Source organism: Lagopus muta, chromosome 16, assembly GCF_023343835.1.
Source record: "Lagopus muta isolate bLagMut1 chromosome 16, bLagMut1 primary, whole genome shotgun sequence".
NCBI lineage: Eukaryota > Metazoa > Chordata > Aves > Galliformes > Phasianidae > Lagopus > Lagopus muta.
In genome coordinates this window covers 7041910-7285702 of record NC_064448.1, presented here as the reverse complement: position 1 = coordinate 7285702, position 243793 = coordinate 7041910, and the positions used below count along the sequence as shown (strand labels likewise).

Genomic DNA, 243793 nt, shown 5'->3' with positions numbered 1-243793 from the left:
CACTGAAACCAGAAAAAGAAATTGTAAGATTAAAACTGTTTACAGATTAAATCAAGGAGAAAGTTGGAAGTACACACTGGCAAAGACTGGCATTAGATTTTTATTGTGACTTGTGACGTGTTCACTAGAAACATCTCTAACTACTAGCTTTGGAAGGTGGGCCAAAATATTAACACAGTAAGTTCTTAAAGGCAACAAATGCTGGTCATTGTTGGTTTATGGGTTATGTTTTGTTACTTTTTTTTGTTGGTTTTTTTTTTTTCTTTTTCTAAGTTTTCCTACTCCTCCGAGTGTCATTTCTTACTCTGTTGTACATTTTGTCTTTACCTGTGTCATTCCGCTTTGGAAGACCTATCAGTATTTATTAGGTCATTAAACAACATAGTTCCATCAGCATCCTTAAAAGCATAGCTCAGTTGTTATTATGTATATGCTACATTTTTGTTTGCCACTACACAAAATGTTCTCTGTTATCTGCATCACTGCACAGCTAATGACACTCTCCAAGACATACCTCTTTTCCTTGCACATGAAACCAGGATAGCTTTCATATGCCCCAAATTCAGCAGTCTTAGAAACCTCTTCTTCTCTCATATGCTTCTATTTAACTTGTAAAGTTCAGGAAAAATAGTGGTAGGATACATACAACTAAAGCGTTGCAAAACTAACTTCTACTAAATCTCTGAGCCCAGGAAACATCACTCACAACTAATTCACTCTTAAATTAGAGGACTTGATGGTAGGATTATTCTTTGCTGTAGGTTTATTTCAATTAAGCATATTTAAGCCAGGAAAACAAAGTCATGGTGCAAGTAGAAGCTTTATAGCAATTTCACATCATGTAACATAAACATTACTGCATATACCTATTACTGTACACTGTCGTGCAAACACAGCAGAAAACTCAAGCCTCTCCCCACCTCTATTCTTGTAGTAGAACCCTATCAGTTCCTACAGATCACAGAATAGTTTTAGTTGAAAGATATCTTAAAGACCATCTAGCTTCAACGCCCCTGCCATGGGTGGGGACATCTCCAGACATCTCCCACCAGAGCAGGTTGCTCTAAGTTCCATCTGACCTGGCCTTGAATGCTTCCAGGGTAGGGATCTCCACAACCTACCCAGGCACACTATTCCATATCTACATCCTCACAGTAAAGATTTTCTTCCTTATAACTAATCTAAATCTCTTTTAGTTTAAAACCATTCCTCTTGTCGTATCATTACACAGCCTGGTAAAGACTCTTTCTCCATCTTTCTTATAGGCCATTTTTAAGATTTGGAAGGCCACAATAAGATCTTCCCAGAGCCTTCTCTTTCCTAGGCTAAATAATCCCAACTCTCTCAGTCTGTCTTCAAGGGAGAAGTGCTCCAGCCCTGTGACCATTTTAATGGCCCTCCTCTGGATCCATTCCAACAGGTCTGTCTCTCTCTTATTTTGGGCTCCCCAAAGCTGAATGCAGTGCTACAGATGAGGGCTCACAAGAATGGAGCAGAATGGGAGAATCATCTCCCTAGACCCACAGGTCATGTTTCCTGGGCTGTATCAAAAGAAGCAACTGGCTTTCTAGGCTGCAAAATTTGAATTTCATTTCAAGTGACACAAGATGATGCTAATCAAGTCCTGTATCTCAGTTCAGTGAAAGAGAGAAGAGCATCTTTCAACAGCATTAGTTTGCAAAGTGCTAACATGCTCTTGTCTCAGCAAAAAATTTTCAAGTCAAAATCCTCTGGAGTGCTATACCGCAGAAAGGCACCTTTCAACACGTGTGTTCATAGAAGGATCTATTTATTTATAATTATTATTAATTAAAGAACAAGAAAGGTTCGAAAGCTTCTGTAATCTGTATCTCAGTATCTCATTATAAATGCAGAGGGCAACCTATCTGATGCAACAGAACAACCCGTGGCACTGTCTCAGACAGCTTATTATCTGTCCTCTGGCCATTGCCTATTTCTGCGAGAGTATGAAATAATACAGAATATGAAACACAAGCAAAAAGCCTCTATGTTAACTAAGATGCACATTCTCTTGACTTGTATGTCCTGAGTTTGACAATAAAGATATTAGACTTCATCACCTACCATACTGCTTGCAAGTTGAACTCGCGTATGAGTTCTAATATTTCGTTACATACCTCTGTAAAGCACAATGGAAGCTAAGATCCCTGTAGGAAAAGCTGTTCTTTTAGCTAGTTTATTGTTGCAACTTTGTTTTTTTTAATAGCTTGATGGTGGATTTTTCTGTTTTCCTAGAACATTTAACTTCAGCAATACATAAATGGAATGAAGCAACAACATTAGACAAGCTGACAGGATGTATAAGTTTAAAGGAATGGTTTCCATTAACTTACTTTACATTTTTCTAGCTCAGAAAATAACAAATGTTGACTGGCACTCTAAGCTAAATAAAGCTGCACACCACACATCCGATTACAACAGCACACAAGTGATCTTGAGGAGAGGACAGGCTTTCACTATTACCCTAAACTTCCAAACAACGGTGCAACCTGAGGACAACTTCACATTTATTGCAAGCACAGGTAATTTCCTCGTGGCACTAACCTCCCATCCTGACTGCTCCAGCTCCAAAACACTACTGCTTCATAGCTTTCTGTGTGATCACTAACCTTGGCTCCATATCACTCAATTATTTTAGGCTTAGAAGTGCCCATTCTAAACCTCAAATGGGCACCCTAAACCAATAGACAATTAAGGTAATAATAAATGGAAAGGCACAGGCCATTCTCATACACACACACGCAAAAAAAAACAACCAAACAAACCAGGCCTGTATTTCTTCTTTTAAAGACCTACCTGAAACACTGCATACTGTCTTCACCTTGTGAATCCTGAACTTTCTGCAGCTCCAGGTCTTCCAGACCACTATTACGTGTTTGTTTGTCTTCTTTCCTAGCACTCCACCTGTTTAAACTCTGCTTGATTAACTTCAGGTGTTCCTTATTCCTGGAACAGTCCACACTACCTATTTACTAACACACCCATCCCTATCCTCCAAAGGGCCTTCTCTGAAAAAAAAATTCCAGGCAGCTGCCAACTCTTTAATGAAATGGATATTACAACCTGTGCCCCATCTTGTTCCTGTAGTTTTCAATGTAGTTGGATTTTCAGGACAAGGTCTTGCCTCTTCACTTCTCTAGAATGACTGTGGGAGTACTCACCTTGACTAGGTCATGCATCTAACACAGAGGGGCCCCATAGCATGATTTTATGCATTGGATTGCAGCTAGCTTACACCATGAACCATAATCCTTCAATGTAGCAAATGAAATAATTGTTGATCCTGACTCGTCACCTACTGCTATCACTCAGAATTGCTGTCTCCTGTTCCTTCTGGCAGGACTATCTGCAGCAGAATCACAGCAGACCAAGGCCATATTTTACCTTTCTAAGGATGCTGCCAATGGCTGGAGTGCAACTCAAGAGCACTGTGAGCCTGGCCGCATGAGTCTCATGATAATCAGCCCTGCCAATGCCATCATTGGACGATACAAACTCAAACTCCAGATTGCTTCTGGCAACAAGACCTCTTCAGCACTCCTAGGCCAGTTTGTGTTACTCTTCAATCCCTGGTGTCCAAGTACGTTTTATGGTATTATGTTCTTCAGGAAATCTGGGTGCCACAGTAAAGCATGTACCTGACAGCATGACACAGTATGATATTTTGATCTACATAAAGGATGTTGGTTTTGCTCTTTCTTCAGTGCTTTAATGCATCAAAGATCCAGCTTTCTGCTCATAGAGTAAGAAATTAGAGGAGGGCAATATTTCAAATACTTATTCTACATTTTTTTTGTCCTCTGATAGCATGTTCTGTTGTGACACAATATCTACCAGTAAGACATACAGCAAGATCAGAGAAGCAGGGAAAGGTCATGGGCACACTCAGTTCCCATAAAATTAGCTTCATGCTAATTCTATTCACTCTGTGAATGATTGCAGGGGTACAGCCTCACCTGTTCCTCAGAAGTCCCCTTGAAGTTTTCTTCTCAACTGCAGCAAACCAACAATCCTTTCAGCTGGCATTTCTCATTCTGCTTCCAGATGACGATGTCTATATGGCTAATGAAAAGGAGCGACGGGAATATGTTCTGAATGACAGTGGAATCATATTTCAGGGAAAGGAAAAATATATTCAGCAAGAAGCTTGGAATTATGGGCAGGTAAGCAAGGAAAACAGGAAAATGAGAGTGAGTGCATGGATGAGGGTCTTAAGGACAGAGTCCTTAGTATAGGAGTATCATAGCATAAAAGTTCAGTATTCCTTATTCATTTTTTTCTTGCCAAACTATCAGTTTTCTACACATCACAACAACATCAGGATCTTTTCCCCTCTGGCATGTGCTAGGAAAAGAAATAAGAAACAAAACACAATTTGAGGTGTTATTGTTTCATTGGTCTGTTGTTGTTGTTGTTAACAAAGTAGAGAAATTCTACTTTTTTTTTCTTGTCCCCCATAAAGGGCAACAGAAACTACACGAGCTGTAACTTCTATTTATTGAAAGATTGGTACATCTAAATATTTTTAAAATTAGCCTAGTAATGGGGCAGAATATCCCAAAGATACTCAACTGAAACAACTCAAGTTGGAATTTTAAAATACCAGTTTGGCCTTCTAAACACATCTGCTATTAATTTGATCATACCTACAGCTCATCTGTGGTTACAGAGCTGTCCTGCAATTTGTAAGGTCAGTCAAAACAACCTATGGCCATATTAAGGATAACAACTGCACCAACAGTTTCTCTCTTTCTCTGTCTTTCTCCCTCCCTTTTTCTCCTTCTCCTTTTATTTCTTTTCCAGTTCATATAATTTGATATATGGTGAAGGCAGCCCATCAGAGCAAGGTTTTTGTAATGTGAAGGGGAGAGTACCTGCTGGGACACAACAGGATGTGGGAGGAGGTGAAGCCTGCTGAGCCAGTCCTGGAATGGTCTTGTCTGGACCACCAGGCCATGCCTGGGTAATTTCTTCATGAATGCTGTGGTACCAAAACGTGCTTCTAAGCATGATGGTTGCTAATTACTACTGGTATAATTAAATACCAGCGTAGTGTTTTTTCTTTCTTATTGTATCTATTTTCTTTCATAATACTGAAAAATCTTAGATAACCATCATCCTATCATCCAAGGAGAAGGAAAATACATAGGGAGTTTATTCTTGCTTTTATTTATAAAATTAACCCGTAATAATAATGTTTCTTTTGATTTTAGTTTGAAGAAGATATCCTTGATATCTCTCTGTCTATACTGGATCGAAGCCTGAACCACCGCCAAGATCCATCCACTGATGTATCCAACAGGAACGATCCCATCTATGTGTGCAGGGTTATTAGTGCTATGGTAAAGTGATCAGCTAGTTACAGCTGTACAGTGCACCTACTAACAGAAACCTCAGTGTTTCTACTGTGAACCTTCTCAATGTCATACAGAATGTGTTTAGTTTTTACTGGAAAAAAAAAAAAAAGGCTAGAGAAGAGAAATAAGAGAGATCTCACCTCAATGAAAACCCCCCAAAATTTAATTTTCCTTTGTCCCAAAAGTTTGCTCAATAATTGAAGGAATGAAGAATGTTTCTAAGATCTTCTGACACTGAATCTCAGCAGTCTTCTTAACAGATTTTTAGATTAGATATTTTCTCTAATTTAGAAAGTCTATTCTGAAATCATTTGCTCTGTTTCTCGAACAGCAAAAGATGCATGAAATATTTGGGAAAACTAGCATTGATATGATGGCATTTAATGTATTTATACTGTATCCTTCACTCTAGGGGAGTTTGTTCAATGAGGATGGTATGCATTTCCTTCAACAAACAGTTACATCTCCTCAACAATTCCCCATCCTCACACATGTATAATGCATAACTAGGCAACCGAAAAGTTTTCAGTTTTATAAATAATGTATGCCTTACTGCATTCCTTACCTGAAACCGCTCGTTTACAGCTGTGATCCTTCCTGGCCTTTTTAGACAGCATTTGCTTTAGAAAATTTCACTATTAAGTAAATAACTCTACTAAGATATAAATAATTACTGGGAGTAGGAATACTGAAGAAAAAAATCATAAAACATCTTACTGTTTACTATACTTGATGCTACATGAAACCATACACAGCACTTACACAGGCTGCTAAAACGCAGGTGCACAAATATACAAGCACATTTTAACAGCTGGATGCCCCATCCCTGGAGGCATTCAAGGCTGGGTTGGATGGGGCCTGATCTGGTGGGCAGCAACCAGCCAAAGGCAGGGGGTTGGAACTGGATGAGCTTTAAGGTACCCTCCAAGTTAAGCCATTCCAAGTAGCCCTCCAGTACTTAAAGGAGGCCTAAACCAAAGGGACTCTTTATCAAGGGATGATAGGATAAGAGAGAAAGGTTTAAAACTGAACGAGGTATATTTAGATTAGATATAAGGAATAAATTCTCTACTATGCTTAGATACCAGAACAGGGTGCTCAGAAAGTTGTGGTGATTCTTCTCTGAAGTGTTTAAGGTCAGGCTGGATGCGGCTCCAAGCAACCTGCTCTGGTGTGAGTTGTCCCTGCCCATGGCAGGGGCATTAGAACTGCATCACCTTTAAGGTTTCTTTCAACTCAAACCATTCTATGATTGTCTATTTCTGCCTCTCCCTTCTTCTGTACTGTATTGTAACTCTCTCATGAGAAGCATTGTTTTCAGGTTAACAGCAATGATGAAAAGGGAGTAGTGGAAGGGAAGTGGAGTGGAAACTATCGCTCAGGAACCAACCCCTTGCACTGGAGTGGAAGTGTGACCATCCTTCGAAAGTGGTACAGAGGGAGATACAAACCCATCCGGTATGGCCAGTGCTGGGTCTTTGCAGGAGTTATGTGCACAGGTATCCGTGAAGGGGAGAAAAATACTATCAGAAAGGAAACTTAGTGGAATTTAAGTAGCTTTAACCTTGTGATGCTGTTGAAGATATATGAAGAATGAAAGATTAAAATGAGTAAATCTAACTCTTTTTAAGAAGAACAAGGCAGTTAAGAATGCTGTGTGAATGGAACTGTCTTCTCAGCAACTGTGCCCAATGACTATGTGACATCCCTGTATCGTATCGGAGCAATGTTTCTCCATCAGAAAAATGGAGAAATATTTTCCAAAAATCTGTAAAATAGGTTTAAAGCACTTTTATCTGTATTGCAGTTCTGAGATCGCTGGGAATACCTACCCGTGTTATTACAAACTTTAACTCTGCCCATGATACTAATATCAACCTGAGTATTGACAAATACATCGATGTTTCTGGAAAGACCCTGCACCTGACTGAAGACAGCGTGTGGTAAATACGAGTTTTATCTTAATATTTCTTCCACTATATTCTCCTCTAGTCACAGCATCTAGAATCACTCTCCTGGAAACCGACCCCAACCTCATGCTTCCAAAGATACAAAATTCCATAGCAAAGAATCAACAGCACACTGTGTTCAGAAATGCAGGATGCAGTCAGTTTCAACATTCTGAAGACTCAGCAGAGGAGGTATTTGGCACACTTGCTGTTCAACACGCAGGTTGGAGGATACAACCTCTAATTTTGTTTCTACTATATGGCAGCTTTTTTCCAAAAGAAAGTTAAAGGAAGAGTGATTAACTGCTTGATTAAAATGAGCTAATTTGTCCCTCAATTCCTGGAACTTTCAGAAGACCGCAGGTTTTAGATGCAGCCCCTGTTGACTGTCTCAGTCTTCCTACCATTGTACACCCCTTGTACTGTATTAGAGGTTACTAAAGCAAAGCCAATATATTGAATGCAGCAGACAAAAATCCTATGCCACCCCATCACTTAGGAAGGACACATTATTTCTTTCACATGAGAGGAGCTATTTGTTAAATATGATGCTTCTAACAAACAGGTGAACAGAAACTAACGCACTGCATGCATGCATTCTACTGCATGTACCAGTGTTTCAGACTACAAGCACCCTCTGCTATTTGGACTAAGTGGGACAAGCATGACACAAAGTGGAATTAAATACCACAAGACAGCACTGTACATGGGAGACCTTGTTCTGGAACATGTCAGTTCCAACTGACATGTTGTTTTAGAATATCCAGATCTGAACACTTGACCCTGCAATAAATATATATTTTTTAACATTACTTTGTGTGTAACACCCCAGTATTTCTGAGAGGTCTGAATACCGAAAAGACAAAGAGGGGGAAAGAGGTATTCAAGAAAGCAGGAATCAGCTATGCAGAGGAGCATGGTTTGTTCTTGCTCTGCACCACAAATTTATCATACCTTTCAACATAAAATTGATTGTATTAATCAAAGATTTCCTATTTTCCTTCCTTCCTTCCCAGGAATTTCCATGTCTGGAACGAGAGCTGGTTTACTAGAAGAGATCTTGGATCTTTTTATGATGGATGGCAGGTTTTGGATGCAACACCCCAGGAAAAAAGCAAAGGTAACACTGTGGTAAATAAAATAACCCTGTAGATGCTGTTCCTCCTAACATTGCTACTGAAATTCTAGAATGATTCTCTCTACTCTCTTAGAATAGATGTAGCATACCCTCATCTCCAGCACACTGCCTTTCTGTCAGCCTCTGGAATGTCTACCCGCATGCAGATTCTTACTTTTTCTGCTCATTAGCCTACATAAAAACAAATGCATCTTAAGTTCACTTATCTTACTCTTGCCTGCCTCAGCTCCAAACACACATTCATAAAATGATGCAGAACAACTAAGGTTAGAAGGGACTTCTGGAGACTGTTTACTCTGCTCAGTGCAGGGTCAATGACAGCAGTTTTCTCAGGACCACGTCCAACTGGGTTTTGAATATTCCATAGGACGGAGACTTCACAACCCCTCTGTGTGTACCATTCCAGTGCTTGACCACCCTCACGGTAAAAGAGGTTATTCCTTATGTTTAAATGAGATTTTCAGTTTGTACTCATTGCCTCTTGTCCTTTCACTGCTTATCATTGAGGAGAGTCTGATCCTGTCACCTTTATACCTCCCCATCAGATATTTATGTATTAAAGCTCCTGGTTCATCAGTGCTGCACATACAGCACTGATGACTCACATCTGAGCAGTCTGACTGTGCTGAGAGCTGCCAGCCTCTTCTCTCCTTTCATTTGACAGGTCAGCATACAGCCTCACAGGCTTTGGAGGATTAAAACAATTCTCATAGCGCAGAAAGCACTACTTACATTTCTTCAGCTTTACAGCCTCCTTGTTTGTGCCTTCTGATAGAAAATGCATGTTGAATTTCTGGACACACTGTTACCATAACATAAAGACCCAGAAAGAATGGAATTCATCAAAACACATCTTTGAAGATCTGACTACCTCTCCCTTTTGCTGTCAGCAGGAAGATTTGTGGCCTGCACCTGATCTTTTGCAATTGGTAATCACTTCTCTCTCCCTCACATAGGCATCTATCGATGTGGCCCAGCTTCCACCAGAGCCATTAAGGAAGGAGATGTGAACCTGGATTATGACAGCTCATTTGTGTTCGCAGCAGTGAATGCTGACTGTGTTACTTGGATTCACCATAGCAACAAAAGGAAAGAGAGAATTTACTCCAATACCAGGAAAATTGGAAAATTTATTAGCACCAAAGCAGTGGGCACCAACACCCGAGTGGATGTCACTGATAATTACAAATATCCAGAAGGTAAATTCTTTCTATTTTCAGAGGAGATGGCATTTACTCCAGCTTAGTCAGAAGAACTGAGCTCTTCTAGGAGTTATTTTGCACTGCTAACAGTTTCTAACAGGTGCCCATGAACAACCAGCTGAAGCTAACAGCCAAATTTCACTTTCCAGCCATCGTAACCATGTATATTCATTTAGGAGGTTTTTTTGGTCAAAATTAGCTTTTGGTTAGGCCTTAATTTCTCCTCCCATGTATCTTTCCCAGCCTTCAGAAACTTTAATTACTGAGAGCAATCATGGCTTAATTGCCCTATATCCATCGAATATGAGATCTCTGACCAATTTATCTTTTAAAACAGGATCCTCCAAAGAAAGGGAGGTGTACAAAAAGGCACTGAAGCTGCTGCGTGTGAGAAACACTGGAAGAAGAAAAAAAGTTACAAAACCCAGGAGACGACTTCCAGTAGCATGGAGACAAAATATGAGAGCGACCACACGAAAACCCACTGTCTCGGGGAAGCTGAAGCTGGATGCATCTCCTGTAATAGGCCAGGATATCCTCCTCACCTTGGCACTGCAGAATTTGACTGCAGACTTCAAGACCATAAAGGTTAAACTGAAGGCTTCAGCTGTTCTCTACACGAGAAAACCGAAGGCAGAGATCTTGCAGTGGTCTAGGTCTGTTCAACTTGGATCTGAAGAAGGTAATTTTAATCTTATTACAGATCAGGACAAGATGTAGCTTTAGTTTGTGTCCAAATCATATAGACATCATGAATGTCTCAGATGCCCTGCCTATAAATGGTCTGAGCTTAGAACTATTCAGGCAAAGAGAAACTTACTTGCCCTCTTTTAAATGTTTGCTCTTGGACACTGTCAGGAAAGATACCTTTGTAGTAACAGGACAGTAACTGCAGATCACAGTAAGAAAGAACTACACTACTTGCAGATGAAGGCCTTTTTGCCTTGCTCTTAGAGGAGGAGTGCTAAATAACAAAGCATAGGACAAGTGAATACAACTACCCCCTCAAACTAATCCACAATATTATAACTCCTTCCGCCACGCCAAGAGTGGATGAGAGTTATTTCTCAATGTGCTGAGAACTGCACTGCCTTCCTCGTTGACAAGTAAGACAGAATGCGCATCCTCTGACACTAAGATAGAGGCTGAACAGCTGCATCAGCCCCGGCATTTAAATCAGGCCATCTTTTCCCTTTTGACTCCTCTGCAAGAACAGAATGTGAAATTCCCAGCTTCAGATTCATGAGAAAACCACCAGCATGGGCTGCTACAGAAATCCATCCTCAGATCTGCCCAGCTAGCAAACCATACCCAATCACTTGGTCTTTAAGGCAAAGATAAGTAGAAGTAATCTCTGAGCATCATTTCCAACTATTGGCTGTCAACATCCAAAAGTGAACAGACTCAAGGTGACAGCATCATTGCTCCCTAAAATATAGGTATCCTGAGGATTATAGTACTTAGAAAATAAGAGAGTGGAAATATCTGCTTCTGTTTGCATTCCAGCGAAAGAGATCTCATTCAAGATCACCTACTCCCAGTACAAAAATGCTTTGCTGGATGACAGGAAGATCCTAGTGACTGCTGTGTGTGAAACCAGACAGGGAGCATCACTTCTACTGGAAAAAGATATTGTACTTCAGGATCCTCTTCTCACCATCGAGGTAAAAAGCCAGTCCCTTCTGTGTCTCTATGTCTCCTGTACTGTAAGCAATCTGCAAGGAGCAATAGAATTTCTGTGTTTCCCAGCATCCAGACTAGATCTGCATACCCACAAAGGAAAACAAAGGTCTGTAAGAAGCCTCCTGTGCTATATTGCATAGCATCAGCTAATAGGGCAGACACTTCAGTGACTGAATTTCTAAAAGGTTTTCTGTTTCTGTTGATTGAAATTTCTGTATAAGCATACATCCAGTGACAGAAAAATACAATTAGGGTGCTGGACTTGGACAAGCAGATGTGCCAATTCTACGTTACCTCAGTCAGAATACGGTAATGAATACATTTATTTGCTGTTTCACATTCTGATTCTTTTGCCTGAGATGCCACAATTCACCTCTGTCTCACACTTAATCCCAAACCATTCATTTAGCCTAACTAAAGCTAATTTCATTCAAGCTGTCTACAGCAGTTGGCCACATATGCCAAGATAATACTTGTATTTTTTTCTCTTCTCACTTTTAAGTATCATATACGATATAGTATATAACACTGTATTCCAGCCCAGTTAAAACACTGGGAATTATTGATCCGACAGGAGTTCACCACTCCTCAAACACAGTGGATGGCTGACACAAGCCTGCACTTTCATGTCCAAAAATATGTACATAGATTAATTCCTTGCTCCTTCCTGTTCAGGGCATCCTGAGAAGATAAGTGGTTTGCAATGGAATTTAAAAGAGCAAACTGTGAAAAAGAAGTGAGGCCACTTCTGGCATACTGAAGCTGAGCAGAATATTTTTTCTCTGTAGGTCCTTGGTCCAACAGTGGTACACAAGGCCACTACGGTGCTGGTCACATTTACCAACCCGCTGTCTGAAGTGGTGACAGACTGTGTGCTGAGAGCAGAAGGCAGCGGCCTGCTCAAAGAGCAACTCAACATCAAGTATGTAAATGGTGTTCGGTGAATAACTCATTCACTTTGGTGGGGAATCCAGAACACAAGTGAACTTTTTTGAAAGATTCTGCCAACCCCATGACTTCTGTTTGCACTACGATTGGACAGAACATCATGCTAGCACTCTCTATATCTAGCTGGAATATTTTGCCCCTCTATCGCCAAACGTTGAATTACAGAATGCTCGGGGTATGGAGAGAGAGCATGCTTTTAATGACAGCACGTAACTTGGAGTGCTGTAGTTAGTGAGTAAAAAATTCAGACCTTTCTTCCTTCCTATCCTTGAAGAATAAGAGGAAAAGCATTATTCTCCCATTGCCTATGGTTGTTAGTTTAAAAATGGTTGAAAAATCTCCAAATATTTAGATTGGGAGAGTTAATACCAGGAAACTCTAAGAGGGGGAAAAAAATAATAGAGGAAGCTGGATAATTACATGCATCACTGGGGCTTCATTTATACTGAACACAAAATTCTGTCCAGTGTTGAGCTAGCTGTGGACATGGTAGCTTACGTCCACACATAGAGCACACAAACACACCAGTTACATACCCCAACATTTTCTTTTTATATTGTCTGACATTCAGGAACTTTGAAGAATATATGGTAAGAATTTCTCTGCTGCTTGAACTTACCAACATATCCTGTTTCTTAGTGTGGCAAGAATGGCCCCCATGGAGACCTCAACAGCTGAGTTTGAGATCATTCCCTACAAGAGTGGCATCAGGCAGCTTCAGGTGGACTTGGCTTGCATCCAATTTTCAAACATCAAGGGATTTGTGATGCTTGATGTGGCTCCTGCCCAGTGATACAACCTTTACACCAGTTCAGTTTTGTCATGGTTTATGAGACTGGCACAGTGCTCAAGCATTATTAGCACTAGAAATGTAGAAATGCAGATTACTCGGCCAAAGCAAGTGAAAAAATATGAACCGAAATCAACAAAAAGGTACCATGCACTGTACTGTTCTTCGTTTTGCAAAGTAGCTCAGGAGAAAGTTTCAAAGCTAAAACTGATACCTATACTGCTTTGTTGATAGAAATGACACACTTTCTGTCTGGACCTTCCTAATTTAAGTGCTGCCAAAAGCTTTCAGGACTTACACGAATACAACTCTGGCCTGACTGCTGTGTTTCATTGCTTTTTAAATACAAAGGACAGCAAGACAAAGGTGCCAGTCTGGAAGATATGCTGCAGGAAATACTGACCAAGCTATTCTACCGGCCCAGAGGGAATGACCCTAAACTGTGTCCTCTTCATAAGAAATGGCAGCAGTTCCCTTGGACTTTGCTAAGCCTAAACATAAGCAATTTCCTGAAAATAAAAATTAATGTGTGTAGAGATCCACCTTAGATGCTCTCTGGCTTTGTAACATTGCCTGCTTCTAGTATGAATCTATTTTAGGCTGTGGTAGTCATCAGAATCAATAAGCAGCACAGGCAAACAGTGCATTGGTCCTAATTATTTTGGAATGATGCACTTTGATGAAATTGCAGTGGGGGGGGAGGGGAGTGTGGGGAAAGGTTGGGTGTTTTTTGTTCACTCCAGTTCAGCAACTTCTCCCTGCTTTACCCTGAAGAATTGGCTGAACTTGTCAGTGAGACCACTTAAGAAAAAAGAGTCCACTACACGTACTGCTGTTTTGTGATAGCTTGACTTTCAGGGCTGTTAAGCTGGCAGACCTGCTGCTACATGCCTCCCTCAGCCCTTCATCTGTATCTTACAAAACCACTGTATCCGCCCTCCCCACCTATGACAGAGGAACTGCCACCTGCTGCTTTATGCCAAGCAGACAGGAGAAAAGCAAAACTGATTTTTCAGTTGATACTGTGCAGCACTTCCAGAAACACATAGGAAGCAGGCTGGTAGAAAAGGCTGAGGACTATCAGGATTATGAAGATTCACATTCAGCAGTCTTGTATCCTTTTTCCACCAAGCTGCTAAAAGTAGGTCACCATACTCTGTCAGAAAGGTATTGTGACACCTGTATCTCAAGCCCAACAACATATCAATATATTCCTTGCAGCAAAGAAGCCAAAATCAATAAAGATATGAATTTTCCTAAGATACTGTTTGTCCATTTCCTCCTACCAACACCTAGCATGAGGCATGCCTAGGAACCGAGCCTCAGCTTCCCCAAAAATAATGTTTCAGAGACTCAAACTGATTCTGTAACAAATTAAACGGAGGTCTCATTCAAATTTCTTTCATTTGAAGCCAACACAATCTTCAAAACACGTAAATTTCTGTTTTACTGCATCCATTACACTACTCTGCGATCCACATATATACTTACAAGGGTCCCCAAAGCTAGTCAAAACCAGTCAGTCCAGCGAGACTGGAATGAAGACTGAAAAGGTCACACATACATGAATGCAGGAATTTGGATTTCTCCAGGCAAAGCAGAGGGGGCAATGAGTAGCTTTGCACCTATCAATTAAGTCTTACAGAATCTTGGAAAGTCAGGGTATAAAATCCACCATTCACCTCAGAAAGGGCCTTGAGGTGGTGATTATATTCACAACGTCTCATTCAGTCTTGCAAGAACGCAGACTGACATTGCAGACTGACATTAACTCAACATGCAGTACAGCTAAGCCATTTAAATTCCTTCACTATTTGTCCTTAAATACAACCCAGGAAATGATCTAACACAGTGTTTGTCACAAGAGCTTGGCATCACCTCGTCCTAATTAACTATTTGTAAAGGAAGCCTACTGTTCAAAGGGAAATCAGCAGGAGCACTTGTGCAAAGTCCTTTGCTTTGCAACACGTGGGGTTGCTGGGTTTTTGGGGTGTCAGCATTAACTGCCCTCAGCAACCACACCCAGCTCAGCTGCAGTGCTAAAGCACAGATTTATCTGTCCAGCGATGTACAAGAAATACACATTCCTCCTGTGTTAGACAGCTGGTCAATTAAACTAATAATTATTACAGAGAAAATGTTAAAATGCCTGAAGAAAGATTTAAACGCTTTGACCAAACCTACAATCTTTATACAGCCCTTAGTCAGAAGTCCATAGGAGTTAGTAGAGTAACACACAGCTAATTACCAGCATTTTGCTTTATAAATATGCCATTTAAAGCTGAACATGCACCCAGCCCTCATTCCACTCCGATTAATCCAGTAAGTAATAATAATAATGTAAGCACTAGCTGAAATCTAACATTCACACTATGAATTTGGCTTGAAAGGTCTCAATGACAGTAAATGCTTCTCCCCAGAACTGTTTTCTTGATATAATTTTCTCAGACCTTGATTCTAACAGTCAATTAAATAACTACCCTTCTACAGATTTATCTTTTTAATCTGATAGCCCAAGTTGGTTGTTTCAAAGCACTCGGTTGCTTTGGCTCTCAGCAAAGCTGCACTACTTTAACACCTCTATCACATACCTACTCAATGTGGACAACACTGCTCACCATAAAAGGCAATAAAAGACACAGTGTAAGCTCTAGAAAGACAAAAAATCACACCCGTGACTAAAATTCACCTCTAATACATGGATGTGCCAAGTCAGAGGTAGACCGAGCTGTATGTATTTTTTAGTCATCGCATTCAGAAAGAGATCTAGTCATTAACAATGCTAATGTAATACTTTAAGATTCTATTTGTAAAGGTAATAAAGATCATGAGGAACTTTATAGATTCATATTTGGACCTGTAAACAACAAAAATCCCCAACCCTATAAAGATACCACATTAACAGCCAAGCAGGATGGATACTTCTGGTTCCTGTGGATCAATTTTAGATTTCTGTGAGCGTGTCAGGGATGTAATGGACACACAACTGCCAGAAGACATGCCTGAATGAAGTCCTTCAGAAGAAGCAGTGCTTTTCTGTACAAAAAATCTCCTCATGTCATAAAGCCATTTAAATCACTCAGGACCAGAAAGTTACAAGGAATTTCATAGTCATAAACAAGACAAAAAAACAGACAATATAACAATCATTGAAATTCAGCACAGTTGGAAAGCAGTTTTTAGTCACCCATGATGCAGAGTGTTACATCAACTGTATCAAGAGCAGAAAGAGATCCCAGCAGAAACAGGCGACTCAACTGAGATTACAGCGTCTCGTGTTTCTATGATTTCCACTAATGACATGTTAGATTGCAAAGCAGACAGGAGGGGAGTACTACAAAGAATATTGTTAACAAGAGCTCCAAGTGAAATCAGTACAAGATAATGCTTTGCTTGCAGGGGTGGGGCTCATGCACATCCTTCTCAGGCACCTGGTGTTACGTATGTACTGGCAGAGACAAGATTAGATTGGATGAATCTCCATCCTGATCCAGTTTGGCAAGTTGTACACGCTTATGCTTCTGTTGCATTTTAGAAAGTAGTGCAGGTTTGGACTTGGTTAATTCCAAGTGAACGAATGATGATTCTTACTGAATCCTTACAGTGAAGCAGGGAATTCACTCAGTTGTTTCGTGGATCTTCTGCACGTGCTGGTAAACATACTAATGCCGATGTTAATGACATTGAAGTTTCAGAAGTTGAAAGCAGGGTGCTGCTGGTCTAGTTGCAATTGCAGTTTTACAAACAGTGGTACATATCACAAGTATAACGTGTGTTAAATCTGTGAACAAATAACATTGACAGCCAGCAACTATTCAGTAAAATGAACTGGAACTTTATCTTTCTGGAGACAGAAACATGTAAGTAACATCTATTTGAAAAGCATACTAAAGAGCCACCATTAAAGCAAACTCACAAGACAAAGTAAGTGAAAACAGTACTGAATTTACACTTCCCAGTTCAGATTTAAAAATAAAGCAAAACCTATTTTTCCGAAGTGCCTGATTTTTTCTGAAGAATCCTGGGACAACACCTCTGGAAGACCCATATAATAGAGCCACCTGTCATCATGTCTGAAGAACAGCATGCTTCTCCATTTCCTGACATAGAAGATATTGCTATCAACAAGAAGTGTTGCAGGGAAGGCAGGCAATCAGTAATAGCAGAGATAATTGCATACACACCTCCAACTTCAGTTACACTGAGTGCATGGAAGAAAACAGTCGTTCAAAACATTGGTGTTATGACTATTTAACACCAAAATATAAGGAACACAAATACTCGTAGGTATACTTTGGAAATATCTATCAACACACTTCAAAGTGCTTGCATAGAAACATGCAAACTGCTGGCTGCTTATAGCAAATAGACAAATGGGTCTCAACTCAGCAGCACATAGCAGGCGGGTTGAAACTAGATGATCATTATGGTCCTTTTCAACCCAGGCCATTCTATGATTCCTGACTATGCAGTTACAACTGCAATATATACAAAACTGGCAGCACCACTTTAGCACCAGCAGTAATACTGGCAGTGCTTGTGCTTGCCTTTACCAAACTCTGAATAAGACAAGAATGGCATCTGTTGGTTTAAACTAACAGATGAAACTGACAGGTCTCAAGAAAAAACAACGCATGAAAATCTGATATTCCACAGAGACAGGCAACTCACATGTAGGAGATCTCAGCACTTCCTCCTGCTGAATGTTTATTTCAGATCTTGGATGTAAAATCTCAGGTGTCTAATTTCAGATTGTAAATTCTCACTAGACAGAATGCCAGTAAAGCACTTCAGTGCTGCCTATTCAAGTCTCTTTAGTATGTCTTTTAGTATCACTCTAAAATTAATGCCTCCTATTTATTTCCATGGAAAATATAACAGATACAAAGAGCACAACAATGTTATTTGATAGAGCAAATCCACAGCTACAAAACCTTACTTTTTCAACACAGTTGAAACCACAATTAAAAATGCATTTTCACCAGCGATGACCAACAGCCTGCATGTTGTGCTCATAATAATCTGCACCAGCAGATGTGAGCCACTGTCACCACTGCTGAAATGCACCACCCACCACCTCACTGTGCTCACTGCCACTGTTTGGTCCCCAAACGTTCAGCAAGCATCAGTGAATGTCAGTAGGTGCAAATGTTTCCGCATGGAGGAATTCAGTTACACCCCATTGCTTCACACACACTTCCATGCCAGACGTCATTCTGTCTAACTGCCCCTCTGCTGCCATCTATCACACAGCAACAAAACGGGACAGAATGTTGGTGGGAAGGTTCAGTCTGTACTACCATACAACTGATTCTGACATTGTGGGTCAGCAAAATAGGACGCATTACTTTCGGAGCAACCCTCATACGTTGAACCTTTCAACAGATTTCCTTTCTAGCGCCTCTTTGATGTAATGAAAGACACAAAGGGACAATAAGTAGCCCTCTTCTCACAGTTTACAAAGTGTTCATCAGTGCATCCTACTTAGCAAATGCTACTTGCAGTTGCTGGTTTGACCAAGAGATGGTACTATCCGTACACACAGCCACTGCAGTGTGGTGAGGAAACGACCTGCTTACATCTCTGAACCAAGAGATTTTAGAAGTGGTTTAGATAAACTAAACACATATACTGCAAAAGTGCATTTAAAAAATACTGATCAGTGAAGAAAGTCTGAGCCTGATCAATGGTTTAAAACTTACACACACTTAAAGAGCATGGATCAGTAACTACATACTGATTACAGCTCTTTATAATAAAAAGTTCACAACATTAACACTAAAGCCATTTACAGTTGATACAAAAAAAAAGGTGAATAATAATAATAAAAAAATCACATTATTTTCTGGACATCTCCCCACTGCCCACAGAGTCTTCCCTCATTTCTGCAAATCTGGTGACCTCCATGTTTAGTAATAAAAGTCAAAGTAGTCAAAGCTTGTCATAAGTTAGCAACACACCCTTGCTGCAAAGAAGGCTAATGGTATCCTGGACTGCATTAGGCAGAGCACTGCCAGCAGATGGAGGGATCCTTCCACTCTACTCAGCACTAATAAGGCAACATCCTGAGTACTGTGTCTGGTTCTGGGCTCTCCAGTACAAGAGAGACATGAGACTACAGGTACAGTACAACAAAGAGCCACCAAACAACGAAGGCACAGGAGCAACTCACATATAAGGAAAGGCTTAGAGCTCTGGGGCTTCTCAGCTCAGAGAACAGAGGGTTCAACGTATACAGACGCCTCAAGCAAGCACATAAAGAAGACTGAGCCAGATTATTTTCAGTGGTATCTACTGACTGAACGAGAGGGAATGGGCACAAACCAAAAGAAAGGAGGTTCTGTCTGAACATCTGAAAATGCTTTTACTGTGAGGGTAGCTGAGCTATGAAAAAAGTTGCCCAAATAAGTTGCGGAACCTCTCACTTCAGAGATATCCAAAAGTCATCTGGACACAGACCTGGACAGCTTCTTCAGCCTGGCCCTGCTTCAAATGGGAGGGTTGGACAAGATGACCTCCAGAGGTCCCTTCCAACAACAATCAGTCTGGAATTCTGTGAATCTACATCTATATGTTATGTAGATATATATGTATATATAAATGAATCACTATATTTACAGCACAGCCTCAATTATTTATTACTGTATATAATGATATACGTGCACAATATATTATATTGTATTTAATATACATAGAATTAAGGTTATGCTGCAAGTAAGAGATTTCATATTTACTTGCTTAAATGCATCAGATAAGCTGCTGTAAAGTTTAATACTCAAATAATAAGAAAATTGGCAAGCTCACTGGACTATATTTAGCACCAGCTATTGAGTATAAATCCAAATCTCATTCTGGAATGATTACAGCTACTTCTAAATGCATCACTGCATTTGTAAGAGTTGGGTCCCTTTCTCTCACTGTACATGCCTACACTAATCTCTGCTTGCTATTTTATGTTCTTGTCATTCAGTATCTACATTTTTCTTTACAACTTCCCCAAAGCTGCCACCTTCATCTGTATTACTTAGAATAACTAAGCACGCTTTGCCACCTTTTTCCTGGTTTTCCCTAAATTATTCATGAACTTGTAGAAGATCATGGACTTCTGCAAACTACTGGCGACTCGTTCCTCTGTGAAAAGTTTATTATTGCTGTCTTATTTTCTGTCTTTTGACCAATTATTTATCAATACAGTGACCTCCCTTCCTTCCATCTTACAGCAACTTTAAGAATGATCATGTATTTAGTCCAAGCCCTCCGTGTGATGTTTTTGAATAATCTGCATCACGCTGCAGAAATTCTACTTCTCACTGTTTTTGCTTTTAGCAAGTTTCCTCATTTAATTGGCTTCACATTTTTAAACTAGGCACAAGTGCACTGGCCATACTGACTTTCTGTTTACTCACTAAAGGGTTTAGGATCTAAGTACCTTACAGTCACTGGTAGAGAGCAGCTCTTCTTCAAGGCTAACTCATAAAAGTGCATTCTGTTCATAGTTTAGGGCCGAGCTAAAATTTGCATTTCCTATTCTGGGGTCTGTAACATACAGTTCTTTGAAGAAGAGGTTTTTAAAGGTTTCACATCAACTGTGGAATTTAACTTTGTCCATACCACAGAAAAGTCGCCCTTTCAGTTCTAACATGGCCTGACAGATAAGAGCCCTCAACTTCTGCACAGCAGGCCAGCAAGATAAGCTGAAGGAGAAGGGACAACATTACGACACACCCTTTATAAAGAAACTAAGCAAACAACTTCGCAAGTAGATTATTTTTAAAGAAAGCTGAAGGAAGGAGACATCACCCACCAGCTCAAGTGGAGCTGAAGACTGTCACCATACAAGAGAAGGAGCCATGGGCCAAGGTAAGTGATAACCAGCTCTGCTAGACCAAAGCAATAATGTTTGTCAGGAAAAAAAAAAAGCCCCTGACTCAAGACAGTGTTCATTAGGCCAGAAGAGACAAGATGAGCTTCCTACAGGCCAGAAGCCAAGAAAGTAGTACAAAGTCTGAGGGAGTTAGCCTTAATGTAGGGGTGGGAGAGGTTGAGGTAAACCAAACTACAGAGTTGAAGCAGAGAAATGACTGTTTTAGCTACTTGAGGAAGGAGAGGGTCCTGGGCAACTCTAAAGAAAGCTAAAATAAGATCTGTGAAAAGTCACAGGAAGTAAAGCAACTCAGATTTCCAGACTGCATATGAATTACCAGTCTACAAGACAGCCAGACCAGACATTTTCAGCATACAGAAAAAAAAATACACAAGGTTTGTTTGAGCTGGCTCTGTAAAATTTAACTGGTGCACAGCTGTGAACTGGAACAGCCATAAAGGGACTCGAAAGCCAGACCAGAAGTAGTAACTGCCAACAGTACAGTAGGACTTCCACACCAACACAGAAAGGACAACAACAGTGTGAAAAGGTGTCAAGGACAAGGCAAGTCAGCCAGCAGGAGAAAGCAAACCAATGAAAACTGAAAATGGAAGTAGTTGGCACTTTAGAACCAGAGCAGTAGCTTTGGATAGAAAGGGGATGATCTGTGGATTACTGGCTTTTTTTTTTGTTGTTTTTTTTTTTTAAACTGGAACAAAGAGTAACTTTGATCAGAATGGGGAGGTAGGTAACAGGAAATGTCACGTAAAGGACAGCAGTTGCAACTCACAGGTTTAAGGATCTCAGTGATGAACGGGGAACTGAAGGTAGTGAGTTCAGGATGATCCCAAGGCTAGGAGAAACCATGATGATATCTGCTTCTCGGCAAAAAGTTTGGAAAGATTAAAAACACCATCAAAACCAGAAGAAAAGTGCAAGTACACGATCACACTAAGGGCACTGAGCACTAAGTTATTTGAGATCAGGGAGCCTGCAATTTTGAACAGCTTTTTTTTTTTCCCCTCCTCTGACACTGGACAGAGACATGTGCAAGGTGAATGATGCAAGTGTAAAAGACAGGAGGAGGTGCTTTTCTGTCTCCTGTGTGTGAAGTTTAGGTGTGAAGTTACTAACCAGTGTGGTGCAAGGAAGGATTAATCAGTGTTTTATTTGCTGTCATCCAGCATACTTTCAGGACCACACTGCCACACCAGACCTGTGCCAGCGGCTACAGGTTGATTTTGCACACCAAACATAACTAGAAGTAACTCTAGTTAATAGACATAACTAGAAGTATACAACAGGTGACACCCTGCCTCGTGCACAACTTCAATCATGAATACCACGAGGAGTGGAGCTGCTTTGAGTTCAATTAGTGCCCTTGAGTGGACACTGCGAGCTTCCAATTGCAGTCACAGTGAATGCTCAGGTATGTTCCACATCCATTGCTGGGCAGAAAGAGCTTTGCAAAGCCATTTTGTTCACTTCACATTGCTAAGGTATAAGCAAAAGCTGCTTGTTAGCCACCTGAGACAGGACAACGCCAGCTCACAGTGAAGGTCCTGACAGTTACTGGTCAGGAACTTTCACAGGCAGGGGCACCATTTGAGTGGAGAAACAAATAGGTGCTTTAGGATGAGGCCCAGGGCCAGAGTGTAAGCAGCTCACTATCTCAACCTCATTTTATCTTCCCTCATGCAACAGGTCTAAGCGTGAAAAAATGTGATCTTAAGATCATAATGAACAACAATAACCACCACACAGAAGAAATCAGCACTGAAAGGCTTATGGTGAGGCGGGGGCAGCCTTTCATTATCACAGTGAGCTTCTCATCTCCAATACACAGTTACCTGAAGCAGCTGAAAACGACCTTCCTCTCTGTACAGACAGGTAACATTACCAAACCTTTTAGAGCTCTTGTCCAATAGCCACATGAAGAACAGTATTGGTAGGCATATCCAGAGCTGGACAGGTTTAGAAGTCAGGCACACAGTTTATCTAAACCAGAGTAGAGCCTCCTGCTGTTGGAACTGCAAGATCAGAGCTAAACCTTTTTCCAGAAAAGATGCTGCAGCACAGTAACCAATGCAAGTTCACTGCTCTATGATTTGCAAATACATACTCTTACTTGTGGCTTTTGGGTTAGGAATGTTTAAACTAACCCTGTTTCAGATGTTTTCTGTTCCAGGCTGTTTTCCAGTGACAACCCCAAGAAGAGCAGGACTATTCAGTCCCAGCTTGCTCTACATGCTCTGTATCTGGTCACGTGGCTGTGACTTCTGTCACAAGACACAGTATCCCAGAAGCTACATTCTATTTCTGGTTTCTATACTGTATGAAATACACATTCCACTTTCAAACAAGGTGGACTTAGTCCACTGCTAACCTCAAAAAGATATATAACCTTTTAAGATAGAAGCATTAAGGTAAGCACTAAGCTAAAGGGTTAAGACTCTCCTACATGGAAAGAGAGCTATGGCTCCAGACTTTGACATGGTAGCAAAAACCTGCAGTGGATGGGTTGCAATACATGTCTGGAAAATGTATCTCTTTTGCTGCAGGACCACAGCACTCTAAAGCACATAAAACCCAGGTTAAGTTTCCCATCTCCAGCCTGGGAGACCAGAAGCAGTGGAGCGCAAAACTAGAAGAACAGGACCCATATTGCTGGACCATCTCTGTGAACACACCTGCCAATGCTCCCATTGGCCAGTATGATCTGTTTTTACATGCCTCCAAGGCTCACTGTCTCCTGGGAAAATTCATCCTTCTCTTTAACCCTTGGTGTCGAGGTAAGTAGTCTAAAACAAAAAGGCAGACTGGGATCAGTCACTTCAAAAAAACAGCTTTGAGGTCTGTCACTGTGTCACCAGAGAGGATGAGGAGGATTCTACCCAGTAATTCCATCTGCTTCTGCCCTGTGCTTCAAGCAGTGCTAGCTGTACAAGACCCTGACATGGCTTTCCTCAGCACTCCTGCCCTGTTCCTTGAACACTGCTGTCAGAACCAGACTTCCTTAGAAATAGGAAAGTCAACAGACACCAAAGTAAAGGAGCTACTTAGTGCAACAGCCTACTTCTGTGAGATCTTTTCCTCCACTCAAAGAGAAGTTGCAGTGAAATTCTTCTCTGCTCTATTTTGCCAGGACAGTATGCCACAGACCACATAAGTTTAATATAGTCTGCTGATGGAGGGGTGTCTGAAACCATCTGAATGCTTCCCTCCTGATGTTTTTTTCCTCTAAACTAGATGATGAAGTGTTTTTGCCTAATGAGGCGCAGCGGCAGGAGTACATTTTAAACCAAGATGGTGTCATCTACTGGGGGACTGAAAATGAAATCCTGGCACAGCCCTGGGACTTCGGACAGGTAAGACGTGAAATGTCTGTGCCTTCTTACAACCAGTAGAGGAAAGATGCCTATTTCCTGCATGTACAGAATGCTATTCATTTCCAGGACTTTGGGGCTTTGAAGAAAGTACTTGCTACCAGTACTCACTGTTTTTCTTAGGAATGTACAGAACAGCCCGTCTGAAGCCTGTATGAAGTCACATAACCCAATTTACATAATTATAGCTGATTTCCTGGCCTGTTCTCTATGAATAAAAACCCTGAATTTCCCTCAGTCAGGAGATGCAGTATGATACTAATGCAGTTCCCATCTTATTTCAATAAAGTTGCACAGCTCCTTCTCCTTCAAATCTCTGCCCAGAGTTCTCCTCCACACCCCACTTACAGAAGACTATTACAAGGGAGCAAGCATCTGCAGCTACAACCCCTTGCAGGGATTTCAGAAAATAAAATGTTCAGGCCACAATTCCTGAGCTGCTGTTCTTATTGCAGTTTGATGTGGACATTGTGGACATCTGCTTCAGGCTGCTGGACATTGGTGAAGGCTACCAACAAGACAAGGATCAGACCCAGCGCAAGAACCCCATTTACATCTGCCGCACGGTTGCTGCCATGGTAAGGAGAGAAGCCAGCAGCTCAGACCCCAGCAGGTTAGAATTGAACACAGACAGGAAACTAGTACAATCTCACTTCTTGTTTTTGGAAAACTACTTACCAGGGCTTGCCCAGGCTGTTACAAGCAACATCTCCTACCTATTTCCAGCATTTCCTGATATTCCTGCAGTAGGCAACCAGTGCTGCAGAGTTTCTTAGTAGCAATAGCACACTTACTAGGTAACTCCCAGAGGAGACCTGCACATCATCTCCTGCCCAGCTGTGACCTTCATGCTTTTCACAAAAAATTGTTACAGTTTCAGCTGCCTTGAAGCTTCATCAAACAGGATACAGTTTACCTACTATGGAGATTTAATTCCTTAATACACCTTTGTCTCCTCCTCCCCGAAGATGAACTGCAATCTGTCTAGAAGAATCCTGACAGACTCTGGGACCAGAGAATGCTATGATGGGACATCCCCTTCCAAGTGGCTGGGCAGCAGCTCCATTCTCCAGCAGTGGGTTACACTGCAGTGCCAACCTGTTCGCTATGGGCAGTGCTGGGTGTTTGCTGCAGTCATGTGCTCAGGTACAGTTCTCATTTAAAGACTTGCATGTTGATCAAGCCCATACTTGGTTTGGAAATCTTCTAGAATATACCTGGAATCTTTGTTAAGCCAGGAATCCAATAACATAACCTTTTATCTCTAGGTTTGAGGCAGATCCTCACAGTTTCCTCATCAACATTCAGCACTGCCAGCTTTAGGCTAAAAGAGTGTCAGTACACACCATTCACTGAATGCACCTATGTTAACTTACTTCCTGAAGGAACAGTGCCTCTTGCCATTTCCTGAGACTAGGCCCACCACCACTCCAATAAGTTTCATACCAAAAAAGGCTCTACATATAACAGCAGGGACACTTTAGGGCAGGATGCATTACTGATTCACAGCTCTTTCTTTCACAGTTCTGAGATGCCTGGGAATTCCCACTAGGGTTGTCACAGGCTTCACATGGGCTCACAACACTAACAGCAACCCTAATGTGAACGAGTATTATGATGAAGATGGGACGCTGCTTACACCTGACAAGAGTGCCCGTGTCTGGTAAGGAAACAAGGCAGGGCCCAAGGAACAGTTGGAGACAATATCTAGGTCTAGGATGTGACAGAGGGAAAAAGGAGAACAGCTGCAGGGAGGTTTATAAGATGTAGAACAGCTAAGATCCAGTCTACATGACTTGTTCTTGAGAAATTCCAGCAACCAAAAATTTTTTCCCACCAAGGACAGCCCATCCCACCTGGAGAACCTCCATTACATCAAAAACTGTGGTCACTGCTGCTCCCATGTGCTGGGCTCTTCTAAAGAAGTATTAATTAACTGTGCTTTGGCTATAAGTGTCCTGTACCACAGGGCTCAGTGCCTTGTTATAAACATGCTGTGCCTCTCACAGGACTTTCCATGTTTGGAACGAATGCTGGATGGCTCGAACAGACTTGTTACCAGAGTACAGCGGATGGCAGGCACTGGATGCCACCTGCCAGAAGAAAAGCAAAGGTAAAGTATTAAAGAGAGAGATGGAGAAAAAGGGAGCAAATAAAGCAGTGGGATCCCTCCCTCAGCTTCCACTGAGGGGATGCATTAAGGGAAGGAGGCACTCTGAGGGTTGTATGCACTAAATCATCATTGACCGGTTTGGTTTGTGAGCTTGTAGAGCTCTAAAAGGATCCATCGAAGCACAACACTTAACATACCACTCCCTATAGTGTATAAGTTTACACTAAGCATGGGCCTAGTTGGCAAAGCATCTGATACTTAACTGGGCTATGTTTTCTCTTCAGGCCCTTCATTTTGTGGGCCAGCTCCTGTTCAGGCCATCAAGGAAGGGGACATGGAAGTGGATTATGATGTCTGCTACTTCTTTGCTGCCATGAATGCCAAGTGCAAGGTCTGGATACACAAGGCAGACGACATCCTCAAGCCAGCTTTCATCTGCACAAAGTATACTGGCAACAACATCAGCACCAAGAGTGTGGGCAGTGAACGCTGTGAGGATATCACACACAACTACAAATATCCTGAAGGTATGAGGTGGACAAACGTTTGAGCACATTCCCTGACCATGTTCCAAGTGAAGGGTAAATGACTACAGCGCAGAGCCATACCAGAACAGCAGGGACATCCACTTCTCACTACCTCCCCTTCCTGAATGGGGCAACAACATCTGACTTTGGCTGTGTACAGAACCAAAGTACGGGTCATATTTCAGTTTCGTCCTGCTTAATTACCAGCTCGCTAGGACAGGCTCTCCTGTCTGAAAAAATCTCCTTTCCTGACTTCTGTTACCTGCACATTAATTTGCCATTACCCTTATATCACATTTCATACTCCAGCTTTCTGTACTCCTAGACATTGTCTAAATCCGTCCCTCAAATAGCAGCTCTTCAGAATCTATTACTGTGTTCTATTTACCTGACACAGCCCCACCATCTCATCTTTTTCTATGGCATGCTGCCTCCTGGTTGCAGTCCATCGCAAGACAACACAGTACCACTCCATAGCTACAGTTACAAAGAGAAAATCTTTTCTTACTCTGACATTTATTAGCACCAAAGTGCTCAAAAACTATGAGAAGTCTTTTCAGACACAACCAATCTCCTCGCAGCTGAAATTCTTGGTCCACTTCAACCAAAGCACGAGGTATTTCTCTGCTATGAGCAACAGTTGTCTCCAATACAGTTAGGATAATTCCACTCTTTCTACATGCAGTGCTTTACAACTACTAAACAAGAAAGAATATTAAAATGTGCTTTTCTTTTTGGCGACAGGCTCTCTTCAAGAAAAAAAAGTACTTGTCAAAGCCTACAGAAAGATAAAGACACTTCAGGCAATCAGCAGCAGGAGAGAGATTATCTCTGTTCCTCCTGCCCATGAAGAGCTTTTTATCCACCTCCAGTCCAAGAGTTCTCCAATACTGGGACAAGATATTCCACTTTCCATTGAAATGTTTAACTATAGTGGTAGAGAAAAGGCTACACACCTGGTACTTGGAATCCAGTCTCTACATTATAATGGTGTTCCCATTATGCAACTTTGGAAGGAAAAATTTAATTTTATCATCAGAAACAATGAAGGTAAGGGCTCTGCTAAGGCTGAATTAGTGCATCCAATCCTCTCACTTCAGAATAATGCACTTAGCTATAAGTAAGAAATATTGGATGGAAAGCCAAATGTAGGCAATCCAAACAAATCACCTTTGTAGGGAAAGAGGAAAATAACTGCAGCATGTTAGGTGGATCATTTTCACTTGGGCTTTTAAATGCAGTTTTCAGTACATTGTTGGGTGGTGCAGGCTAAGAACATAACATCAGTTGCACTGTTATCTGTATTTCACCACTCTATATTCCAGTTAAAACCCTGCAAGTCTTTGTGCCTTACTCACGGTATGGAAAAGAGCTGGGAGAGAACCGTCTGCTCAGGCTGACTGCCACGCTGAGAGATGAGGACTCCTTCTACATATACTTTGCACAAGAAGAGATTAGCATCTGTGACCCGCCTCTGACTATTGAGGTTAGATTGGTCTGTCATTCTGTTATTGCAGTGGTGAGATAAGAGTTTTTGTAGTTATGAGCAGCAGAAAAATTCTACTACATTGAGTGGCTTTCCTCATACTGTCTTCTTTCAAAGCACTAAAATAAGAGTTTGTGAAAAGTGAGTTGTACTGCACTGTTGTATAGAGTATTTCTCCCATTTTTACCTTGCATATGTGCAAAAATAAATAAATCCAGGTAACCCCTAACATGGTCATGAGTCCACAAGTCAGAAGGAAAAAGCTACAGAAGAACACTGCAGTGGTGAAGAAAGCTGGACTTTGTGTCTTCTGGCAACTGGCAGCTCAGGCTGAGACCTCTGGCAACAAAATTCAATTATCTCTCTTTAATTATAGAAGTTTGTCTTTCCTTCTCTGAGTTTCAGCTCACTGCTTTCTTTCAACAGTTTCCAGAAAATGTGGTACTGTACCAGCCATCCACAGTGAAGGTCAGCCTCTTGAATCCTCTCACTGAACCCCTGGAGAAGTGTGTGATAGTGGTTGGAGGACGAGGGCTCATTTACAGACAAAGGAAGTACAGGTGAGTGCAAACTAAGCAGTTAAACAGAAAAACAAACAACACAAGCCAGAGAAATCCTTGCCCTGGAAAAGCTGTCCATCAGAATAAACAGGCAGCATCATGGTAGGAGGAGATCACTACAGCTGAAAGACCCAGGCATTCCCTTACTTAGGGATAATACATAAGATTTTCACACTGAAAAAGAGAACAGATAACTTTCAACAGGCCTTCCCATTATCTGCTGAAGAACCAAACAAATCTGACTTAAGATACCCAAACGCAAATATGCTTCTCAACTTGAAAAAGCAACATTTCTCTCAAGAAACTGCATTAGGACAAATTACACTTAGATATTTCCATGGGGAACTCAACTCAACCCTGATATTTCCCTCCCAAAGCTGTTTTTATCACAATCCCATTCTGGTGGTTTCAGTCACCGTTTAACTTTTTCTATAGACCCTCCTATTTTATTTTATTTTTGGCATCACAGAATCGTAGAATGGCCTGGGTTGAAAAGGATCAGAATGATCACCTAGTTTCAACCTCTTTGCCACAGGCAGGGTCACCAAGCACCAGACCTGGCTGCCCAGAGCCACATCCAGCCTGGCCTTCAATGCCTCCAAGAATGGGGCATCCACAACCTCTTTGGACAACCTGTTCCAGTGCATCACCACCCTCTGAGTGAAAAACTTCCTCACATTCATGCCTCGCAAATGCATCTCCTATGGCCAGGAACTAGAAATATAAAGAGGTGTACTTTCTATATAATGCCTTCTTACCTTTCAGGCTGGGTTCTGTGCAACCTAACAGCACTCAAGACTTGCATATCTCATTCACACCTACTGAAACAGGGCCAAGAAGACTCACTGCACGCCTTACATGCCTTCAAATCCAGAACCTGAAGAGCTACAAAACTATCAATGTTGCAGCTGCATGACGTCCGATTTAGAACAGCTTCTGCTATCCTGTTTACAAGGGTGGCCATGATCTATGCCCTGACCTTTGGTGAGCACTGATACTAAAAACTTAAATAAAATCATATTTATAATCCCACCTATCACTATATCCACTCTCGGGTCTGGGAAGCTGAACTTTATTGTGAAAAAGATTGGCAATGTGCTCAAGCAGATACCGGGTTTCTGTGTGCATTCCTGCTGAACACACCAGTGCTTAGTCATTCTTTCTCTCCAGCAAAAAAAAACAAAAAACAAAAGACATCCTGTAGAACTTCAAAGTGACAGATGTAGCACTCCTCTAGAGAAATTCTCTTATCTCCTACAGATTTTTGAAGTTGGTAATACAATAGGTATTTTCTACCACTTTCTTAGGGAATAGAAGAGAGGAATAGCATGCACTCATCCTTAAGATTAGACAGAATATAGTACTTTTTCTTTTTAACACTTCCTTTGGCTGACTGCAAGAGAATGGAGATTCTTTTCTTCTGCATATATTCTCTGCCACATGAAAATAGATGCAGCTAACGACACAAATCTAGCAATATTTTATTGTTCTCTGAACCCCACAGTAGCTGTAATGTCTGAGAAACAGAACATATTCACAGCATTAAAATGAAGCACTACACCATCCCAAGAGTCCAAGCAAAACAACATCTTCTGCAACTGCAAAGAGGGATTTTCTGGGCAAGTTTTGCCAGGCAGCAGTAAAGTTCCCTCTTAAAAACACTGTCCTCATAATTCTCCCTGTAGCTGGAGAATGGCCAGATTCACTGGAAGAGCACATATCAGAGCTAGTGGCAGTAACACATGCGGACACAGAAGAGCTAAAGTTCACCCTGTGTGAAGTTCTTGATTTTGTCCATGTTGTGATCTACTGCACCTGTTAGAAACTGCACCCAGCCTTCTTCTGATGGTGGACATACATGGCTTGTCCTGCAAAAGTGGAGGAAATTCATTAGGAAAGCCTCCTGGGGGTTTTTATATTTATGTATCCAAAAATCCCCCCAACACATTGGTATTGTGAAGTGCTGAATTACTACAGTATTAAAATAGGACTTCTGTAACCCCACAGTGCTTGAACAAGGAAGAACCCACATCCTTATCTCTAGTTTCAAACCTTGACACATACGTCCATCTTCAGCAGTAACCTCTTTCATTCCTGCCATCCTCTTCCTATTGCGTTGTGTCTGGGTAACATCAGAATTACTCCAGTATGACAGCATTTGCTGTCTACAAGTGAATCATCTTTGACAGGAGGTAGAGATATTAACCTTCACAGCAGCAAACACATGCTCATAAATTGTAACTCATACTCACTTTGTAATCTCTAAGACTTTCTTTAATACTGAGGCCAATTTAGCAGCCTACAAAGAAAGAAAAGGGAAATAAGTAAGCTAAACATGGGAAAAAAAAAATGGGGGGGGGAGGGGGGGGAACCCAGCATTAACTGGAAAGAAAGGGGAGGTGCAGAGATGATTAATGTAGCCAAGAATAAGTAAAACTGCCAAAGACTCTGATGCAAAAGGAAGTCACCTAACACTGGCATGGTGGGATTATCTCCAAATCTGTCGCTGTCTGGGACAGGTAAAAATAAAGAAAAATGTTTCTTAAATTATACTTTAAAATGTTGGTGGGTTTGTTTTTGTTTTTGTTTTTCTTTAAAAAAATAAATCTATTAGAACAAAAAGGCATGAAGTTTTAAGTGACTGACTGTATTGCAAATTGATAGTAGGCAATACACCATAAGAAAAAAAATTTCAAGCCACTCGTGAACGTATGAAACCAGAATTAAACATTTCAGGTATGAGAAAGTATATACTTATCTAGGTTGGAAGGGAGCCCTGGAAGACACCTGAGTGCAACCTCCTGCTCAAACCAAGGCAAATCTAAGAGTTCAGTCAGCTTGCTCAGAGCCTTGACCCCTAGAGATTTTGAGTATCTCCAAAGATGGAGATTCCAGTGCCTTTCTGAGCAACTTTTTTCACTTAAATGAAGCATGTGCTCAACGATGCTGTGAGGATTTTTAATTTATTTCTTGAATTAAGATCACTTTATTTGAACAAATCTAAATTGCCCAGAGAGAAAAAGTAGATGCATAGTACACTGGCAGCCCTAGATCTCACTTTCCTGAGTAACGTCATTGGACATCTCTATGGATCATACTTTAGAGCCAACACAAGAGAAGACATCCTCTTCCCTGAAGTAAAGATGAAGAATACACTTCCACCTGAAGGTAGCTAAGTGTACAAGAGAACCAAAAGATTCTTCATCCATAAGGACTTATTATAGAGACAGCAGTAAATCCTCTCTCTGAAAGACGTAATTCCCCAAATTCAATTTCCTCCCCTTCTTTACAGCCAAGTGAATAGATCCACATGCAGGCTGCAAAAACTTACATTGAGTCGCACGGCCAGATGGTTCATAGGTGGGTACATGCTCAGTGCCAGCTCATCAACACTAGAATAGAAGACAGGGGTGCAATGGACAAAAAACCCAGCTGCACAATCCACAGATTCTGGTCAAATCCTATATCCACCCTCAATGCAAGTCAAGTATGGCATGACAAGGAGACAGCATTGGTTATACCCATGGAACACTTCACAACGCCTCCTCAGGCGTCTGTGTGCAACTCTCACCTTATTTCTAGTCATAGTCACAACTCCACTCTAAGCAGCAGCACATGTTCCTTTCCTGACATGCAAAACTCTCAACAGCCTATGATATAACAGTCTTCATATTTGTTTCCACCACCTGGCCACAGCTTAAGTATCAGAAAGGTTTTTCCAGTCTGTATTCTAGACCTCAAGTAAAACAGGGACTACTCTGAAGCACAAAGAAGCATTTTGGCTGCCAGATTCTGTTAATTCCAGTAAGAAAAACTAATCAATGACTCCAGTTCAATAGAGCAAACTGCAAGAACCTGGCAGATAGTCCCATTCTTACATCAACTTAAAACCACAAACACAGTTCAGGAGGTTGCTTACCTTGGACTGATCTCATTAGCAATGTCTGCAAGGTCATCCAGCTGAGCAATCTGCTCTGGAGAGTCAGCTTTCCCATAAGCCTTCACTACACTCAAGACCTTCTTTAGGCAAGCTTTAGAAGCCTTCATTAATCCCATGCAGGAGCCAAGCAACTTCCGGTCAGCTTCTGACCAATAGGTATCTCTGTTACCCCGAAAGCCGAGCTCCTCGTCTTCTATGATATCACTGTAGGGGTCTCGTTCTTCCACCAGAGCCTGAGAACACAGATGCATTGAAAACCTATAGCCTAACATCCATTCCAGCAATATCCAGGAGCATAAGTAAAACATGGTCTAAAAATCACACAAATAATTTGTGGAGGAACCTCTCTTCAACCAGGCATCTCTGCTGCCAGGCTCTGTTCACTCCAGTAAGACTGGATTAAGAAAAACTAAATACTGACTCCTGTTCAATTTGGCAAACTGCAAGAACCTGGCAAACAGTCCCATTCTTACATCAACCTAAAACCACAAACACAGTTTAGAACATAGCTTCCATGAAGCTCTACGTAAGCTAAACCAGATCCAGGTTTAAAAACCTCAGTAAGATACAGGCATAAGATGCTCTTGCTCATAGTAGAACCTATCTAAATCAAAGCCTGTATATTAAACAATCCTTGTGTTCTTTCAGAGAAATCACTGCAGGTTCCTCAGTAACTTAAGGGTGTCCTTACATTTTCCATCTCTTCCACAGCATCCTTGACCACACCTAGAAATGCAGACAGAGCAGACACAACTGCTGCCTGGTTATCTGTAAAAGGAAAAGTAAAGAAAACTGTAGCACTGCAGTGATTCAAATCTGCTTGCACCAACATTCACCTATACTTGCAGCCATTAGATCTTGAGATCATAGGATCAAATTTTTTGCAAAGCTCAGAGCTGTACTGTATTGCTTTACAAATAATCAGAGCAGATTTCCACACTTCAGAGAACAGCAGGGTTTAGAGGAATGAGTAAGCCTCCACTGTACTGCCTAAAATGCCCCTCTCAAGCGTTACCAATATTTTGAGATCACACATCCTAGTTCCATTGGTCTGCATACACAGTACTCACCTCGTGGCAGGCTGGACACTTGCTCACATGCCTCCCACACACCACCAGTTGATATAAGTTGCTCCTGAGATGAGCTGAAACAAAACAGGCTCTCAAAGTTAGAGTAACACTATACCCTGCTAGGCTGTTTTATTTTTGTGCACACTATAAGGGGCTCAGCTGAGAAAATGGCAAACTAGCTTGTCACTGGTATTTCACAGCCACACAAAGCATGAGATGCTTTCATAAATCCTACTGAGTTTAGTTACTAGTTGGAAAAAGAAGCAGGAGTTTCTTACAAAGACCTCTCAAGGTCCTTAGATGTTATTTTTTAACTTTCAGTATTTATCAAAATCAGAAGAGACAGCTGATCTCTGCCTAGAGAGAATGGAATTAATCAGTAAATACAGAGGCTGCATAATATTTCCCCTGAAAGACTGTGGTCCACTAACTAGCTACAGAGTCACACAATTACCATCACCATTCCCTTCACAAGCAAGAATTGCCAAACAGTATAAATAGTATCAAGCACCATCATGGAAATCCCACTTCCAGCATTTTTCCTTGCCACAGACAGGATGAAAAATCTCTTCTCTACCTAAGCAGATGCACTTGAAGAATGCTAGAAGTGAGACCCAGCTCTTCCTTACCATAGGATATGCTTTTACCAAGGGTCTCTCACTAGGTCCTGCTCATGCTACATCACAGCTGTGTTGCAGCCACATTTGTCCCTGGTGTTGATTCCTTGATTCCAACCTGAATCCAGACCTGCTGTCTTGACTTATGGCTTGACCTCAGACCCAACTAATTGCAATGGATGAGCTGGGCAACCACTGGATGGCGTGTGATGCCATTAAACTTTCCAAACCCAATTCTTATTTTGTTGTTACAGTTTGACACTGCTGCTATGGGCTTGACAGATGTCAACACCAGCACTGTTCTGTTCAATCAGATATTGGAGGACAGGTCCCTTGTCGGTGAGTCTGCTGCCTTTACCTGCCTGATAACAATGCTCAGTTCCTGCCTTCCCACTTCCCTTATGACTGCAGTCTACACTTGCTGCTCCTTAGTGAGTATATTTGCAACTTTTCTTCTTGCTGAAAAAGTACTACCTTCCCAATGGAGAAATAAGAATTGTTTCTGTGAGCTGGATCATTCCCTCCAATACTTCAGTGGTAGCATCTCGTACCATCTTCCGAAGTGTAGTACCTGGTTGAGAAACAGCAAGTATGTTTCTAAGAGGGAAAAAACTAACATAGATGAATAGACAGACTTGCAAAAACACACAGTATAAATAAAGTTAGAGAAACAATATATATTGCCTAAATTCTAAAGTTCTAAAAGACTTTAGATGGAGATTTCAACACTTTATAAACAGGAATGGTTGATAAACTATACCACTTCCTATACTATCATTTATTGATAGATGTAAATCACCAAAAGTAAATTGCCAAATTCATTCACAATCATGCTGCAAGTCTATAGAATAGCTGACAAGACATTGCTGACGTTAACTTGTTTTCCTGTGTAGACCAAATCTATGATGCTGTGAAATACCAGGTTTCTTTACATCGTGGTGAAAGAACTGTCCTGCCATCACTCTCTCACCTTGGCCCTTGGGGAGCCAGTAGTACACTGTGGCAACTGCAAGAATGGCATTTTGGACATCTTCACTCAGCTTTTGACAATTCTGAAAATGGGTAGGCAGAAGGATTAACTAGGAACATCACACGGCTACAGTGCATTTAGAAATCCTCAAAAGAAATCATTTAAGTCTACATTATTTGTAAGAAAAAGGAAGAACAGTCATGATTACAATAACGGAGAAACAAACAACAAGAAGAGACGGTATGTTTCTATGAAACCTAAAAGCACAGAAGAGGATAATTTGCTAGAGCTGCAAGCTCACTGTATATATCAGGAGTTGATATACGCTGTATGACCACCACACCCTGGTTCAAGGAAGGTGAAGAGAGGAAAAAACAGCTTAATTATTCTCAAATCGAGGTGCTTATTTTATCCTTCCTCAAACATATAGTGTTAATATTCTCTTAATTAACAGAAAACTTAACACCATTCATTGTTAAGAGAAAAGATCTATACAGCCCAATATCTCATCTTCATCAGCAATCAGTTACAGAAGCTCAAGAAAAAAGATCTAAGAAAACATCTCCTAACTTACATAAATTAGTTTTCAAGGCAATTCTTGAATTTGATTAATACACATTAAAAAAAAAAAACGAAACAATTCACATGAATTGTACCTTTTTTATGCTGACTCCAATAACTTTGTTTTAGTCAAATGAACTGGGAGATACCTCAAAGTTCTCCCACAGACAGCAATTTCCAGTTCTGTGGGAGGTTTTTACTAACCTCTGCAGAAGGCAGCGGAGGCCTCGAGAATGCTAGACTAAGCTTTGTAGCTTCCTGTGATGTTGCCTTGAATGCTTGACCTAGACAGGATATTGTGGGAAAAAGAAATTAGAAATCCTCTCAGGTAAATGCCAGCAGAATGGTGTAAGTAGATTAGCAGTGTCTTCTCAGCCACCACTATTTCTTATTTCTGAGCATGAAAAAAACATGAACTAAATTACACTGCAAAAGAAAATTTCCCTGTAGCTTTTGCGCCACACACACTGCATGTATAAGACATGTGATCACTGCCAGCTTTTTACTTAGCTGGTGCTGCTGTCCACACCCACATCCATCTGCTCCAGCACCTTCACTAGAACGTTCCATAAGGCTTTAAGAGATCAAATGCTTTAAAAACATGAAACAGCTTTTACAACTACACTCTTTACTACTTTACAACACCAGCGGGACTAGAGCCGAGAGGGAGTGCAAAACCCCCGGCTGAAGACCCGTTTGCCGGGGATTCCACCTGCAGCTCACTGCTCTGCTGCGGACCAGTCCAGCCGCGGCCCAACGCCTCTACCCCACCCGGCGGCCAAGCCCAGCACGGTACCCTCGGTGCCAGCCCGCTCCCCGGCCCGTACCTAGCGCGTCCCAGAACCGCGGAGGCTCAAACGGCTCACGGCCTTCGCCCGGTTCGCCCTCTGTAAATGCAGACAAAAGGTCTCAGCCTGCGGAAAGCCGGCCCAACTTCTGGCCCGACGTCCGTTTCTGCCCCAGCCCGGCCCCGACCCCCACCTCTGACCCGTGCCAGCACCGCGCGCAGCGAGCCGCACAGCTCCTGCAGCAGCTCCCGTGCCTCCATGCCTGCAGGAGCACCCCGCGCGCTCCGGCACGGCTGGACGTCAGCCGCGGCACGGCACACCAACTTCCGGCACGGCAGCCCGTCGGCTGCAGTACGTCACATCCGCTTCCGGCAGCGCTTCCCGTCGGCTACAGAACGTCACACCGACTTCCGGCACGGCAGCCCGTCGGCTGCAATACGCCGTATCCGCTTTCGGCAGCGCTTCCCCATCGGCTGCGGTACGTCACACCAACTTCCGGCACGGCTGCCTATCGGCTACGGTACGCCACATCCGCTTCCGGAGAGCCGTGCAGAAGAAGCGGCTCCGCCCCCTTAGGAAAACCCTACTGGTTACGCGCGCTACCCCTGCACAGAAGGACGAGGTTTGGCACGGAGCGCGGAGGTGTGCGTTTTATTGATTACACAGGCAGCAGCGAGCAGCCGAGGAACGGGAGGGGAGGCAAGAAACGTTGCCAGAGAGGCAGCTACAGCAGGCGGTGGAGATCCTGGAAGTTGAACAGGTTGTTGGCTGTCTCGGACCAGGCTGCGTGGGTCGCTCCGTCCATCTCAGAAGCAAGGCTGTTCGTGCTGTCAAGAGCGTGGTTTGCGCCCCCGATGACCGCGTGGCATTCGGGGCACGTGCTCCTCTCCATCGCCCCCCCACAGTCCCCAATTACGTAGACGTGCCCATTTTGGCATTTGAACCAGTGACCACGTGGGTAGCCGATAGCGCTGACAATCTGCACTCGCTCAGCGTCAGTGATCCCCAGCCCCGACACGGGCAGGGCTGCGTCGATGCGCTTCAGCTCACCTTTTACTGTAGCCTCTTCCTTCTCTGTGAACCTTTTTGTCCCTTCCAAGATTCCACGTAAAGTGGCAATCCTTGTCGCAAGGGTCGTAGTGATCATTCCGCTTGTGCCTTTACACCTTGACAAGAGGTGGTGTAGGTAGGTCAATCTCTGGATCTCAGCCTGCAGATCCATGAGCTCCTGCTTTGTAAAACTGAGGCGTGGCTTATCCAGCCACTCCTGGACTTCATCTAGGCGCTTTTTCAGCCCTTTTTGCTCTTTTGTATCAATTTTGCTAAGGGAACTGGTTAGGTCAGCTATACGTTCATAGAAGTTAAGCTGATTCTCAATTGCTCCAATGCTCTTTATGGAAAGATCAGAGGCTTTTAGTTTATCCTCCAACATGAGGTACTTACTTTGTAGGTTCCTCTTCAGAACACTCTTACTTGTGAGCACAGCCTGCAGTCTTTGTCTGCTTGACTCAATTTCCCGTGCTGGGCCTTGGATTTTCTCTTTCACCTTCTCTATGTCAACCAGATGCTTTTTCACAATGGTGCCATATCTCAAACTCTTTCTGACTGGTGTCTGACAGGTAGGGCACACCTTCAGCTTGATGACATCATCATCTTCATCCATATAATGATCAAGGCCCTGAGACTCAAAGATGTGGCCACAATCTTCAAGCTGTACAAATCGTGCATCCTCATCATCCTCAAAGCCAAAAAAGATCTGGGTAACCTCCTCATGGTCACAAACAAGGCACTTCTTTGGGCAAGGCTCTCCACAGAATCCAATACAAGGATGACCACAGCGCAGCAGCTTAGTACATGGTACATTGCATCGAGGCCTATTGCATGGTTCATGGCAAAGATTGGTACACTGGTAGTGCTGGCACCGCCACTCACATGGTTCTGCGCATGGAGTACAGCACTCTCCGCATTTCTTCTTACATCTGCTGTGGACACAGTGGTTCTGACAGTCAAGCTGACAGGGAGGGCATTCTGTAGTACAAGGCTGCTGACACCTGTGGGAGCAGATCAAGAAGCGCTTGCATGGGCTCTTACATGGCTCATGAAATCTTCCTCCAAAGCAGGTGTGACAGGAACCTGTGCATTCATGACCACACTCCAGTTTGACAGAACACTTAGCCATACATTCAATAGGTTTCTGATGTTTCATCTCGTCAGCGATCCAACACTGAATTTTCTGGCTGTGGCCGCATGGCAGGAAGACTGTAACCAGTTCAGGACACCGAGTAGCACATTCCTGCCCACAGTATTTGTTGCATGTATGCCCACAGTTTAACTTTTTCTGGCAAGGTTCTTGGCAAATAAACTTGCTGTCTGGACAAGAGCATGGCATCATCTGCAGGTGACCACATTTAGAGACAATTTTCTCTACTATTACCATACATGGTCCACATGGCTCATAACATAAGCGTGGACAGCGGTGCCCCTCTGTACAAAGCACCTTCTGACAAGGCTTCAGACACTGATACTTTTTGTGCTGTACATCATATGGGTGGCATGCTCTTGTGCAAACATGTCCACAGTCCAACCTAAATTCACAGGGTTGAATACAGCCTCCTTCTGGGACTTTGCTGAAGTCTGCTGCTGTAGATACGAGAGTCATGGTCTCAGGGTGATTTTGACAGCAAAGCGTCAGTGAGCGGCCAATGTTACCTTTCTCTCTCAGTGTGTGAATGATCTTGCTCCAGAGAGGAACCTTGCCCATCATTTTCATATTTCCAATACAGTACAGACCTTTCTTAGCTCTGGATAGGGCTACACATATCCGATTAGAGATCTGCAAGAACCCAATTCTCTCCTCTTTGTTACTCCGCACAAGTGACAGCAAAATAATATCATTCTCCTCTCCCTGGTACTTATCCACTACATAAACCTTCACACCTGCAAAAGTCTTGGCTGGCATGAGCTTGCGTAGACAGAAAAGCTGCCCAGTGTAGGTAGTGAGAATGGTGATCTGAGAAGGTTGATAATCCTGACACAAGAAGTATTTGCAAAGTTCCACCACAAACTGTGCCTCGTGTATGTTCTGATGGCTTCTCCCTTCCTGGATGACTTGCTCAGGAAAGTCATGCTCCACAAAGAAAAGGTTAGATAAGACCCCCTGAAACAAGAGAAAGAGATTCTTAGAAACAGAATTCTACTTGTCACTACAGCCTGTTTCCATGTTCCTGACTATCCACTAAAATGGCTGCTCTGCTAAAGGAGCATGCAATATGTGGCTAGTGCACACTGGGCCAATTTCTTTTGATGTCTGTAACATATTCATCAGAAGTGACTAAACATGTTAATGGTATTTCAGCTTATTAGGGACATTTCATTATCTTAACATGACATCAGGCCCCGTGGATGATTGTATTCCTCACCTTTTTCTGAGTTATTTTTACAATACATTTTCTGGTTTTGCAAAATCAAAAATTTGGTTCTACTAACATTTTCCAAATCACCACAGTTCTATTTTACTTTCATTCTATTTTACATTCAAGTTGTGAAACAGTGCACAGTTTAGCACTTGCCTAAAACTGAATAGCAAAAATCCCATCTCCATCGCTGCAGTGGAAAGAGGAAAAAGGCAAGAAGGCCTGACTTTCCATGAAGAAGGCTTCAAACATTAGGGACTCCATCACTCACCAGCTCCAGCTGTATACTGATAAAGTGCTCAAACAAAGAACTCTCCAGAGCAGGATTCCAATAACAAAGTCATCTGTCTTACACTAGAACTACACAAATTATGCCTCAAGTCTCAATATTTATTCCTAATTTTCAATTTCCTAATTTTTTTTTTAATCCTTTTTCCATTTTTCACTGTTCTTTTAATAAATCATCAATATTGGATCAATTTCCAATGTCTACGATCAGCAATACCAGAAGAACTACAGATTACTTGCCTAATTCTATATCCCGCATTTCCCTGGATCAGGTATTAATTTCAGTAGCTAAATCTGATGTGAGAAGTTTAAATCCTTTAACACTGCATTTTACAGAAACTTATTTTAACCAGTAATGGGGCAAGAAAAAGTGCTTGGACTACTGAAAACTCACTTTTATGTTCTCATACTTCAAGACTGAAGGATGGTTTTCCAGATTCTGGTAAATATGAGGACTGAGAAGCTGGGCAATTTCAGGACGCATGCGGTGCTGAAACACAAAGCAGATCTATTGGTCTTGAGGAAGGAGCACCCTGTTTCCCTGCTAAGAATCTGTTTTTCTATTGTACATGTCATTGTTGAATACAAGGGTGACTTTCAGTAAGACTTGAGAAGGCAACATCTCCCATCCCAGCCCTGCTGCCACTACCAGCTATCACAGGTGAGTGGTAGCCCAGTAACATTTAGCAAGGCTGTTGTAATAAGAATGCTAGTTTCAGTGCAAATCTAAGAACAAAAGCATTCTAGAGAATAAGAGCTTACACCTCATTCTAGCCAACTCTTTCAGGCTGTTTTACTATAGGACTGCTGGAGGTAGAATTAACTTCTCCAGGTACCAAGAAATAATGGTTGGAGCAGTTTAACAGGAAGCAGCCCAAAAAGATTTGCTGTCAGCCTCCACAGTCCTGGAACAATTTTATATGCCTCAATAGGTCATGTTTGTTGCTCTAAGAACTAGGAGAACCACAGTGCTGTGAGTCACATAACTGAATAAATCAGACATATAGACATAACATACGATTTCAGTTTGGTAGCTCTGACCATTCTTTTCAGGAATGAAGTAGCACATTCTTTTATTTTAGACTACTCTATGAGTAGAAATATAAAAGCTTAAATGTACTATAAATTTTAAACAACCTAAGTACAAATGCAATAAAGAATGTTTTATATCTGTTCCTTACTTGGTATTTTAGGCATACAAAGGGGAAATCAACTTTCACCAGTCGTTCAAAGAGAGACACTTCCAGATTGAAGTTCTTTGCCAGGTCATAAACATTGGCACTAGGCTGCAGCTGAAAAAGAAGGGATAGGAGTATTTTTACAGCATTAATCCTATGTATTAGTAAGATATTTTTTTCCTATTAATCTCTTTCTATTACTGGTTTCCAGTCAAAAGGCCAGAGACATGATTCTTGCAGAAGTGCTAAACAGCAAAGTTGGGTGCTGTGTTAACTAAAGTGGATTCAAGCACACGTCAAATTGTGTCCTTCAGTAAACTAAAGGATAAATCCCACAGGAACTCTACTCTATAACCAAAGGAGACAGCACCTGTGGTATCCATGGAGACTGGTGAGCAGTATATTTTGGCAACCCTTCACGTTTGGTGTTTGGTAAAAAGGTTCTACTTGATTTGCACAAAAGTCAGAGGCATCTGTCACGAATATTACCTGCTGGTGATCTCCAATGAGGATGAGATGCTGGCAGGCTTTACTAAGAGTAGTAATAGTGTGAGCCTCAAGCACTTCTGCTGCCTCTTCCACAATTACAATTTGTGGCTCTACTTTCTGCAAGATCTGACGGTATTTGGCAGCACCTGGACAAAGACAGATAAGAAGATAAGCCTTAGTAAATGCAATTACACAGAGGCAGCATGATAAAGTTTTCAGAAAAGGGTTAAACTGTGTTCCAGAAAAGTCTGGGGTACTTTCCAAAATTCCAAAAAGCTTAGTCTTAGAATATGGGTTTTAAAACAGCACCAGTGCCAAAGATGGCTTCTATGCAGGAAGTTGTTAGGGAAGGATTAGAGTCCTATGCTCACCTTGGCCCATTATTGACTCTTTTCAAACACAGGATACCTAATGAACACACTGATTAACACACAAGTAAACCCCCAAACTACCTCTCCAAAGACTCATACTACTAGACTTATTGTACCTCTGCTCACCAAAAGCTGATGTGGAGAAAGCAGTGCAGAAATGAATAGCATTTAACTCAGGCCCAAGAAATTGAGCATTAATATTAGAAGAATACTGCTAAAAAGTAAATAAAAAACTGCTTGTGCAAACTGAAAACTTGTTTCTGCAATAGCCATGTTTACAAAGGGAGTCAGAAATGAAGAAGGCTGCAGATTAACTTGGAGCCTGACCCAGTCTGTCACGCAGCACAGGATAGCAAGCCTGTAACAGCAAGGCCCTTTAACACTGGCTTGGTCCCCAAATGCTTCACACCTGTAGTTGTCATCCCCACAACTATGGCCTCCTTCAGAATGCAGAGATCTTCTTGCATCCTCAGTTCCGCTAGCCTTTCAGCTGCTGCCTGGTACTGCTGTTCGTGTTGAAGAATCTTCCGTCGAATAAGCCCCTGATAGGCCTGCAACCAAAGCCTGAGAAGAAAAAGACATTAGTACCCACAGAAAGGAGAACAGAACAGTGATCCAAAAGTTCAAAGTGGATTCAGTTCAACTTCTTTGCCCTTTGTGAAAGACATGACTAGCATCTGTACTCAGTCCCCAGCGCACACAGTGAAGATGACAATACTGCCCTGCCAATGCAGGCAGGGTAAAACCAAATATCTTAAAGGAATAAGTTTTTTAGATAACAAGCTGAACACGTATGCATAAAAAACCTTGTCCTGCAAGAAAGTGTTTGAGCTCTGACAGTCCCTGACACCCTTGCTTGACAAACCCCATAAAATATCTTTGTCACCTGTAAAGCCTCCAGCGGGAGTTCATGTCAAGTTGCCACAGATCCTGAATAGCATAGGCCTCTGCCTCAGACATTGCATTCAATTTATGGAGCTCAGCTTTCATCTTATGTTTCATTTTCTTCCTCTGAGAAGAAGATATCTGGGGGGGAAAAAACCCACGCCACTCCATAATAAGCAATTACAGCACAAATATTATTTTGTATTTCTATATTAGCTCACCCAAATTATTCCTTACACAGACAAGCAGAACCATAGTATGCTAATGTATACAGTTACCTCCCACTGTGCAGACTTCTGTTGTGGTTCTTCCTCATTCCATTCTGCTGCTGCTTCCTCATTCTCCAGCTTCATAGCCAACATCATACTGGCTAGTTCATGAACTTCCCTGTCCTCTTCCTCCTTCCTCCTTTGAGGCTTTGCTGAGTCCTCATCCTCAATCACTCTATCAGCTTGAATCAGGTCAGCCTCCTCTAGGATCTCCAATAGCTCTTCTTCTGATTCACTTTCCTGCTCCTCCTCTCTTTCCTCCTGCTGACCACCTGTGAGATTCACCAGTTAGATGCAGGGAGTCACAGCCACTCTAGCAAAATCACAATACAGTAGTCAGATCACCATGTGAAAATTAAGGTTAATCTTTCCATTGCCTTACAGTGTCATGCATCTTCCAGCCTCTGTTAACTAGCAGTGTCTGTTTTCTGGCATGCATGCACTGCTTGGCAAATGCCTGTGGAAAATAAATGATTTTTTGCTTGCTTTGTTTTTCTATTTACCTAGATACTCAGCGTCTATATTCCTTGCAGCACTCTGGGTGAAGGCAGTAAAACCAAGGCCCAGCCACTCCAGAATCATTGAGTGTTGTGAAGTACTGTAGTAAAACTCATCATCATCCTAATATAAAGGAAATAAATCAATAAATGTTCCAGTTCAGGTTTAGGATGATGATAAAGCAGCACCTTGAAGCATAGGGCAACTAGGAACAAGTCCCCCAAGTAACTTCCATGGCCAGAAAGTCTAGGCAACCTCACATCTTCAAAAACAGCATTCCTCCTTCCCTTCAGTTTAAAGCATTCATTTGAGCACTTGTATTTTTATATTGACAAGGATCACTTAAAATCTCTGCAGTTTAAAGTCACAGATTTTAACTCCACTTCTCTGCCAAGTCTAGTGACTACTGTCACTTAGGCACAGCTCACCCTTCACTCTTACTCTTGTACAGGCTGAATGAGGCTAAAGGAAGCATATCTGAGGAAACTGATTCATTTTTAAAAAGGCAGTAAGCATACACTTACAGAGCATACTTGACTCATAAAGTCAAGTAAAAAAGCTTGACTCAAAGCTATGATTCATAGCTTGACTGACAGAAAAGGCAACTCTTACCAGACCACTCTTCAGACTGTCCCAGTGCTGGGGGGCAATGAATGCTTCCAAGTGGCGCTCATGCAGCACTCCATATGTTGTACACTCTAAGAGCTTTGCTCCTTTATGGAGCTCCTCCTCAGCACGTTTCATGTCACATGTTATCTGCTCAGAGATGTACAGATGAACAAAGTCATATACAGATGAACAAAGTTCAGAAACAGGAGGACAAGAAACTGATAACATGCATAAAGAACAATAAAAAGACTGACGTTGGTGTCAAAGACAAGGTGAAAGAGCAGCTGTAGAGAAAGTCAGTTTCTCCCATGGACAGGCAGCCCAATACCATCATTTCCAGTGAACTCTACACGTACATTCACATAAGCTCTGCGGAGATGCATTGGCAAGTTGTGTCGGAACTCACTCTTCTTCCTCAGCTCCTTTAAGGTGAACTGTTTTAGGATCTCACTGCTACTTCTCCCTCCAACACGCACCATCCCACGTTTTTGGAACGTGTATATTCCTGGGAATGAGAGAGAAATTGTAGTACTGCAGAGGCAAATTCTGGTGGTTTTGTTATTGTTGTTTTTTTCTTTTTTCTTTTTTTTCTTTTTCAGGATAAGGGTGCACATCCTACACTGGATTGCTATGACTGAAGGTCATATTTTGTTTTTCTTCCCTTCCCTCCCCCCTCACTGTGCATCAACAGGCTAGAGTCACTAGAAAAAGCCACAGAGCAGGTCACCATGGCAGAGGGTAGGACAGAGCAAGAGTTACAGTATAATTTCTGCCCTCTTCCCTCATTTCCCTCACATGCTACTTATCAGATACTCTTACCTTCTAAGAACTGATCCAGTGCATGGTTAGTGTAGCAGACTACAAGGATGGGAGAATTCTGATCAGTCCTTTGCCACACATCCTTATTAGTCAGGAGGGCCTGAACAATCTTCAAACCCACGTAAGTCTTCCCTGAAAAACAAGCTCAGAATCAGAAAAAGAGTAATGCACCCTCGACATGCAAGTTCTCCCTGCCACTGCTTCCCTCAAGTCACTAACACCAGCTTAACACGATACTTTGCTGCACATAAAATACCCATATACTGGTAGAATACAGGCAGTAGTGCTTGTTAAGTTTAGGTGCCATTTATAAACAATTGCAATTACTCTTGAAATGCTTTATTCATACAAAGGATCAGGGCTAAACATCTTCATGCTCTAGAATGCTGTGAAAGTTAACAGAGGTGCTGCACAGCAACAGGTTCTGTGCTATCAAATAGTTGATACATTTTCATTCCTATAAGCAAGCAGTGCCAACAGTGCATTTGGTGCCTATAGGCAACCAAATAGCAATGTGTAAGGTCAGATACGGATATTTCAGAATATTTTAACATTCTTCCCAGTAGCTTACAATAACTGTGCTACTAAAGCATCAGCTAGGCATGGGACTAATGCACTGGACACAGCACTGCTGACTTTCTCTGGACTTAGTTTCCTTAAACGAACTTCCCTGAACTTCACAGAGAACTCTATAAAATGAGAATTAAAGCAAATGTTTCTCACCAGTTCCAGGAGGTCCTTGGATAATAGCCAGCTCCTTGGTGAGTGCAAGATTCAATGCCTGCATCTGGGACTCATCTAATCCCAAGGTTTCCATTGAAGGCCACCGATCGGGATTTAGAACTTGGATGTTTTGCCTTCTCAAACCATCAACATGTATCTCTTCATCTGACAGGGTATCTTCCATCAAAGGTGCAAAGTTGTATTTAGTATCCATTGTCAGGTATGCTGGCTTCTTCACCTGTACATCACATTCCACTATGTACTTCTGGAATGGAATATCTTCTTCCTGAATTTCCTGTAGCCCTTCTAACACGTGTCGATAAGCCTCAAAGTAGGCAGTCGTCTCTACCATGAGGAAGGAGTCTGAAGGCTGAACCTCTGCTAGCAGTGCTCGGCTCTGTGCATTGAAACTGAGCTGTACCATCCCTTTAGCAAGTTCTGCATTATCTCGCTCAGAAACAGTAGCAAAAAGGCACGTTTCAAAGTGATCTCTGGACATGCAGACAAGGGATCCATATAGCAACCGTTTGGAATTCTGCCATCTCACAAACTTCAGTGGGTTTATATCAAACTGGACCTTGTAAACAACACCAGATGGGGAGCAGAGAGGGGTAATAATCCGTGTATCAAAGTAGATCCTGATGTCATCAAATCTTTTTTTTCTCAAACTTCTATCCTCAAAGCTTTGCAGAAGATCCAAGATACCTTCCCTTAAGGGTTTTATAAAATCTTCTCTCAAAAGCCGGAAATGGGTGTCAAGATAAATGTTGGTGCTCTCATATCTTCCAGAAACAATATTGGGACGTAGAAAAGGTTTCACATCGTGGTGTAACTCATCATAGGTTGGATAAATGGTCATTGTGCGATAGGTTTCTTCTTGGCCGTCAGCCTGAGGCTCCATGAGAGTGTAGTTATCAGCTCTCAGTGTGCCTTCACGTCTCTTCTCCTGGAGGTGCTGCACAAGCATCTGGACTTTATTTAGGTTCTTCTCTGCTTCTTCCGTGATCTGCACACCAGAAGCTCTCAGAGCATTTATAGATGCTGGCAAGATTGTCAAGAGCATGGAGATTTTCTGCACAGAGCTAGATGGGAAAATACTGATCAGATCTTGAAGAAGCAAGATGATGTTGCCAATATGTTCAGGATATTGATGTCGTACAGCAGGGACTGCCTCTGTGACCATATCAGACACATACTGTGGCAGACAGATCTTAAGAAAGTTGGACTCCTTTACCATTCCAAGAAGCTGCTGGACACTTTGTCTATCCATCCGGGAGCTGCATGCTTTTCGAAGCACCTGACAAATGAGCTCAAGGAAACTGGGTTTCATAGCTGTTTGGGAAAGAAGTTCCTTCAAACCTGAACTCGAAGCAAGTGTGATGACAACTTCAGAAGAGTCTTTTTGGAGGAGACTTTCTAGGAATTTGTAGCCAACCTTTTTAACTTGCTGAGGCTGATCACTAAGCTGGGTGCCAGCTGGGGTAGAGTTCTGGTTGAAATGAGGATTCCCTGCAGGCTGCATCCTCCTTCCCTTAATTTCAATTTCCTGTCTGTTCCTTGGCCCTCTAGCATCTTCCTGGACCTGTCCACCTTGATACCTTTTTCCCCTACCTTCATTTTCTTGCTCATTCCAGGGCCTTCTGACCTTCTCGTGTCCCTGCCCACCTTGGTATCTTCTTCCCCCAGATTCATCATTTTGTTCATTCCACAGTCCTCTGGCTCTCCCTTGTGCTTGTCCACCTTCATACTGCTTTCCTTTACGCTCATTTCCTTGCACATTCTGGGACCCCCTGGCTCTCTCATGTGCTTGTCCCCCTTGGTAGTTCCTTCCTCTACTCTCATTTCCTTGCACATTCTGGGACCCCCTGGCTCTCTCATGTGCTTGTCCCCCTTGATAGTTCCTTCCTCTACTCTCATTTCCTTGCACATTCTGGGACCCCCTGGCTCGCTCATGTGCTTGTCCCCCTTGGTAGTTCCTTCCTCTACTCTCATTTCCTTGCACATTCTGGGACCCCCTGGCTCGCTCATGTGCTTGTCCCCCTTGGTAGTTCCTTCCTCTACTCTCATTTCCTTGCACATTCTGGGACCCCCTGGCTCTCTCATGTGCTTGTCCCCCTTGATGCCTTCTTCCCCTTCCATCATTCTCCTGCTCTTTCCGATGTCTTGTTGCTGCCCTGGTGACTGATCCATCCTGATTTCTTCTTCCTTGATTGAAGAATGTTCTATTGCCAACAAAACTCTCCTCTCTTTTCCCAAGTAGAAGAGTATAATTACTGGCTTGAGGATCTTCCCCTGCCTGACGTACTGCTTTATTAGTCTGGCCTGACACAGTATTTATTCCGCTTCTGCCTCTCTGTATAAACCCAATATCCGGATGATCTAAGTGTTTAAAAAAAAAAAAAAAAAAGACACAAAAAACCCCAAGCACTTGTTAACGATGATGGACCAGATTAACCCGCCTCTCAACAGCGTGAGCATTTTGGCAAAGACACTGCTGTTGAGCCTCCCGGGCTCCGAGAAGGGGATGAATAGGGAAATGTAGGAGCACAGACTCGAGCCGTACCGCAGGGAAGGAGGGGTTCCCCCGTGCCAACCCGTTCCCCAGCAGCCCGCTGCTCCGCGGCCGGCCCTCACCTCTCCCCGCAGCGCGGGGCTGCCGGAACAGGGGCTTATGCCCAGCGCCGTCCATCTCTGCGGAGCTCCGCGGGGCGAGGACGCCGCTCCACCGTCCGCTGCTCCGCTGTGCGCAGCTCAACGCCCAACCCAGCCCCACCTACGCTCTCCCCACGAAAAGTTTCACTTTCCAGTTCCCCGTAAACTCCGCCCGCACGCCCGACAGGCGGTGTCTCACGGCGGCCGCTCCGCCCCACCGCCGGGCAGATACCCGCCCCACTATCGCTTCCCATCCCTCCCCGGAGCCGGAGCCCTTTTCCGTAGAGGCAGCATCCGTACCCTCTCCCTCCTTCTGCAGTAGCAGCTGCTATATGGCAGACTGACATAAGGCTGTTGTCGCCTACCCGTAGGAGCTGACGCATTTCCACAGCTACTGGCATGCTGACACTGCTGTTGTAAAGTGTTTCTGAAAGGATAATTTGTACTTTCATTTTTGTTACTTTAATAAATACTGAATGGCAAAAATAGCCTTTAAAATAATTTCATATTTACTATGACTCCCTGGGAAGCTCAGCAATAATTTCCTTTGTGCAATAATGTTTCACCAGTGTATTCTCTCAGCTCCATCAGACATTTAATCCACCCAAGTAAAGTCGAATTGTTGGACATAAAACCACTATTGAGTGCTTGCTGTATCATCCGTTAGCATCATTATTTCTTTGACAGCACAAAGGACTGCAGATTGCCAATAGTAATTAGAGCTCTATATGGTCTTAAGCAGAGCATCTCATTGCACTGGAAAGGAAACTGTAGGTGGTAAACAAGAGTAACAAAAAATGAACCTAAACCTGTCTCAACTAACTGTGCTTTACAGAATTAGAAATATCTCTACATATGATGTTTGTATGATATTTGCATCGGGCACAGTACACAGGCTGAGGCATTCCTGTGCTGTCAGCTGGTCCTCTATTCAAGAAGTCACGTAGGAGGCCTGCATGAAAATTTAAGAAGTACACAATGTATTGTTCAGATGCAAATATGTAACACCTTTAAGAATGGAGAAAACATGCTTCTGTTTATAATACATCAATAAGCACATTTTTTACAAAGCCAAGGCAGAAAGAAGACAAAGATGTTAAAATAATTCATGCCCTTGGAGTGATTTTGAAAGAAGTAAACCTGCTCGCAGCTTTCCTGACTGCTCTGAATAGACTTGCAGTTCTCCAAAATGAATGATGAACTATTTCCACCTTATTTTTTTTACTGGAGAAAGCAAACAAACAAACAAAACCAACAGTCCTCCCCCCCCCATTTGCTAACTCAGTAAACAAGGCTATCTGAATGCAAATCCTATGGGTCACAAAAGCAATACCTGTCGGGACATCTGCCTCCAATGCGCATGACTACAAATGGCCACTGAGATTGATAAGCCATTCATGTACATAATTATTTGCATACTTCACCAAAAATAGTGCTCCAGGTCTTTGTACTTCAAATTGGGTTAAACTAAAACACATCTTTAGACAATAAAAAACCTAGTTCTGCAACTGGGCCTTGGAAGCTGAAGGACATAGCCTTGCAGAATTAGTCAGTAGGAGAGATGCCTAAAATACATATATGGCTCACTGGCAATATTAAATTGATCTTGGGAATTCTTTTCCAGTGCACTTTTTAATAAATATCTAGACCTAGAAGTATAATCTGTATAACAATTTGGGATAACCTCGAGCTGAAAACAGAGTCTTTGACTCTTTCTTTGACTTCAAAGAGTTCTGGAACAAACTTTAAATCCCATTCCATACTCTAGCTTGCCTATATTTCTGCTTTTAGCACCGCTCCTTGAGTTATTTCTATATAAATTTGAATGCCCATACAACACTGCTGTACATTTGCACAGTGGTCAATCATGTGGCATACAACTCCAGCCATTGAGATCTTATGTTTATGAACTTATTTGTGAGTCGAGCATCTGATAACATATGGATTTTCCTTGTTGCTCTGGTTTCACATTGAATTAGCCAATAGCTCTGAAATGCTGGAAGTAGGTAGGGCTCTTGGCCTTGCGGTACAGGTTCTGAATCACATCCAGTGTCTTCCATACACAATACTCCTTTAAATCCGCTCCTCACTGCAGTATTTGAGAATGTTTCCTTAGCTTAGCGGTGAGTGCTACGCCTGCTTTGTTGGAATGTCACTTTCAGTGTAATTATATGAGAAGAGAACTTTGCACAAGTCCCCATAAATCACTTCTCACAACATACTCTCCTGAGCTAATGGTTTGCAACCCCGTCAGTTGCACTGATACAACTCTTCATATGCGTGCACAGGAGATCCAACCACTGACATAAGCCAGGGTAGAAATAGTACTAAAGGAAAGGAGTTGCTTTTCTACTCTTGATCTTTTCATTGATTCAGATATACCAGAGTCTCACAGTTTTACCAGCACAACAGAGGGAGACAGAAAACTGCACTGCATGGAACAAGCAGGTCAAAGGACTGCTGAACCTGAAGGACTGTTGAAGTCCCCATGTCACATAACTGTACTCACAGACTGTATTTTAACAGATGCTGCAATCTTAGTGATCCTTACTCTGAAAGTGTTCACTGGACTACAACCTACAGCTGTCTGGAAGCCAAGCTGATAAAAGATGACATTATATGACAAAACTGCAGTACAGATTAATGATTAATTTTTTTCCAGCCTTCCTTATGACATGTAACACTTTCCAGCTTTGAAGTCATGGAACAGAACATGCAACCAATTCTGTCCTTTCTAGTTAAAAATTTACTATTAAAGATGATCCCAGAATTGTAATGGCTACCTCTGTCCATCAAATCCACTGTCTTTAAATTGCTAAGAAGCTTGCCCTTCCAATGTTTGCAGCAAGATGGCATCTGTGCCATTAGAAGCAACACACTGAACTGAAACAGAGTAACAATGTTTTCACATTACTTGCTGTTCTAACAACATTCACAACTATCTAAATGGTACTTCTCATGAAAGGAAGTTCCCATTCTATCAAGTTGAAGTTAAACTGCAGGATCAAATACCTTGCACGTGGAGATAAATCCTGGGTAGATCTGTGAGAGTGTAAGCACAGGGCAGGACTGGGGTTCTGGAGCAGACTGTGTGACATCCTCGATAAAAGGCTCAAAAGTAAAGCAGAGATGGCAGTGCTGTGAGGAGCCATTAGGGCCATCAGGACCATTACAGCCACTGGGGCTGCTGGGGCCATTGGGGCCACCTGCCACCCACATGCCACAGCACTGAGCACAGCTCGTGGCCCACACTGTGGGGTCAGCAGTTGTTCCTTGTTTTGGATGTCCAAGATCATGCAATGTTTTGAGGGTGCAAATGAAGATAATAAGGAATGTTCAGCTACGTTCCTTAAGAACACTGTGGCTATAAAGTAATTTGTATAAAAAATCTTTCTCTCCCAAATGGCAGTGAGGAAAGGAAGATCTGGACGTGCCACAAAAATTGTATATACCCATCTTTTCCTCAGACACTTTGAAGTCTGAAGGGGAAGAAAATGGAAAAGAATGGAAAGAAAAATTAGATCTATCCCTGTGGAATTTTGCACGGCACAACCACAGCCCTGCAGCCACTCACCTCCCACAGTGCAGGGCCCTCCTCTCCCTCCTCACACAGCCCCTCCTCCTGCCCTCTTACACCACAGCCATGGCATCCCTAAAGCTCTCCAGAGGCCTTTGCACATCTGAGGTACCAGCTCCTTCACCACAGAGCAGGACACTGCTGTCACTGTTCAAAGTTGTGTCACTGCAGATACAGAGTCGATGCTGACCTCTTTGCCGCTGCAGTTCTAGTGAGGAAATGCATGAGCAGAGCTGTTTGTCAGGAAGACCGGCAGCTGAGTGGCTGCATTGCCTGGCATTTTTGCCAGCTTCTTCCCTTCGTTCCCTTACAACATGACAGGCAGAGCACTGGAGCTGTGACAGAAAGCAAACATGAAAATCAGATGAGTGATTCCTGGAATAGCTCCTCAGTATCCAAGATGTTAACTGTGAATACGTACACGAACCCACCAATAAATGAGTCCCTCACGCTTATTCATTTTTCATTTGCCATCCATAGTAGCAACTACATCATCATGCTTTGGCGAAGGCATCTTTCAAGTCTCAGTGCTTACAAAGTTTTGACTGTGGGATGATACTTCTGTCTGTTCTCAACGATGTGCATTTATCTTCTTGACAAATAAAGGCTCAAAATAGGCCCTATGCCCTCTTTATCACACAAACACTAAATAGAGACAAGAGCCTTTTAGGCGCTGGAATGCTCCTCTTTGTTGTTAGTATAAGAACATAGAACTACAACAAGCTGGCAGAAAACCTAAAAACTAGGTTAAGACACCTAAGCAACAGAACAAATGCTTTCTTCTGCTGCATCTGAGAAAACTGCTCAGAGCGAGGCTACTTGTCCTGTGGTCATCAGCACAATTCTAACATGATAGCACTGTCAATCCAAATGTATCCTGCACTGATTTTTTTACGTAACAGCACAGAAAGATGCAAGCTATGTTCAGAGGTCAGACACAGACTTCAGATTAACAAAAATGAGGTTGTTTGATATTCTGATGATTCAAGAAATATAGTACTGCCATGACTCGCCTCCTTTTTTCCCTTTCCTCAGAGAATTGTTTCTTTCTGACACAAGTTAGGATCATGAAGCAGGAGTTCAGATGCACCAAGCAGAAGGCTCTAACCATGAATACCACTTACATCACTGTGTGTTAATATTACTGAGGGCAGTCGTACCAAATGCACATGCATTGGTTTGGTTGTTAAACTACCATCAAGCTAGCTACATTTTCTCCCTTGTTTTTCTTGGACAGATATTTCATTTTAAGAAGTTTTTTGTTCTGTTTGTTTTTCCCTCCCACTAAACTGACCCCCAGTTGCAGACGTATCCACCACTACACTAGAAAACTCATCAATTTTCATCACAAATATCAAAGCTAGAGATCCTTTGAGAGGGAAATAAAGAGATTAGATCATTGTGCTTTCTTGGAAAATGTTGCAAACTTGTTTACCAGAAAACTATTACAGTTAGAGAATAAAAGCAGAACCATGTCACTACCAATAGAAGTTTGGATCCTGCAAATATTTTTGTTTGTGACATTTATAAAATTACATCTCAAAGAAGAAGGGAAGTTAAGGGCAATTTTTCAAGTGTTGGTAGCAACAGCTAGAACCAGACTTAGTTTCACTCTAATTTCAGGGTGGTTTACTATTTAGAATACATAAAATATATTGGTTGGTGCTTGCCCATCAGCTTTCACTTGCTTCTATGAAGACCTTTTGGCATTACTCCTTGAATACAAAGAAAACACCATGAATCTCATCTATTTTCCCTGTCAAAAGCTTTGTGTTTTCCCCGGAAAGAATGCAGAGCCTACTTGAGGGTTAGGAAATGAAAAGTGCAAATAGATGCACTGCCATCATCATTATCATCATCGTTATACACAAAACAAAAAACCATGTAAGGATGCATACTTTTTACTCATCAGGCATTATTTAGCGACACAGGTTTAAACATACAGTCTTAACACAATTTGTTCTTTCTTGCACTGCCTCTCCCAAGCACAGTGATGGTTCATCTGGAAACAAGGTGGCCTAGGGGCAGCTCTGTCAGCTGGCATGCACAGTACCCAGGATTTATTCCCACACTGAGCCTCTGGATGCTTGGCTTGGCTGGAGTGAGGGAAAATGAAATGTTTTAACTAAGTTAAAGCAGCAAGAGAGATTCTAGGCTTGTTTGGCTGATTTCTATCTGACTATGTTTTAGGATCCAAAGGGACCTCATGAAGTGCCCTCTACAGAGGCAATCAGAACGTAAGTTGGTTGAAAACACCACTGTGTGTGTTTCTATTGGATACAACGCTGTTTTGGGGGTATTCTTTCTGGGGGTTGAAAATGTTTTAATATATTCATCCTGCACTAATGCCAAAATCTGATACGAGACTTTTAAACTACATATTTTATACAAGTAATCAGTACAATTCTTCACTGCAGAAGGTGGGTGTATTCATCAGTACAGACAATTTCACAGAACCATCAACATTTTCTAGCATGACTGTAGACTTACATAGGGAAAAAGATTAAAAAAATGCTACTTCCTCTTTTTAGGAATAGAGTGGATTTGGCTTGTTATTTCAGTGCAAAAGAGATATTTCTAGATTAAAAGCTGGATGCAGTGCGTATGTCATACTCTGCTATCCACACACACAGAAATACCTATTGTCAGTCCTGACTCCTTTGCAGTGTTAAGTCATGGAACTCAAAAGTTTGGCTAGGGGCAAAAGGCTACAAAATGCATTCCAGTATCTTTAAAGCCTCCCTTAAACAAAGTGTTTAAGTTTTATCTGTTTATTTGGTTCCTTGGGAACATTTTAGATTGTGATATAAATGGCTCATTTAGCTGTCCTTTTGGAATTAGGATGAGCCACTTAACTCAAAAGGCTTGGAAGAAATTATGATAAAACATGTCACGATGGCAATGGTAAGCTCTCAGAAAAGTAGAGATTGCCCTTACTATCTTAACTCACTCCATCACATTATGATACAGCTTTGATTAAAAACCTCGTATTTTACTTCTTGTTTTGGATGCGTCTTAATCAAAGCCAGAGGGGAGAGCACCCAATGAACAAGAAACTCTCAGATTTTGCTTTCAAACCCTTTGTTCAATTTTCATTCTCCTGATGATATCTGAACTCACTGTTATGAGCAGCAGCGCATCCAGGCCTTGGGCAGTGCACCAGGACAGCCTTGCTCACACCTCAGTCAAATACAACTTGACAATAACAACCAAGCATCACATGCAAGCCCACAGGCTTTTTTTTCTGTAGCCCAAAGCTCAGGGAACGCAGCCCAAGGTGACTCCCAAATGCAATGCAGATGTTGGCCAGCTCTGAAACCCACTGCAAGATAAAAAAGGCAAGAGTACTTCTTAGCATGGTAGAGGTGATGGTTTTTAATTGTTAAAAACCACAAAACTGCTTTATTGGCCTCTGCTTTTAGAGATGACTAAAACACATTTCCTTTATATAAAATCATATGTAAGATGTTATGTTTCTGTAGAGCCAAAAATGTGAGTAAATGAATGACTGCATTAATGGAAAACGTTCTGGTACGAAGTTTCATCCTTAAAACCTGGCAGACGGACCCGTGGGGCGGCAGAAGGCACCGGCCAACTGCTGGACCGAAGGGGATTGAACGCAGCAGAGAGACAACACGCATAACCCTATGAAGGGCGGTGCGGCGTTGCCAGCAGAGCGCTCAAAACTCGCCTGCTGTTATCGGTCGAAACTCGCGCGTGAACACAGCAGGTAGGGTCGTTCAGCAAACCCAAAACCAGCCCTTTTTTCTTTCTGATCAAGCTCTCAAACCGAACCGCTCGTCCCGCCGTGCGACGTCGCCGGACAACGAGCCGCGACGGGCTCAGCGCGGTTCGGCCCGGGGCGGTCGCGGCGCCGCAGCCCCCTCCGCCGGGCGGGGCGGGGCCCTCCGTGAGTCACGTGCCGCGGGGAGGGGGCGGAGCCTCGAAGCTGCGCGCACCTGCGGCGGCCTCCGCCTTTGTGCAGTGCAGGTGCGGCGCCCTCACACCCCCCCCCGCCGTGACGTCACGCGGCCGCTCGCGGGGCACCATGGGAGAATCCCGATGTTTTCCGACGGATGCGCTCAGCGGCGCGGCGGCTTGAGGCGGCTCCGGGAGCGACGCGCGGGGGGCGGCGGGGATCCGGGCGGACGGACGGCTCGCGTCCCGGCTCTTGCCCGGCCCCGCGGGAGGCATGGCGCACCCGCCCCTCCCTGAGGCGTCCTCGGCCGTCCCCTGAGCTCCCCGGTGCCGGGCCCCGCCGCAGCTTTCCGACGGCGCCGGGAAGATGCTGCCGCGGCTGGCGCTGCCCGGCTGACGCCCCGCCGCCGCCGCGCCCCCGTCCCCATTGTCCCCCGGCGGCCGCCGGCTCCATGAGCGCCTCCTCCCGCCCCCGCCTCTGAGCCTCCCGCCCGCCGCCTCATGGCTGCATCGGAAGAAGGGCCCGGCTGCTTTCTCCCGCGAGGCAGATCGCAGAGTGACCCCAGCATCCTCACCGAGCCCGCGGGCCCCGGGGCCGGGGAGCACGCAGGTAACGGCCCCGCGCACCGAGCAGCGCCGGGGGGCGCGTCGCGATCCGCCGCCGCTTTGCAGCCCGCTGAGATGCAGGCAGACGCTCGCTGCTGCGGGCACCGGCGCCGGCGGAGCCCTGAGCCCTGCGCTCGCAGCTCCCGCCCGAGTGCTGCCGGGGCTCCGCGGGGAGCGCCGCACCTGGGCTGCCCTGAGAGCGTGGGGGTCGGGGCTCCCAGCGTAGAAGGGAGTGGGCTGTTTGCGTGGCATCACCATGGAGACGAGAGGCAGCAGGGTCGTAATTAAGCGCTTTCTCCCCTCAAGAAGGTAATTTTCACTTCATGGGGAGCAGTGTAATCTTCTTACGAAGTGTGGCCACAGAGGGTGGTGCCGGCTGAATTACCGGCATATAATATTCTGATTAGATCGGGGCTTTTTCTCCCCTTTAACACTGGCTAATGATGTTTTCAGCTCAACTTCACTTCGAGGAATAATTCTGATTGTCTGTTAGGGTGTTGAGTCAGTAATTGCAGATGTCAGCACCTGAGCAATGACGACCCCTTTAGAGTAAAAAGAAACAATTAACTGCATTGCTTTAATGTGGTGTGATTGCAAAGGAAGACCCAGCAATAAGCTAGGAGCAAAGGCAAAGAGCCAGTTTACTCTGGGTTTATATAAGTAGACAATCATGCAAGCCCTGGAAGAGAAAAAGAGTAATCAAAATAGCACAAGACAATGAATGGAGCATTGATACTCCCTGCTGAATGCTGAATTCTAAACCCAGAAATAGGTCTGGGTCAGGCACTGTCAGCCTGAAAGAGGTAGTGCAAAACTGCATTTAGGGACTAAACTCCAGGTCTGGTTTATTTCAGATTACTGTGTGAATAAAATGTTTCAGTCTGTTTTTGATACACCTGCCACACTGTTCCCTTCTGATCCAACGTGTGTGTTAATACTTGTCACTATTTTAAGTTTTCTCAATTATTTGTTGTTTTTTTTTTTAAATCAAGCAATTCTGAGCACCTTGGTCTAGAATTAAATACAAATTAAATTAAGCAAAACAACAGATGATTTGTCTCTAATGCCCAACAGTTCCAATACCGTAAGTAAAGGGAACAAAGGACTCTAACATGAACTGCTCCACTCACTCCCAAAGGGGCAATCTTGACTGAAAGGAATGTATGTTTCTGCCATTTGATTTCTGAAAGCAGAAGTGACTAATGAAAGGATTATATATTCAATCTCACTTTTAATTCCCCTATGGTGTTTTCTGCTAGACAATTACTTGGACATTTGTGAAATATGCAACAAAGAAAGTATACAACGTGTCTGACACATAGACAAAGATATTTATATTTTACTTTTTTTTTTTTTTTTTTTTTTTTTTTTTTTGTGAGGAGAAAGAATTATCAATACTAAGTAGCATTTTTCGTCCCCTAAAACAGACTTTAGCTGGTAGGACAGTGTCCCACTGCATGGCAGAAGCTATAGTAATATGCAAGAAAGGATGTCTTTTAAGGTATTGTGATAGGCATGCAATATGTGGAAAGAAACAAAAGGTGCTAAATACATATGGGTTTAGTTTAGGCTGGTAAAAATAATGAGTGATAGAGCTAGATGTTCAGTAAGCTTTTCCAGGTTTTCTATATACTGCTTAAGTTTGTTTATCAGTTAGTATTGAGCATCTGCATGTTCCCACCTGATAATAAAACAAATTAATTAAATATTTTACTCTTATTTTAAAGAATCACTCAAAAACCTGAAATATAACTGTAAGAATTATATATGCTAAACCATACAACATTTTTTATCTTACAATGTTATTCTGAAAAATTTTGCCGTTCTCATTGTGTGGTCAGAATAAACATCTATGGACTCTTAAGTTAAAAGACTTAAGTAAAATGCATTAGGAGTGCTGAATGTTCCCAAGTTTGTGTTTACATCCCAGTCCTGCTCACAGACTCGCCTGTTAGAGAAGCACAAACATGTAGGATTCTTTGTTCATTTTAAAAAATTACATGTATGAGTTAAATGCATGTTTAAATTATGCAGGCAAATAAGGCAATAGCAAAACAAAGGTATGACTGAAGGATCCTTACAGAAACATTCCTACTTTTGTATGGCATTTGAATAAGGTATTTCTGCTGGAGGTTAAGTCCCCTTTTGCAACATTTTCCTGAATGCATGATGTGGTGGGATTATTCTGCACCAATTCATTTCACTATGTCTACTGCAGGAAAGGATATCAAGGTAGATAATGTAGTGGTAGATGAAGTCTGCCTATTTTATAAAGATTTTCCTGGTGATCATATAATTTGTACTCCTCTTCTTGACCAGTATTAATTATTATTTTAGCCAAGCTTTGTCCAGGAGATTTCAGTGATGCTAGACTGCTGAGAATGTAGAGGTGCCAGTAGGCATTTCATGTATTTTCCTAAGAAAACTCTGATGCAGTGTTTTATTTTTCCTCTCTCTTGAAACATCACCTTCACAGTTGATCGTGTGTACACAGCATGGTTGCAAGACTGGCTGTCCTGTGAGTTCAAGATTCTTTATCACTGGACCACGTAATCTCTTTTCAGGTGATACTGGGTAATGTAAACATCAGACTCAAGGACTGAAGACAGCAGGTGTTAGTTCACCTTCCTGCTGTCATCTGGTTAGCTGTTATATGCAATTTTCTGATGAACTGTTGGTTGAGATCAAATCTCAAAGGGAATTTCCCACGTGAGAAACAAAGACTTAAGTTTGTTGGTTGATCTGTTTCTTTGAAGAGGACTCTCCTTCCAGTGACACATGAAATAACTAAGTAGCTGACTGGTTCCAATAGCCTGAGACATTAGAAGATGTGAGAAGTTCTGGACACTCAAAATCCTGGCTGCTGCCAGCAGAAGTTGCAATTACTCCAAGCATCAAATAATTGAGGCTTCACAATAAAGATTATCTATTGTGTTTTTCTTCACAAAGCATTCACTGAAGAAATGAGAAGCTATTCCATAAGCTTGATTTACTGGAAGAGATGTAATCTTTACAGACCACAGTGAATTTCTTAACATGAAAAAAAAGACCTTTAAAAAACTAGCACATTACTGGCATTTTATTAAATGTTCCTGCAGTAATTAAGATAAACAAGGCATTCAGTGAACCTGACTAGAGACAGGTAGTAGCTACTTAATCTAAAGCAAAGATACAAATTTAGATCCTTTGTTTAGGTCCTATGTTAATTAAACAGCAGCTCCTCACAGTGATCAACTAAGATGCCACAATGGCAGCCTGAGAAGAAAATATGGAGCTAGTTATCTGCTGCAAGCTTCAGTGACAAATAGATAGCTTCCTCCAGTATTTACACAGTGCATATTGTTCCTGTTCTTTGCGTAGGGAATAGCAGAAAGATAGGAAGGAATTAACGTTTCTTCCCTTTAATCAAGTCAGTTATTTCCTCAAGCAGTGTTAGATCACATTGACAGCTATTTTCACGTGATTTCTAGAACTCTGGTTGGAGAAGACTGACTGAGAAGCCTTCTCCATCACTGTGCTAAGCTGTGGTGATCGTCAACATCTGGCAAGTTAAAGCTGCTTCAGAATACTCCATGTTGCTCCATGGTCAGCAGCAGAGGGCACTGAATTAACTTAAGGAGAGAAAATGGGATAATTCATAATCCTTCATCACTGTTCTTAATTCTCAAAATTCAAAAGAATTACAGCAAGAAGCATTTTTGTATGTTTATATTTTGTATTATATTTTTAAGAGACAGGTACTATAGGGATATAAGAGACAGGTACTATAGGGATATAAGCCACCAAAGTGATGCCGAGGGAAAGTTATAAGGCTATAAAACATTGAGTATAGGAATACTCTATACTTTTATTTTCTAATTTTTCCTTTTTTTTTTTTTCCTTCCTAAATCTGTAAGGTAGCCTGGATAAACTATAATTCCCTTCACGTGCCTAACAAAGACCTATTAGGGTTATTTTATGCCGATGAAGATTTTCATTAGTGTTAATTACTGACATATTTATTGCTTCAAGAAGTTCTCTGGGTTTGAGTCTTGCACATAGCATTAGGGACTTGTTAGCAATTGCAACGTCATGCTTTCCCTCCTTAGCCACCAGGACGAAACACTAGCAAACTACCTGCTGATGGGAGTTGATGGCAGGGAAGGTTCAAACACTCAAACATATTAAAAGTAAAGTAGGTTTGTGCTGTGGATATTTGTAAGAAACAAATGAAAGGCAAAGAGAAATGGGTACAACTGGGCTGCAGATACAAATTAGTGACAGCTTTCTAAATCTGCTCCAGTGACCTTTGCTGTAAAACTACTCATTCCAGGCCCATAATTCAGAAAAACCTGTAATTGTCCATAAGTTAAAACATGTACTTAAGACTCTAGAAAATTGATAGTGGAGTGAATGTCAGGACAAAAAAAAAAAAAAAAAGAAAGATGCTGTTGATGCCCTGCCTGTTAGCCTGCTGGTGCTGTCATCATTCTGCAGTCTTTCAGATCACTGCAACTTAAATCAGGGATTTGCAGTCTTATCCATGATGTACTTCATTGATTCGATGCTAATGCTTGAGCCAGCCTACCTATGAAAATATTCATAGGTTTCTTCTACCAGAAAGACTTTGGTCTCTATTTCATTTTCCTGTATCAAGTTGTCTGTTTTGTTAATAGAATTTGTTTGCCCTGAATGGTATTTCTTCTTTAAAAAAAAAAAAAAAGTGTGCCAAGTCTCCTACATCCTTTCCCAATAGTACTAATTTATGACCAAAATTCAGCTAGGAAATGGTTTTAACTTCACCATAACATCACCATATTTTTCATGTGTATGAAGTTTTGTGATATTTTAAGTTCTTTTACTCAAAGTCAGCAAGTATCTGATCTAATTCTGACCAAGGGCTCCCAGCTGAAGCTTACTGTTCCACATATATTTAATTTCTCATATGATACCATAGGGACTCTACTGAGGAACACACAGTTGAGACTAGAAATGTGCAGATATTAATTCACATTCCAACTTAATATCCTATTTCTATTGAAATCCAAACTTCAGTCTTGTACTGCTCCCCAAGGCATTTGTTATTTGTGGAATGTCCAGTTCCTAACATAGCACCATAAGAATCACCACAGTATCACCAAGTAGTGCAGTGCTAGGTAACAAAGGGGTTGTTGTGCTTTTGGGAAGCTCTGTTTCTTTCTCATCAGTTCTCCAGTTTCTTGCTACCTGATCTATGTGCACCCATGGTCCTGTCATGCAGGGAAGCACAGAACTCCCTTCATCTGTCCTGCAGTGGAACATCTCTTCCTGCCTCAGAGACTTTCCTCCCTGGTGCATGACTTGTCTGTGGCAGCTCTTCACCAGCACTTTCCAGGAGGGGAGAGTAATCCCCCCATTTCTGGAGAGGAGAATGGACACAGGGTGCTTACACAAGTCCCACACATGGGACTTAGGCACAAACTGCAGTAGAGCATATCTAGTAATTTTGGTATGGCACGTGTCTGGATTCATGACAACAGTGTGGTGTCATTGTGCTGCAGATCACTGAACAAGATGAATGCTTAATACAGACTACCTCGTGCTGGTTGCCTGGATATTTTACTTATTGAAACTGTAAATACTTTTTACAGTTTATTTTTTTAGGATTCAAGACAGAGATAGGGATATGATGTCTTAATGCTAAGATTTGTAGCAGTGAAATGAATTCTATTAATGTGCTATTCATGTTTGGGATTGTTTGTAGGCTTTGCCAAGACCTGACCATTACTTCTGCTAGGTGTATTTAGACATATATTAGACTTCCGTAAATGAACTACAGACCTGTAATGAGGAAAAAAAGCATTTTACAGTTTTGTTTCTCCTAAAACCCAAGTTGGCAGGTAGTTTGAATGTTGCTGAAAATACCTTTTGACCAACAAGTAGAAGTACTCATTACACAGCATCATAACAGTCTGAATTCACAACATGTCAACATATGGGAAGTACTTGCTGGTGTTAAGAGTTTTTTTCCTTCCCCTCCCCCCACATCTATCGACACTCTGGAATCCTTGAAAAATAACAGAGTCCTGTTTTCCTCCCATCATTACAATCACATGTGGTGATTGATTGAACTGAATCTCACTTTGAAAGGTGCAAGCGTAAGTGATTGTCACACAGCTGAAACCTGCACTCTTCTCCCACATTGCAGACCCTGTGCTGTGCTCTGCTGCTCCAGATGCCTGCTCTGCCTCCCATTCTCAGTGCTGCTAGCAAATTCCTTGGCATACATAAAAGATTGGGTCTAAACTTGAGTGTGAGAGAGTACCATTCTAACTGCATATCCTTGAAAACCTTTTTCACTAGTTATCTGATCTAGAAGGTTCTTACATCCTTTGTTTCCCTTGTTGAATCAGAATTAAGTTTGTTAGTTCTAGCTAGTATGTTTTAAATACTGTCTTCTCTAGTTCCTGGGAATCCTCTGCCATGCACCTGAAGGAACCTAGTTCAACAAATACAATTTCTTCACAATTATGTTTGGTTTCAGCAACTCTGACGTTACTCTGGCATTACAAACAGCGGGGATGAGGTTGTACAGTACGCAAAAAATGTTCTTCGTTCTTTTTCCTTGTTCTTTTTTCCTTATTGCTATTCTATAAGGATATTAAATAATGCATTTGCATCTAATTGAAGAAATTCTTAGGTCCTAAAGATACAACCATCAAAGCAAGCTGTCCGACTGAAAAAGGGCTTCTTTACAGTTGCAGTATCTCACACAACATGCAGAAGTATTACAGGTCTCTTCTATACTCAATACAAAGGGCATTTCTGTTTCTCTCCTTACCTCTTCAGATGTTTCTTATGTATCATAAAAGAGCTGTCAGAGATTACAAAAAAAAAGATTCAGGCTCAGATTCTCCAGCATAGATTTCTAGTCTGAGTAATACCTATGGGTCATAACTGACATAATGCACTATTGTGCCAGTTGCTGTGCAGCATATAAAGAGAAACTGTTCTGACTTTAACTAGCTTCTTCTAATTTGGAAAAGACATAAAGCAGCAGAATAAAACAAGAGGTTCTCTTTTTTTTTTTTTTTTTTTTTTTTTTTCCTTTCTCTCTCCACATGGTGAATGGAGATTAATTTCCTTCTCTGAGTTTTTATAGCAAGCCGGTGACACCACTGGAAGTTGACTCTGGATTTTGTAAGGCCCAGTTCTCATTGTAATATTGATTTTTTAAAAAATAATTTATTTCATGTATCTGCCAGTTTCTTGTTCCCTAGCTTCATGTCATAACAATAGAAAACAGCTTATGCACGGGACACAGGCAAGTCTGGTCTCTGACTTTGAGATTTAGCATAAGGATTTCTATTTGTTAAAAGCCTTTGCTAATTGAGTCTTTATGCTGAAAGCTGTTTCATTTAATAGGAGAACAAAAGGAAGCCATGGGCTTTTTGATGAAAGATGGAAAGGGATTTTTAATCTTTTTTTTTTTTTAATGCTTTTCCTTCCCCTCTGCAATTAATCTACCTTCTAAAACCCTTTTTTCATAGCAAGCAGAGGTTGCTGGGAACTTGACAGAGAACTGAAGTCATAAAATATCTATTTGTCCATTATTCCCTTCCTCCCTCCTGCCTCTTTATGGCATTTTAAAATCACATTTGTGGCTTTGCATTTTAAAATTTAATAGCTAGAATTAATTACTCCAGGTTTTCTAGGCAGGTTAGATCTGTAAATACTAAAGACCAAGTAAAGCTAAATATGATACTTTTGTTTTGCTTCCAAATGTAGCTAGAGTTCATATGCTAATACAATGGATTCTTTGTGCCTTCAAATCCCATACCTTTGTTTCAAATTCAAGTTGATTTATGGTATGATGTACACCCAATTTATACATGCCCCAGAGAGCAAATCATATAACTGCTTGAAGCAGGTCAATAGCTTCATGATTGAGTTGGCATAAATATTTCAGTAAGATGATCTTAATCAAAGAGTATCTTGCTTTCAGTAGCATGGTAATATCCTGTAATCATACATGGTTCATGCATGCAAACCTCTGATTTAAAAGAAGTCAAGTTCTTATTCATAAAGCACTTCATGGTGTATATAATGAAGAGAGAGCTCGTGTTCACTTATATTTTAACACCCTCAAATCCCATTCCATTGCAATAACCATCAGCTGGACTTAGGTCACTGCACTGCATCAAGCCAGTGAAGTCTTCAACCTTTTCTGAGGGCTGCTACATCCCTCAGGCCCTGCCATCTTCCCTCTGCCTTTCCTATATTGATCTGCAGTGAATGTCTGTCACATTTCATTCAATTGCTCACAGAAGTCTTCATCTTAACTCTATATGAGACTTTTTAAGTTCTTATAAAAATATGAGGAATGCTCTTGTGGGTCACAACAGTGGTCTGTCTGGTCTAGGAAAGTGTTTTTTGACCATGCTAAGATGATGCTATTTAGGGAGAACATGCTTGCCTAGCTTTGAAATTGGATGCAGACTGGAAGCAAAGCAAGGGGTGGCTGAGTGAACACACCTGAAGACAAAGTGTAATATTTAGTCAGTCTGAGCTCACATAACATACATAAACGTTGATGCTTTGGGCAAGTTCGTTCACCATCTAGAACCAGTCCTGCTTTCTTAGTGAAATTCAGACAAAATCTTAGTTGATGTCACTCTGGAAGAAAGCCTCTTGCTCCTCCAGGTACTTATCAATCTTTTTATCGTGCATGATATGAATCTGTATAGAATATTTACATAGAGCAGACCTTTCCAACAGAAAGAGTTCGCTCCAAGTCTACAGGGGAATCAAACTCTCCTCCCTATTTACCTGTCTTATCACATAAGAGAGATGATGAGATTGCTTTGCAATAAGTAAACACACCACATAAGAATACCTTAACCTGCAAAGGTAAAGTGTGTATGCTTATGTGTGACAGGCAGAGAAGGGGAGGTAAGGGACAGAAGCTGATGACAACAGGCTTAGGACTGGAGTCTGGAAAGTTTCCATCACAATATGTAGCATGACATCATTATTTCAGTTGGACCTGAGAAATGTGATGTATGGGGCAGAGAAAGGAAATAATTAAGAGATATTTTTTCCTCAACCAGCATGTCATGGTCAGGTACATTGCTGAACAGTCAGCGTTGTGATGACATGCCCCCTCCATTTTGAGCACGGCAGATAAATTGAAAGCTTTGAATCCTGACCATTCCTATTTGTTTTAGCAGCAGAGAGAAAGTGATGGTAGAAGCTTGAAAAAAAGCAGTCAGTTAAGTGTGCCTAAGTCACTGCTAAAGTGGGCAGGAATGGGGGGCATTTCAGGGATGTTTGTGGAAGAGGGGAGCAAAGCTGAACAGACTTTTAATGGCAGGCCTTGGGAATCCAAGTTCTTGGGATTGTTTCACAAATTTAGGCCTGCAAGTTAAACTTATCTTCAGCTACTGAAATCCTCTGCCTAATTGGATTGCTCAGAATGCATGATAATGTACGTAAGCTTGACTTAATTGGGTTTCTCTGAACCAGGACTTCTATAATTATGTGAATTCTGCATTTATAGTGATGGAATAAAATATTCTAAATATATATATTTCCATTTTAGCAACTATGCAGTCTGGGTAACAACTTTCTGGCATTGCAGAAACTTCAAGAAGAAAGGCATCCCATTCTCAATTAAATCATTTCAACTTCAGCTAAAGCGTTTACTTCTGTCACAGTTGCTCATTTGTTTTTGCTCTATTTTACAATATCTAGAAGTACAGAATAAATATTCAGAATACTATCTATGCAGAGAAAGCTCTAGAGAAGATGAAATAGAGCCTAGTATTCACTCCATACAAATTCTCCACTTGTAGACTATGAGCTTAAAATAACAAGTTTCTCATTTAACTCAAGAAAATTAATGCAAAAATTTAGATAAACTACTCATGTCACTTCAGATTTCACATGTGAAATATTTCATTCTAGAGAGGAAGTCAGTCTGTAACATTGCCTTCTGCAAGTGAGGAACATAAGTGAACCTTCTGTCATCTGGGAATTTGCTATTATTTAGGAACGTGAAAGGTCCTGAAGAACTTCCTATTTTATTGTAAACTACTGATATTAATTCAGAATTGAATAGTGTGATACAAAAAATTATATCCTCACCTAAGCCATGACTCTGCTAGATCTGCAATAGCAGCAAACATCAGCCACTGCCTGCAGCTAGTTTATTTGAACCCTTGCAATAATGGTTAACAGCTGACATGATTCAGACACGTGTTTTCTGTAGGCAAACAGAGTACATGAATAACAGCTGTCAAGATAGATAGCAGATAGGATTCTTACTGTTATGGTATACATTTTGTGCTATAATTTGATCACAAAAGTAAATTGAAAGAAAGATCATTTCAATAAGTATTAAGTGGCCTTCAAAAAATCCAGAATATTGTGTGAATGAAAACATTTTAAAAGGGCCCTCAATGCTTAATAGAAATGCATCCTCATCTCTCTTCTCTATTCCAGGAAAGTATCTTTGAAGACTGACGCAGAAAAAAAATGACACTCCTCCTATCTTGTTGAAGCTTTCCTATGTTCTCTTATTCTCTCTTGAAAAGATAAAGCTTGTTGCAACTTTTCCTTCCTTTTCCATTTGTGTATTCTACAGTTTTTCCACTTTCTAGTCTGAGTTCATTTCATGAGCTAGCCTGAACAAATGCAGCAGCCCCTGCACCTCTTGAATTGCTCTTCTGCTAATAGTGTTCCTAACATAACAGAGAACCCAACAAATACTACCTTTCTGGGCTTTCACCATTTTTAGTCTTCGGTTTGACCTTACTTTGTCACAAACCCATTTGTTACTCATGACTAAAGCCTCTGCTGTCTAACAAGTGTCTGGCTGAAAACAATTTCCTTCAGGCACTTACAACGTCTCTCTTAGATGAATGCTTTGGTGGTAAACAAAACTGATCTCACACCAAGGCCACTCCTCCCAGGTAATATTTAGCAGGGTGTAATAGTGTAACACAATGGAAAGCACAACAATGACAGCAGCACAGCAAAGCCCTAAGCTGCAGCAAGTGAGGAAAAGCTCAAATGCAACAACTGTAAACACAGAAACACCAGAAAGAATCTGCTTACCCTTAAAGGGCCTGAGGTACAATCTTGATCACCAACAAGACACCCTTACCCCCACTGCCAACCTTTAAATGAGGTGTGGGAAGGGGTGGATCCTGGCGCCAGCCCTTCTGATCACTCAGGTCCATTGCATACAGCTGAACTCCCCTGGGTTGGCCCTGCCTTCCCACCAGGTGCTCCATCAGTGCTTCAGGCTGTGACTCAGCATTTCTGCTACACAGAGTCACTAGCATCCTGTACCATTAGCCGTATTCTTAGTTGAAAGTTGCCTTTAATCTCCAAAGTTACTGTGGGCAACATGAGACTGAAAAAAACTTGTTTCTCAAAGAAGTAACTATGAGTAGAAAATAACAAGTTACTGAAAACAGCTTATTCTGTTTCATTTATATATTCCTCATTCCTGCCTTATAACACTTACATCTAGGATGTGTTTAGGCTTTAGTCCAATACATCAAAGGCCTCTATTTCTTCAGCAACCTCTTCAAAGACCTCCAGAAAACTATGACCTGGGGCATTACAAATCTATCGTATTCAGGAGATGCTGTTTTATATAATCAGCTCTCTTGTGTCTGTACCTGCAGAAAATTCATTCTGCTTCCCATCCTGGACTTTAATCTTTCTCTATTTCTCTGCCCATTGAGCATTTCAGAAGTATTTCTCAGTAACTCATTTTAAAAAAATACACACAAAAAGCTGCCAAGAGCTTATGCATTTTGAGGTCATAGATTCTTTGGCTGCTCTGATGAGATGATTTTAGAAGAGTTAAGTTATTAAATATGTTCCTAGCAGCTAAGATGCTATCAAAATATCAGCAAAGTTAAATTAATTCTAAATTTTGGAATACATACATATAAGATAATGTTCTCACTCTATCCATAGGGACATATCTCTGATGAGTAGGTTATGCTTTTCTATATATGTACATTTCTTATCCTATTAAAGGAAATGGAGGCCTACCTCTAGTGGGTTTAATTAATTAGTATTTAACTCAAGAAATTCCCCTGCTATTTGCCATCAAAGCATTGCAGAAATGTTTTTCAGATCTTGTTAGATAATGTAAAATTGTCTGACAACAAGAACTACTTTTGAACAGATTAATCTAAATACATGTATCCAAGTAGAAAAAAGCCAAACAAGGTACCCTAGATTTTCAAAGTTAACTTTCATTTTAGATAGTTTCTTGAAGAAAAAGGAGAACCTCAGGTGCTGCATCAAGCCTTTTTACAAACACTGATTTTTAAACAGCAGAAAACTGTGTTGGTTTTTTTTCCTGCTCTGCTCTGTGCTGATGCTATGATTTTTAGCCTGATAGTGCCTGTTAAAATGAAATTATACAGACTTAGAATTATCTCTTCTAACAGAAGGAGACAAGGCAGAACGTATCAGAGCCAACAGGAATGCATGCATTTTAAGGATTTTGTTGTTTTACAGATCATCATATTCTCATAATACAAGAGAGATTACGGAAATACGGCATAGTCTTATTTTGTCTGACATGGTAAAGAAAGAAAGATTTAAAGGATTAGTCTTGATGACTTAGCTCTTCCTTTGCAGTGTATTGTGATATAATAAGAAATAATGCAGTGCATATCCTGAATATAAAAGAGAGCCTCTGGTCAGAATCTCGTTAATGCCAGAAATGATTTAAAGCTAGCTAGCAGTCCCAGTTTTCTGTCCCAGAAATGACAACACAGGATGCGACACGTCTTATTCTAATACTACATAAGAGCATATCATGCATACAATTAAGATATCATTCAAGAAAACTAATTTCTTTGTATTCACTTTTCTTCACTGAGGACAGTACCAAAAAGCAGGATTAGGTTTTAGGTGAAGCTTCTGCTTCGACAAGAAATGGAACTACCTTCCTCCTTTTCCAAGTTCTTTTCTTTTTGAGAGGAATAGGCTAAAGACACAAAGTGGTAGAACTGTTTTTCACTCAAACAAGCTAAGAACCCACTTTACACATTCATTAGACATAAAGCTTCACTCACTGTGCTAACAAATCACCATAATGAAGTCTTTGCACACCCACACACATTTATACACATGCTGTTGCTCAGCTTGCACCTGCAGTGCTGGTGAATGGACGTGTAATTGCATATTTACATTGTTGAAAGAACAGCTAGCTACAAGGCAAGGTTTATATAGCTACAGTAAGTAAAGCTTTTTTTTTTGCAATCATTGACAACTTTTTGGAAGTTGCTTTATGGCATAAATCAAACTGTGCTGTTACACAACTCTGGAAGACCTTTCCAAGAAGCCTGTAACAACTCCATTAGGGTTGGCATTTAGTCATGAATGCACTGGGCAGCTGGTCCTGGGCTTCTGTCTCTTATGGAATCAGAGATATGGGAGCTAACAGCTCCTGATAAGCTGACAGCAAAGGGAAGTGCTAGAGAGCAGACGTTCAAAAACAGTCTTAGAGATAAAGGAATTTGTTTAGAAGGGGTAAAAAACTGCTACTGGAAGATTTTCCTGAATATAATAGCATATGCTAAAATCTTCAAAATTTGTCATCTTTGTGTTGCGAATAGCAATACTGCATTTTTTGCTTAGAGCTTTTCAGTCAGATATTCAGTCAGGGTACCACAAATGAGCAACCCCATTCTCAGGGGTGCTGACATCATAGCACAGGTGGTCCAAACTTTAAAATCATGACTTTCATTGTGAAATTTTTAATTAGACCTTCTCAAAATCAACATCTCGTTCCCTCATTTTGATGTAACGTACACCTGTGCAAAAAACCCATCTCACTGATAACCTGGATGTTTTGTATCGTCCTGAAATAGCACTGAGATTCCTGTATAGGTATTCCACCCATACAGCAAACCTGATGACTGACCCAGTGCTCCAGCTTTTATCTTGTCATTTGGATAGCTTTCAGGAGGTATGACTTCAAAGCACTGACTTCAAAATAGTGTGTGTGGAGTGGTTTTAAGTAGCTGCTTCATTTCATTATTCTTCTGCTCAGAACTCACTCTGCCTTCCGAGATGTGAAGAAGGCTTCATCTATTCCACTGCCATCTAAGTATATTTGAGGTGGCAAGTGTGTTATTTAGGATTATTTCTCATGACAGATGGGTTATTTACAGCAATTGTTTCCCAAAGATATACATATAATCATTTTCATAAAGTGGCAGCAGCTCTGGAATCACAAATATTACAGTGCATTTGTTTAGCCTTACTCATTATCGTGCAAATCAACAAATTCAAAGTGGCGTTTGTATACATATATGTGTGTGTATTTATATATATAACAAAACAGCCAATGTTTGAAGTGGCAAATAACCCATCCTGATGATGTGACTAAGCCTCATGGGATGGACAATTTCACTGCTAGTGCATGTGGAATTCTTATTCTGTAAACAGCAGAATTTCAGTCCTTCTGGGAATACTGCAGCTACTTCAAGCACACATACAGTTTGCAGTTTGTTAGTCCATTATATACACTTTGTTTACTAAACAACAAGAGATTTGATGAAATGATCAGGGGACAGAAGTAGAATTTTTCAGCTATTCATAATTTGTGGCTGATTTAACCATTCCCTAGAATTGTAATGCAGAACAAGTAATTGCACATGTTAATGGCAATTACAATAACTAACAGGCATACTTGAGTGGTTTGCATATGCACTCATGGGATTTCTGTGCATACAAATGATTTGTATATTTCAGCATTTAATTTCACAAGTTTTCTTCACTGTATGTATAAGAACTCCCTTCATACATACTTGCCATGACCATGTAATTTTTGTGCAATATTTTATACTGAATTTTCAAAACCTTTAAGTGCACAATCACGTAGCTCCAACCAAGTTATTGTATTTGTATTTGACTGTTTAAACAGGTTGGGGAATAGGGCTTTTATTTAATCAAAGACTGATTCTTAATGTATTTGATTAGTTTAGAGTTGTCACATTCACTAGAAATATAGAAAATTTAGAAAGTGAATGTTGAAAAATCCCATTATCTGTCGTTGTGGTCCTTCTTGAGAAACTACCTGTGGAAGATCCTATGCAGTCAATAGCATAGAGGTCAGAATTTGACCACATTGCTTTTTCTCCTTCAAGGGTAAAAAAAAACCTTGAGGGAGAAAAAGCAATGTGGTCAAATTCTGACCTCTGTGCTACTGACTGCGCTTGTTTGTTTGTTTAATTATCATTATTTTTAACTATTTCAATTTTCCTTTGTTAGTTTTATTTTGTTATTGTTTTTAAGCGTTGGTAAGTCAAACTACTGGACTATTACTCCATATCCCTGTTCTTTACACTCTGTTTTCAGTTTCCAAGCAGTCACTTTGCTTACTCTTTGCCGCAATGGCTTTCAGCATGGCTAACTCTCTGGATCTGAATGGTTAAAAAAGGTTATCCTACAGTGATTCAAACAGGGAGTGTTTCCTTGGAGCTGCATATCCCTAGGGTGTGATCACCTTCATAGCGCAGAAGAAGAAGACAGATTTTTCTCATGCCCATTTACAAAGGGCTACATTTTAATTTGAGTATCACTCAGCTTGTCCAAAAGAACCACAAACTCAGGAGCTGTCATCAGGGATATCTACCTTCAGTTTTGGTTTCTTCACGTTTAAGATGTGTCAGTTCCCTTCCAGAATAAATCAGGTAGTTCTTCCAAGAGGTCACAGCTGACATGAATGTTTTATAGGGCAAGGAAATCTTACCAAACATGTATTTTTTTTCTTTATGCTTTTACTTTTGGAAAATTCTGATGAGATTAGCCTTGAAATATCCACACAACCCAGTTTACCATGAAATTGCAAAAATGATTATTTCAGTTTACAAAGCATCACAAGTTAATTATAACATTGTCTGTCGTAATGTGGTCCTACACACACAGCCTTGTATGTGTACAGCCTTGCCAAAGTATCCCCTAAGTTCATAGAACCAATGGGTAATCCGGAAAGTTTCAGTTGTATCATTTGTATGGTCTGGCAGTTTTATAATGCAGATAGACTTTCTTCAGGGAGTAGAATGACTCACTGCAGAAGAGACTGAGCTAATGACAGTTCAAGAGTTCTAATGATGCCTTTTGTGTACAAAGAAAAAATCCATTATATTCTGCTCTCATTTTATTAATTAGACATTCATTACTCAATGCACTATCAATTAAGTCTCTTTGCAGAAATTATCAGTATGCTCCCATTCCTTTTATTGATAAAAAATATACTGTTCTTGGATTAAATGTCTGAATTGTTAGAGCAGGTTTAGAGGATAGAACATGGTTAACTTCATTACAGTATGACCCAAGACACTGATGACATAGTTATAGCAAGCTCTGCTGGACAGACAGCTACACACAGAGTGCATTCCTGAATGGCCCAGTCCAAACTCATACTGGTTATGGGCCAACCTAAAATCCAAATCCAGGATTATCTCAGTATACATACATATCAGAATGCCCCATGTTGGACTGTGACGAAGAGAAGCATATCATAAACCATGGTTATTCAAATGACAATTTCTTATTTGAGTGTTTTTAGGAAGACAAAATATTGAAATTCCCACAAACAAGGTACTGAATTGTCATTCAAATGGTTCCATCTATTCTTATTTTGGCTAATTTCTCCTAAAACTTATGGTGGTCTTTCTCATTTAATAGAATTAAGCAACATCTGTACAAAGCAAAGTTTGAATAAACAAGCATATGTTTTGCACATGTGCCAATAAACTTAATTAAGAGTTGCACTCAAAGAGGGAGCTGGCATAAGGAACTGGACTAGAACTGAGCCACGCCATTTGTCTTTGGCTGTTAAACTGATATCAATTTTGAAGAAATAATCTTGCAAGTGCACATTGATGATGGTGTCAGGAAAACTGTAATTCTATCAAGGAGAATATGCAGATAGTATGTAAGAAGATGCAAATGTATTACTCATCAGAAATATTTGCTCAGCTATATTGGCTTTCATTGCATCCAACTAAAGCAGTAAGGGATGTACGAACAAATTAAGGTCACTCTGTTATGAGGAAAGGCTGAGTGAACTGGGTCTGTTCAGCCTTGAGAAAAGGAGACTGAGAGGGGACCTGATCCAGGTCTATAAATATCTAAGGTGTGGGGGGCAGAATGGCGAGGCCGGACTTTTTTCAGTGGTGAGTGGAGACAGGACAAGGGGAAACGGCTGGAAACTGCAGCATAGGAAGTTCCGCACAAACATGCGCAAGAACTTCTTTACAGTGAGGTGACGGAGCACTGGAACAGGCTGCCCAGGGAGGTGGTGGAGTCTCCTTCTCTGGAGATGTTCAAGACCTGCCTGGATGCCGACCTGTGCGACCTGCTGTAGGGAACCTGCTTTGGCAGGGGGGTTGGACTCGATGATCTCTGGAGGTCCCTTCCAACCCCTACAATTCTGTGATTCTGTGATTCTGTGATTCTGTTATCTTAATTAGCAACTGCTAATTTGTATTGCTTTCTCAGCCAGTCAAAAAAACCTAGTTTTGTCTTAAGTTCCCCAGATGATCCTTCTGCAGACTTTCAGATGGTATTTTATTTAACTGATGCTGGCTTGAAATGTGAACAGGTTTCGCCTTTCTCAATCCAGTTAAAAATGAGAATTAAAGAGAAAGATCTCTTTTTTATATTCACAGTTTGAATTTCACGCGTGGCATGAAACAGCACTGAAGCGATTAGGTCATTTTTAGCTCTACCTACTATGAGCTGTTTTAAAGGGGAGAAAAAAATACTCAAATGTATGTAAAGATAAAAGCAATACATGAAACACAGCATTTTTGAATGTGTGCCAGCATCTGCATCAATGGCATTCATGAGCCAACTTCATTGTAAAACAATCACACAGAGCCCAGATTCACAGCCTGAACGATTTCAGTAAAAACTGCTGGAGTTACTGTGGGCACTTATTTAATCTCCATTGTAGTACTGAAAGATGGCAATCATACAGCCCAGCCATGGTGCTTCATTTTGGCCTTAGTTTTTACCGATCACAACAGTAATGGGTGGCTTTAAAGTCAAATGGGGAAAAGTTGTAAGGAAAAGCCATTTTGATATATGCAGTATTACTGGTACCAAACATACTTGGCTACCTGTGATTACTAGTGGGTGAGGTTTTTCAGCTGGAGGAAAGGGCTCTCGTCTGTGGAATCAAGACAGTTAACTCCAGCTGAAGAACTGGCATATTCTCTTTTCTTATCTTTCCCTCTCTCCCACATACACCCCCATTATCTTTAAAATCTGTTTTAACTGCTTATTCTGGGCAGGGGAGGAGAAGAAAAGCAAGGTAGCTTCTTGTCAGAGTAATTGTCTTTTACACTGTTTGAAGCAAGAAGATAGTTCTGTGCAACATCATAGGAAAACAATCTCAATTTGCTGTTGAAGATCCATCCTTGGTCATACAAATATGTACATGAAACAAAACTGAATGGGGTGCATGAAAATGACAATGAAAAAAGCCTGTTGCTTTTATAGAAGGTTATTGATTCTTAGATCACAGTCCTGAGTATCCTGCCCATGCCTGAGTTTGTATGAATTGCAGTTCTTGCTGCAGTTTTTGTGGAGATCTGGGATAATAGGAAGTCCTCCTACATCTCATAATTGTTAGTAGCACAAGTACCTGAGCAGTGGGCAAATCCAAATGGAATGACAGTTATCTAACTGCTTATTTTCTTCCCATAGAGGCAAATGCTTACCTAATGCAGGGGTAAAGGGAAGTCTCTAAGTATTTCAACCAGTTACATGCCTTTTTCTATTATATTTATGTTTCTGTTTATTTTAAAGGGATTTGGGTTGTCTACTACTTCACAAGCTTTTATAAGAGGAACATTGAATTCAGATTTTGGAAGCCACTCCAGCACAGAGTCCTCTGAAACTCAACAGGAGATGGTCTAAGAAATAACCACTGCATGTCAGTATTCTCCTGTAAGGACTGCTTGTAATCCAACCTATTGATTTTTTTTTTTTTAATTATGCTTTCATAGACTTTCATAGACTATGGTTTCATAGTGAGTATATGGGTTGTACATATTTTATATATGCTGACTTTTTAAGCAAAAAGTATTTTTGCTTCAAGAAGCTCAAATAATATTTTGATTGGTCTTCTTATTTTTTACAAGCTCTGGATTGACTTAGTGCTCTGATGATGTCCTCTTGAAATATTTTCTCTATCTAAGTTGCACATCTGTGAAACAATAAATTGAAATGTACAGGTACTCTAATGAAAACAAAATGAATCCATATTTGAGATGTCACCAACTGGGATTTTTATTATATACACTGCTATGCAAGTGATAATGTAAAAATATTTTTACTATGCTCTGCACTGCATGATTTTGGACATAAAGATCTTCAATCTGCAGTTGTAGCAGAAAGGTGCTAAAACAGATTTATTGGTTAAAAACTACTGCTCACTCTATTTTTCTAATATAAGAACAGCTGTGTTTTCATGAACAGAAGTCACATGTTGCTGAAGGCAAAGCTGAAAAGGTTTTTTTAGTTCCCATTGATGAAAAGTTAAACTTCCATCTATTCCTTGCATGTACTCCAGGCCATTCTAATGGTTCTTTCTAGTAAGTCTGAAGGCTAGAAGATCAGTTGTCATGGGAACTGGCAACAGATGACTCAAGAAAACAAAATTAAATGTTGGCTTGATGTCAACAGCTAATCTAGTGCCCTGCCAACTGAAATCACACTTAACACGAGCCATGCCTAACAAGCAGTGATTTGAACACAGTTGCAGCCAAAGATAGAGCTTCTCACCCTTTGAACAGAAGAATATTTAAAAAAATTGAAACTAATGAGGGGACACAACTGGTCTGGGAACAGTGAAAGTTAAAAAAAAAGTTATTATTGTTGTGTTAGAACCTTTAGCAGCTATAAATCAGAGTATCTTTGACAACAAAATCATGATATCAAATTAATTACATTTCAAGATATGTGTTAGCAGTTTCAGAATCTGTAAGATTGATTTGCACTGGGACATAGTCCAAAAATAGTTTCAAATTGTGGTTTTAGCACATAATCTAGAAAATCCAATTATTATGCTGTAAGTTATTTTGCAAAGAAACATGCTTAAACAAACCATTTTTAACCCTCAAATTTAAATGAATACTGTTTTTTTCTAAAAAATCATATCTAGCTATTTCTGTTTTTTAGCAGTAGACTTTAAGGCCTGAGGACCGACACTAAGGGCTGTAATTTAAACAGTATGTAAGAAATTTCTTTTACAGTGATGGAAAATACAATTTCAGTTAAGAACAATCCTTGAAAAATTTGTTCCTCTTAGTAAACGTTAAATTAGCCCATATGGAATTGTAATTAAAAACAAAAGTCTAAAGATAACTGTTTACATAAATGTAGACTATGAAAATCCATACAGTTTCACTTAAGAAAATAAAGTGGATTAATTAAACTTTATTAAAGTCTATGTGGACACTCATGTCCAGAATTAAACTGAGGTCAGTTTAATTTAGCTTTGTTCTTTTCTAAAGTATGTTAACATAAATTGAATTAAGACTGCTTTAATTCTGAGAATATTAATGCAAATTTAGTGTTGTTTAATTAAGCTACTTCAAGCACCCAACATTAGATAATTTGGATTAGTTTTTGTAAGCACTGTCATGTACACAAACCATTGGATGCATTTAAAGGACAAATTTTAGGCTGAAATATCTTTGTGTGCAGTACTATACCAGACCAGTTATTTAAGTAAATGTACAGTGATTGACTTTTGGGATTTCCCATATCTATTATTGCTGCATTCTCTGATTAAGTAGTGATACTTCATATTCCAGACTCCCTGCTTTTGGAACGCTGTCTTACTTTACCACAATAAACCAAATACATCTCTATGTTTCAAGTCCACACTCAAATGAAATGTAAGTCACCTAACCCTCCACAAAAATGAATAAGTAAATAAGCACCTGTGTTTGTGAAAGACTATATACATCTGTTTAAGGGAGTGAAAATGTGTATCCGTCTCAGTCTGCATATGAAGGATTATATACAGTCTATTCTCTATGACATCCTTCTATGGAAGCTGAAGTTGAGGAGCAGACAAGAAGAGCAAAGAGAAATAGGCTTTTGTTGTAGCAGTGCAATGCTTGGGTTAGTATGTGCATCTGAGACATTGCAGACGCACTGTGGACTGCTTCTGAAAAAGTAATTTGTGGCTGCCCTATCATGAAGCAAAGAGGGAGTTGTGCTAGAATATCATGTCTTCTGAGATTGTGCAATTTATGATCTTTATTCAAGACTATGCCTAAAGGCACAATTTAGCCCATATTTGTAGTAGGCAATTCAAAGAAAAATAGATGCAAGTGTAGTGCATAGTTCTGGCTTTTCTTCCATCACATCTGAATTATGCATTACTAAGAGCAAAGAATGTTACAAACACTATCTCACATTTAACTATTTGCATTATCCTCCACATAGAATGTTCTGTAAAGAACGTAGTTGATAAGCACAATTTAGATTTATGTGTTCTTTTTAAAATCTTTTTTATCTTTCCACCTTTTTGTTTTCATGAAGTGTTTCACTAAGTTAATATTGGTCTGCATTTTTTAGTGAGATCATGACTTTTTAATGAATTTGGGTCGTATTCGTCTGTAGGTTGTGTATAGGCTGAGCTGACCTTGGTGCTGATTACTGGAGTGGCCTCTGGTATGCTCTAAAAAATCACCGGTACTCCTGTACTAATTGATAGAGATAGATGCACGCTGATGAGGATAGATATAATGTCAATACATCTCAGCCTTACTAAGATTAATGTAGTGCCTGTCTCAAACTCTTACAGCTATTTTTGTGGGAAGCTGATCAAGAGAGACACAGAACAATAGTCCATGAGTCATTATTGAACAAGAATTCACCAATTCATAACACTGTGTATGTACATCCATAAAAACAGTAGCCAGTTTTAGTCATCAGAGTAATGAAAATATGCTTTCTGTGTCGTGGGTCATGCAACATACATTATAATAATAATCAGCTGCTTAGTGATTTATTTGTATCTGAAGGACAGAAGTCCATGTTTTCAGAATTGACTGTAAACAAAACACATACTTTCACATAACGTGCAAATTGCCATCTCATTAATTATTCTATTGAAAATCACCAGAATTTCTATGATAGTGAAACATAAAAGTAATGCTTATACAGTGTGGGAAGAAACAGGAAAAAAATAGCAGACCTGTGGAAAATATTTTTACTACTATATATTCACTGTTGGGTAAATTAGGACTCTGGAGTCTTGACTGCTGGGAATAGGGAGCACCTGTCTCTTCCTGTCTTCCCAACATGAGGTACCTAATCTTCTCTTTCCTTTCACACTCACAGGGTAAAAAAAAGAGTAGCTACATTCAACCACATATTCAAGATATAAATATATACAGAAAGCATATGTAATTTCTCAGTCTTTTCTCTCTTTCCCTTTCACTGCCATTTCTGGGCTTGGACAAGATTTTACACAATCCAGTTGCATAACAACCTTTCAGCGAACCATTAAATTGCTTACACGTGCAACAAATTTTTATGACACGTGATAAAAAAAAACAACACAAACCAACCAACAAAACAAAAGGCCTTCTTAAGAAAACAAAAGAAAGTTAATGGCACATTTTAAAAGTCAAAATATCCTGATCAAGAGACATGGGGATAGTGGTATATAAATTTTGTAATCTTTTGAAAATACTGCTTAGGATGTTTTGAAAAACCATCCAGGAATATACTGGAACATCTGGTCTATTTTTTTACTAACTCCAGTGTTATTTTCAAATCAGGCAAGGTAACAAATGTCAACAGAAGTAATAAAAAAGTACCCAGAGCATGTCAAGGTATTGGAACAAAAAAAGCTTTAAAATCAGAATTTCTGATTTAAAGAGCAGTTGTTTTAGATCACTGATTGCAAAGAAGGACAGAAGGAATTCCCATCTCAAAATTGAATACAAATACCATTTCTAAGTGTTTCAGAAATACTGAATAAATAATAGTTCTAATTTCATTAAAACCTGTTTAACAGGCATTCCTCAAATGCAATTTTTTTCTTTCATGTGTTCTGAAGTATCTACAGATTCTATCTGAAAAGTTCTAAAATTAGCACTTAGTGTTCTGATATACAGTGAAAGTTTCAATCTTTTTTTTCTTTGCCTAAAAAGCAGGAATCAGAAGCAAATCTTGGATTTTCAAGAAGTAACCTAGCAAATTTGTCCCCACCTACTCCTTCCTCAATGGGGAAACAATATCTTAAGTGAAGTTTGGTATGCCAAGTTTGTGCTAAATCCTGCTGCAGTCATTACCTGGTAAATTTGACAATTTGATGTCTTTGTAATTGAAAGACTTTTAAACAAAGGGTAAAGTTTAACTGCAGAAGATGGAGTGTTGCCAAACATCAGTAAAAGGGCTCACTATTTGGTGTCAGCAAAGAATACCTTGTATTCTAGCTATAATCTAGAAGATCTACAATCTGATTATAAACAAATCAGTCTTCAGTCTTCTTAAGCACACTGCTGGCTCGTGGTCAACCTGCTGTCCACAAGGACACCTAGGTCAGCCTCAGATTCTTAAAGAGTTATTTTAAAAAGGCACAAATTCACTTTAGAGATTATTTACTCTTGCAGCGTAAATTGCTAGAGGTTCTTCACATATGGAAGTGTAAAAATGAGTCTCATGCAAAACGGCAAAGTTAAAGCCCAAGTTTTGCAGAAGAGAAGTTTGAAATCTGATGTTAAGCCTTCTAAGCTTTTTGGTAATTTTGCCCATTAAAAAGCCTATAAAACACCAACTTTTTTCCAGCATGTTGATTCATTTGTTAATACTGTCCTGCCCCAAAAATTTCAACTCACATTGATCTCTGCAGTTTGCCTCAGAAGCCCTCCAGCACCGCATGTGATCATGACACAACTCCTCCACTGGTTAACAACCATTTCTTGTGACCAAAAGAGTAAGGATTCATATACACTTCCAGAACAGAGAAGGTCTTAGTTTTAGTTTTCAGCAAAAGATTTAAGAAGCTTTTGCTAGATTTTCAAACTTGTGTGCTTAAATTTCAGGTATTTGGATGTGGATGTGGATTTAAACCTCAAAGAAGCATAGAATGTTTGCACGTAAGGCATTTCACTGACAGATGAATCCCATAAGCTTTGCTAAGATTACGTATTACATTTAAACATATGTTTAAGAACTTTGCTGGGTCAGAAACTTTAGTTTAACTTAATATTTGTTATTTAAATTTGAAAATTTACGTCTTTAGTTGTCAGAGCTTTTTCCACATCTTCAGCAAATGAAAAGGTTGAAGCTGTATACAAAATGGTAAAGCAGTCTTTAAAAAAAAAAAAAATTAAATTGCAAGGCTATTTCCCTTCTTCTACTGTAAGTTTTCTCTACCCAGCTATCCAGTATTTTGATCACAGCCTTATTTATCCACCCAACTTTATATTCAGGAATCATACAGGGAAAGGCTAGTCTTGCCAGCAACGAGGTGAAGAGACTTGGAAGACAACTCAACGTCCTTCTTTCCCTTATGATACAGCACAGAAAAATCATTAGATTTGCAGCACATGCCTGAGAAATTATAACAGGGAGTACTTACTGAATAACAATGAGATTAATGGCCAGATACTGATTGATAGTCAGAATAATGCTCACTAGCATATTTCTACTAAATATGGGGGGAAAAAATGGGAGTTTTTTTCATCTTGTCATTGCAGTTCCTTCTCTAAGATATTTAATCTTACATTACAGATTTAGCTACATAAAAATAATCAGGAAACACAGACTTATCTACAAGTAGACATCCCCAATTTCTATGCAGGATGGAGAGAATTAGAATTAATACTCCTGAAATACAAAAATTATGCTAAGAAAATTTAAAGAAATCCTTATACAGAACATGTATGCATATTTATTGTATATACATATGCAAAAATGTTGACCTAAGTTATGCATTTGATAGTAATCACAAGATTTGCAGTGATGTTAACAACACTTTGTTCAACTTTTTCCTTAAAATATCTCTCAGACAATAAGGGGCTGTCCATTGATGTCTCTGTTTTACATGTATTCATTTAATTAAAATAAATCAATCTTACATTATCCACACAATTATTATCCACACAATTAGTGCACTTTTACCAAAACATGTAATTTATGTGAATTGCAATGGATTATTCATTTACTGACTGCTTAAATGATCATGCAAAATAAATGTAGCAGTTGTACTGTACCACATGTGTAGGAAGACTCCAAAAGAGATAAACAAAAGTCAATTTACATTTCATGGACAAAAAGGACTGTTTTATTTGAAATTTCTAAGACAATTTTTGAAAACTAGTTTAGATTTTCTCCCAGGATTTAGGAAATTTACTAGCTGTCTTAAGAGCAATCGGTATACTCAGTGCTCATTGGTGGGCTTGTCTGCTCGAACACTGGAATTACTTGACATAATATCTACTGAAGTAGTTACTGTTCATTTATTTTAGAAGTGTTTTCCTTTAGAACTGAAAAATGATTATTTTAGAACATGGGTTTAATGTCCATCAACCCCTTAATATGTAATGTAGTAGAGCCTGTTGGGAAGGACAGGATACTTCTGAAAAGTCAACAAAGAGCTGAAGCAGCTGCAGAGTGAGACTTTAACAGACCACTGTGAATACTGACTAATTTGAAAATGTACAAGAATATATACTATACTATACCTGTGTTTTTGGCCAGGCATATTGCAAGCACAGACCACCTAAAACAGGAACTGTTTTTCACTTTGGTATTATTTTCTGCGTCATTGGCATGGAATACTTGAACAGAACAGTCACTGTGGTTTTATGTCTGCATTTGCTTTCATGTAAGAAAGCCACTGTCTTTAAATTTAGATGGTAATAATATGTTCCCAGCGACAAAGTAACATACAAAACTGTTCTGAGATACAGCTTGCTTGTAGCTGAGAGCAATGCAGCTGTTCACTGAGAGTCGTCTCTTGCTTCTTTTAAATCTAGAGCATCTGTTTTTCCAAAACATTTCAGTGTTAAGTCTCCCTAATGAAAGCATTTAGGACTGCAGGAAAGAAAGACTATTTTCCTGTGTTCTGGAAAGTGTGCTTAAGACCGGGTGGGGAATAATAGGAAATTTAAATATTCTAGGAAAAAATAATAAGGGTAAAGCCCAGAGCAGGCTTTTGGTACTGTAATTTGAGTTGGAATCTTTTCAAAAACTGCTGAAGCAGTTTGCTGACATTGCTGTATGACAAAATTGCTTTGGGAGGAAAGAATCACAGGTTTGGTGTGGGAGCTGACTGAGGCCATAACACTCCACGTCTTTGGTTCTGGTGCTAACCTGAGTCTAGAGGTTTCCTCCAGCATTTCCAGTGAAATCCTTCTGCTAACCAACAGTGACTTCCAGCTTCTTCTACAGTAGAGAAAAACTTCTGCAACAAAGCCAAGTTGGTTTGCGGATTTTAATCTGGCTCTTCATTTAGAAAACTGAGACCATTTCTGAGCATTACGTGGGTTTTCACAGTTGCACACAGCATACTATTAATGATCCAGGCGCCTGTCAGTGAAGGCATGATTTTCATGGTTAAAATAGGAAATGTATTCATCTGTTTTACATAATGTAAACAGACCTGGATAGAGCCCCGAAGGACCATCCTTGTATTTCTATGCGTCTCGAAAAGAAGAAGTGAAAGAGTTTCAAGGCATAACAGAGGGTGAAAGGGAATAACTGGTTTTTCTCTTGGACTGAGCTGCTGCATTCTATGTGCTCTGAGCAAGCAGCAGCCCTCAGAGGTAAGTAGCAAAACATAGAAGTGAATAGAAAACTGGATGAATGCTTGTTTTCTGCTGCTGATGTCTTATTTAATTAAAATGATCTATCATATTTACTTGGAATTTTAACTGAGGTGGGTTGACATCTGCACTAGAGCTGTGAGCATTTTGTTAGTATTTCTGAGATTATAGATTGAGGACATGCATCTATTTTTTAATATGAAGAAATTAGGATTTCTATTAAATTTTCTTGTGATACATTGTCAAGAATACATTATGTCTCTGATTGCTACGAATGTAGTAATTCCATTGGTTTTAGCTGACAAAGTGAAATTGTTCTTACATACTTACTTCTCTGAAAAATAATCATACATTTACTAATCATGAATGTATTCCCCCAACCTAGGAAGCAACAATGCTGCTGGCAGATTATCTGCATAACTGTGCATTATGTGATGGTGGGGTGCAGAGGGATGGACAGGGAATCTTACTGCAAGTGTCACAATGCTTTTTAGTTCAGATGTGTGGGATAACCAGTCACTGCCCTCCTGGCACTGATGAGAAAAAGAGTTTCTCTGAAAAATCCATCAGCTTAAGAAGTTTTACTTCTGTGAAACATTTAAATCTGGTCGGGTTATCTAACGGCTGCCCAGTGTATCTATGATTGCATTTTGTTTGATATTTTGAAGATGCAGAATGTTTTTACATTGCCTACCACCAAGACGTTGATGTATGTTCATTTTCAATTCAATCTCAGTTGGAAATGAATATATATCACAATTGAAAATTCGGTTGAAGAAACGTATTTTGTAAAACATGAGCTTCAGTAGTGTATGAAACAACACAGTGAAGCATTCAGCAGATCTTTTTTTTATAAATTTGGATGTGCATTACGTCTGAAATAAAGTAGTGAGATTAAATTCACATACTTCAGGAAAAAGAAAAAAAAGAAAAAAGAAAAAGTCAATTCCCTTCCTTTCTCACTCTTCCTACACATTATTCATCTGGTATGTGAAAATCTGTTTGTGGCTTCCACACGAAAGCAAAGCATAAAGAAAGCCAAAGATATTTTTGTTAAATAATGACTATTCTTTGGGATTCTTTTAAAGGATAAAAACACAATGTTGCCCAGATACTGGGAAAGCATCACAGACATAGTTTCAGATAATTACATATTATATACCAGAAATCCACTGTGTTAAAGGCACATTATTAACATTTTAAAGGCAAGCATTAAAAGTCTAGGAAATGCCAGAATCAAGGTTTCCTATGCAACCATCATTTGCTTCCTTGTGCATATGAATTAAGATGCAGCCTTTAATTGCATGATCACACATTTTTCTCCAGCAATCCAAGAATGCAGAAGTCTGCATATATTCAGAAGTTTTTTTTGTACTGCTTATCACTCCTGTTCCTGCTCCAAAATAACTCTGCATAGTTTGGGGCTGGTGTGTCCACCTCACATAGCTGAGGAGTGTGCAGAGTATCAGAGAGAGGTTGAAAAGCTGAGTTTGGTCTGCCTCACTTGAGATGCATTTACTATGATTTTTTTTCAGAACATTACATTAGGCAGCATTTTGTATGCCTAGAGGATAGAGTCTACCAAATTCTGTTGTAGATTCTTACCTACCTGAGCTTCTGTACATCAACTTTAGTTTAAAAAGGAGTTCTCTATTTAAATGACTTAGTCCTATGTGCCAGGTGCAGTCTGGCAAGAAGAGGGGAGAGAACCCATATACCCAAGGCCATATTTAACATCCCCCCAGAACTGCCACATAACATCAGATCAACATCACTGTTCATCAGCAGTATTTTTTCTCTTAAATCTTCAGTCTGGGGCAGAGTTTTATCACATGCTTTGAAGGCAAATCCAGTTGCTCTGCCTCTAGCCATCTATTCCCATTCCCACACTATAGTTCATCATCCTGCACTCAAATCCTTGTCCTTCATTTTTGCCCGCTGAATGATTTCTAAGGCAATGTTGTGAAGTGTAGCACTGAAATAACACAGGGTAAGCATAGTCTCTAAAAAAGAAATGAAATTACACACATTTAAGTGTTAGTAAGATTTTCAGTGGGTCTTGGGGATAAATCTTATTTAAGTTTGCCTGGATACAATATTTCAATCTCATGTTTTGTGGCTTTGACCTCAACACTTAACGGGATGTTATAGAAAGAGGGTGGTGCAAAGCAGTTTGGAGGAGGAAATCTACTAACCTGAGCAAATAAAAATGTCTTCCTTAATGAACAGAAATCATCAGAAACCTGATTAAACACATAAGGTATGAAAATCCCAAAGGCCCATGTGGTGAACTAAGATTGCTGTTTGATTTGTAGCGGTCAGTTTGCCTTATTGCTTCAGTTTGCTTTTTCTGTTTCTTATCTCTGAACGCAATGTCTGTGAGAGGTAACTTTGCAGTGGTATAATATCATTTTCCATCCTTTTTTGCACTCACTTTTCACTGAGGCAGATGGAAAGAAAGTGAATAGTGCAAATGTTGTAACTGAATTAGGTGAATGACTGATCTGACACAGTCAACAGTTCCTAGTGTAAGCTGGTAAATTCGCTCATTGTTTCCAACAACTGGAAACTACAACATGCAATTTTGAAAATTATGGAACTTTCCATGACACCAGAAATCCTCCTAATATTTCAAATGCTTATGAATGCTCATCATTTGATGTATATTTTGTAACTATTCAAGGAGATAAGCCAAGATAGTTGCGAAACTATTGCTGAAGAGGCTGATCTTCAGTTGGCATAAACCAGTAATAGGACAACTGACTCCATAAGAGCTGTAACAATTGTAACATTTGTTATGAATCTGCCCTGGGAAAGTTATTTTTGAAAACACACCATTTTCTGTGATAGGAAAACCAGTTTTGTGGTTGCAGTACCAGAATAAGGAAAGGATCTGTTCCATATCCAGCTCTTTAAAACTCTGAAAAATCATTTTATTTATTTCTCAATCATTTTTTTCTTTTCTTTTTTTTCCTTTTTTTCTTTTTTTTTCCTCCATAGTTTATATCTTTGCGTTCTCAAAAGGCTCCAAAAAAAGCTGCCTGCAACTTTTGCAACAATAATTTTTGAATTCTGAGATGAATGGTGCAAAAAAAATAGTCTCTACTTGGCATCTCTGCAGAGCTCATGACTTGAGATAAGCCTGAGCCATATACAAATAGGGGCTGTTTCGTTGATCAGTAGGGATCAGACAATATCATTTCATGACAGAGATTTAAAACAAGAATGAAGATGTTGGAGGTGAATAGCAGCACATGCAAGTTTAATATCTTAAGATAAAAGCACATCAAATATACCCAACTGGCTTATTGCAAGAGATGCTGAGTAGAAAAAAGTATACCACACACATGGCCATTTGTATCAAATGGTCTTCATAGACTGAGTTAAGGAGGAGTTTCTCCTTTGTGGCTTAGAATCATGGAATCATAGAATCGCTCAGGTTGAAAAAGACCTTAAAGATCACTGAGTCCAACCACGACCTAACCACACCATCTAACTCTAACAGCCTTCCACTCAATCATGTTCCTGAGCACCACATCCAAACTGTTTTTAAACACATCCAGAGATGGTGACTCAACCACCTCCCTGGGGAGCCTATTCCACTGCTTAACAACCCTTTCTGTAAAGAAGTTTTTCCTGATATCCAGACTAAACTTATCCTGGTGCAACTTGAGGCCATTTCCCCTTGTCCTGTCACCAGTGAGAAGAGACCAACCCTGCTCTCTCTGTAAACACCTTTCAGATATTGGAAGAGAGCAATAAGGTCTCCCCCACCCCTTTCCCAAGCTTGTTCTTGTTTACAGAGTTTGTTAATATTTGCATAACCATCTCAGGAAAAAAAATACATCAAGTGAATAGAACAAACTTAAATGTTGCCGTGGAAATGTCAGTTTTGAGTGAAAAGAAGCTCTTGAACATGTGAGGAGCTGATATTTTAAGGAAATGTATACTGCAGATGAGTATCAATAACAGAAGATTTCAGCTCTCCTCATGTAGCCCCAGTCAGTGCCTTTTCAGGACAAGGCATCGGGTAGGATATTTTCAACAAAGTAAATGGCTGCTTCCCCAAACAGCTCATCTTGGAACCAGCAAAAGACACCAGTCTGAATTTTTGTCTTGAGTGGTGCTCAGGATTCATTTCAAAAGAAATGGGGCAAAAAATGTAAATTGTTTCTAATCTGTGGGTAATTATCTGAAAAAAAACACCACAACCCCACATGAACATGCAATTACTATAAAACTTATGGAATTCTGAGGTGATAGCACTGGATGGGTTGGAAGAATAAAGTTTTTACTGATAAGGATGTGCTAAAAAATTATGAGCCACCCTTTAGTAACATTTTCCCTGATAGATTCACCATGTTACTTCAGCCTTAGAAATATTGTTCTTTTTTCTTGTAAGTGCTTAGGAAATGTATTGCCACATGTCATTTCCAAATAAACAGTGTGTCTTTGAAGTGACAGTAAGAGACAATTAAGGAACAGGTAAGGGGAATGTGAAGGAAGAAGGAAGAGTCACAAGGTGGCCCAATCTGGGCAGGGCAACATGAGTTATCGCTTGGGATATACCAGAATATGCTGGTATGATGATGAACTTTGTCAGAGCCTTGGCTTAATAAAAGCCAAAGGAACAACATGAAGCACTGTATGCTGATATTTTAACAGTGTTCAATAAAGAAAAAAGTTAATTCTTTAGTAAAGCAACAACTATAAAGGTTAGCTGACTGAAAGCCCAAGGGCAGGCTCTGCACTTCATCTGAAAGCAACACAGCAACCCACTGTAACTGAGAAAGGAGATCTGGGTGCCCCCTGCCCCAGCAGCTCCTGGGAGCACCTCTTTGCTCTCTCTTGCATTCTCCTGCTCCGTGTTACTCAGCTCACAGGACCTGAGCAGAGGAATTCCTTGTGATGCTCTTCTGTCAAAGCTGTTTGTAATGTACCCACTCTTATATTTCAAATTTACAGAGAAGCTTTGCCAACAGATGCCTCAGTCCAGCATATACTTACAGCTGTGAAACTCGCCCATAGGCACAATTATGACAATTTTACATGCAAGCCAGATAATGGAAAAAAAAAATCTAATTAAACATGAACTTGCTATTATGCAGTAAGTAGAACTATATGAGTTAATAAATAGATCTCTCTTGTTGGATGACACAGGATCACTGATGTAAAATTTTTGCAAACCTCTGCAATATTAGGCATCATCAGGCAAGTATACAAAGAGAAGATGACAAGAGGAGGAGACTGAGTACAGATAGTTTTGACAAAGATACAAGAGCAGCCTGTGTACCAGAAAGCTGCACATACTGAACAACTGAAAATGTGACCTATCATCATTTACATACATTATGTCACAACTATGCTGCTTTCAAAGACATTTCAATTTTAACAGATTATCTGACGTTTAAAAATACAAGTGTGAAGAGAGTTGCTAATATTTTTAGACTAGAAAGCTTCATTTTGGTCATCTCTGCTGCTAGCTACCTCTAAAAATGCTTAATAGCAGCTTCAGTCCTCATGACTTCTGTGAAGTGGTTTTTTTAATTTATTATGGTGATGAGGATCTTTTCAATACCCTTGCCCCCTCTTGTTGCCATTACAGAGAAGAAAGCAGTAATTTTTAAAGAAAGCTTTTTCTTTCTTTCTTCCTTTTTTTTTTTTTCTTTTTTCTTTTTTTATATTTAGAACATTCAAAATTAAAAAGATACTGGAAAATGCAGCTCACAGAACTCTGGAGACCTAGTTAAAAAATACCTGTTAATGGAATTAATTTTTTATGCTCCACATACACAAAGGAATACATTTCAGGGAAGAAATAGGCCTGCAATATAAAATCAGTCAATTTCAAAAATAATCTAATGAAATGGTAGAAACTTGACCTGGTGAAAGTACCAATTTGTTGAAATATCCCATGACATCTTAGCTGTACAACAAATACTCAACTCCAGCTCTTGCTCTGCGATAGAAGGGCAAAATGCTGCATGTATGTAATGTAGTAGCTGCTTGAAATATTTAATACAGCCAGCCCCCTCTTCACCTTCTGGTTAATCTCATTACTTATTACATTGACATCAAGTATTGCCCTAAACCAAATGTAAAATTTGAACATAAACCATGGGTCACTGCCATCCCACCTTCCCTTGGGACCGCCTGTGCCAGCTTTCTCTAGATTTTGTGCTCCCTCTTTACTCCTCCATTCTTCCTTGTTCTTTAATTCTTTCTTCAGAAAGTTCACCTCCCTCACTAGAAAATATTAAGATGTTCTTAGAAGTCATGTAACTTAAATTAAACCATGGATTCTTGAGCCTTTATGACTCACTTTACCAAGCTCTTCTGAATATAACCATGTGGGCCAGAAAATTAATTAATTTCCATTGTCTATTTCAAAAATCTATTAATATGAATGTCTTCAAGAAGAAATAAGCTCTGTCACTTGCAGAAAATGACTTCATCAGACTATAATGTTAGTTTTGCAGCATTAAATTTTTCTCTAAAAGTAGGTCTCAGTGTATTTCAAGATGATAAAGTTGTGATCAAGCACCATACTACCTTATTAGTACTTATCTCAGAGCTTTAGAAAATGAAGAAAAACATACTCAACTAACAGAAGCATTGAGAACTTTAAGAATACAAGTGATGTTCATTTTCAAAGAGCAACCCTTGAAAATTCAGTCCATGGGCACTTTAGAAGGTCAAAATCTAGAATTTCTTTCTCTTGTCCTTCTCCAACTGGGAAAAAAAAAAAAGAAAAAAAGGCTGGGGAGAGGATGGAATGTAATTTTCAAGTCACTGTTAGAATTCATACACCTGGCAATGGTAGCACAGACCCTTTCTCTCCCTTTGTCAGCAAGCCATAAGTCTCTTATTTTAAGTGCCAAAGAAATAGGACTGGGTCTATTCATGTGACATGGTGCCCTTCATCGATTGCAAATGCAATGTTACACCTGCTCTGCCATTGGAAGTCAGCAATAAACAGCTGCAGAAAGTGAAGAAAAACAGCAGGATCTCATATGCCTTTATATACCAGAGATAACAGCAACTTTTTTCAATTTTTGTCATTCCTTTCAGGGTAAAATGGAAGATAGGTGATAATTGCTTTTTAATACAGCATTTAACAATCATCTGGAAGGAGATGAATGTTATATTCCAGAGAGATTAGCAGTGTGAAACCAAATAATGAATAAAACGAGACAGAAAATACAGCAGCCTGCAAATCCAGAGAATCTTAGAGCTGTGTGGATAACTGATATTTTACTATGCTGGCAGTTCTGACAAGGCATTTCAGAAATTGCTCTTTATTCTGTAGAATTCATAGTAGAAGGCAACAAATCCCATAAAAAAAAAATTAGATTTTAGGAATCATCTGGAAATGAGGGACTAGTATATAAATTATCCACAGTGCAGCTGTACTTGGGGCTGTGTAGTTGTGGCTTTTCTCTCAGCTGAGAAAGAAGGACCGTTCCCCCTGTGCTGATAGAGCCTTTCTAAGAAAATCCCAGGAAATTTGCATTCCTTATCAGTACACAAATGAGCATTGCTGTAGCTTCAAAAATAGCATTTGGATGATGCCTGTGAAGTTCTTCGAATGAAATATTGAACAGGGTTCTAAATATGAATTCTGGTTATTCAAAGTAAACAGTGTGGAAAGAAAATTATTATTATTGTAGAGGAGAGAGGAACTGTTTACTTTTTGTGTTTCTGCTCATTAAAAGTGGGATTAAATGGAAGGAGGTAAGATGAAATGGATCATGTGTCATGTCTTTTCACTGCAGACAGCCAGCCAGCATCATATTTGACTTCACCATAAATTCTCCTGTAGCTGCACGTGCTAATAGGTATTGATTTTGTTAAATATCATACTAGAAAGTATTCCTTCACTGTATGTTTGTATGAAGTAATTAGTAGTGCCATTCCATCTGTGCCTTAACCCTCATTAGCCTCTGCTCTTATTTTCTAGAAAGATTAATCTATTTTGAGGGAAATCATGACAAGAAATTATGCTTGTATGGGTGTCATTCTGCAAATTGCAAGAACTGTGAAGTTGTCCTTCTGTTTGCATTGAATCTAAGGCCACAATGTCAGAGAGATGATTGAGTCTGTTAAAAGATGTACATTGGCAGTCCTTGGTTTTGCTTGTGTAACTGAGTGGTTACACGTATATAGTCAAAACTGGCCAAGAATACAGCCATCATATGATTCATACATACTGCTGTGGCAACTATATATCAAGTCAGGTCTGAATATGCACATACTTCACATACAGCTGCACACCACAATCATTAAAAATATTTTTCTGTGGCAGGGCAGTCATTCTGCATGCGCTTACAGGTCTGTTTGTAAGATCCATTACCCATTTGTGAACCATCAGCTTGCACTCACTCCAGACAGTGTTGGTCTGGCAGCTTCTAAATTTTTTTTGTGTTTATCACAACATGAAACACATCAGTAGGCAGCTCAGGAACTTCCTGGGCCTGTGGCTGCAGTTAGAATTCCCTCGGCTGAGCATTGAGCTGAACAAGCTCAATGCAGTGCTGGGCCAATACTCAGAAAAGGTTCCCTTTCAAACACTGGCTTGACCTGAGTCAGGTCATACTGTATGCTGTGTTTTGGTTTTTCTCCTTGTGGAGCACTTGGAACTCACAAAATATATTATGTAAGATGGCACTGTTAAAGTTACACAACAAGTAGTAAACATGATAATAACGTGACACTAAGCTATGGCATATGGTGATGGTTTTTGTTTCTTTGTTTGTTTTGTTGTTGGTGGGTTTTTTTTTGGTGAGTGTGTGTGTGTGTGTCATTTAATCACCAGAAAGTATCCAGGTTAATTTGTAGAGCAAAATGCTGAGGACCACTTTCCTGAGCTTTGTATGCTTCAAGTGGCTTTGTGTTTGCCACAGTAAATGTTATTTGCCAGAAGTTATATTCTGAAGTGCAGAGTGGGTGAAAAAGGTTGTTTTTTTTCTTTTAAGTAGTCAAAACATAAGTTAAACTTGCCTTTAGACAAGCACCCTGGAACATTTTCACAAATAAGAAGAGTCTGCAATTTGAAACAGGAACATTTGGTTTCTTTCAGCTGGCTTGGCCAGTGCTGGCTTGAGAAATGCTCAAATGTTAAAGCTTTTCACTTGTAATGCTGACTAAATGCTATGAAGTACTGCTCTTCTCCCCTTGCCCTTCTGTGAACTGCAGGATTAAAAGAAAAGAGAAAGAAAGAAAGAAAAAAAAAGAAAACAAAAATAACAGGAAAAAAAAATCAAAGTGAGAAAATATCAGAAGTGAGAAGAACTGAAGAACCCCTTAATGGGAATTGCAGTTCAACTCTGTTTACAATTGTTTTACTGTGCATTCAGGCACTCTAGCATTATAAATATGAATATTCACGAAAGCATTGCAGTAGATGCCAAAATTTAAGTTTTAATTTGTGCTTTATCTTTGTGTTACTTGAAACTCATCACACATGCAGCTAGGATGAGTTTGGTGTATTATTGATAATGGGTTAGAACAGCATGCCCTGGTAAAAGGCTATGTTGAATTTAGGTCTATGATAATGACCATGCTATCTTAAAAATCAAGCTCCAAACACTCTCTCACTCTGACCTAGATGAAAGGTAGTTATTTTATAACCAAGTCCATGTTCCAAGCAGGTTCCCTGATTTTTCCAGAATTTTTAGTTATAACAGTGTGTAATATAATGTATAACACTGCATTTATACACACACACTGTATAGATAACTACATTGATACAGATACAACACAGAATATCTACCACATTTGGAGAGGTCTGAGCACATATGCATTCATAGCCCATAAGCAAAGAGCCCAAAGCCAAAACCAAGAAAAGCAAACATGAGAGAAAGCTCTGATAACTGAGCTGTTCTGCATTTCCCTGTAGCCTGGTTGGATGCTGCTGCACTGCATAGGCTCACACCCTGTGGAAACATCTCCTTGCTGCTCAGGCAGCATGTGGTTGCTGCTGAAGGTTGAGTTGATGGTCTGTAGAGACCACAGCCATCATGTGATGTCTGATTTTGCTTCTCACCACCCAGACCTCTGTGCCAGGGTGGCAGGCAGAGACGTTCCATTAGTTTCATGTCACCTCTTGGCACAGGCAGGATCTCTCATTGCGTGTAATGTTAGCTCCAGATCTGAGCATGACTGTTTTGACCAGTATTACAGGTTTCATGCAGATCAAGCATGGGCAAATGATCATACTTCTGTCAAATCAGGCAGAGCTGTGATACAGTGTGGTGCCAGCCCTGTGCTTTCATGCCAGCTTGCTGCCAACTGTGGGAAGACAGACTATTCTTGAAATGGCATAAAATGCGAGTGGCACTGACAAATGTTACCCAACCCAGCAAAAAGCTGGATTGAACAAAATTGACTGATCAGTATTTTTTGAACACACTGGAGATAATGGAAGGAAATTCATAGAATCATAGAATCACCAAGGTTGGAAAAGACCTAAAAGATCATCCAGTCCAACCGTTCACCTATTCCCAATAGCTCCCACTAAACCATGTCCCTCAACACAACATCCAGCCTTTCCTTGAACACCTCCAGGGTCGGTGACTCCACCACCTCCCTGGGCACAGTTCTACTACATCTGCACATTTTATTAATGGGACCATGATAGTTTTGATCTGATCCTAAATGCCATGAAGCTCAGTTTATTGGATATCAGCTCAAGACTTTACAAACCAGAGCTTACTGGTTTGTGCCTATCTTCTAAGAGACTGTCTACGTTCTGGAAGATAAGCTCTTAGGGAACTTAAGCTGTTGCGTACAGTTCAACACTATGGAAATCCATAGCTCCTTCCTTCCATCCAGTACACCACTATTTGGCAGTGCTTCTTAGCTCTCCATTTTAGAGCTCATAGCTGAACCAATGTTGTAGTGATATATAAGCACCCTGGCTTGTCAGGATTACTCAGAGGTGTTGGTGTCTAGTACAGTCCCTCACTGTACATTTTACATATATCTTGTTTCCATTTCCTTATTAAAAAAAAAAAAAAAAAAAAGAATGAAATAATAAGAAATTTTATTTTCAGCTTAAGCATTCTGTTCTGGTTTTGGTGGTTTTGCTGTGAATCACATGTTCTGGTAACAAACCCATGTGTTTTTGCAAATACGATCTCTCTGAGTGATCGCACCAGGAATGTATGAGGCATGGAGCTCTCATAACTCAGACTAAATATTCAGAACGGCACCTGGCTGGGATGTCAGCATGGGAACAAAATCACTGAGCAGCAAAACGTATCAAAGGAGCAGAATCTAAAGACTCGGGTGCCTGGAAGCAGGATATGAGCTATTGGATATGAAATATCCTCTTTAAACTCCTGGGGAAGTATTCTGTTTGCTGATCTACTGTGACAGGAATTCTTAGACCCATGCCCACATAAAATGTCCTCACAGCTCTTATTGATATCGTACATCTGCAGAGAAATCATAAGAACGGATCAACACCTGCTCTGCTAATCGAGGGCCATTGAGACCCAGGTCAGGCTCACTGGACTGTGGGGAAGTTTATGCTGCTTCTTTAGCAGCCATGCCTGTTTCTTTGCATCAACAAAGATCTGTATTTTCCAGTGCTGCCAATCCAGTAACCACCAGTTGGCTTCCCTCAGCACTGAGGGATAAGCTGAACAGGCTTCTAGCAAGTTTGTGTCCTCTGTGAGCAACTGCATGTGGAAAGGATGTCTTGGTGATCATCCTGCCTTATTTCCAAACAAATGTATTTATTGTACAGCCATATATGTGAACTCTACATCTGAAGGCTACACCGATAGTCAGATGTCAGAACCATAATTTGTTGTTCTTTCAAGCTTTTCCCCAGTAGCTTTAAATAGAAGAATACATTTTCCACAGTGAAAGGCTTTTCTATTAATAGCACTTGGAGATCATTTCAGCGCTTGAAAGGAAGAATTAAATGAGGTGGTTTTTTTAACACTTTTTAAGATAATGTAAGTTTGTTCATTGTGCAGGCAGGACTGCGCACCTTCAGTTTTAATTACTTGGGAAAAAAAATATCTCTGAGTTCAAAAAACAAAAATAGTGAATGAGACTATGTGACATGCTTAAAATAAGCATCTTCAAACAGTCTGGTCCTTTGTGTCAGTTCTTTCTCATGCTTTGATAATCTCATCTCAGTTGTTGAAACAGACTTACACAGACTGCATAGGAGACTTGCAGATGATTGAAAGGACTTCTGCTTATCCAGTGCTGTGAATTGCTAATAATAGGTGATGTTCTGAAGGGCAGCCTCAACACATTTCCTCACTGTAAGGCATAAAGGAGAAAATCTGATCAGTTACATGCCCGTGTTCTCCATGCTAAGATACCTCCTCATTCATTTAATAAAATGAGAGGAAAACAGCCTTAGGCTTCCCTTGCCTTTTCCAAATAAACTTTGTTATCCTCTTATGTAAAACACTAAGAGGATATTCTGAGGGGCAAAGAGCTTTATACACAGCTTCACTTAAAAGCAAAAACATAAAACATGTTTTGTTCTGCAGTCACAGAAGTTTCAGTTATTTATTGTAATGAATGGGCAATGTCAAAGGAACATATGGTATTTTTAGCTCTGCTTCATCACCCAATGTGGTAAACCAATCTGAATAGTTGTAACGTCTAAAAGCTTTCTCTGAGAAGAAAGGTTCTTCCTGCACAGCCTTGATTAAAGTCAGACTGTTATTGTCCAGAGGATCAGCAAACTGTACCAGGCAGGAAGAGAAATCTGCACGCAAGACAAGTAGTCAGATCTATACAAACAGGGAAAAGATAGCAAAAAACCCAGAGCTGTGTGTAAAGGTAGAATTGACACCAAGAAGAGGAAGGGTAGTCCAGGGAGAAAGGGAATAGTCTGTGACAGGAAGATGTAATTTCAGTGTGACGAGCTGTGACTGACCTTATGTTCAGGCAGCTAGGACTGAAGTTCTGTATTAGAGAAAGATAAATTCAAGCTAACATGACTGGAACAGGAAGGCATAACAATACATGTCTATAAATGCAGCAGTACTGACAGTAACATTTGATACCAATTTCCTTTGTAAGTGTATTTCACCACTTTTCTTTTTTTTTTTTCACTACTCTTTTTTCTGTATGAATGTCTTTGGACTGCCAATGTAATTTGGCTTCTGCTTGTGTAAGATGACCTTTCATTCTTTATTACAGCACAGAATCCTTGACATGGCTTGACATGGCCTGCTCAGTCTAGTCATAAGCCAAACTAGGAGGGATCTGGCTTATTCTACATGAAGTTAAGGAATTTCAGAGTGTAGGATGGATTTCTGCCGTGAACCTTCCCTGCTGTTTCTAAATGCAATGCTATAGATAGCTCCAAGCAGATTTAGTTTGGATATAAATTACACTGTACAGGACGGAGTGGGCAATAATGCATGTTAGCCTGGAATAGCATGGATCAGCCTAGCAAAGCACTGAACTCCCTTCTAGTTCTCATAGCCTGTGGGTTTGAGTTTCTTGGAACATCACAGGATCAAATCCAAATTGTGCCTAGACGAGTGAAATTCAATACCATCATTACACAAAACAATCTACAGAGTCAACAGCAGTCTCAAGCCTCTGCAAATACCAAAGAGCAAAGGAACACATTTCTAGGCAGTGATATGGAAATGTTTAGATATCTTATTTTTCATTACACTCATAAGTAATCAGTGTTTGGAGCTAAGATATTAGCACTTTCTCTATCAGCTCCCATGTAGGTATCAGGCAAAAGAAGCTTCCAAGAGATTTTTGTAGCTTTTTAGTGGTATACCCTAAAGCACTCACAAAGGTTCCTCAGGAGGAAGCAGATTTAATATTCTGGGGGCTGTCTCTGTTTCCAGCTCTCCATGACTCATGCAGGCAGCTGAGAACACAGTTGAAATATGGAAGCTGAAAAGAAACTGAGAAGAGGGAGTACTTATTTCACTTCTCTTCCTCTTGGAAGAACTGGAAAATACATAAATGTAGGTCAGACAGGGTAAAAATATTGCATATTGTTTTTCCTTCTATGATACTTAGGCTTTGTGATACTTATAAAAGCAGACCCTGGATATAGTTGAAGTGAACAAAACTCTTAATTACCTGTTAAATAAAAAAGTCATGCAGAAATAAAAATTCAGTCCATCTTCTATGGTGGTTTTAAATTGAAGTTTTCTCAGAGATCTTTCACATACAAAAAACCAAACCAAACCAACAAAACCAAAAAAAAGCCAACAACAATACAAAACAACAAGGGAAGGAAACAAGAGGAAATAGTCCAAGTATTCCTGCTGATGAAAGGCAAACGTCAGAAGAATATTCATCACACGATTCCTTCTCTGAAACATGACCCCAAGGAAAATCAAGAGCTGTTAGGAGGCCAAAGAACTGCCTGGGACTGCTGATCTTAAACAACAAACAAACAACAAAAAAAGTGAATTTAAAACCTGCTACCATAAAAATGGTCAGAACCTGTCTGTGCACAGAAGAGTGACAGAGCTTCCTGTCACTCTTAGTCTTGAAAATGGTATTTTTTTTTTCTTTTGCAAAGCCAACTAGCAAAATAGAGTTGTAATTGTGTGCTTGTTGGCCCAAAACATTCAGAACAGGATTTTGTAAATTCCATATCTATGTGAAACATGGTAGAGAGGGGTTGACTTACCAAAGCAGATTTAAGATAATCCACATCCACCGTGCCAGTCCTTACCACTAAGTTGCCTTGACCACACCATGGCCAAATTTATTTATAGGAAAATATTGTGCAACTCAGAGTTACTATAATCTCTCATGTTTCATCTGCAGGCTGATTTAGGGTGAGCAGGATGATGTGGCCCTTAGCCACACAGTAACACTTACTCCCCTTAGGAATAGATTGCAGACTTGTTTTAGTCAGATAGTGATAATTACTGCAGTAAATTTGATAAGCAATTATTTCCCTTGGCCTTTGAGCACACACACAAATTTTAGAAAGCATATTGCTCTGCTACTATTTTAAAGATTGTTGTCCTGTGCCCATCTATTGCAATTTTTGGAGCGTGGATGTCCCAGGAACTCAGTACTTTCCAAAGATACTAAGATATCTGTGTTCAGCATGTTGCAGTTTCATCATCCCAGTGCTTTCATTTCCTTATCTGAACCACAGGATAATGCAACAGGAAGGAACAGGCGGTGTTAAACGTAACACAAGATTTAGCACATGAGAGATTCAATGACCCACTGCTGGGTGGCACTTTGTATTGCCCGACCCTCTGCTCCTGTGTATATTTGTGTGTCTTTTTGATGACACCGTGAATGAAAGGTTTGTGATGCCTCATTGTTTTTTGTCTACTTTGTATTATTTGCCTATTTGGAAAATACCAGTAGGTAACAGAACAACTGGATCTTAAAAACAATGGGTCTCCTCAAAGAATTTCCCACACATCTGTCTCATGTTTACAGCATGTTATGTGCAGGAGACCAAGCTGTTTCAGGAATGTATTTAGCCATTCATTCAGGTGATACGACCTCCTAAGAAGGATTTCATCACAATGTACACACCAAACAAATGCAGAAACTGTTGGCAGTTTTATAACAGTTTTACAAGGAGCCAAATTGGATGCATAACCTTTAAACAAAAGTTGAACTCCATTTTATATCTGTTTTCTATCTTACTTTCCTCTGTAGCTGCTCTGTGTTATGTCACGCTTTAGTTGCCTGAGTATTTCTGCTTCCAAATCTCTAGGAATGGTCTCCCACAGACAGAAGGCACTCTGGGGCACGAATCCCAGAAAAAAAGCAACACATTGCTGCATTTTAGCAAGTACAGTGCTATTATACCAATGACTTGCCTGAGTGTTACATCTCCCTCTAGACATAACTTCTATCAGGGATAAGCAGCAGTGAAGCGAATTGGAAGGGGCCCCTTGAGAGAGAGCAAAGGGTGTGTTTCAGCCTACAGTCTCAGAAGCTATTAAAAACATCATTTCAACAAGCTTATAGCCAGGCTACAGCTAGTTAAACATATGCAAATGATGCGACGCTGATGCTGCAGCCCAGACAAAATCTTTACTATGATGAGTCCAGGGCAAAACCTAATTCTAGTAATTTCTGTACTTCTGGGGCTTAATCTCTTGCTGCACTGCAGAAGAGCACCTCCCAGAGGCTTGGGGAAACCATGCAGCCCTGGGAATTTCTAGCATCTGTGGTACAAAACCCTTTGTAGACGTGGGAGGGAGGAGACAAGGTTCAGTGCACTTGGCCTTCTGTAGAGATAGCGCTATATGACTTCATATGAATGGGTTTTTCTCTGGAGATATTGGTCTGATGTTCTAACTGGGTGGTGCAAAGTGTGCAAATGTCAAGTTTCTCCTCTCAAAAGAAGGTACTGTATAGGATCAGGTAGCTGAGATAACTAATTATACAGCAGTCCTTCATTAGTGTCATTTTCTTACCGTTATTCAGTTCTTTCTTATCCAGGTAAAGCAAGTTGTGGGTTCCTTTATGCAAAAAACTGAAAAACTTATTTTGTTAATGAACTGCTAATATCACAGTGTGCATTGTAAATAATGAGAAGTGCTACTGGGATTTGACACAATGATCCAAAAGCATGAAAAAGTCCTGATTAATTTCTTTACACCTTGGTTCATACAGCAGTCACGCTGTTAGGTGATATGTCAACTTCCTGAAAAAATGTCTTAGGGAAGAAATAAAAAATGTCAAGCATATAAAGTCTATTTTTATCTAAGAGATTTAGCTGGAGTTGCCACTTCCCTGTTCTCTTTCCTTTCATAAGCATAATCTCTTTTCCCATTCCTCTCAGCATGGTTCTGAAATTTCATTTGATTTTGAAATCACTGAAGGGAGGTGCAGCAAGATAGAATGGAAATAAACTGTATTGGCAAGCACAGTACTCTCTTACTGCCCACAAATTATATTTTGTTTCTTTAATTTTTCTTCTTCAATTAAAGAAAGATGTTAAATCATAATTTAACATACTGAAGAACAGTGGAAATCACAGAACAAGGATGCATGGCAAACATTTCAGTTTCAAGTGAAAATGGAACTCAGGCTCTGGAGACAGGATGGAATAGAAAGGAAAGCACAATAATTTGCATTTTAGTGGGGGGAAGTGTAAAAACCTGATCAGAATTCAACAGCAGCTGGCTAAAAGAAAGATGATAGAGCCCAACAGAATCCTGTGCTCAGTGGAATGCTCAGATCTGTTTGGGGTTTGGCACCTGTAAAAGACTCCATTCCCCTTTTGTCCTTCTGCCATTTTTCTTTGCATTTTCACTCTGACATTTTGTATCTCCATTGGTCTGAAGTCTGCACCAATTCAATATGTCTGATTTCCCCAAACGTAACTCAATGACTGATAGTTATCACGTGGCTGAACCTGGCCCAGTATCCATCTGTATCTTTACAGTAGATACAAAAACTAAACATCTGTCTGGGCTGATGCTTGAACTTGCACCTCAGTCCTGTAATTTTCCCTACCATCTTTAATATTTTTCTGGTGTAACAGATACGATGCATCAGAGAAGCAATCTATTTCATGTCAGCAGTTGTGTATTCCAAATTAGTTTATGATTGCATTTAATAATGTACTATAGGTACCTTGTCTTTCCTAAATAACTAAACTGTCAGGAACAGGGCTTTTTATTTCACAAAATATTTAGTGTAAATTTTTCCAAAATAACCAAAACATTCATAGATCCAAATACAAGTGAAATCATGCAAGAATTAAATACGCTTCTGGTTTATAAAAAAGCTTCTTTTTTTCCTCATTACTAATTTTCATTCCTAGTAGTCATTACAAATTGGAAAATCAAAACACTGTATGTTCAAAAAACTGAAATAGAAACTTTCAAACTGGAACATTCCACTGCAGTTTTCTTTCAAAGAGAGTTAAGAAAGAAAGCATGTCTGCAGAAACACGGGTGACAGAAAACATTTTCAGAACAAGGAAGAGTTCCATCACAGGAAACACGTAAGCACTGCAATAAAAAAGCTCTTCAGTAAGAGTTCTGCTTCTCTGGAACATAACAAGTGTCCAAAGGCTCCAGACAAACAATTTACCCCTGTCTTGTAGTCCCAATCATCATGCTCAGTTCTGTCTGCATTTAGGTTGCTGAACTAAGGAAAAGGGGGTCTTCCTGCTGCTTGTTCTCCCAAAGCTCGGCATTTTACTTTAAAACCAAGACAAACTTTCTGCCTTCTCGCAGGCTTCTCTCAGTAGATATAAAGTACCTTCTGTATAGAGTGTCCTTCATAGAGAATTGCTGTTTCTTGGCTAAGATCTCTGGTGTCTGGGTTGCACAATTCAGGACTGACCAGAAGTAGACACGAGTCCTTTAAAAGCTTGACTTTCCCTGTGGCATTCTCCTTTGCATCGTTTCTAGAAGCAGACAGTAATTCTAGGCAGCACTGAAGTTAACAGTGGTAAAGAAACATCTATCCCCAAAGCTAAGAGGTAATTTTTATTCCACTCACTGTCCCTGCCCTCTGGAGAGGACCAAAGGGAACCTCTTTTTCCTTTTTTTAACTCTCTATCTGGGTTGCAAAGATGGATGCAGTAACAACAAAGGGACAAACATGGAGAGCTGCATTACAAACCAAGTCATCAGAAAACATAGCACGCCTGCTTTACAAATTTGCCTGCAGCTCTTGTCTGCTGTGTTATTTTTAAACTGCCTGCAGGTTGCAGATTTTTGAGAAGCCCTTCTCCTAAAAGTATACATAGAGGATTTAGAAAAGCACAACTTGCTGCAAACTGAAGTTACCAAATTCCCAGCATATTAAAATTTATCATCCTTCACTTTCCCATAAACTTCTTGGTGCAATTTGTGCATTCACAAGAAGATTTCCCAAGAGTCTCACAGCACTTCTCCATGGCAAGGTCAGTACACCTTCAGAATACCTCAGCTCTGCATTCCTGGTGTGCCCAACTGTCACGCATCAGCCTGCAGTTGCTGTAATCAGGCATAATTCTACTGTATCTTTGGATTATCATAGAAAAAAACCCCACAAAAACAACAATAAGTTAGACTCAACATCAGTAGGAGCACACAGCACAGCCACATTCATCTCCATCCCTTTGATACACACAAAGCAGATGAAAAGTGTATGATACATGAGGAGCTTTGGATGTGGATCTCTGGCACAGAAACCTTTGCCCTCAACAGGATACAGCAGGGACTTCAACCAATTTCAATAGAAAAAGCCAACAAGTTCCAGTCAGAGCAAACTGCTGCGGCCAACTGGTCTGTCACAGCAGAAATGGCCAAGCAGAGCCTAGCCTCCCTGTGCTGGGTAGAGTTGGGCTGATGTGGACTGAGTGTGGGTTAAGCTCATGCTCACTCAGCCTTGTACAACAAGTGCCCCTCATCCTACATTGCACATCAAGTTAAGCTGTTGCTCATTTACACTGCTGATTCAGAGAGCCCTGATTTGATTCTTGGCTGTTTATATTTCTCAGACATCCTCCATGTAATTGCATGGCCTGGCCCCAGGCTATCAGGCTCTGGAAGGAATAACCACATTATTCCACAGAACATAGCATAATTAAAATACTGACTGCAGTTTAAAAAATGTGCTGAATACTTCACAGAGTGGTTGGAGGGTTGGCAAGTCTTGGCAGCTTGTTGGCTGTGGGAGCTGGCTGATATTTACATGCGCCTGCACCTTCAGCATTCATTGCTGTACGTGGGAACTGCTTTTTGTGCTGTCAACTTCTTGTTTCACAAGAAGCCAACCTACATGCACAAAGAAATGAACTAACTGGAAATGAGAAACTCCAAGGACTTTCTTGTGATTCTTAGTGCTAGTGAGACCACTTCCTTGTTATTTATGACTTCAGGACATCTGACTTGCTATGCCTTCGTCTATTTTTCCAAATGTACACTGAAGGAACTGCATATGGTGCAAATGTACAAGGTGATAAAACCATTTGCTTAAGAACTGTTCTCATTGTATGAGAAAGCTTTAATAAGCTAAGAAAAACAAAACAACAAAACACAAAAATCTCCACTGGAATGTTTGATTTTTATCTGTATTTCATTTGTAACAAGTCTAAAGCATAGTTACATTTCCAATCCCAGAAGGGCAGAAGGTGATGGAAAAAAAACATTTACAGGGCTGATGAAAATGACGGGAGCACTGAGGTGGCAGGGCATTTAGGGAATGCTTAGTGCCTTTGCAATACCTCCCCATTCTCTTTCTTAGGGAAATATCTGGGATAAGAAACACTGCTATAGACGTACGGCTTTGGGTTTGAATGATTTCCTGGTTCTGATTAAATCCCCTGCTATCTGGCAAAAATGGTAAAGTGATCTCATGCTGCCAGCGTTCAATAAAACACGTGGATAATGCCTAAATCACTTTGCAGGCATCTACATCTGAATGAAATGCAGTAGAAGCAGCAACTTGCCAAAGTACTGCTTTACATGAGCTTCTCATTTAATCTTCACTCACATGCTCGAGAAATTCATGGGATGACAGGAGATGTTCATGAAGCACTGCAGCCTCACAAGCACAGACAGGGATGGCTGAGCTCAGGCTGTCCTGCTCCACTGCTGAAGCTTCCAAAGTCAAGGATCAGGCTTAGTCTGATCTACAGCTCTTCTGAGATGAGCTAATTTTGTGAACAGTTCCATTCCCACTCAAGGGATGTCACAAGCAATGGCCAAATGTTTTTTTCTGAGGCTTCTATTACAGCCTTAAAGTAATCATAATAGCAAATTAATAGCAGATCTACTCTGTCATTTTCCATTCTCATTGCCATCTCTGTAATGAAGAGCAACTCTACTTCTTCAAAGCCTTTTCCGTGACACTTCTCAATTTTGAATGTGCAATTAGAAATAAGTGTGATAACTTTTGGCACTCTAGCTGTGGTCTGTAGGCTACTGGCCTCCCTCTGTGCTAGGCTCAGTGCTAGTTTCTGTTTTCAGCTTCTTAAAATTGACCTCCAAACTAAACCGTAACTGTCATCTTGGACATCATTCTTTCAAAAACAAACATATGTTTATATGTACCTTCCAGATCTATTATAAATTAAAACCCCAAGATAAACTCTATGTTATGTGAATGAGACAAAAGAAATTTACATAGAAGGAGAATCCACAGGACACATTCAGTGAGAGGGGCAAAAATATTTCTACAACCTCTTCTTTGTTCTGATAGTGTCCATGGCCAAGTTTTCAATTTTTCTCCACTGAATGATTCATCTCTATTACCAGTATTTTCAAAATTAAATGGAAGAGGAGGAATGTGTTCATTCCCCTGCTGGGTTTAATAATCTTCCAGAAATTGTTTCCTGTTTACTTGGAAATCCCCACCTCCATACTGTGATTTAAACACGTTCACCCCGTTAACTTAAAAACAAAACCTAGATGATGCTGTATAGTTTTTGTCTTGCAGTCATAAAGCAATTTGTAATAAATGTTTTTTCAGAGAGAAATTTCTTGGAAATGTGCATATGTTCATAGCTCCACGTTGCTTATTTAGATCGTATGTTATTACTGAACAACAAACTGTCATTCAGTTTTTATTTATGTACCACATCTGATGACTGATGGCAGCTTCTCATTCAACAACCACTATACTGGTGCTCAAATACAAATCTTAATGAAGCCATCAATAACCCCATTTATGGACCTGTGCTACTTTGTTTCATGGTATGGGCCAGCACTCAACTATGAACAGTCAGTGTACATCATTTCACACAGCAAAATCTTGAGTGTATTTTCAAGACAAAATATTAAAAATACTTAAATTGCTTTCCCAGCCAAAATGTTATGTGTGAATTCCTGTGGCTTGGCAGGACGAAAGGGAAAGAAATTTCCCTTTAACTTCCTCAAGGAATAAATTTGCACAATAGCTTCAAGATTTTATTTACGTAGCATATATCAAACTATTCTTATATAAAAGCATTAGCTCATACAAGTCGGTGTGTTCAGTGTTAGCTTTTGTGAAGAGAATTCATGTAGAAGACAGCAATATCCTGTGGCCTGAGAGCAGCTGGTAGCTGGGTTTTCAGGCAGGACTGAGCTTTCTCACACTCTCTTTAGCTCTTCATAAAGGTCTAAATTTTTCTAAATGAACATTACATTTGTTTGATTAACTGGAGCCTGTGTGGGCCCAATTTGCATATGTGTTAAATTTCTACTGCTAAAGCTCTCGGGAGTACCCAGCTCTCCATGTTTCAAAAGGCTGTAACGCAGAGTTACACAGCCCTTGGGACAGAGAGGAACACCATTCCCTTGCTGAATCAAAGTCAGGAAAGAGATGGAATAAAGCATAGGGTGTACAAATTTAGCACATCTTCCTCTCCATGCACCTAATAGCCTTGATAGATCCCTGAGAGAAGGCAGCAGTGGAGATGCTCAAGTATTTGGCATCCAGACAGGTACTGTGAAAGTCCACAGCCTGGAAAGACACTGGTAGGAAGCAGCAGACAAGACCAAGCACTTGTTAGCTGGGGAGCCTCCATTCACGTCCCCTTTTTAAGTCTATGCTGAAGCACTTGGTCTAACTGCTGGCTTTCCTCTCATTTCCCTTCTCAGATGAGATGGAGCAGTCTCCTGCAGTGCGTTCTGACTACTTGGTCTCAGGGATTAGAACTCCACCAGTGAGGAGAAACAGCAAACTGGCGACACTGGGCAGGATCTTCAAACCCTGGAAGTGGCGGAAAAAGAAAAATGAGAAGTTAAAGCAGACCTCTGCAGGTACGATGAGAGCAGTCTGACACTGCACGAAGCAAAGCTCAGCTTGGGAGAAATGTGCTTGCACAGAAATACTAGTGATGACCTGATCTAAATCTAATTTGGAGATCTCAACATGTTATAGATTTATAACATTTAAAACTAGAAAACACTCATATATGCAGGCTTCCTGTATAGTACAATGTCATACATTTAGAAGAAAAGCTAAAAATATGAGTGAAGCACAAACCTTGACATAGACTGCTTTCATGGAGTGTCCTTTCTCCAAATAGACTACATTTATGTCCCCAAGCATCATCACCCCTTTTGTTTGGGGTGAAGATTATATAGGTCACAATAACATCATGAGAAGTGACAGGAGGGAACTACAGCATGCAAAATGCCTTCCCTCAAGCAGCTGCCTGCAGTAGATAAGCCCAGCACATGCACTATACACTACTAACCAGGTGTGTCTCAGATCAGTAAGGAGACAAACTTGCCTGCTTTTTCCTCAGAGAAGATGGTGCAGTTCCCTCCACTTTTCTGATACCCTCTGGAGTGTCACAGTGAGGGACACCACCTCCTGCAGCAGCTCCAATACACCGTACCAAACAGCACAAGGCTCTAACACCACTGCTATTCTGCTCTCAGGGTGATCAGCAGCATCTTAGATCATAAATCTCAACTCTGTGTGCTTGATTTTACTGTTTTAACAAAGGAAAAAGTACAAAATTGGCTGACTGGTCCAAGTTCCCCCAAAATTCCTTGCATTTCTTTCCAAGCACACAGCACTTGAGACTAGAGAGAAATACCACATTGCAGCTCTCAGTCAGGTATGGAATACTCCACTGTAAGCTGGTGCTGTATCATGCTACTACTTCTTGCAGTGCTGGAGAAGAAAATGACAGCACGACAAGGTCGGGATGAACTCATTAAGAAAGGCCTTCTGGAAATGATGGAACAGGGTAAGTAAAAATTCTTCATCTTTTTTGATAAAAATCTTTTTTCTGTACCATAGGAAAAAGCAAAAGAAGAAAGATCAACAATCAAGTGTATAAAAAAGAAAACCTTAAGTACAAGCAGAAAAAAAAATCAGTATTAGGCTGTTAGTTTTTGTATTTTTTTTAAATCCCTCCCTGTTCCAAGCAGCCCATGCAGTTTAATTTTTTGATGTTTTTTCCACCTTGAATGCAGTTCCAGCTTGCCTGGATTTATACATGTTGTGAGTCTGAGCTGGTGGATGTATTTTATGCAATTGGTCTAAACCCAGCTAAATCCAACTGCCAAGAAAGTCAGCTACAACTGGTGCAAATACAAACTGAAACATAACAGATGCATTCAGCAGGGAAGCTTAAAAGTGCAGTCCATGACTCCCAATCTCATAAAATGATACTAATGTGATGTTTTTCAGCTGCCTTTCTGGCTTTCCATTCACGTGCAAAAGTGAAGCATTTGATAGTAGTGTCATTTTAAAGCCATCCCAAGTACAAACCAGATTCAGTAGAGGTCACTGAATGGATATGCACAAAGGACTGTGGTTCTGTGTATCACTGTTTCCAAGCCCTAGCAGATAGTTAAGGGATCTGGGTGGCTACCTGGGTGACTATTCTGCAAGACCAAGTGAGCTCTGTGTGTTTTGGACAGCATCCCAATTGCCTTTTCCATGTAAACATAGATTAAAAAAAATAAAATCCTCTTTGCTTTGAAAACTTAATAGCAGAAAGCATTGTACTGAGGAAAGATCAGCCTTTTGATTTTGACCAATCTGGTAGATAGGAATGATGTTCTTTGAAAGTAATAATTGAGTTCCATTGTATGAAACAAATGCTGTGACTATAAATAGCCTGTGGGACAGCACGCAGTGATGCTATGCTGGCGTGTAACCGAGCAACAGAAGAGTCAGAAAAAAAAAGAGTATTTTAAACAGGATTTTTTTTTCACTGCATTAAAGCAATTATCATATTATTTTATTGGATATATTTTAACATGGATTAATATGTTCAAGTTACAATACCTATCAAACCATCAGCTTATTCTAAAAGGGGCAGTTTTAGAAGGCACATTTTCAATGCCTTTCCCTTGAGCTTTCTGTCTCTCATTCTGCAAACTAGTTGTCCTATCAGCATATCAGCACCACCTGATAGAAAAAAATACACCCTGTATCTGCTGGGAGTATTGAATTTCCCCATAACCTATGAATTTGAAATCATGGATGTCTGAGCATTGCAAAACAGCAGTAAATAAAACAGCAAAGCACAGAGCTCCTCTAAACACCAAACCAGCTTACAGTACCACCCTGTGCCCAGAAAGGAAGAGCAGCTAACAGTCAGCTGAAGGACACTGCAGCAGCCTCCAAGTTATTTTTCTTTACACAAAGTGCTGTGAATCTCCAGGGTTATTTTATTATATTATCAGCAGAAGTAGCTTATTAACCGGTATCAAAAATTGACCCAAATAATTCTCAGTAAATGATTAGTGCCCTACTTGGACTGAGCTGAAGTGGCAGCAGTTTCAAGGCTAAGTCCTCATTTATGCAGTAAGTTGCAATTGTCAGAGCAGCAGTACTAAGCTAAAAAGACTGCTGTAAATCCTTAAATCTCTCTATTTCATCAGGCTCTACTCTTCTTCTAGATACATGGTTACTGCTCACTTTCATAATCAGTCTGAACCATGATGAAGCTCTAGTCTGAGAAATCTGTAGATCTGCTTCATGCAGTTACAACGTCACGCTCCAGCTTCACAGCATAAGGTCTGTCAGGCAGCATTTTGGACCATACTGCTGGCTCAGAGCAAGCCACTGAGCTAGCACAGACTGCATCAATCTGCGAGCAGCCCAGGGTGAAGTTGTGCCATCCTTGCTTTGGGGATGAGTCATCCTAACAGGTTATGTCACCCTGTCTCCTCGCACAACCCCAAAACACAGCTGCCCAGCCACGCTGCACAGCCAAATCTGTGGCTCATACATGGCAAATACCAAGCTGCCCTTGGAACCTCCTGAACCTGCCATACAGCTTCACTGTAGCTTACAGGGTATGGGTCTGGCACACAGTGGGATTCTTTCCCAGATAAATCACAGCCCCAATTCTTCTGGTTACTTTGCAATTCCCAAGACTCTGCTGCTTTCTGTACCAGGGTATGTGCTTTCTCCCATCCTCAGACTTTCTCTAAACCACGGTGTTGGGAACCACTGCCAATCAAAGCAGAATGTCCACTTTGCTCTGTGCACAAGCTGCTCATTTCTGACAAGGAGCATCACTTCTCTGAGTTTCAGATGTTCCTCAATAGAAATTCTTCAGCAAGGCTGTCTCCTTGTCAATACTCCGTTAGTCATTACGTTCTCATCGGCCAGGATCTGAAGGAGCTCATGTCTCTGTCTGCAGCTCTATTGTGGCACAGCTGTCAGCAGCCTGCCTTTCTGAAGGATGTGAGAAACGTGTGAAGCAGAGTTACCTTGAAAACACTGAGGGAACTTCCCCCAGTATTTCTCCCCTTTGTGAGCACAAAACGAACCAGGTGGAGCTCTGCTTACAGCAATGGGAGGTAAGGGCTGCCTGTCAAGTAACAGAGGCAGCTGTTAATATACCAATGATTATGTATAGGCTGCCTTCCCAATGAGCTGAAATGTAGGCAATGAACTTTTTCCCCCTCCCCTTCCCTGTATCATAGCAACTGTGCTACTGCAGGGACTATTTTAAGAACAGTAACTTTTCACCAAACGTGATTATGAGGCAGACTGAGCTCAGTGTACAAAAATACTGCATCCGTTCCGCAGCATCTCTGGGCCAAAATCTGATACCCTTACCCTAAAGGGCAATAAATTATTCTGCAGATTGCCCAAATTGTATTAAAAAGGGATAGCTGTGAGTGCTAGCTGGTTTTCAATCAATGTTGAAGAAACCTGCCATGATATCATTGCAAGGAAACAGCCCTGTCAGGGGCTTCCAGAAAGGAGGGTATAGGGCTGAGAAATAAGATTTAGAAGTCAGGGGTGGACAGCAGGCATGTCCATCAGCATGGACAGATGGCAAGAGTGGGAAGTAATTGCTTTGCTTTGCAACGGTGACGTTGATCTTGTGAATTTCTGAGAGTTGGGCAGTAAAAGGATAGTTTGTATTCTGAGGAATCTTGCTTGAATAGGGGAATACAAGAAAAGCTTCAGTCATCAAGATGCATACAGCTGCAGGGATCACTGGCACAGAAATCTTTCAGAGTAAGCAAAGAGAGCAGTTTCTAGGTCTGCATGAGGAGGGATTTGAATACCTGATCAGCTCAATTATACAAGACATGCTTTTTGAAGCTGAGTATCCAGTGCTGTGCCCAAAATCTACAGCTGGGTAGAGAATACTAGCAGTCCTGCCAGCATTACTGCTGGGCAGCTGGAGAGCAGGGTCCTGCACATGGAGCCTGGCATGACCCTGACATGTCACAGCAACCTGTGCTCATGCTGCACTGTGAGCTCTGCTCAGAGAAGGAATTGCCTCCCTCCAGAGCCCTTTGATTTCCCATGTTCATGCTTATCTTCCACACAGCAGGTGCTTCCAGAGCACAGTGGTCTCCCTGTATATGCACAGTGCCTAATTAACCAGGTTGCTGGACATGCACAGAAAAAGATGTCTAGAAAATTGGGTGGATGTTAGTGTCCAGATGGGCTGGTATCCATGAGTTTCACATTACAGATGCTCAGTACTTTCAGAAATCAAGTGCTTCTCTAAAAGAAACCTCAGACCCTGACTACTTTGAAATTACTACAGCTTTGAGACTCACTCTGCTAGAGAGGATAGCAGGGAGGTTCAGCTTTCACTGCTCATCGTTTAATTAATAATAAATGATTTGGTGTTGTAGATACTGAAGGAAAAGCCTGCACTGGTGATGATGCCACAAGAGCAACACAGAGTGACGCTCCAGCTTGTGTACCTGTGTGCCAGGCACTCGACTCTGAAGAGATGCAGCAAGAGAGTACAACAGCAGCCACGACAGATGTAACCTCACTTAGTGAAGAGCTGCATTTGGATGAGCTGAAAGAAGATGCAGGTATTGAATAAAAATGTTTCAAAATATAATAAGATGTTAAAAGACATTTCTGCTCCGCAGCTGCATGAGGAGTCAAATATGTTAGTGTGGTGGACAGCCAGAACACCTCATTCAGCTCAGCAGCCACATACTGAGTTAGCACTCGTTATTTTTTATAACAGTGATTTTGAGACTGCTACCAAACTGAGGGACCACACAAATCTTCACATAATGGGATTAGTTGGATTATGAGACAATCCAGTCTTGGCATGGTGCTCTTTTGGAATTAGCAGTGACTGCTGTGAACATGAAACAAGTTTCTCTCAAAAAAAAATTTCTCAGACTTCTCTGCCAAGGCTGAAGTTGTCTGTCCTGGCTTGAGGAACAACATTCAGTGCACAACTTCTATCTACGTCAACACCCTGCAAACACAAGTGCAGCTCAATGCTGCAAGTACAGATAAGCTAAACCAAGTCCTTCTCGTGGAACTGTGCTTTGGCAAACAGGAGTGGCGAGGGACAGCTGCAGGGTGTTCCACTGACTTCCTGACAGACAGCTTTTCATCCTCAGGTTATGGAATGAAGGTCACGGACAGGACTATGAGGAAACATTTATAGAGCTCATGTTTGTTTAATACACAGACAATTAACTCCTTAGGCAGAAGCAGGGCAGCTTTGCCCACGTAACCCAGCTGGTGGGTGTGGGGACAAGCTCAAGGGAAAGATTTCTACTTAGTAGCAAGGTGGCATTTTGACCAGTGGCTCTCCGTAAGCAATTGTCTACTCTGCCAAGGAGTCTTGAGCCCTTGGACTATTTTCAGCAGGAAATGTTCACTCTGCAGTATGAAATCTGTTAATAGGTTTGTGTGCTCAAGACTCAGGTCTGCCTTCAGACTCTGACTCAAACATGCTGTTATTAACAAAAACAATGACAGAAAGAAAAACAAAAAACAAACAAACAAAAAAAACCAGAAGCAAAGCTTTCTTTTCTGGGGCCATAAAATGATTTTTAGACAACAGTACATGATATTTCTGTGATACTACTCTGAACACAATCAAGTTCAGAAGGTGTGTTTGAGGCTGAGCATTTTTCAGGTCCACCTTCCCTACCTGCATCGTCCCACTGTGGCTGCTCACTGCACTTGCACTGAGCATCCCCTCTTATCACAGGGAGTGAAATTACTGCCAGAATAAAGTACCATTCAACTCAAGGAAAAGCATCCAAATATGACTGATTTTCTTGGCAAGCCACTAACATCTTTCTTCCTCAATTTTTCTTTCCTATTTCACGTCTTCCATACTTGTAGGAATAAAAATACAAACTGATGTCAGCCTAGAACAAAGCATTTCCCTATAAATATATATTAAAAAGGAAATTAGTTAGTAATTTTGGTAACTATCACATAAGGAGGCTTTCCTATCAAGTCACATTTGTGTATTTATTCTAATTTCCTGTCATTCTTGAATGACAAATACTCATTCCTCCTCTTCTAGGCACATTTATTCATCTGTTAGTCAACAAATTAAATGCTATTATCTTGCCAATGCTATTGTTTCCAACTGTTCTGGTGCTTCCCCATGCACTCTGAATACCAGGATGCTGAGAGAGAGTGTGAGCTTGTATTCCAAATAAGGCATAAAAAGCAAGCCAAGAAAATGTTTGTGATGTGGCAGCTGTGAGTACCCACTTCTCTGGGTTTTTAGGAGATGGTCTAGAATGCTTTGGAGGGAAATGTACTTTGTTTAGACAATCCAGGCTGCTAAAAGTTGGGGATTTACCATTTCTCCAGCCCAAACAGTCTGGACAGCTCTCATGCTAAGGGGAAACTCTTATCTCCCCACTTGGATCAGTGCTTTACCTGCTGGGCTGGGACAAACAACCTTCATGGCTACTACTCAGCCCATGGTGTCAGGATGCATCGTTTGGAAGGGACCTGCCCAAGTTGCTCAGACCTGCCTGTGGGTCCCCATATATGCCAATACAAAGATCATTGCACAGGTCTAAGCACTGCTGGAATCAGATATTAATTTTAGACTAAATCACTAAAATTTCACCTATGTCCTCCTCCAGTTTCATGCCTTTTGGGATCTATTTCCCTGCGCCCTTATCACAGACAGGTCAATTTAACAAACTGCTCAGTCATTTAGCCTCTACCAACTGGAAAAGCTAGGTGCTTTTGCCATCTTTCAGGGGACAATCCTGAAATGAGTGCTGTTTCACCATCTCAAATTATGGCTTTGGTGACTGCATTTTTTTAATACTTCACCCATTCTGTGCTCTATGCTAGCTGCTGAGATTCTCTGGTAAATCTTTTTTTATGACAGACTTTTCTTGGTTGCCAACTTTATCTTCAGAAAAAAACTCATTAGTTCTGGAGTCAGGTACAGTAAGAGATGGCAAGATGCAGGCTGATGTAATGTATTAATCGAGAAAAAAATATATTGTGAACAACTGGAAAACAAGCTTTCATGCAATATTACAAGTTTAATACTCCTTGCCCTTTGCTGACATGTTCCTAGCACAGACAAGGAGTCACCCAATAACACCACAACACTGCAGCTGCACTGCTGTAGGAAAATCCATTGCAGTTCTCAGAAGTTGCTTTACCTTGCTGTCTTTGTTATTGAGAAAAGGAAAATTGGCGTTAGGGAAGGAATGGGGAGTAAAGGAGGCTCACAAATTTTTCTCAGGAGCATAAGAACTAACATTTCTTCAATATCCTCATACATTTTATTCTTCACCTGCCTCAGCTGTTTGGCTATTTCACAGAACAATTTTTTTTGGCACAGTGAAGAAGTGCTTCTAGCTGAGTACCATGTGTTCTGTTCTTCTGAGTGTTCCTGGCATTGTCTCCTGGCTGATCAGTATTATTAACTTCATTTTCCATTAATTTTACTCATCTTCTTACTAGCCAAGAAACCTTCAGCACCCAAGGAAGAATTGGAAGATGCCAGTCTGCCAGCATCTGAAGACAGTCCACAAGCCTTACTTGCACCTGAAACCACAGATTCTCCCCAGAAACCGACAGAAGGAAATCCAGTGCAGCTTCCCAGCCCTCCATTGCTCCCAGCTCCACCACCTAAGGCAATCTCCAAAATCACAAAGAGTGTCACAGGTCAGTCATTGCCAGTCAGTACAGACTTTCCCAATCTCTTATACACTGTTCACTTATATAGTACAATTTTTTTTTCTTACATCCATTTGCAAGGCGTGTGTTTGCAAGCTACTGTGAATCAGGCTAGTTGCAGTGAATGAATAGAATGCTAATGAATTCCCTGAACTGAGTAATCTGGATGCCAGATAAAAACACACTGATCTTTGTACTTTACATATCTATCTGTGGATTATTTGTTTTGCACTAAACACATGTAAAACATATCAAACCAACTGCAATCATCTGCTGAGTCAGATGCTCATATTGATATGACATAAATCATGAGGAAGGTTCTAATTTTTATCCCTTATTTTTAACCTAGAATCCTGCTGCATAACAGTAAAATAGCCAAAAGAAAGTTCAAGTGAGTAGGCTTTGTAGAGGTTTCTGTCTTAAGGTTATGCTCTAGTTCTAAACTAGAGCTATGAAATCCGGTCTAATTACACAGAATGCACAGAAGTGATATACCTGGCTCCCACAACGCAATACTCCATGCCAGACTTCAGTGAATGTTTCAACAGCAGTTCCTCTGGGCCTGATTTTCTAATGTATTGCCAATGTTACTACATTTTCCAACATTCTGGCACTACAGAAGGGGTGTTAAAGTGAATATGATTTTAGTTTCTTCCAATTTTAGGGACCCCTACATATGGTAAAGGCAGTTAAAAGGGCCTTACTGCAAATTAGAATCAAGTCTTGACATCTAAATGCCAGACCTGTTGGGTATTTAGACTTTTAAATGACAGCCATTATCTCAGCCCTGATTTGCATCCCCACTGACACAAAGAACAGGGTTTTCAAAGTCACCAGGAAACAAAATATCAGAGAGACACTGATCAGACTACTGGAACTCACAGAAAACACAGGGGGTTTTCTGTCTTTTTGAGGAAAATCACAAGTATTTGTTTCCAATGAAAAATGTTCATATTTCGTCCACACCTAAAGGCCATAAGAGTTTAAGTGTGACCTAGATTCAAGATGCTTCTTGGAGCTATTGCTCAGATTCTCTCACCATTCTCTGCTATAGGTCAAGCTCTAGCTTTCCTCTTCCACCTTGCAATATAAACTAGACAAACCAGGACTCCCCTTTGTCACTGCTCAACTGATAAGAGAGACATTCTGTGTTGGATTTAGGCCATTTGGAAAACCTAACTTGTAGAGAGTAACAAGGTTATGGACCCACTATATGCTTAACAGCACTTTGAGTTTAGATATTTTGCTGCTTAGCCTAAGTATTTCCTCTAACATCTGGGATATTTTGAGTTTTGCCATTTAATTTTCACATAAATATTCCACAAAGAACAACTCTTGGTTTTCTCAATGGCTGCAGTAACTATGGACCTTTATCCAATGGTCATTATACATTTGTTTATTTTTGTTTGCAAGTAGAGGCAGTGGCAAGTTAAAACTAAACAAATACTGTCAGTGAGTGAAAGGGGATACAAATGTATGGGAAGAGACAAACAAAGAGCTATTAAAAAAGAAAAGGAACAAAGAGGTTGAAAAGCTCTTTTGTGTTTGTTTTTTTTCCCATTTAACAATGCTGGAGATGTTGTTAGCAAAGGAGTGAGGAATGAGCCAAGCACCAATTAATCACAGAGAGAGGGGGAACAGGGCAAGGTGCCAAGACATCACTTTGCAAGATTATTCACTGAACAGCTGTTATTAGATTGAATAAGGTGTGATTTAAGGAAACGCAATATTGGCCCAAGCTGCAATGAGGACAAAATTGGCTGCTGGCCCATTTCAGAAACAAGCAAATATGAAGATAAAGCAAAGTGTCCTCTCTTCCTGCTTTGGGGTTGAGCTGAATGCAGGGTTCTAGCTCTGAGAAAACGCAGCAACCCTCTCCTATTGAGCAGAGGTGGAAAACGAATTCAGAAGTATTTCCACAGGAGCACATGATCAGAATTGCTACTTGAATGCCGAACAAACATCTTTGCTTAGCAGAAGGTGGCTGTCCTGTGGGTGCAGAATGTCCTGATCAGCTCCAGGCTAGGAAGGCACCTCATTGCCAAGGCTCTGCACATCGGATGCCTAGAGACTTGAAGAAATGCTCCTGTGCTTTCAGACATTTTCAGATTTTTGATAGTGTAGTTTTTAGATTGGCTTGACCTCTGCCTCCTGGAGGTATAAAGAGATAGATTCAACAACTCTGGGCACTGATAAGAGTTCTGGGTCAGACGGAGAGAAATGTGCAAAAATGTCTTCTTAAAATCAAAAAATGATTTAGGCCTCTCTTAGAATATGAAAGCAGATTGGCATCAATGGTAAAATCTTGCTCTCTTGTCTACCCTTTAAATGTGAAAAAGAGACTGGGCTTATTGTTCTTATGCTTTCAAAGTTGACGTTTGAATTTGGTTGTGGATACAGGAGCTCTCCTTCCCAACCCAAAGTGGTTTTACTGTTGCCCTCATTAATTCTGCTCTCCTACCTCAAAAACAGTAAACACGTTCTGTGAAAACAAATTCGTACAATACCTGTATAAGCTGTGTCAGTTTAAATTCCTGTCTACAACACTAGATGGCAACAAGAGAAAAGCAAAGTCCTTTTGCATGAAGATGTCAGGTTGCCTTTTTGCAACCAGACCGAACTGTTGCAATAACCACCACCATATGCCAGGAAGTTTGGGACTGAGCTATGTGGAAAAAAGGGAAAGGAAAAGAGAACTGCAAAACAGAAAAACTAATCAGCATCTTTTCAGCCTAAGTGTTCAAGTATCTCAAGAATGCAAAACTACCAAACTTACAACCAGGGAAACATCTGCTGTGTTTTGGACTCAGGTGCTAGAGAATTTATGCATTAAAATCTAGCTTCCAGTAAAATGCTTATACCAGATTAAAAAAAAAATCTGAATTGAGATGTAAAACAAACAAACATGTTAGCTTGTCCTTTTCTTCTTATTCATTTCTTGGTGCTCAATACCACATCTTTCATTTGGATTTCATTTGGCAAGTTTTGTTATGTGAATGTTACATTACAATAATTTTGGCATTTCCTCAACTGGCATATGAAAGACAGGGGTCTGATCAGTGCAGTCATCACAGAAGAGCAGACAATAGACACTGGTACATTTTGTCCTGACTGTCAACCGCAGTGCATAAATTTTAATATAATCTGCCAGAGTCCAGCAGAGAAAGTGCTAGAATGGAAAGCCACCACAGTACAGGACATCAGTAGCTAACAAGAACAGCACTGACCATCAAGATTGCACTGGGCTGGGAAAAGGAGAATATGACTGTGTGGGAGAAAAGGGATGTGGGGTAAGCATCTATTTTGCTACATCAAAGATGCAGACCTGCATAGCATGAGTCTTTTGAATTCAGATGGCTACTCAGCTTAACCAGTTACCTCTTAGCAAGAACCAAACATCACTATTTTCTTCTATCAGATTAATTTCAGTGCAGGCTCTTTGCACAAAAATCCAAGTATTGCATGACCTTTTACCCTCCTGTATTTTGACAGCAGGAAGCGACACAGATGACCCAGCCATGAAGTCTCCTCCTTCCGCTATCCTGAAGAATTACGTAGTTGTTGGCTCCTCTCAAATCTCAGGACAAGCTGGCCTCTTCCATTCCTCTGGCCAGAAAAGCTCCGAGTCGCACGTCAGAGGACAGGTAACAACGCCGACTGGCTCCCCTCACCTGGCTGCTGTCCACCTGCCTTTACCTCCCAGCAGAGTCATTGAAGAACTCCACAGGGCTCTGGCCACCAAACACCGGCAGGACAGGTACCTGCAGCCTCTTGGCTACATGGGTGCATGAGGAGTCATTCCACTAAATCATTTCTCTTGGTAAACACCCTTATCCTGTTTTTTAGCATTTTAACCACTTCTGCAGCTCGCCTTCATCTTCTTGAGGTCACTGCTTTGAACATGGTAGGTTTTCAAGCAGGTAGAAAGAGTTAATAATCTTTGGCCCACTGCAAAAGAAACTCTTCCAAACATATCAAGGCAGAGTAACTAAGGCAAACTGTCCTGTAAATATATCTGAGAAATGTTACTATCTCAGTATGTCTCTTGGATTATACATGAGCATATAGAGTATACATTTTCTAATACAAATGCTTTTGTGGGTGTACGTTGGGTACTTTATCTGGTTTTCATTATGAACCCTCCTCTGTATTAGAGAAAGACAGAAATAACCAGTGAAGTTAGTAACATTTCTCAGCTCCATAACATCTACTGTTGTGGAGAAGAGATTCATTCAGTATTATTTCCATGCCCTTTATCATGATCAGAAAATATCAGGAAGAGAATACTTCGTGTCATGTGTGTTTTATGTTAGGGGTATGCACCTGCGTGTTTTCCTTTAATCAGTACAGCACAGCACAGCACGTGATTATATATCAAACAAATACATTAGTCTCTGTACCTTATTATTACCCTTCTGTACCTTATGACAAACCTAGACCTCTGTGCTCATTATTGTCAGCAGTCTTGAGGATGCCATCCCCTGTTCTCCCATACTGAACTCTCTGTCCTGGCTTTTATGAGCTACAGGCCATGCTAGTCATTTTCATATAGTGATAAGTTCCTACTGTGGCACTAAAACAGTGTTTTGTAAAAACTGGGCTCGACCTTCCACCCACAGCTTCCATGGAAGAGAAAGCAAAGGCTCTCCAAAAAAAAGAGTGGATGTCCGTCCATCCAGAACGTCTAGCATTGAGCGCAACAAAGAAAAGGAGAACTCCCTGAATTACAGCAGTGATACAGAAAATAAGAGGAATTCAGTTAAAGAGTCGGATGAGAACAAAGAAAACATGATAATGAACTCAGAGCTTAAGGAAGACTCTGTTTTTTATCAGGATGAGGAAGTTTTGAATGACTCCATTATTTCTGGTAAGGAAAGTCACTTATTTCATTGTATACTATTGAAGCCTAATGTAATGTTCTATAAAACAACAGAAAATACTGAGCACTATAAATTATTCTGTGTGGTAGCACAACACAAATCCAAAGTTATAACATAAATCCAAATCATACAGGGTTCCAGCTGCAAAGTGTCTGAGGTGGCTGCAATGGATGAATACTTGGCAAGCTAGGCAACACAGTGGCTCAGACTGTGGATTCCTACTGTGGAGTGCTTATATGACCCAGAAGAAAGCAGCTTCAGAGATATGATGCTGCCCATTCATATGGTGCAAGCTGGAATGTAAGCAAGGCATTTCTGGTCTTGACACTGAATGGCACTGCTTCTGTCAGCATTCATTCAAATGCCTCTATTTGCATTTTAGAGAGAATGAGAGATGCAGAAGTGGCAGGAATAACACCAGAATAATTCACTAAAAGTTCTTTCTAGTTTTAAAAATCTAGGCAGGTTTGAAAATCAGGATATAAATTATCAATTAATCCAGAGTTACTTTATGATTACTGTACTGTGTTTTCACATCACCAAATTAGTCATTGCTACCCTGCATGTAGCTTTGAACTGGTAACAGATGCAAGCAAGGTCCTTGCATTAGTGTGCAGTATTTGCATTTGCCTTTTGCTTGATAGAATGAACAGTAAACATACAAGAAAATAAATGTCAGGATTCAATTGAGTTAAAACAGGAACTTTTATTGGGAACCTGCAGAGACCAAGCATGAAAAAGGTATGAGTTCTCAAAACATTTGTTGTCCTAGCTGAGCTGCCATAAATTGTGAAACAAGGCATAACCAAGATTTGGCCTTGGTAATGGGACACACTGGCATTGAACACATCATACTGACAAGGAGAAATTAATCCTTAGGAAGAAAATAGATAAAGATATTTGCATTTTCAATTTCCACTGAGATAGTGATTAGGAAGGATTTTGTCTCAAGGTGTTGACAATGGATATGGGCAAAACTGGGGCTTTGTTTCCTTTGTTCTCTCCCCCCCCCCCCCCCTTTTTTTTTTAAATTATTATTTGTTTGTTTCATTTGGTTTATTTGGTTCAATTCTGAAGCATCAAAAATGGATTTCTGCAGGAGGTGAAATAACAGAACTGGCCACCAGCGGGCCAGTCAAGGTGAGAACAGACCCTGCTGATGTACCTGAAGGGGGTAACACCATCTCCCTCCTTTCATTTTGTCTGGCAGGTATTATTTTTCAGGAATTAACCCAATTGGTCAGGCATGGGAAGCAGCTCTTCGGACTATGAGATCAGCTTAATCCAGCTCTCTTGCATTTTTATTTGGTAAAATACCCTAAAGATTAATGAGTGCATAGTGCATATGGACCATGGGAGTGGCTATAGCATAAGCCTTTTACAAATCCTAACATCTGGATGAAGTGAGCACAGCTTATCCTGTGTGGGTTGTATGCTCTCTACTCCTTTAATACTGCAGAGGGATTTGGGTTAAAGTTGAGATTTTTCAGTTATGATTTGTGTTTTTAATTTCACAGAGTAGTAGACTTTTGAAGTCTGCAGAAGAGTAGTCTGGGAATGGTCAGAGCTCGGAAGAGCAGCTGCATTTTACTTTGTCTCAATGTATTGCATTGTTCCACCTCATTTTGAAAATACAAGCTTCTAGAGAACATACTGAGATAGCTTAATTCAGCGTCTGCACTTCAGCTTCAAAAACTGACTTCTTGCAAAAAGGTGCATGCAGTCTTCTACCTGCACAGCATAAGTTTCAGCTGACTTTCAAATGGATGAGGGCAGCAGAAAACAACCCTGACTTTGTCTGAGCAAATAATCACCGTGATTGTAGCTCTTGTTCTCCCATAATCCAAACATGAGATATAGCATGACATAGCAGGTAGTTTTAGAGCATCCTGGTGAGAGCAGGAATAGTTCTGCATGCTTATACCTTAGCTGTCACTGATAAATAGGAGAATAACCACTTAGAGCACACCTCTACAATTTAAAAAACATATAGAAAAAGTGTTGTGTGCACATGTACAGCTCCCTTGTTTTCTTCTATAGAGTTCTGGACAGAGAAATCCACATGTGCTGCATGGTGTATACATATCTTGCTTTCAGTGCACACAAAATGCACTGAACTGCCTGTAAATCCACCACACAGATGGCCAGCACATGGGCAGCATGTCTATCGTGTTCAAGAGACACTGGGCTTAGTGTGCATGTGCAGTCTCTCTGCAGCAACCTCCTGGCATGACCAAATTCCCCTTAGTGCCTGTTTAAAATTTTCAGGTGAAAATGAGAGCGCGTTCAGGGATAAATGGGAAACTGTTCCTTCATGTGCTGCTTGGGTTGAGCACTGCTAACACCCATTTTTCATCCACTCCCATTGAGGTGAAGGCTTAAAAAAGCTTGACTGAGCCCCACGCCTGTGGCTTAGTAATCCAAGTGTTTCTGATGGAGACATACTCATTTAGCAGAATGCTCTGTGTGCAACAGCCAAATAATTTAACTTCTTTTACCCATCTGTTAAACACATACCTAATTCTTCACAGAGGGCTGTATGGTTTAATTTAATTAAAGCTGGCAACAGACTTCGAAAGCATTAAGAGGAAGGTGCTAAACAAGGGCACAGCTTTCAGATTCCAATCAGGGTTTTGAACTCATTCATTTTAGGTCACTGCAACTATTTAGAGACTTGCCCCTTCTTACCCAGGGATTCCATACCTACTGTCTGCCCCACTTTTGCCAAGATGCATATGTGGATGTGCTATAGATTTTTCCTCCCTGCATGAAGAAATTCAAGATCAATAGTGACAATAATAATAATGTAGTCCCCCAGATCTTGGGCAAATAAACTGCCAATATTTGAAAATGAGAATCTATTTAGGATTTAGTATCTTGCCATCCTCCAGAGCATCCCTTTTAAAGCAGACTTTAATCCTATCTCAAATGCCAAATAAAAATACCAATTAAATGTCATTTTCTTTATAAGTGAGATGACCTTTCTTAGAAAAGGTGAAACCTTTTTTTTTTTTTTTTTTAAAGGGCCACAAAACACAACCACTGTTAAAGTAAAAAGGTACCAAACCAAAAAACAGCTATTGCATACCATGCTCCCAAGATTAAGCAGATTGATGGTTTAACTGCAGCTCCTGAGTACTCTGGCAACATCCATCTGACTGGTGCTACTCTGCACTGAGAATTTTCTGACTGCTGAAGTCCTGGACTGGACCATAGAATGGCCAGGACAGCACAGCAGAGGCGTATAGGACTCTGGTGTAAATTTACTTGCTGCAATGTACCTGTAATTAATTACTAGAAGACTGCAGTCCTTCCAGGGTGACTCAGCAGCTCACTGAGCTTTAATAGCACTTCCATTTTCCTCTCTGCACACCATAAGCAATCCACTCCTCAGCAGATAGAGACTTCGCTTCAGGCTTCTAATCTGCATTTGAGAATGAAGACTGATTTCTTTGTAAGCAGTTAGAGTTCACAGTCTTTTTGTGGTATACCTTTCCAAACACACAGCAAAATGGTTGTATAAGCTCAGTGGTCCAGTTTTCACTTGCTTAGCCTGCTTAAGCCTGAAGAGCTACAACAAGAGATACAGATACACCAAAGCTCAGGCGATTCCTTCCAGTGAAAGAGTGCTTCAAATGTCACCAGCAGGACAGCATCAAGGACCAAACATTCTGCACATTAAGAGCAGTAAACTCATGAAAACAGGTTCTGCATGTCTTCCTTGAAGAGCTCTTTTGTAATGGCAATATTGTAGATCATCTTTTTTTGATAGAAAACACGTGTTAGTACATTTAACAGTAAGCAGAACAGGACATGCAATCACAATAAGTATCTATGCTCTGTGTTGCCCAATTAACTTGCTAACATTCTGGAAAGTGCCACAAAATATTATTTTCTTTCATTCTTTGGAATATTTTCCCCTGCTCTCTTCAGAAGAAAAAGCCTAAAGTGAAGAGTATACCATTGATTTGCAATTCTGTTATGATGCATTGTCACCTCGGACAGCATGCAGATACATGTAATGGCTTACATGCAATGCTATACACAGTGTTAGTGTCTGCTAACACAGTTTTGGTTTTCTATGTCTGAAAGAACAATGACATTAAAAAGCCATAATTAGATGTAAAATAAAAATAGAGTGACCAACTCTGACTGTCTCAGTTACCATTTCCTATTGCTTGTTTATGCCTGGTCACCCAGAGGGGAAGATGCACATATTCTGGCCACCTGTTGCTGAGCCATCCCATCTTTCTGCAAAGGAACCACTAAATGATTCATGGCACAGGGTTTGCTCTCAGCTATAGGGATGCTCAGAGGTCTGAGACAAGATGCACAGCCTTTGATTTCTGAACTAAAGGTGTAAGTCATATCTCAGCTGCAAATAATTTTCTCCTGAAACCATTGCTTGCTTATGAAGGCCAGTAAAGACAACAGAGGACTACAACCCTTCTGCATTTGTAAGCAGTTTATTGTCAGAGCCCTAACCACAAGCACAGTTGTATCACTGCTTATATGATTGTGTGTTACTGCTCACTGCACACTAACTTACAAGTCACCATCTCTCTGCACAGTTTCCCACTCTTTACATGTTCATTTTTCATCTCCAGGAACTGTCTCTAATGCCTTTCTTTACAATCCATATCCCAGGTACTTTGCCAAGAAAATGCAAGAAAGAACTGTTGGCAGTAAAACTACGAAACAGACCAAGCAAGCAGGAGCTGGAAGACAGGAATATTTTCCCAAGGAGGACAGATGAGGAAAGACAGGAAATCCGGCAGCAAATTGAAATGAAGCTCTCAAAGTAAGTTATCTGAGTATAGGGGGGAATCTCCCTTTTCAATGAAGTGCCTTCTTAGTACCGTCAGATGAGAAATTGTCACCCACCCCTGAGTTCATTTCCAGCAGTGAATAACACAAAATCTAACACATCACATTTTCGGCTGTCAGTCAGTCACATGAAAAAATCTTAACTGCCTCTTCAGTCAGGATTCCCTTGATTTCAGTGGAAAACAAGACATGAGTAAATGGAAGTTATAAACCTCCAAAGCTACCTGTGGTTCCACAGATGTGATTAAGATTTTGAAGTCCTCTAAGAAGGCTAGTGCTTTAATGTAACAACAGTAATCTGATTACATATTGATCTGAACTGGCCTGGCCAGCACTAGCTGAATTTAAGGCGAAGGGCCATTGCTATAACTGCATGCTCAAAGAAGGGGAAGCTCCTGCATGCGTTGGTGGCTGTGTTTCTGTTTTAAGGGAGGAGCAGCTTCAGCAGCGTTGCTGACACATGGGTAACGTGTTTGTGCAAGTCCTGCTGCGGGGATGGCAGGAATGGTCTGGTTTTGATCAGTAACCAGGGCAACAGTGTAGAGCTGGGTGAGAAACAGCGTAACTGTGGCGTGTAGCCTAAAGCAAAGACTGAAGGTAACTATGGGACTGCATCATTTGTTTTTCTGTGTGTGTGCGTGCAGTTGGTTTTTTGGTTTTTGTTTTTCCCCTAAAAGCTACATTTGGGTATCTGGAAGCATGAATTTTTTAGATGAGACAAAGTAGATTGCTAAATAACGTGTGCTGTGCCTGCCCACACTGGGACAGCAAGCGCTGCTCGCCGCCAAATCAAACTGAGAAACACTAACAGAAGTTCATTTCCAAAGCTTATTAAATATTAAATATTTCAAGTCTTTCCTGAAAGAAACATTTATTGATATTTAAGGCTAGCTCATTCATGTGTATGCATTTGATTAAACTTTACCTCAGGGGACAGTGAATGAGAGACACATATGGATCAAAACACAAGTCCTAACAGACCAGCGCTTTTGGGAGGAAACACCCCTGCCACCACCACACTTGCTAAGAAATGAGATGCTGAATGAACATAGATGAGATTAAGGGAAATGTCCTGATGCCCCTGCAGTGTTGGATGCAGCAGTCACCTTCTTCCAGACTCCTAGGAACTACTGTTTATTCTTTGTTTCATGGCAGCACCTTACACCCAAAGGAACGTGACTGTGCAAGACAGCAAATGACAGCTCCTGTACAAAAAATACGTACATCCTATGCAAGCAGAAAATCCCATGTTACAGTTTACAACAAATTCTAAGAGATACAGCCAGAGTAAGCCACAGATGTGCCTTAATAGCCATTATTTCAGGAGAGAAAGTAGACCTTATGTATTCATTTCAGGGAAATATTTCATGTTGCACTTTGATACTGTTAAGTATTTTGGCCTGACAAAAAGAAATGTTTTCATAGATCAGGTGCCTAATTTTACTGCTCTAAAATACACCAACAAAAAGGTTGCCATCCCACTGCATCCTTTAAAAACAAGCTGAACCACCACCTGTATTCAGAGGGATAAGATTATCTCATCGGCAGCCACACCTCATCCTGCTGAAATGCCTGGAAGGTCACCTCTCTCTTCAACACCACCTGACTTCTGATCTGAAAGGTCTGATGGAATTGCAGCTTGAGGTGGCATAACTGCAGGTTTTATCTTTTTCATTTCATTTGCCATTTTACTTCCTAATAAGCCCGGAGAATTATTTTAAAGGAGTCATAACTCAACTATCAGTACAAGGACTTAAAACGAAAACTGCTCTGCTGGTGAAGAAAAGGACTGGTTATGACTAGAAGCTAGGAAATGTACTCTCTATAGGTAAAGGCAGTAAAGATAGTCCCCATACTGTCTCTTATGATCTCACAAAGCAATCTGTGGTGCAGGCTATTAGTCTCAATGGTTATGTGTAGAGGATGGCTAAAAGCCAGCTTTGTTCCAAGTGCTGGAAGACAGTCTTTCATTTAGATGCTTCCTCCTGGAATGTGTCAGGTTCAGCGCATCTTGGAAAACAGACGGTGCAGAGATTGCTGGAATAGCCAGGAATGGCAAAACAGATTGGAAGCAACCTCCCACACAACTTCCAGCACATATGTGCACTGGCAGAGCTCAGCTCACTCTTAACTCATCCATCAGAATAGAATGGGACCATACAAACAAGCTCAGGTGACGGATGCACAGAAGCAGTATTTACACCAAGAAAACCAAGGAATGTGTTAAAAAATGAAAAATAAAATCCCAAACCTAAAAGTTGGTGCTGGCAAAGGCAGAGGAGTCAAAGCCCTCGACTCATCCCTCTGGAGTTTCAGACTAGTTCTCACTCCCTACAGCACAGACCACCCCAGAGTCCCCACTCAGAGCACAAACTGACAGCAGCATGGAAACGCAACCACACTGGGAAGAAGAATGAGAATCTTGGATGAGCTTTTGAGGTCTTCACATTCATTCATTTAATGATACTTGTGCAGCTGAATCTCTCTGTAGGTGCGACAGCTTGGAAGTTTACAGCATACTGCTAAGTGCTCAAGTATGAGGTACTATGAGGCAATTGGGGTCCAATAGGCATGAATGCTTGCTGTACAATCTTGCCATTTCCTGTGCAGATTAGAGCATATTACTTCTGTACTGGTAACATTTTGATAATTGCAATGGGACTTGCCTGCTCAGCTATGAATCTAGATATACCATCAGGCTGTATCACCTGTCCTTCTGCACAAGAGAATAATGTACAAGCAAATTAGAGAGTTGTTATTCAATTGCTGACTGCATCAGAATAGCAAGTAAACAGGCAGTTGTTTTCAAGATCAGTATTTTACAGCACATTTGTAGGGATTTGAAAGTTTATAGCTGCCTGGAAAATTGCTTGTTTCACAGCTAACACAACCTAGCACTGTAGTCTAGAAAGAAAGCTATGCTGATGTATGTAATGTACAAAACACATCAATAATGGCATCTAAGTAACATACAAAATAGGGAGAGAGAAGAAAAGCATTTTATCAAAACCACTGTATTTTTTCTAAATGGTTCTAGTTGAAATACATTTGGGGGTAGTTGTGAATCTGGCAATAAAGCCAACTCTGTGCTGTCATGCTCATGAGTGTTTGCACAACCAAAACGAATACTTATTTTTCTTCACTTTCCCATCATGTATTTCCCATCTTCTGTGCTTCCAAGCCAAATTATCACTTGTTGCCGTGGAAACACAGACATCTCCCTCTTCCTCCATCCAAACCGGTAGTGTTCCATCTTCCCCATATTTCCCTTTCCAGTCATGTTTTCTGTTATTAATTCATGCATCCCAGTGCCCATGGCCACAATATGTGCTTGCAATATTCTACTGTGCATTAGACAACAGAGATTTTGATATTCCAGGCTCCCAACAGGTCTCGTTTCCAATTATTATGGGTTCACAGCACAGATAATAAGCCCTCCATGGAATTCAATGAATTGAGAGCTCTTTGTGTCAAGAGGCAGAGAAGACATTTGCAAGTACGATTATTTGCAAGAGCTGCTTTCTGTCTTACAGACCCACTTTGTTCTAGGAGGAGTTTTAGCTGAAATTTGGAGAAGTAAAATAGTTGCTCAACTGAAAAGTGATGTAGGAAAGGGTTGTTTAATTAAATTTGATATCTGACTGCTTGGGAAGTTAACGTTTGAGCTGCCTGGGTGGCTGGTGCTTCTCAGGCACGCTTTGTATAACCACAGTTAAAGACACTCCATTATTACTTAATGTTTCAACAAAAACATGAATTCTCGGAAAAGATTGTACTTGTAATTTTCACTTCATGTTCTGTGTCACCTCCTTGGATATTTGCATAAGTAGACATGAAACATTAAGCAGCACTTAGAAGATTATGGAGATGGCAATTCATATGCAGAAGTGTGGGCATAAAAGGAGTCACACAGGAAGAGTGACAGCTTTGTGAACCTAAAACTCATCTAAACCACTTTGGAAATCCTGGCCTGGGGAAGCAGATCATGCTGGGGCAAGATTTCTTGTCAATGTAAATTGGCAAAGAAGGTATCTTTATTCAGATTTACCACATCTGGGTGTCTGCAGTTCTAGTGCTGCCCTGAGGTTCTCAGAAAGGCATTTGCAACTTGACTTCCCAGAAAGTGCAGAGGTAGCAAAATGCATAGCCAGATTAGGCTCAGGTTTGCAGCTCAGCCTCACGTAACAAAGCGTGAAGTTCACAGCGCTGCTGAAGGCAGAACACCAAGAAAACAGCACTTCAGATTTGCAGCCTGAAAGCATAAAGTGTGACGGTTCAACACAGAGCAGTCATAAAGGAAAATTTTACCTATTGTGTCCTGTTTCCTAAGAACGACACATCCAGCACTGTTTCCTCATGGGAATGGCTCAGAGCAGCTCTGCTGACTGGAAAGGAATCAGCCCTCCAGAGGCATCCACTGGGAAAGCGGGCTGAATTTACAGGATTTGGGGGCATACTTTACTTGATTTGGTCAAAAGGAGAGTGAGGTACAATATGTTAATAGCCCTAATGCAGAAAAGTGTTGAGTGGGTGCTGAACTGAGCCCAGTTTAGAGATTGCCCTAAATTTACCTGGAGACTATTGAGTTTTGGGGTTTTTTTGATGCAGCTCTGGCTGTGCTCTGGCTGAAGTAGAAATTAGGGAACCGTCCTGATTTAGATCATAATTTCAGACTGGCTGGGAAGACATGACACAGATTTGTGTCAGAGACAGAAAGGCAGGAGCAGAGAAAAGCTCGGCTGTCACCGCTAATTAGCTGTGTACGATTTACTGCATGCCTTCCTCATTTGGCAGGAATCCTCCAGGTTACCTTGTCACCAATGCTAAAAATAACCCTGGTGAGTGCAGTGTGGGTGTCTGCACAACCCGCAGCTCCTTGCATATGACACAAGCTATATATAGAGCCAGAATTTAATTCCGTGGGCATGTGGGTAAGCCAGGGGAGTCTCCTGCTCTGCTCTAGACAGCATGAGATCGTGACAGCCAGCGGGCTGGGGGGGGGGGGGGGGGCTGCTGGGGATTTGCACAGGGATGCTGTGGTATTTTATTATCAGCTTGCACAGCGCTGAAGTGTGTTTAGACCCAGTGCTATGTAAGGAGTTGGGATTTTTTTCATGTTCTGGCTCTTTTCCATTGTGGGCTCAGGTTTTCAGGCTACAGGAAAAGAGAAAGACAAGCAATGTATTTGGGAAATAAGTAGTAGAAAGAATGGGGAGAGGCTGGAGGACCAGGAGGAGTGCAAGCAATGGCTGAGATTTTTCACAGCTGCCTCTGGAACTGAGATGCTTGAATTCCATAGGCATTAAGATTCTCTGCATCCTTCCTTGAAGTCAGGAACACCATTGGAAACTCCATTCTGTACCCAGTGACAGACAGTGCTGGCCTTGCAGTCAAGGGGGTTTGGTATCTGCTGCCAGAATTACTCCGAGGCAGTCTTCAAGGATGAAAATCACAAGCAAAGAGAGAAAGCTCAAGTTTTGTTCATGTCTCCAAGCAACGAGTGAGTTTAGCCTCCTGTTTACAGCACTTTTCAGATTCAAGGGAGCTGCCATACAGCTCAGATACAGGTATTACAAGAGATTCAAGATTATCAGTACTTGACATACCCTGTCCCTTTTTCTTAGGGACTGAAGAGCTCTTGAGAAGGGTATCCCTTGTTTCCTTTCGCTTATTATATTTGCAAAAACAGAATGAACTTCACTAATGTGAATCACTGATCAGCCCCCATGGGTATGTGATCATAGCAGATCCTCCTGAAAGAAATTCTTCAACAAGAAGTGTTTGTTTGCTTCAGTAATGCAGCGCAACACGTGCAGTTACTTACAAGACAGCCTGTTAGCTGCAGGCAAGAGCCATGAGCTGCACCTGAGCAAGAGCCATTTGCTGTATCACACCAACCCACTGCGTGCCTGGCAACAACTTTCAAATACGCTACTTCATTCATAAAGCGTTGCAACAGTGAAGATTCAGTTCCATAGGTTAATTTTTGATCTGAACACTGCACATATGACTCAAAGCTATTCTCAGTGCAGTTTACATCTCTAAAGATTCAGCATGCTCTGCCTAGGGACGAGAAAGCTTTACATCAGCGGGTCACAGCCGATAAAAGATTTCCTTCTGGGAAGCCCAGCTCCTTGTGCTGCTCTGTTCTACTTCCCTGACTCCAGTACTGGGAATTCATAGGCAAACATGTTTTTCACAGTAAAGTGAAGGCAAGGGCAGCAGGTCAGCGCACAGCAGGAGAGGGAAGAGCAGAGCAGCAGGTGTAAACACAGAAGTATCGAGGGCCTTTTCTGGGACACAGAGTCAATTTCTCGAACTGATCTTCTAGCAGAAGTGGCACATATAAAAGTAGAGATCAAAAAACGTCAGAGTTCAGAAGGCCTCAATCTATTCCACATAACTATATAAATAAAATTGCATGAAAGCTGCCTAAGCAAGTGTAATTAAATAAGGAAAAAACACTTCAGGGATGAAAATAGTGTGTTAGTTTTGCCCTGCTAAACTGCCTACGGACAGCACTGTGTGCAGGCTCAGGTCCCCTCTCAAAGACTAGGCATCAACATGTGCCTGCAGGTCTGGACCATTGCCCTGTAAATATTGAGCAGTCATAGAACAAAATGGAAATCCGCAGAAAGCCAATAATATTCTGTAACGCTTCAGCTTACACTGGATTATGATTTGGGTCCTTAAGCTGATTTGGAGCACAAGTAATTACAGAAGTTAATTTAATTTGCAGAGCATAGAATCATAGAATCACCAAGGTTGGAAAAGATGTCTAGGATGACCCAGTCCAACCATCCGCTCATTACCAGTATTTCCCCCTAAACTACATCCTTCAGTACAACTTCTAAACATTTCTTGAACACCTCCAGGGGAAAGAAAACACAGATTAATCAATAGGGACCAAAACAGGCTGTGTTCTGATTGTCACAGCCATTCATGCTGTACTGTGACAAAAACCTGACCCAAACAAAGTGCTGTAGCAGCTGTGGGCTACCAACAGTTCAAGTGGCAGCTCAGGCACTCATGGTGGCAGCCCTTGCCATTTGTGGGGATGGTCACTGTGTTGCTGCCATTACTCACATCTAGGTTTTTGTCATTTGTTCATGAAACTCAGGAACAATATTTTATGCCCTTCATGTGAAGCACTTACTTCAAAAGTACAAAAGCAAGATGGGATGGACAGTACTTATCTGTAAGACTGTGAATAGGTATAAGCAAAAATGTAAGCCTGAAGAGGGGTTGGCTGTACATTTTTTCAGTTTTGATGTACCCAGCTTCAGTCTTGCCACATTATATTATGTATGAACAAAAAAGAAAGGTTTTTACTGCTCCCCTTTTCCTTTAAACCTAACCAGCTTCATGTGCAGAGTGGATTTAAGTGACTTTTGCCATGACTGTTGCTGTGAGTTGCAGAATACCTAAGCAGTTAGAATTTACTTCTCCCACAGAACATGCAGTGTGGCTTTTAGATGGAGGAAGGGAAAAAGATGAAACTTCCTTATGATGTGGTGTCACATTTGAATGCACCATACCTGGAGGGCAGACAGCAAGTACCACAGTAGTTATTGCTGATCTATGGGGCAGTGTTGTCAGGTGAGTGGTTTGCACCTTTGCATGAAGAATTCAAGCATGTTTTTAGACTTCATTCCAAAAACTGGCCAGACCTCAGATGGCTCCCAGCATGTGATCAAGGAAACAGCAATTAACACACGGCCGTTGCTAGCTGTCCAAATACTGGTAGGGTTACTACCATTTCCTCCTCCCACAGCTCTGAGCACAACTTCTGTGCCCTCATTCATTCAAGATCTTAATTCCTCCCAGAAATAGAGGCTTGGGCTTGCTGCTTTCATCCAGTAAAACTGGGTCAGTGTAGCACAGTTCCTGCCTTTTTGAAATAACCTCAGAGACAGCTAGGCAGTGAAAAGTGAAAGAAAGAAATATTTAGAAAATAGACAGGAGGCAAGGAGAAGAAACAGGTCGGAATAGAGGCTCTTTGTTTTTAATCAAACTACTTAATAAATATTGATTAGTCAGATTAATGATTAAACTGTAGTTCTAGCTAAGTCTCTTTGATTTCATTCCCTGTGCCCACCCGGCAAGCTGCAGCTTTATCACCAGGTCTTGCAGGCTTACTCTGGTGTTAAGGGATTTTTCATATAACTTGGGAGCTGCTTGACTCCTACAGAGTACTTCAAGTTCCCTTCAATGATTTAATTACGTTGAAAAACAGAGACTGAAGCGGCCAATGCATTTCCCTGACTCTCCAGCCTCAGAATAATGATTCTTTCCTAGAAGTTGCCCTCATTTTCTGTCTTCTGTAGCTGTCATGTTGCATAGCAAAAGACTAGAGGCCTCTCAGGTTTATCAGTCTGTGCTCAAGTATTTATCCAGTGGAACAGACAACAACCTCTGATGCTGGGGACCTTCTGCTGAAAAATCTACCTTGCTGAGGACTCTCCACACAGCTAGGAAATGGATCGGCTTGAAGAGCCAGCACATTAGTAAAATCCTAGTCTTAAATCACATTAGAAACAGGTTTCTTCAGCCTAGTTAGTTCACCGTTGCATAAAGATGTAACAGTTATTTTTTAAATTAAAATTATCCAAAATGTGATTGGGCTGAGACACAAACAGTAGAATAAAGACTTGAGTACCTTACTGTTGGGAAAAAAACACTCAAAATGAAGACACTGTGGCTCACAGATGAGCTTCTGCACTCATTTGCCTGAGATGATCATATTCATCGGGCAAATCAGGTTGTGAATGAATTAATACTTCCGTAGTTTTTCAGAAATAATAACAGTAAGAACAGCAAGGAAAGCCTGTCCAGATAGCAGCTGGTCTATTGTGAGGAGACACGCCTCATTGGAAGGTGTTTGCAAAAGCCATTTTCTGGACAGTCCACACCATGGCATTACTATTATAGCTATTACAGGGCATGGCTACAATACTTAGAAATACCACCCAACAGGAAGGATCCTCCTTTTCAAGAGAAGATGAGATAAACCAATGCTAATGTTGTACAGGAAGTTGTACTGATAGATGCTATGTTATTACACTTAAAATAATCTCTTTGCAGCTTGTACAACCTGAAGGAAAAAGATAACAGTGTGTGGAAATGCCAGCTTTAGCTCCATGGGGATGATGAGGGCAGGGTAGGCAGGGACTTGCTGGCACAATGAAGGTTCAAATGCAACATTCCATCAACTACAGTGAAAAAAATAAGCCAAAAAGGCCCAGAAAATCTGTGTGGTGGAGGTCATTTGTGCACAGAGGAGGCCCTTCCTAGCTTTTTTGGAAAGTCACTGCCACCTGGCATTCCTCTGCTTAGTTCCAGCAGCTCCTAGTAAACACTCAGCTGACCAAGCAACTCTAGGGCAGCTCAGGTGTGGTATGCATGAATCCTTTTTCAGGAGCACAGACCTTCCAAAGGCTTTCTGCTGTAGCCTCGCACTGACAGTAAAATACAGCTCATGTTGTGCTACAACAAATCATAAAAGAAATGTCAAAACCAAATGCTTGGGTCAGTGTGAAATGTTACATAATTAAATGATTATATTTTATTCAATTTATGAACCTCTATTTCCTAAGTACTGAAAAGGAATGGATAACCTTCGCAGAGATTTTAGGGAAAGAAAAAAAAAGATTCAAATAAAATTGAAAAAAAAAAATTAAAATTCAGTGCAGTGAACAGATTCTAAACATTCTATGGGCAAAGGCTGCAGGGCTCAGGCCAGCCTTGGCTAATGACAGGACAGCAAGCTGCAGGTCTAGCTCTGAGCTGGAAAATGCTGCGCTAACAATAGCATGTACGACAGAAACAGCAAGCAGTGCAACAGATGGCGATATGCTATTGATATGCTATCTGCAGGCAGGGATATCCCAACCGCTTGGAGATGCTGCGTGGGTGAGTGACAGGAGAGAACTAGGAAGGGCTTGCGTTGCCAGGGAGAGCGTTTGCAGAGAGATCTGTGCCATTTGACAGCAGGTGTGCAGCCACAGACATGGTCCCAGCAGGGTCTGTCCATCCCAGGAGCATTTGCAGATTTAGGAATCACTGTCACTTCAGTTTTTTTCTTTGGGGATTACACAAAGCCAAGACAGCACTGCGATTTCCTTGATTCAGTTCAGGGATTAAGAAAGCTATCCCCTGGCACGAAGCCTGACATTACAACCAGTTTGCAAAGCACAGTGGCATGCCCTCTCCATTCCAAGCTGCCGGGTTAGGAGGCTCACAGAGATCGAAAGGAACAGCTCTGGAGAAAATTCTTGCTGTCGCTTTAAGCAACACCTTGCAAAGGCCAATATACTGCAGATCTTTATCTGTTACTTCACTGCGTTTGCAGACTGCCAAAGGGTCCCTGTATATATAAACACAGGTTACTGGGAGCAGAGAAGTAGATTCTGCAGAGCTCACAGTGCATGGGGAAATTCTCAACCGCTTTTATCCATGGCAAGAATCACTATTCTCAAATTATTTTGCGTTAAATGAAGATGTGGATAGGAAATTACATATAGTTGGCCAAGGCAAGCTGTAAGCGATGCCTACCAGCATTTCTATCTGCTCTCTGCAAATCCAGCTGTGGGTCCTTCCAGTGACCCAAATCCCAGCAGTACACTGCAGTGGCATCTGTTTATAGGAGTAACTGTTTGTATGCTAAGTGGACAGCATTGCAGGATCCTTTTAACAGGGAGCATCCCAGATGAATTCACAGCGTTTTGGAACACTTCCTTTCACATGCAGTATCCCTATTTGATGAATTCTGAAATGCAGCCTGTGCTACAGTTCAAACTGACATGTCTTCTGACATTTGGGCCTCCTGTCACTGTTCCTTCTGACCATAGTGGCCGAAATTGCATTCCTGGCTGTGCAGGATGGAAAGGCATGAGCTTACAGACACCTCATTTCTTGCAGGGCTCAGGGATGGCTGGCAATCCAGCCTCATTCTCTCGGGAGGATTTCAAGCACAAGCATTGTATTAGGCATTGTTTACACAGTGAAGTGAAAGAAGAAGGAAAAAAATAGGTTTTAAAACATATAATTACCCAGCAAGCACCCAGGAGTACATAACTGTCCCACTAGGAATATAAGAAGGTCTTAGTAAAACCATGGGCCCTACTGCAGGGCTAGGATTTGCTTCTTGTCTACTACTGATCAGTTTGCAGGCTCCCCACTGTTGCACAAGCAGTACCAGAGTTGATTTCAGTATCACTTTGGCCATGCCAGATGTCTTTATTTCAAGTAAAATAAATAGTAATAGACACATAATGGGATAGAGAGAAACCTCTGGGATTTATATAATTCCTTTGTTTGCTTGTCCTCTAGTACCCAACCCACAATGTTCTCAATTTGCCTGTCTGAGATACGCAATATTCTTGTTTATTTCCTGTGGGAACACAGGGCTCCAGAGTTTTACTCCTTTAGAAAAAAAGAAAATCAGAAATCTATTGCTTTGCAATGAAACACTATTCACCTTCTTCAGTGACCTGCACAATGTGACCTAGATCATAACCAGTATGTGATTTCAGTCGGAAGACCCTTCAACGTATATTTTAGTACACACAGCCTTGAGCCCTCATCCAGCACAGAGTTGCAGAGGCAGCCTGCACCACTCAAGCTGTGATATGAAGAACATGTTCTTTCAGCAGTTTTTCTTGCTGAGCTATTTTTAGCTAGAATGCATTCCCCAAACCCTTTCCTTGTCCAGCTGCATGGCGAAGGAGAGGCAGCAGTGAGTGGCAGTGTGGCTCACAGTGACATTGCTACCAAAAGAGATGCTCTAACTACAGCCTCGCTGAATAAAAATAGGGTAATTTCATCACCCTAACGACTAGATGTTGTAATTGTGTTACAAACAGGACAGAACCACTATCTAGCAGCTCCCTTAGACCAACGAGAAAAGCAGGTGGAAGGGAGAGAAAGAGATTCCTGCTCTGAAATATTACATTCACAACAGAACTAAGCCATGTTATTTATTAAATAACAGCCGAGCTTAAAATTGAAACTCTTACATCAGCCCTGGAACATAGCACAACATCCTCCCAGAGTCCTCAAGTAAAGACTGAGAGAGGTACTAGAGCAAAAGCTTCCAGAAGGTGAGGGAAGGATGCTCAGCATCTTCACCTGACATTGCAGCAGGCCTTTGAGCCATAAGACTGGCTCTGCACTCCACCTGTGTTTGGCCTTTCTTCTCACACCTCCTAAAGAAAACAAGTACGCAACCAAAAGTCAAATGCTGCAGGACTTTCACAGGCAGTGAAAGCAGTGATTACTGTAGAGGCTTCTCCATCAGAATCCTCTCACACAATTAGGCACTGGCTCTGTGCTCATCACTAAGCTGCACTGTGCACTAGTAAGGCGGTCACAAGGATGCAGGTCCTTTGGGGCATTACCAGGATCTCAGTACAGGAGTCATGCCAGGAAAGTAGGTAGTTTTCATTCCCACTGAAATCCAAACTACTCAGCACAGTGTGTTTATTACAGAAAATATAATGATGGACAACTGTAATTGGCTGAGAGATGAGGGGCCAACATAATTAACTGAACTTTTGCTGATTTGCAGCCTTGAAAATCTGAACAGAACTGAAAGCCAAATAAATAAGATGCATAATTAAGGCAAAATATATGGCTATTACATTTATCCAGCAACTCCTTTTGGGTAACTAAAAGCATTTTCTTTTGTTTTTTTTTAAATGTAAAAAACAGCTTGGGGGAAAAACAGACACAAATATCAGGCAATTTTAAAGCAGTAAAGCTTTGGCATGCAACCTGCTGAATTGACCATACCAAGTCCCCATTTTCATATTGCTCTTCAGCCTCCTACTATCAGAGAATAGCAACTACTGTTGCTGGCACAACACAGCTACCACTTTGCATGTGCTCCAAAACTGCCTTGAGGTTGAAACAAGTTTGTGTTTCACTGCCTGCCTTCTAATTTTGTACAGAACAAAGTCTGTAAAAGGCCAAGTCCCTCCTACCAAGGATTTACTACTACCCATAATTGTACTCTGCAGGCAGCACTGCACTGCCACCGCTCAGCGCGTGGGTGATTCAAAGCCCTGGCACACATCTTCCTCACAGCCTCTTATGGGAAGGATGAAAATAAATTTCTCGTTGAATTGAACACGATGTTCTGATAATAGAGATGCCAATTTAAGAGACAGAGCCTCTCCCCTGATGGGAAGCAGGCACAGGTAGCTTCACGAGCAGACGGCACAGGACAACTCCCATTTCTCCTCCCTGAGCCCATTTCCCGGTTGGGCTGGAGCTCTGCTGTGAGAGGGATCCTCACCCACCACCCCTTGCAAAACCTCATGACTCTTTCTGCAGAACTACCTGCCACAAGGGACAATCAATGTGATTGCTGCTGGCTACCGCTCACTTACTGGTGGCTGGATTGATTGTGTGCTTGTTAGTGCAGAGCCCACGGGCAGATGCACGTGTGAGCCCCCCCTCCCCCCTGCTCTGTAGGAGATTATCAGATGCATGTGGCCCTAAATAAGGACAAGCAGAAAAGGGATTCCAAAGCGCGTGTTTTGGCTTCAGCTATGAAGATGAAAGAAATTCATTTTTTGACAATTAAATCATGAAGGTTTACACTACGCAGAAATACACTTGTGAAACAATGAAGCACATTTGGAGGACAGATAAGAAACCCCAACACAAGCTTCTTGAACATTCTGCTAAATGTCTACAGGGTCTGCAGACAGCTGAGACTCCACAAACTGGCAAGAGGAGCTGGGAAGGGTGGACTGGCTCCGAGCACAGCCCCATGCACAGATGGGTGGGCTGTACCTGTTGCCCGTTTGTCTTTCCTCAGCTGTTCTGCACCCAAATCTGCAAATGCACCAGTGACACACCTCACTGTGGCTTTGCTGAGCTGCAGTTCTCATAGCGGACAAAAGATATTGCTAAGGTTAACTATGAGGACAGAGAACTTGGCACTCTCCTGCTTGTAAGAGATACTGATGCATTGCCCATCTGATAGCAGACCCTAGGATCCAAGTGATACGCACATCCTCACACTGCTGAGGATTCAGTCACCTGTAACACTCCAATATCACCAACCTTGTGTAATGCTGGCGCTAAAAGACATCAGTTTCTCTGAACATGAAGGAGAATCTGACTGTGCAAAGTAAATATTGAGCATCATTCACAGACACGTGTGAGAGTCATTGGGCTCAGGACACGTGACCTTACTCTGGAGGGGATGAGCAATTAGTGGTTTTCCCCTGGAAGCCAAGTCCAGCATCTGTACCCATGCACGTGTCGGACATGTTACACAGAGGTACCTCAAATCAGCTCCTGCAAAGGAGGGCTGCAGCAGACCTGCCAAGTGAGACTTTCCCACTCCTCAGGTCAGCAGGCCGGTTTCGTTATCTCCCAGCCAGCCTGTTTGCCACAGCTATGCACCGCACATGTGCGTCAAGGGAAACAGCCAGACACGAGTACATTTATTGCCCCTTTCAGAGCCAGCACTGAGCATCCATGAACCTCACAGCATTCCCACGTGCATGCTGCATGGAGGAAACAAATATCCTGAAACCACATGCAGATTCTCAGCACCCGAGGTGCTCTGACAGCAGGAGCACACGTGGGCTCACCTGCAGGCAGCACTCAGCTAGGCACAGCTGACAGAGCTGCTCCCATCACCCAGGTGATGCACTGCACAAGATATGGGAGCATGCATATACATAATACATTAATCCATTTGTCTTTTCAAGCAGTTAACTAAGGAAAACATTCTGAAAAAGAACTGAGAATACCCGTCTCGTCCCTGAGAATACTCGTCCCAGACTTGAAGGCTTAAATTTGTTTTGCACAGAGCAACAGTAACGCGTAAGCTTTGTCACTCTTCTCAGCTCAAAGGGCTGGTCACACACAGCCCCCAAATTTATGGCAACTAGTCTATCGTTCACTGGGACAAAACATTCAGATTCTGAATCCTTTGATTCAACCTTTTGATCTCTACCCAGATTTGCAGCATTGCTGACATGTACACTGCAAACTTTGAACCACATACAGACACCATTCACAAGGAAGCAACATCAGCGCCTCCAGCCCTGCGTGCTTTCTGTGAGGCAGCTGCAGCCACCTCAGCTGAGGCACTGCGGATTCAGCTCTGCTTCCTTCAGCCCTTGGCACGTTTTTGTGTAAATTGGGGTGGGGGGGAGGAAGAAGGAGAAGCGAATTCCTGAAGCTAATGCAAAACATAGCAGTATCCGTAACAGACATTTATATTGTGTGCAGACTGGACAGAGACAGAATTTGCCTGCAAGTTACTTGAGAGCCCTCAAGCTGCAGAAATGGCTGCCTGTGTGGAGCTGCCCAGAGGAAACACTTGTGCCTCAGCAGACAATTCAGAAAAACCCCAAACCTGGACCTCAGTGTCTCCCAGGAATACAGCACTATTAACCAGAAACAAAACACTTTTCAGTACCAGAAAATGCGTATCTAAGCTTAATTCACTTGAAAAGAAAGCACTACTGTGAAGGCACAGAGGCGGTGTGCTCCATTAGAGCTCCCAGCAGCCTGCAGTTACCTCACAGAGGTGGGCCAAGCCACACCAGGGTCAAAGTTCCCCACATGAAAGCATGATAGAAATAGAAAGCAGAGGACTCACCCAACCTCATCTGTGCTTGTCTCACATCCACACCAGAGGTTCCCTTCAGACTTCTGCACTGCTCCTACTCCCAGAGCTGGGGGGCCAGGCTGGGGGAGGGCAGGAGCCCTGCAGCCACCCACCCCCAGGTGCAGCTGCTTTGCTAAACTCCCAGGAAACGAATCAGCACTATGCTCTGAAATGGCCTGCAGCTCTGTGCTCCAGCATTCGCTTTGTGCAAAGCTTGGGGAGATCACGTAGAGTCCACTGGGAGTTTGGTACTTAGCTTTTGTGGAGTCTGCTTTGTGTCCCGTGCCTGCTTCATCCTCTGGGATCACGCACTGGCTGCAGTACAAAGACTTCCAATAACGATAATATTGCAGAGTTTCCCTTATTTGAAACTGCAAGAGATTTGAGCTTCCCCTCTCTGGAGTCAGTCTCTCTCAGCACCTGCCTTACGGCCTGCTCTCAAACAAAGGGAAGAGGAGAGCAGGATGCCATTTCCCAGGGCCAGGCTGCCCACTTCCAACATGGCAGCGTGGCTGTGAGGGGGGCCCTGAGCTCACTGCAAAGGGGACACTGCAGAGTGGTGGAATTTTGTGTTTTAACAACTTTGGAGAAATAATTAACATTAAAACCAAAACGCAGCACAGCACATGGAACACAGGAGAGCACAGTGAGCCGCACAGTGCCTGTTGTACTCCAGTGCAGCTCAGCAGAGACGTGTGGTCCCTCCAGCCCTCACCTGTCTGAGTTGTGCTCACAGCTGCTTCCCCTGAGCACAGTCAGCAGCCCCTGGTGCAGGATCCACGGCCCTTTGCCTTCACCATTTCCCTGCATTTTGTCTGGGAACCAGCTGGGGCTGGCTGCAGTGCAGCATTCATGGCAGGTAAAGCAGATGGAAGGGGTTTTACAGCAGCTGGAGGCACCTTCTGAACAGAAATATTGATGTAACAGGTAGATACAAGAAGCCATTGCATCTCAGCAGCAACAGATGTCAGCAGTGTTGCCTCTTTGTTATTACATCATGACTTCAGGTGTGTTTTCACCGTGTCCCCACTTTCCCTGATAGAAAAGTCCATTCCTGGTTTTATGGCTGTGATAAAAGCTTGAAAGTGCTGTTCACATCTCTGAAAAATTCACACAAAAATGCAATATTGTATGGTGCACGCGAATATTTCTGTCTGTGTGTATCTGCATCTTTTCCTTTCCTTGGGGTAAAGCTGAAGTTGTGCACAGAAATAACATTATCTCTGGACACCCACCATGTATTTATCAAAGTCAAGAAGGAAACAGGCCTTTAAATAATGAACCAATATAAATACAATAACAATATATGTACAGATACACAGAGCTTTCACTTACATATCTATTCTCATACTTCTCATGCTTTGATCATTCTCCATTAGGCTTTTAATCCCTCAGTTTAAAGAGGGTCTCAGAATTCTGATGGAAGATTCTTGGAGAATCTGTGGATCTTGCACGGAAGGGCTGTAATTAGGAATAGCTTGATAGGCAGGCATGTGACCAGCGTGTGAGTAAGTCACTCTTCCCTGAGTTACAGCATAAAACTCGCACTGATCTTCAAACAAACCTAGCCAGAGCTGCATAACTTCTGAGACATTAAGGAAAATGAGGGAGGAGTGAAGAGGTAACAGATTAGAGATACACTTTTAAACCTTTCAGTGGAGCATTTCAGCGTAATTTCTGTTTCAGTTTGGATTATTGTAGATTCCAGTGCTGGAATATCCAGCTCATTGCTCTGGAGAGAAATCCAGAGACCTAGAGAAAAATCTGAGTGAGGTGGGAAGAATGAGCATTAGGTTGCAGGTGTCCGGAAGTAGTTGTACTCACGATGTAAGATTTCTGCTGGTGTAAGCCTGGTATAGTTGTGATGCATTCCTGTTGCCAAAGATGAGAACAGAATTTGGCCTTTGCAGTGATTGCAGGGGAATTAGAAAAGGATAAGGAGTGGCATTCGTATTCTGTGCTGTTGGTCTTATAACATATGAACACAGAGCTGAATACAAAGGTGTATTTGGTCAGGCTCAGGAAACAAGGAGAAATTTGAATTAGATGCTTGCTCTTTATCAGAGCAATTTTTTTTTTTTTTTTTTTTTTTTTGCATTTCCTTTATATTTGGTAAAATACAGATCTTGGTATAGCATCACTTTATCATCATTCCTTTATTTCCCGTGCACAGTTAAGGGATAATTACTGCAACCGTGGTTTGCAGTGTGGTCCCTGCTGTATTGCTTTGTCTGTAACTTCAGTCTCTGGCTTGGTAACACCTGCCACAGAGGAGACAATGAGAATCCCTGATGCTGCCAGAGCACAGATCAGGAAGCATCGTAAACTGCTTCTGTTCTGTTTGCTGGATTATTGCTTGAACGCTGGCAAATGCAAATGCAGTATGTATCTGTCTGCCTAGGGGAGGGGTTCCATTACCTGAGATTCTCTGCAGATATTGGCAGTGTCTCGTGGGGAAATCTCATTTACTATGCAGAACAAAATTGCTATGGCACTGATCATATGATTTGAAGACTCAATCCTGAAGCAGCACTACAGAAAGGGGAGGTGAAACTGCACAAGACACTCCGTTCAGACAGCATGAGGCAGCGAGCAGCACACGAATTTTATTCAGTAGGCAGGAGGAGAGCTGCCGGATTGGTCTGTTAGATGTGTAGTCAGGAAACCACAGGAAAGCTTTATTTCTGGCAAGTCTGCATTTGTCAGAATGCATCACTGGTGTTACTAGAAAAAAAGGAAGCCCGCTGCTACAGAGATTAAAAGGTAGAAGCAGCAACAGCTACAGAAGATGACTGTGAAACTCCTTTGAAAACCACCTTAACCCTCTCTCTCAAGAGTGAATTTAACCGTTGGAGGGCACTGATTCCATCTGACTGTCTGGAAAGTGTGGTGAAAAGGATGCATATCATGAGGAAGCATTCCACCAACAGCAGTGCAAACTAGAGGAGAACTTCTACCTGCATTGCTGACGTTTGGCAAAAAATTATACAAGAAGGCTTTCTGGTACCAGAATCTTGGGTTTGGGATTTTCTTTTTCTTTTCTCCTTCAGTCCTGGAGAAGGATTTCGTGTTCTCCTCCTACCCATAAACACACAAGGAAAACACAAACCAGAACTTGGAATCCTGCAGACTTTCCAAAGAACAGGCATGGTACAAAATGTCATTTTGGTGTTTTTCCGCAGGCGACTCAGCCAAAGACCTGCTGTTGAGGAGCTAGAAAGAAGAAATATACTTAAACGTGAGTACTTTCTTCTTAAAATATTTTATATATTTGCTGAAACCAGCAATTATATCTGTGAAACATATTCTTTTCACATATTAATTTACTGGGATTATTTTCTGTACCTAAAAGTTTTCATGTTTAACATGCTCTGTGTTTCAAATATTGCAGAAATGAGAATTTACACTTTGCTAAATGAGAATTTACACATGCAATTTAGCACAGAAAAGAGAGACTTGCTTAAATTCCAGCTTTGAAATAACATATATTGTGAACACACTGCTATGGGTGTCTGAGAGGGGAGTAGCATCCAGGCGTCACACAGTCAATGACACACAAACTGCCATTTTTGAAGCCATTGACTGTCTTGGCTAAAGGGGAGTGGACAAAGCATCCTTGCAAAGGTGTGAGGACGTTTCCAAAGACAAGTCAGAGAACTACCATTGTGAGATATTAACAATTATAGAGGGAGAATTCCAGGCCTATTATAAATACTGCTACAGGAGAATGTTGCTCAATGTCTTTCAAATAAACACAGGGCAGAAACTCAAAACTCTTTTCCTAAAGATTGGTGTTGCAGCCAAGGGATCAAACAGGTGATAGATGCATTGGGAATCCTCTGATCTAGATGGAGAAAGAGCTCTGAAATTCTCTCTGTGATGGGGTCTGAGATAGGAGAATGAGAGAAGCTACCTGCTAGAAGGAAAGGAATATTGCTTCTGTTATTTTTATGGTTTAGTTAGTGTTGAAAGTAAAAAGCAAGCAAACAACACAACACCCTGATAGCAGAATGATGCGATAATGGTTTGCTTCTCATTAAACATGAATAAAACATCTATATGGCCACATGTAATATGACTGCGTGGCGTATGTCATAGAAACAATGTTGCCTTTGGTATTTAATTCATATTTTATTTTCAATGTGATTGGTGTTCTTAAGAAAAAAAAGTTACCCACATTTTGTTACCTAAAATTCAATGTCTCGGAACTTTCCTAGTTTAAAGGGAAAACTTATGCAGTTGCTATTGAAGTTATTGTAGATTTCATTTCACTTTTGACATAAAGGGATTCCACGGTCAACTTATATTTTCAGTACTCTTCCAGAGCATACACTGTGCATGCTTAGATTGGATGCAAATGTACATAGCTAAATGAGAAACAGGGTGCATTCTTTGAAAATGTGAATGGATGAACTTGGCCTGAATTTACCTGTCAGCTACACAAGAGATAAGAAAAAAAACATTAATGCAAGATTCTGAAATGTGGAACCAGATTCTCAAGAGTCAGTGCCTCAGATCCCCTTTAAGATGTTTTTAGGTGATTTTTCTTTTTATTTATTTAGTTCCCTTTAGTTCCAGGGCTGATCTTTATCAAAAAAATCTTTCCTTTACGTTTAGTTTTTGAAGAATGCTGGTTACATCCTTAATCTGGGTTAAACTGACAAGCTTTGATAATAAAAGTTTGAATACATTCATATAATGAGCTTAGAGAGAGATAAAGCAGAAAGAAGATAAAGCAGAATTAAAGATATTTCCTGAATGCTGGCTAAACATACTGGTCTAGATTTGTATCTCATTTAAAGGAGCTCCTGACATGAAGCAAATCCATTGACTTCAGTTCAGTTGCTCAGGCTTTATACAGATTTTTCTGTGATCAGTCACTTCTATTCCAGTTACCTGTTCCATTGTATAAAAAGTTAAGAACCTGTCAAGAACTGAAGTTATCACTAAGCTGTGACAGCAGTAATCTTAAAGGCTGGATAGATACAACAACTCTAGGCTCAGTTGTGAGTGAATGTGGAAATTTGCAAACTTTCCTGATAGTAGTGTGAGTATAGAAATTCTTGTCGTGGTTTTTAAACACCTGGTGTGACGTGCAAAGATGTAGCAACATAAATACTCTTCAGTGAAATCACTACAGCATCCTGCAGTTTGTAAGGGTTTGTACAGTTGACTCGTGAGTTTCCTAGCATCTCTTAGTAACACACTCTGCTAAGGAAAATGTAAAGCCAATACTGTCTTACAATTTTGCTGAACGTCTACATCCTTTGCTTCAATGATAGAAATATTGCTGGTTTACCATCACAACTAAAATCAAGACCCAGGTGTTTACACGTTCTTGGACTCAGCAGAGAGCTGACACTGATATTCAAGAACGCAGCATCTCTTAAATCCCCAGTTCATTCTTATCACCAGGAATTGTTTCAGTGTTATGCACAGCTAAGAATTCCCCACATAACTCACAGAGCAGAAAAAGTGAATTACAGTACGACACGTGTCACTTCATAATTGGGAGCATCTCCCTACTGAGATTTATAAAGTCAGCCCTCCCTAATGAGTGTAGCTATGTGTGGGCAGAGTGATGCTGATAGGGAAACCCTCTCTGGTTTGTCTCTGTAATAATGCTTGAATTTTGTATTGCCTTTGCTAGCAGGTCCTGTCTTATCTTGCTTTGTATTTTCCAGATGAATTATTTCTCATGTTTTCACATTTGGCATTTTCTTGGAGCTGGGAATAAGCACTGAGCATGTCTGAATGTATCACAGGAAAGGGTCACTATCTAATGTTTTGTATATTCAAATGTGAAAATGAATTTTCCAGTCAGAAATTTATATTTTTTATTTTGGAATTCTCTCAGTGCATCTCTGACTGTGATATGTTAAAAGGCACCGTACCACAGAAAATGATTGTCTTTTAGTAGAAATATCTAGATATGAAAATGTATAATACTCTAAAATGAGTGAATTAAAGTGTAGTTAAGCATATTAATAAATCCTTGCAAAAATTTCTGTATCTGAGAATACAATCTAGTTTTTAAGGCATTCTCCTTTCAGACATTTCACACTTAAACCGGTTGTAGTCCCTGAGACAGCACTGATTTTGGTTGCTCTAGTCTCTTTTTATTGCCTTGCCACTGAATTTTAATATGGCATGTTACAATATTTTATATTCGTATGATTTACATTTCTGCTACAGCCAGTTGTGGCTGTGCACTGCTACGTTACTCTGTGCTGATACTTATGCTGGCATTTCATTGTAATCAAATGAGCTTAAAAATACAGAGTCCTTCATTACTAAAAATATCATTTTGGAAACTCATCTGCACTGCTGGTGTCTTTTTAAGGCAAGTTAAAGCACACACATTATTTTTAATACGGGGAGTATAATAAACTAGAGAATCCCAGAGTGGTTAAACATTTTTCTCTAGGTCTTCAGCTTTGTTCAGGTCACAGGCTCATGCCTCAATTTAGTAACAGATAGTACTGGAAATAGAAATGCCATTACCTCGTATCCCAAGGCAAAGGATATATTTCACACAGTGTTACAGCACTCCACTCTATTTTTAGACCCAGTGTGTAGGAGTTGTCACGGCTTGAATGCTAATAGGCACAACACACAAAAGCTAGCTGGCTTAGGTTAGAATGGAATGCTACAAAAGAAAACTTGTGAGGATAAAGAGGTTCGGATATTAGTGACACAGACAAAAAGCATGCAAGTCAAAGATAGCTACTGTGCCAGTGTGACCATCTAAAGATGTAGCCTGAGAATTAAGGTTATACAGGACAGAACATTACTTTCCCTGAAGCTCCTGCAGTAAGTCTTTTCAGCATCTACTGCAATATAATGGCTCCAGCAAAGCAGAGAATACAAAAAAATGATGATTAACTATGGAATGTTTTGATTTTATTTCTCAAGTTCATGCAATTTGAGAGTTGGTGTGGCTGCTTAAATCTAAATGTTGGCTTATGAAATCAGAACTCAGTTCAGAGCTCAGGAAAAGCTGTCATTGGCACCAGTACCTTGTCCTCACAGAGAGGTGACTGTACCTTCTAGTAGAGAACCAGAGGTGTACAGAACTAAGAAAACGGACAGCTAAGAGCCAGCTACTAATTTTGATGTGATGTAATTCTTATTGCTTTGGAAACTGCTGTTCTTCCTCATGAAGAAAATCATCCTTTTTCTTTTTATATTCTCTGTAGAACGAAACGATCAAACCGAACAGGAAGAAAGAAGGGAAATCAAACAAAGACTGACAAGAAAGGTAAAGTCTTGCAATACCTTCCATTAGATTTTAGAAAGCTAGTAAAACACTGAACTGTCACCTAGGTCACTATTACACTGTATTTTCTCCTCAGCAGTGCATGAGATAGTGGTATCTAATATATGAATATCTACCATGTCTCAGCTATGAGAATTGATAGAATATTTACATAGAAATTTTAAATGAAAAAATAGCATTTACTTGTACTCTGCATATTTCACAACTGTACTGCTATAAAAGCAGTACTTCGTTCTTTGTAGCAGAGCTGGACTGGCTCCCTGCTGAGCACCAGAAGTGCTCCCACAATATGTTTCTCTTTGCATTTTAAGGTGTTCTGAGATCTTGTTATTCTGTTCCCAGGAAACCCTTTTGGAGCTATAAGCCAAATATGCCAATAACCTGTTATATCCAAACTGGTCTGATCCTGAAAGCCTTGCACAATCTGCTGCTGAATGCAATAGAGAAACCCTACATTATAAATGTAACAAATTCATTGTGATTCCTTTGCCTGTTCTAAATTTATGCAATTTATAAATTTCAAGGTCAAAATATTTTCATCTTTTCTCCATTATAAAGCCACTGTAGCCCACACCTCAACTCAAACAATTATTACTCCCATAACAATAGTCTAAAGAACTTAATAGTTCCATGGAATCTCCAAGGTGTTTTTATTCAGACACATAAATGCACACTAAGCTAAGATGGTAAGCAGAAAATATTGCACAGTTTCTTGAAATGTTGGTTATTAATACTGGCTCTATTTTACAAAACTATTTAATGCAGCTTAACCAGAGACCTACAGTAGATGAACTAAGAGACAGAAAGATCCTGATTCGATTCAGTGATTATGTAGAAGTGGCAAAAGCACAGGACTATGACAGACGAGCAGATAAACCATGGACAAGACTATCAGCAGCCGATAAGGTACTGACATAAGTATTATTGCTTTCTTCTTGGCTTGTGTAAAAAGCCACGTTGGATTCTGCAAGCACATTTTACCTCTGTAAACATTATGGTTATTTGATATGCTGTAAACACACTGACCATTGTATACTGTCATAAAAAATGCTATTTATAAAAAAATGCTTATTTAGTACTATAAAGGTCAGCTTATCCATTGATGCAGGGAGGGAGGGAAAGGTGGATACAGTCCTTTTTCATGCTTTAGGCTGCAACTCAAAATCACTTCCAGTGAGCACGCAATGTTAACATTCATCCTCCAACTGGAAGTTATTTTCTTAGACATGCAAATGCTCTTCACTATGTTTTGAAACATGCAATATTTCCTCTCCCGTTTCCTGTGAATATCATGGAGTTGGTTGATCTTTCATTTTCACGAGCATAAACAGGCAATTGTTTCTGCTCCATCTACCTGCCACATAACTAATTTACACATGAATTTAATTTTCATGTTTAAGTACCTGAGATACAACCAAAAGAGTTCAGCATGATTCCAGCTAGAACAGTTGCTGAATAAGGAGTTCTGAAGTTTCAGGGATGCAGCAAATAGAACAAGTGCAGATGCAAGGATAATTACTGGATAAGATGGCAAATACACGGCCGGATTACTTACTGCTTTGGTCTGAGAGGTGGAAATCAAATTCTTTGCTCTTCATTCCAGTATTTCCCAAGTAAGAAGTGTAATAAATGGTTTTAGAAGACTTACATAGAAAAGGAACAATATTTTATCTTTTCCTATATTAGCTCTTCTCTAGCAATCCATAAAATCATCATCAGCAATCTATATAACCTAAATATTCAGCATCCCTACTGGCATAGTATGCCTTGCTGTACACAACACCTATTATTTCTACTTAATGAAACTCATGTTCTGCTTTGTGAGACTGCTATTTTACAGTGCTTATAAGTACAAAATTATTTGTTAACTCTCTTCTATTTTCAATTCCTAGGCAGCAATTCGGAAAGAGCTAAATGAATACAAAAGTAACGAAATGGAAGTACATGCATCAAGTAAACATTTGACAAGGTCAGTCTTCCAGCTATTTATTTCCATTGCTTGCTAATAAAGGGTACAACAGCAAAAAAAAAAACAAACCCAAAAACCCCAAAAACTTAATATTTAAATGCACTTGAACATGCAACATCATTGCATACTGCTCTGATTCCCCCATTAGCAGGGGAGTAATGCCCATACATAATACATACTAGACTCGGTGTAGAAGATGGAGCCTGTAGATTTGCATCACTTGAACAGCAGTCCAATTGCTACTGGAAGGTGCAGTTCTGAAAAGCACAGTTAGTGGCAGACAAGCAGAAGCAAGACAGAAAACTGGCTTGCACTCTTGGCACTGTCCAAGTGGCTGGACCACTGAGTGTCTGGCAAGTCCTGCCCTTGCCTCATCACAGCACTATCACAGATTTATGTCTAAACATTCATGAAACCACTGAGATTTTCCACCAGACAGCAACTGTGAGAGAAGCCATTAAGCTCTATGCAAAAAGACTTTGTTGCTTACAGAAAAATTTAAATAGAAGCCAGTTATTTTGTACAATTTTTGCGATGTCTGTTACGTGAGTCCTATTACTCTTAAAACGCAATTGTGGGACTTGCTGATAGCACAGTGTACTTTTGCCAGGTCTGTAAGCATTCTCTTGCTGCTAAAACAAGTTGCCTAACGCTGTACTTAGGAACTTCGTGCAGTCCCGTTTTCTGGAAGGCACACCAGCATTTCCATTTTTCTGAGCTAGAGTTAATCTGATCTTAATTGAGCTTGGCATGGTCAATGAAAAGACGATCTAGGCAAATACACAAGTCATAATACAATGCACGTTAATCTGAATGTTATGGTGATAGAATTCTAGAGTGTCCATGCAACTCTTAGAGCCCTTTTACACTGCAGAGCTCAGACTCAGTGTATATGGCAAAACACCACTGCATTGACAGAGTGGAATACAAGAAAAAATTAGAGGGTGCAGTTAAGACTAGAATTGAAAAATACCTTCTCCTAAGTGAGCTACATGGGAAATTTAAGCAGATCACAATGATGCACTTTCAAATTTGGTCAGGATATTTGGAGCAAACAGACTTACAATTTACAATTACTGCTGAAGTATTACAACTGACTGGGACTTCAATTGCACTCAGTTAAGAGAACACACCTACAGAGCAAGAGCATATATATTCCAGACAGTGAGACTATCATGTATTAATCTAACAGTATATCTCCTATTTTCCAAAGCACTAGCCTTATTCTTACAAAATAGTAAGATCATGGCTCAGTAAAGAATGTTACTGGCAATAAAAACTGTGGCCTAATTCCTAAAGGAGAAAAAAAAAAAAAAAGCTCCACATACATTTACGTTTATTTCCTGATAACTGCAGAATGGCTTGGCTGGACCCTGAGAACTGTAACTGCACTGCAGTCATGGCATACATGTGGAAATGTGTCGATGAAAATTAAACTTGCTTACAGTTGCTAATATCCTATAATACTGTCAGTGTGCCTTTAAAGAGAATGAACATTGATTTTTAAAAAGTTAATAATCTAAACCAGATTTTTTTTTAATTGTATATTTTTTAAATGTTGAAGTAGTTTAAAAATGTCTCTTATTTGTCCTAGATTTCACAGGCCATAGAAATTTTCTTCTGAGAAGAATCTGCCCTTACTTTTTGATATTGCTGCTGAACACACGTCAGGGAATCCTCTTTCCCTAATGTTCAGTCCTGGATACCTTGATGTTGATGGGAAAGGAGGACTGCGGATGAAAACGCTGCAGCACTTCAATAAAGAGGGAAACACCAGAGATGTTCTTCACCTTGAAGCCAGAAGAGCAATGGCCTGTTGAACGGGATTAGCTGCTGAGAAAGACTGAAGTAAAACTACTTGAAAGAACCTACTACTCTCCTTTACCACTTGTTTTAAACTGTTTTGCAGTCTATCATGGAAAAGGAGATGTGCATGTACAGGCTTTACCATTCCAAGGCCTCTGACATAATGGACATGACGCACTGTCAGTCAGTATTACGTTGACAAGACATTTTGAACTTACCACAATTAGTTTGTAAAACGCTTAAGTTCATGTTCTAAAAACTAATTTAATGTATTATAATTTCATTCTTTTTTTATATATTGTCTAACAAACACAGCTGCAAGCATTTTTGACTCCTGTTACTTTTGTTCCTTAATTAAATGATTACTTATTGCAGGAAATGAGCATGTTTCCTGAAGATGTTTTTTCCCCAGGGACTTTTGGGAAGGGATTTCAGTTATTATGCACTACATCACATCCCTTTTTTATCAACAGGGAATCTTCAAAAAGATCATTTTAGCAAAGGACCTCCATCTTACGTAACAGCAGCATTTTGCACCAGGCCCTTTGCATACCGTATTGTCATTACACAGTAATGGCAGAGAATGACAGATAAGTTCAGTTAGCCTCATTAGATGTTACCAGTTTGCACAACTGCACATAAACAATTGATAGGAAATTGTACTTTCATGCTTAAGAAACAAATTATTGTAATGTTTTTAATAGTAAAAATGTATATGTATAGTTTAATGATTTCTTGATAGTAAAAGGAAAGAAGTTACTAACTGATGATAAGTAAATAGAATTGGTTTAGAAAAATATAAAATAATGCTTGACATCTAGAAACATCTGAGAATTCTTCTCAAGGAAAACAAACAAACAAAAGAAAAAATACACTGATACCTGGAAAGGATGCCTTATGGGACAGCAACAAAATGATGCAAACTCCCAAGCCAAAAATTTCTCTGCAGGTATTTTAAATGCTGTCCTGTTAGGAAGTGACTCAATGTCAGAAATCTGAAGAGGGTGCTGTGTTACAGCTTTGTTGAGGTGATCTCCACGAAGCCACAAAGCATGGAAATAATCAAGAAACTAAAGGTACGTAGAATTGTTTGCATAGACTACTTCTAAATTGCTGCCAGCTAGTAAATAGAAACTGCAAACAGCGGATGGACGTTGGGCCTTTTCAGCTGCTCAGTGTGGGAATGCAAGAATACAAACAGCATTACACTTCAGGTAAACTAACATTTAAGAGCTGAAGGTAAGAACATACAGTGTAACACAAAACATGCATAAGGGCAGCACTAGAAGAAACTGATGAATCACAGGAGATGTCACGCCCTGGACCAATCAAATTGACACAGATAATTCAGCTTGCTCTGTAGCTAGCTGTAGTTTTGTACATCTTTTTAATGTTTGTTTTACTTATCAAAGACTTGAATCACCCAAATACTTGATCCAAAGATTTTTTTTCTATTAATTGCAGTTTTTTAACTTGGCTTTTCACAGAAATATGTAAATGACCTTTTAACATACAGTTTATTGTATTTATCAACAATTTTTTATTAATGCAATACTTACTGGTAGTTACATTCCTGCTGTAAAGTACAAAAAAGGGTTAGAAGGAAGGAGAGAAGTGTCTCATAGGCAGAACCACATCATTTAGCTTAGAAACTGTTAACTACAGATTTAACCAATAGTCCATGAAAGTAACATGCCTGTTTAGCACCGGTGCAGACAGCGCAGACCTTCACGTGTAACATACATTCAAAGGATGTTTAAAAATGCAATAAATATTTTAAGGGTATCTTAGTTTTTTTTTAATTCCAAACAATGCCTATGAGCTGTATTACTACTTCCACTTAGCTGTCTTGTAGCTGTGCAGCAACGTGCTCAAGGTTCTTCCCCACATCCTCAGCTGTCCATCCATCACAAGCATCCTAACCTTTCTGCTTCGCTCTGGTAAGAGACATAAAATCGTGACTACTTCAGAGCCACACACGATCACTGTCAGCTGACCAATGTCACTCTAGTCTGCTGATGGGCAAATCTAGCAAGTCGTTTGGAGACTGCATGTGCTTTAGTGCGCTTGCTTCTGTTACAACTTCAGATACTCTTCACAGAAGGTAGCTTAGCCCAGGGAGGCCATTTTCCCTGTACTGATCTTTACCCAAAGAAAAAAAGAAACAGTCCTCCAGCACACAGTTGCTGTCGTTTTAGTCTGCTTTGAATGACTTTGGATTTTCCAAGCCACAGACTAAAAGACATTGTGCTTTTGTGAATACTTCATCATGATGCTTTATATTTGTATCTTCGTTGAATTTGGTTGCATTTGCTCAATGTTTTTAGAAGTGAATGGGGTTCAGTAAAGACTAGAGGATGGATAGTAAAATTTCATACTTCTATTTCAATAGAAGTCCTTACTAAAAATAACATTATTTTTTCCAATTTGTGTGCAGTGTTAAAAAAAAAACAAAAACTTGGGCTGTAAAGTGTACTTTTAAAAACCCCGTACAGTTAAGAGAAAATATTTAAAACACAGATTAGATCAGTGAAGAATTCCGCATCTCATGAGGTCCATCTAGTGGGGACGGCAATGATTGCAGGCTTAAAAAAAAGGTCAAAAATTAGAAAAGTTTTGCACTGTAATTACGTAGATGGAATGAATAGGAAATTATTTTCTAATTCAATTCTTCCCTGGCAGAATACAGACTCATATGTTTAAAGTTTAATTTATAAGAAGTATTTTTCATTTAAAACGATATATTCACAATAAGCTACTTCCACTCCGTGGTGTAAGAGCACTCACTCTCCATTCTACTCCCAGTGCATGAGGGATGGAAATGTCTCACAGCCATTTCTGACCTAAGAAGTTGCTTTATAAAGAGGGTATTTTTAATAAACATTTTCATGTAAGGTCATAAATTAATTTAAGCTGGAAAGAACCTTTCTGAAGGTCACTGAGTCAAATCCCTTGCTCAAGGCGAGTAAGGCTAGCTTTCCAAATTGCTGAGTTCAAGCTACTCTATATGACTATGGACTTTCCTTAGAAATAGAGACTGTATTGTGTTAGTTACCACAGGTAATTTAGAAATCAGTAAGATTTCCCATTTTCTTTGAGGAACTGTCAAAGAGTTTTCTACTTTAACTTTTGGCTTACCACTGAATTTTGAATCGTGTCATTTTTCTCCCTGGAAATGAAGTAAAAACAAGACAAACACTACATTTTTCATGAAATATTTAATATAAATATTTGCAATATAGTTCAACCATAAAATTTTACAGTCATTTTCTGCTAGAAACTTACTGAAGTACAATGCCACAAATGAATAGGATTAAATCAGCACATGAGACTGGATCTTCAAATAATTTCTTATTGTATTCTGGATCAGAAAAAAGATGAAAAGTGGTATTCTGTACACAACAACCCAAGAGATAGATTTGAAGTGAAATTTGAAGTGATTTCTCTAAAAGTTCAGTTAAATAACCTATGAAAAATGTTAATAAAGACTTCCTCAGAAACAGCATTAGCTGAAAATAAAAAAAATTATATGTATTGTATTTTAGTAGATTCAGTAAAATCCCAATTTTTTCTAATAATGGGATAAGTCTTATGGAGAAGTCAGAGTAAAAAGACTTCAACTTTATTAAGGAAAATATGCTTTCATTACAGTAGTTTCCTTAAGTAAAAAAAAAGTCAAATTTTGTATTGAAAATGAGTGTTTATATTGAGCTTGAATTTCAGGAAGGTACATGGAAGTACTACTTCAGAATTTTCCATCTTCTGCTAGAAATAATGTCTGCAATCCTCTGCGAACATTAATCAGTTCCTCTTCTTGCTGTGCAGAAAGCATTACAGTTACCGCTTACTTTGAATAAAACCTTTTTTCTTCCACATTGTAATTCTTGTGTATAGTATCCTGCTTATAAAGTATCTGAAATGTGATACTTTTCCATGTTAACATTCAAAATACTAAGAGTCAGAAATCAAACAGCATATCCATACTTGCTACTTTTATCACTCACTTAAAATGCTTAAAATATTTAATACCAGTAATTCTTAGATTCTCTTTTTTTTTTCTTTTCCCCCCCTGATAGGACAATAAATTGCTAAAAGCTGTAAAATCTAACGTTCAAACAACTATACTTACATTATCATAAGCAAACAAAAAGGAAGACAACTTCATTTACCATTTCTTTAAGAAATTTCTCTTGGAGTCCTTTCATGTCTTCTTTCATCAGATGCACCTATAAAAAGGTACTTATACCAAATGCATTGTCTCTGCTTGCAATTGATAACACATTTTCAGTACGACAATTACATCCCTAAATGGCTTAAAACTGTAAAACAAAAGGATGTACATCCATCTACTTGCTTAAGGAGAGAGACTGTTTGCATCTACGTTGATCTTTCTTGAATGAGTAACCATGGTGAACAGTCACAGAATACAGCAATCATCTTGCAGTGATTTTACAGATAATTGTAGGCACCTCCTAATGGGTGGAATCTAGCCCTTAAGCACAGAATATTGTTGCATTACAAGTATTTGATGACAGAGGAAAAGCTATGAAAATACCTACGTGGCATTAACGCAATTCTATAAGGAATAAGGAATTTATTTGGAAAAAAAAAATGAATAATGGTATCTGTTAGCATAATTGAAGAAACAAAATTGATTAAAACCAGAAAAAGAACTGAAAGCTTGCACTACCTCTGAAGTAAAAATACTTTCTTCATAGTCAACACTATGGTGGATGTTCTTTTCAAAGGATGTTTTAAGGATCTGCAGCCTAAAGAAGTGTAAGTCCATTAAAATAGATCTGTTATATGTGAACATTTCACAAATATCATTAGTACATCTCATTATTTGTAGTCTAATGGCACTTAAACGCGTGAATAAGTCTTAACATCATTATTGCTATTGGAGAACAGTTATGTTTTAATCTCTTTTTCTCATCTCGCCTGTTATCCTTATTTTGTGGAAGAGAGCAATTGCATAAAAAACAGAAGGTAGCTTACTTTTCTTGAATTTACATCAGAAAAGGAATTTTGAAACATCACCAATAAAGCCTACTCACCTCTGTTGCTCATTCTTCATGAACGTACTGAAAGTATGCTTATTTTTTTTCCAAAAAGTCTGGAAGAAAGATATTAACAGATGACAGCCAACAGTAATTTCTGGTATTTTCTAAACTAGGAATGACTGCAATCTAATTTGAATACTATAAACTACAATTATAGGCTCAGCACAGAATGTGAAGTAGGTAAATAGTCACCTTTGAGGCTTTAAAACAAACAAACATTTTTTTTAATTTCACATTACACCATGCAGCAGGCAACTGACCTGTCTCAGAACACACAGCCTGAAATGCAGGCCAATTGAAATAAGGCTCATGAAATGGCATTAAATGGCCCATTAGAAGTAGCATGAGTTGTTTGTTCTAGGAAGAAAACCTAATAGTGACAGAAATTCTAACAGTGTAGCATAATCAAATCCTGACATTTCAAATTCATTATTTGAAACTTGACTCATCTACAAGGAAGACAAAGAGGTTTTTTAAAAATCAGAATTAATGATGTAAAGTGAGAGAACTTATAAGTAATCCATAGATTTCACAAGAACTTGTTTTTTATGTGATAAAGTAATTAAAAACAAACCAGTAATTCTTTCTCCATGTTATTCAGGGACTGAGAATCTTTCTCAAAATTCTCAATTTCCTGAAGAATAATAATATGAAATCTGTCCAGCTGCTTGAGCCTATTAAAACAAAACAAAACAAACAAAAAAAACCCAGAAAAGGTTAGAAGGCATTAATTGATTTTTAATTGTTTTAAGATAATTATTTCTTTACAGACCTGCATTCAAGAAGCTGTTGATTCAACGTTGTCAAATGCTGGTTGGCAGCTCTTAGTGACTGCTTTGCAAAATGCTCCATTTTCCGTGAACGGCTCTGTAGAGGTATTTTAACATTACTTGCAGATCATTTTCACTTGAAGAAAAAAGCAATAGTATCAAATAAAATAATAAGTTTTTCTCTCCCTTTTTTTTTTTTTCCCTTCCCTTCCTTTTTTTTTTTTTTATTTTTAAGTTTTCTTAGATAGAATTAGAAATACACTACTTGAAAAACAGAATTCCTGAGGATAGAGAAAGCACACATGGAGTAAAAACTGCAATCTTGCAGCTGTCTTATGTGAACAGATGCATTATTTTGGCTTGTGTTTTCCCTTTAACAAATTTCTAAAAGCTTTACAATGCTTTGATTTTTTAATTTCTTTTTTAAGCAAATTTTGTAATGTAAGACAAAACTACAATTCATATGGACATTTAACCACATACATAACTAACACTGTACATAAAATATCTTGCCTCAATTTTCTTAGTGTATTCTTTTTGGAGCTTCTGACATATATCGATAGTTGAACAACCAGGTTCCCAGATGTCCACATCCAAAGCAGCTGGATCACTTACAGATACAGAGGACAAATTTTCATACTCTGTAATGTTGAAAAAAAAAAAAAGAAAAATCATACTTCATACATACATCATACTTCAGAGTGAAGTATCCTTTTTAATAGCAACAGGGCTGTTATTATAAACAGATTAATTTTCCAAAGTAGACAGCTGATCCAGTTCTATTTTCATATCAATTTCTGTCTGTTAAAAAGGAGAGCTTCTAAATATTTTGCATATTTTTTTGAAACAATAGATATTACCATTTTGAAACTTTTATGGATATTACCTTCTTGGATTGAAACTAAGTTACACTATTGTCAAACTTCTCCACAACTATAATCAACTTTTATTTCATAATTAACCTCTGTAAGTAACAGCTTCATCTGTTTTAAATAACTTCCTAGGCTGTAACTTTATTCTTCTGCTTCTTTTCTTTTCCTCCTCTTTGCTTGTTTCTACTTCATCAGAATGGCTTTCTGTATCTCGCTGATACTTTCGTTTGAGAAATACATGTGAAGTTGGCCCTTAAATAAATGTGAAAAAATGTTTCATTTTAGAATTATTTGGAACAATGGGATCAGAAGATGAAAAGTTTGTTGGCCCTCTGGCTCAAAATGCAATTAAACCATTAAACAAAAAAAGAGCACTGCATTTATACAGGGCATGTTCAGATGATAATGACCACTTCATGTTCATGAACCAAATTTCAGTGGAATACAGAACTTTTTTACTCATGCAAGACTTCTCTCTTATTAAAGAGATTCACTGTCAACCCTATATTCCAGATAATACCATTATTGCTTCTCCTCCCCCTCACCGTCCCCCTCATGCACACAGTATCAGTGAGAATGCTTCTTGATCTACTACTTTCTGAAGAGAACAAGCTCTCTTTACAGTAACTGCATTTTGGAGCCCAAGTTCCAGTTTTTGGAGGGTACTTAAAGCAGAGAAAATAGGAAAAAAAATATTGAATGATACTGAAAAACTATAAAGAGAAACATGGCACAACTATTTGAATCTTCTGTGGTGAATAAATGCTTTTCTTAACCAATACAGTCACACAGAAAGCCACAGTCTTTTGCCTTAAATTGAGTGTTTGTACCTGACTCATGTGCAGGGCCATAAGGTTCTTGACTCCAAGACTGTACTTCACTTCCAGTGGACACAGATACTGGAGATAATTCCTAAAAGAAATAAATAATCATAGGAAAAAGACAAATAAGCAGTAAGAACTAATGGGTACTTGCAATGGTACACAAACATTATTTCCCAACTGAGTCAAAAGCACTTTATTCACCAGGAAAAAAAAAGAATATGAGAAATGGGTTGAAGGTGTAGAGTTCTGTTTAATTTGCCAACGCTACAACAGTTGTTACATTAAGTAATACATTACTGTACTGTACTTTCCTACCTCAAGAATTTCTCCATTCAAGTGTCACGATTGTGGAATGTATGAAAGACATTTTATCATTCACATTGAAGCTCAAGATGAAAAAAAATTCATATATTTTTAAGATATTTATATAATTAGCCTTGTTGGGATACAATTCTTTCTTTATAGATCTCCTTACATTATTTCAAGTATTTAAAAATTAAGTAGTATTGTTGAGGGATGAGTGTTTTTCAAGGAAGTCACAAGCAAGCGTTATATCTGGTGCTTAACATTAAGTAAGAAAAATACACTTGATGAGATCTCACGGAAATGTAAAGTATATAAAACACGTGAAAAGCAGCAGCTTTTTTCTAAGGAGCACTGAATCTAGTAACATACCTCTCCTTTCTTTTTCATGACAGGTTTAGTAATGTCTTGTTGTTTTCCTTCAATAGAAACTTTGTCTGAAAAGCCATGTCTAAAACTTAAATTTTCATCAGCATCACATGTTTCAGATACAGATCCCTCTGTGTTTTTTCCACAGTATGCTTTATGTGGGGTTACTGAAGTTAAGTTGAGCTGCACATTAACAAATAAAAAAACATTATTGAAATGAGATCTCCAAAAGCATTAAGACATGTAGCAGCTGAATGGAATAACTTCAGTTAAAATAACTGTAAAGTACCTTTAACATTCTTACCAAAGATGAAGCAGTTAGAACTGGTGAAAAACTTTTCTTTCCAAGTGTTAACTTTGTAACAGTCATTTCAGGAGACTGGTTTAGATGCATATGTTGAGTATTTTTCTTTTGTAGACAGAGATTACTTGGAGAGATTCCTTTCTCAAAGTCTACTGTTTCATTTTTTTCTGGCGTTGACTTCTGAAGACCAGGTGATCCCTCACTAGAAGTATGGTCCTGAGTAACACATCCCTCTGATGTTCTCTCAGCACCTAGAGAGCAATTTCTTAACTTTCAGCATGAATGAAAGAAAAAAAAAAAAACAAAACAACCAGCGTACTAAAGCCCCATGCTGCTGACTGTCCTTAATCTAGGTGTTTACCAGTCACAGATGGGGGAAATTTTACTCCACTTATTGGTATAATTCTTGCCACACAGTGCTTTTTGCATCCCCCACATTATTTTAGCTGCTTAGCAGATTAATTCTAACAGCCTACTTTCACTTACACAACTATAAAATATTGGTATCAAACAAGTGTAAAAATCTATAAAAGAGTTAATGACATTAACACATTTCCTTAAATTAAGTAGTATACACACTGATTTAGGAGATCTCATGTCAAAGCCATGAAATAAATGTAAAATTGTAGTACTGTGTCAATCTTCATTTTAACTACCAACACTTGCTGTGGTATTTCTATAAACTAAAATCAAAATGCATACATCTCATTGTCTCTAGAGATGCAGGACTCTCAGGTGAAGACATTTCAATTTCCTCTTGTTCTGTAGAGTTCTTTGATTTAATAAATGCTTTATTTACACAGTTTGCTGCTGTCTTTGGCTCCACCAAATTCTGGAGATCCTTCTGATGATTACCATCTTTGTTTTTCTCATTCACACCTTTCTATTAAAATAATGAGTCAATATAAACATTACTTGTAAACATACAGATAGATAAAGAGAGAATTATTTTTATGCACAGTTGAACAAACAAAAGATCCAAAAAGGAATATAATTAAGGAGGACATCAGCTGCTCTAATGTCAATATGCACTGAATTAGCATAATTCAGAAGCCAAATTTCTATTCTTACAAAGTTCTGAACCATTACGGACAAATCCCGATGCTTCAGAATTCAACCAAGTCAACAGGCTTTTCCATGTAGATTGAAATGTGATGTTAAATGAATGAATTGGTTTTATTTAGCACTCATCACCACTTAATTAAACTCTATTTAGATTCTCAACAAATGTATGGACATAACCCCCCTCTATCAATTCAGTACTTTCTATTGCATGCAGAATTGGCATAGCATTGTCGGAATCACATCATCTCAACAACTCCCAGGCTTACTAAATCTCTCATTTAAAGCATGCACATTTTCAAAAAAAGTTTTTTGTGTTGTTAAATAAAGGATACAGCAGCACTTCACAGCTGAATACATTTCATACACAGAAGCTGACATGCTACTGTGACTATTTTGAATGCATTTCCTTAGCAGCTAACTACTCATAATTTAAAAATGACACAACTCGTTCGTATTGGAAACTTAAGATTCAGGAGCATAAAACAAAAAGTAAACCAGAGTCTAGTTTGAAAAACAGGGCACAAGTAGATTTTTTACACTGCAACTGCATACCTGTCCTTTTGATTTTGCCCTCTTATAGGTACATGCTGAAAATTCACTTCCTGACTCTGAACTGGAAGGATCTTTGTAATTTTTTGGCTGCACTGCTCTTTGAGGTCGTTTTGGTCTGGTGGTTTGTTCCATCATGTCATCAATTACTGAACTTTGTTTTTTACGTTCACTTAGCTTTGGAAAAATAAGAACATCTTCAATTCATATCAAAATAATAAATATGGAAGAGTAAACAGCAGGTAAGCTACTTTAATTACTTGAAATCCATTATTTCAAATTAACTTTAACAGGAAGTTCTGGGGAAGCTTGCTACTAAAAAAAGGACAGTTGTACACCTATTCAGTGCTGATTAATTAAATACTCAAAGAGCTGATTTGATATACATGGACATCACCACTGGTACATATAAACAGCAGTATTTTCATGTTCACAATTTAAACTGAATGCACTTGAACAGTTTTAAGCTACTACCATTAAGGAGATTTAAATAATTATAGTACAGTCTGACAGACCAAAAAGTGGTTTGAAGGGGACAGAGTAACATTTGTTTATGTTTGCTTCTTTCAAAGCTGTGGTTTACAAGTATTTACAAAGAACTTACACTAACATACTCATAATTTATTATACCCAAAGTTTTAATAGGCTCACAACACCTTCCAGTTATTATTCCTCATCAATGTGAAGCATTTTTCTCTTTAGTTTCAGTACATTGCCTATATTCAATTAAAGAGGCTATAATCTCAGAGCCACTGATGTGCAATTAAGCATATTAGCCACATGAAAACCCTCAGCAAAAAGCTAATGACACATTCAGTGGAGTAGATTATTATTACACAGTAAATAGATATAATCAATAGTTCAGTAAAAAAAACTTACAAAAGTATTGAAGTACAGTAATATTTCTAACTCACAGCTTGTATCATGCCTGAAATACTTACTAAATACTACCTAAAAAAACTATAGCACCTGAAAGCAGCTAACTTTATTTAGAAAGTGACCTTGCAGTAGATGTGCAGAAATGCACGTATTTACAAAAAAAATTATGTAAAAAGCAGTTTCTGGAATGAATATGTATTTCAAGTCAGTTTGCAAAATTTACATTTACCTTTTTCTCTTTTGCTGTTTTGCCTTTGGGCGTATCCATCCAGCAAGGGAGTTCAGAGAACTTCTCTGATGTTACAGTACATAAAAATAGGAAATCAGCATCATCATTAAATTCTCAACATTTAGAGAGTTTCAACTGTTAAATCACTGAACAATTTTATCACTACAAAGATGGGCCAGTAAACAACCTTCAGTGCACTTATTAAAAAGATAGGGTTGTTTTTTCTTGAGAAAAACCTCGAGTCCTATTCTCCAATAATTTTACATATTAAAATGCAGACTTTCTGGAAATTAACCTTTCTAAATGGTTAGGAGATCAGATTCAAGAAGTCTTTGTGCTTGGAAATGGAACAACTAAAACCTACTATATGTAAAAATAAAAGCTGCCACAAGCTGTACTCTAATGGACAAATTTTATTGCAGCATATTTAAGAAATTAAGAAGGATTCTTACTTTTGCCTTCTCTTTTTGACTTCCCTAAGTTTTTATTTCTACTGTAATCAATTATCTGTGGCTTAGATGGTGCTTTGGATTTTTGTAGCCAGCTGATGTCTGTCTTGCTGTCATCTCCTCTGTATTCTGTGTCTGTGTCACTGAAAAAATGCTTTTTGCTTTGATTGTATCTAGTCTGTAAAAAAAAAAAAATTATTCTGTGTTGATCATTTACTTTTATAATTTATCTTTCACTTTCATCACTGGTATTTAAATACAGAAAGACAAGGTAAGATGATTCACAAAAAATCTGAACCTTACTTTTCTTCCTGATTTCATTTCAGAGCTAGTTTTACTTTCACCTGGGTTCCTTGATTAAAAAAAGAAAAAACACCCTTAAACAACAATCAACATTTAAAATACCACATTTTTCAGCTTTCCATCTGAAGTATGGCTTAAGGTTTCAAATGGCTGTACCAAGCTTTCATTTGAAACTCATTTTAGAAAGACCTGTTTGCTGTAAGCCCTGAAGCATGCATGTATTTGCTAAAGATCAGTAACAGCACGCCTAGCAATGCGTCCCTTTGCAAGCTAGACATTAACAAAAAGCTACCCCATTTCAGGAGATTAAAATCCCTTCAGTATTCCACAAGGAGAATTTTGAAGAGCATTTCCTTCATGAAACAGTCTTTATTTTTACAAGTTACGTAGAAGTTTTCCAAAGAAAAACCATAAAACAGCCTAGGAGATGACAGCAACTATGTTTACTGCATGAAAAGAAGCAGTACAGATATACACGTTCCCTGGATTGTCACAATGGAATGGCAGGGAATTTAGACAGTACTGTACTTGCTTATAATCAAAGGGCAAAAATACAAAATGACATCCATACTCTTTTTTGTTTGGATCTGTATGAGTGCTTGCTTCCTTAGCACAGCAGTCTTGGATCTAGAAAAATGTAAATAAATGAGAAACAAATTAAAATTTTTCTTCATTATTCTTTTTAAACAAAATGAAACAGGCCACCAGATAACACACTTAAGGGCTTTTTAGCTCAGTTTTTATACTCAGCAATCAAATTCCAACTTAATTTCCATCTTGGAAATTATTTAAAATCGGGTAATTGAAACCAACCGGAACTGATTGAAGCTTTCATGTCTTCAAACAATTCATTAGTTTCCAACCACTTTTTTCCACTACTGTCACCTATTCAGCAGGCTCTGCTTAACAACAAAGGCAAAACACTGTCTTTCATTTGCTTTTACCTTTTCTTTTTACTCAGCAGCTGGGCAAAGCCAGCTTTACAAGCTAGGAAATTGCAAAGAAGGCAATACTGTTTTTAGGATAACATATGTAACACTTCCAATGAACTGTTTCATTCTTAGTTCAAGAAAGCCCTTTAAGCTTTAAGTGGCCAGAACTGTAAGACAGCGTATACCATCATACATCTGAAAGTGATGGAGGTGTATGAACATAAAAACCAGGATATGGCAAAGCTATTTTCCCTCACTCCTTTCTGTGATGCTAATTTCAGTTTTAACTGGTGATGATACTTTCCGTAGACATAACTTTAATTTGATGAAGCTACTTTACATTCTATTAATTACATAAGCATTTCAGTTATATTCTTACTCCGACTTTTATTGTAGGCTCATTAAACACACTGACGTTGAAGTTGTAGACATCATACCTGTCAAACAGATGCAGAAATCAGTTTTGTGAGTGAATAAATGATTATTTTTCAAAGTTGAATAAGGGTATCTGGAAATTTTGTTTGAAAATGTGATAACTACTTACACACTATGATCAGCAGCCGTATCCAGACAAGTAGTAGATTTCAGATTTCTATTCTGAATATTTTCCTAGACATAAATCACATGTTACTCATCTATCAAATTTGGACCATACAAACTGCCTCCTCAAAAAAAAGTTTTCAGCATGATTTTAAGGAAAAAAAAATCAAGAAGATTCTCAGATTTGCAGTAGATAAGCAATAATAGAATATGCCAAAACTGGAAAAAGCTAGTAAAAGCTAAATCCTTTAAGAATTTATTCTATAAGGATGCTAAGAAAGCCTTGTGTTGTTTTCCCACCATACATTAGGACTCGTTTTTGTATCCTGGCTTTATTTCATCTGAGTATTCTATAGTTTCATTCAGTCCAGCTTGGCCGTTATAATATTTTAATTCTAAAAATTTAGCATTGTCACATTCAAAGGAGTCCATATTAATCATAAGTAAACAGATTCAATTATAGAATACATAAGCAGAAATTAATTTGGGTTTCTCTGGCTAACTGCCCTCATAAAAATATTATTCCAGGTAACATAAACCTGTACATAAAGTATGTCAACTAGAAACAATCAGTGCATAATTAACATTCATCAACATTTTTGAACTTTTGGTTCACATCTACCAGCTGTCCTCATATCTGCACACATATCCAATAAGAAAAGAGTCAAAGAGAAGCAGAAGCTTAAGTTACCTTATTGACACTGAAACAGGATTTATTTGGACATGATCTAAAAAAACAAAACAAAAAAACAAAACAACAACAACAAAAAAAAACAACCAAACAAAAGCCACCAAAAACCCAACAGTATGTTTTATTAAATGGTAGCTGGAATATCTACATTAAAGTAGTGCTTATATAAATAAGAGCCTCACACAATACAACAAATTTAAAGGTATTCAAGCATTTAAATACAAAAACAAGTGGCTAAAAAGAAATTAGGTCCCACTCATTTCTTTTGTGCTGTAGAAAAACTCCAGATCAGGTAGCAAAACTACAGGGTCTGCACATCTAACAGGCAGTTATTTCAGGAGATGAAAACTAGGATCTTCATAACATTGAACCCTGAATAGACACCCACCAAATATCCCGGCTAAATTTTCTCCATAGAAAAGTTCTGTGAACAAATGAGTGAAAGAACACTGAATGAAATCTCTAGCAATTTCAATTATTTCAATTACTGCAGCTAATTCCCTTCTTACTCTTCAGTACAAGGTGGTTTATCAGAAGTGAACAAGCCATATAAAAGCCAGATGTGCAATAACTGTAGATAGTGGAGTAGATTGCAGGTGTTGTGCTGTGCAGAAAAAACATAAGTAAATTGTTTACTTCATACCTGTTGAAAACCAAAGAGTCTCTTGTTTTGCTCTTCTCATCTTTATATCTGTCACTGATTTTACTAATTAGTGATTTTGTTGCATCTGTGATTTCTTTAGATTTTATTTTCTGAAATAATAAAGTTTAATACTCAACTTTGACACCATTCAGCAAAAAGAAAAGGCTGAAACAGCTACTAGTTCCTAACAATCACCTAAACCTAATTAAACAGTCTTCTAGATGTACTAAATCACATTCCTTTGAAAATCATTTTCCTTATGTGAGTCTGGCAGATATCTTGTTTTGAATGTTTTAACATAGTGTAACATTTAGAAGTAATGGATGAGATGTGTATGAGCAGTACAAGCCAGTCCGTATTTAAGAACTATTAATAAAAAGCACAATTAAAAATATACAGACTAAAGTGATCTTTAACAGGTCAAGCTGAAAAAGTAAACTGTTTGCCTGACATTTAATTCACTCTGTAATAGTTGAAAAAAATCAATGTAAAAATAAGTTTGTGAGTAAATGAAAGTATAATAAATTTGGAAATACTGGCAGTGCAACAATTCGCCCAATTACAAGTTGAAAAAATGAAGGAAAGAAGCTCTCACCATTTTTGACTTTTCATGACCTGCAGTCTCCTTTCTTGAGAAAACATCAACTTCCTCTTCAGTATTGTTGTGTTTTGTAAAATCAGAATGCGAAGATGTTTCTGGCACTTTATCAGAAAGACATGTTTTAAATGTTTCAGTAGTAGTTGAAATAGTTTTCCATTCTGTATTTAAGTGCTTCTGTTCCAAGTTATTAATGCACTTTGACTCACCACTAAGTACTTTGCAGTTTTCTTCCCTTGTGATTTCAGTTCCATTTCTTTGTTGCTTTCTTTTATTTATTTGTTTATCTGGAGAAGTACTTCCAAAAACCGAACAAAAAGTTTTATGTTTCATAGCTCTTTCACTAAGAATAGGAGCTAAGTCAGAAAGAAAGCACAACTACAGGTTAAAATCACCTCTGAAACACCATTTTTGAGCTAACACTTAAGAAAATAAGAACACAACCTGTGTGAGATGATTGTTCCAATGACAGATTTAGCTTCTGTCTGTCACCAGTTGCTATATTCTTCTCAGGGACAGAACACATTCTTTTTTTCCTTGTTCTTTTTTTATCAGAAGAACTTTTCAAATGACCAGGCAGTCTAATAAAAATGATGCCATTGTGTTATCAGTGAATTGCAGGAAGTGAGGCTGAACTACAATAAACACGCATCACAACATAGGGAAACAGAGCTAGCTTATAGATTATCAATGCATTTTACACTGGTGTGTAAACCTGCTACTATTGTTCAATTAATCTATGCTTTGTAAAGCAACAGAACTTCACAAATTATGTATAAAAAAAAAGGCAGTTGCAAAGAGGTTGTTTCGGTATCCTATGGCCAGCACTAAAACTGAACAAGACAACAATGTGGTGCCCCTACAGAGTTACAATTAGAATGTGTTTACTACTTCTTATGGCACAGCTCACTGTATGCAAACCCATGTCATTTTTACTTTACTATCTGTTGTAATCTGAAAGAATTATTCTCCTTATTAACACTGAACATTAAACTACCACTCTGATCTTGCTAATGACCACTATTTTCAAAATAATCAGACTTCAATTATAAAGCTAAAAACAACAGATGAACCTTTTCATGAACTGAAAACCTTTTCATTGCACTGAGTCACAAACCAGCAGTGACTTGGTATTCTTTTTCAGTACTTACAGTTGTTTGTTGCTTCTCCCTGTTCGCTGGGAATCAGGAACGATATCTAATGAGATATTAATTTGTTACCAATTGTTATTACAAAAGGAATGTACAAGATTTAAAAAAATAAAATAAGGACAAATAACTCTCGTAAAATTACTTGCCTAAAGTTTGTTTTTCAGTGGTTCCATTTTCTGCTTCTGGTAAAAATTTTGAAACTTCTACTGTAGGGAGTGTGGCCTGATGAGCAACACGCAAAATAAAACAGTTACATAAAATTACAAACAAAAAGGTGTCTCAAATTTATCATTTCTTGAATAAAATATTAAATCATTACTTCTTTTCATTGAAGTACTGGTTCCAGTACCTTTTCTGGTAGTTCTGCCTCTTCTCTGATTTTTGATTTCCTGGTATTCTGCCCTGTTTCACAAGATTCATTATCTGATGTACATCTTTGCCCATTCTAGAAAGTACAATAAATAACAGTGACCATTACAATCCATAAAAGCAAAACAAATTTTAGTACTAAGTAACGCTCAAAGTATTCTAAATGATACATTCAATACAATGAAGTCTTTTTCTGAAGCATGTCTATATAAAATGCCTCAGAATCCTGCAATCAGGAATTTGACCTGAATCTGACCCAAGAACCACTCTGTTTTCTGTAAGTTATTCACTGATTGCAGAATGCTCGCTCTTCCAAGCGCAAATTAGGAACAAAGTAGAACACATGCTATTCTAAGTAAAAGACTTAGCTAAAGATGACATACATACTTCAGTAAGCTCCTGATAAAAATTTTTAGTTCTGGTTCCATTTACTGCATTACTGTTAGACCTTTCAACAGAGCTCATCATTTTCAAAGGTAACTTGCAACGTCCTTTAGAAGGAGTGGCTGAAAGCAAACATGAGATGTGTTATAATTCTAGACCAATATGAAGAACATTGCCCATGATCTCTTTTATTCCATAAACTTTAAAAGAGTGATAGCATTTATATAAACTCAGTATGCATCTTTAATAATTCTACTGACTTCAGTTAAGTCACACAGAGGTTAATGAGCCAATATACAGTGGATGTCTGGAAGAAAGCAATGTTTTACGTCTGTGCTCCGGAAGAAAATATTTAGTCATGCATGAAGATATTTTACAGTAAAACACATTTTACTGGAATAGATAATGTAGTAAGTTCCAAATTAAAAAAAAGTACAGAATTTATCTCTGTCTTAGAATCATAGAATCACAGAATCACCAAGGTTGGAAAAGACCTAAAAGCTCATCCAGTCCAACCGTTCACTTATTACCAATAGCTCCCACTAAACCATGTCCCTCAACACAACATCCAGCCTTTCCTTGAACACCCCCAGGCTCGGTGACTCCACCACCTCCCTGGGCAGTCCATTCCAGTGCCTGACCACCCTTTCTGAACAGTAATACTTCCTCATGTCCAGTTTGAAACTCCACTGCCGTAGCTTGAAGCCATTCCCTCTGGTCCGTTCCACCCTAATTTGAAAATCCTTTAATTTCTAGCCTGTTACTCTTTAATTGCATGACAAAGGGATATACACAGGTATATCGATCATTTGAGACCATTAAAACAGAAAATTAGTCACGTGCTTGGCCACTAGTTTCATCTGCAGCCTCTACTGGACTTGTAAGTCACTTCTTTTTAGAAAGTGCTAAGTGTATTACAGTAGCGCCATTAGGAAGAAACAATGACTCCTTTGTCTCCTGACAAAGAAAAGTATCCTCCTTATATATATTTTTTAATAAGAAACAGCTTTTGAAGTAAGCATCTGAAGCACTAGACCTGCAATTCAAACCTGCCCTTGATTCCACCTTATTCACAAGAAACATCATCGACTCCCAAAGAAACAGTTTCTACAAAACCATCACAATGAACATCACAGGCTTGCAAATTGTTTTGTCTAAAACATCCCAGTAAAATGCAGGTGGTGGATAGACAAATGGGAAAAACTTGATTTCCCACTTCGACTGCCACAAAAGCACTGCCAAGAATTCTTTAAACCAATGGTGAATGGCAGTCACGAGGAAAGCAAGAAAAAACCTCCCATATTTTAGTTCTACTCTATTGTTTACTACTTCACCTCACAAGACGACTTAGCTTGCCCCAGCACAAACAACTTACTGTCAGTGTAATTACAAGAAATGGGTGGCTGTTTGGAATGTTATTCTGTCTGCATCATGTCTATGGAACAGTATAGCAGGTGGCCTACTTTAAAAATTTCAAGCTTAAAGCATCTGCTGGAGAGATTTTATGAAGCCCACATTACTCCTTTCCAGCCCTGCAATGGATCACAGTTCATTCCTGTACCATATTATTCACAATTAGCAACTTCAAAGACAGCTTATTTCTACCCTGAAAGTACCTGCAAACTTACATGTACTAAGAAATACCAGTGGACTCCGTGTGGAAAATCTTGCAGTTGCAGGAATAAGCACTGATGCTTCAGACACTTTCCTTTTACAAGACGTGGTGATCTTGAGGCAAGGAAAAACACTTGATCATTATAAACAGTCTTAAGGGTGACAACATAAGATTTTAGAAACCTATTTCCAAGAGACTTTTAACACTTTGTTATTGAAACACCAGCTGCTCTTGCTGTACTCGTCAATGTAACAACTGATTTTCATGCAATTCTCACCATGAGAAAGTTTACCATAACACTTGGATTATTTAACTCTGGATTTTAACTGAGAGCAGCATTATTATTTTTCTAATTTAACTCAACAAAGCAAGGCCAAATTCCATCCTTTGTTAACAATCAAAAGAACTAAGATTACTTTCAGGAGTTTCCACAGGAACAGGTTTACTGAAAACAACTCCCAGCAACACATGCACTGCATGACTACTGCATGGTGAGGAAACGACAGCATTACTTCATCTTTTTCTCCTATCCCTGTGATATCTGCAGTTAGCTCTGGTAGAACCACAATGCATTTACCATTTCACAGCTGTAGAGTGATTGTGTGGCAAAAGGCTTCACAATTCTGCTTCTCCCAGTTTAAACAGAGAATAAGCAATGAATAGCAGCAGTCCCAACAGATTGTGGTTTGGTTAATGAAGATACAGGATGCATCCTGACAGCCACACCTCAGCTTTTTTGTAAATCTTGTTCTCTGTGAATACCAAGCCTATAAGGACTTGTCTCTAATTAACAGCTATTATTATAGCTAATAATTAATAAGTTTCCAGAACTTCTGCATATCATAGGGTATCTAAACATGCTTTAAAATCATTTCTATCTAATTAAAATTCTATCAGAACAATGGTCTTTGAAAGTATGCAAACATTATTTTTCTGTTATGTATTTTGAAACAGTATCAATAGATTCTGGCAAACTTTTTCAAAGAAGGTTTTACGCAGCTTACTGCAAGATCATAGGAACTCCAACTTACCTTGCAGGAATCATCTTTGCATTTATCTTGGTTGTTTTTATTCAAAGACCTCTGAATTCCAGGAAGTTGCTGTGCTTTGGACTTACTGAATTTGGCATCTTCAGATTTTTCTTCCAAACATGGTGACAACTGACTTTCTGGCACCAGAACCTATACGTGCATGTGTGTGAAGATGCATACACACAGAAATGAATAAAATTCTAAATGTACACATATACAAATATATATAAATCAACATACTGAAACATGTTATATTTGTACATACAAACGCACACGCATTCAGATGAACTTCTTTACATTCAGTAGCCAATTAGTATAGAAACTGTAAGTTGTACAGCTATCTTTGTTCACTGGCATTTAAAACATCCTTGTTTTTACAGTCAGTCACCATTAGTTAGATAATCATACTAACCATTATAAAAAGCAAGAAAACAGTGATTTCAGCATACCTGTGATCCACTTTCATCAAAGATGATATGCACTGTTGTTTTAGCAACTGACATAGACTGCTTCTTACTGAATTCCTATAAAGGAAGAAACTGTCTAAGTAAAGAAAACACTTTGCTCATTTATTTTTAAACAAGAAACAAAAAAGAAAATGCTTAAGTCAGAGATCAGAAGTGCCTGAAATTACACAGGTTAGAGGGGAAAATACAGTCTGCAAGCTCACGGCTTTTGCAGTCCTACTGAGTTTCTCAACTAGGAAGAGTGCAGGGCAAAGTAGTTTGCACCAAGCAGTAAAGAAGTAAGATGTCTGACAAACAGTTTTTGACTGAGTCAATTCCTAAAGGGCTAAGCATACTGCAAACTGAACTGAATGAGACATTCTGATAGACTGCTGTCTGTTTCCCACGTGACAGCAAAGTCATAAGTATTATTTACATGATTTTGCATATAAGAAAAAAAGAAAGGTGATCCCATTGCAGCCTGTCTGGTTTTGTAACAATTATTTTTAAATTTATTACATAACTTCACTGAAAATAACACGTTACCAAAGAATCAACATTCTTACTAACACTGTGACTAAAGAAACTTCCTAAGTAGAAATCAATACAACAATCAGTCATAATAACATGGCAATAACACATCATTTCAAACTGAATCAAAAAACATATGAAAGGTGTTTGTATCTTACCTTACATTTGTTTAACCCATAAATCTTTCTGGCTACATCTTCGATTTCCAAGATAGAATCAAAGTATAAAAAAAATTTCTCTCCTTCTTGATTTCCCACATTCATTGGGCTTTTTAGATCTATTGTTAATAATTTCTTTGAATCTTTCTCTGGACAAAAGCAAAATTGCAGAATGTTTTTCATTACATTTAAGTAGCCACTTTAAGCAGTAAACAGTTGATAACTGTGTGCATCAGTTCAGCTATTGAAATGCACCTTTTATTTAATTAATTCTACTTATTCTACTTTATTACTGAAGTAATTTAAGATTCAATCATGTAAAAATATTTATATATTAACCCGTAGCATTTTCTCTGAAGGTTACCTATCATAGCTGCAGACCAATTATAGGTTTTTACAAAACTAATCTAAGATATTTGAAAGGAAGATTATTAAAAATCACCATCTGATGTTTTATTTTGCATTGAAATAAGATATTACTTTAAAATTATTTAAATTGCACCTGCGTGCTTAAACTACTAACATGAGTGCAGTGCAATTTGATAAAAACAAATGCACCTACACTGTTTTGGATGTGAACTTTGCTTTGATCAGTTTGAAAATCCCCACTAGGGCATAACAAAACACCAGATTCATTACTGCCAATACCTTCAAGGTTGTATAGGTCTACCTCTTCCTCTGGTATGATGACTGTTTCCCATTGCTGATCCTCATGTGAAAAATACACAATTTTGAAAAGATAAATATAATATTAGAGATAAATTAAGGACACTGATTAGAAAGCATTCCAGTGAAAACAAGTTTTCAATTGTCAACAGCCTTTATTACAATGAATATATTCTTAATTTATAACTGAAAATGTCCCTGAAGAGCTTTGGTAAAAATACACATCTAAAAAGTTGAGTTGCCTACAAATCCTACAACTTCCATGTGATTCTATGATTCCAATTTTGTAAACAGTTTCTTGTTCACAGGTGCAATTATATGCTGTTTGTGAACAATTCAGTATTAAAAAGTCATTACTCTGAAATTCTTTGATCTACATGCATGAAAAAAGAATAGCAACACCAATTTCTACCAGCAATATTTACCTATTTCTGCACCAAATCTATTTTTTTTGTCTCCACATTGTAGATGCATATATAACATACTTGATATACTTGAGAAAGCACACATCTACTTCTTCAGAAGGATCAATATGACAGACAAAACTTAGCTTACTGCATTATCTGCTGCCACGTAGAAAGATACACTTCTACTGCCAACATTGAAATCAATCCAAAATTCTTCAAGATTTTCATCCAATGGGAGCTGTAGCTGAAATGAAAAATTAAGACAGAAGAGCAAGAGCTGAGAATGAGAGCTTATACCAGCTATTAGGCTTTGTGTCACAGGTTGACAAACTTCAAATACTTCTGTATATGCCTGACAAATAATTTTATTTAAACCCTGCTTTCTGAACTAAAAGGCAAAGAAATACCTCACCTGCACAAATAAAAATCTGCGGATATATGATTTAGCCTGCAATTTACCTCATATTTATCAAGAGCTGCTGATAAACACGGATATGTAAAGACCCTGTAAGAAAAGGATATTTTGTCAAAGACTGAAACACTGTAAATTTGCCATATCTGAGCACAGCAACTGTATTGTTTTCAGCACAAAATTTATGTGCTTCACAGACTTTGGAATTGCAGGATTGAAAGGAACAGTCACTTCCTGGCACTTCTTCCCCAAAGGAGATAATGTGAATCCCCAACGAGCAAAGAGTGCTCTCAGATCTCCTTTCTATGTTCACATTTACTGATATTTTAGAAATGGTCTTATAATAGGTATTCAAAACTGAATATGGAGCTGCTATAGGGATAGTAGACAATATCTTCTATGCCATCATGACATAAAATATACAGAAGATGTGATCATATAGATAGGAAAAAGAGTTTGCACTTTCTCCTTTTTAAACGTTCTATTTCTCTAACAGATATCTTCACTGATCATTAGCTCAGCACAAACATCCCAAATCAAAGGAATATGTACATCAATAGATTGCTAACTATTATTAGATGATACATTTAATGAATTAACAAATTAACAAAGCATGGATTTTTTTATTGCTTAAGAATCTTTTCAAATGAATGCCCTTTACTTAAAGAACAGTTTCTTCAATTTGTTACTTTTTTTTTTTTTTTCCCAAGTATAGGAATTACATAAAATTAGCATTTGATAGAGAAGATAATATCTATGGTAACATGCCAAAAGACAGCGCTTATTATTTAATGTTTTAAAAGAACTGAATTCTGCACACTTCCTTGCCTTTGCACCACAGTAAGACTAGTCTTATTTGCTTGTATTGCTTTGTTGAGTTCACCAAAAGCAGTTTCTGTGCCAAAAACATACTAGCTTTAAAAACAAAAACATTTTACCTTCTTTTATCTCCAAGCATGCCATTCACCTGGTTAAGAAATTTTCTGCAATCCTATTAAAACAGAAAGATTTCCATGTAGAAAGTAAAAAATGAAAATCTATCGCGATGGAAATATTCTTAATATGACTTACTGTTTCAAACTCTGAATCTTTAATTCCTTTAAATGCATTGGACACAAACTCCATGGAAAACCATTGGCATGCCAGTTCTCTTCTTTGTTTCTCTGGTATCATTCTGCACAAAGCTTCTGTGATGGCTACTTGCAGGTCATAGTCTACATCACAATACATTTTACAGGAATAGTAGTTTTAAGAATACTACTGATTTTAAAAAATAATAATTATGTAAGAACCTATTACCAGCAGTGTCAAACTTTTCATACTGCATATCACATTATACCCAAGTATGTAATCCATAAAGGAAATATAGAATTAAGGGAATAAGGATGACTGAACAAAATGATGATGATTCAAAAATGAGACTTCAACTAAACTCTCAAGGAAGGTCAAAGCAATGCTACACATATAAGCAAAGATAGGAAATGTTCAGCTTTTGCTTGAATCAGAGAGAAACCAAAGTGACCGTTGGCAAAAATTAGACTAATATTAAATGTGGTAAACAGTTCACTGTCCTCAGAGACTTACTACTTTCTGATCTTCTGCTGTTTTAAAATTCACTTGCAAGAGAAGAGGACCAACAAGTTCACAAGGTTAGTCTGATCCTGCATACATCTGAGACATTCCTGTTGGCAGGCAGAGTACTCTTGCAATATTTTATTCTTCAGAGGACAATTACTGCAATGTTCTGCAGCTTCTAAGGTATTCCCTGGATTTTTAAATGGGACTACATGTAATTTTTAATATCAATAATAAAATGTTTGTTAGCCACGCTCACCTCCAGCATCCAAAATTCTCCTACCCATGTCACTCCTGAAAAAGTAAGCAGTGTTTCATCAAATTATGACAGCAAAACAAAGCACAGAAGAAAAGTTTACTTAATTACAACTTTCCAACATATGAGATGAAAATCTGATTCCATCCAATTATTAAGACTCCAGAGGGGCAGGTTTTTGATTTGCAAAGAGCATACATACATCTGAAAGCAATACCGGAGAATCGAGCCACCAGGTACACGTCTTTTTTTTCTTTTAATGCTATGAAAAGTTTTCCAAACATGCAAATAGTCTGCCCTTCCAGTGAGGGATTCACCCAGTCCTATAATTGACTATGAATGTAACTGTTTAAAAACAACAAGGATTAAATAAGGGGGAATAGCCGATGAGAATATCTGCCACTGACACTACCACAGGCAACATAACAGCAAATGCAAAATGCAAAAATGAGTTAGACATGGACTAGCATGCCTTATAAAAAGTCTTAGTAGGAAAATATCTTTACAGATATGCAAATAATTTAATGATTTTAAGAAATATTGAAGATCATTTACATGACAAGCAACATCTCCTCTGTAGAAAATATCTTTTTCCTGGCATCTCGAGGCATGCTGTCAAGCATTAAATTAAGTTTTCTTACTACCTGAGTGGGAAAAAAAGGATTCAAATTAAACATAAAGTAAGTTACTGAAGTTTAAGTTATTCTGCACCTGCATTCAGGATCTAATCAATATATTCTGTACCACTGATCAAAATAACATGCTTAAGTAATTGAAAAACAAGAAAATAATTGTTTGGCCTTAAATGGTATTTATGTTTCTTATTTCCAGGTGTAAATATAGCAAAAAACTTTCAGAGAGAGACTGCTATCTGAAGCTGATTGCTAAGCTAAATTATACCTCAAATTTGCATGCAAACACCCTTGCTTTGGAGATGTAGCCTTTAGAGAAGATTACAGGGGAGGGGAAAAAAAGAAAAAAGAAAAAAGCCAAAATCAAACACAATAAAGCACAACGAAGAAACATAAAACCCAAGACTCTTTTCTTTAAAGAGAAAGGAAAACCTTGAAAACATCATGTTAGTAAATTAAATAGGAGAAATTTGGAGTATACTGAAGGTACAGACATCTAGAGGCCCCTTCCAACCCCCACAATTCTGTGATTCTGTGATCTCCTGCAAACATCTAAAGAATTTCTAGCAACTGTAATAGAACATTTTATCTCCTATGCCTTTATATAGCTTTCTCAACAGAATCATCCTACCACTGTTTTCCAATTTACTGCCCAAAGCAAAAATGAACGGTTAGTAGCACAAATGCCAACCAGCATCCCCAGAGAAATAGTAACTTGTCCTTCAGATGCTACTATACTATACCACAACATTACCTGTTTGTGGCATTTGTACACTTATCTTTGCAAAGTATATCTAAATACCAATGAGAAAAATGCTGCTTAAAAAAAAAGGAAGTGTTTACCTCTTGTTGGACATAAATATTAATTCTTACATCAGTTATGATGGTACATGTTCTCAAAACAAAGTTTTCTAGCATTTCCATTTTACCTAATAACCAGAGGGGGGGAAAAAAAAAAAGAAAAAAAACCCATTAAAAATTAGCAAAAATTCCAGCATTTGGGAAAAGATTTTTATTTGCAGGTGTAAACATAGTGCTAATTCAGAATTAGCACTAAAATTCAAAAACACAGCATGCCTTCTTGTCTATACAGAATTACTGATATTTAAAAATAAGCATCTTGTAGTCAAGATGCAGTACAGAATAGTACTTCCATTTACAGAAAATATCATAAAAATCTGTATGATGTTTCTATTCCTGTCTACCACATTCTAACTGTGGAAATCCCTTGTACAAGAAGATCATTAATTTTTAAAATATATTCCAATCAGTTGCACATGTCACTTCTGAGAGCTCTGGGATTGGATTCCCAAAACCGAGGAAAATGGGCCCTTTGAGATTTTGACAGTGACAGCAAAATAGTCTGTACTTTCTACCATTTGTGCTACTTTAGTGAAAGGTAAGAACAGTCTGATATTCACAATAGCCATCCAAAGAGGAGAACAACTATGCTATGTGGAGCTGTGGCAGTTGTTAGGTAACACTGCCCTCTTAATGAAAACCTCTTAGTTGCCATCACTGAGGAGAAGAAACTTTCTTGCTTTTGTTGCCAATATTGTCAAGTTACAAAGAAAACTTGTCAATACACAAACCTTAAACAATAAAAGATTACAACTGTCATTCAGGTTTTTCTCCACATAAAAATGCAATTCCCAATCAAGCTGCCTTTCTCACGAGCACAAGAAAAGCGCACAGCACAGCCCTCTTGAGGACAAGTCCTCGATGTTTACTGGGTGCAGAACACAGATCTGTTTATTCACATTAATCACAAAATTTTATACTACCCTTATTATTCACACAGAACTGCTCTCAGAACCACCTTGTGTTCAAATGGTTCCACAAATAGTTGTTTTAACATTGACAACTTCTGAAGAGCTCTGAAAGAGATTTTAACTATGATATCTAGAACAGAATTCCTTTAAGCCCACCTTCAGGTCTGCTGTCATATACAATCTACAATAAAAAAAAGAAGGTACTGTAAGTATTACAGCATAAAATCTAGATAACGTACCCAAAGCTGGCAAATAAAAAGCATTTAAGACTTTACAATTATTTCACCCTCAAATCCTTAATGAGGAACACAGCAGACATTTTCTAATGTTAAGTCTAGTATCCTCAAATATTTTAGTAAATGTATTCAAATTGCTTCCTCTACTACAACTTTTTTATGTATACATTTTTTATTAAAAACTCCCAGATCTTATGAACTGTGGGCCCTTGGACAAGGGATTAGCATACAACTAACTTGGGTAATAAAAATCAGAGACGTGATATTTTTGTTCACTGAATTTTTTTTTTAAATGATGCTAACAAGCATGAATGCAGACAAACTGTCCAAAGAGACTTATAATCTGTCTCAGAAATCATTGTAATATTAGCATTAGAGGGATACTAAATAGAAAAATGCATGAAAGCCTTTTTGTTGCCAAAGTACTAACAACTCTTTTCACAAACAATATATTTAATCATCAACATATTTTCTTACCAGTAGTACATTGAAGAAATCTTCAGCCAGACTTGTAACGATTTTGTTCTTTTCATTTCCTCTGAGAATCAAAATTCCTTTTAACTTTTCATACCAATTAACCATGTAAGAGAAAAATAAAAGCAAACTTACATTAGAAGCACAAAAAAGAACAAGACTGTATTATACTTCAGAAAAACTACACTGACTATACAAAGATTAAAACAGCAAAAACATTACCAGCTTCCTGAGCACATTTCAGTGCAAACCTGGTTGCATAAGCTAAAACACTTTATTCGGAGTAATGCTTGTTGTGAAATAGTAAGAAATCCTTAACTCAAAAGGCAATCAAAGACTAAACTGAATAGTAAGCTGTTCAGTGCTGAAGCATTACTCACATATTCTTCACTCATATCTTTTCCCACATGCTTTATGGTTATACTTATCTTTCCAATAAGGCCACATTTTATCATTGCTGGGAGTCCATTGTCGCCTGCTATGCTGATTTTTTCCCCACACTTCCAAAGAGAAGTTAGTAAAGTTGAAACACTTTTGATTTCTTGTTTGTCAAGTTCCTGAAATCAACATTGTAACACCGGCTTCAGTTCATACTTCCAGAAAATCTTACATTTAATTAAGCACGTCTCTGTATTCTCAAGAACTGAGAGTCTTAAATTTTATTTCAGTTTTCCAAATTAACTGCTGGTACAAATGAAAAAAGTATTTTTCAGACGAGCACGAATTATTCTGACGTAACAATGAGATCACCTGACACAGAAGCTTGTCTAACTTGCTGACAAACTGTTTGCTGCATTTGTAAGAGATATTTTCACAATCTTCTCTTTCCAGGTATTGTTCTAATAATTCAAAATTTTTTTTCCTTGTAACTTCATCAATTAGCTTTTCAAACTGCTAGAATAAAAGAAGCACACAGTGATACATTTCTGTCTTAAGACTGATTCTGATTTTATAATGCTTGATCTTTATGTTGTCATCTGTTAGATTCTCAGCAAATACACTAAATCACAAAACCATTAAACATAAAAAGGTTCTAAGGTACAGAACACCATATCTAATGCATTAATCACACAAATACTTACCCATCTTCTAACAGTTTGCCAGTTTTCCTTAACTGGATGCTTTTTTCTTTCCTTGTATCACCAGTAAGCACTTACATAACACTTACTGTGTTCTTACCCTCTCCTTGGCACTTAATACTGCAATTTTAAATTTTAAATTACATATTACTGACTTTAAAAGCTATCAACATATGTATAACTTCCTTTATTATTATGCCTCTCTATTCTTTCTAAAACTAGATTAAAGGTAGGTTTAAACATTTCAGTCTTGAGTACCATCCCAACCACATTAAGTATATCAAATGCATATTAATTATTTGTATTAATAACACCTTTCTGTTTTTCTCAGTTTCTAACCAGCTGCTTAGAAGTAACATATAGCAATGGAAAATTTCTTCTGAACACATTGTTTGCTGTACTACAAATTGTACTTCTAGTTAAACACCAGTAGAAGCCCTTAAAGTTAGTAATTAAAACAAGCCACACCATATTCCAGTCCATAGGCACATACCTGCATCTCCCTCCTGGCTGCCATTTTGGCAACTGATGAGCTACATGAGAAGGGAACAATTATCACTTGAGTGAAACACAGTTCACTGATACAAACTTCCAATAGATTTTGCAAACATTGTGTAATTGATTAGTTATAATACCAGTTTCAATGATTAACTTTGACAAAATCGGAATAGGAGCTCTGCAGTGGATTCTCAGTACACTTGAGCTAGGAAGAACAGAAAATGACAGGCTGTCCTGCCAGCATAGATTGTTCAGCACATGCAAGCCAACAGGAAGACTATAGAAAGGCCTCATTATAAAATGGAAAATGAGATTATTTAAGAAAGATACAGTAATGCACGTGGTGAAGAGTCCTAATTATAAGGAAAACAGTGAGCACTGAGATGCCTAATAGCTCCAAGATTTTTAAGTTATAGATTTCTGAAAACATTAGCTTAAAACTCAAGAGCAGACAAAAGTAATTGCATTGGATTTAACCCAGAGCAAAACATTCCCATGCTGTGAATGTGAACACGTCTCTACTGATGTACCCAGAGTGCTTTGGCCTCCCCACTCCAGAAATCACATGGAACTAGACGTGGGAAAACAGCAATTAAAAACAGAAAACAACTTCTACATAAGAATTGACTGGGGGCACCTAACAGCCTTTTTTGTACTCCTGAGTAACACAGAAATAACAAACCGGGTGATTTATTTTTAAGTTTTCCAGTACACGAATGGAACCGCCTACACTGAGGTCTTTATTATCACCTCACAATTCTCTCATCTCCTGTCTAGCCAGAGAATTCGATATAGCCACCATTCCAGGTGCTTCTTTCCCGACGTACAAGGGACACCTCCACCACCTGAACACCCGCAGTTACTGGCATATCCCCAGGGCCTCGTTACTGAGAAAAGAACGCCCCGCAGCGCCACCAAGGAGCAGCAGAACCTCCAACATGGCGGCCCTCACCTCACCGCCGGCGAGAGAAAAAAACCGCCACTTCCCGCCGGCCAATCACACCCAGACCTACTGATTCCCAGCCAATCACCGCCCGAGATCGTGGACCCGTGCAGCCAATCGTCGTCGGAGATGTAAGCGGGAGGCGGATTCCTCTTACTGTGAAAGACTCTTCCGCTTTCTTCGGGCACGCGCAGTTTCCGCCGGGCGGCGCTCGTTGGCTGTCTGCTGGCAGGGAGCGCTGACGCGAAGGTGCGGCTCGCGCCGGGCTGCGAGTGCATCGGCCGGCGGGAGACGTGCGTGTGGGCAGGGCTGCGCCGTCCGAGGGAAGCCGTGCGTTGCGCGCGGTCACGCCTCGCCTTCCAAAGCTGCGAGCACCTCTAATGTTCCGCCGTCCCTCGTTTAGAACAACGATGTCAGGGTGTAATGCAAACGAGCCAGCACGACGGAGTTCGGTAAACCGATGTAATGCATTCAAGCGCTTAATTAAAAAACATTTTCATTACCGTCAGAGCACAGTACAGAATTACAGACCTGTGACCGACACGGGGCTGTGCTGATCCCGCATCGCACCGTGTGGGAAAACCGCGCGTCACAGCAGGCGAACCTGCACCGTGTAAATAAAATACTCATCCCACCGGTTTTCTAAAAAGGGAAAGAAAGCAAATGGGAGCTATAAATGGCAGAACAGCTGTACAGAAAGCGCTCAGCGTGCCACCAGATGTCACTGCAATTCAAGCAAATGACAAGCGGTATGAGGTCGGAGCGCGGCCAGCGCCGGGCTAATGGGCGCTGAGCATTAACTGCGGCATTCGCTGCGATCACGTTCTCTCTCGGCATACTTAACAGTTTTGCTTGGCACGAGAAAGGTCAGCAGTAGAACTTGCATGGAGTTTTGCGTGACACGGACTGGAGCGAGCAATGAAAGCCTTCGATCCTCCTCAGCTCAAACAGCTGCGAGGACTTCAACAGCGTTTTGGGAAATATTTCTTAGTTTCTGTATCCCCCCAGGCCTTTTAGAAAAGATGTTTCTTTCCTTGCTGAAGCCACAAGATAATTGCTAAAATATGTCTCCCAGTTCAGTCAGTTCACTGGCCCTTCTGCTGATAGTTCCCTTCAAAGGGATCAGTTTGGCCACTTATGCTCCATGATATATGGCACCTACACTTAAAAAAGAATGGAGAAAATGGAAGCAGAAGTGTGTTCAGAACAGGGTCTTGGAAAATTAGAGGTCCTGGAAAACACTGTAGTCAATAAAATCAGTGTTTGGCACAGGTACTGTTGTGTAAAGAGCTGAGAAGGGTCAGAGCATTTATGCCAAACAGTTTTAATATCAAGTGTCAGCTGAAATAGTTGCAGATCTGAGATCATAAGGAGAAGGCCAAATCAGGAAAGAAGTCAGTACTAACATTAGACCCATGTTGGCAAATGAATAAACGTTTAGAGTTGCCATTCTGTGTCTTTATGAGACAGTGCTGAAAAGTACACACAAGTAATACACAGAGCACTGACGAGCATTGAGCTGTTAAGTGCTATGCTCACAACAGACCATTATTATATTGCTACTACTTGAAGCTGGATTTTTAAGAGGATACATTCAGATTCACTATTAATTTGCGACTAAATATAAAAATAAAACCTATATTAAAAATAACACTGCCTGTAAGACAAATCTCGCTGGGCGTTCACAGCAAAAGTCCAGTCAAAGTATTGAAAAATCAGCTGAACAAATATTATTGACAATTATATTGCTGGGTATTCAGATGTCAAGATCTCTGATGAAGTAAAGGGATTGTAATATCTAACCATTGAATACTCTTAAATTGTGGCATTGGTGCATATGCACGCACACACAAACAAGCTCAAGTAACTCCACATTGTTTTCCAGTGACGTGTTAAAAGTCAAAGACCACTCTCCTTTACTGCTCTCAGGTCAGTCTGCACTCTGATAGCATCCTCAGGTGGTTCTTAATACTCTTTTCTAACGAGTACAGTGACAAGGATGAAGGCAGTACTGTGAGTTCTGCCTGATGTCTGTAGCACAGGAAAAGAGGTGCCACAAAGACATTATAAGAGCACGTATGTCTAGAAGCATACTCCTTTGTGCATCTGTATGCATTATTTATAACACAACCTCTATACTTCAAAATGAAAAGTGATACTGAAATTCTTAAACAACTCAGCACGATACAGACATTTCCACCTATTTAATGTGATTTGCGATAGCCATCTTTTCCCCCAGGCAACTTTGGCACTGTAATGTTAAAGCTGTTAGTCCTGATTAAAAAGTAATTACTAAAAGCATATTACCAATTATGTCTTCTAATTAAACGTTTCTGATTTGCTTTAGAAGGAACCTTGGTAACAGATAATTCACATCTTGAACTGTGTGGGTTAAATGCTCGGCACAGAGGGAGATGCTTTCACATAGTGGATAAATAGTTACTGTAGAGATGGACACTCTCTTACCCTCTGTATATACACCTTTATGAAACTTCCAAGAGAAAAGCACATGGTCTGAGAGGAGAAAATGTAGCAATAAAAATGGAAAAAAAGACACGCAGGGAAAAACAATGCAACTGTGAATCTCAGACTCAGTTAAGACCATCTAGTGCAATTCTGGAAGGGCTTAGAAGAGAACCACTTTTTCTTTCCCTCAAAACAATAGTAGAGTCATATCGGAGTAACTGACAACATGCCTTTTTCCAACATTAGATCTTAATCCTGCACAGAACTAAGGTGAAATTCCATGTAAGAAATAGAAGTCATTTTTGAAGCTATATAAACACTGTAATCTTTTCAAGTGTTGTTTGGTCAATTTTCAGCAACTGTTGAATCCAACTTACTTCCTAAACTGAGGATGTTGCTCTGTGACAACTCAGTACTACGTTAGCTAAAGATCTTTCTTAACTGTTAACAGGAGTACCATTCACAAAGACAACACAGAACTGTGAAAAGCTTTATTGCAACCTCTCCTATTAAAATAGTCAGTTTTCTTACTGTTCTTAAAGGAAATAAACACTTTACAACTCCTCAGTAAAACAAAATGACATTTTGTCAAGCAGATGTACTTCATTGACATACTGTATAATGTACTTTTTTTCTTGACATGACAATCAGGAAAGGCAACCTTCTCATTTACATGGATTCCACGTTTGTTTACAAAAACATACTTGAAAGGACTTTGAAACTGTGGATTACTGGACATTCTATGACTAAAATAGTCAAGTTTTGAAAGTGCATTACATGGCAATAACTCTTGTGAAGAATTCAGTTTTACAAAATCCTCATTATAAGGGAAGTGCTCAGTTTGAAAACAGTGCAGGCAGTGAAGTTGTCCTGAGAATTTAAGTGGTCATAAGTCTGCCTTCATGATAGGTGCACGCTACCACTACTTATTGGCTTAATCCTTCTGTTGTTGTCAACTAGAATCCTTCTGATGTTCCTACAGAATATGACAGGAAAAAAACTAGTACAGATTTCATCTGTCATGACTCAGTACCTGTGTGAATATTTAACAGCTCAGGAGCACCCTAAAGAAAAAAGTTTTTTATGTACTGAAGGAACCTAGCGATCCCTCCCAGTTCCTTCCTAATGTAGGCATGCTCAACTCAGTCAGCAAAGCCAGGCAACTGGTTTAGTAACAGCTGCTGTCCATTCTTCTACAGCAGTGACAGACATGCAGAGATAAAAGGCAAACTTGGGATAACACGTGAATATTCAAAATTTTGTACATGCAAATACCCTGAGAGGCTACAGAAGGAAGACAATGCAAACCAAACTCACTTTGCTGAGATATTCAGTTCTCACCTCTCTGACATAGTGACTTTAAACTGTCTCTCTATAATCTCTTGCTCCTTGCAGTAACAAGGCAATTTTGACATTTGCAAGCATGAATGTTTCTCTTTCAGAACACAGCAACAGCATATTAGCACCAGTGAGCCAAGTATCGCATTGGGCTCCAGCAACACCCATTGTAAAACAGTATGAAATAGCAGTCTCAGAAGAGAAGGAAGTTAACAGTGTGCTGAGAGACAGTTCAGTGTTTTTGCTCAGGAAAGAAAAACAGTAATTGGGGGGAGAGGGGGGGGAAGGAGCAATACTTTAAAATAGTGCCTTTTATTCAGCACAGGTTCTTCTGTGCATGTTTGTATGTGCATGTGCCTATGTTTTCTTTTTACTTTGCTAACAAATATGTAAAACTCCACTTCTATGGAGTTCAACAACAAGCAATAAACTTTAATGATATTACTTAAGTAAGCAAGTGTCACCAAAGTAAGGTTCAGTTCATGCCAAGAAAGATTCTTCTGCAGTTACTCAAGGTGTGTTTTACCCTACCTGACATTTGGCACAATCTGCAACAGCACTGAGAATTTCTTTGCAGCAGAACTCATCCTGCAGCAGCTGACACAGTCAGTCACACTACAGGCAGCTTGCAAACTACAGCAACATCGCTACTGAGTATAGAGAACATCTGGGTTGATTACTTCAGATGTGTTATGTCATACACCATCATATGTCATTTAGCCATACAGAGCCCCCCCCCCCCAAAAAAAAGGAGGGCATGAGTCAAGAAGTGCCTCTTCTTGCATTGCTCCATCTCTCTCTCTCTTTTTTTTTTTTTTTTTTGGCCTATGAGGAAGAGCAGAGTTTCAGTTCTCCTTCCCCTGTGACAAAATTGAGCTGCAGCTCAATTATTCAACAGTTACCTCTTTAACTGAGATACAGAAAGTAACGCAGGTGGACTGAAAGCACACAGTCTTTTTAATCTGTATAGCTATAAATCACTCTCCAGCCTCACCTTAATCTCAGAAGTGTTCTGCCTGTCTTAATGGCTATGAAGACTTAACAGATATGAAATTTCCTAATGGAGCAGTTGTGTTACTCGTTCAAAACAATTTCAACTTGAACTTTTGATCTCACTGTGCTCCAATATAAAATTAAATTCATTTTCTGTTAAATAGAAAACAAAAACTCTTATGCAAAAAGTTAATAAAGAAATGATTATTTTTACTGTTCCCTACCCACAGATAACCACTGGTAATTGATCAAAATACATACAAGTTAAAAACCAAAATTAACTACCAAAGGTAGGTAGGCTTACAGGAAGAGTAATACTTAGAAGTTGGCTTTCAGAGGAAAAACCCTGCCAGCCCCAACTGAATTCAACTACTGACAAGTGTCCTGCTGAAAACAAGCCAAAGTACATCTTGCATTTCTGCTGTTACACTGGACAGCTATGTAAGCTTTATAAATGACATCTGTCATCTGTGGACATTTCACTTACTTAGGAAAGACATCAAAATTGCATTTAAGCAGCAGTCGCTAGCAGAAATGGCCAAATTATAGAATGAAAACAAATGGTTTGCCTGTTCTATCAAAAGTTTTTTTTTTTTTTCTTAAAGAAAACTCTAACTGAAAGCTGTATGCACTGGATTGCTATGGAAGAAATTATAAGCGTGCAATTCAAAACAAAGAACAAAATGGAGGATGTGTAAGTGCACATTAACTGGGTGAGTTCTCCAGTATGACAACACAGTCAGCTCCCAGTGGTTTCCAATACAATTGAGTTTTCACTGTACTATGAAAGAGGTGCTAAGCAGGTCAAAAAACCATCATTCATCAGTTGTTCCTTTGAAAGATAAAGACTACCCAACTGGGAAGCCTGTTCACTTCAAATCCTGGCATTGATAAATAGCCCAACTAGTAACATTAAGTTGCCAAACACTTGAATTTTCTTGGTGTTTCTGCACTTCCAGAATTACTTGTTGGACCTTTTGCATTAGCACATACTCAACCATGAGTTAATTACAACTGTGGTTCTAAAAATCACTTGTGATTTTGATGAATAAGCAGAAATCTAAAGTTAGATGTCTGAATACATGGCTTGATTTTTATAGCACAGTTCTTTCAAAAAGCAGCTCCACCCAGACAGCTTTGAAAATTTGTCATAAATTTTGCATGCAAGTGTTGAATATGTGGGAAAAAAACGAACAAATAAACAGACAATCTTTTACTTACTAGACTGAAGCCTGTCACCAAGCCTGTTGCCTACCTCAAACCATACTAAATCCTCAGAACAAAAGTTGCAGAGCAAGAAGTATTGGGTATGCAGTACTTATGTTGCTATGCTTTCCCTGCTGTAGAAGATAATCTGAGGACACGTTTTAATACTAATTTACTATTAGAAGCATTATTTTGCTTTGAGGTTCCTGTTTCGTGTTGCAAAGGATGCAGTCTTAGAGATCAATTGGTTTATAAAAAAAAAGCAGCTGAGCAGAGCATTCAAAAAGTACTACTGCAAAGGCAGTGAGATGCTGGGAAACAGAGAGCCAGGATTCAGAGTCCAAGGATCCTACTGCAAGGCTCTGTTACAAGCTCAATGTATTTTCTTTCCTTTCTCACATCTGCTTGATTTACAAGTTTACCTATTTCAAGTATGAGTGTAAGAGCATAAGTGTAATTTGAGTGCAAAATTTCTCTGGTTTTCCTTAGTGAATGCAGCTGCAGAAAGACAACTCCTGTACCACCACCTGCAGGAAAAGCCTACTGGTTAATCAGGTGAACAAGATGAGAGCTTCCCCACGAAGCAGAGTACCTTCATACACTCTGGTAACAATCACTCCTCCTGCCTACCGCAAACAGTGGAGATAAGGCACTTAAAAAAAAAATAAATAATAATAATAATAAAAAGGGAAACAGGGGCTGATTGGAAATTTTCATGCAAGTTTTGCTCATAACATTTCTTTACTTTCCAACCCCAAAACTAATGGAAATACTCAGCACAGTAACAGTCTTAAAAAAAAAAAAAAAAAGTATATATATTTTATATATATATATGTAAGTGCTTCCCTACAGTGTCTGCCATGCAAATTGTAATTGGAACAGTGCCCAGAGTTGGTGTGATAATACAAACAAAATTAGAAATGAAAACAATAAAGCTGCACTGCCCATTTAAAAAACAGACAGTACAAAATAGTAAAATAGATCTGTTAGAAATACTCTATGCGATCTAGAATATTGCTAGCAACATAAAGTGTCTTCTCTTGATCTAAATAGCCTGAGAGAATCCCTTTGAACCATTCTGCCTTGATTCATACATTACAAGAAACCACCCAGGCTTTCAGCAGATGTAGCTCTACACATTTTGGCCCTTAATACTTTGAGAGGTTTAGAACAGTGCGTCCGGTTCGCTGGCTACCTGCCTGCTGTGAAACTCTGCCAGGTTTGGTAGGCTTCAAAAAGGAGCACAGAGCAACGCCACGCAAGAAAGGGCCGTTGAGACTACTGCAAAGCTGTTCTGCATCCACTTTCCTTCATTCAGATGAAGTGGATCCAGCTCTCCTCGCATTCTCTAGGCATCTTGAGGGGGTGAGTCCGGCAAGTGAGGCTGTAGTTTTTGCCTTTGTTGTTATCCCAATATTCCCGCCCATTGACTTGATATCTTGCTGCAAACTGGACTACAGAGCACAGCTGAAGGAGGAAAGAAGGCACAGGGAGAAAAAATGTGAAAACATCAACTTGATCCTGCCCGTTTTTCTCAGAGATGCTACTGTGCCAATGAGCACATACTTCATGGAGACTTTTCCACTGGTTGAAGGTGTATCGCACAGATACTTGCTTCTCAAAAGCAATGTTGCAAACTTGGATGGTGCCACTGACCCCCAGATCTGAACTGGTCACTCGTTCAAGACACACCTGCTGCTCCTGAAGTCGGGCAGAGAAATCCATGCAGTCTGCAGGCTGCTGGAAATCAGGGACTAAGCACTGCATGGTAAACTCCAAGTTGCTGTACCAGAGGTCTGAATTTATGGAGAGCCTGGAAAGGACATGTAGGGGAATTGAAGGATCCTCCCCTTTCTGGAAGACTTTGACTTCAGTCAGCTCCAAGCCCAGAGCATCAGCAAATCTCACCTTGTTCATGCGACTCTGGCACACAGGAGCTTGACACTGCACTCGCTTCCTTCTTTCAGGTGTTGTAGGCAAAGACCTTGCTCGGCGGCGGATGATAGGCCGCAGTGCTGGATCACAGCTGCTGGAAGTGCTGCTCTGAGGCTGATGAGGCTTGGCCACCACCTTGACTGGGGCACGGCTTACAAGACACGGGCTGCTGCTCGGACGTACCATTGAGGGCTGCTCCTGTCCTCGTTCTGCTGTGTCTTGAGCCCGCAGCATGTTCTCATAGAGATCAGACAGGTATCTGCGATTCCTCCGAGGACCGCGCACCTCCATTCTTCACTGATGGCAGCGTTGACGTTAACACTGCTGGGAGCACTGCCTCTCTGATGTAAACTGGGAAAGAGCCACGGACAGTGAGGATTTGAGGTTACTGCCCTGGATATAGAAGAGTAAGCTGGAACAACATAGCCTTCTGCGAGGAAATGCAGAAAACTGGCAGCTCTCACAGCAGCTAGGAGCAAAGCAGAGCCCGGAGCATTGTATGGAGAAGTTGAAGGCAGGCTCAGTGGCTGGTGAACTCGAGGCTGGTGGACCCGTTGCTCAGGCTGGAAAGAGATTCAAGACTGTCACCTGCGATGCTGGAGGACTGCAGACTCTCGCGCAGGCTGGGGACGGACTGGAGGCTGTCGTGTTGGGCGCCGAAGGACTCCAGGCTGTCACTGAGGTCGCGGGGCGCGTGAGGGCTGCAGCGGTGCACTCCGAAGCACCCCGGACCATTACACGCCGCCAGCCGGGTCTGCAGGCTGTCCTCGCAGGGGCTGACCGAGCCCAGGCTCCCGCAGCGGCACCCGGGACACTCGAGGCTGTCGCACTGGATGCTGGGCGACTCGCGGCCGCTGCCGAGGCCAGGGAAGGCTTGGAGGCTGTCGGGCGGGAGCGAACCGGAGCTGAGGCTGCCGCACAGGCTGGAGGGCGTGAGGAGGCTGTCAGGCGGGGCCGGGGAGGCGGACTCAGTACTGTGACTGGAAGGGGAGGAATCGGCGGCCGGGGTCTGCACAGCCCACATCAGTGCCCAGCTGCAGGCAGAGCACAGGCACCGGGCCGGCCGTACTGCGCTCCTCTCAGCACAGACCCCTGGCGCCCGGCCGGCCCGACGGCGCGTGCGCGGAACCGCAGCATTTCCGCCCACGCCGCGCCTCCCTGTCTATCAAACTGAACGGCCAATAAGCACCGCCCCAGGCGCATGCGCAGTGCCTGCCTGACGTCGCTGCCCTCCGGGTGCCCTTAATGCCGGTGGAGGCTGCAAGGGAGGCAGGTACAGGCGGGCTGGGAGGCGGTAGCGCTGAGGGGTTGGTGGGACCGAAAGGAGAAATCGAGAAGGTTAAATAACGAAGCATGACCTCATCATCAGTCTGCGGGGCCGTTCTGTAGCAGGAGCTGTGAGCTGTTGCGTCTCCGGGGCAGGGCTGTGCGGGGCTGCAGGCGGTGCTCTGCCCGTGGAGCGGAGCTGGGCTGCGGGACCGCGCGGCTCCGAACTCCGGAGATCCGAATCGATGGGACATCGTGCCCTGCAGGGCTTTGTCCTGAGAAGAGGAGAGGCAGTAAGAAACGGGACTGTGTCAGATAAACGTCAATAGTATCCAGTAACACATACAAACAATAAATCTATCTATAGAACTGCAAAAAAACTGAGGGTGGATGTAGAAAGGTGATCTGGTGCAGAGCATCTGTCACATCGTAGGAACTGTGCAGCCCCGGGAGGGGAGTGCGGCTTCTGGAAAATGAAGGAATGCTGTGTGCTCTGCTGTGGCTATTTTTAGTGGGATGGATGAGCAGTGAGAGGCTTGGTTTGGGAGAAAAGTGAAGCATTGGGTACACTTACGAATATGAATGTGCCACGAGCACATTTTCTGGCACAGAAAGGGCAACTCCATGCACCCAAAGCAGGCAGTGATCAGCGTTCAGTTATGAGCAGAAACACCCATCCCTGTTTGACCGATCCTTGGTGCAGGCAGGACAACATGAAGAGCTCACTGCACGGTGAAAAGTAGCTCTCCTAACACTGCTGCACCTCATCATGTTTTTCTGTATCTTTACCAACAGTCCTGCAGACCGTGTGGTGTGTGCTGGATGGGCTGAGTGGTGCTGGCCCAGCTCACCTCACTGCAGGGCTGTGTGCTGTCTGCAGAGCGGCTGCATCTCTGCAGCTGACGCTGAGCATGGCTCTGTGCAGCCAACTTGCTGCTGGTGCTGAGCACTGGCTGTGTGCGGCCTTGGTGAGATGAATATGTGACTGGGATGGGTTGGTGCATCCCACTGCCGTTTGGTAGCTGATTAATGTTTATTGTACTGCTTTAATAATTACATTGTGTGGTTTTTGTTCTCTGCGTGTCCAGGACGTGGTGATGTTTGCGTTTGGCACGCTGTGCTGTGTGGACCAGAAAGAATGGAGTCATTGGAAGATTATGTAAAGATAAAGATGTAAATACCACTTTAAAAGAGTAATAATGGGACCGGGCATTCAAGAACATCCATTATTACTGCACCGAAAGGCACAGAAAAAGGAAAGCCAAATCAATGAAAACCACAAAGGAATGGTAAAGTAAGGAAATTATTTTCTTTCTTTCTAGTTATAGAAAGTACTATAGAGGATGTAACAAGCGCATGACTGCACAGTTCAAATTCTTATCCTCCTCTCCAATCCACATCAACACAAATGATTGTGTGGTATGACCATGCAGGTCACAAAGTGACAGAGGTGACTGCAGCACTGCTGGAGGCACAAAACTTGTCTTCACTCTTTTATAAACTCTTGATTTGATTAAAAAAAAATCTTTTTAAATAATAAAGAATAATGGTTAAAGTTTTGTTGAGACTGTGCAAGTGAGAAAGGGAAGCAAGATTGATTGTGGCATTCATATTGTACTGTATAATTAATTTTGTTAAAGTGCACTGGGACCATGAGTATTCCATGGTAGCTCAATTAATAATTAATATTTACTATTTATTATCTGCAAAGGAACTTTGGGATCCTCTGATGGAAGTTTCTTTATGAAGGCTGAGTTCTCTTAATATATTTTCTAATTTAATTATGCATTTTGCAGTAATAGTATTAAAAATGTAATATTATAGTAGCTGGATAAAAAAAGCATAGTTACTATGAATATTAAGACTGTTTGCAACCAACTCTCTCTTCTTGAAACTTAATGGTAAACTTCTATTGAATTTCTATTCTGATTATCATAAACATTTCTATTAATGTGTGATACTGTGTTTAATCCTTGCTACTTACAGTAATGGAAAAAGCCACCCAAGCACCAAAGGAGTAAAGAAATCAGTTTCTCATGTGAAATCTCCTGGAAGATTATGCAAAAATGTGCCAACTACCAATGAAAAGGTAAATCATACCAGTTCTTTTATAGAAAAAGGATACAAAGTTTATGTTAGCATTTGTGATAACATCACATATTTTCTTATCTTTTCAGACTTCCTGTGACACTCAAGACGATAACCAACGAAGTGTTTTTAAGAAGGGGAGGAACCAATTAGATGACAGTACTCAGTCAAAACAGTAATTCTATTTAAAGATTGTCTGTTTAATTTGTACACAGTTCAAGCTGGCATTTAAATGCTTGTGATGAATTCTTGGCTTCATTGTGTTGCCTTTGAGGTCACTGCACTCAAAAGTCAGCATTTTTGAGGATAACAAGTTTAAATTATCAATATGGAATCTTGCTATACTGGATCTCAGGCAAAATTGGAATGAAATAAAGCAAAAATTCAAGGCTAGATAGTATTCTGTACTGATTTACTAAGTTTCCATGCAAATTTTACCTCAATTCATGTATATCCAAATCCTTAAGGGGGAAATCAAAAGTTTGTAAGCTGGCGTTCCAAAGACTTTAACCATTCTAACAGGATGTGATATTTCTTTTTGTTTAGAATCACAAGTGTTTGCACATCTCTGCCCAGAGTTGAAAGGTCAAAGAGGAGTCTCCCAGAAACAAGGCAAAGTGAATCTTTAGTGCACAGGATCCCTCCTGCCACAAAAGGCAGCACACAAGGTAGCTTCTGTAAAGTTAAAGATGTCCAAGTGCAACATTTTTATTGCAGTAAAAAAGAACAGTTGGAAAAGAATCATGAAGAACATGCTGCTGAAGCTGGTCCGTGCTCCTCTAAATGGCAGGAAGCATCTGTGAACGAAATGTTTCTTGATTTTGAATCGGTACAAATTATTAAAGAAGATGCTGAAGATGATAGTGCCAGTGATCTCTCTGATTCAGAAAGGATTCCCATTCCTCCATCTCCCTGCACACCGCCAGAACTCATACTCAGAGCTGAAGAAATTGATCCAGTTTGTTTGGAACGTGTGCCTGATACGGGTTTTAAAGACTCAGAATTTTACTACCCAGACTTCCTGCCACCCCCTTTTAACTCATGGGACTTGAAGCAACTGGCCATCTTTGTTAATGTAGAAGGTAGATCTGAGCTTCGACCAAAGCCAACCGGATTCCTTGAAAAATACATTGATCGTCTTTTGCAGCTGGAGTGGCTGCAAATGCAGACTGTACAGAATGAGAAAGCAAAGGCAGCCAAAGCCAGACCACAGACTGCTCCCAGCTCTGTACGTACCCTAAAAAGCCCTGGCAAATGCAAAGCATCGCTTAGCCCTTTGCCTAACAAACAAATGGTTCCCCAGGAAACTGTTACAAAACTCCCCACATGCTATTCAGGTCACAGGGTAGATCCATGCTGCGAAGAAAGTCAACGGTTTTATTCACATCCAGGGCACTTGAAACTATCTGAAAGAATGGGACATGCGATGTCTTCTCAGAGACAGTCTGGTGAAGTAAGAAATGAACTGAAAAAAACAACTGCAAAGCAACAGCTTCTCAATATGCAGCCATCTGAGAGCAATTCTAAAATTCAAAGTGTTGGTAATATCAGACCCCCTAAGCAAGCACCAGCATTTCATGGTTCAGCTGCTCCTATCAAAGGCTTAAAAACATATGCATGTACAAACACAAAGAAAAATGGCAATGCTAACAATTATGTTCCTTCTAAAAAATCAGCCGGGGACAGAAAAATAAAAACAAATGGCACAAAGCAGACATCACGGAAATTTAAGTGAAAAGTTTATTAGTTGATGTTTCTTGACTGCTAGAAAGTGTTTGGCCAATGCAGAAGGGTCATGTTATCTTCGTAGGAAGATCCTGAGAAAATATGTTCTTGATTCATAGTTCTAAGTCAGCACTGTTCATTTCAATACATTTGATCTTAAGCCAGCAAGGCCAGCAGGAAATCTTTTCCCTGAAGGCAAGTCTTCCATTGGTCTTTCCTTCAGCATATTGACAATTGCTCAAGAGTATGAAAGTTTAGAGATATACACAGTTATATAATGTCCTCCTATTTGCACCAATTGAAGTTTGCTGAAGTCTGTAGTGTTTCTTCTGCACTCCTTTTTGTGCATTTGAGAGAATAGGATCTGAGCTCTTTAAAAGAGATGTTATTTTGTGACAGGTTTCATAGTGTTCTGTTCTGATGGGAAAGGGCTCAATTGTTTTTATAAAATAATGGAGCAGCTTATCTATGCAAAGTGAAACTAATTCTTCATAGGAGATGATGAATTTTTGGATGAATTGGATGTGGTTTTTTTGCTAGGAAGAAGAATGGAGATAATGTACTGGAATATTTTAATACTAAAAGGATTTTTTTAAAGACAGACATTTGTTAGAGAGCAGACAGCTTCAATAGTGGCAGATTAATAAAATCAAATGCATATTTTTATACCCAGAAAACTTCACTGTTTACAGACAGCGTTCCTTCATGTTCATTTTGTAAACCTTGAATATTTCAAATTGCACATGGATATTGATGACTAATGCCAAATGAAAATATTACTGCACAATCTGTGACCTAATGTTCAAAACTGGTAAGCTCTCAAAATCCAGATAATAGACTCTTAGGGGATGAGCTTGAAGACCAATGTAAGTTCAAGCAAAGATATATTTTGATACAAAAATACCTATTCTTAGCCACCTGTGATGACTATTCTCTATTCCATGGCCCAGCCTGTGTCAGTTTGATTTGCTTCTTATCTGAAGATTTAGACAAGTGGCATGGGGAAATACCATAAAATTGTTCAGCCAGAGTTGAGTTCTGTCCTTAGACCCTCTGATTCTTCTTGTGTCTGGGATACAGGAGAATATGAAAGTAATTCAGCGAGTATTCAAGTGTCAGTTCAGCTCTTAGCTGGGGACACTATTTTGTTAAAAATCTAGAAATCGTTTTGAAGTTTGATTTTTAAATGAAGTACTGAACACCATTTGTTCATCCTCAGCCACCTGTCACAGTGAACTGTTGATGAGAAGTAAGCTGAGGTCTGACAGACTGGATTTTTACAAGTGGGTCCTTCTCATTCCTATAGCTAGTGAGAAACCATCAGTTACTAAATATACTATGTACATAGTTAAACTGCACTTGTCTTGGTGATCTCATCTCTCTTGGTCTTAAGATGCTTAGCTGTTTCTGTTCTTTCATTGTGTCTACTAGGTCTTCAGCTTTGTAAAATTTCTAAGCATGGATTTATATATAGTTTAAAATGTGAGAATATTGATAAATGTAGTAATAAACCAGAGTATTTTACACAAAAACAATGCTCAGGAATAGACTTAAGAAATATTTTTAGTGGCTTTTTCCTAGTTACTGGAGACAAAATGTGAAATTTTAAATTGATGAAAGAAACAATTTTAATATACAGTATTATGTTTCCATATGCAGTATTTGTTAGGATACAGTTAAAGTAAATGGTAGTTGCTTCTACATTCTGTGCTATGCAATTAAAGTGGAACTTAATCTCATGTCCTCAAAGATCATATAAGTTGGCTGTCAGAGGTGTGGAGAAACTTACAGGATGGCATTCAAATACCAGCAGCTGCAGAGCATTAGCACATGCTTGTGTTACAGTTTTATCCTTTTGTTTTGTTCCAGACTCTTCCTGTATTTCAGCTGCTTTAGATGGAAAGGGTTTTGCATCCAGTGCTGCAATTTCAAGCTTTTGCCAAATTCTATGAGCCTTCATTAGCAGTTTTACTGATTTACATTAAGATTAGGAACAGTTGGATTGCTCTTGCTGATGAGCACGATTTTAGTACACTATTTTAGCACACTGTTGTAAGCTCCAAAAGCAAGGTGAGCAGGATCAGAATGGCAGATTTTTTAAACACATCTTCGTAGATGCAGTAATTAGTTTAGTGTATTATTATAACGCTGAATATTAATTAGCGTATGCAAAATTTCCTCTGATATGTTGCTTTATATTGATGCTTCCTCAGGTTACAAGGAGAGCATGAAGATACACGCACGTTTTGCATGATAACTTCTTAAAGAACAAACAGTGTTTCAGTCAGCTCTGACCAGAGCAAACTCAACTGGCAGAGAATTTTTTTCCTTGCAGACCTAGGAATTAGAAAATTCTGTTTTAATGTATTGCTTGTGGTCTAATGCACACCTAATGCAAATCTATTGCTGGAGACTTTCTAAAAATTAAATAGGCAGAAGTAGTGATGACATTGAAAATAAATTGAATATTTGTTCATCACTCATTGGCTGTGGTCTGGACAAACAAAATTTATCTCACATAATAGTTCTTGTTCACTGATTTGATAATTATACAGTAAAGTCTACTTTGTTTGCATACAGAAATAGAAATTCTGATTTTTACCTCAAAAATAATTATTTAAATGGGAGATCTGCAAGTGTTGGAATTGATCCAGCACCGGTTTTGCTTCCATTTTAGCTTGTCTGTGTTCTGGACCTGTAGCTGAAAAGAACTCCCTCTATAAAGAAGACTATGGTTTATCTTTCTTTGATTTTGTATTAGTGGGCGTTCTCTTTAGAAACAGAATATAGCAGAAATGTTTATTTCATCAAATACATTCCATTTGGAATTAAAATATTTCCATAGCATAGTGTTTGTGTGGCTATTTCTGTATTTTCACTGTATTTAGCAGTATGTTCTTATGTTTATGTGTTTTTAGCACTGAAGATGCTTCTTGAAGAAGTGATTTGAGATATTTAAATTGAGTGGGTTTTTTTCCTAGATATTGTAAAGGTTTATTACAAAACTAATAGCCTCAGGTTGCATTTTAAATAAATACTCAGAATCTACTTCAGTTACACAAGTATGAGCTAGGAACAGCTCTTGTTCTCAATGAAATTACTTGGTTACAAAGATGTAACCCAACAGTTTTGCTCCAATACGTATGAATGGTTTTCCATAGCACTGTTATGTAGTATTTTTAACGTATAATGGAAAGGATTTTAAAACAAATCTGTTTTGCTCTCAAGACACTTTTTTCCTCCATTACTTTCGTCTCTTTAGTCAAATACTGTAGTCAGCCATGGTTTCACCCCTTTGCACTCCTACACAGCCTGCGGTAGCTTACAATTGAAGGCGCTGGTTCTGATGTTTCTGCACCATACCTTCAGATCTTCATTTTGTTATCTACACAGACATAAAGCTTCAGCAGTTGCTCACTTAGAAGTTACGCTTCAAACAGGGATTGTTACTGTGTGAGCAAAGCATGCAATACTGGGAAAAGAGGCACTGTGAGTGAAAGAGCCTGGAAAGGAAGTGTTCAATCAGTCCCTGCTGCTGGTTCAGCATGCTGAATCACAGCATGGCCACCTGTTGGTTAAGTGGATTGCATTTCTCTTTGCAAATGGGAGATTACCTTTGCTGGTACAAATTCAGTGTACTGGAATTATAATACTTCTCAAAGAGGCCAAAAGATTCAGCAGTACTTTTTCTAAGTTGAGTTTAGCATAAAACAGGTGGCAAGAAGCAGGAGCTCTTACCTCCCATGAGCACCTCTTCCAGGATGCTGTGGCTGCAGTTCTGTTGCACATGTGCTACCAACACCCTTCTGTCATCTGCTTCTGACCTGTGCAATGTGATGGAAGAGGGGAATAATGCTGCACAGGATAACTATGCTTATATCCCTGAACTAAAATGTCTTGACTTCATCCTTCTGAATTATGCTGCAATCTTATTATTCTTCTGTCCTTTCTTGTGTGTCACTTATTGTTGACTGAGGTAACTTTTGTATTTCTCATTTAAAGGAATTTATTAGAAGGTTCAGAATAGTTTGGCTGACTTATTTAAGTGGGTATGTGATACCTTCTTTGGAATTGATATAGTTATCAATTCTATAGTATGAAACTGCCGGTAATGTACTCTTTTTTTTTTTGGCCCTTGTTTTGAAACATTCAGTCTTTTCTTTATTGCTCCCACTGGAATTGGGTTTCCTCAAGAAAAATAATTAAAACAGGCCAGTTTTTTGGAGTCCAGGTTTTGATGTTGGTAATCATTTGTTCTTTTTTATTCAAAGCTTTTGTGGTTATTTTTGCTGAAAATTTCATTGGAAAGTGATCTTGTAATTTAAGGTTACTGCCTGTTAACTGTATTAAAAATGAGATGCTGCCTACTGGTTACTTAGCTGTAGTTTTTTCATTACCCACAAGATGGCACTTCTGAATTCTTTTTTGTAGAAAATGCCTTCACTGCAGCATGAACTCTTCACTCAGGGACCTCAGCCATGTTCCTGCTGCTGATCAAACCAGCTGGTTAAAAAATAATTGCTTCTACTCCACGTGGCAGTCACTTCTAATATAGTGCCCTTAAGGCACCAAATGGATGTAAATATAATCAGTTTTCATGTTTAGAATGCACTGATCAATACAATTCATATTCTCTGTTATAATTTCAATTAGACAGCAAAGGCATACAGGTAAGTGCTTGCAGAGGTACTTTTTAGCCACATTCCTGTATTGATAATATGATGAATGCATTTTAAATATTTTCACACTGTGTGTTCATATATTCAGCTCAGACTAATCAAGGAGGAAACGGGGAGAAATTCAGATAAAAAAAAAAAGGGATTTCCTATTTCTGAAAGTCCCTTTGCTTTACTATTTTTGTAATTTTTAAGCATTTCAAGGGTCCTCTGTGGGCAATCATACAAGAAAATGATGATCAGAAAAAAAACAAAAAACAAAAAACAGATGATACAGCCCCATCCATATCTACAAATCCTCATAGATGAACACCAAAGCACTGAGCTTTGCTTTGAGCCATCTAAGTTCTACATAATAATCTGTTCATTTTCATTTTTCTGTTCCATCTGACAATGGAGGAAGATTTGGTTTTCTTCTGGAATAGCTGTAATGCAGTGCAACTACAGCTATTGATTTTTTTTTCCTCCCCTGTTACAAGTCATGTTAATAAACCCCTCAGAACAGCTTCCCAGTTCTGGTTTCTGCCCTTCAGTCTGGCATGTGAAAGAACAGATTGCCTGAAAGGTTCTCCCTTTCAGCTGGGCAGAACTGGAGCTCTTTGTTCTTTCACTACTTTCTCATCCCTGAATGTCAGATAGCTTCTGGAAGAAACAACAGCTGCTCTGAGATCATCCCTAAATAATAGCTATTTTTCTGTACCAGAAGACATTGGTTTTAGAGCAGTTACATCGCTATGGATTTAGTAAAGCAGAAAACCCTTTGGGGGGTGCGTAAGAAAGAAAGAACCATAATAAAAGGTAAATGGCATCCGAACTATGAAACAGGCACACGTTTAGTGCTAGCATGCTCGTGCCGGCATCTAGCGGCTGTTGGCGTTATTACATCACTGTAAACATGCTGCGAAGTTGAAGGTATGGCATCACTGATATAGCAAGTAGCATTGTAAAGAAGGGACGGTATGAATTTTCACTATATGAGACCCACAGATGTGTTACTTTTAAGTAGCGTGGTTGGTACAAGTTTGACAGCACTTACAGCATGGGGACTATTGGTGCTACAAAACACAAATGAGGAAAGAAAACTTAAAGTGTTCTGCCCTCAGGTAAGAAATACATAAGAAGTGCAATTAGTCACAGTGTTACTTTTGCTCTGTTCCACTTCTGTGCTAAAACAGAAAGGTTCCTCCTGAGGCACACACTAAGTCTGGTATCAAAGGCACTGTTCTTTTGCTCCAAAGTTTACTTAGACAATAAATTACACTTTTGTAAGATGTTATTCACTAATAATACATGGCTAGAAACTGCAGTCAAACGTGATTGGAGAATAGAGTTGAATAGAAGTCAGCTAAGTTTCCCTAAAAGCCAACAGCAAGATCTCTTTACACAGTAAACCGCTAATTTAAGCAAACAGCCCTGTACACATCATTCTGAATGGAAAACTTTAAATCCACAGCAGTGCCAAGCAAGATGGCTGCAAAGTGGAACCACAGTGGTAAGATTAGAGCTGTGTCCTGCTATTTCCACTGAAAATTATGCAAGATTAAAAATAATAATGAAAGTATTGTTTGTGTGTGTGTAGTGTTCACGTAGACTTTTGTTGTGGCTCTATAGCACATCTTCCATACAAGTTCTGTTGAGCCTACAGCATGTCATGCTTACAAACACCAAAACGTTCAATGAGATCATCTCAAGGCCCCTTTGCTCGTGCCCCCCCAGTGCCCAGCAGACAGCTCATGCATTGACTACAGAAACCTCAGCAGAAAATTGCCCTTCTTCAGGGGTCAGTGCCAGGGTGGCATCACAGGAGTGCTGTGCATGCAAACAAAAATATATAGTACTGATGGCCTGAGCTTGTGCTTTGTGTAAGAAGCCTCTATTGAGTGTGCTTTAAACCAAGTATCTTCACAGTACCTCCTAAATGCTGGTGATGGGCTACGATGTTTCAATTACCTGTTCGCAGTGAGAGGTCTAATCACCATGCCTGTGAATCCCCATTACTTTTGGCCCCCGCTGTGCCCAAGTCAGTGGGAGTCCCAGCAGCACAAATGTTTATCTCCGCACAATCTTCATCTTTGTCTTTGTTTTGCCTCATTTATAAAAACCTTACTTAAAAGTAAATGACATATAATCAGGAAAGGGGAAATTAATCACACCGGAGCTGAGGTTCTGCCTCCCAGTTTAAAAGGAAACAAGAGAGACTGATCACAGGAAGACCCTATAGAGAGTGCATGTCAGCACATTAATAATGAAATCTATGAAATCTTTTTGTCTCAAAAATAAAATGTATTCCCTTCCTGCTATTTCCTCTGTTCTGCTGAGAAGGAGTATGAATTGTAATTGAGCCTTTTCTGAGCCATTTTAGGATCATCTCTCCCTTCTGAAGGACACATTTATCCCAATTAAGCTATTAAAAGAAGTAATTTAAAAGACAAGCAAGTGAGAAGAGTTTTTATGAGTGAAGAGTGAGCCACATGCTGGGTGGGCCACAATTTGTCACTTCCAGTAAAGCCTTAGGAGTTGTGCTTCACATGTATGCTTAGTAATAGAACGTTGGATTGATATTTCATAAAGAGGGCCTGGCTAGGGGCTCCTCTACCTGTCTGCTGAGAGGAAGGAGGGAACTGATAGAGCACCTGTAGTACTGGAAAAGTTTCTCAACTGAGTTCAAAAGCCACTATTTACCTTTGCAGAAAATGAAAATGGACATTTCCTTTGTTAACTGACATGCTATGCTGCTGAACTCTGAGAATAGAGAAAGAATTACACCATTCTAATGTGGTTTTCCATCTTATTCTGTAATTGCATTTGGAAAGCTGCTGCTTGGGGAAAAGCCAGAGGACACAGAGAACAGGGATATGGCTGCTGCACCACCACATCCTTGTGCCATTTCTGCCTTCTCCATGCCCATTATTTAATGCTTTTCAAAACTGATGAGAAGAGTTCAAAATGGAAACCTCAGTGTTCCTGCCCTGCCAGCAAAACACAGCAAGCTGACCTGACAATTTCTTGATGTTTAGAATAAGATAATGCATATTTGCTGTAATTACTTCACTCTAGCCTGAAGATGTGATTCTTAGGAAGTGGTATATTTCTCAAGAAAGAGAAGACACTTGAAAAACTCCAATATCTAGCATTTCAGGTGCCTGCTTTGATTTGCTTGAGTCTTGGGGGTAGGAGCCTTGCTTTTCCTGTTGCCTTATGGGTAGTGAACTGAGTCTCAGGCTCACAAAGCATGTCTTACTCTGAAGGATATGTTTCTACATTTCTTCTTTGCCTGTTGGGACCACACGTACAAAAGACCTTTTGGTGCAACCTACTGATTATTCATAAATGCTAAATATGATATGTTATTAATAATTCAGAACTTTTTGCTTTGTTCTAAATTCTATAAAATAAGAAAGAAAATTACTTCTGGGAAGCAATTAGCAAATTATTCCAGAGCACTGATAATTACTAATGTTTCTCAATAGAAGCTTTTTCTGCATAAAAATAGTTCTGCAGATATCCTGAAGATGGCATACCTAAGCCAGTTATGGACCTTCCAGTAGCAAAAAGGGAAAACGAAGAAGGCCCTTTAGGATTCATATTTTGATGTGATCACTGGGAAAAAGTTTTTTTTCTTAAGACTTCCACATCAGCATCTTGCAAGGAAAGTGCTGTTTAATGGCTATGCAGAAATACTCAAAAAAGGAAGATGAGGAGACAAATATGAAAACCTTGAACAGATATTTGTGGATCTTTCTTTCACATTAGTTTACGTACATTAGATAAGTTCTATTACTGTTTGTTTCAGAAAAGAGATAGTAACAATGTCTGGTAAGAAATGTCTACACTTTTTTCTATCTGTATTTGTTTATATTTTGTGCAGCTCATTTCATTCCATTCAGTTTTCAAAAGGTCTTAGTTTCTAAAATCGTAGTGCATATAGGAGATCCATTCACACCACAAATGACCATTTATAATCACAAAAAGAGGACTTACCCTTGCAGCTGGCTTTGAATACCAACTTCCCTCATAAGCAATTTACATACTCCAAGACGCATTTTCAGTATTCAAACCTATGCAGTTCATTAGAAATGAAGGTGCTTTGCACACTGCAGTAATTGATACTTCAGAGAAGAACAAAATCAGGGAGAGAATAGTTTCTTCCTCTTCCTTCAACATTTTTAAATGCCCACATCGTGGTTCAAGGAGACATTTGATAGTGTCAAGTCTTTAGCGTATTACTTTACAATAAGAGTGTCCTTGGGATTACTATGAAATTTATTAACTTGGAATATGATGGCTGTTGCTCTCAGGATATTGTCCAAAAATGAAATCATGAAGAAACACAATTAAACAAGTAACTCTCCACAGACCTTGGGTCAAATTCTGCTGAAAATGATCTTGATGGTCTCCAAATTCATCTCATTTTCCTAGCCATTTACCAAGCCCCTCCTTACAGGGAGCTGGGTTAGTAATGCTGCTGCACATCAGCTGGGAGCTGCAACAGCTCAGCTCTGCAGGCAAGGCAAGCAGCACATCTGTAAGTTCTGAATTAGCTCCAAGGAACAGATAAAGGTAAAATGTCCAGGATTATAAGAAATGAGCATATTGTGAGAAAGAGAAGAAAAATATTAAGCATACCTATTTCTGCCAGAACTGTGCAGTGCTTGGACCTTCCTTCCTGATCTCTGTTAAACATCAATGAATTGTAGTATAAATATTGTATGGGCTGTTGTCATCTTTTATTTCGTTGTAGTACCTGAAAGAAGATATTTTAGTCTTTAAATTATGGTTCCAAGATGTTCCCACAATGAAAGCAGTAACAGTCAGACACAGAACCTGAACTTTTGAAAAAGATTCCAACATATTTTGCAGAATTTCTGTGCATTTTACCCTGTAATATTTGCTTCCTGCACAAAATAGCCTCTATCTACCCAAAAACAGGAGCCTTACATTTGAAAAAACACATTTTGATTTTTAAACATGTAGTTTAGGAAATATTAGCTATAGCAAAGGCTACCATAAAACACAAACTCACCCAGGTCAGCCTGACGTCTTGCCAAGAATTTGGTTTAGATCGATAAAAACACCATCAACCTATCTAATTGAACTGCATTTAGGAGAGACACAAAAGAATTGAAGCTGATTGTGGAAACCTTACCAACACATTTTTCTAAGAACACATTGCAGATTTCTATATGAAAAAAGAACAGCAAATGTATTACAAGGCACAAGCACTCACCATTGCTCCTAGGAAAAAGCCAACATAAAAAATGGGCTTTTAGTATAGGAACCAAAGTGTATTTCAGATCCTGAAAAGCTGCTGACACAGACTGTAACTGATGGAAAACCAACAGAACCTGTCATCTCTGCGTTACATTACTGACAGTATAAAAGGTATTTTCATTTAGAAATTCAATTGAAAGCAGTAGTGACAAGTGAGTTCTTATTTCTACCTACACTGGAAAGGATTTCTCATGCTAGTGCCTGATCTTTCTGTTATTTTAGGGTAAATCAGGAGTGATTCTAGTAAAGCCAGAGTGCTCAAATGAATCAAACTGAGAGAATGAGGCTCCATATATTCCTTGATCAGAACATCCATGCCTGTGACCAGGACATGCTGTTTACAGCAGCTGTCACTACACAGGAGGAACTATAGGTCTTGCTGAAAGAGGATATTTGGGGAAATATACATTTAAAAGGAGACAACCTCACAGAGTTTGGAAAAAGAAACTAAAATTTTGCGGTGCCGTCAGAAGTTGAAAAGGCTTGGACTATAAAAATCGAGACAGAATGAAGAACCTTGGCAGTTTCTTACTCAGACATTCTTAAACATGGCAGTATCAAGCAGTATTTCTTGAAATCTAAACACGAATAAACAAAAATAAATTTGGGTGTAACTTGCATCTGAAGGCTGAAAAGCTGAAATTTAGCTAAAATCAAAAACAACTCCAGTTCATTTTCTAAATTTCACTGCAGTGTGAGGTTAGAAGCTCAAGATGTACTTCAAATGTCTATGCAGAAAACTTTGCAACTCTTCTACAGGAGGGATTTGCCTGTAAGCAAAAAGATGCAGATTTACAAACCTTGCCTACAGACTGAGCCAACAACCATAGAATTAACAAAGTTATTCTTCTTACTTCAGAGAAGAGCTGATCTAAATAGTTGGCAACAAAAAAAGACAAAGTTAAATTAAGAAGTAAAAACAGTTCAATGTCAAAGTGATGCACTAACACATTAGAGCTTTGTATATTTAATACATATTGATCATCAGCTCACGAACAAAGGATTTAGGATGGATCCATACTTTATTGCAAACCTTTCTTTCAATCTATTAGATTTTTCTATTTATAGGACAGATTCATAATTTCAAGGAAGGGTTTACAAGAGGAGCCTAAAGGATGTAGGCACTCACCTGCTTATATGAAGTTCAGTGGCATTTGAGTGTCTGACCTCCTTGTGCTCTGCTATGAATTCTGACTTTAATTTATTGACATTCGTCTTTCACTTCAGAAAGCACAAAATGGTTACTCTTTACAATAATAGCATCTTTGTTCTGTAGCCATAACATCTGTTGTCTGCCTTCCAGGGACTATTTTATGGGTACTTTACACAATATTCCCCAATGGAAAATTCAACTTTGTGTATTTGGGAACACCTATTTCACTGTAGATTTACAATCACAAGTGCCTACTTAAAGCATGTTTTCACCTGCTCTTTTTCCTTTTTGCCAGCTCCCTGGTCTCATCTATTCAACAGTTCTTCACCCAACCCAGAAATGCTTGCCCAGCATCTCTATTCTGGTCTTGCCCCAAGGCCTCACAGACTTTATTCCCAGCTCCTTTTCCTGAGAAAGCAATCTGATTTCAGAAAATAGCCCAGTCTGCTGCTGGCTGCCTCTAAAAACCCAAGTTAGATCAAACCCAGAAGACAGAGATGAATCTGGAGAATTAGGTGAAATGCCTGTTTGTCTTGCAGTCTTCATTGGTAGCTATTGCAGAACCAAATTCTAATGAATGTTTGTGTGTATAAAAGGGACTCTACCCCAGCAGCTGAGCTATACTTGGTTTGAGATCTGAAGGAAGGAGCAAGCAGGGCTTGCAGGCACTTTGCACTGTCCTGGTAATCGGGCTGTCCAAAGGCAGGGACAAATCCAGTATTACCAGTCTTCATGTTAAGACCATTGCAAAAAAATTCTGAATACTAAAGTATCTGCCAGAACATGCAAGAAGACACAGCAGAAATTGAATACTTCTACTTTAGGGCCAAAATAAAGATGATGGTAGCTGTTATGGGAATACTTAGTAAGTTCTCTGAGTTGTGCTAGCAGCTCAACATATCTTTTTGACAAAATGCCTATAAATAATGATTACTGCTTGACTGAGAGTGTGATGAGGAAAATTCTAAGACAAAGTTAATTTACATCTTAAAAGGATTTCTTTTTAAAAACACACCATGGTAACAAAATCTCAGAACTGTAATCATTAATGTCACCACATTCTACTGACTCTACTGTCTCAAAGTTAAATAGAAAATACTCAGTTGTATAGCACTTGATTTTAGTAATGGTTTATATATTAACTCATTTACCTGGCAATTTCTTGACCTACTTCTTGTTTTTTCAGGCACGCTACGATAAAATGTAATAATACTCAGAGCAGCATGTGAGCAGTCATAGAGGAAGGAAAGATGCTGTTGCTTTTGGCCTTACAAAAGCCTTCCTAAACAACAGAAATCAAGATCTGAAAGTGCACTTTCTGAGGACTTGTGTAGTGTTCCAATCTAAGTAAAGAAACCATATTCTTATTTATCCGAGTACGGTTCTAGGAAGTCTTAAAAAAAAATCCTTTTCTCATCTAAACCAGTGAAGCCAGAGACAGTTAAGAGGGAACTGTGCAGTTCCCGTTGTTGTGGACTCCTCTGGCCTTGGGAATAGTTTTGGTTTCATCAGTCTAAAAGGAACCATTTCCATTGCTTTACTAAGAGGTAAACTAACTTGAAAAAAAAAAAAATAAATCAACTTAAAGACTTTTATGCATCCACTACAATTTTCACAAAAATAAAGAACATGCATTTGCTTTCAAACCTCCTCATACCTACTTCCTTTTCAGATAATTCATAACAAAACACTTATTTCTTAGTCACCAACCTTCCCCAAAAGCATTTGCATGCATTCTCCTTTCTTGCCCCTCACTCTTTGAAAGAGATCCCCATAAAACTATTTCCCATCATCACAGGTCAAAACTGAGAGACTGTCTCTGACAGAGGAGCAATTTTTTGTACTACAGCAGAATATTCTCTTTGTGTGCACGTACAGCATTATGAATTCTTGTCAGCTCAGAGGAAGCGAGTGCACAGTAGGTGGCACTCAATGTCTTGAGGAGATAGACAGTACCAGTGCCTCTTTAATTAAAAAAAAAAAAAAAGGAAGGCAGCCTATCTTATCGCTTGCAAAATTAACAGCTCTGAATAGATAAATCATTAACTGTGGATCAATTTAATTAGTGTCCTGTCAACGTGTGCAGTCACCCTTTTGATCTATATCCATATGCATATTTGTGAAGTATCTATCACGCAGTTTACAAACTGGGCATTAAGAAAAAAGGAATCAGATTATCTGCTTGAGGCTCTGCCTGGGCTGGGATGAGGGGTTCATCACTCACATTAAGAATATGGAGCATCTATGCAATTGATGCTGTATTATTGCTCAAACATTGGAATTATTTTCTGCTACGCGTCTCCTCCATCACAGATATTTGCAATGAGTTTAGGAAATGCCAGAATATAAAAGGATGAAAGTACCCTGTTCAATATAAAGTTGGTGTTATTAAGTAATCATTACTTAACTTACTGTTGGAAGCCCACACAGACATTTGTAGCATAAAAGTCATTTCCCAGTTTCAATCATTTTTGATTTTAGATAGAAATACCCTTGTATCTCAGTTACCTGTGTGTGACAGCTCAGAATTGCTAGAATAACACACTGGAGACTGGCAACAAACCCTGGGTGTTTAGTTTGACTTTAAAGGAACCTAACAAATTCTACCAGTAAAATTAAAGACAAAATCAGTAGCTATAAGTTTGATGTAAGGTCAGTATACATGAAGATTATGTGCTTCCCCCCCCCCCCATAAAACCTTAATGGAAATGTAGATTTCCAAAAGGATTCAATTTGTCTTTGCCCCAACTATCAGAACTAGTAAAGGCCAGGTTCCCAGCTTTAACTGTAAGAATGAACCCTAAGCTCCCTCCTCTCTTAAAGAAAATCTCCTTTGGATCTCTGGAAGACCCAGTCCACACATTACTTACCAAATGTTCTCTGAAATGCAAAGTACAGTAAGGGGAATGGATTTGGATGAAGGAGCTCACAAGAGGGCTACCACACAGCACCTGGCTTTTCCACATGCATTTGGAATTCTTTTTGTGATAGAAAAGATCTCCCCAACAAAACAATTGCATTGCTGGGCAGGGAAAGAAAATTACTTCTTGAGAATATCCATGTTGTGATATTTTGTGCAAACCTGATTGTACTTTCTGACATTATTGATGTTGACGGCAATTGTAAAGTGAATTTGGAGAGATTAAGAGTATAAAAGCATTGACTGTAATTTTTAATAATTCTCTTCTCCTGCATTCTGAAGAAAAGGAACATGGTTGTTGTGGATATACTAATGGAATATGCCTGTCAAAATAACAAAATTGAAAAAGCTTTTATTGGGTAGGTATATCATAAAAATGTTACTGTTACATATGTCCCTTGCGTCAAATGTATTACCACAGAAATAAGTGGAGAAGCACCAACAGCAATGCAGTATATAATGAAGCCTGAAAATCCCACATCTATTGACACTGATATAAAAGTAACCAAGTCAATGAGCCACATTCCACCTAATTAGTTGTAACATATTTATTAGGATTTTATATTTATTTTTTCATTAATATTATTATTACATGAATTATTAACAAGTCTGGAAGGCAGAAAACGAAATGGAGATGGTTTTTGACTTTTGAATAGATTTTTGGAAGTAAAAGATTTTTGTAAACCACAACTGTTTCTTGTGTGCACACACATAAAACAGATCGTATATCTGCAGGAAATTTGCATGCCTGGAGATGATGGATTTCATGTTGGTTTTAAGCAACATGTGAAGTACAACACTGCGGTCCTGTCCGCAGAATTTATGTTTCTAGTTAGAGAGTCTATGATGGGGAAATTTTAATGCAGGAAGAAATTAATCTCAGCCAATAAATATCACATTAGTGAGTCAAAGACAGTCTTAGTAGAGTTGGAGACACTTTTTTCTCATTGGGCACATCTAAGGAAATGAAATCAAAAGTTTGTGCTGCAGCCATAAATTGACAAGTTAAATAGTGCAGTGAAGCTGCAGAAATGTTATCAGCTGTGAATAAAGTGATGGAGAGGTGGCATCTCTGTCATGGCATAGCATGAAGCCCAGAGGCTGTTTGGAACAAGACTCCGCATGAAGCACTCAGTAGTACTTGCAGGTGGGTTTGTTCAGAGGCTCACTTATTTTTCTTTCCCACAAAAATGACTCATTTCAGACTTTTAAATGTAAAGCAGCTGTTGCTTATCTCTGTGAGTCACATGATAGTAGAGATCAGGGTCTGCAGTCTTCGTGGGCCAGTCTGTGGCTCTGACACATCCATGCCTGTTACTTCTGAACAGGAGGACCATGACAGGCACGGCTATGGAAGTGTTCTTGACTGACTCTGGCTTACAGAAAAGAGAGAATAGAGAGGCAAATCCTAAAGCTTTCCATTCAATTAGCGAACCTTCCTGCTGCTGGCAACAGGAACAAACTGCAGCTGGTACCAAAGAGCTAAACTCAGGCACCACTTTACCATTCCGTGCCTGTCTAGCAATTTGTTCTTTTGTATGTGAGTATTTCAGAAATGCCTAAAACACTTGAAACAATTATTCTACCTCAGCTTTACTTCAGCTGCTGGCAACCATTATGCTGTTTGTCTCCTCTTTGTTGAGCTGGCATTGCTGGAAGCAACACCACTGGCACGACAATGATTGACAGGAGATACTGCATGGAGAGGCACTAATTGGGCAAAACAGGAGCAGCCAACCACAGCATGCTGGGCAGTCTACAGCAACGGTGAGGGGACTTGCAAAGCACTCTGGAGTCCCTACTGATAGGGGAAAGGCCACGCACACAGATTGAACAAGAAAGGAAGGAAATGCTTCCAGAATTTGCAACCCCAAGCTGTAGCACAAACTTATGTTACCAAACCAGCTGTCAGCTGTAGAAGGAAGTGATGACTGACTATTCCTTTTGGATTAAAAAATGAGTATTCGTAAAAGCATGAGAATTCTTTGCATGCTCTGTCATCTAGAACATGTTACCTCCCTTGCTATCCTTGGAACTGTCACCTTTAATCATACCACAGCTCAGTTCTTCCTAGGAAATCTCATGGACTACTTCTTCATTTATCCCTTCCTGTACAAACTACACATTCTCTTTCTTTTGGAAAAACACTATTCAGATCCTTCTGGCAATTATATCACCTATTTAAAACAAACTAAGATGATACACCTTAATCCAGCAGTTCAACAAAAATGTTTAAATACTTACTGCCATGACAAGCACAAAAACACTAAGACAAAGTAAAATAACACCATCATCAAGAATGAGGCATTAAGAACTTCCATGCCACCTTGTACTGCTATAATGTGATGGAAAAATGCAGTGACAATAGTAGTGTGGCAAAGCCTTTAGCTACAGCAAATAAGGATAAGCCCAAATGCAGCTACCATAGACACAATAAAAGAAAGAAAGAAAGTTGCTTATCTTCAGAAGACCTTCAGCAGGCAACAATCTCCAGCAAAATATCCTTGCCTTTGCTGCCAACCCTTAAATGAGGTCCAGGAAGGGGTGGATCTTGACTCCAGCCCTTCCAGTCACTCAGATTTATTGCATACAGCTGAGCTCTCCTGGGTTGGCCCTGCCTTCCCATCAGATGCTTCATCACTGGTTCAAACTGTGACTTAGCATTTCTTGTACACACCTAATTTTTAAAATAAGTTTAAATGTTACGTTTGATCCCTGAGCTAGCTTTAAATACATGTTATTCTCTCTCAAACTTCATTACAGAAACGTGGGCATGCAGCTGAGCTTTGCAGTGGTATTAAAGGTGGAAGAAAGGTGGTCATTCTCCAATACTCACCACCTGATTTTCCTTCAGTATGTCCAAGCTTTACTTCCACAGTACCGCCATAATTTCTGTATGCGTTTCAGATAGCAAACTTTTTTGGCAGCATCTTTGTGTTTGCTAACAAGGTAGCATGACAGATGGCACACCTAAAGCATACCATCAGACATATGTTTTTATGTAAATACTTAATTTCATAAACCCATATTTATTTTTATTAGTAAGCAATATCTTTACGTTAATCAGCTGATGTCTGGCACATCATCTATAACAATTCATAAGACAACATTTCTGAATTCCAAAAGGCTACCTAATTTGATAAGGTGTGCAATAAAATTAGCTACTCAGTAACGGGAGGTCAGCGGAGTGTTGGTGCTCTTGTCTTCATATTCAGACTCATGTGAGACACTCGGAACTACTTGAAGAATGAAAGATTCTTGTAAGTAATTGGTGTTTAAACAGCAAAATAGGTATTTAGCCTTGCCAGTCAAATTTCAAAGATCTCACTGAGACTGAAAAACATGAGGGGCAGAAATGCTGTAGAATGCATTTGTGGCTGAGGATGAAATAGTAAGAGAGGGAATAGAATAAAACAAAAACACAACATGCTTTTGGTTGGGGAAAAGATCAAAAGTAAAGGCAGAGCAATCGCTTTTGGAAATCTCTCCAGGAGCAGATTTTGTGCAGACACCTGCTGGGTGCCGTCTGCTACTCGCTGCATTTGTATGGTCTGTGCAAGGGAGAACATTTGGGGAGCATTTTCAAAAATGTGCCGGTTGCTGATATATCACAAAGTGAAAAGTTTAGTTATTTTATTTACACCAACCCTTTCTTTGAATGGACTACATCTTCCAGTGCATTCACAGCACATCTAGTATATTGGAACCTGTGCAGCTTCTTGTGTCTTGGAGTACTGCTGCAGTACAAGTAATTAATGATTGATTACAGACTTTTCTTCATTGATATATAAAATAAAACTAATGCTTTTCAAAATGGCCTCCACAATCTTCAGTGTCTTGATAGTTTACCAGTGGGAGATGCTACAAACAGTAGTTACATTCACATGTATGTTCACAAAGCTTGAATCTAGTGTGATTTTACTACCTGTCTTCCAAACAGAAAACAGAAGCAGCTGCAGAAATTTTTACTGACTTCTGCCATCATGTGAAATATTTTACCTGGATGGCTTGCAATCAAAATTGCAAAACTAATTTGTCCTTCTGCCTAGTTTACGCTCCTACCGAAGTATACAATTTAAAACTATAAATGGTTAATAAGAAATAGAGCTCTAATAGCTCTTTATCAGTGTCTTGATGGTGATTATTAAACATTACTTTAAAAATTATGTAAGATCTGGGAGCTATAAATTTTTTCAGCTCCTGGATGAAATAGAGACACACTGAAATAGGGATGCAGTGTATGAATACAAAGCTTCTTTTAAATTATAAAACAAAAGCTGGCCAAGCACCCAAGCTTTCTTTTCATCTTCCTGTCAGTCCAGCTCAAGATGTAAATACTCTGAGAGAGCAATACATCCTTAGAGTGACAGCACTAGGCCATCACTCACTGGTGAAAGCCACACAAACTGTAGGTTTGATTGGCTGTGAGAACAAATAGCACTGCAGTTCTGCTGAAGGCAGTGCAGCAAAATGTCATCTGAAGTACAGAGGAATAGATTCTCTAAGTAGTATTAAGAGTTTCAAGCTTTCGTGTTGACTGTCAGTAGAAGGCGTGGGAGATGTCTAAATCCACCAAAAAGACATGAGATACCAGTGGTTTTTGGCCAAGAGGCTGAATAACATGAAGGCTACACTAACACAAGGTGGCACACAATGGGAGAACACAAGGGATCTTAACTAAAATGTGGGTGTTCTTTGGTGCAATCGTCAGGGTTTAGGAGGAGACTTGAAGTAGTATTTTTTAATGCAACTGATTGTAAAAAACATATTAAAAGGCTTGAAGAGCTTGTCTATAGCCATAAGGCCACTGGGACTTATTTAGTCCTATAATCCAACATTGAGCAATTTCTGCCTCGTACAGAAAACCTCTTATACCAGTATGGAAGTTTCCTCAAGCTTTTGTAGAAAGAAGCGATGCAGAAGGTGTTTGTCAAAAAACTGCTTTACATCTGAAAAAGTAGGATTTGCCTGGATGTGCAGTACCCAAACATCTCACCATCAGAGAAATCTCAGGATCTATGTGAAGTTTATAGCAGCCCTTTAAAAACAGTAGAACAGACCCATAAGGCTGAGATTTCCCTCCGATGAGTTACATGAACAATAGTCAGGGTCTAAAGGAACCCTACAGAATATGGTCCTGAGTGCTCTGGTTCTGGCAGTCCTATTGGCTCTATGGCATCAAAAAAGCATCTATCCAGATCCAGATTTAGCAGATAGCTGAAAGCTGTTTGAATACAAGACTGAGTTATTGTACAAAGCTTTAACATCTTAAATACTTTGCTGTTTTTTTTTTCACACAGAAAGGAACATTATAGCTCTTCCAATAATAACAAGAGATTGATCTAAACAGCCACCTACAAACCAGCAGGCCCCCTGTATCTGTCACTCCTTTTGCACACACCTAGCATAGCCCCTCTGTACCTCATACTTTCAGAGCTTATCACATGTATTCCATCTTCACGGAGTGCTCTAAGTGTGCTCCTTGCCAGCCTTGTGCTCCCATTTATCTTGTGTGTTTTGGACTTCTTACCCGAGCAGACTAAGCAGTACAGCTGCCTCTACAGAAATCAGATTGATGCACGTGATTACATGGACTGTTAACTTTGGTTTAAAAAAATTATTTACCTGCCAATACTCACAGACACCTTCACAAACCACTTGCTGATGACACTTCTGTTCACCTTGGAAAGGACACAAAATGAGGGACGCAGTGACATTCTTAATATAAATTTACTGCAGTGCTTGTGCTGCGTGAATCCTGTCATGTCCACAGTAGAACCTTTCTAAGAAACTGAAACAATTTACTGAGAAACTGAAGTCCATAAGACGTGACTATTAAAGAAGTTATATATCTTAATTTGATGGTGCTTCTTGCACTTCCACGAACAACACAGAAGTTTTAGGAAAGGCAGCAAAATTGCAGTGCAAAATCACTTCTGAGACAAATTTTCCACTCGGTGCAATAGTTTAAAAAGTAATGTTTTGGCAACTAACATGAAACTTGTTGTTGTTTTATTACGATCTGGCTTTGGCAGCGTGTCCTGATGGAGGCCATGCACCTCATAGCTTCTCCAAGCCTGTGTAAGCCAACAGAGATGAGCAAATTAGTGACTGCCTCAGCAGTTCTGTTCTAGTCAGTGGTTTAGCAGAAGCTCAAATATACTGTACCCTAAAATGGCAGCTTCTGCATAGAACAGCTTCCACAACGTCGAAGTCACACATTCTGAAAAGGTGGAATTGATGCTTTTCAAACGCACTCCATTTTAAGCACTATTTTATTTTGATCTTGCAAAGAACAGTTCTATTTGTGGAAACTTAGCGATCCTCTAAAAATGGGATGCATTCATTTGCTACCTGAGAGAAAATGTGCCATGTTGGAAGATAAATGTCTAGGATCTTAGAGAAAACAGACAAACAATTGTTTTGCCTTTTGAGAACACTGATTTTTTTTTTTGTCACAGAGAGATAGAATGCTGTGATTCTTTTTAATCCCCGTGAAGAATTTTGCAAATATTTGCAAGATGTCAAAAATAATTAGACAAAACCAGCTTCACCATCTCAGGTATAAATAGTACATACATTGTAGAGATCAAAGGGCTTCATTGCCTTGCTTGTAAATTTATAAAAAGTTTCTTTGAAGAAAAAAATAGGAAACAATGTTGAAGGAAAAAGAATGCAATACATTCATCTATTAGAGAAACCATCTCTATTAAAACTGTGTCAGAAAGAGGTCTGGATTAGAGGCTGTTGATCTCAAGCATAATGAAGTGCTGAGCTCCTGCAGCTTTACTGAGTGCAGTGAGAGCCAGAGAGCCGTTGATTCTCAGCAAATATTTAAAATCACCCAAGATTTCTCCACTGCTTCATTTTTTTTCAGGGTTAATATCACACCGTATACTTTGAAATGGTGTTTGCCACCCTGAAATGTTTCCACGGAAAAAGGAATGATTAAAATTGCTTTTTTTTATTTTTCAAATATATTTCTGTTTTGGTTATGAGCAATACCTACCCAAAATTAGATTTATTGTGTCTGTCAGCTAACTTTATGCCTTTGACAGCACTTTTTACCTTTCTCTTATGTTTAATGTAAGGTCAGCTGGATTCTCCTTGCTCGTGTTGGACCACTGTATAGCAACACGTGTCAGAAAAACTGAGTGTGGCCACACAGGGAAGCAATCAAAAAATTACATTTTGCACAAAAGGAATACAAAGAAAATTAATAGGAAAGGAGAAAGTACTGATGTACTGCATGTCTCTCCTAGGCTATATTGGCAATTCAATTTGTTCCACTCAGTACATATATGGGAAGAAGAGAATCCACATTTCATTCTGTCCTTGATCCATTTTCATGTTTATGGAAATCAACTGGGAATAGACCTCTATAAGAAGGTAATCTAGGTCTGTGCCTAAACACTTGGAGAAACTGAACCTCAAACTGGACAGAATAAGTCATTCTTCCTACAGTTCGTTACTGTTCTCAGCAGTCAACTCTCATAAAACAGTCTTTACAAGCAAAACTACCTTGTTATGAAATGCTGCAGCATCTTCCTGTTGTTTCTGTTCCACTAGTGCCTTGATGCTTACAGTCAGCATTGTACATTTTTTTTCTCTCCCACATACGGATCTGTAACTATTTTTAATGGAACCTAATCTCTCATCACCAAAGTACTTTCAAAATGTAAAGTGCAATTTAATTGTTAGGTATTACTATAGAATATAGAACCTTCCAAGTGCCTACAGCACAGTATGCTAATTCAGACACCACCCATTTAGGCGATGTTAATCATACACACATCTCTCAACTTGTCTTCAGTACATGGGTGGAGAGATGTCAAATCTGTCAGGATAGAAATTTATTACTAGATCTGCTCTATTTATTTTCTATTAACTCACCTATCACAGCAAATTTATCAAGACAGACTAGAGTGGAACTATCCACTACTTCACTTTCCAGTATCAATAACTAATGCAGGACCTTTCAAATCTTGGTTATTTGGGTAGCAGGGCTCTAATATTCTGCTTTTAAAATACCAGAAAGGATAAGAGAAGTGAAATAAAGAAGAGCTGCTGTGAGGCACTGGAAGGGACAGCGTGTACCCCCAGGATTCTGACTGTTATTCACAACTGAGTACAGCCTTGACATGGAAACTGAAATGCAAATATTTCACTTTCCTGTTGCTTTCTACTAAACTTGGAGGATTAGGCTGCTGAAATAGAATTAATTCTGTGAAGCCTGTTTATTTTTTTGAAGGTTGTTATCTATGTAGCAAAATGGGAAAATAGAAGAACACAGTCCAAGAAACAGTCTTATCCATTTTCACCAAGTGTGAATAGAAGTAATATGATATCTGAGCGTTACATTCCAGAATATATAATATGTCATCACACATTATGTGGAAGGCATTGTTTAAGAAAATCAAAGCTAAAGTTTTAAAAAATACTTATAATACTCTTTTAGCATTCTCCACAATGACACATAATGTCTAGGTTCTTAATTTGTACTAATGAGAACAAAAAATTTAATCAATGAAATCCTTCTTAAAAGCTGCAAAAGCTTTCCTCAAGAAACTCCAGAGTGATTGCATTCCTTGACAGGTTTGACAGAAACTTATAGAATGAGTATGATAAATATTGATAATACAAACATGGCACAACACAGGAATATATTGAAGTGAATAGAGAATTAGTGGATTTTTGGCCTCTTCCAGCAGGAACCCAACTCCCCGTGGAGTGAAGGGAATAAACCTCTTAGGTGGCAACTGCAGTGTCTATCTGCACTGACCATCTGCCTGTGGGAGTACAATCCGCTTCCCCAGGATAAGTACTGAAGATACAAATCCAGCATCCTCCATTAAGTTGCAAATTTGTTTGCTTTTTGCCTTTCACACTTATTGTTTTCTAACAAAAACTAGTACTAGCAATCCACATGCTTTGGTTTACAATATGATAAGCCAGTAACAGCAGTTTTTTAGTACTCTTTTTCACTGAAGTCCTATTTCTTGTCCTGTTCTGTATGATCACGACAGCCCTGAATACTATACATATCATTGGCACTGCAGGGTATTTCTAGCTAAGACTTGTTAAGTCCTCTCTGGGTGAGCGAAGATGGCACTCTGCTTAAGTAGCAGTCTCTAAGAGATTATGTTTCCGTAGTGACATTACTGGTGGACTCTATTAAGCCTTTAAAAGTGTCTTCTGTCTAGTTGGGCAAGCAAAGAGAAAACTGGAAGTATGTCACGATAACAGTCTGGTTGGGATGTTCAGCTCTGTTGCATACGTATATGATATAATTAGAATGCTTTAATCTCAACTCCTGAAGAGGTGGCTATGTAAATATTATGCAGCATCAAATTACTCACAGTGTCAAATGGGAACTCACATCATGGTGTTTGACTCTCCGGGGCGCACTGCCCTTCCAGTATGATTTCAAATCCTATAAAGGATCTTTGGTGTGAAAACAAGCTCCCTGGATCTTTTCCAGTCCTCCCTTCCATATTACAGTTGCAGTAGAACAACTGTACTATAGCCAAGTGTCTATATAGATTTAAAATGTCTTCAGAAACCATCTTGATTTTTGGCAATGAAATGAAAAAAGAAAGAAATTACTTAACTAACTACTGAGTGCAGCATTTGGAGCTGTTTTTGGTTCTCACTCTTTATTCAGTCGATATGTTAGCTGAGGCGAACACAAAATATAATTGTCTATGAACTGTCAGAATTGCTAGCACAGGACTTGTCTGTGTGCAATGGTCTCTAGCAGCGTGTGATTAACTTGGAACAGCTTTAAAGTCACCATGGAACATTTAAACTGTGTATCAAGACAAAGTGGGATGGTTCAGAACTTGTCAGCATGAGAACAAGACGGAATAAAGTTTGCACTGTAATGAATACAGTTCATTTAATTGTTAGGGCTTATTGCTAACATTTCTAAAGACTGGGTCAGTAATGACACAAATAATTAAACTTTGCTGTCTGCAATATCTTTTACATACAAGTATCATTCACTGCAGGATTAATTTATTAGTTAAATCTCAGATGAACTTCAGTGAAAGAAGAGAAAGGTGTTTAAGTCTTACAAGGCTGACATGATTATTTGACAGCTTGGTGACAAAACTGGTAACAGAAGCCAAAAGCCATGGCTCTCTGTCCAACTTTTGCTGGGCCATATTATGAGCAAAGGCCATTTTATTCCATATAGAAAATTCAAACTTCAGCAATCATGAATGTGACAGTGCTGAATATCAGCCATGAGCTGAAATGCCAAAGCAGTGACATCTATTTGTGTCATAGTTTGTTACTGAGGTTGAAAGATTACTTGTTAAGTAAACCTTGCAGCTCTCTATTTCAGCCTTTGGCATTTCTCAGATTTGGTATAAGTAAAAGTTCAGAATAGTTTGGCAATATCGGTGTATTTTCATATCTTACGGAATATTAAAATTAATTGATATATTAGGAGTTTTCATTCAAAATAAATAAAGCACTTTCCTAATTTGATTGTTTTAAAGCTACATTTAGTGATATCTTTATTTGCTGTCCTCCTATGAATAGTTACCATATGTTGGAGTTAATAGAAATTTCGCATCATCTTTTATGAGAGCATCAATTTATCTGCAATTAAGTTTAGATTGTCTAATAAAATTCTGTGACATTTTAGCCTACAGTTTATGTCTCAGTAAAAGGCTCCTCTGAATGTTATTGCTATAAGAATTCATGTAATGACTAAAGATAAACCATTTTACTTCAGGCTGGACGGATGAATATGTCAGCATAAAAATAAAACAGGTAATAGATGAACATACAGTCAGTGAGGCAAAGGAGACAAGGAAGTCTCTGAATGGATTTCAGTCAAAGCTGTGCAATCAGAGAAGTTCCACAGTTCTTTTGCTATATGGGAAAGAGATACACAGAGTTAGCAGTTACAGCTTTCTGTTACTCCCAATCTATCTAAAGACTATGAAGGACAATGAATTTCCTAAATAAAGATGGTAATCCTATGAGCAATTTAATGTCTGCTGCGTCCACATCTTTAATTACAAGAAATGACAGATTAAGCCACTTAATTTAGAGCTCAATATGAATTCATACACATTTTGAAGTTTGTTGTCACTCAGAATCTAGTCTTTGGGTACAAACAAAATTGTATTTCTGGATATGAAACATGGCAAGAATCCTAATTTCCCTAATGACAGTTGGACTGGTAGCACAGACTGATGTAACAGACCATTCCATTGCATTGTTCACTCTCCAACTGAAAAACATTCCCTTTGCTCTAGTAGTTACATTAGTCTGCTTTTTCTGGGATGCCACATGTTATTTATTTAATTCAATTCCCAAGACTTCAAAAAGAAAAGGAAAAAGAAGAAGGAAATTGGAGTTCTGGAAAGGTTGACAGACAAGAATGGATTGGAGCCAAAACCTGATTGAATAAAATCTGTCAATTCTCCACTTAAAACTGAAAGCAACTTTCCAGCTGAGGATTCATCTTCAAACATGAGCCTGGATCTTTAATGAAAAAGAGAGCAAAACACACTTTAAAGAACTGTCCTGAGAGACTTTCAAACACTTTGAATTTGTCACACCATCCAAGATTAACAAATGTTATGGATGAGTCTTTCGTTACATGACAGAACATGTGCAAAATCCTCCATAATATGAGTTTTTAACTCTCTCTGAAAATGCTTACAAAACAAATTCATACACAAAATATCTGAGTCCTCACCCAACAGCACCCATCTTTTTTTTTTACTTTAGACAACAATGTCTAGCAGAATTCTGTTGGAGGGAAGAGGAAAAAAGGCAAAGTAGTGAAATCAGATAAGGATTAGTTCTGCTATGGCATGTCCATTTTCATGTCAATTAAAGCAAAAAAATCAACATTGTGCTGGAAGTCTACATGCAAAAAGTAATGAGCCAATATGAACACATGAATACAAATCTTCAAGTTGTGTCACAGTCAAGTTGTGACTGAGTAAAGCTACAGCATAATAAAGCCAGAGCATCCTACACTACTCTGTTAGAAAGGATTTACAGTATATCATTTTGGATAGCGTTACTATTGGATATATAGACTCATCTTGAGACATCTTTCACTAAGTTATTACAAATTTCAAAAAATGGACGAAGATTGGTGATATTAAACATTTCCAACTCTCTTTCTGCATTTCCATTCCCTGATATAGGGAAAGCTTCACTGGAGGATGCTCACTGATGCCTTTGAGAGTCTTCCAGAAGGAAATCACTAAAAAAATCATTTGAAATGTTATATTCCAAGTAAATCTTTACTTGGAAAGTAGGTGTATTTTTAAAATATCCATTACTTGAATGAAATGCTGTATTACTGTGTGTTTCTGTACATAATTTAATACATACTTTAATAAGACATAAAAGCTGCTTGAATCATATACACACTGGAATATTATTGGCTAACAAAAATGTTTACAAAGTATGACAATTTTGAGGGAAGATATATTAGCCATAAAATTAATAGACAGCCCCTTCCCATCATTTTATTCAATACAGGTTGACAAGGATAAACTGTGCTTAGTTCTTTATCTAAAATAATCTGTTATTCAACTTGGAATGATGTATCCAAATGATTTTTACACAACAGTGAGCTACATACACCTATTGCTAATATTTAAAAGTGATGGATGTAAATGACCCTTCCATATTTCATCTTCTGTAATATTTATTCAGCAGAAAAGAGATGCGGGGTGGGAAATGAACTTTACAAAGTAATTACTTTTGATCTTGACAAAATCTATTCAAAGGCCTTCAGGTAAACATCAGCTTGATGGGTGCGCCGTGGTGTGCAACAGTTATGTGTCATGCTTAATGGAATTGTGATGTATGTTAAAACTTACAGATGGTCTAGGGAATTACAAAAACTATTCAGGAAAAACAATGTGAACTGCTCGTAATCTATCCACTACAAAATCAGCAAGAGTTGGTTTCCATTTGCTTTTATTTTTGTGTAAGGAAAGAAGGAAACTTGAAACAACAGGAAAAAAACAGTAATTATTCTTCTTCTAAATGAAAAAAAAACCAACAAATAAATGAAGAATATAGAAATCAAAAAGAGAATCAATAATAGGAATATATTCCGCCAACAAAGAAGTTACCATGTGCAACACATGCTTGTATTCAGGCCTGTTGTCTTAAAAAAAAAACCCTATTACAAAGAACATACATTCAAATAGTGCAACACATGCTTATATTCAGGCCTGTGGTCTACAAAAAAAAAACCCTATTACAAAGAACATACATTCAAATATTTGGAAAGATTTCCTGGAGAACTGCCATATACTTTTAATTTCTCTGGAGCTCCTTCTCAAAAGACAAAAATGTTGATATTGAAAATGCTATCAGTAGTTTTTGAACTCACAAGGTTGAGAACAGTTCCTTTTCATCCTTGTTCTTACTTCCTTTGATTTCTATGGCGCTGCTTATCAATGTGAATAACAGATCTTGTTTTAGGAAGAATTTGCAAAACTTCTTAGCATGATATGGCTAATGGAAAATCATGTATTTTCTATAAAAGCTCCAGTTAAACTCAATATTTATTAATAAATAATAAACCTATATCAGAGTGATAGTTTACTCCCTCAAAAAAATTAATTTTACAAAATAAACAAACATACTTTTTTTTCATAAGGTCACAGAAAGTGTTGTATTTCACACACCACTAACTAGCCACTTTGGTGCTGATATTCTGCACTAGCACTTCTTACTGTTGGATTTCCAGACCATTTTTCTTATACTACTGGATGCTATCAGACAGCACAACAATCCATATGAAGTTGGCTGCACTCTACAGTTCTGAATATAAAAGTCTGAAAAGCACATTTGGATCATCCAAAGTGAAAAGCATTCTGTAAATGTAAATGGTTATAAATTGGTACTGTTGAATCTGAGTAAAATTTACTGTGAACAACAGACTTTACATCTTTTTCACACACGAGAGCACATATACATGCAAAGAAAACTGAGCATAATGAAGCATTCCAAGGAGAATAATTAGTGTCAAATAGGAACACAAGAAATTGAGAGCTTCATATTAGAGTGAGCAGCACTGGAGAAGTTAGTATGAAATGTTTTATAGGCATATTTTCCTTATTGTACTTTAACAACATGAAAAAAGTAAAGCAAATTCAGATGCAAGCAGTATACTTGGTATGGTAGCTTTTTTATGACTCTAATGATTTTATCTTCTCATTTCTTCATAGATAAGCAGCAATAAAGAAAAATTGGCCAATAAAACATGACTTCTTAATATTTTGCATATGCTGCCTACTATAGGTTACGTTCTCAGTGTTCCTAAATAAAATTTTTCTCATTTAATGATCTCTGTTATTGGTTGTTATGTGAGGAAACAGAGCTGAGAATTCGAGAATGAAGAGTCTTCCAGATGGAGCTTACACATTAGCATTTAATATTTATGACATGGAAAGGCCACCATGAAAAACTTTATACCAGCTGAATGAAGAGCAAATTTAGAAATTAAGGCTTGCTGATGCTCTGTTCCTGCTGTGGATGTTACCGTAAGGAAAAGAAAAATAAAATCTAGGTGAAGAGATTCACATTTGGGGTAAAAATTTTGAAGAAAATATTGTTTAACAATTTGTGCCGTGCTTGGGAACCACATTATCATACACACAGTTGTACTAATTTAGAAAAATAACTACCTATTTTCGAAGAGTCTACTTACAGTCTACTTGTTATCTTATATTTTAAATTCGTATTATACACAAACATGATTTAAAGTATGCCAATGTAATGGTGCTGTGTTCCAAGCAAAGTAGACTCATCCTGGGCTGACATATTATCATTTGCAAAAGATCGTAGATGGGTCTTTAGCACAGACCTCAGACTCCAACAATGCAGTACTCAAGAACTGGAGTTTGAAGATGTCTTGTAGAGGAATGGCATGAACTTTGGAAAGAAGGCAAATGTTCAAAAAGTCCTGAAGGATGTTTCAGACCAATTTATTTATTTATTTATTTATTTTGAAGCTCATTGCTTTAAAATTCAGTATCAGACAATTTTACTTAACAAATTAAAAAATAAAGAAGAAAGTAGTCTTGCTTCATGTTACTGGGGAAATAGAAGAATACCAAAAATCAGTGGTTCCAAAACAAAGTAGGTGAATGGATCCTCTTTGGTAGCAGGAATGTACTCTGTGAGAGGATCCTGTGGCAGAAGCCTCTCTAAGCCCCCTTTTGCCTTTGGCTCTTCCTTCCTTCCTCTTCCCACTCTCTTGACATTTGCTTTTTGTTGGCAGCCATTGGTATAAGTGTAGCATTTACTTTGAGCCAGCTGGAAAGTAGGGATTGCAGTTTACAAACTCAGATTCCGTCCTAAATTTTCAGTCTGTATTTCCATTCTCAGATACATCTTTTCTTCTAGTTTATTTGCTTTTCTATGTAACATTTTGTTCTAGTTATGCTCAAGGGAAGTCTTCCAAAAGAAGAACAAGTGAGGGTTTCATATAACTTCTCCCAGGAGGTTTCTTTTCCTTTGTGTAAGGGATCTGGCATCCCACACATGAAGCACTGTGGGCAAACCACTGCAGGTGGAGCAGTGACAAGTCCCACAGGGCACACTGAGAACAAATGTCACAGATGTTTTCAGTGCTGGTGAGAGCACTATGGCCTTGTGTGTTTCTGAAATGCTGTTAAAAGGTGAAAAACACTGTGAGAGTGTTTCCCAGCAAGTAGTAAGGGCACATACATAGGAACATGCAGATGATGTATGCAAACTTCTGATGTGAATCAAATGTGAATCACCTATGCACACAATAGGATGCTCCCAGGGAGATTTAGGATCAATGCTGGGGATCCTCTTTTGGCCAGGAGGGAGGAGCATGTTGGAAACTCTCAGGATTGCAAGAGAGCCAGCAGTGGGAAGGAAGAAGAGAGGGGGGAGGAAGGCAAGGGGAGAAGAAGGACCATACTACAAAATTGTGTAATAGAAATAGAGTTGATGCTAATTTGTAGCTCCAAAAATGTGCAAATAGTACTTGGTAGATATTGTAAGGCAGTGAACAGCACTTTCAACTGTCGTTTTTATGATGTATAATGAACTAGGCCAGCTTGACAGTCTATTTTTCTCTATTTGCTGACTCAGAAATGTGCCCTTTTCCATTTAGTGTGTTCTTAAACCCTATGTTAAAAAGGAAGGACATATATGTTTTGCCTTTTAGCTATATTCAGAACTCTTCAAACAATAAAGCAGGATTTTCCCCACAGAGTCACTTTTTCAGAGAGGGTAATGCTTTGAAGGATAAAGAGGTTTTCTCTCTGCTGGGACAGAAGAGCCTGGTAGGTAAAAGCTGCCACATGTACATGATCAATCAAAGCATCCCTGTGCTGGCCCCCAAACCAATGGTGCTTTAACTTTCCTGTGATGGACGTTCTGTCATGAATGCTTTGTTTCAGTCAAAATCAGAATACAGCTCTATGGACATGTTAATCCTCTGATACAGATGATGATGGTTACTGCCATTTTCACACTCCACTTGGAAGATCACAAAGTTCTGATCATCTGGTTGAAGCAGCTGTGTCTGGGAGCAAACTTCATATCATGAGGCAAATACAGTAAATGGACACATCCTACTAATGCTATCCTTCCTGCTAGAAAATAGCTTGCCACTGTAATGGGTTACCCAGTATGATTATGGGGAAGTTTTGAGAAATCAATTGCGCTTAACAACCTATTTTATACTGTTGTATTTGTTACCTAAAATGAACTGACTAAACTCTATTCAGAATTGGCTTCAAAATCATATAGCAGATAATTCAATAATGTGATTGCAAATCCTCTTTTCCATAGCAACGCTACATTGACGTCTCCACGTTATCCTGCAGACTGTACAGCTCTCAGTACAGAAAGCACAGCATTTTTTGCAACTGCTATAGCACAGTGGCTGGCATGTCACAGTCTTGCTCTAGGACCAGCACAGCAGCATTGGTAAGCTGGTAACAAAGTCCTACCATAGTCAAATATAAAGCAGCCTCATTTTAATGTAACTCATACTTTTCAAATTGTAAAAAAGCAATAATAGATGAATAATTAATATTAACAAATAAATTACTACTAATAATAAATGGAAAATTATAGTAAAATATTAAAATGCAGTGCTGCTCCTCTGTAGCTTATTCTAAATCTTTACATAGCCATGCAGGTTACCTCTTCCCACTTACCCACCTGGACTCATTTCTTATCATTTCAACCCCCTTTTGGCATAGTGCTTATCCCCAGTCTTGTCTACTTGTCCATCTTGTTACATAGTCAACTCTGGTGGCAATGAAGACTAAAGCATCCAAAATCTGGCATCGAGTAGTACTGAAAAAATTCTCATGCCTGAAAACAAAACTTTTTTCCTCTAGCATTCCATTCCAAGAAAAAAAGTTTTATTTAGGGTCAACCCAAGCAGAATTTATTTTCTTCTCCTGTGGCAGTTATTTAAAAAAAAATAAAAATTAATCAATTATTCACAGAGTCCTGATAGCCTTGCTTTAGCCACTAGGGAACAGTGTTCCACTAATGATTTTTTGGAGTTATTTTGGTTTAATAGTTAAAGAGGCTGCATCTGAGTTAAGCCAAGAGCCTTTTGTAAGTTCTATGTGTCAGCATTACGCTGCCTTTATTTTCTCTTCTCTAAAGTCAGATTGTTTGAAGCCTAATACTGTGATCATTTATTTACACATAGCCCAGAAGGAGGCAGTTCTGGTTGTTTAATATGCAGTACAGTTTTCTGAGAGTGCTTCTCTGTGGGTTGCACTGTCCGTATTAGACATACGCCTTAAGTTTATTGCACAGAAAAGATGTTGTTTTCACCATGACATTATAATTCTGTAATGAACTAATTTTCATCTTAGCCTACTCACATATGATATATTGGTAGTGAATATAACTGTTAAACCCTTGTGGGCTTTTCCAGAACTACCGCAGGAGCATTCAGCATTTTACAACTCCTGAGATTGTTTTCATACGAGCCGTGCCAGTAGAGGAGTAAATACTGGAAGAAGAATAATTCACATTACTTCCCAAAGAAAAAAAACTTTTTATTCAGAAACAGAAATTGTGTGAAAATACAAAGCTGTAATGAAACACTCTCAAAAATTATATGACAAATATTTTATCCAATATACGCCTAAACCCAAGGAGCTGTCTTGATTATTGAACCCAAAAGGTACCACTCATCTCAGATGAAAAATGCAGACCATAACATGCTGCTGCCACTGGCAAATACTAGTGTTGTACCCTGTAGTGAACACAATAAAGTTCAGCTGCAGAAGGTGTCCATTGATACCACCCATGGCTCTTTGCAAAGATCAATTCACCTGAATTTGGTATTTTCCTTAATTAAAAGAAAAACAAACTGATGAAAAGCTCAGTAATGCTTTAGCCACAGAGTAACTGACTATTATGGAGTCGCACACTCTCTCTGGATTTTGTGCTTGATGAGTTTTCTTTTTTCTTCTCCTCTCCTCTCCTCTCCTCTCCTCTCCTCTCCTCTCCTCTCCTCTCCTCTCCTCTCCTCTCCTCTCCTCTCCTCTCCTCTCCTCTCCTCTCCTCTCCTCTCCTCTCCTCTCCTCTCCTCTCCTCTCATCAGATTTCTGGCACTGCTAGGGATCATAGTTCAAGTGCAAGAGCAGAGGGAAGGGTTATCAGTCAAGAAATAAAAATCTGAGTTCTGAACATTATTTTTTCACCCATGTGTTGTTCTGAGCAGGAGGTCAAGAACTGCATGATGAGTGGATTAAGTATCTCTGAATATACAACCCCTTCTCTGCCCCTCCATTCTTCCAGGATAATAAAGGGAATTTGCAGCAAAATGAGAATTCAGATTGTTACTTTGACAGCTATCACATCATTTTTCTTTCTTCCATTTTTTCTCTTTTCCTTCCACTTGTAAGTTCAGTATGTTCTCTTTTGAAGTTCTCTTTCCATGAGTTTACAGACATGTTTGGAGATGCAAGTGTATTTTAAGAAAGATTCCAGTCAAAGTTTTCATAATCTCTTTCTCCACAGCAATGAGTCTGTAAAGGTAGTGGTAATAGAATGTATAAAGATTGTGAAGTAGATCTATTCAAATAAATAGATCTATGAAATGCATTCATATGCATTCAAACCTAGTAGTCAACCAGCTACCCAGTCTGAATCTGCTTTTTTTGATTATATAAGAATAAAGTTTAGGAAACAAGAATTTGGCCACTAAGTTAAGAAGCTATCTTAAGAGTAGCTGAAAAAGTGGCTTTAATTTTTTTAACTGTATGTAGGTTAGTGATAATGTGGGTTTTATTGCTGTATCATTGGTAAGATATGCTAATTTATCTTGAATCTTTTTTTCTAGTGTACTTGTTTTGTGGTATTTCCAAGTGCAAAAATTGTCATAGCTGATGCTTGCTAAATGCAAATTACATGCAAGCTGTTAAAACAGAGCCTGAAGGCATGCATGAGGGTGTTGAAGGTTGTACATGTTTCCTTTGGTTTGAAGGAAGGGAGCAATTATGTATAGGATTGATTCAATTTATATCCTACACATAATACAGCATAACTGGCATTTTACCAGCTTTTTATAGTGCATCTCACTAGTGAAAACAATTTTACTTCTAATCCCAAATATTGTCTCCCTTCGTGCAGTGCAGAGCATATCCTCTGAAGAAGTTTGTAAACTGCCCTTTTTCAAGGTAGGGTTCAGCATCTTCATGCAAATTGGCACTCAAATAATTTGTTTAAATATCTCCCCACCATGGAGATCACAGAGAGACTGGAATATTGTACATTAAAAAAAAAAAAAAAAAAACAGCCACAAAAAAAAAAAAAAGAAAAAAAAAAGAAAACCAAATCCTTTGATGTTTGCAGGAAGAAAGAGGAATTAAATGTTATAGGAGTGCTATAAAAATAACTCCTTTTTATCTTCTTGTTTCTATAAACACACTGGTCATGGATGTGTAAGCCTACATCAGCAGGCACACAAATTAGCTTTACATAATTGTGTTAAATCTTGATAAAATTATAACATTAATAAACCATACAAATAGTGGTTTAACTCTGGAATGAGATGATTCCTTGCTGGATGTAACCAACTCACTGTCTTCATTAAGAGGCAATGTTGGATGAATTCCATACCAACTGTGTTACTGGAGAATCAACAAAAAAGAAGATCAAGATCACAAATCTGGAGCAGAGTTGATATTAATATCTGCAATTATTTTTGGAGAAGATTATGATCCTGAGGTGAAGTTTTGCGCTAATTTATGAACAGCGAGGTGGTACAATTGGCCATCTTTCACCCCTGACATCCTCAAGGGATTTTTTGCTGGTTCTGGTGCAAACTCATTACTAAGCATCTGTTTAACCTTTTAAATTCCACTTCAATTTCAAAAAGAATATTTTTTGCTTAGTTTATCACCTCAGCCTTGTCATTCCCTCCACTTCATTTCTGTTCATGCCAAACAATTATTTTGACATATATCTGTTGAGGATCTGGTTTGCTATCTCCTTTAGAACATCTTTTTCTCAAATGTCAAAACAAATGTTAGTATGCTCAGCTGTTCTGCAGAAATTTGCAAACTAATGGACCTTTCACTCAAGAAATAAAGGACTGTAATTGACTATTTTAATGTAGTTAGGAGGATGTGGAAGGTGAATGAATGAGAGTGATACATCTTTTACCAACACAGAATAATGTTGAGGGGGAAGTGCATAATTAGTTTTAGTTTTCATCAGAGAAGACACTAACCTTCCAGAAAGTCTGAACTAAAACAATTTGGATATGCAAAGTTTTCAAAAGAAATTTTTAATGCTCACCTATAAGCATAAGCACTGTGAAAGATGATTTGCACAATGTATATTAGAAGTAAAATAAGTTGGATGCATTTTTGCCAGACTTTTATCTAAAATGTTTCTATTTTCTTATGAGATTAAATAATTTCAAATTATATTTACATGCATTCTTATATGCATTGCTTCCAGGAATGGCATCTTTTAAATTTCCTATTCTGACAAATCCTTGTCATGGGATCTCCTGCCCATGAAATGAATCATGTTGTATGCTGCTACCAGTGGGCATGATGTATCATAGCAACGACCATTAATGTGGAAAATTCAAAGAGGAAAGATACTTGACAAGCTCTGAAGTGTTACTATTGAAGACCTCTTAGGAAGCTCCTTAACTATTGAATTAAAAGGATAAAAATATAGGATTTAAAAAACATTTTCGTCTTCTGCTTCCATAGAAATCATATACTTAAGTTTTAAGCAAAACAGCACTCACTCTATGATAAAAACCTGAACTTTGCTCCAGTATGCAATATGGATGTGAACAAAGGAGGCACCCCATAGCTGGGGAAATGCTGCATGTTGGATCCCATATGATCACGAGCCCAATATCTCAATGAGCGGATCGATTTTGGGAAATAGGTTGCAGAGAGCAAGTTGAATTTTTTTCTCTCTTTTTCACAGTTCTGATGACCACAACCAAACTCAAAGAAGTTCAAACAGCTTCTGAGTTTTAAAAACAATTGAAATTTCTCCCTCATTGTTTTGCTTGTATCTCATTTACAACTCATTCTGAGATAAGTTTGTGCACAGGTGTGGAGAACAGCCTAGAGAATTGCTTTTCTGTTTAAACTCTCATTTCTGAGGGTCAGTGAACTTTAAAATGCGAGTCCTTCTACATATTCTTTTGTAAATATAAATATATAAATACTTTGTTTACTGAATGTGGAAGAGCCTGAAGATGAGACAGAAATAAAGAAGTTGAGGCCTACCCATATCAACATTTTGCTATAAATACTTCAAAACTATTTGAACTAGCAGTCCAGTTGCTTATCCTAACTAGTTGTGAGAAACTGGCAGAGGTGGAAATGGGCATCTTGCCTCCTGTAGTGCAAAATTCTAAACATTAAACCTGATGTCTGTCATTTTTTTCTGACTCAATTTCCAGACATTATTTTCCTGATGATTTTGGAGCGATTTAGCATCCGTCCAGCTGTAAGAATGGTAGAAATGGAGGGAATTTATGACAGATGCTGTCAGCTAAGACAGCAAGTACAGAGAGAAACAGACTTTGCAAAAATCTTGCGGTCGTGTCTCATGTCATAAAAGTTTCCATCACTGATTCACAGCAGCCCAGCAGTAACTGAAGAGACTACAGACCACTGCTACAAAATCCAAGAAATTGTAGTGGTGAGAGACCCTTCTCACCAGTGCAACAGCTGTTCTTTCTGTGCAAGGATATAAAACTGTTTTGTTATTTACATTAAAAAAATCCAGCAAAGGTCCAAATGATGGCGTTTTGTGTTTATTAAGATCTAATGTATCATCAGGGAGATTTTCAACATAACTAGAATGCAGATGCTGAAAACGTACTTTAGAGGCAAAGAGGCCTGTATGGGAACAGACTGCATAGAGTAGAAAGAACCATTAGTACATTTTCAAGATTTTTCCTTTCAACACAGTGGTTAAATAAGCTTGTTTATACTTCATCCCTTTTAAATTTTGTGGGATTTCTTGCCCTAATAAATACTTTTCAACTTGTCTGCCATGGCTCAGGGTCAATATTGTGAAGAGGCCAATTGTATGACATAGGCATACTGGAACTCCTGTATTTATTTGACTATTTTTTACTCTTAGGATCCTGTGATCTAAAGTCTTGAAATGCTGCTATTTTCTGGCTTAAGAATTCTGCTTTAAAGAGCAGAAAGGATGTGGTGAGGTGCTGGAACAGCTGCTCAGAATGGCTGTGGATGTTCCACCCCTGGAGGTGCTCAAGGCCAGGTTAGATGGAGCCCTGGGCAGCCTGGTCTAGTACCAGATTTGGAGGATGGTGACCCTGCCTGATGCAGGGGGCTTGGAACTTGATGCTCCTTGGGGTCCTTTCCTACCCAGGCCATTTCATGATTCTATGATTCTATGATGCTATGAAAGCATCTGTCTCTCATCCCACAGAAAAGTTTAATTTCTCATGCTATTGGTAAAGAAAAATAAATATGGAATTGTGCTGATTAAATCCTAAGTTTGAGGAAAGTTGTGGCAAATTGAAAGTGAATACAATTTGTTTGTTAACACCTAATGTTTTGAAATAATTTATCATAAAAACTATTCCTGGAAAACAAAAGGCACTTATGTGCAGGCAACTTATAAAATGTAACTTGTTTATCTAATAAACTACCCCGAGGCCAACAAGTACATTAGCATTGCACAAACTTTCTGACTTATTCATCATCACTATTTATTATTAAAACTTTATCTGCTTCAACTTAGTGAATAGCTGCCTTGGGATATGCTGCTCAGAGCAGAAGGAACAAAATAAAGTTTACGCAATTTGCATAATATTGTACAACGGATATTAGCTTAGAACAATATGAATCCCCTGGATCATTTGCACAGCCCCTTTGGTGTTTAATGTTGGTAAATATTTAAATAACAGCAAGCCTATATAATTACAAAGATTCCTCTTCCTAATCCACACAGATTGTACAAAATGTTGTAAATCATATCTATTACATGGTTTTAGCTAGACCAAGAATAGACAGATGATTTAGATACACTTGTTGCCTTATCTGGGAGTTTATGATCCATCATTCACAAATCTGTTGGCATACAAGCAGAAGACACGCACAACTGAGGACTGCATAGTGTATACACTGCATGTGACTTAAGAGGGGTGAATACAGCATGCTTTAAAACCTGAGGAGCATTTTCTTCATTATTCTACTTCCTTTTATTCATATTCACAAATCCTATGTAAATCAATGCTATTCACTTGTTCGGGATTAATTTTGTACTGATGTAGAAAGCATTGGACAAAAGGGGATTAGATGAGATTTTTTTACAGAATTGGGGTCACTCTTGGGAAGAGACCTCCTCAAGTACATTTAAGGTCTTGACTCTCAAAACTGCAGAATGCTGTGATGCGTGATGTGCTGAGGAATAGGAGAGCTCTCAAGAATCATAAGACCCTACTGAGAGTCTGATTCTGAAATTCAAGGCCTTCATAAATCAATTGCTTGCACATGAACATCTTTTTTTTTTTTTTTTTTAGTATTTCCTTCTATCTTATGTTCTTTGAATATCAGTTATGTACAGTACTGAACAGAAGCTGCTCACACAAATGTCAATAAAACGAGGGTGCATTTTCAATGTTACGTAAAATGTTTAGTAATCACAACAGATCATAATCTTTTCTATGGTCATGGCTATTCATATTTTGAGTCTGCAGATAGATGCACACTTCTAGTATTGTAATAATCAAATCAAGATTAAAAAAAGTCAATTCTTACTGTGCTGGTGGCTCGAAATTCATCTAGACCAACATAGATAATTTCTAATCCACTTCGTAAACTAGTCCAATATCACTATCTTTTGTTTATTTATTTATTTGTTGAATGGTAGAAGGTACAGAAAATTATTTTTAAAACACAGCTCCTCTTCTGTGCGTTAGTCAATGGCCCATCTCAACAGGCTGTGGAAATCCAGTACACAAACCTGTACAAACCTAGTTGATCCACTGCTTCCACTTAGATCAGGAAAGGGTAAATGAAACAAAGGGAGAAATAGGTGTTTTGATATATCTAACATTTATGACACTTTTTCAGGCAGGCACTGAAATTTAAATAGATTTTTTTCAGTTTGTTTTAAAATAGACTAAAATGAATACCTGTGCAGTAAATAGAATAGCTCACCCTTGAAGAGTGATTATGTTTCTTTCACTCGTGAGAAAGACCTTCATAATTCATTCATACCTGAGGATCTTGTGAGTTATGGGTCCTTCACACTTTTGAAAGAAACATAATACTCACCGTTCATGGATGACATCTTCTATATGTATTTAAATTGTAAAATTAAACTGTGAGAGTTTTGAAGGCATATCCAACATATAAAACAGAAATGCAAGCACATGGTTTTTCCCTCTCCTGCATGAAGGGTCTATGAGACTTTTGGAGAACATGACAACATGAAATATTACAGTGGAAACCAACGTAGTATGTGCTGTATGCAAGACAAAAGAGGAGAACTAAGAGCTGAGTTTTGTATTCTACCTGTGTCAGCAGGATGTACTGTTACACTTTTCTTGGCAACACTTTGGATGTATTTCTTTTATACTTTCAAGTTACTGATATAATCTGAGAATTTTATGTAAGAGTATCAGTATTAAGTCAGCAAAATATCCTGATGCTTAAGAAATGTTTTTAAGCACTAAATGTACTTAAAGAAGTAGAATCTTGTATAGAGGACACTGAAGGGGACATAACAGAGGAGTAAGAACTACTTTGAATATCTGTGAATATTATACTGAAAATATCACACATATGCCTCATTTATTAACACTTGAACACAGTTTACCAAATCTCCTCTGTGTTCTACTTAACATTCACATTAACTTTTTCTTAATTATAACAAGATACTATTTGGATGCTTAAATTGCTACTCTGTCTTTCAAACTAATTCCCAAAAGTCCACATAGAAGAGGAAGATAATGAAAAAAATCCACAAAAAAACATTTTAAGATCATACTACAGAAACTGTGCGGGCATAGTACCATCACAAAGCGTGCTTCCACTAGAGATTCAAGATTATATAGATGTCAAAAATGTTTATCAGTCATCAATCCTTGGCCTAGCCATCGTAACAGTTCCAGGAAAAACAGACATCATTCTGTCCACCAAATACTTGTAAAATGTAGGGGTATCCAATCAAGGTAGGAGTTCATTCTGCTGTGGTCTGTGTGAAATGATTTCAGACCAATTGCCACATGGGCAAACTTGATACTTCAGTAGGGCTCCCAGCAAGGAGAAGGGGTGATCCAGACAGAGCTCACTGCCTGACTCACTCCACATAGGCACTGACCCTACAACATCATTAGCCTCTAACCTGTAATCTCGTGTGCTTTCATTATCCTGAATAGCTACTCTGACTTCAACAGACAGAAAAAAATTGCTTTGCAATTAAGCACATGTAAATGTCTGGAAAGCTGCCCAAATAATTTTTTTTTGTCAATAGCACATACAAATGTTTTCTATGGACATGACTTGACTGCTCACTACCCTGTATGCACCACTAATAATTGGGATGCATTTGAAAATACGGTATGTTGCCATATTTATGACTAATAAGCACAGATATTTTGGAGAAAAAAAAAAGAGCACAGTTGTGCAAAAACATTTTAAATAAATTTGCAGCTCATCACAGTAGAAACAGAACTATCTGCCTAGAAAGACACTAGATTATAGATGGAGATCAACTGTGAGACTACCAAAGACACACACTAGTCAGCATCTCCTAGGGGGAAAAATGTCAGAAAGGAAGGAGCAAATCTGGAAGAAATTCCAGTTCCAAAATAAAACAATTATAAGGAACAATTCACTCATTCATTTTGTGGTGAGGTCTTGTCAGCACATAGCCTGAGTAACATTAAAATGGTAGTTAGCAGTGATTCTAATATATTAAGGCAGCATCAAATAATTCTGTTTTATTGAGCTCATTACTGCACTTCTGCATTCCCAACACTTTAATCTATTACTGGCAGAAAATATTAATGCAATCCTTCAGACAGAAAATCAGCACTGTCCTTTCCTAATGCCCTTAAGTTCTCCAAGATCTCTGTACCCACAATAAACTACAGGTCCTGTATTAAGGTTTGGCTAAAGGCCTAAAACAAAATGTGTCTGGTCTGTCTCAAGCTGACACATAAAGTTGTGGTCCTAAGTCAGCATGTACCAGGAATCTGTGCAACAAAATAATACTGAAAAAAAGGGGTAGAAGAAGAGATGAGGACACTGATTGTAATTTCCCAGTGTTATTCAGAAAGTGAACAGCGCTTTTCCCACCTACTTAAAATAAGGCAGAAGAGAAAAGATTAAGTGCTATAATTTTCTGCTTCTTTCATTTATGGTGCTTCTAAACAGGAGATGAGTCAATGAGGGGCATCTTTTGGAGGTGAGATAGGGACAGAGGTAGATGGAACATGAGTGGCCTCATAGAGATGAATTAAATTTCTGATCCAATAACCTGTTATTGGTATTGACCAAGAACAAATTGTATTCTCTTAGTATTGTAAAGCAAAGAGCAGGGAAGAGATTGTGACCCCAAGGCTCAACATAAAAGGTACTAAATGAAGACTTTTGTTCACCTGATGGGAGGAAAAACAAGAACCTTTTCACTGGAGGATAATGAAGGGAAGGAGGAGAAATGGAAGCTTTTGAGGAGAAAGCAATATGCTTTATTTTTCTTAGGACAGCAGGTGGTTAGATGAAGCAGAAACAAGCCCCTCCTTTCTTATTTCCAGGGAAAGAAAAGCTATGAGAATGTTTCCTAATCTTTATAGAATGCCCGGTTTACTGAGGATCTTGATGTAGTGCTGAGCTAAAATGTTTAATGATGTTTGTTTTTTTTTTAATGGTAAAATCAAAGGGAACTGGAACAGGGGCATTGGCACAGAGAGCACAGAGCAGTGGGTATGGCTCCAAGCTGACAGAGTTCAAGGAGTGCTTGGACAGTGCACTCAGATGGAGGGTTTGGGTGGTCCTGAGAGGAGCCAAGAATTGGATTCAGTGGTTCTTGTGAGGCCCTATTAACTTGGGATGTTCACTGATTCTATGAAAAAGCATTTAAGTGGATGGAGGCAGATAGATTATGAAAATATTCACTTTTTGAAGGAGACCATTTGGTTTTCAAATCTTCCATGTTTTGTAGAAAAGCTTAAAATGCCATGTATTAGATAGGAAATATATTTAAATTTTGGAAATATTTACTACTCCAACAAATTAGCAGAGTTTTCTGTAAACAGGACAAGAAAGCAAATGTTGCTTTGGCAAGATTTAAGAGGAAAATGGTCCAGGAGCATCTTTTTGTTATATGTAAATACTAAAGCTAGATGTTTCATACAACACTTCTGGTTTACCGTTTTTTTTTAAGCCATTTTGCACTGTAAGAGAATTGATGAAATAGTTGTTTGGCCTCACCTTTTGACTCTTATTCTATGGTGTTACTATCCTCTTTCTGGGTGGGCATTGATAAAGCACTGCTTTTACTACTTTTTATGTCATGCCCTTTCTTGTAATTAGAAAAAAAAATATATATATATATACTCAAAAAGTACGATACAATGCATATTAATTTGGGATTTCTGTTAATTTGGGATATCTGTTAGAGCACCTAAAATAGAAGTATTCCAGAACGGTTCACTTGAAGCAACATTCTGTCTGCAAAACTGTCAGGGAGAACTTCTTCAGGGACTGAGGCAAGTAAGAAATTATGGTTTTCTCTCAAAGTTTGTTTCTTCAAACAGATTAAGTGCGAGGTTAATTGAACCCATTACCTCCTCTGTGGGCAACATCTCTTCGATACAGATTCTTTTCCTTTTTTTGGCCAGAACACAACATCTGGGTTTTCAAGCAAGCGAGCCTATTTAACGTGCAGTGCAGGTGATGCTGTAACCATCATTCTTGCAGCTTCCACAGCAAATGTACTCTTTAGTACCACAATAATTGAATTTAGAGGGAGTGGCTGTCTAGAATCAGTAATCTTCACCATTTCTAAATGAAGCATATGGTGGGACTTTTCAGAAGCAAACTTGTGGACATACACATAATAATTAACATCAGAATTGTCAAAAATCTGTGTCAGAAGTTCTGAAATAGTGTACAGACTATAGAAAACAGATTCTTTGAACCTAGCAGAGAACTAATGCAGATATTTGCATACATGGAATGATTACAAAAAATAGAGTTATGGGTTCTTTTTCTGATGATAAATTTTTCTTCTTGTATTTAGTTTCCAGATCAGATTTATTTTGAAATATATATTTAATAAAATGTTACTATCATAGAAGTCTGAATTTTGTTTAAAAAAATGGGATTTATGTTTGATAACACAGCTTATCAAACAGGAAGGGCAATTAAAAATATACTAGATGTAAATAACAAAAAAAAAAAATCAGAATACAATTGATCAACTCAGTGGAACAACTTTGGTGTTTTAACTGAAGCATTTTGCTTTTCTGTTTGAACAGTCAAAAACGCTGGTGTGGAAAATCTACCATTAAACAGCAGAGATGCCAGGGATGGCAAGGATGTAAAATCATGTCTGCCCAACAATATTTTCAGAGGTTTAGCTGTATATGAATGTGAAAAATAAGCCTCAGCTTCCCTTTCGCTGTCATCCATGGCTGCGTTTTGAAACACTTGGAAGGATTTGCTGTGAAAATGGCAGGTCTGTTCTTACTGATTGAATACGCCTGGGGAATGCAAAGGGCTCACGAAGACTAAGAGGTCTGGGAAGCCTTGCTCAGATGAAACTTTGAACACTTTTATCAGACTTCCAAACAATCTAGAAGAAAAGAAATCAGATGAGCCTTTTTTTTTTCTTTTCTTTTTTTCCAGACATCTTACTTTTCTGTAAATGTCTAAGGGTGAAGTCACACACATCTCCTATCATCTTTAACTGAACTTCCATGGCATATCCTACAATGAAGGGAATGGTGCATCCGTCCTAGAGATGGCACTGTTGCATTTCTCTGATTGCCATTAGTTTTGTAATGAAGAAGTCCTAATTGGAGGGAAAAAAGGAAATTAAACTATGCATCAGCTGTCATATTATTGTATTTGCAATGTTGAAGTTGCTCCTGAAGATCAAAATCTCCTCACCTTTCTTCCTGTCAAACTCAGACATCTTTGTTGGTCTGCCTAAATTAAGAAAAATGGAAACAGTGATATTTGACTGTGTAATCAATTAAGGCATTTTTCTTTGAAAAAGGAATTTCTTCAAACACCTTAATTTTAATATGAAAAATTAACTTAGAAAGATGAGTTCAAATATTAAAGCTTTAGTTACAATTTTTCTATTGCTTGAGACATAACATTTCATTTTTATGTATGTGTGGGAGTGGGCATAAAAGCGTTACGTTCTGGCAGCAATACTGATGGGGCACACTAAATCTGAGACACTGGAGTTTTGACATCACACCTTGATGGTGTCATTTATAAGCTGACAGAACAGGATGTAAAGCACTAGAGAATCAAAACTTCAGCCTTTAAAACAAACAAATCCCAGATTTGGCTGTTTAGATTCCTGTCTGTGAAGTGTTCCAAAGTGGGAAACCTCTCCTTGTGGAAGTAAACCTCTGCTAAGCTGGTTACAAAGTAAAGAGTTGGATCTAATTGCTCATATGATATCCAGGTACGGATTGCTCTGGGTTAGGGTTAGGGTTGCATGCATTTTTCTTCTGCCTGAGTCATACTTGTAGGTATGGAACAGGTTGATTGATAATAGAAGCTAAGGAGAAGACCAGAGTTAGAAAAAAGGAGATAGAAATAGGGAGGAAAAGAGCCGATTTCTCAGAAAGAGGAAGGATCAAAACTAGACCTCTGCCTTTGGCATGCATGAATGAAAGTATCACGCCAAACAAACAGAGCAGAACACGTGAAAACTTGATTTTGCTTGCTTGCCTGTGGTCAGAATCATGTAATTATAGAATTACCAAGGTTGGAAAAGACTTCCGAGATCAAATCTTTAGAACTGACTGCTAGTCACCATGATAAAACTGCATTCATTTGTCAAATTGTAGAGATGTACTGTGAGCATGAAGAGATCTGCTCTATTCTCTCAACTGAGCCAAGCTGTCTGCTCAGATGTGGTTTTTTTTTCAACAATTCCCTTTAAATAAAATCTACATAATATTGTAGGCTTGTGTTTAAAAGCCAAGTATATAAATCAGTTAAGAGCATTTAAGTCATCAGAGGACACACTTTTTCTTACTCAACATATGCTTACTTTTTCTCCTAAATCCTACTTAATAGGGCATTTACAGATTGTTAGCAGTACTTTGCTAGAACTCAGTGTACAGACATCAAATACCCAAAAAGTGCTCTGCAGGACCAGATCCTCAGTTTCATTCTGTTTAAAAGTGATTGCTCTTATGGAGAAGAGAGAGTAATGCGTGTTTTTCTTAAATTAGAGTAATTAAAACTACCCTCATAATATCACTGTTCTAGAATTGTATGTGGTTGGCCTGTACAATTTTCAACATATCTCACTGATGTACTAAATCACAGAATCACAGAATGGCCAGGGTTGGAAAGGACCTCAAGGATGAATCTCCAACTCCCCTGCCACATGCAGGGCCACCAACCTCTTCATTTAACATTAGACCAGGCTGCCCAGGGTCCCATCCTATCTGGCATATATATATATATGTATATATATAAACCAGCTTTTTTTGCCTCAAGAATTTCAGAATAGGATAAGAATGATTGTATGAGGAAATACAAATACAGGACACAGTGGGCTACTGTCATTAAGATGAAATGCATTGAAGGGAAATCACATTTAGGAAAGAAATCTTTTCTTTTATTTTATTGGCTGCCAGAAATAACAGCTGATTGCTTTGTGCCCTTTATCTTGTGCTCGTGTTGGAAAGCAGCTGCATTGCAGCATCAGATGTAGGCTCCTGAAATCTCTGAAGCAGACTGCTGGGCTCTAAAATGTAACTCCAGTATGATATTAAATGCATTTTGAATAGAAAAGAGAAGATATGCTTCCATTATAATAAAACCTGGACTAATGTACTTGCAAGACCTTTCCAAAACAGTGTCCTCTTAGAAAAACATGTTGCTGTATAAATAGTAATTCTATTTGATGAAAAACAGTGCTTTCCTACTGTTGTTATAAGTTGAACAGCGAAAACATAGAAGCATCTATATTAGGAAGTTTTGTGCTCTTTCCTTTACCAATGAATACAATGCTTGCATTTTGGGAGAGTTTATAGCTGAAGTTTCATAATTAATTGTATAAGATGCTGCAGAGGAAAAAACATTATCTGTAAAGACTAAGACAGATGAATCACTTCAAGGCGCTCTGTCCCTCATTTCCCTTAATGCTGGAGGGTATTTTGTCCACAAGTAAAAATACAAATAACTTGTCAGTTCCAGGAAGCAATATTCAATATTGTACCTGTAAACAGCTATGCATTTCTATAGCAACTAATGCTTGCTACTGTGGTCAAAGAATTCCCTTTATTATATATATATACATACATATATATATATAAACAAACAGAACAGTCCATTACTGTAAAAATACCCAATTCCAGATAGAAAGGTCAGAATTACTCCTGGGTTCTCAGCACTGGATACACATATTTTGGGGTACTCCAGCAATCCACTGAAGTGCTCAAACTGCATTTTTTTTATACTACCCACAGGCTGCTACTTGGAGAACAATATCTTTTCAGTCCTATAAAGAAGGATATTTAAGTTAAATCCAACAGACTGTAATGATCATGCCATTTTTTTCCCTCTCTTTAATGTTTCAGAGATTCTCAACTGCGTTAGAAACAGAATGTTCATTAAAATGTGATAGGGTAACCTCTGAATATACAGTTTTGGGAGATAACTCCTTGAGAACTTCTCATGGCCAAAACCCTAATTGTGTGGACACAGTATAAACCATTCTAGCTTGGTGGCAGGCTGCATTAACTGTGAGCCCCAGCACTTCATTTGATATCAATACTGTTTCCATGGAATTTAATATGATGCATACTCAAGTCATTACAAGCAGTGATCTTGGAATAAGAAGGCAGAGGCTACTGCTGCTCTGTATTTGTACTGTAAGCAGATTCTTAGCTGAACTAATGATGGTTTGTTATAACTTGCAGTATGCAGTTGAAAAGACTACCTTGTGCAAGGCAACATGATGTCTTATCTGATTTCAGTAGGATTGTGAACATACACATACCTGTAAGATAGTTTCAGCTTTAGGCAGCTTAAACAAATGCTACATTTCCGGATTCCACATCATTTTGAAACTAGAAATGCAGAAAAACATGAGTGTTAACTTCAGTTTTCATGTTAAGCACTGCCATGAATTTGCTCACCAACCTGAATAGTGTTCAGACACAACAGTGCAGAGACATAACATCTTGCAATCATGCCAAACTCTCAGATGACTGCAGGTGTGGTGTTGAAAGGGAAGGGCAAAGCCTCTCATTTCTAAGGCAAGTAACTGTAAAACGGGAAAAAAAATCCCAGGTACTTCATGTAGTCAGCCCACCTGGCAGCTCTATTCATATCTAAAAACTGATGATAAAGACAGAATTCTCAATTAGCTAAGGCCAAGGATGAAATGTTGGATATTACAGTGAAAATAAGTTTATAAGCTGCTATTTCTCAAATGCAGTCTGACAGCGTTTCAGAAGCAAATACTTTGGCCTAGATTTTCAGCTGTGTGCAACAGTGTTCAAACCCAGTGACACAGAGTATGCCATGCTAAAATCCCTATCTGCACTGATTTTAGCATAAGATTTCCCCGTCTCTGATAATTATTTTCGATATAGAAACAATGAAATCCAATTTAATCGAGAAGTTCAAAACTCCTTAACTTCATGATAAGAAATCATATTACAAATAAACAGGAAAAAAAACCAACCATAAGCAAGTGAAGCAATACATAAGTTGTGCTCTTAAAAGATGTTTCCTTGAAGAACTACTTTGTCTATAATGCTGTGCAAATGCCCAACATCTGGTCCATATAAATTGCCATGAAATTCATCACGCTCTCCTGAAATGTTGCTGTAAGAGACTGCAGTTGTATGAGTTGTCTGGCATGAGATACTGCTACAAATAAATCTGACAACCAAACAGCTACAGCAGAATGGATTGCATTTGATAGAGTGTCGGCTTGCTCAGTAAGCTGTGGCCTTTTATGGTGGAAATGAATGAATGAACAATTTTTGAGAAACAGTGAGAGTTGACATAGTCAGTACTGAGGTACAACCATTTTAAACACCCCATGTATTTAGTACACTTTTAACTTCCTAGTCAAATGGTATGATCATTGAATCCTAATAATACTGAGGTGCAAAGCCAGAAAGCAAATCTGACAGATCTGGGTGTTAGTTTGTGTATCCTGAACTCAGTTTTAGAGAATGCCCCAGAGATATAAATAACTGCCCCTGCTTCAGTATGCAAAGTGATACGGATTTCTTCCTTTGCAATGAATTTACACAAATGATGGCTTGAAAATGTGCTTTAAAATATTTATTAAAATGATAATAATCTTTGAGAAGGAAAGATGAACCACTATTACACTGATGTACACGCTTGAGAATTGTCTTCTCTCTCTTTTCCCACTAAAAAAAAAAAAAAAAAGACTATTGGTTGATTACTTTCTTACTTTCTTTAACAAAATATAAAAAACTGAAGAAGATATTCTTATACTGGATTGAGTGTATCTACCCTGAAGTATTCTATTAGTTTAATGTAAATACTGTAAAATCGTGTCTCGCCGTCCTCTGAAATAACCTTCCTGTGTACTTCAGGAATCTTCAGTTATCTTTTGATTGTTATTACTGATCACTGACCAAAATTAAGGATAGCATATCAACTTTAAAATGCAGTATTAGAGATGCCTTTTAGACTCAGTATTGCAATTGCTGTCTTGCTACCGTTCTGTATGTTGCAGGCACAAGAGGCTTTGAAGTGAGTGCCTTGTTCACCACTAGCAAAATGTTCAGCTGCAGTTCAGCAATTCTCACTGCTTTCTGAGCTATTCTTGTTCACAAACCCAGGCAGGGAATGCTCTGTAAAACCATGCTTCCCTGTGGTACTTACACTACTTTTGATTACTGCTAGCCAGGAAGGATATGCAATGTTGCAACTTCCATGCTGTCCCTTTCAGCTGGGAGTGATGATGCTGATACATGTGAGTTTCAAATGAATCATTTATGTAGAGGTGGTGTGAAATATGAAAGAATGCTTTATCTTGAGATTCAGGAGAGCTTAAATTTGCTTTGGGCTCAGCTATTAATGCAAAAGCAAGGGCAGTTTCCCTCAATTTCTTGTGACCTGTATGATGCTGAAAGCCTAATGAGTTTCTCACTGTACCTTGACCTTAGCACAGCAAGGAAATAAAACTTGGAATGATGACACCACATTATAAATAAATAATACTTAAATACTGACTGTAAATAATGAATATAAATTATCTAGTTTATTAAGCCCAAAAGTCTATTTCAGAATTAGTGACATAAGGAAATACTCAGTTTAGTGATTCTTAAAGCTTGATGATTTTTAGTGTAAGTCTGAGGTGCAACATCAAGGAAAAAGTACATTAAAATGATTAAATATGCTATAGAATCATTCATGATGCTTTGACTAAAAAAAAAATGTTGCATATGTTCATCTACATGAAGAAAATGCTGTTCCCACAGTAAAGATATGAAATAGGTTATTGGAATGTATTGTGTGCTATACAATACTTCTTACATCGTAATTATCTGCATTTGTTCCTGTGATTACTGTAAGCTATTTAAATACATGTAAGATCAATACAAAACGTTTAAAGAAAGATCAAGGAAATTGAAACATCTGAACCACTCATAAAAAACCTGGAAACATAGGCACCCTCATGAAAGATTAAAAATGAAAAATATAGTCTATAAAACCAATATAAATTC

The 243793-nt window shown here is 39.3% G+C and overlaps 8 protein-coding genes across 28 annotated transcripts; 4 read left to right on the top strand and 4 right to left on the bottom strand.

Moving 5' to 3' along the window:
• The first annotated feature begins 285 nt into the window (after nt 1-285).
• Nucleotides 286-15606, top strand: LOC125701041 (protein-glutamine gamma-glutamyltransferase 6-like). 4 transcript variants are annotated; one of them, XM_048962491.1, is made up of 12 exons: nt 286-2543; nt 3362-3601; nt 4066-4184; nt 5235-5363; nt 6700-6877; nt 7186-7321; nt 8344-8447; nt 9422-9664; nt 10005-10349; nt 11174-11331; nt 12139-12272; nt 12938-15606. In XM_048962491.1, exons 1-12 carry the CDS (start codon nt 2318-2320, stop codon nt 13089-13091), a joined length of 2166 nt encoding a protein of 721 aa, XP_048818448.1. In that variant the 5' UTR covers nt 286-2317; the 3' UTR covers nt 13092-15606. The 4 variants fall into 4 exon arrangements, with proteins under 4 accessions (XP_048818448.1, XP_048818445.1, XP_048818446.1 ...); XM_048962488.1 differs by lacking the exon at nt 286-2543 and having other exon boundaries at nt 2822-3601; XM_048962489.1 differs by lacking the exons at nt 286-2543; nt 5235-5363 and having other exon boundaries at nt 2822-3601.
• Nucleotides 15607-15763: 157 nt separating this feature from the next.
• On the top strand, nt 15764-30776 carry EPB42 (erythrocyte membrane protein band 4.2). Of its 3 annotated transcripts, XM_048962484.1 has the most exons (13): nt 15764-20948; nt 22657-22842; nt 23514-23744; nt 24202-24320; nt 24794-24916; nt 25307-25484; nt 25863-26001; nt 26348-26451; nt 26736-26978; nt 27723-28028; nt 28304-28464; nt 28891-29024; nt 29790-30776. In XM_048962484.1, exons 1-13 carry the CDS (start codon nt 20939-20941, stop codon nt 29938-29940), a joined length of 2085 nt encoding a protein of 694 aa, XP_048818441.1. In that variant the 5' UTR covers nt 15764-20938; the 3' UTR covers nt 29941-30776. The 3 variants fall into 3 exon arrangements, with proteins under 3 accessions (XP_048818441.1, XP_048818443.1, XP_048818442.1); XM_048962486.1 differs by lacking the exon at nt 22657-22842; XM_048962485.1 differs by lacking the exon at nt 15764-20948 and having other exon boundaries at nt 22734-22842; nt 23125-23744.
• A 7-nt stretch (nt 30777-30783) lies between these two features.
• On the bottom strand, nt 30784-37230 carry CCNDBP1 (cyclin D1 binding protein 1). Its single transcript, XM_048963582.1, has 11 exons — nt 37164-37230; nt 37010-37069; nt 36387-36466; nt 35622-35703; nt 35126-35222; nt 34035-34108; nt 33656-33732; nt 32944-33197; nt 32356-32416; nt 31277-31323; nt 30784-30892 (listed from the first exon to the last, which is right to left on the bottom strand). The coding sequence occupies exons 1-11, from the start codon at nt 37228-37230 to the stop codon at nt 30784-30786; spliced, it is 1008 nt and encodes a 335-aa protein (XP_048819539.1).
• ZNFX1 (zinc finger NFX1-type containing 1) lies at nt 37010-49342 on the bottom strand. The gene is made up of 14 exons (XM_048962481.1): nt 49147-49342; nt 46513-48891; nt 45790-45921; nt 45327-45475; nt 44974-45117; nt 44367-44484; nt 43873-44135; nt 43596-43735; nt 43119-43273; nt 42339-42484; nt 41853-41963; nt 41066-41161; nt 37171-40127; nt 37010-37069 (listed from the first exon to the last, which is right to left on the bottom strand). Exons 1-13 carry the CDS (start codon nt 49199-49201, stop codon nt 37695-37697), a joined length of 6321 nt encoding a protein of 2106 aa, XP_048818438.1. The 5' UTR covers nt 49202-49342; the 3' UTR covers nt 37010-37069; nt 37171-37694.
• Nucleotides 49343-56818: 7476 nt separating this feature from the next.
• On the top strand, nt 56819-151627 carry PHACTR3 (phosphatase and actin regulator 3). 3 transcript variants are annotated; one of them, XM_048962774.1, is made up of 13 exons: nt 56819-57269; nt 106602-106763; nt 107627-107704; nt 111582-111770; nt 114661-114864; nt 118369-118633; nt 119496-119743; nt 124404-124557; nt 143403-143458; nt 147420-147481; nt 148265-148405; nt 149392-149468; nt 151063-151627. In XM_048962774.1, exons 1-13 carry the CDS (start codon nt 57161-57163, stop codon nt 151076-151078), a joined length of 1761 nt encoding a protein of 586 aa, XP_048818731.1. In that variant the 5' UTR covers nt 56819-57160; the 3' UTR covers nt 151079-151627. The 3 variants fall into 3 exon arrangements, with proteins under 3 accessions (XP_048818731.1, XP_048818732.1, XP_048818733.1); XM_048962775.1 differs by having other exon boundaries at nt 56821-57269; nt 118372-118633; nt 151063-151626; XM_048962776.1 differs by lacking the exon at nt 56819-57269 and adding an exon at nt 83666-84075 and having other exon boundaries at nt 151063-151626.
• A 2870-nt stretch (nt 151628-154497) lies between these two features.
• On the bottom strand, nt 154498-181332 carry SYCP2 (synaptonemal complex protein 2). Of its 13 annotated transcripts, none has more exons than XM_048962762.1 (46): nt 181105-181332; nt 180345-180384; nt 179523-179666; nt 179201-179329; nt 178776-178880; nt 178219-178243; nt 177134-177219; nt 176214-176302; nt 175662-175696; nt 174899-175041; nt 174766-174818; nt 173875-173920; nt 173564-173659; nt 172991-173051; nt 172343-172491; nt 171657-171731; nt 171208-171357; nt 170190-170289; nt 168565-168683; nt 168158-168253; nt 167955-168030; nt 167809-167854; nt 167102-167238; nt 166867-167013; nt 166655-166761; nt 166060-166169; nt 165417-165453; nt 164730-164794; nt 164565-164622; nt 163825-163880; nt 163254-163302; nt 162954-163128; nt 162502-162566; nt 161397-161570; nt 160482-160662; nt 159780-160030; nt 159479-159658; nt 158810-158891; nt 158070-158231; nt 157621-157748; nt 157110-157204; nt 156912-157011; nt 156332-156390; nt 155965-156043; nt 155404-155500; nt 154499-155091 (listed from the first exon to the last, which is right to left on the bottom strand). In XM_048962762.1, the coding sequence occupies exons 1-45, from the start codon at nt 181149-181151 to the stop codon at nt 155408-155410; spliced, it is 4500 nt and encodes a 1499-aa protein (XP_048818719.1). In that variant the 5' UTR covers nt 181152-181332; the 3' UTR covers nt 154499-155091; nt 155404-155407. The 13 variants fall into 13 exon arrangements, with proteins under 13 accessions (XP_048818729.1, XP_048818719.1, XP_048818717.1 ...); XM_048962760.1 differs by having other exon boundaries at nt 155444-155500; XM_048962761.1 differs by having other exon boundaries at nt 155444-155500; nt 179523-179663.
• Nucleotides 181333-186278: 4946 nt separating this feature from the next.
• Nucleotides 186279-189526, bottom strand: PPP1R3D (protein phosphatase 1 regulatory subunit 3D). Its single transcript, XM_048962870.1, has one exon. It carries the CDS (start codon nt 189519-189521, stop codon nt 188610-188612), a length of 912 nt encoding a protein of 303 aa, XP_048818827.1. The 5' UTR covers nt 189522-189526; the 3' UTR covers nt 186279-188609.
• Nucleotides 189527-190381: 855 nt separating this feature from the next.
• Nucleotides 190382-195737, top strand: FAM217B (family with sequence similarity 217 member B). Of its 2 annotated transcripts, none has more exons than XM_048962869.1 (5): nt 190382-190503; nt 191585-191785; nt 192483-192585; nt 192674-192759; nt 193131-195737. In XM_048962869.1, exons 2-5 carry the CDS (start codon nt 191766-191768, stop codon nt 194317-194319), a joined length of 1398 nt encoding a protein of 465 aa, XP_048818826.1. In that variant the 5' UTR covers nt 190382-190503; nt 191585-191765; the 3' UTR covers nt 194320-195737. The 2 variants fall into 2 exon arrangements, with proteins under 2 accessions (XP_048818826.1, XP_048818825.1); XM_048962868.1 differs by having other exon boundaries at nt 190383-190503; nt 191585-191790.
• Nucleotides 195738-243793: the final 48056 nt, after the last annotated feature.

Coding starts and splice junctions, on each gene's coding strand:
- LOC125701041 (XM_048962491.1), top strand. CDS start 2,318: ATGTATAAGTTTAAAGGAATGGTTTCCATTAACTTACTTTACATTTTT. Junction 3,602..4,065: donor CTTCAATCCCTGGTGTCCAA/GTACGTTTTATG, acceptor TTCTGCTTCCAG/ATGACGATGTCTATATGGCT. Junction 11,332..12,138: donor ATCCTCTTCTCACCATCGAG/GTAAAAAGCCAG, acceptor TTTTCTCTGTAG/GTCCTTGGTCCAACAGTGGT.
- EPB42 (XM_048962484.1), top strand. Junction 23,745..24,201: donor CTTTAACCCTTGGTGTCGAG/GTAAGTAGTCTA, acceptor CCTCTAAACTAG/ATGATGAAGTGTTTTTGCCT. Junction 26,452..26,735: donor CTGCCAGAAGAAAAGCAAAG/GTAAAGTATTAA, acceptor TTTTCTCTTCAG/GCCCTTCATTTTGTGGGCCA.
- CCNDBP1 (XM_048963582.1), bottom strand. CDS start 37,230: ATGGAGGCACGGGAGCTGCTGCAGGAGCTGTGCGGCTCGCTGCGCGCG. Junction 35,704..36,386: donor CTCCGCTGCCTTCTGCAGAG/GTTAGTAAAAAC, acceptor ACCCATTTTCAG/AATTGTCAAAAGCTGAGTGA. Junction 32,417..32,943: donor GCTAATGAGATCAGTCCAAG/GTAAGCAACCTC, acceptor CTTCTATTCTAG/TGTTGATGAGCTGGCACTGA.
- ZNFX1 (XM_048962481.1), bottom strand. CDS start 49,201: ATGGACGGCGCTGGGCATAAGCCCCTGTTCCGGCAGCCCCGCGCTGCG. Junction 45,922..46,512: donor CCAAGGACCTCCTGGAACTG/GTGAGAAACATT, acceptor CTTGTTTTTCAG/GGAAGACTTACGTGGGTTTG. Junction 43,736..43,872: donor AGAAGTCTGCACAGTGGGAG/GTAACTGTATAC, acceptor TTTCCCCCCCAG/ATATCTTCTTCTCAGAGGAA.
- PHACTR3 (XM_048962774.1), top strand. CDS start 57,161: ATGGCTGCATCGGAAGAAGGGCCCGGCTGCTTTCTCCCGCGAGGCAGA. Junction 119,744..124,403: donor GAATGACTCCATTATTTCTG/GTAAGGAAAGTC, acceptor TCCATATCCCAG/GTACTTTGCCAAGAAAATGC. Junction 143,459..147,419: donor AAGAAGAAATATACTTAAAC/GTGAGTACTTTC, acceptor TATTCTCTGTAG/AACGAAACGATCAAACCGAA.
- SYCP2 (XM_048962760.1), bottom strand. CDS start 181,151: ATGGTGGCTATATCGAATTCTCTGGCTAGACAGGAGATGAGAGAATT. Junction 171,358..171,656: donor TTGATGAAAGTGGATCACAG/GTATGCTGAAAT, acceptor ATGCACGTATAG/GTTCTGGTGCCAGAAAGTCA. Junction 170,290..171,207: donor GCAAAGATGATTCCTGCAAG/GTAAGTTGGAGT, acceptor CCTTGCCTCAAG/ATCACCACGTCTTGTAAAAG.
- PPP1R3D (XM_048962870.1), bottom strand. CDS start 189,521: ATGGAGGTGCGCGGTCCTCGGAGGAATCGCAGATACCTGTCTGATCTC.
- FAM217B (XM_048962868.1), top strand. CDS start 191,696: ATGGGACCGGGCATTCAAGAACATCCATTATTACTGCACCGAAAGGCA. Junction 191,791..192,482: donor AACCACAAAGGAATGGTAAA/GTAAGGAAATTA, acceptor TGCTACTTACAG/TAATGGAAAAAGCCACCCAA. Junction 192,760..193,130: donor GACAGTACTCAGTCAAAACA/GTAATTCTATTT, acceptor CTTTTTGTTTAG/AATCACAAGTGTTTGCACAT.